We start from the raw sequence: 288,358 nt of genomic DNA on the forward strand, positions 1-288,358 counted from the left end.
TTTTCCTTCAGTTTACTTATATGATGGATTACATTGATAGATTTTCGTATGTTGAACCAACCCTGCATCTCTGGGATGAAGCCTACTTGATTGTAGTGGATAATTTTTCTAATGTGTTCTTGGATTCGGTTTGCCAGTAATTTATTGAGAATTTTGGTGTCGATGTTCATGAGTGAGATTGGCCTGTAATTCTCTTTCTTGGTTGAGTCTTTGTGTGGTTTAGGTATCAGGGTAACTGCAGCTTCATAAAAGGAATTTGGCAATGACTCTTCTGTTTCTATATTATGAAATACCTTAAAGAGTATAGGTATTAGGTCTTCTTGGAAGTTCTGGTAGAATTCTGCATTGAAACCATCTGGTCCTGGGCTTTTCTTTGGTAGGGAGGTTTTTGATAACAGTTTCTAATTCTTCGCAACTAACAGGACTATTTAGATTGTTCACCTGGTCCTGGTTTAACTTTGGTATATGGTACTTATCTAAAAAATGTCTATTTCTTTTACATTTTCCAATTTTGTGGCATACAGGCTTTTGTAGTAAGATCTAATGATTCTCTGAATTTCCTCTGTGTCTGTGGTTATGTCCCCCTTTTCATTTCTGATCTTATTAATTTTCTTGTTCTCTCTCTGCCGTTTGATTAGTTTGGATAGGGGTTTGTCAATCTTGTTGATTTTCTCCAAGAACCAGCTTTTTGTTTCATTGATTCTTTGGATTGTTTTCTGTGTTTCTATTTTGTTAATTTCAGCCCTCAGTTTGATTATTTCCAGTCTTCTACTCCTCCTAGGTGAGTCTGCTTCTTTTTTTTCCTAGAGCTTTCAGGTGTGCTGTTAAGTCTCCAATGAGTGCTTTCTCCATTTTCTTTAAGTGGGCACTTAGTGCTATGAACTTTCCTCTTAGCACTGCTTTCATAGTGTCCCATAGGTTTGAGTATGTTGTGTCTTTATTTTCATTAAATTCAAGGAAGACTTTAATTTCTTTATTTCTTCCTTGACCCAGGTGTGGTTCAGTAGTTGACTGTTCAGTTTCCATGAGTTTGTAGGCTTTCTGGGGGTAGCATTGTTGTTGAATTCTAATTTTAATCCATGGTGATCCGATAAGACACAGGTGGTTACTAATTTTTTTGTAACTGTGAAATTTTGCTTTGTTACCAAGTATGTGGTCAATTTTCAAAAAGGTTCCATGAGCCGCAGAGAAGAAGGTGTATTCTTTCCTATTTGGGTGGAATGTTCTATAGATGTCTGTTAAGTCCATTTGGTTCATTACCTCCATTAAGTCTTTTAATTCTCTGTTAGGTTTCTGTCTGATTGACCTGTCCATTGGTGAGAGAGGAGTGTTGAAGTCTCCTACTATTAGTGTGTGTGGTTTGATGTCTGTCTTGAGTTCTAGTAATGTTTCTTTTATATAAGTGGGTGCTTTTATATTAGGGGCATAGATATTCAGGATTGATACTTCATTCTGATGGACTTTTCCTGTTATGAGTATAAAAAGTCCCTCTCCATCTCTTCTGATTGATTTTAGTTTGAATTCAACTTTGTTAGAAATTAGTATGGCCACACCCACTTGTTTCTTAGGTCCATTTGCTTGATAAACTTTTTCCCAACCCTTTACTCTGAGTAGATATCTGTCTTTGTGGTTGAGGTGTGTTTCTTGTAAACAGCAGAATGTTGGATCCTGTTTTCATATCCAATCTCTTAGCCTGTGCCTTTTTATAGGTGAATTGAGTCCATTGATATTAAGTGATATTAATGACCAGTGGTTGTTAACTCCGGTCATCTTTTTTTTGGTAGTAGAGATTGTGTGTTTCCCTTCTTTGAGATGTGCTGCTGAAGGGTCACTAGATGTCTGAGTTATTGTGGGTATTGTTGGACTCCTTGGTTTGTGATTTTCCTTCTATTACTTTCTGTAAGGCTGGATTTGTGGATACATATTGTTTAAATTTGTTTTTATCTTGGAAAATTTTGTTTTCTCCATTTATAGTGAACGAAAGCTTGGCTGGGTATAGTAATCTGGGCTTGCATCCATGGTCTCTTAGTTTCTGCAGTACATCTATCCAGGACCTCCTGGCTTTCATGGTTTCCATAGAGAAGTCAGGTGTAATTCTGATAGGTTTACCTTCATAAGTTACTTGACCTTTTTCCTTTGCAGCTCTTAATATCCTTTCTTTATTCTGTATGTTTTGTGTTTTGATTATTATATGGCGAGGAGATTTTTTTTTTACCCAGTCTATTTGGTGTTCTGTATGCTTCTTGAACCTTCATAGGAATATCTTTCTTTAGATTGGGAAAGTTTTCTTCTATAATTTTATTAAATATATTTTCTGGACCATTGAGCTGTACTTCTCCTTCTTCTACCCCTATTATTCTTAGGTTTGGTCTTTTTATTGTGTCCCAGATTTCCTGAATGTTTTGTGATGAGAATTTGTTGGATTTGCTGTTTTCTTTGATCAGTGCGTTTATTTTCTCTATGGTATCTTCAGAATCTGAGATTCTTTCTTCTGTCTCTTGTATTCTGTTGGTTATGCTTTTTACTGTAGTCTCTATTTGTTTACCTAGATTTTCCATATCCTGCTGGCCCTCGGTTTGTGTTTTCTTCCTTGCCTCCATTTCAGTGTTCAAGTCTTGAACTGTTTCCATTATCTGTTTGATTGTTTTTCCTTCATTTCCTAGGATATCATTTATGGATTTACTCAATACTTCAAACTATTTGTTATTCTTCTCATCCATTTCTTTAAGGGAGGTTTTCACCTCCTGTTTAAGGGCCTCTATCAGTTTCATAAGGTCAATTTTTTCTACTTCTTCTTGATTGAGGTGTTCAAATCCTCCTGTTGTAAGATTGCTGGGTTCTGGTGATTTCATGTTGTTTTACAGATTGTTGGAGGAATTCTTGCATTGGCGCCTGCCCATCTCTTCTTCTGAATACTCCTGTATGGATCTTCTTTTACAGGATCAGGTGTCCTTGCTTACCAAGGACAAAGGGCCTACCTTGCTGCAGGCAAGCTATTGAAACAAAGAAACTCCCGCCTGCCAACCCGCCGGCCCGTTTGCACTCCTTACCCAGTCCCAGCGCCCCATCGGGCTGAGCTGGAGATGTTATTAACCCAAAGAGGGGAGGAAGAAGGGAGGGGGGGTTTCTGGATGCAAGCTGGGTGGGGGAGGAAGAAAGAGGCAGTAGCCAGGGAGAATAGCCCCAGCCGGAAGACCAGGAAGTGTCTGTATCTCTCACTTTTATGGCTTCTGGATGGCTGGCTACCGTCTGCCTGGCTTCTTGCCCTAGGTGTGTCCCCTGTTCTCACCTTTTCTCGTTTTTCCTTCTCTTCTTTTTCTCAAACCTAGATTTCTCTTCCTGTTTATTCTTTCTGACCATCAGCCCCACCTATCCTTCTCCTGCCTAGCTATTGGTTGGTCAGCTCCTTATTTGACCAATCAGGTGCCTTAGGTTGTCAAGGTGAAACAAATGCAATACATCTGTGTATAATTAAACAAACGCAGCCTAAACACGAGGACCACACCTTTACACAGTTAAAGTAATATTCTTCAGCATAAACAAATGTAACACATCTTTGCCCAGTTAAAATGAGATTCCACACCAGGAGGATTTTCATGACAGCTGCGGGACAGTGGGCTTCTATGAGCTCCAGTGTCTCTGTAAGTGTCCCTGGGCTCCTAGAGATGATCTGAGCAGATGTGGCAGAGCTGGAAGAAAGTCTGGAGATGTCCCACCCCAAGCCACCCCAGCTGTCAGCAGCTGAGATGGCCCGGAAGGACGGGGAAGCGAGGGGACATTGGACCCAGGCTACAATTGCCTGGAGACTTTGCTTGTTTTCTAGAGTGGACACTGGAGTCCATTTTCTGACTCATTGGAACTGAAAGAGAGAAGGAGAGAAGAAGATATAGGGTCAAAACCACGAAAATAAAGGTCATAAAATTCCCCAGAATACCTTTCAGTAAAGACAAAGTTTGCAATATTAAAAGCCTGCCGCATGGTAGAAAGAGAATTTGGTCTCTCTATAGACCTATGTAAGAACTGGTTGATAAAGACAATTGGCGGGGTGTTATTCATAAAATAAAAATGGGCCTTCCAAAGAGAAGTTTCACTGAGTAACATTATCAACACTGGATTTCCCGTGGGGCCCAGGGCTGTCTGGAAAAGGTTTAAAACCTATCAGACCATCAGCTACATTGGTTTCCTTAGGAGGAGACCTGAACTGAGTAGGTAGCAGAACTCAAATCTAACTTAGACTCCTTAACTCTACAGACCCATGTGATCCTATGGAAACCCATGAAGGTCAGGGTCCTAGTGCCTTAGAGCACCAGCTTGGAGCATAAGCCATCAGTGCAACACTGCTGGGCAAGGATGCTGACTATATTGGCTACTGTTCTGAGAGCAAAGACAAATGTCTTACATAAGCAACTCGAGGGAGGGAGGGAGGGTTAATGCTGCCCCATAGTTTGAGCCTGGAGGGCATCATGACGGAGAAGGCATGGCGGCAGAAGTAGGAGCTATGTTGCATCTACTATCAGAGAGCATGCGGGTCCTCCGCTCACTTTTCTCTTCTCATTTATTTGAGAAGCAGCCTCACAGATACCCAGAGGTGTGTTTCTTAGGTGATTCTAAATCCTGCTGAATTGACAGACAAGGTTAACTATTGCATTGACCAGCACAGCAGAGATATCCAGCATTCGGAGAGCACAGCACCCTGCCATGCACATGGTAAATCTTTACCATAAGCCTGCTACAGTCCCTTGGAAACTGGCTCCTCCTTCCCTAGCAACGGCAAGTACAAAAACAGAAGCTTGATCTCACAGCGAGTTTCCCAAAGCTAGGCTCCTTGAGCTGCCTCCACATCCCAACAGAAGCAGCCTTAGGCCCCAGCTCAAAATGCCCTGCTAAAGCCTTTTCATCTATAGGCTGCCTGGCTGAGAAGCACCTGGAAGTCACTTCTTGTGGGCAATTAAGAGTGACGATGTGAAGACTCGCCAGTCATCAGGTAGAAGACAAGACTAGGGACCCAAAGATGCCCGAAGATGGTCCTTTCCCCTCAGGAGAGCTTGCCAGTCAGTAAAAAACTTCAGACAACAACTGTAACAGACCAAATCCCTATGGACTGGACAAATATACACTCTGCATGAACGTCCCCATCATCTACCATAAAGATGGGGTTATCCACTTTAGCAGTGAAGATGCTGAGACTCCATTGAGTCCATTGAGTTGAATACTGTGACATCCTCCTAAAGGCGTGGGCAGAGGCTTGGATCTGGTAGGTTCTCCTTCCATGTACATGAACATTCAGAGAGAAGAATCAAAGAGAGTCCGGCTTGGAGACATGGAAACACCTCTTCACTGTCTGGCAGAACCAATCTGGGGACCTGGGTCCTTCTGTCTTTCTGTCCTGACACTGCAGCCTCTACCCGGGACTTGAAGTAACAGAGTCAGCTGCTGGCTACCCGCTCACAGTGGAGGGTAAGGCTTTTCAATGTCCCCTCATCCATGGGGCAGCCACTGTTGGCCAGTGTCTGCCATCAGAATGTTCACTGTGACTGTGCGCAGCCCAGCTGGATTCTGCAGGCCCCAAATCCAGCCAACTCTTTTGAATACTCTTCCATTCCATTGGCTCCACCACAACCCCCACTCCCCACCTTCCTAACCCCCACCCCCCGTTTACAAGATCAACCGGGTGTCCACCATGCTTTCCTATGCTGTGTCCCCAGCAAGCATCCTGGTGAAGCTACTACAGCAAGGGAAGTGAATGTGCAGTGTGGGTTGAGGAATGTGTATACAGCCACCCATGTCTGCTCACTGGGCTGCAGTCTATGAAGAGTTTACATGCCTATTACGTCACCAGCTTTCCTAATGGCCCAAGGAGACACATGGCAACGGTCATCTCACTTGTGATTAAGGTGATAGAATGCTGGAGTATCACAGTAGGAATTGTTTAATTCGTTCAAATCACGACAATTTCTTTCTCATGGTGATAGCCAAAGAGGTTATCTCCAACACCGTCATACTTGGGACCATCCTACCAGATGGTCAGCCTGCCTGCAGATAAACAAAACCTAGGCTTCCATTGCCTGCCCTCCTACTGCATCTGAGATTCTTAAATGCCCCAGTATCATAACTGCTTCTCACCCCTACTTTGACCACATACCAGCCTGTATCCCCATTTCCCTCTTGCTGGGGACTCCCCCTATTGGTGCCTTGCCACTTTCTTTGCTAGTTGGTTACAAGAGGATGTATCTTCCATCTTCCATTTTCTGTTTGTTTGTTTGTTTATTTATTTATTTCCGAGACAGGGTTTCTCTGTGTAGCTTTAAAGTCTGTCCTGGAACTAGCTCTTGTAGACCAGGCTGGCCTAGAACTCACAGAGATCCGACTGATTCTGCCTCCCAAGTGCTGGGATTGGGATTAAAGATGTGCGCCACCACTGCCCGGCCCATCTTCCACTTTCTGTTTATGGCAAGGAACCACGTCATTCCTTAGATTATGCTCAGGTGTGTCCTTAGTGAAATACCCAGGGTAGCACTTACATCCTGATGCCTTCACAGACCTTTAGCTGTGTGGTGGAAAGAGAGGGATCGGGGAGACTTCTCTCTTGGAGCAAGAGTTCGCTCTGATACCACGGTCGGTCAGAAGTGAGTGAAGTCATCATGGCTAGCTGCCAAGTATGGGGATTCTGGTGAGAAGGAGGCTGGCCAAGGTAGAGCCTTGTATGCTATATAGTTATAGTTAGCATGGACCTATGGGCAGGTAGTGAAACGTGATCTAAAAAATAAAACAAACAAAAAACCCTTAAACTTAATCAGAAAGAAAAGAATTCTCACTTCCCCTATGCAAAATGGAGCTGACATTGGGACACCCCAGGGGTTTCTGGGGTGACTGAGTTAATTGGGAAAGATGCACAGAAGAGGTGAGGAGTCTATACACATGGTGAACCCCAATCCAGAGAAATCCTACAGTCTAAACTTCTAGTGTCTAATCTAGTGTCTAATCCTCTGAACGCTGGCTTTTCCTAATCCTTCCGACTCTTCTGTAAAGAACAGCTTTGCTTCACCTGGCGTATGAAGAAGCTGATGATGGCAACAGCAAGGGCTTCACATCACCAGGCTCAGAACTTCATCGCTTTGGCCTCATCTGCCTCTGGAAAAAAAAAAAAAAAAAAAAAAAAAAAAAAAAAAAAAAAAAAAAAAAAAAAAAAAAAAAAAAACGCGAGCTCTATTAGACAAGACCACGATTTCGTTGAACTGCACTCTGTGGTCGGTATCTGGAAAGTACATCAGGGAAAACATGGTAAAGAAAAATTAGATGCCACCAATGACCTTCCTTATTTTCCGGGCTCCGTGCCTGGCAGGAGACAGAAGATGAAATGCTCCATCTAGATGATTATCCTAATCAAGAGATTTATATTGGCAATCCCTGCCTTGAGACTCAGATTTACATTTTTACGTTTTTCCAATTGTATGGATACGTACATGCATGTATCTATACCTGGCATGGACTGATATATATGTGATACCTATCACATATAAATGTGCCTTTAATTAAATATACATGTGTGTATGAAGAACCAGTGGCTGACATGGTAGTAGTTAAGTTTCTGTCTCCATTTGGATTTTGCATCTGAGAAGGTAATAAAAGGCAAAAAAACAAAAACAAAAACCAAGCTGCAATAATCAGATTCCTACTCCCTGAAATCGGTGTATTTTTATTTTTTCGTAGGAGCCTGAAATGCTGAAGCATACTGGAGATTCTTATTCTGCCTGTCCATTTTAGATAGACAATCAGCACAGCTAAGTGTACCATTATAGAAAGTGTGTGTGTGTGTGTGTGTGTATGTGTGTATGTGTGTGTGTGTGGTATGTTTACATGTTCAGGTGTGTGAATCAGCGTGTTTCTGTGTATAAGTGCATGTTGTATACATGTATGTTTATGTTTTTGCGTCGTTACATGTTACATGCATGTGGAGGCTAGAAGACAATCTTGGTTGTGGTTTCTCAGGGGTCATTCCCCTTGATTTTGGAGGCAGGATCTCTCATTGGCCTGCAGTTCACCAAATGCAATAAGATGGCTGGCCAGTAACCCTCAGGGATCTACTTGCCTCTACCTCCCCAGTACTGGGGTTACAAGCAGGTGCTAATGAGCCCATCTTTTTAAATAGGTGCTGGGGCTCGAATTCAAGTCCCCTCATTTGCATGCCAAGTACTTAATCTGGTGAGCCACATCCTTGGCCCCAGCGCCATTTTTTTTTATCTCTTTTAAAGATTCATTTATTTTGTGTACAGGTGTGAGCCCATGTGAGTCTGTATGCCCCATGTAAATGCCTGACACCCAAAGAGGCAAGAAAAGGGCATCAAATATCCTGGAACTGGGGCTGCAGGTAGTTGTGTGCTGTTCAAGTGTGTGCTGGGAACTGAACCTGGGGCTTCTGCAAGAACAGCAAGCACTCTTAACCCTTAGCCAGTGAACCTTATCCCCAGCACTGCATGTACCATTTTCATGTAAGGATAAATGAAAACCAGTTTGGCTGCCATTAGCCAACTGTCTAAAGCATCTGAGAAACATATCAAGGAGGATATCTGACCCTCCTGTCTCTCTGGAAGCCTGCACCACACAGGGGATGTCTTCGTCAAGGGGACTGAGTGGCTTCTGCACGCCGTTACTACCTTTCTTCAGAAATCCACTCTCCAGCAAGCAAGTCCTCTGTCAACCATGACACCGGTCACCGCGTGCTCCGACAGACACGCCTGCTGCTTCTAACTTGCAGTTGGTGACTTTAAAGACCAATCGAAATATTTAAGGAGCAAAAGCACACTCCTTCTTTAGATGCTGATATCTTAGAGCTTTGGTTGCAGTTACAATCACAAGCTAGTAAATCCTGCTTTGTGAGAAACTGCTCCTTCTAGGCAATAACCACCCAAAATGTTGATTGAACTGGGAACCCTTTGAGCTGACAGTTCCTACCATAGAAAAAAGAAAAGGGGGAAAAATTACAATTTAGCAGTTCAGACTTTTTTTTTTTTTACATACAGGACCTTATTTGCATATTATTTATTCACTGAGGGTGGGCTTATTCTAAGATACATTACTCTTTCCCTCTACCCTGGAGGTTAGCAAAACAAAGCTCCGTGAACAGCACACGAACTGGTAAACTGTTCTTCGAGCATCACGGTCACCAAACTGTCTTTTTTCCTCCCAAGGCAGAACACCAGAACTTATATTATCTTATTTTTATGCTCCTATCTTAACTTTTGGGGGAAGGTTAAATTATTCTGAAAGTTCTAAGCCATCTACATATTTATTCTTTTTAAAGGTTCTGTGGTGTGTTAGCATCTGTATTGCCAGAAAACAAAATTTTCTTCAAAGTTATTCTTGGGCAGGCCTGGGACGCAACCCATATGTCCCACAGTTAGCGCAGCTCAAGGTTTTAATTTATGCCCCTTTTTTCAAACTTCACTGTAGTTTCCTTGGTTTGGTGAATGTGTGGCGCCACCTATGGGTCAGCTCTCAGAAGTTCACGCTCCTTTATCCGAAAATCAGGTTTCAAGCTAAGTCATGAAAATGAGGCTTTGAGGGTCTTAAAGATTTCAGACTGGGTGAACATAAATAGAATATCTTATCAATTTATTTTTGCTCCAGGAGTTGAGGAGGCATTATTCTTCTACCTAGGTCCCCAGTCTGGAAGAATTAGGAAAAACAGACACAGAAGTATTTTCTCATTCCCTTCTAACCTCTTAAGACATTTCCCAGTTCCTCTGTCAAACTAGCCTCTTTGGGAGAGCATATGTTCATTATCCATGGGCTTTGGGAGAGAGGAGAGCATAGTGGCTGTTGGGTGAGAGCCGTGAGGATCCAGCAACTCCTGCTTTCCTCTTCTTTGTTGTGTAGATACTTGCAATGTAGAGATTAAAATACCCAGGGACCCAAGCCAAGGGAGAATTTCACAGGATAGCATTCTTGCTAATAAATCTCTCTCTGTAAACACCCACAGCCTTTGGAGCTGTGATCTTCCTCCCTTTCCATCCCAGGGTGTGATCACCCTTGCTCTCTAGGTAATTAGAACCATCGAACAGCATAGAAATCACTTATATTCCTGAATATAGGGGAAACCAACGGAAGTAAGACTGCATTAAAACACAGATCAGACCATTCTTCGCGTCTTCACAACGGATACCATGTGCATGCGCCCATGCCAAACTCCTCAAAAACACATCCATTAAACAGATGCAATTTGCTATATATGGATTATGTACCAATAAACCTTTAAAAGTCAAGCCTTGGATGCGAAAGGAAAATTAATTTTTAATATTTCTGCTAATCCATCTGCCCAAATGATGGCCTTTTTTTTCCTTTCCATTTTTTTAAAATATTCGGTCTAACAAAGAGCAGTTGGGCAGCTATGGATGGAAAAACTCAGCGGTGAACTAGCGTGTAAATTAGAAGCTGCGGCTGCAAAGGCGGATGCGTGCAACAGTGGGAGTGGAGAGTGTGTCTGCCTTGTAAATTTAATTAAACAGCAGGTGCAAAAATCAGGTCATATGGCTTTGATGTGCCCCGTGCGCGGATGACAACCAGACAATGATTCTAATATGAAGAAATTTGCATACATTTGCATCGGACCGCAGAGAGCGCTGGGCCCTTGCCACGTTCTGCATTTTATATCTAGGAAGTTGAATAAGATTTGAATGAACGATTTCTATTTAGACGCAGCGGAAAAATACAACGAGATTTCAGCACTCACGCGGGAGGCTATGTGGACAGCAGGGAAGGCCTATGAGGCTCCCCCTGAAAAGCAACCGCCCTCCAGAACAGCGGCGGATGCCTCAAAATGGAAGGAGGCAGACAGTGAGGGGGGGAGGGGAGGGGAAATGTACTGTACTTTGATTTTTGTCAAGACTTTCACAGAAGGTGCTACATTGAGTAAGCCCTTCTTTTGTGGGCTCATCCTGGGCGTAGCGCACATCATTCTTTTTGCTCCCATCGTCCGTGCTATAAATCCTTAAATACAAAAATTAGAAAGACTTCTCTGATGAAGCAATTAGCCTCTTATATAATCTGCTTCTGCTTTTAAAGGAACATCTTTGCCTCCGCGTGATGTAGACCTCATCTTCCATGGTAGCCCGCCAGGATGTTTAGTGCAGATGATGTCCTCTGTGCTTGTGCCCCCTTGCACAGATAGGATTACAAATACGCCATCTCCCACTGCTGGCCACCAGCATCCTCTCCGGAGCACTCGATGGGCGTGGCAATCAAAGGGCCCCAGGGGAATTCCATTGGGTATGCTGACAACCGCTGGAGTCTCTGGGAGCAACCATCCTGCTGGTCTAGAGTCAGAAATGGTTCTGGCCCCAAGGCCACACACACCTCTAGTCAGTCCTGGAGTCCAGGGTTCTGAGGCTGACTGAGGCAGAGCCTTGCCTTTGCCTGAAACACATTCTGAGAGGAGCCCCTGCTAGCCGCATGGAAAATGCTAGAGGTCAGCCCTGGTTTTTATGACCAGAATCAAATGATGTCAGAAGAAAAGATGCCATTGGGTTTCCTGCAAATGTACTAGGACTGTTAGCTATTGAAACCAAATCCCATCACTATGCATACTTGGGAAGTTGGCTTTGAAAGGCGGGCTTGATCATAGGATCATGCTAATTTATTACCTGCCAGGATAACTGGCTGACAGTGAAAGTGGTGAGATCTCTTAAAATATTGCATCCAGAAGTCAGGGCTTTAATCTGAGTGCGTTTCCCCAAATGCTCAGCATAGAAGGCACAGCAGTAGCTTCTAACTGTACACAGCATCTCTCATCTCCCTCAATGTGTTGCAAATTTTAGAGAGGCCAGAATCCTTCCTGTGTGTCACAACAGACTCAGCATTCATGCCAGGGCTTGGTACAGGGCTGCCATTCATAAATATGCTTAATTAATCAAATGGTGTTTTTATTTAAGAATCTAAGTTAAAATTAAGTTAGATAGCTAATCTGTTAATAAATACAACAAAAAATCTAGGGTTCAGAGGGAAGGAAAAGGTGAACACATTCGCTCAGCCTTAGGAAGTAGGGTGTCCATTACATCCCACAGACATACAAGGTGCAGGGGCAGTGACCCAGGGTTTTAGAGTCTGGTTCTCATTGAGTAAAGAGATAACGCTACAAAAAAACATTCAAAAATATCTATGAGGGTACAATGTAACCTTCCCCTGAAAGACAAGAACACACGCACGCATGCGCACCCCCCCACACACACACACACAGCAAGGGGGCTAGCGTGCATTGAGTGCTCTGAGTGGGTGAACGACAGCTCTAGCTCCTCCCCTCCACCATGTTCTTTGACCCCCTTCCCTCTGGAGATCTCACTCTTGACTCTCCTCCCCTGAGGCGGCCCTGAGTCCACACCAAGCTGAGCACTCACCATTCTGCGTTGCAATCCTGTCTTTGGGTCCAGCCTGTTATGACAGCAAGCCACCAGATGCTTCCTGGGCTCTCGAGAGGCTGGGGCAACATCTGGAAAACGATGTGAGTCCCACATTCAGGTCTCTTCATGGTGACATTGGAGGAAACACGTGCTGTGAATGGCACTTGATGAGAGCTGAGGAATTTCTCAACGGAGGCTCAGGGAGGCTCAGACAATTAAGAGCGCCTTTAGTGGTATGGATCTGGTGGCACTAAGAAGCAGGAGCATGTGTAGAGTAGAGATAGGTTCAGAAGAAGGGGCCTGACTCTCTTCTACTGGAATTCTGCTCGGGCTTTCTTGACAAACACTGGCTTTGACAGCTGCTTGTCTCAAGACAAGTCCTATCCTCCGGCAGTGTTCGTGTTCCAACTGTGTTCAACTGTCCCTGAAGAAGGCACAGTCATTATGCAGCTTTGTTTCAGCTTTGAGGTGATGACTGTCCATCAAAAAAAACTCTTCCTGTGGGTTTTGGGATCTATGTTTTCCTCTTTGTCCCTAGATGAAGTCAGCAAGTTTCTTCGAGGAGGCAGCATGACCCAACAGGGCTATCTACTTGACATCCCTCCTTGTCACTCTCCTGGGTGTGCCACACTCCAAAAGCCCCCTCGCTGCTCTTGCACCTCTTAAAGGAAAATTACGCTGCTATGCAATGGTCTTCCATGCCTCTGTTCAGAAGCATGATTTTAGAACGGCGTGTGCAGGGAAACGTTTTCTTGCAACTGCTAGCTTCATTCATGCTCACCGTGGAGGATGAATGAGGTACAAGGGGATCGAGGATTAGGGAGATGCATGCGAGTGGGAAAGAGAATACAGGTGGCTTAGACCTTGACAGTTAAGAACAAAACACAACCGAGACACAAAGTCACCAGCCTAGGAGGTGATAGCGCCTGGGTCAACTATTTCCAGACACACCCAGCCCCACCCCTGATTTCTGGCATGAACTTTGCAGAGGTCAGTATAGCAGTAGGGCACACTTCCCACCATGGATTGAGTCTGCTCACACAATGAGACGCGTTTTCTGTGTAAATGGGCAACCTGAGTGGCTAAGTCACCCTCACTTAAAAAAACAAAAGCCCTGCCAAAGATATCCACATTCCATGGTACTGCAACACCACAAAGATGTAAAAGCATCTCAAGTGCCCATCAAGAGAAGTGTGGGTGGTGTGGGAAGTCCTTCTGTATATGTGTTGCTTTTATTGGTCAATGAATAAAGAAGCTGCTTTAGGCCAAAGGCTTAACAGAATATAGCCAGGCCAGAAGAGACATTTAGAGAGAGAGTAGGCAGAGTCAAGTGAAAAGCCATGTAGCCCCATTGGAGACAGATACCGGATGCCAGACAGAACTTTACACAGTAAATCACAGCCACTTGGTGATACACAGATTAATAGAAATGGGTTAACCAAAGATATACAAACTAGCTAACAATATGCTTACGTGACTGGCTGTATAAATGGTTTCCACCTACCAAAGGGCTTCAGACAATTATACTTGCTGATCTGTTTATATCAGCACCTGCTTTTTGGTGGGTTCCTTTTTTGTTTTTGTCTTAAGACAAACTTTCACGTATCCGAGCATGGCCTCTGTAGCAGAGCGTCACCCAGAATTTCTGATCCTCTTGTATCTACCTCCCATTGCTGTAACTACAGGCATGCACTACCATACTGAGTGTGGGCGGTGTTGGGAATATAAACCCCGACTTCATGTATGCTAGGCAAGCACTCCACCAAACAGTAACATTCTCGATCTCCTGGTGTTGGCTCCTTTGCCCTTCTTCCTTCCTCCTGCTGAGACGATATCAGTGGGCACCTTTTTTTAAAAAAAAATATTTTATGGTTTATTTAACTTTGTATTATGTGCATTGGTGTGAAGGTGTCAGATCCCCTGCAACTGGATCTTCAGACAGTTGTGAGCTGCCATGTGGGTGCTAGGAATTGAACCCGGGTCCTCTGGAAGAGCAGTCAGTGCTCTTAACCACTGAGCCATCTGTCCAGCCCCAGTGGGCACCGTTTTATGGGTTAAATACTGAAGTCGGATTTGTGTTCCATCAACAATCACAGTTTCACTTCAGCAAGTGGAACACGCACGGTATTTGAATCAACTGTTGGCGGAGCCTCGGCAGACATTGTCTGCAGGCATGCTCACTTCTTGTCACGCCTGACATCTGAGGAAGTTTCTGAATGGCAGAGGGAAGTGAACGTCTCAAAATAGCATTCGTGCAAATTTAGTTGGAGCCCAGATCCAAATTTAATGACAATATAAAGAGAGCCTAAGAAATCTGTCCCAGTAGAAAATATTCTATACCAGACCAGGGCTGTTCTAACTCCCACTCATCACTCCAACCACAGTGCTTAGACTACGGTGAAGCCCGGCTTGTATAAGGGACCAGTAAATCAAATGCCATTTTATGTAAAGTTCTACATTAACATAGCAGTAACTGTACAGAGAAAGTCTGATAAAGTAAAAGGGATTTCCAGATGCCTCATCTCTGTCATGCTAGAGACATTAGGATATTACATCTGTTAACAATAATGACCAACAATGAGCTCAGATTGATTGATCATGATTATTAATCTCAACTAAGGGTTGCCATTTATTCCAATAGCTTTGGCGACATTAAAAACGTGTGTTTGTGTCTGTATGTCTCCGTACATAGGTCCATGCGTATAGATGAAGGTCAGAGGTCAACCTTGGGTGGCTTCATCAGTGGCTCTCCACCTTGATTTTTGAGATGGGGGTTTCTCACTAGGACCTGGAAATTATCAATTAGGTTAGGGTGACTTGACCATCAAGCTCCGGGAATCTAATCTACCTCTCTCTGTCTCCCAAACTCTGAGATTAAAAAAGCTTACCAATATGTAGGGGTTTCTGTTTACTTGTATTTTATGTGGGCTGTGGGGCGTGCACTTCAGTCTTTATGTTTTCAGTGTATTATGGGGAGTGCACTCCGGTCCTTGTGTTTTCTGTGGGCTGTGAGGCGTGCACTCCGGTCCTTGTGTTTTGAGTGGGTTGTGAGGCATGCACTCCGGTCCTTGTGTTTTGTTGTGCATTGTGGGAAGTGCACTCTGGTCCTGAACTGAACCATGTTCCCAGTCAAAACTTAGCTGTTGCTTAGAATCTTTTCCGATTTCTGGATCCAATAAAGGGATACCCACCCTAGTGAGTTGCATCTTCTTGGGCTCTTACTATCCTCGATGTCCCTCCGGTTTTCCATGGTTTTGGTGGCTTTTATGTTTTTGGGGAACACTGAACAAGCATGGTACAGAATGTCCCTGAGCTGGGATTTTGCTGACTTTATTTCTTCACAACCATACTCCAATTCTTGGGAGAAGACAAGAGAAATAACCAACCATTTTCATCTCATCAAGAAGAAAAGTGTGGTGCTATCATAGGACTTGCTAATGGAGTTGACAGTGATCTCCAACCTGAGGTCATGGCCATGGTCATCAGGTTTCTGCTACAAAATTCATCATTTCCCAGCTGTGCTCTTAGGACAGAGCTCACTGCACTAGCCTATGTCCAAACAGTGGGGAGCTATTACACTGTCTTATAGAGGATGCAATAGCTAAATACATTACCTGATATTTTATAGATTGATCTTTTCTTTTTTATTTGTTTGTATTGATAGGATTTGTGGTCATTTAGTGTGCACACTAGCTTATAACACAATAATACTTTATTTATTGTGTTGCTCAAATGTTTCCAGCTATTGAAATCCAGAATTATTCCTCTTGGCTCCCTTGCTAATGTGCACTCTCCCACCACTGTGGGGTGTTTGTTTCCTTTTAACCCTTCTAATTTCCAAGCACTCCAAAAAAGGGGGCAGCCTTATCTGAGTCCTCAAATCTGAGATTTTCATCTGTTGAGCACTGGTTTCTTTTATTCTTGAAACCTGGATGAGAGCCAAGGTCTAAGCACTGGCAACTTATATGGTTGTGCTGCCTCTATCTCCAAACCATCTCAGTTAATTAAGGAGAAGAAATGAGTATACTCACCTGCATCACTTCCCCTGCCTGCACACCCATGTGTGTGTGCACACGTGCAAGCTCACACATGTGTGTACATATGTATTATTTCCTATGTGCCTAGGCAAATTTTTTAAAATGAAAGACACAAGAGACTATTTTTAAAAACAAACCAGCAGAAATAAGAGTAAGGGAAAGAGAAATGCTTAGGTCTTTAGTGATGAAGTAAGACTATGAAAACAAAAGGTTAAGGACCAGAGAGGTGGTGCAGCAGTTAAGATCACCGGCAGCTCTTGCAGAGGATCCAGGTTTGATTCCCAGCATCCTTTTGGTGGTTCACAGTGATCCATACCTCTAGTTACAGGAGATCTGACATGCTCTTTTGACCTCCACAAGCATCAGGAGTGCACATGATGTGTATACATACATGTAGACAAAATAGTCACATATAAAATAAAATGAATAAGATATTTAAAGACAAAAAGGGGAAAAGATGGGATAGAATTTGATAATATTCTAAGGGGGCACACCCCAGGGTGCACTGAATCACAGAGTGAGATCTTCACGGGAAATGCAAAGAGTTCTCTACTCAAAGGTGGCCTGGATTTAGACTTTGTCCAGGGCTAGGTCATATGAGGTCATGAAGTCACACTCAACTACTCTTGGTTTTATCCTTGAGGCATAGTCTCTTACTGAATCTGGAGCTCAAGAATGCTCTTTGCTGTTGGAAAATGTTCATGTACACTCTAAAGATTTGTCACTCATATTAGTTTAATAAAAATTTGATTGGCCAATAGCCATGCAGGAAGCATAGGTGGGGTGACCAGACTAGGATAATTCTAGGATGAGGAAAGGCAGATACTCAATCATCATTCAGAAGCAGAGATGAGAATGCTTTACTGAGAAGAAGTACCAAGCCACATGGCTAAATATAGATAAGAATCATGGGTTAGTTTAAGTTGTAAGAGCTAGTTAGTAATAAGCATGAGCAATTGGCCAAACAGTTTATAATAATATAAGCCTCTGTGTGTTTATTTGAGACTGAATGGCCATGGGACTGGATGGAACTAAAACAGCCGTCTATAGCCTCCCAAGTGCCTCACACCTATCTTGCTTCTACTTGAGTGCTGGGGGTTCAAAGTCTGGCCCTCACAATCATAAACAAACACTTTCTCCAATTGAGTCGTCTCCCCTTCCACACTCATATCACCCCTTCCACATATCTTTGACATTATAGGTGTGTAACCACATCCCCTTGCATGGCTGAGACCAGTGATCCCCTCTGAGAATAACTTCTGATTAAATGCACTTACAATGGTCCATTCCCCTTCCAGCTAACCTGTGAGACACTGGATTACATCCAAGGCATTGGGGTCTAAGGGGAAGATCAGGAGGGGAGGCAGTGAGTCTAGGAACATTTCATTCCACTCTTCCTCTGTGTTATGAACGTCTTCCAGGAATTGTCAGTTTCAACGTGAGTTCCATCAAGACTGCTTCGTGAACCTCCCATGTGCAAATGCTTTCCGACTCAGGTCCATGTGAATCTTCAATCTGTTTGTTTGTTTTAAATACTGAGACTACTCCCTCTTAAGACCTAACCTACTCAGAAGCAAGAAGAAATACTGACGCTTGCAGTCATTGTCTCCCAGATGAGCTGCAAAGACATGTACGACTATTGCAATGGCACACGCCCCCAGCTGGATGTCTGATCACCGCGGTGTGCCTGGAACAAATCCCTGTATGAAATCACAACACTTCATTTTGCATGTTTTCTTGCAGGGAGCTCGTTTCCATTTGGAGACAGCCAGAGGGAAACTGGCTCAGGCCCCACTGCATCCCTGGGGAGGGGGAACAATGAGTTTGCTGCTTACTAGCTGACTCTCACTGTGAGTGAGCAGTTCCCTCGTCATATGACCTTGTAGGGTAGCCGTCACTGGAAACGGGAAAGCAGAAGTTCCGTGTCAGTCTCACATTCGGAATTTGTGGGTTTTGCATTCACTGACATATCTGGAATGGAGGCTTCCTATGTGGGAGCAGGGTGGTAATGTAAGACAGTTGGCCACTCCATCAGCTACTCCCCCCACTGCAGATCGTCCCCACATCTTTCTCTCCAGGTATAGTCAATGCCACCTTGCTGTGCTATGGATATGAACCATCCTATGGAAGATTGTGTACTGAAGAATTGGTGTCCAGCTGGTGGCATTATTGTGAAGTATCTGGGTCATAGCAACCCTATCCTTAATTCTGAATTAGTCCATAATGGATTCATTACTATGCAACGGGCACAGGTCATTAGGAGCATGCCTTTGAAGGATGTACCCAGTCCTTCATTCATGTGCTTCTGAGTTGCTATCAAGCAAGCTTTTTCCCTCATACCCTTTTGCTACAATATTCTGTCTCTTCATAGATTCATTGACGGTGAGTCAATCAATCCAGGACAAAGACCTCCAAACTCAAGAGCTAATGTTTAGCTGGAGGCGTTTAGATCTCTGCAAATGGAGACTAAGAAGAAAACTTCTGGGGTATTAAGTAACATCTGTGGAAGACTTGGATGCAGAATCCACCTTCATTCACTAGGCCAAAGACCAAACCTGGGCAGAGTTGAATCCGTGGTAGAGCTTTGACTGGTGAGGAGACCCTGAAGCCAACAAGATAGGTCAACTGTAACCAACCAACAGGCTGACTCACCAAATTCTAGCCAGCTCAGCTGACAGCCTTGCCCCAGACCCCATGTTAACTAAGGCAGATTTGAGGGTGTGTGTTCGCAATTCTAGTACAAAGGAGGTAAGAACAGTCAAACTCCTATGGTTCCTGTAGTCCTGCCTCCTGCCTGCCCTCACATGACAAACACCCACGTCACCACCAGTAGTGCATGTCTCTTGTTGCCATGCTTCCCCCATCTTAAGAAAGTGAAATCCCCCATGAGACTATGAACTTTAGCAGAAGACGTTCCTGCCTTAAATTGTCTCTGTCAGATATTTATTAATAGAGGTGAGAAATGAACCAAGGGACCTTCTCGGGCCCAATGTAATTGGCAGAAATACGAAGGTTTTCCCCATAGTTCCACTTATGCCTTCTCCAACTAGAGGATGAGATCCTAAGGTGGGTTTGCACAAGTGACTATGACCCAGTCTGCTGGATGAACAGTTGGAGACCAAGTAAATGAGTGACACTTAGGGCAGGGGCCGGGCTTCACTCGGCAGATTGTGCGTGTTTGTGTTACTGAATTTCTAGATCCAGAACCCCAGGATATGAATGGGATTTGAGGCTATCTACTTTGGAGACAATAAGGAAGGCAATGGAAAAATAGTGCCTGGGAAGAAAGGGTAAGAGAATGCCAAGAACAGGCCACTACCACTGCCTGGCTCCCACTGCCATTTAGTATGATTTTTAAACACTGTCTGATGGTCCCGTGGAGATGGCTCAGTAAATACAGTGTTTGCCATGTGAGTCTGGGGACCAAAGTTTGAATCCCATGTAAATATTGGATGGGTGTGGTAGCCTGTCTGAGATCAGAGCCACCAGGAAGCTTGAGCAAATTGGCTAGATAGGTTGGTCTAATCAGTGAGCTCTAGGCTCTACATAGGCTGGTTTAATCAGTGAGCTCTAGGCTCTACATAGGCTGGTCTGATCAGTAAGCACTAGGCTCTAGTGAAGGACCTTGTCTCAATGTATAAGATTGAAAGCAACTGAGAAATGTTGAACTGACTCCAACATTTGGCTTTCACATGCATGTGTATACATGGGGGCGTGCATCCACACGTTTGTTCACATATATTCAAATGTACAGATATACACCCAAAAACCTAACTTAGAAAGGTCAAAAGAAACACCACCTGTGCCCTTGACTCCCCTTGAATTTCTGTGTACATAATGAAGCCGAACTAGGGCAAAGGTAAGATGCAAGTGTTGTTAAAGCTTAGAGTGGGTTTTGGAGACAGCCAGAAAAAGAGTGCATGGAGAATCTGCAGGACCTCAGTCTAGAAGCAAAAATTTAAACACAGTGGAATGTCCCTACCAGTCAATCTTTGGAGGAAATGGAAGTGTGTGTGTGTGTGTGTGTGTGTGTGTGTGTGTGTGTGTCTGTGTGTGTGTGTATTTGTCTGTGTCTGTGTGTTCATCTATGTGTGTTCCATGAGCTTGCATATGTTGTATCCCAGCCGAAACAGGCTGCAGCCTTCCCTTAGAGTTATGAGGTGTAACCTGGACTCCCCAGCTTTCTTTGCTTTTCCAACATGTGTCGAGACACCCACCATCACAGGAGAGTCTTCACTTCTAAAAGGCCCCAGAGTGGGAAAAGAAAGAAGAAATAGGAGAGATGGATGCCAAATGTGGTGTACCTCGCATTAGCTATGGCCCTTCAGCTTTTGTCTTCAGACTCTTTATTCTAAGATTTCAAGGGGAAAATATGCAGAATTCTCAGGTGCATGTTGAAAAAACCATTCAGAATCAGCAGGATGAATAGGAGATGTCCAATTCATTATGCACAGAATATTCCGTGCTTTTTCATTTGCACTCTGCTCCTGGGTGCAAAGCTGTTGGGTTCCAAACACATGTCCCAGTAAGAGCATCCTCCGCGGCCCCAATGAACACAGCCAAAGAATGGGAATATATTCATTTCTGCATCTGAAAGCCCACTTCACTGAGTTGAGAAGAGAGTGGGTAAAATTAAACCCCAATGAAGACACCGATAATATAGAACAAGTCTTATCACATATTTCTAATCCTCACAACTGCACAGTCCTGGATTGCATCCAGGTAGCAGTGCCCTGAAAATGTACACAGTACACAGCCTACACAGGTGATTGTAGGAAGAGGGGAGGCAGTCATGTTCGGCAATGATGAAGATGGATCTTTCCATTCTCCTCACAGGTGCTGAAAGGTATTTGATATAGGAAAAGGCAAATAAGCTATTGTGAGTAGCCGGATGGGGGTTCAAATCTAGGAAGAATCGTCTTGGATGAATGAACTCAAGATCCTTGAGCATTTGTCTATAAAATAAGGATTAGAAATTGAACCAAAAAGAGATGATCAGGGTTTAAATAATAAATTTGTTCACTCTGAATGTGTAATCTGGCACATATTCAGTTGGTGGTGTAAATAATCACTATATAACACACTGCATCCATTTTCATTTACTTATTTGATCTCTCTGAAATTTTGGGGGAAAGAGGTAGATTTTGTCTCAACACAACTTGCAGACTTCCTGTCATGCCAGGTCTGGAAAGCTTAAAACTTCATTTCTAAGGCTCTCTTGCAGCTAAGATACTAGCTCTCCTTGCAGCTAAGATGCTGGCTGTGACTTAGTATTTAGTTGGCTGGTTTGAAGGAAGGTTGGCAGCAGGGGACCATGTGGCACACCCTCTCACTGCTTCAGTTCTCTGTGGTTAGTGGACATGTCACAGAGGCCTACGAAATTCCTAGAGAACTGCTTAATACTTTGCCGCTAGCACACAGGGTTGAGCAGCAATTATCTGTGTAGGCAGATCAAGGGGAGTATTGGCCATGGTTGTATTGTGGCCTCTAGGTCAGAGCTCTGTTTTCTAATTTGTCATTCTCTTTGGAGAAGGGTGGAAAGGCTCACAGATGATACAACTACCATAACATATGTGCAAAAAAACGGACACATCTGCTTTACCCTCATGTACATATTTCAATATCTGTTCCTCTGAAATTTAGCTTCAGGAACTAAATTTCTCTTCTTCATGGCAATCATCCATTTCCATGAAGGTTATTTACTTCTGTGCCACCATAATCCTGCTGAAGCTAAAGGAAATGGAATGTTTGCATTACCTGTGAATCTGACCACTTTGTTTTTGTTGCTTGCTTGTTTGTTTTTGTTTTACAGAACAATATCACCTTAAACATTCAGGCATGCATAGCTTTCACTCTCTCTGGCTTGAAACCAGGCATGACTGTAGAAGGAATAGACAGAAGGGGGGAGCCCTTAGAACACTTTGGGTGAGCCTTGACTTGAAATATATGCAGGTGTCTCAAGACAGAAGCTATGTTAGATGGCCAAGACTAACCAAATAACCAAATAACAGAGGAAAGAATTATTTTGACTTGTGGTTTCAGAGGTTTTAGTGTATAGTCACCAGCTCATGCAATGAGGTAGAGCATCAAAATGGGATTAGCAGAGAAAAAGCGGTTCATCTCTTTCAATAGCCAGGAAGAAGATGGAGACTAAGATAGGAAATAATGGAGAGGGTAAGGACCAAGAAGTAGATAAATCACTCAAAGGAATGTTCCCTATTGACAGGTCATCTCTTTACACCTAGGACCCATCCCATCATCTCCATTATCTCCCAACAGTCCACCATATTATGAATCTACTAATGGGTTAATCCACCATGAGATCAGAGCAGTTCCTCATTAAAGGCAATGCCTTCAACAGGGGAGCCTTTTGAAGATGCATCAGATTCATATGCTATCAGAAGGCAAGATGGTACCACTAGCAAAAAATATAGGTATCTTTCCTTCAAATGCCTTTCTTTGAAATGTCTCTGTCTATACGTAGATGGTTTTGTGCTTCCCAGACTTGATGTCACATCCTATCCGAGCCTCTGAAAGCCTTGAAAGCTTTTTAGTCTTTGGAGTTCTTGATCTCCTTCTAGGAGACCTGTAGATAACTAACCTGGATGTTTGGAAGCAACCCATGAGGCCACACAACAAAGCCAGCCTAGGACACAGGCCAGTCGGTTCTGCTCATTTTACTCCCTTGTTTGTGTCTGGGATAGGCCAGGCAGGCTTCCAGTCAGAGTCAGTACAGTAAGAAATTGATGCATCTGTCAAGTGATTATTTTCCTTGTTAAATTAACTCAAGAGCACAACTTAATGATGACATAAATAGCATTTAATAAATAAATACTTGCTGAGCCACTAATTGCAATTTCCCACGTAAAACATAAGATGAAAGATGAAAGCTCACAGTCATAACTCCCCCCCCCCCCCCCCCCCCGCACGCCACTTCAAACCTCATTGTTGAAGAGATTATCCCTTGACTACATCCAAGCAGAGGGAAAGGAGCCAGGAGACTGGGTGAAAAACATCAAGGTCAGAAAAATGGACTTTGAATTCAGTCTCAAAATCATATAACCCAAACATTTATTCACACAAATACACAAATAGTCAGAGAGAGAGACTTCTGGGCTTTACTATAACTCAGTACCTCTCGGATCCTCTAGCAACAAAGAAATATTGGGCATCCCAAATAGCTGTGGTATTTGGTCCGAGCTAAACTAATATCAAATGAAAAGAGGAGACCTGATAATCCTGAAGCTCCTATGGGTTAAACTTTAATGTTATGGCACCTCTGACTCCTCAGTTAAGGAGCCCGAGCACACCCGTAGCCTTGTGTGCCAGCCAAGGTTTCACAGTGATAGAAAAACAAAGCCTGCCTGGGGAATGATCTACGTCCTCCAAGCCAGGCTGCTCTTCGTGATATGGGATGGCTGCAGAGAGGAGAACAGCCAGACTGACAGACGATAGTCATCTAAACAGGGCCCATCATTCATTCGACTAACAGATGTGTATGTAGAGTGCCAGGCATTGATCTGAGCACCAAAGACATGGCTAAGAAAAAGACCGAACTGTTTACCTCCGTAGAGCGTACATCTTTGCAAAGGAAGACAGATAAGAAAAAAGACAAGCAAGAGGATAAGTTCCCTGGGGGAGAGAGGTGGGGTAGCAATTAGTACCCTGTGCTAATGGAGTGATAGGAAGAAGACCTGAGCCTGGAGGGCATGCGCTACCAGCTGCTAGAACAAACTTACTAACCAGACGAGGACAACAATAAGACCAAGCAAGAGTTCCTATAACCAGGGTTGTAGAGAGGGTTCATTAGGTGAAGAGCCTACCCTGCAAAAAAGAGGATGGGGTTGAGCCAGCCAGAACACAGCCAGTCATGGTGCTGCATGCCTATTATGCCATCATGGGGGAGGCAAAGATAGGAAGGTCCCTGGGTCTTGCTGGTCAATCAATCTAATCAATCAGCAAGAGCAAGAGGCCATCCAGATCCCATGCCTTGAAACCAGGTCAAGTAGAGAGCAATTAGAAAGGAAACCCAATTATGACCCTCTGGCCACCCCACACACATGGGCACATATACAGGAAGAGGTACATCTAAAAACAGGAGCATGCACACATACAAAGAGTTCCCATAACAACCCAAAGGAGCAATGAGATAGTAACACCAAGATTTCTGACAGAGAAACAAAAATAATGTGCCATCACTCTTACTCCTAAAATGAAGAAATAAAGACCATACAGACCGTGGGGTGAAATAATCAGAATTCAGCCAGTTGTGGTGGCTCACACTTATAACTCTAGCACCCGGGTGACTGAAACCAGATGATCACTTTGAGTTTAATGCTAGCCTGGGCCACCTAGTGAGTACCAGATCAACTTAGGCTATAGCATGAAACCTTATCTCAAGAAAACAAAGAATCAGGATGTGGACTGTAAACACTCTTGGCTTCTTCGGGTTACTATAACAAGCTGTCTGAGGTATCTCTAAACTTCAAAACATGATCAGCTCCTAGTTTGGGAGGCCAGGAGTCTGAAATCCAGATGTTCTCCTCGAAGGCTCCAGATAAGAAGTCCTCTTGGCCTCATCCAGTTGCTAGTGGTGTCCAGTACTCTTGATACCCCTTGACTTACAGATACATCAACTCGTTTCTGCCTATGATGTAACATATTGCTCTTCCTATTTCTATGTGCTGGGTATCTTTCTCATGAGGTCACCAGTCACCTGAAATAGGTAGTGCCTACCTTAATCCAGTTTGACCTCATCTTAATTTGATTACATGTGCAAAGACCCTACTTCCCAATAAGGCCATACTCATGGGATCCCAACATATGTTTTTGGAGATCATAATACGGCCCACAGTGGGCAAGATTTGAAATAGGCAATTAAATGCAGAAACATGGAGATTAGACAGAAACCCAAGTAGGAAATGTTAATTGGAGGTCATTGCTAACTAGCTGGTAATTAAAGCGGTGGGCGGTGTGAGATCATGAAGCTAGCAACAGAAGTCAGAAAACAAAACATGGGCTGAAGCTGAGAGCTCCCTAGCTTTTTAGAGTCAGAAAGCCGAGGAGGATCTAACCAAAGATACCAGAAAGAGAGTGACACAGAGGAGCAAAGGACTGGGAGATTGCTCAGAGGGTAGAGGCATTTAATGTTTTTGCAGAAGACCCAGGTTCAATTCCCAGCATCACACAGTAGCTCATAAATACCTGTAACTGTAGTCCCAAGGGATTCTATGCCTTTCTCCTTGCCCACTATGTGGAAAATGGTAGGCTTATACTACTTAGACACTTTCTTTCAGACCTCCCTTCTATATTTTTCTTCTGCCTTTTCCCATTCAGGGTCTTGTATAGTCTAGAAGGCAGCATGTGTCCCTCACATTTTATTTTACTCTGGGACCCTTGGCTGTTTGAAATGCCCTCCTGTCTTTCTCCTCCCTCCCTTTCTCTGTGACTCTTTCTTGTGTTAGTAAGCAATGCACAGTATCGCTGCACTGCCCAAAGGAAAGACTCTGAATCAGGGGTGTGGTTCAGAGTGTTTATCTACACACAAGAGACCCTAGGTTCTATCGCAAGAGGAAGAGAGAGAGAGGAAGGGAGATGACAAGGAGAAAGGGTAGAAGAAAAGAAAGAAGGAAGTAAAAATGAATGAATGAAGGAGAGGGAAAGATGGAAGGAAATCCTCAACTTATAAATGACTATAAGATAGACAGAGAAACAGAATTGGAAGTAAAAAATCTCAAAGTGACACAGTCTTTTGAGGTTTTCTCCCAACAAGCCACTGGTGTAGAAGGTCCTTCTGTCTATGTGTTGCTTTTATTGGTTAATGAATAAAAAACTGCTTTGAGCCTGTGGCAAGGGCGGAACAGAACTAGGCGGGGAAAGCAAGGCTGTATGCTGGGAGAAAGAGGGCAGAGTCAGAGAGAAGCCATGGAGCTACTGGAGACAGATGCTGCGAACTTTGCTGGTAAGCCACTATCACGTGGCGATACACAGATTAATAGAAATGGGTTAAATTAATATTTAAGAATTAGCCAATAATAAGCTAGAGGTAATGGGTAATGATTTAATTAATACAGTTTCTGTGTGATTATTTTGGGTGCAAGCTAGCCTGGCAGCTGGGAAGAATAAGCAGCACCTCCTCCAACAAGGTACTGCATGTCTCCGCCCCAGGTGGCTCTTCAGGAAGTGAGAATACCAGGTCCCTGCTCTCCCTTAGCATCTTTGCCCTTGGTCTCATTACATCTCAACTTCTCCTCCTCTCAGATGCTATGCCTCCTCCCCTCCCCTCTCCACCACCAGATACACAGTAGCCCAAGGAGTTGAAACTCATAAAAGAAAGACTCCATACTTGCACATGTAAGATAAAAGGTGGCACACGGTGCCTAAGTGCCCTGAACACCACAGGCTGAGACACACTAAAACTCATAGTGAAAATTAATCCAAAGGCAGCACAAACAAACAAACAAAACTCTAAAATGAATGCACAGCGGGTCTCTAGAATTCACTGAACTTTTCACCCTTCACCTTCTTCTTGAAGCACCCATACCCAGTCCTCACCTTCAGATTTCAGGTTCAACAAACCAGCCTTGGGTAGCAGTGTCTGTCTCCTCCTTTCTTTTCCTCTTGTGTGTGTTTGTGTATACATGTGCATGTTCACATGTAGACGGAGACTCTTCGTTCACTTCCAGGCCACCCTGACCCAAAATAATCACACAGAAGCCATATTAATTGCAATACTGTTTTGTAAATAGCTTATGTGTATTTCTAGCTAGCTTTTATATCTTAAAGTAATCCACTTCTATTATTTGTATTTTACCATGAGGATCTTGGTTTACCAATAAGGTTCAAGGGTGTCTTGTCTCCTTCAGCAGCTATATGGTGTCTCTGACTCTGCCTACTCTCTCTCTATCTATCTCTTCCGGTCTGGTTATATTCTGCTCTGCCACAGGCCAAAGCAGCTTATTAACCAATGATTTAAAAAAACATATTCACAGCATACAGAGAGGGACATCTCACATCATTCATGTGTGCAAAGGTGCACCTGTGCATGTGGACAAGTGTACATCTTCATATAAAGGTGACAGCCAGGTGTTTTTCCTAGGGTGCTGTCCATCTCTTTTCTTCAGCCCAGATCCCTCATTAGCATGAGCTTGGCAAGCAGGCTCTGGGACTGACCAGGGAGCAGGTCTCCTGCTCCTCGGCACCAGGACCACACATGTGAACACCACACCCACCTAGCCTTTTAAAGTGGATTCAGGGGACCAAACTCGCATTCCACTGTTTACAAAGCCAGCACTTTCAGCAAGTGAGCTATCTTGTTAGCCTTATGCTTTCTTTGCTGCATCATCCTACAACAGCAGTCAACATCATGTGGCGTAAACATGCTCATCCCTGCATGGGGAGCCAGTCCCAAGTACCCTGCGGGACACCTTCCTTCCCCCCCTCACCTACACTGGGGAACTCAGGAAAATGGGAGTCGTCCATCAGGCAACAAGAGTCACATCCACCATGCTCTGCAGCAGCCTCAGCGACAGCCCCACCCGGCGGAGGCCACAGCCACCTTGCCTTTGGCCCATTCTCTCCATATTCTGTGATGCCGCCGCAACAGTCACCACTGTGTCTCCATTTCAGGCAAGAGCAAACATGTGTAAATACTTTATTAAAATTAAAAAAAAGAGAGGGAGAGAAGCCCAACACATGAAATGAAAGCTGTTCTCCTCTGATTGACTTTTCAAAAGCTCCCTAGACTGTTTCTGTACAGATGTGTGCAAGATGATTGGATGCAGAGGACTTAATTCATAAAAGCAATAAAATGCCGCTTATTGACTGAACAGATGAACTAGCTGAGGGGGGATCATTTGGAGTGCTCTTACTGGAAATGCTGCGAAGAAACGTAATGATAGTGGAGAGACGGAGCCTTATTAGCTGCGGTAAATATATTTTCCCACGGAATGCTTAAGGAGTTTGGAAATAACTAGAAAAGCAGATTTTCGGTTCTGCTGACTTTGGGACTAAACATTTGTAAATTCTCCATCTTGTCGACCCATGTAATCCTTAATATGCAAAATAGAAACTCCGGGGGTGACTTTCTAGTGGGGTAAAGTCTGGGGCTGGGAGGAGGATAACCGGACACCAGCAGGAACCCAAAGCTGATCGTGTCTCCTTACTGTGGAAGCAAGGTAGTCACCGGGTCCTCTCTCCAAGCAAAAGCTGGGAGGGTAAGGACAGTTCATCACTGTGTCTTTGCAGTGTATCTCGGGGCTATGTATGGAGAGCTGAACTGTTCCAAGTACAGGCTTTCTCAGGAGAGATAAAGGGTTGACAGAGCAGGAGGGGACTCACCTCCACCCCACACACCCATAGTGCTTCGGGAAACAGGCCTGCTTCCCTGGACCTTGGGACTGATGCCACAGGAAGACTTTAAGGAAGGGTTCAGGTATGAAAGCTCTGGGACTCTGTGCTTGCCTGACAAACTGGTGAGTCCTACCTGGAGTGCCATTGGGCCTTCGAAATGAATCCAACGATAGGCAGGGAAGCTCCATCACATCAGTCCAGAGAAACTGCTGACTTCTGTTGCTGTCACTTCTGTTGCTGTCCCCTTTGCTCCAGTTTCACTACCTTCTTGGGTTCAATCAGTAGGTGGATTATTTTTAACTTTTGGTATGTCTTAAGCTCAAGTACACAGAGAATTTTATTCAGCAAGAAAATGTCATCATTATCAACAAAATGATGGCTGGATACACATGGGACCACCAAAGGAGGGTGTCTTCTTATAGAATTAGCATAAGGCTGAAACTCAGGGTTCATGACCCAGGAAATATGAATGGGCATAATATAAAAATGGGAATAAATGATGAATTGTCTCTGATTCTTTTCCTGTTGCTGTCATGAGAAACCATGAATGAGGCAATTTAAGGGAGAAAGACTTACGGTTCTTAGGCTATGGTTCTAGCACATCACTGCAAGGCAAACCACATGACAACCAAGGGGAAGGCTGTGGACAGCTAATGGAAAGAGGTGTCACCCACTCTGCATCTCCAAACAAAGAAAGGAAGACACGGTTAGCAAGTTTAACACCGAGATGGGTTCAGTCAACAGTGACAGAGCTGCCCTCCAAACCAGACACCTCAGCCACCCAATTTACTGACCAAGTTTCATTTTGCCCTGAGTGTACCATACAGTATGTAAGAGGCAGTTTGGAAACTGAAATCCTGCCTGTGTTTTCCATACAGGATGTAAATTTGGGCAAGACACAGGAATTCTTTGGACCTTGGCTTGTTCTTCTCTCTTCTGTGACTGGACGTGAGATGCCCTAATTATAAGAGGCTCCCAGGACATGAAAGGCTCTTGCTTCATGGTTCCTATCATCTCTGATATATTAATTAACGTTAGCTACTGTCCTTACATTACCACAGCCTCCTTGTGTGATGCAGAACTTGACACTTTCCATAGTCCTGCAAATATGTTGTGGTAACTCTTCTTGGAGAGATGTGAACAAATGTCTGTTCATCCCAGGTAGGACACCGATGAAGACCAAAGTAACGTCTTGACCCAACTCTAGACAGGAGAACCACTGAATTTATTGTGCTTGCTCATACAAACATGGCCAATGTGGGGGCAACTATACCACCAAAAAATGGGTCCCTGGGATGGACAGGATCTTATGAAGCTCATGAGCCCCTCATATACCTCATGTAAGCTTCATGAACCCTTCTTTCCATGTCAATGATCTGTATCTTGTGAGGTGTTTGTGTGGATAATTACAGTTGTTACCATTTCAAGACAGGACTAACCCTGTCATGCCTGGAGAAATGAGATTCCCATATGATATACCCGACTGGAAAGTGACAGTGGGCCCTGGATGGAGCAAGTGTGGATGAGGTTGTTTAAGGTCTTGTGCACAGAAACAACAACAAGGTATCTTCCCCCTCTTCCCTCTGCAGAATCTCCCACAGCATATTCTCCATCCACATCTGGCCTCCACAGAGCAAAACGTTGGCTTATGTACTCGGACATCACTTGAGAAGCAAGAGGGGTGAGTGATGTGAGCCTTAAGTCTGTGGGATTAGGAAAGCTCATAAGAAAAGCAAGCAGTGAACAAGAAGACAAAAACCCAAATGAGAGGACAGAGAGATTGGCAGCCATTAGAAATGGAAAGCACAGTGGGGACATACCATCAGTTTCCTTTTTTTTGGAATCACGGTATTTAACTTTCTGGAACACTTGTCCTTATAGTATTGTTCAACAAATGGCGAATCACAGGTCCGGCTGTGGAGGTAGATCAGTCACCCATCCATCTTCTCATTCACTGCAGTGCAGGACACACAGGCAGATGAGAGTGGACTGAGAAGCTCCGGAGGGACTTCTGCCACATGGGGTGGAGGGTGTCTGATTGACAGATTGTCTATAGCGTATAAGAAAATGTTTGATCATTTGTTCCAAGTCATCTGAGATCCTCACCATATAGTAAACCTTTCCACCAGACTAGGAAGTGGAAAGAGGACAGCACTGGCTTGAATAATTTAATCCACCAATAATAATAATAATTTAATCCACCAACCACAGCTGTGACAAAGCAGAGTGGCACACATGCCTCAGTTTACCCAGCGGAGGGGTCCTATGACCCTGACCCAGAATTTCAGAGCAGATGAGATTTCAGCAATGGAGATGACATCAATTCCTTCCCAAAGTCACCAGCCAACCAGGCCACCCATGAGCTGGGCAGCGGTGTGCCTGAAAACACAGATGCAAAGGGGTATATGCTACTGGCTCCTAGTGCCTTTGAAGCTGAACAAAGACAGGAAGGGAGACTGGAAATGGGGTGTCAGTCACAGCCAGAAAGCAAATATCAGCTCCTTCCGTCCTCTTCCCCAATTTCAAGCAAGCAAACTGAAAACCACTGGGTCTATTTAAATTCTTTTGAAAATGTTTTTTCTGCATTTTGCCTTGTGCGAAAGTCTCCCTCAGGTCAAGCACCCTTCTGCTAAATTCCACCTGGTTATGCTGCTTCTCTATGAATATTCATCTGATTAATATTTCTGGAACCATGAATTATTTTTTAAATGCATCCGAGCACAATAGGGTAGCTACTTTGTGAGAGGAGAGCGTCATGGGGTCCGAAGGTTCTACGGCGAGGCTCCACTCTTGCGTGTTCCCTTCTAGGCAACAAGAGAGAGAGAACACTGGAGGTCAGCCTTCCAAAACGGCAGCATTTCAAACATGACAACCAACAGGAGAACAAAGGCATGAGGATAATACGCCTCTCTTGAAGGAAGAGATGGTCGGTGAATTTGAAAGTACCCTTGACTCTGGAGGGATCAGCTGTTTGCAAAAGCATGGGATGAGACGACTATCTCCATTGTAGCCACCAGGAGAATGCAGCAAGCATCACAGAAACTTTCAAGAGCTGGTAGAGTAGGTACAGAGAAAGGGCTACGTGACAATAGAGGACTGGATGGGCAGAGAACACATGACTTAGAGAAGTCTTTGTCTTCAGTTGCAGCAGTAATTCTTCTTTTCCCGTGTGTCATAATTAATTCTTTTGGGTATAAATAAAATTAATTCTTTGGTGTGTACATACCACAGCCATATGCAGGTACATATGCATAATTTATATATATATATATATATATGTATGTATGTATGATTATATATTTAGGCATTTATGCATGTATATGTATATATACAGAATATAAACTAATTTCAGTATAATTGTACTTAATGCACATTCGTGTCTAATGACTAATGATGTTTTGTATTATGCCGAGGTAAAAACTGAAGTTGAACTTATAAGATGGTTGTGAATTCAGTGCACACTGCCTGGAGAGCTAAAGTCTTTCAGTATGTCTAGACCACAAGGAAGACCCTTGGCACTCATGTTTTACCCCTAATCCATCATAGTCCAGAAGAAACTATCTGAGATTGAAAAGGAACCCTCTCACGCTTAGGCAGGGGAGGGGAAAGAGGATGTTCAAAACCACCCCTGCTAAAAATTGCCTCAACAAGAACCAGCCTGACACCTCTAAGTTTGATCTTAGTCTAACTCATATGGGGGAAAAATAAACACATGAAGGCTCAGGCCCCTCCCGCTGAACTTCCTAAAAAGACGAAGGTGGTAGAGGGGTTAAAAAGTATTTGCAAAAATCACATTCCCGTGCCCTTGGCACCCTAAGTGACGAAGGCTGGTCATAGGAATATAGCAGGAGAGGCCTCACACCCCTTATGCCCCTCATGCCTTACCACCCATCAGACATCTACAAAATGACAAGAGATTATATAGCAAATCCACGACATAATTTCATAAGGAGTCTCTACAGAAACAAGAACCCCAGAGAAAATATGAGCCTCTGATGCCTGGAGCTGTGCAAACACCAAGCACAGCCTGACTTCCAGCCAGAAAAACACGAAACTCCATTCAAAGGCCGACCTCTCTCAATTTCTTCTATGCAGTGATTCAAATTGAGCTTTTGATAAAAGTATAAGGCATGTACAGACATAAAAACACAGCTCACAGCACTGAAGCAAAGATTGCAGTCAGACTCGAGCATGGCAGGCCTTTAAGACACCAGGCTAAGAAGTTTAAATATAAGAAGAATGACAGGCAAAGCCATCAAATGGTAAACAGGGAAGGCATCAGTAACATGTGGGTGGGGGACCGGAGAGATGCTCAGCAGTTACAGAGGGCTGGTTCCCAGCACCCACACAGTGGCTCACAGCCTCCTGTTAGACTAGATCCTGGGTATCTCGCCCTTCTTCTGACTTCTGTTGCTACCAGGTGTAGATGTTTCCTACATACAAGAATGCAGGTAAAACCCTCACAGATGTGTAATAAAATGAATAAATCTAAAAACATTTTGGAAAACAAAACTGAGAAGTGGAAACTCTAAATAAAATGTACATGCTAGAAGCTCAAAACATTGTAATGGAAGAGTATTGCCTTCGGGAGTTGGAGAGCAAGAAGAAACGGCCAAGGAGAGATCTGAACCCTAGCATTGTGTTAAAAGACACCGCACCGAATCTTCACTAGGAAAAAAAAATGGGAGAGAACAGCAGATAGAATATAATGTGAGGACACGGCAAAGAGCATGGTGTGTTTATGACGGAACTGCCGGAAGGAGAAAGGAAGATAAAGGATGGGGTGCTGGCTGGTTTCACATCCACTTGACACAAGGTAGTCACTTAAGAAGATGTAACCTCACCGGGCGGCGGTGGCGCATGCCTTTAATCCCAGCACTCGGGAGGCAGAGGCAGGCGGATCTCTGTGAGTTCGAGACCAGCCTGGTCTACAAGAGCTAGTTCCAAGACAGGCTCCAAAGCTACAGAGAAACCCTGTCTCGAAAAAAAAAAAAAAAAAAAAAGGAAGAAGACGTAACCTCAACTGAAAAGATGCCACCACCAGGTGGACTGTAGGCAAGTCCGTGGTGCAGTTTCCTGTTTAACGATTGACGAGGAAGGGCTTGTCCCACTGAGGGCAGTACCTGCTCTGCTCAGGTGGTCTTGGGAGGTTCAGGCTGAGAAAGCCATGGGGAGCAGGTCAGTAAGCAGCACTTCTCCGTGGCCTCTGCCACAGCTCCTACTTCCGTTTTCCTGCCTTGAGTTCCTGCCTGGACTTCCCTTTACGATGGACTGTGATATGAATAAATGAGCTGAAATAAATCCCTTTTTTCTTCTCCACATGATGAGTTTGGTCACTGTTTTATTACAGCAGTAGAAGCTCCAAGTAAGACAACTGGGAAAATACTTAAAGCAGTAACAACCGAGATCTTTCCACGATTATTGTCAGACATCAAACCACAAACCCAACAAGCTCAGGAAATTTAAATACAAACCTACGCCCAAATTCAAAAATATACCACTGTCCACATGTGTCCTATTCAACCTAGATGAAGTTAATGAAAAAGAGAATTATTGAATAAGCGAAGGTACAGGCACTCTGGACAGAAAACTAAGGATGCAAACTTCATTGGACTTCTTTTCAGATACCGTGAAACCAAGAAGAAAGCTGAGGAGAATAACCTGTCAGAGGAAGGAAGGGAGGGAGTGAAGTAGGGAGAGAGGAAGGGAGGGAGAAAGGGAGAAAGGGAAGGAAGGAAGGAAGGAAGGAAGGAAGGAAGGAAGGAAGGAAGGAAGGAAGGAAGGAAAAGAAGAGGAAGAAAAGGAAGAGGAAGGAAGAGAGGGAGAGAGGGAGGGAGGAAGGGAGGGAGGAAGAAGGCAGGTAGGCAGGCACGAGAGCCTGGAGAGAGAGCTCAGTGGTTAAAGTACAAACTGTTCTTGTAGAAGACCAAGGTTACAATCCCAGCACCCACCTCAGGCAGCTTAGGAGCACTTTCACTTCAGTTCTGGGGAATCTGATGCTCCCTGTGCACCTGCACGCACACACGCACACACATGCGCACATCCATGCACACGAACATGCCTGTGCACGAGCGTACAGCTACAAAATTAAAAATAAAATAAATGTAAACATGAAAGAAAAGATATAGCCATAAGGTTAAATCATCCATCGAAATTACAAAAGAAACAAGACCTTATATAAACCAAAAAAAAAAGGTGTAGGAGTTTTCTACCAGCAAACTTGCCTTGAAGGAAATATTTATAGGATTTCCTCAAGAAGAAAGAAAAGGAGAGAGGCAAGGAACTCATGTCTCCCTATAAATGGAAGAAGACTTTCAGGGTAAAAATTAAAAGCATTTGCTACTCCCATTTTCAATGGATCTAGAAGATAACCATTTGCTCAACAGAATGAGAACAGTGTGTTTCACCCTCCTTGGTCACAGATAAATAAGGTGGGTGATAATACTGAGACAAGAGGAGGAACTGGGAATACCCCATCACCTAGATCTCACACTTCCCAGGAAGCACTACCATTTGAAAGCAGAGTTAACTATGCTATAAATGTGTATGGCAAACTCCACCAAATATTATAAAGGAGCTGACCCTTGAAGACCATCATTGGCCCTTTCTTGGCATCTGTGTATAATAAATACATGAGTCTACGAATTTGTTGAAGCCCACAGATCACACAGTGAAGGAATAAGCTTGAAGGTGTTCAGTCTGAGAAATGAAAAATTAAACTAGATTATCCAAAGATGGAATTTCAAATCCCAAATTAATCGTTCTATATTACAGGCTTATCAGGTGACCTTTCTGAGGGAGAGAAAGGGAGCCTGCCTGAGTTTCCTGGGTATGGTGATCGGTTTGTATTGAGAAGGAAATGATAAAGACATCATGTGTGTGTATGTGTATTTGTGTGTATATGTGCGTGTGTATGTGTGTGTGTATGTGTATTTGTGTGTATGTGTGTGTGTGTGAGGGGAGAGGGAGGGAGGGAAGGAAGAGGGAGAGATGGATACAGATATGGAGAGGGAGAGAAAGACAGCATGTGTACCCACACAAATGAACAACAGATTCTACAAAGATGGCATGTTTAGATATAAACACACAAATTTAAAATGTACTTGCATCCCACTGAGAGGACCTTAACATCTGGGGATGAATGAGCATATCTGAACTTTAGGTCTTGGTTTGCAAGATTTTTTTTTTTTTTTTTTTTGCTATGAGAGGAACTAGACTCCTCCAAGAAACATCTGCCTCTAGGACCAAGACAAGGAACACACAGGACAATCCTGGAACATGCCACAGTTATAGAACACACAAGACAATCCTGAAACATGCCCCAGTTGTAGGACACACATGGAACACACAAGACAATCCTGGAACATGTCATGGTAGTAGGACACACATGGAACGCACAGACAATTCTGGAACATGTCACAGTTATAAAACACACAAGACAATCCTGAAACATGCCACAGTTGTAGGACACACATGGAAACACATAAAACAATTATGAAATATGTCATGGTTATAGAACACACACAAAACACACAAGACAATCCTGGAACATGTCACAGTTATAGAAAACACACGAAACACACAAGACAATCCCAGAACGTATCACTGTTATAGAACACACAAGACAATCCTGGAACATGTCATGGTTGTAGAACACACAAGGAACACAGAAGATAATCCTGGAACATGTCACAGTTGTAGAACACACAAGGAACACAGAAGACAATCCTGGAACATGTCACGGTTATAGGACAGATGTATGAAATGATAGGATGAGAAGCTGAGAGGGACATACACACTGATCTGAAAACACTCCCATCATTGAGGCTAGATTCCTTTGAGGAACATGAATAAAATAGTATCGAATTATTATCCATAGCCCTATAGATGATCCAGACAATGCATCAGAGGCTCCAAGTCTGCAAACATCACATGCAGGCCCTTCCTCACTTCCTCTAAACCCTGCATCCATCTGCCAGCCTCAGGAGCAGTCTCAGCGTGGAGACGTGTTCCCAAGGTCAGTGTGTAGAGTGGATTTGTAGATTCCCTACAGAGGAACCTGCCCCAACTCCTGAGCATTAGCCCAGACCAAGGAATAAAACCAAGTCCAAGCATGAGAAATATACAAGCATCCTCTAAGGTATATCTGGCCAGCACTCCTCCAGCCCCCCAGGCTCACCAAAAGCATATCACTGTTGACGTTGATGCAAGAGAAACTTCAGCCTAAACTTCAACCTCCTGCCACACCTGAAAACGTAACTTAGAAAAATGCCAAGAAGGATGGGCAGAGCTTTTGACTGTGTTTCCTCTCTCTCCAGCTCCCTCTGAGGCAGATGATGCCTCTGTGAACGTTCTTTGAAAGTGTGGGATGTCTTGTTTCTTAGCTGCAATACAATTTCACAGAATGTGGAGGCGAGAGACTGAAAAGAACTATTCAATCATCATGTCTGCTCCCTGCCGGCACAAGACTGCTCCCCGTAGTCCTTTTTCCCCCCTGCTGCTCTGCTGAGTTTGAAATGGCTCAAGCAAGGAGGTTTTTCCATACTTCCCTCAAGAGACTTTTCTTGTGGTTTAGTAGTCCTGTTGCTACGATGGCTTTCATTTCCCTTTGCTTAACTTTCCTTGGCTTCATTTTATTCCTGAGTCCTCAGTCAAGCTCCTTGGGCTGTGTCTCCCCACACCCCCCTAACACACTCCCCCCCCCCCGAGTCATCAGCTAGCCATCCCAGCAGAGAGTTCCGTCCCTTGAATCTGGACTCTGAAGCCCAGAACTCGGGGACTCCTTTTGAGTTTTCTCCCAGACTGTCTTTGAAAACCATGCGGTGGGTTTTCTGTCAGTTAATACAGGAGAGTGTGAGCAAAATCAGATTATATTGTCAGGATTTCATTCATTCTCAAACTCTCTGCTCCATGCTTCTCCTACTGCTGGCTGAAAGCAGGCTCTTTGGTGAGCATTTTCAACACAGATTTTGCCCCAGAAATGCATTTAAAATCTATGCAAAGGAGAATCCTACATTGCTTTTCATCCCAAACCAGTATGGCCCAGTGTGATCATGTGACTGAAAGGGAGTACCAACCTGCAGACAGAAAGGTGGCCTCCTAAGACAGTGCAACATCTCAGTCGGGCTTCCAGAATTTCTCTGGAGGATTTATACACATATGGTTAAGTGAATTATGGCTTATTTTAAATAAAGTACAAGGTGCCAATAATTACAAATTTAAAGACACAACTGACTGTTTTAAGATTGCCACTTGATATTAGATATAGGGTTGTGGCATTTCCATGAGCTTGTTCCACTGTGTGCTGGCTACTTTCCTGCCAACTTGACAAAGGCCAGAGTTATCAGAGAATAGTGATCCACAATGAGAAAACGTCTCTATAAGACGGGCCTGTAGGTAAGTCTGTGGAAGACTGTTGTCACTAATGATTGACGTGATAGCACTCAGACCGTCGTGGGTGGTGCCATCCATGCGCAGGTGGTCCTTTGTAGATTTTGAAATGGTTCATGTGTAAGAAATCAAAGAAAGAGAACCATGAGGAGGAAGCCAGTAAGTAGCCCTCCTCCATCGCCTCTGCATCAACTCCTGCCTCCCAGTTCTTGCCCTGACTTCCTTCAGTGATGGTCTCTGTGTTGTAGAAGTGGAAGTAAAGAAATGAAAAGAAAATTCCTCTCCAAGTTGCTTTTGGTCACATTGTTTTGACACAGCTGTAGAAAGCCCATCTATGGCAAATGGCAATTAGTCCTTGGTCCCTTGGGAAGGACTGTGAGGACAGGGGAATTACCAAGAACATGAGCCTGACTTAGCTAGATCCTGAATGTCCAGTCTTTCCTCTGCCCATCCCCCTGATCCTGAAAACTGCTGGGGCTCTTCCCAGGTTTGCTGGGAAGGTAAAGTTTTTTATAAGGAAGAATTTTTAATGTGGCATATCTGGCCAGTTGCCAAAATACAGCCTAGAAAAGCCCGAGACTCAAAATTTCTAATGTATAAAACCTTTGTTGTTATTTTTAGTCTCATCCCAAAGAAATATTTCATTCCTCGTCTTATCTGGGGTTTGGTTTTTGTTTGGGAGCTAGAGGTTTTGGTTATGGATGTGGCTGATGCATGTTCCTGTGGGCTCCCATGTATGGGGGTGCATGTGTACTTGTGTGCAGAGGTCTGAAGCCGGCAACAAGAACCTTCTTTGGCCTTCTCTGACCTCACTTAACCTGATTCACAGAGGCAGGGCCTATTGGTTGAATCTATAGCTAGATTGTGCTAGTCTAGGTAAGCAGCTCAATCCAGGCATCCCGTCTCCTTCCAAGTGCTGGCTGCCATGCCCCCACCCCCAGAATTCCCATCACTTCTGGGGACCCGAACTCTGGTCCTCCTGTGTCCATGGCACACACTCTCACCACCAAGGCATCCCAGACCTGGGAAAGGGCCAGAGACCGGATCGTGCTGTATAACCCTGCCTGACCTGGGATTCTCTACATGGCTCACTATGTCCTCTAACTCGTGGTCATCCCCCTGCTTTTGACTGCTGGTTGTTGGGATTACAGGTATAGACCACCGTCCATAGTCCTTCTTCAAGCAGTGTTCTGTGATGCAAACCTTCTGGTTGTTTGAAGACACATTATTCCAGAATCATTAAAAGAACTGGCGCTTTACACATCAGAATCTGGTAAATATTGCACCCAATAAATCTAAACTAATTTTCTTTCCATAGTGAAACCTAAATCACATGTTCATTGTATTATTGTTACGGAAGGAGGCTGAACAAATCATCTTGGAAAGCCATGTGAAGCTTGGATAATCAGAGTTCTCATTCCCCCATTATCAAATGAGCAGATACACCATGACAGAGAAATGAGGGCTTGGAGCCTAGGGCTGCATTACTCCTGAGAGATTTCTTGGTTTGCCATCTGCCTGGCTGTGAGTCTCCTGTCCTTGGGTGTACTTCTATGCCTGGAGTGTGCTGGGCTAAGCCTCCATGTCCCACCTGGGCAATGAATCATGCAGAATTACTGTCGGCCTTCAGCCTCACCAGAGGTTCTGTGAAATGCCATCTGGGCCGCTGCGACTTCTCCAGCTGTATTTCTTAAATCTTTAATTAGCAACAGGTTTTGTGTGAGGACAGAATGCAACCCCTGGGCTGTCTCACTTACCAGTGAGTCCTGGGGGCTCCTGGGAAGGCTTGGGTCCAAATGTGCTCTCCCCATTTTCTGCCTCCTTCAATACTCTTTGCTGGGAGTCAAGCAAGGAAACCAATCATTCTGGTGCACACTCAAGCCCGTGAACGCGGGGCTGGTGGAGCTACGTGATAGCCCAGAATTTCACTCACAAAGTCAGAGGTTTCCGGAGACAGTGGCCTGTTTACCTTTGCCAAATTCTGAGGCTGGGAAAACTGAAATTCAACTCTAACTGTCCCCTTCCTTTCAGTTGTCACCGCAGGGCCTCTGCACACGTTCTTCTGAGATTTAGTTTACCTTCCAGGTTATTCCATTCTCTCAGTGAATTTTGTTCCTACGTTAATATGAGAAGACTTCTTTCCTTCCCATTTTAACTCCTCTGGACTGTAGCCTGAGTTGTAAGACAGGCCCTCTACTTCTGTCTTATAATTTGCTTCCGGCTTTGTCAGTCTGGTCAATACCTGCACTGAGACACGATCAGTCCTACAAGATATGTCTGAATCGTGATTTCCCTCCAATCCGAAAGTCTTTTATTTTTTGAAAAAAAAATTTATTGCCTTTATTGAGTGATACATTTTTATCTGCTCTCCTCCCTTCCTCCCCTCTCCGTGGAGAGATGGCTAAGAGGTTAAGAGCACTGGCTGCTCTTCCAGACGTCCTGAGTTCAATTCCCAGCAACTACATCTGACAGTCTTTTCATTGACTGTTAAAACCATTTACACTTGGTGGGGTATTTGCCCTTTGGTTGAGTGTATAGTATTACTGTCTGTTTTACTAATTTCTCTGTGCTTTGCTCCTCCCCCTTCACCTTCCCTTAGATGAATTATATTTTTCATGATTTCTATCAACGTGCTTTAAAAGCATTTGATTTCATCAGTCTTTCTTATTAGCACAACTTTTTTAATAGCGTTACTTAGTGGCTCCTTTCAATTTTAATTTGTATGTTCAGTCATAACTGTCTCAGTTTATTTCTTCTCATACTCTGTGTGTGTGTGTGTGTGTGCGCGCGCACACACACACACAAATGGGTGAACATGAGCCTGCATGGAAACCAAGTAAACCTTGGATGTTTTTCTCCTTTAGACACTTTCTGTCTTGCTTTTCTGACAGCCCTTTCTCATTGGGATCCAGAAGTTACAGATTAAGTAGGACTGACTAACCAGGAAGCCCAAGGGAACCTCCCCTTCCCTAGCAGAAGGACCTTCCCTAGCTGAGGGTGCCCGCTAGCATGCCTGCCTGATTACATGGGTCCTGGGGAGTGAACTTAGGTTCTTGTGCTTGTGTGGCAAGTGCTTGATTTATGGAGTGATCTCCCCAGCCCACCACCCTGTTTTCATGGTAGACCATTTAATTAATGTGTGTTGTGAAGCTCAAGACACATTATTTAAACACCCAAGGATATTTCAGAAACATTTCAAAAACAACAAAATAGCTTCACGTTTTCACCCACACAGTTACCATTCGCGGTGACATTCCCTTCTTTGGGCAGATCCAGTTTAACCAGCTGAACCATCTGTCCAGTCCCCCTAAGAAAGACTTCTTGATGAGCTGCTGTGCATGATATCTCCAGGGCAAACACAGAGACCCATCCACACACATGATCATAGTCTCTCACCCTTCCACAAAGTCTGAGGCATGCTTAGTAAAGCTCTTTTCCTCCCTGCCACTTCCCTCTCTGTACTTCAGGCTGCTAATTCCAAGACTCAGTAGCTAGCTTCTCCTTGTTTATTGCTGATGGCACCCTCTGTGGCTCCCCAAGGAGTGACTGGAGGGGAATTAAATGTTTCCATGCTGGGCACTATCTTTCAAAGAAAGTTCTTGCCTGAGACAAATTTTCTCCAAAGCTTGCAGCTAGCAAGTCTCTTCCTGTTAATAATTTCACACACACTGATATCACAGCAGCTGGGATTGTTTGATGTGAAAACCTCGTAGGTTTCTTTTAAATTCAAGGGGGAAAATTGCTTTTATACCTGTTTCACGCTTGGGCATTTCTTTGGAAAACCAGAATATTCGAAATAGCTCAAGGAAAATGACCAATGGTGTTTGCAGCAAAGACGCAAACTTTTCGTCCTGCTGTCCAGAGGAGCAGAGGGGAGAAAAATCTGTCGAACTGAATTCTTTCAAGCAATTTTAAGAAGAAAGCCAGTTAGAGCTCATTCAGACTCACTCAGGCATACGCTGCTCTAACAAGGTGATTGTCTTCCAAGATGAGCTCTTCTGTTCGGGTTTTCCCATATCACACACACACACACACACACACACACACACGCCTTGCATCAGAAGAATGGCAGTTTGCCACAAGGAATCCAATATGTATATAGGGAGCACATGGGGTTCTGGGTCACCCCATTAAAGTAGCTCTAAGTGGGTTACTGTGGCAGCTCGTGCAAATTCTGGGAGTGCAAACAGCCAATGTTCCAGGTTCATTGCTCTCGCTATAATTACACATCTTGCCACAAAGCAACTAAGGTGTGAGAAAGGGCTTTGTTCCTGTTCACGGTTCTAGGTCACAGACCATCCCTGTGGGAAAGTCAAGAAAAGCACTTGAGAAAGGTGTTCAATCACCTCCACAGTCACGAGCAAGGAGACGGGAATGCACACAGCCATGCTCTTCCTTGGCTAGTCTCATTTTCTCCACTCTCATAGAGCTCAGAGCCATGCCTAGGGAACGCTGCCACCTACAGAGGTAGCTCAGAGCCATGCCTAGGGAACGCTGCCACCTACAGTGGCTGGATATTCCAACATCAGGATAAACTCCCACAGATATGCGAACAGGCCAAAACAATGTAACCGACCTCCAGTGTGACCTTCTTCATAGGTGAGTGGTTCTAAGCAATAAGAGTTGTCAATCATCTCTCAGATGTTACCTGTTACCAGAAAGACTCAAACACAATGGGAATTCAATTACTCTGGATATTTTTTTTAATGTTTCTTCCATATATAAATTTTTAAGACCAGTGTGACACAGGAGGACGTTTGGGACAGTTTGAATGCGTCCATAGTGTCTAATTGTGTTGCTTCTGGTGATCTTTAACAATCTGTCCCACTTAAAATCATCTCCAGTTCAGAATCCCTTCACACACACACTCCAGTCTACAGTGGTATCTAACATACATATCAAAACACATACATGAACAGTGGGACTTAAGCCCCCAGAGCACCCGTTCAATAGTGGTGAGATGCTCAGTGAAGCCAAGGATGGCACTGTCTCACAAAGAAGAGTGGGTCCACAGGGGACAGAAAACGCAAGTAGTAAGGAAAACCTACAACAACCTCATAGGGATTATGCCCGTTAGTTCTCATCTCGGTTGAAGAATTATCTCAATCAGATTGTTTGTGGCCATGTCTGCAACAGATTTTTCTTGTTGGTGACTGATGTTGGAAAGACCACCCACCCACCGGGGGTGGCACCATCCTTAGGTGGGTGGGGCTAGGATGTATAATGAAGGAGGCTGAGCTTGAACCCGTGAGTGAGCAAACCAGCTAGCAGCAGTATTCCTGGAGATAAACCCTTTCTTTCTAAAGCTGTCATAGGTCAAAGCACTTCATCACAGCAAAGGGCAGGTAGTTAACCTTCCTGAGCTACCTTTCTGGGGGTTCATCTGACCCTGCTCACTCCCCCAGCCCTACCGAATGGCTTGCTTTCCTGCCCTTGCACTTGGCATCACCTTCTAGTCTTGGTGGTTTGGCATCGTTGCCTCTCACCTCTGCAAACCTCTTTCCTTTCAGATCTTACTTGAGCTGCAACTCTCTTACAGAGAACCACAGAACCCGAACCCAAACAGCATCCGGAAAGCTGCAGGCATGGGAGCCCTCACAGCCCGAGCTGGGAGTTGAACAGCTTTCTCCACCAAGGTCCAGAGAGTAAGCACTTCGTCCATTGTAAGCCTCACTTTTCTTTCTTTTTTAGTGGTTTTTTCTTTTCTTCTTTTAAAAAAAGAAGAAAGATTAAAAACTTCAAAGATTTAGATCATTCTTAGTCCTTACACCTTCAAAAATTGGCCCCGGGCTGCTTTTACCCTCTGATGAAGAGGACTCTAACTTTGGTCAGACATCAGTGTATTCCAGAGAGCAGTCAAAAGCAAACAGTCCATGAGCTCAAATCTGGAAATGCTGAATTTGAGCTACCTTGTAATGCTAGCTGGAGACAGCCAATTCTTCCAGTTTTTGTTCAGAAAACCGAGGAACTGAGAGCCCAGGAGATATTCGGTCACCACTCACACTCCAATCTCAACAGCACGTTGAAAGCGTGAAGGTCAAGAAGAAGGGAGGTTTGCGATCATCTGAGTGATGTGGGCTTACCGGGAAAACAGTCCAGTCAGCAAAGTGCTTGTCTTGCCTGTAGAAGGACCTTAGTTCCAGGCCCAGAACCCTCCTGCAAACACAGGTATAGGAGTAATGTGTTTATAATCCAGCCTTAGGGAGGCAGAGCCAGAAAGCCCCCTGACTGGCCACTCTAGTCTGTCGGGAGAGCTCCGAGCCAGGGAAACACCCTATCTCAAAAACCAAGGTGGGCGGTACCTGAGTGACACTTGCAGCTGCCATCTGGATTCCACACATATGTGCATGCGTGCATGCACTCACACACACACACACACACACACACACACACTCATGAAAAAACTGTATGGATGAAGGGAGGATAACATGCCTACTGCAGATACAGAAGAAAGACAGGCTACAGGCAGGGCCCAAGGGACTCTGCTCCCGAATAGCCATTATTCAGAAACCACCATCAAAGGGGACATGGGAACAGTCACTGATGACTGTCTTCGTAACCCAGCCTGACTGGCAGATAACAGTGATTCTAGCACCCAGTGCCAGGCATTGAGGGTTTGGGGTATCTTCTCAACTGTAAAGCCCAGTCTATAAAGATATTAAGAGCCAGTGGTGTTGCATTGTGTGTGCATTATGTCCCATAGTCTGTGAGGACCACAGTGTGTTTTTACCTAAAGTTCCAGGCTGCTCTGGACTCTCTGAAAACGCTGTACAATTTTATCAGTTTGAGTAGGTCATGGTAATCTCATCCTCACTTCGGAGTCTTGTTTGCATTTAGCATTTGGCTAAAAAGTAATTGTACCTTTAGAAGCTGAGAAACTCTTGCTCAGATTCAACTAGAGCGTTTTCAAGGCCAGGTATACCTACCTGTATGACAGCCACATGCAAAGCTGGCTAATCTCTACTGGCTTCAGAACCTGCGTGTCCTTCTCTGCTGTGTCTGCCAGCACGCATCAGCTTGCATCTCATTGTATGGGACTGCGGCAGAGCTGGTAAGCATCCCATCTCCGCTGTATGAACAGCCTTCTTATGCTCAATAGTGTACCATAATACCATTTCGGAGCCATACGTTATGGTACACACAGAATACACGTTTAGATGAACTCAGCAGCGTGTCCCAGTTGTGAGGCGTATGATTCACTGGAGATGAATGACAGCCCAGGGTTCAGATACTGTTTACACATGGCTGAGCGTGCTTGTATGGAGACAGTCTCGATTACACAACAAACATTTTCTCTGCAAGGCAGATGACAATGACAACATTAGCTCTGCATGTCAGTTCAGGACGTAACTCAATTTCATCCATTCCTGAACAATACAGGCTGGAAAAGCCTAATTTCATCCGTCAATGGACAGAAAAGAAGAAAAGATTCAAGCATAGACTGGGGGTAATGTTTACCTTCAAGATGGTCTTTTACCATTTTGCCCTGCTTTATCGCAAATGTGTTTCTCATAGAATATATTTTCTATGAAAAAACAATTGTAGGGTGTAATGTCTGAATCAAAATGCCCCCATAGGCTCAATGGGAGTGTCACTATGAGGAGGTGTGGCCTTGCTGGAGAAAGTGTGTCACTAGGGGTGATCTTTGAGGTTTGGGGAGCTCAAGCGAGGTCCAGTGTCTCCCCCACTCTCTCCCTTTTGCCTGTAGGATCAGGATTACTCCTTCACTCTCAGCTCCTGGTCCAGCAGCATGCCAGCCTGCAGGCTGCCCTGCTTCCCACTGTGATGACAATGGACTAAACCTCTGAAACTGTAAGCCACCCCAAAGACATGTTGCTGTGATCATGGTGTCTGTCTCTTCACAGCAATAACACACAGACTAAGACAACAGGGCCAATGGAAGGTCTTAGCTGGTATGATACATGGCCTGCTGACAAACCGCGACATGTGAGTCGATCCTCAGCCATGCACAGTAAAAGGAGAGAACTGAATTCTCAAAGCTGTCCCCTGACATCTCCACGTAGGCTGGGACATGGGCACCCACCCATATACTCACAAAAAAATAAGCTTTAAAGAATGTAAAAGCAATTTTGATCAAATCTAGTAACCTTAGTCTTAACTGAACATTTTAGTTCACTTATTGCTATGTTAATATAGATAGTGATACACCTACACGCATGCGTGCGCGCGCACACACACACACACTCCCACACACACACATATTCAGCGTGGGGTCCTGTATACTGGGCAACTCTGGGCTTTTTCTTGGCTCACTTGACCTTCCAACTGATTACTGTTACTATGGAGGTTTGAATGAAAAATGGCCTGTCTAGTCTCAGGCATTTGAGCCCTCCATCCCAAGTTAGTAGTGCTGTTCAGGCAGGTTATGGAAGGTGCGGCATTGCTGAAGGACGTCCCTGGGAGCGGACTCTGTGAGCTCATAGGCTCATCCCACCTCTGGTTTGCTCTCTCTGATTCCCGTTTGCTGTGGAAGATGTGGGTCCTCAGCTTCCTGTTATTTCCTGCCATGCTGATCCCCCATGATAGACTCTGGAACTGTTAAGTCAGAGTCTAGTCTTTATTCCTGGAGTTGCCTTGGTCATGGTGCTTCATCCCAGCAGCCAAACGTAACAGAGACCATCACGTTCTCATCTTGTGCTTTCCTCCAATGCATCCTGTTCTATCGGCAGAGAGTTTCCTTGCATACACAACTACTCAGAGACAAAAACTAATTTAACTTCCACATTAGAAATACTGAGATGTTACCTTCTCTAATAATTCGCCTATACTTTATTTGATGCCATAAACGATTCTTCAACATACTGGAAATACTTTTTAAGGATGTTAATAATAGCTTCCTGGGAAACTTGAGAAGAGGGGGCTCGGTGAAGGGGGGGGGCATTAAGAGAGGATGACTGGCAGGACTATGATAAACTCATGCATGAAATTATGAAAGAATCAAATTTTAAAGGTACTTGTGGTGATATTTTGTTTGTGGTTTAGCAAATAAAGCTTGCCTGAAGATAAGTATGAGGAGCTAGCCGCTAACTAACCAGACAGTGATGGCACACATCTTTGATCCCGGCACTTGGAAGGTCGAGGCAGGAATATAAGGCAGGTGGAGACAGCATCTCATGCTTTCGGTCTGAGGATTTTGTAGAAGTAAGAGCTAATGTCCGGCCACTCTGCTTCTTTGATCTTTCAGCTCCCTCCCCCCCAGTATCTGACTCCGGGTTTTTATTATTAACACCAATTAGATTTGCACTACAGTGCTGTGTAGTGCTTTCCTGTTGACTCAAAACTACCTCTGCTCATTCTCATTCTTGCCGGTTTCTTCACTGCCCATCTTTGTTATTGCTGTAGGCACTTGGTTAGAGTAGGATCTCACCCTCACCACCCTCTTCAGTGGGTCCTTTGTGAGCAGAAACCTTTGACTGGTGACAATCATTCTTCTTCCTGTGTCCAACCCTTCAGAAATGTCCCTTTATGCTGAGCAGTCAGGTCAAAATTCTATTTATGTCAAATTTTATTTTATGTGCATTCTTTAGGTACTTTTACTGTGTGTGTATTGTTCCTTGATATTTATTTTCTCTTGTCACTATGAGAGTCTCCCACTATGTTTCTTTGAGAAGCCAGATATGAAACTGCTATTGTGATAAACATAATCTTACCTTTCCATTTTTTGATTTTTTTCTATTTTTCTCTTATTGAAAATAGGTTGTTTTTATACAATGTATTCTGATGATTGTTTCCCCTTCCACAACTCCTCTGGTCCTCCTGCCCTCTCTCTTTCAATCAGAATCCACACCCATTTTGTCTCTTGTTAGAAAACAAACAGGCATCTACAGAATAATAATACAATGGAATGGAATAAGTTAAAACCATAACAAACCAAAGTAGGACAAAACAAACAAACAGAAGCAAAAGGGCCAAAGACAAAGGACAAAAATACATATAGACACAGAGATGTACATGTTCAGACACTCAGGAAGCACATAAGAACACAAAACCAAAGGCCATACTATATATGCAAATGACCTATAAGGTAAAATAAATGAATAAATGTCTCATCTAAACATTACAAGACAACCTCCAAAAATGGCACTGAGTTCATTCTGTACTGGCCATTTACTACTGGGCATGGGCCCTTAAGTATGGTTTTATCACCAGAGAGACTCCACTGGAGAATTCTAATTCTTCATTTGTACCTGGTTACCAATTGGTGATAGCTTCTGGGTTATGGATGGGAGTGTGCGTTCACTCTTCTCAGCACTGGACCCCTGCAGACCTGTGCAGGCTCTGTGTGTGCTGACATGGTTCATATGTGCACGAGCATTGCCGTGTTTAGAAGGCCTTGTTTCCCTGGTGTCTTTCATCCCCTCTGGCTCTTACAATCTTTCTGCTTCCTCCTCTGCAGAATCCCTAACCCTGATTGAAGGGATTTTATGGAGACATCGCCATTTAAAGCTGAGTGTCTCAAGGCCTCTCACTCTCTGCACGTCATCTACCTGTGGATCTCTGTATTTGTTCCCATCTATCGCAGGAGGAAGATTCTCTGATGATGGCTGAGCAAGGGGCTGTTGCATGGGTATAGTAGAAGGCCACATGAAGTCATTCTATTGCTATGTTCCATTGTAGAACAGTAGTATTTGGTTCTCCCCGAGGTACCCAGCCTACCTAGTCTCTGGTTCTTGGCCACCCAAGTCATGTGAGGTATGGCTCAATCTGGTGGAGTGGGCCTTAAATCTAACCAGATATTTGTTGGTCAGTCTCACAGACTTTTGCCTCTATTGCACTAGTGAGTCTCACAGGCAGGTCACCATCGTAAATCAAAGGGTTGTGCCTGGAGTTGGTGTCTACCTTGCTCCTTTGGGAACCTGCAGAATATCTTCCAGTTCAATGAGCAATCATCCATAGGGGTGAAGGCTTTCGTTAGGCACCAGTGCAATTTCTCCACACCCAAAAGTTATGAAGGTGTTGTCTTCAGCAATAGGCTCTTACCATCAGTTTGTGTGCAGAGACAAGAGCCTTGGCAACAGCTTATGTGGCTTAAAGTTTCTATCTTTATTTTTTACTTTCACTAGAATATATCGACATAGGGATTTCTCTTTATTGTTTTATTATTCCTGCTTGGTGTCTTGTGGGGTTTCTAGCAGTAAAGATTAATTTATTTTAAGAAATGTGTAACAATCCAGTCAATGTGTCCTTAGGTAAACATTGTTTCTTCTCCCATTCACTCCATTACCTCCCTTATGAACTGCTGCAGGAACTCCTTCTGCTCCTTCAGCCAATAGCTGTTGAGATACCAGCCCACTGGGGAGTGGTCTCTCTCTCTTTCAAAAGCAGCAACATTGCTCTTCTTGCTCTCTTGCTCCAGCGACTAGACTCTGTTCCTGACTGTTGTGTAGGATGGTGTTCTGTTAGTTTTTCCCCTCAAATAAATAACCCTTTGAATCCAAACTGGTGTGGGATTGTTTTGCACTTTATCTGGCGCCCAACGTTTGGATGCCATAATGAACTCTGACAAAAGTTACCTTTCCAGCCAGCAACCCTATCTTCTATCTTGTTCTTCTGCACAACCCCTATTTTTCCTCTCAGCCATACCACTTCTGACTCTTCTTTCACTGTGTCTAATTCTCTAACAGGATCTTTAATTTCAATTACTGCACTGTTTTTAATCTGCTTTTCACTCATATTTACAATAAACCTATTTATATTTTCTTACTTTTGTAGATATTAGACATTCTAATGTAGATAGAATTTTCTGTCCTGCCCAGTCCTGCAGCCATCCAGTCCCAAACAAACACATAGTGGCTTATATTAATTACAAAATATTTGGCATATTGCTCAGTCTTATTACTAACTAGCTCTAACGTGGGTTGGGACCTTTTTCTCAGTAAGGCATTCTCATCTCGCTTCCTCTGTGTCTGGCTGGTGACTGACTCTCTGCCTTTCCTCTTCCCAGAATTCTCTTGGTGATCACCCCACCTACACTTCCTGCCTGGCTACTGGCCAATCAGTGCTTTATTAAATTAAAACAAGTGCCAAATCTTTACAGTGTACAAAATCATTATCCCATGGCATTGTAATTTTCCCTAACGTCATGGGGCAGGAAAATATGATCCAAGATAAAATATGCCTCCACTAGAATCTGCAAATACATTACAGAAGATGCAAAGAGGCTCTGCAGGTGCAAGCAAGAGCACGGCTAGTACAGCCATCTACATGGACCCAATACACTCACATAAGGTTGGAGGGGGGTTCTGGGAGGAAGGGAGATGGAGATTTCTCCTGCAGGAAATGGGAGAGAAACATCACAGGTAGAGAGACATGAAGAGGTTGAACTCAAATAATCCCACAATCCTCTGCTATCTTGGAGATGCTGCGGTCTCCAAACAAACAGAAAACATGTAATTATCAGTGGCCCTTCAGAGGCCACCTGGGAAGGAAATGTAACCATAAGAAACTGGATTCTACCAGTAATCCAGTGAATTTAGAAATAGGTTCCCCTATAATCTTCTCACAGAACCTCAGCCACTGACCATTACATTCAGCATCTGTGAACTGGGGAGGAAGAACTCTTCTGAGACAATGTATACTTCCAACCCACAAAGTTATGAGCTGACATAGCTGTGGTTTTCAATTACACTGTAATATGACAGGAACAACACGAAACAAATGCAACAAAGAGAACATCAGAACTTCTCTGCACACTGTTTGGGCCCCAGACCTGCGGCGGTGGCAGGACCTAGAGTTTACTAAGCAATGTGTGATTCTCAGGAGTGAGGATTTAGTTGTTATTAAATAAAAATACCACTTTTAAGAATAGGATGTGATTGCATTTACTGTGGTTAATGAGGAAACAGACCAGCATGAGGCTGGAAACAAACCACAGGCAACAAGGTCATTGGTAAGTAGGAGACAGGAGAGAGGAGAGGCCACAGTCTCCACCAGCTAGCATCAAATGCCAGGGTACACAACTGATTGGGTTTGTTATAGAACAATTAAACTATGTTTAATGTGATTGTATATTGTATTTGGGGGGCTAATCTGTATCTGGTTTTGAGGCTATTTTCAAACTTAAACAGTCATTAGCCCAAAGAATCTGTTCTGGAAGGATACAGGTGATGCCCACAGGGGAAAGGCAGCTTCAGATTAATCACCTGGGAGATACCCAGGTGCAATGCTCAACAGGGCTGGAGGGCTCAGAACAGAAATCTGGACCAGAAGATAAATGTGGAATAAATTCAGACACTAATAGGATGGACAATGATCCACATCCTCCCCACAGGGGAGGGTTTGGGTTCACAGTACAAATAAATGTCTGCCAAAATTCACAAGGAAGGCTTCTGGAAGGGATGGGCCATGGGAACCATTGAGATCCTCCAGCAAGGCTTGGAAGTAAAACTGTATTGAGATTCAAGGTGGTTGGAGCAGGAGAAGGCTGCCAGCAGGCACACCTGAGAAGTGGGCAGAAGGCAAGGGCGTTTGTTTACTTCATTATCTCCTTGCACAAGAAAAAAAAAACTCCAGATTCACTTTATTCTCAGGTGGGATGATGTTGTGTGAGGTTATTTAATCGTCCCTTAAGCAAACAAACAAATGGGAAGGAACAGGAGGTGCGTCCCATAAACAGAAGCTGGGGAAGATTCCAGAAAGGTAGTCTGCTATGCCGCCTGTGTTAGGGGCCTGCCTTCCTCCGCATAAATGGACTGCAGGTGCGACCTAGTGTATTTGCATAGCTTCAGCCCCAATGGAACAGAACAATGAAGGCGATTCCACCTTTGCATTGGGGAGGTCTGGGTAACACGGTCTGGCCCGCCCGGTGGGGCAAGAAGCAAGGCTGTGATTATGTGACCCCCAGATTTCATGGGCACAGCCAGTGCTGGACTTCACTCTGCATCCCTGGGCTCTGGCTCTTCCAGGACTTGACCCCCAGTGCCACCTACCACTTCTCATCTTCTAGACCAAAGACATATTCTTTCTTCTGCTCACAAGAGAGGAATTTGTTTCTGTATCCCCTTCACAAATGTCACCTCCTACATTTAAACTAGGTCAGCTTGAAGGTTCTTAAGCAGGGATCAATAAAATGTTGCCACCATCCATCCCTACTAGCCAGAGCCACGCTGGGTAAGGATAAATATTGTGTAAACTCCTAGCTTATGAGTCAAGAGGCTTCTGTTTTGAACATCCCTTCTTGGTGATTAGCCTTTATCACACCTGTGAGCCTATTCTATGCTCAGGTGGCTTGGGACTGTTAGTGGGTGTCTATGTCATTTGTGAATAGAAGTTTCTCAGAGAGGAAATACTCAATCTATCCAGCACAGGCTTATTGGCCAGCAAATCTGATTACTGTAGGTTTGGGAATAACATCAAAAGCAGAGATCCTGCCTCATCCTCACAGAATGTGTAGGGGTGGGCGTAGAAAGGAGCACATACACAGTGACAGAGCCAAAGGATGGGGCATGCCAGATCATCACTAACTGTCAGAGTGCACAAGGGAACAAGGTAGGGTTGGGGAGATGCTTCATTCGGTAAGACACTTGCCTAGCAAATGCGAGGACCTAAATTCAATTCAATGCCCAGCACTTACATAACAGCCTAGGCAGGATGACATGTGCTTGGAATCCAAGCTCCCAGAGCAGCAAGGAGGGAGAACAAAATTTTGAGTGTTCAGGGATAGCTTCTGTAATCCTCAGAGGTAAGCATAGCCTCTGTAATACTCAGAGGTAAGCATAGCTTCTGTAATACTCAGAGGTAAGCATGGCTTCTGTAATACTCAGAGGAAAGCAGAGCCTCTGTACTACTCAAAGGTAAGCATGGCTTCTGTAATACTCAGAGATAAGCAGAGCCTCTGTAATACTCAGAGGTAAGCATAGTCTCTGTAATACTCAGAGGAAAGCAGAGCCTCTGTAATACTCAGAGGTAAGCATGCCCTCTGTAATACACAGATATAAGCAGAACTTTGGCAAGAGAGGAGCGCGATGTCTACCTTCCAAGGAAGGAATGGTAGAGAAAAGCCCCAGCCCCAGACATGGTTCCACATCAACAAAGGGATAGGGTTAAGGAGGTATAGAGGCCCGGCATATAAATAAATAAAGTGGCCCACAGAGCAGTTCAGTGTTAAATGACAGGATATGAGACCTACCAGAGGCAGGAAGATCCAGCCCGATGCCCATGCAAAGCCCACCCTCTGTACTGTAGGTCAGCAATGTACCTTTAGGCGAGAGGGGATGTTCCAACAAACTAGGAGGGAGCTGTAATGACCCAAGAAGGACAAGGGGAGCCTGGGTCAGGACCACCAATGGAATGGTAAGAGCTTCAGATGGCTGATGTAGTCTGAGGTGGTTTGAATGAGAGTGGCCCCCATAGGCTCATATTCTTGAATACATGGCCCCTAAGTGGTAGAACTGTTTGGTAAGGAATAGGGGGTGTGGCCTTGTTGGAGGAGGTGTGTCATTAGGGGTGGACTTTGAGATCTTGAAAGACCCACACAATTCTCAGTTCTCTCTCTCTCTTTATTTTCTCTATTTCTCTTTCTCTCTCTCTCTCTCTCTCTCTCTCTCTCTCTCTCTCTCTCTCTCTCTCTGCTTCCACTTTCAGATTAAGATGTTAACTCTTAGCTGCTCCAGCCAACATGCCTGCTGCTTGCTGCTGGACCTGGACAGACTTTGAACCCTCTGAAACCACAAGTATAATTAAACACTTTATAAATTGCCTTGGTCGTGGTGATTTATCACAGCAATGCAAAAGTAACTGAGATATGTTCTGAAGAACAATTTGGTCAGCCTCTCCCATGAGCTGTGTCCAGCAACACTGGTATTTGGGGTTTGACCTGGGAGAGGGCCAGGATGGCTTGTCACTGGGATAGAGAAGGCTGCTCTGTGGCACGAGGAGGAGCAGGTGTGGACACTGCATAGTAGGGAAGGACTTAAATATCCATCAAAAGCAATCAAGTGGACAGATATGAAAGCCCAGTGTTCAGAGCCGGGTACGTCGCTCAGTTGACCGAGTGTTTGCTTGGCATGCATGAAGCCCTATGTTCAATCCTCAGAATTACAAAAGCAGGTGACACATGCTACATCTCCTCACTGAGGAGGTGGAGACAGGAGGATCAGAGGTTCAAGGGCTACATGGTGAGCTACATGAGATGTTGTCTCTAAAGAAAAGTGTCTGGGGATGGACTGGGCATTTGGCACAGTAGGTAATACACCAGCTGACAGAAATGGTTCCTCTTGTGGCAAAGCTACATTCACCTGTAACCCCAGCTCTGGGTAAGCAGAGACAGGCACATCCTAACAGCTCCCTGGCCAGCCGGCTAGGTGAAATGACAAAGTCTGGATTCAGTGAGAGACCCTGTCTCCAAAAGGAAGATGAAGAGCCATGGCAGAAGACCTTGGGCAGAAACTTCTGCCCTCCATGCACATATGTGCAGACAAGCGCGCGCGCGCACACACACACACACACACACACACACACACACACACACACACACACGTAACATGAGGGCTGGCTTGTTGGGGTTTTCTGTCCTGTCTTCAAGCCCCAAAGAAATTCACACAGAGATCTCTATAAATTATAAAGCTGATTGGCCCATTTGCTCTAGCCTCTTATTAGCTCTTGTAGCTTATATTAACCCATTATTCTGATCTATGTTAGCCATGTGGCTCAGTACCTTTTTCAGTAGGGCAGATCACATCCTGCTGCTTCAGTGATCTGGGCAGGAGTAGGAGGAATCAACTTCCTCCTTCCCAGAATTCTCCTGTTCTCATTGCATCATTTCTACTTCCTGTCTGGTTTTCCAGCCTATACTTCCTGCTTGACCAATCAGCGTTTATTTAAAACATGATTGACAGAATACAGACAATTCTCTCGCACCACACGCACATGCATACACACACACACACACACACACACACATACACACACTGCACACAGACAAAGGAAAGGGAGGTGTAGGCTAGAGTTCTGTGTTACCGTTTGTGGGGCAGGATACATCAAGGAGTTATAATGCTATGTAAAGTGATGAGATCTAGTAAAGGCCCCAAATGAGTGAGAATCATGGCCAAAGAGAGGGAAGAGGCTGGAGTAGGCAAAAAAGTTAGGTGTCTTGGCTCCCAGGTCAGTTTTAAACGAACAAATTCCACCATTTATGGGAAGGCACACTGTGATAGCTTTGTCCACATTAGACCCAGAACATTCTGTCGAATTGAATCCCTTACTATTGATAAGCTCTGTGACCTTAGACAAGATATTGGGCCTTTAGGCACTGTGGCTCTTTGGTCTATACACGGGGGACAATAATTCTTACTTTCTCAAGTCTGTGGGTTTGTCTTGAGGGTTAAAAGCCTTCGCATAAGGTCAGGATCAAAATACACAGAATGTAAATTTTTGACCTGATGTAAGCTTTGTGCCCTGGAATTATAAACAACATGCTGTTGGAAGAAAGGAGTGAATGTCTAAACAGAAGTTTTGCAAAAGACCAGTATCCCTCTATAACCACAAGTTTACAGAGAGAGGTCAGTTATTAGCTGTGCATAAAGGTGAATGAACCATTGTAAGGAGGTAAACGACGGCTCCTGAATTTTGGTTGTAAAAGCACACAAAGTATCAGAGAATATAAATGTCTCAACTGAAAGTTTATGTTCTTTATAAAAATGGGATAAATGTAAATTATCTGTAAGTATATGCAGCCAACGACTAGCCCACAGGCAAACTCAGAGACCTGTAGACTCTAATCATCATGTAGATGAGACCAGCTAGAAAACCAAGTTCTAATGCTAACCCAGTCCTGCACTGTAGACTCTTCCTGTGTCTCTGATGAACCAGTGAGTCATCCTGGGCACAAACTTAGGCAGGATAAGGGCCTTAATTGAGGAAAACCTTGCAGAGAAGCAACTTCCAGAGAGGGATATGTCTTGCCCGTGGCAGAACCCAGCCTCTACCAAGTGCCCAGACTTCTATTTTGTTGATTAAGATGTATTCCCGCCTCCTATGCTCAGGCCTTACACACTACCTGAAACATATAATCTGCGTGTATGAATAGAGTTCCCTGTTACCAAAAGAGTTGACATGAAGGTATGAGAACCCGGCCAGACTTCCAAGGGTTTGGTTATGGATGGACAGAGAGAGGCTAAGCACAGAATAAAATGTCATTTAGAGCCACAGTGGGAAGCTGGGCCTATAGCTTAGTTGGTAGAGTGTTTTCCTAGTTTTATCTGGCAGTATCACTGCATAAAGCAGGCACAGTGTTACATGCCTGCGAGCCCAGCCAATAAAAGCAAGAGGATCAGAAGTTCAATGTCATTCTCAGGTACATAAGGAGTCTGAGAAGAACCTAGGCTACATGAGCCACTATCTCAAAAAATAATAAACAAGAAACCTAAATCACTAAAACTCAATTGTTAGGGGCCTGGCTAGCATGGCCATGACATATACTTAAAGAACTAACCCATAAATATTGGTACACCAAACTCCCACCAATTCCTGCTGTTTGGGCTTTGGTGGTTGTGGTTGGTTGGTTGGTTTTTGTTTTTGAGACAAGGATCTTATTCTGTAGCCCAGGCTGGTCTAGAACTTGATGTATTTCTGCGTCAAACTCCAAGTGAAGGAATTAGAGGCATGTACCACTACCCCTGGTTTCATACTGTTTTTCATAGGTTTCTGCTCTGTGTCCCACTAAATATCTGTAACACGAGAAAAGTGAGCATCAAGGGGAGAATTGGCATCCAAGCCATTTCCCACTTTCTGTCCCTGTCTTTGTTTGTTTGTTTGTTTGTTTGACACAGTTGTCTACAAGAAAATGTATACTTTTTGTGTCCTGGAAAGTAAGGTGAAACAAAACAAAACAAACAAACAAAAAAACGCTACCAACTCACCCATTAGGCCACGCTAACTTAGAATTGGAAGCCAATTCCTGGGGGAACTAAATTCAAAGCCTTGGGTTGTTGTTATTGTTGTTGTTGTTGTTGTTGTTGCAATCACCAGGTTCTAAAGTGGGTCATGAAATCTTTCCAATCACACTCTGCTCAACTACTCAATTTCCTTATGAAAATAGCAAAGAATCTTCCATGCCTTCTATGATGTATGCCATGGGTTACTGAAAAAACAAAAAACAAAAAACAAATCAATACAGCTGAACGAGATTCAAGTAGAAATTTAAGTTTGGTCAACCTTCTGCTCTCAAGTTCACAACACCCAAATTTTGCCATTTTTGATTTGGGTGGAAAGCTGGTTTTAGAAGATGAAAGTCCACCTGTGGAAGCTCACGGCACCGACACAGATGTGACACCCAAGCTCAGCCAAGCAGCTCGCTTCCCACAACTGCAGAGGGTGATTTAGTCAGTGTGAAGTTTTCTTTCACGCTGACTTTGTCATCTCTCGAAGATCCAGGAGCCCCTTGATTCAGACAAATTAGAAAAGGTGTGACTGTCTTGAAACCGGGGGACACGGTAGCACATTGGCATTCAGCATGGTGACCTGCTTCTCTTCAGACTGCTAATTAATCTTTGCACTGGCTTTGGAGACGTTCTCAAATTCCCAAACTGCCTCCAAGCAAAGCAGCATCCATCTATCTGAAAGATCTTAACTTTGTTTTGTTAATATCTGAGAAGGATTTCTACAAAGTGTCCGTGTTTGCTAGACCAATAGGAATCTTGCTTGTTTCTCTTATCTCAAGGGCGCCACGATGAAGAAGGATAAATAGCAGTGCCCTTCTTTTGTAGCTATGGAGACTGGGTTTTGAAAGATGAATTATGGGTTCAGAACCTATAGTTGCTGCCATTTACAGCTGAGATTCAGTTTCTTTGGTCACAATCCAAGCCAGGTCATTCCATCACCAGGTTAGTTAATCCATAGAAAGAGAAAGGAAGAACAGGTTCAAACCTGATAGAGAAGGGTGTGGTGGTGGACACCTATGATCCCAGTCCTTCAGAGACTCAGGCAAGAGAATGAAGAGATACAGGCTAGCCTGGGATGTAGGGAGACACCATCTCAGGATGCCAACACCCAGTGAGGGGGTTACTTCTATACCCCACCAAGCTCCAGAGTGATGGTCCATTGAGGTGAAGATAACTGGGTCATGAGGGTGACGCCTGATAAATAGTGTGAGCGCTCTCATAGGAAGAACACAAAGAGCAGGGGCCGTGGCTCAGCAGCTGGGACACTTGCTACTCTTACAGAGGACTCAAGTTAAGTGCTCAGCACCCACACAGGGTGGCTCACACCTGTATGTCACTCCAAATCCAGGGATCTAAAACCCTCTAATGGTCTCCGTAGGTAGTCACACTCATGTGGGAGCATGCATGTGCACACGCACATGTGAGAATACAATAAAATACAATAACCATTTTTTTTTAAAGTGCAGAGAGAGTTTGCTCTACTTTCTCCTTCTTCCTTCATTTTTTCTTCCATGCCCAGCCCATTTTGGTCCTTTCTCCTTTCTTTCTCTACCCAGAGAAAAGAGACATATGCAAGCCAGGGAGATGTATGTACAAGACGTTAGGTCTCCAGGCTTTGACCTGGAACTTTACCTCCAGGACTGGGGTGATCAAAGCCCTGACACTTAATGCCCTGTCTATAACATTCTGCTTATTGGCCTTAGCAGCCTTCCCTCATTATCAGTTTTCTTGCTCCAAAATTAATTAATTAAACATTCTTTTAAATCAAATGGTTTGGGGCTGGAGAGATGCTCAGATAGGAAGAGCACTTCCTGTTTTTCCAAAGGACACAAGTTCAGTTCCTAGTACCCACACCAGATAGCTTATAACAACCTGTAACTCCAGCTCCAGGGGACTCAAAGCCCTCTTCTGGCCTCTGTAGGCCCTGCACACACTTTGGCATATACTTACAAGGGGACACACAGAAAGACATGTAAATAAATGTAAATGTTGTTTTCTAATTTTAAGGAAAATATGTTTCAATTCAGATTAACATTGTACTTTTATAATTATTTTTTTAATTTTTATGTCTTTTAGCATACAACTGTTGCATGCTTATTCAGAAAAGAAAAGGAAGTGATATTTTCCTCTAAGATAATGGGTATTCAAATAAACTCACTTTGATATATTGATCCACTTGGGAAGATTTATTTTATATTCCTTTTTATATTTTTAATTTGAGAATTTCATGCATGTATGCTGCATTTATGTAATTTCCAGTCCTTTTTCTCCCCACTGTCTTCTTCAATGTCTCCCTCACCTCTTCTCAAATTTATGGCCTCTTGTTCTTTAATTATTATTGTCTACATACGCACACATGTGTGTGAGGGCACACACACACACACACACACACACACACACACCCTGCTGAGTCTAGCTAGTGTAGCTCTATTTATATGTGTTTAGGAATAACCATTTGAGCTTTGGCTCATCCCTAGAGAAGACTGATTCTCCCTCTCTGCATAGTTCTTCAAGCCCTTTGGTGTGTCAATTGGTGCTGGCACTGTGTAGGTCTTGTTTAGGCAACCACACTATTAAGATTTCATGGGTGCGGCTTCTCTGCTATATATGGAACATATAATCCTGTGGATCCTAGGTAACGATGGCCATTTTCCTAAAGCAGTAAAATTCTTGACTGCATCCTAAACGCTCAGCGTTATACCCACTGATGGTGTCCTTCTCAGCCCTCATCCTAGAAACTTCTCTTTGCGTCCAAAGGAAAGAGACTATGGGTCAAAATGCAAGAAACTGACAATGAGGTCCCCAGCCACAATCAACCAATGCATCTACAATACAAGGTCTATACCTCAGGCTCAGTGAGCATCACAGAAGAGAAGGAGAAAGACTGCATTTTTTAGGGATTTTGTTTTTGTTTTTTTTTTTTTTTCTGAGAATTTCATACACAGTGCAGCTTTCTAGATCAAACCTGCCATGATGACCTGGGAATGGTACAGGCATATGGCTCTTCATAGAAAACTTTCTCCAGCCCACGCCCTTAGCAAACACTAATATCACATTCTTCCCTATGTAAGCGTGATTGGTCTCCATGCTCCGGCAGCAAGCAGTCTCTACACTGTCTATAATGTGTACCAAGGTGTCTCAGGAGACAGTTCAGCCTTGCTACCCCTGACTGTGAGGGTCACAGTCATGCTGTTCTGTGCATACAGAAGTAGAGTCAAGGTGTAATGGGCTCTTCTGTTGTGAGCAAGCACCTCCTTACCTCACAACACCACTCTGCTTCAGGGCGCATGCTCCTTCTCTCCCTTAGCCCCCACGTCAACCTCACATCAGCTTACAATCAGCAAGAGTTGTAAGTCCAGCCTCCCAGCAGGGAAGCAGGTACCTGGAAGGACAGGTGACTTAACCTGAGGTTGAATAGTAACACAGGTCTAGGTCAAACAGCTAAACTCGGTCTCTGGGATTCTTGAGGTTGTGCAACTGGACAATATTGTATCCATCTCCTAGGAAAACTATAACGCCTCCCACTAAGAAAGCCTCAGCATCTAAGACTTTAAAATGTTTTATTCATTCTTGGAGAATTTCATACATGATTTTGGTCATATTACTCCCCTCCAATCCCTCCAAGATCCACCCTGCCTTCCTTACCCACCCAACTTTGTGTCCTTTTTTTTAATGTGTCCAATTTGTCTTACACATACACTCTTGGTGTAGTGGCTTTCCAAGAGAATGGGTGACCTAGCAGTGACCACAGCCTTAAAGAGAACTCACTCTCTCCTTGCAGATTTTGGTTGCAATAGCCCCTCAGCTATGGATGGAACTTCATGCCACCTCCCTATCCATGATGGGGCTTTATTGGATTGAACTAGTGCTGGTTTTGTGCATACGGGCACAGTCCTTACGAGACCATATGTTCAATCTCCCTGCTGTGTCCAGAGCCCATTTCTCAGTGAACAAATACTTTTAATTTCTCTTCCTTTGGTAAAAATGTTCCTTCTATTTAGGCATACTTCATGGTGCATGCTTAGGAAGTGTGGCATGGGTGTTAAACCTACTAGTATTGCTTACTTTTCTCTCATTGGGACAAAATGCACAATAAACCTACTTAAGGGAGGAAGGAGGGGTCTGCTTTACTTCACTGTCCCTTGTACAGTAAGTACATGGTAGGGAAGACATGGAAGCAAGAACCTGAGGTAGCTGGTCACATTACAGCCATAGCTGGGAAGCAGGAAGTCATAAATGCTGATGCCCAGTCCACTTTATCCTTCTGAATTCCTCTAGGATGCCAGCCTGTGGGCAGCACTGCCAACATTGAAGGTGGGTCACCCACCTCAATTTACCCAATTAACTCCTTATAGACATGCCCAGGGGTGTGTTTCCATGGTGATTCTAAATCTGAATTTGACTAGATGAACCATCACTGTGTTGTATCAATAGTATCTGGTATCCTGAACCCCCCCTCACCTCATAGCTACCTATGGCAGGGGTTGAAGGTGCCAAGCCATCCAATAGAATGACCTGTCCACTCTGCTGTCCACCCGCCAGCCTCTTTCTCTATCCTGGCTTCCTTTTAATTGCTGTGTTAAAGTACCCCAACTGAAAACAACGCGGGGAAGAAAGGGTCTATTTCATCTCACTGCTCCCGATCACAGTCTGTTATTGGGGGACATCTAGGCAGATCTGCCGGTGCTTCCTCTGACTTAGGAGCTTGTTCCACAACCAAGGGAGTAGAGCAGGGAACTAAAGAGAATGCTGCTTGCCCGCTGGCACAAAGCTGTTCAGGACCACCTTCCTGGAATGGGACAGCTCATAGTGGACCGGACCCTCCTACATCAGTTCCCAGTCAGACAGCCTCCACAGACGTGCCCACAGGCCAATCCGATTGAGGCAGTTCTTTAACAGATGCTGTCCTCTCAAATGACTGTAGGCTATGTCAAGTTGACATTTCAAGCTACCCAGGACAGCCCCTTCCAACTTTATTTTTCTTTCTCTCTTTATGCAGTATCTACATATGTACTTAAATTCTATGGCCATGTGCTGATCTGTATGAGCTATTTACTAGTAAAAGTAGCCTTCTTGTTCACCCCAAACTCTCTTTGTTTGTATTTCATGATGTGTCAACACTCCATATATATATAATCTGCAAAAACCAAAGCATCAGAGCTAACCTGCATAACCATCATGCTGGGCATGGTGGGGTGTACTTGAAATCCCAGGAGCAGGGAAGAGACAGGCCAACCCCAAGAACTCACCATGCAGCCAACAGCCCTACTTAGAGAGTTCTAGGCCGGGGAGAGGACCCATGGACAACCCTGAGGACCTGCCCCTGAGGCTGACCTCTGGCCTCCACTTACACAGGTACACACATGAACCTGTACACACACACACACACACACACACACACACTCGCACACGCGCGCGCGCGCACACACACACACACACACACTTCACTGCTTTAAACAGACCTGAGAGGCACCTCAGATACCGTTGCTATGGATCCCAGGCATCCATCTATACCTGAATGTACTTTGCAAGGCACAGGGGGGTGGTGACAAAAAGCTGCTTTACCTCTTGGCTCACACCTGAATAATCCAGAACCCAGCTGGTAACTCGGGTGAGATTTAGCACAGGCACTTCTTGCTGGAAGTTTGCCTCAGGAGATCTGAGGCAGGAGTTCTGGGCGAGAGCTCACAACAGCAAAAATCTCCTTTATTCCCCTAAGGCCTCTAGTGCAGGAGACAAGAGGGCTTTTGGTCCCAGCTCCTTTACAGCCTTCTGGGTGGGAACAGCATTCCTACCTGAGTGGGAAGGGGCAGAGTTGTGCTGCTGAGTGGGGAGGTCATTAGCAGCTAAGGACTGCCAAGGATGATCGCCTCTTGGAAGAGGCCTGGGTTGGGAGGTGAGGGGCTGGCAAAGCGGGGGCTGGGGAAGCTAGGGCTCAGTGTAAGGCCGCGCTGGTAATTTACAGTCTTTCAGGAGCTTTGCATTCTTCTCGGAATTTCTTCTGCCAAGTTTTTGTTTCATATTGGGCCTTTTCTCTTTCGGGTAAAAATATCTCGGGGCTGGCCCGGGCCCTGGAAGCAATGGGGTTTCCTACAGCAACACTGCCACCTGCTGTTGGAAACAAAACTGGTGCTGTCTCCAAGGAAATTCGCTGTGGGGTCCACCAGGCTTTCAGATTTCCTGCATCTGTAAAGGGAAATGGATTTTTTTTTTCTGCAGGGAATAAACCCTGCTGTGCTGAACAAAGGAAGCCAAAGGAGAGGTCAGGGGCAGGCAGAGGATAGCACCCACGGGAAGTATTTTGGGGTTGAGAAGCAAAGCACGCGAAGTGTGCCAGGACCGGAGAAAGCCAGCCTCAGATTTGCTCTGCCAGGAAAAGTTAAACAGAGGTGACCCTCTTAGTGAGAACCATGAGAAGTGGGGGGCTGGGGAACCCCATCTGTGTGTCAGACCTCGAGGGCCACAACCCGGCTGTTTGAGGGAGTGTTTTTGCATAGAGAAGCCACTCCCACAGGCCCGTCCCAGCTAAGAACTTCTGAGCTCTGCCTGTCTAACTGCCATAGGGGGATGATACGCTAGCCCAAAGGGTCCCAACCCACAGGTTGAGAATCACTTAGAGATTAGATACTAAAAGGAATAATAAAATGACCCCCTGCCCAGGCGGCGACAGAAAAACCTTCACAGTGCTCGTTTCTGTATCCCGATTTTCCCTTTTGTGGTCAACTAACAAGGTCTGGAATTATCCGTGGGGCAAGCATCCAGGCATACGCACCTGGGAGGGAGGGAGCACTTAGCCTTTGGGCATTGCCTGTGCTGACTGGGTTAACTGGGGTGGGAGGGCCCACACTAAGCGCGGGCGGCAACATTCCCTGGGCAGGGTTAGACTGCATGAAAGGGAGAAGGGAGGACAGACACAACCATTCATCACGCCTCTGCCTAGATTCCTGACTGGATTTCATGTGTCCGGTGGCCTCAGGCACAGGCTGCCTTGACTTCTCCGGCATGATGGACGGTACCCTTGAACATCAAGCTGAGATAAACCCCCTACCGCCACCACCGAGTTGCTTTTGTCAGACAATTTTATCATAGGAACATCATAAGAAATGAAGTTCAGCTTTTATTTAGAACCTGATGAGGGGTCCATCGGTAAGTGTCACTAATCCATAAAGATGCCAGTTTGAAGACAGGTGACCTGAAGTCTATGAGAGCTGGCAGCCATCGCTGTGTGTCAGTTAAGAATCTAGGGTAGAACTAAAATTATTATCTATGCTTCTTGCTGTGTGAAACAAACACAAAAGCAACTTAAGGGACAATTTCTAATGACGGGGAAGCGTGGCTGCAGGACCAGGAAGCTGAGAGTTGCCGCCTCCAGCATGCACACACAGGAAGTCGAGGGTGATGAGAGGCTATAAACTACCATAGTCAGATCCAAATGGCATGTTTCCTCCAGCAAGGCTGCACATCAAGGTTCTAGAACCTTCCAAACAGCACCACCGGCTGAGGGCTGTGTTCAATAGCATGAGCCAATGGGGGTGTTTTCTTATTCAAACTGCCATGCCAAGAGTGCTCACACTTGGAAAAGCAAAAAACACAACTTGTTGAATGCTGTTTTGGTTGGGGTTTCTATTGCTGCGAAAAGACATCATGTCCGTGGAAACTCATTTTCCTAGGGTTGGCTTACAGAAGCAGACTCATCACAGCGGAAAGCATGACAGCACACAGCCCGACATGATGCTGGAGGAGGAGCCGAGAGCTCTACATCTGGATCTGCAGGCAGCAGGAAGAGACACTGAGCCACTGGGCTGGGCTTGAGCTTCTGAAACCTCAAAGCCCACACCTAGTAACATGCTCCCTCCACCAATCCACGCCTACTCCAATAAGGCCACACACCCTAATCCTTTCAAATAATGTCCCCAGGAGACTATAGGGGACATTTTCATTTAAATTACCACATATGCTTTTTCATATCCCCCCAACACACAAAATTCCTACAAGGGAGTCTAATTTCAGAGTTGGAAAAGAGAAATACCCCCACTTTCTTATGAAGGCATAGCTGAGCTAACAAAGAACCTCATGGACTCTTTGCAGTGTGGGTCCAAATCCACTTGCAGGAGCCTGCAATCTATATGAGCTCACCTTCCTGTTGCAACCTGAAGATTCCTACTTCTCTGTTGGATGCTTTGTCACAGTGACAACCAAGACTGGACACTCATCAAGAGATGAGGCAACGCAGAGAGCTAAACAAAGAAAAAGTGCCCGCCTTCCACTCTAAGAGATACTTGCCAACTTAGGGCTGGAAATGTGGAATGCTCCTCACAGATTGGTGGTACTGTTCTGTTTTGAAGACTATGGAGATCTTAGCATTGGGGCCTGGATGGAAGAAGCAGGTCACCAGGAGCTGAGGTGGGGGTCATACACCTTGGCTCCAGCCTTAGCTCTCTATCCTCTTCTCCCATATGAAGACTGGCTGTCTCGCGTTCCTGTCACCAGGGCACTGTGCCTTCCAACACTGCACTTTTTGTGTTCGACTGAATTCTCTATGAAAATATGGAGCCAAAGCAGCCCTTTCTCCCCTGTTGTTTCTGTCGGGGGGAATTCTGCCACAGTATCAAGGGAGAACCGTGTAAGCAGTGGTTCTCAACCTTCCTAATGCTGTGACCAGTTAATACAGTTGCTCATGTTGTATTGACCCCCAAGCCATAAAATTGTCTCACCGTTACTTTATAACTGTAGTTTAGTTCCGTTATGAATTGTAATGTGAATACCAGATCTGCAAGATATCTGATATATGACCCCAAAGGGGTCATGACCCACAGTTGGGAATTGCTGTATTAGAATAATCATGGCTATAAGCTTTACTTCACACAATTAGTCAAACATGGCTGCACCCTTGCTCATCCTGTCAGCCTTTGAACATCCATGCCTAATTCTACTTTCCAGATGAAGAAACCACTGAAGACGACTCTGGACATCAGTGAGCGGCAGGAACCCAGGCCACCCTCACCACATTCCTGTGATGTCTGATACATACTCATTCCCTCCATCCCTGACTCCCCATCCCCAGCCCTGACGGCTTCAGTCTCTGTAACTCTGCAATCATCCACTTTCCTGTACAGGAGAGGCGTTGCTTTCTTTGTGGAAGAGTGGGATCCCAGAGGTCTGCAGACACCAACACAGTGCGCCTTACAATTGATCTCTCTTCTCAGGTGCGTGTCTATCAAAGACGAGCATAGGAATTAGCAGTTGTGGCCCCATGACCACAGCTGCATTTTCAACTGTCCCTTCACGGTGTTTTGTCTGAATCCTCAGTGTCTTCTCGGCCTTTCACACTGAGACATGGAGCCAGAGCCCAGTGTCTGTTGGAGTCTCTCGGGTTCCTATGTGCCTTCTCTCAGTCATATGGACTGGATGTAACAGAGACTTCATCCCCCTCCCCCGCCCCAGTATTCCTTCCACGGCCCCGTTCACCCATTTCCTGATAAGGTCTAATTCATTTGCTCATAATTGAACTCTGGGCTGAAGCTTGTAACACAAACACCAAAAGACCAAATCAAGATTTTTTGTTAAAAAGAAAAGAGCAAAATCTTCCCATTTCAGATGGAGGAACAGATGGGGCTCTTGGCACACCCGAGGATTTAAACTGACCCTGGGCATCAAGCTAGTGAAGACAGACTGTCACTAGCGATGAGCAACACTGCAGAGACTCGCTCTCCCTCCCAGCCTACACTGGGGTTCTGGAGGTCTCTTCTCGGAGCTGTGTGTGGCCGGAGGGAAACAGCGGCTCTGCAGATGCTCTTGGATGTAAAAGGCAGCTGTAGGGTACAGACAAGCCTGGATACATCCTGCTTCCTGGGCCTGGGGTTCTTCCAGCTTAGGGAGCACCACTCTTTGGCTTCCCCCAACGGAAGCCGGGAAGGCAGCCACCTGCCCCTCATCACTACTGCATGAAAGAGATAAATGCATGGGAAGTGCCCCATGCAGGGGCTCGCACATAATAGACACTCAATAAAAACTTGGCTTCCTTTGTTTTCTGGGTGCTCAGCCAAACCCGTGAGTCTCTTGGACGCTCTCTGGTCACAACTTTCTCTTTTCACAGCTGGTGAAATGAGGACCAGGTGGGCAGCTCTGACCCTCTCTTGGATGATATTTAGAAAATAAACTCTGTCTACACACAGGGCAAGAGCAGTCAGCACCTGAGACAGGGCCGCCTTATTTTTAAACAGGGATTTGAGCTCTGCCAATCTTCAAAACATGGCCACCTCGAGCAACTTTTCCACACGGACCTTGAAACTGTTCAGTTACCAGAACACACGTCAGTCTGTCTGTCTATCCATCTTCAGCTACCCTAGCACAGACTTCTTTTGATTAGTGTGAAATGCTCATTTTAATAATTTAGGGGGGGATAAAACCTCTTCAAACAAATCAAACCTCTGTGCTTGTTACTAAAAATGGTGCAAACCCAGAGTCCCTCAACAAGCTATAAATCGGGAGGGGCCGAAGTGCACTGTGGGATTGAGTAATAGAAGTACTTATCAGGAAGATTATGACAGGGGGAAAGGCGGGAAAGAAGGGACGTGAAGGAAAGCCTATGGCAGCAGAAAGCGAAGGGCACGCTGAGTCCTCTGGGTGCTTCGTTAGCCACCTTCCTTCCTGTGATGGGAACCTCTTCAATCCCCGGAGCTACCTCTGCTGCTGGCACAGAATGGGGGCACTGCAGCACGAATAACAAAAGCCCAGAGATAGATATTGGGGTTCAAGCTGAAGATCAGAAAAGCAAATCAACCAGTCACTAGAGAGTTCTTTTACTTCTACCAATACTCAGACCAAAGGGGTGATCTGCATCTGTCTCCACCAAACCTCAGACTCCAGACTCCATTGAGTTCCTGTCTTTTCCCCTTTGTATCCTCTCTCTGCCCAGCCATACCACTCCTGTCTCCACCTCCCTAGTGCTGGGATTAAAGGTGTGAGCTACCACCACCTGGATCTCCTTCTGAATCAATCCTGTGTAGCTCAGAGTAGCCTCGAGCTCAGAGATCCATCTGACCCTGTCTTCTGAGTCCTGGGATTAATGGTGTGTGCCACCACTCCCTGGCCTCTAGTGGTTTAGCTTTGCAATCTGATCTTCAGGCAAGATTTATTTATTAAAGTGCAAATAAAATATCACTATAGGGCACTTCTTGGGGTGGTTTTGTCTTGACATCACTCCACCTCTTCCTTACTAATCCTCAGGTGCCACCCCTGACTCTCCGTCATCAGCCAGCGCCTGTCCCAGGTTATACCTGGGAAATCTGGCACGCAGGATGGCCTCCAAGTGTGTTTTATCATACTGGACAACTTAAGGCTGCCTGACCAAAGCGATTTAAGGGCCTTACAACCTGAGGGATCATCATGGCAAGGAAATCAGGGGTGCAGAGAAAGCTCCAGCTGCTGCAGCTGTAATGTAAGGTCACATGACACCCACAGTCTAGAAGCAGAGAGACGTGAATGTCGATGTTCAGTTCATCTTCTCCTTTTTCCTGAGCCCAGGCCCCCAGCCCACAGGGTGCTGCTGCCACAGGGTGCATTCTTCCCTCCTCCCTTAAACCCCTCTGGAGACACTTTCATTGACATGCCCATTTGTGTATCCAGTGTGTTACGCCTGTTCCATCTGGATAGAAGTCACATTGAAACTGAATCTGTCTGTAGATTCAGAGGTCATTGGTGACGAGAGAGTGTAGCTCAGGTTAGAGGAACAAATGAAGGTGCCCAGAATAGAAGAGACACACCCTAACTAGGTGTTTCCGTCATGCCCCAGGAAAGCCTAGAGAAAGGGCATGGCCTAAGGGCACACCTTATAAATCCCAGGCGCTCGCCTATTCACAAGACAGGCTCAATGGACCTCTGATCAGCTGGGTAACCATTGACTTTTTAAACAGGAATTCTGGTAGCACCAGATGTGTGAGAAAAGTCTTCAGTGTGGAAGATGAATCTAAGAAGAAGAGCAGGAGGGGAGGACACTGCTCTGGTTTGATGTGAAGTAGCCACAAAGGCTCCTGCATTGAAGGCTTGGTCTCCAAGCTGGGGAAATGAGTTCTGAAGGTCCTGACTGGTGGACAGGTTAGTCCCTCTGCTTTTGTGTTTGGACTGCATTGTGGGAGGCATGGGAACCAGGAGACAGGAAGTGGCAGGAGGAAGCAGGGGGTGTGCCCTGGAATGACATGCTCTGTCCCCAGTTTTCCAAGTCTCCCTCTCTGCTTCCTGGCTGCTAAGGAAGGGAGCAGCTCTGCTCCTCTATGCTCGCCTGCTGAAAAGCTGTTCTTCACCATGACACAGAAGCAAAGAAGCCAGTCCAGCACAGACTGGAGCAGAGAGCCTGAGCAAACTTCCTTTTAAACCGCTCCTCAGGCATTTGTAATGTGGTGGGGGTTAGCTTGTGCCTGTAATGGGGAGCAGCACTTACTAGCTCGCCGAAGAAAGAGAATACACAGAAGAAAACTATTAAAACTCCATTTGGCTCAGGGCTGGGGGGTGGGGGGTGGGGGGACGTGAGTCAGTGTCAGAGTCCTTGTGAGCATGCTATTGGCGTTAGCTTCGATGACCAGCACCTCAATACACACTGTATGCATATGTGCTTATATATTTATATTTGATATCCTTGAGCATAAAGTGTGAGCCTCAACTCCTGCAAAAAATAATTACTTCTGGCTACATTAAAAATCATGTTTTACATGAAAGACATATGTGTGGGATACAGAGTCTGACCTCTAGACTCCTGACTTCCACAGTAGGAAACACATTTTATTTAAAACTCCCAAGTTCTGAACTCACAGAAATTACAAAAAGGATTTGAGAGGGGACCTAATGGGAAGCGTATGAGACAGGTCTGTAGTTTTTATGAAGTCTCCCATTAGTCCTTTTCATAACATTTTTATTTATGTGTTGCACACATGTGTTCACGTGACATGCCTGTGCGTATGTGAAAGCCAGGGGCTAACTTGTAGGAGCTGCTTCTATCCTTCCACCATGTGGGTTCCAGGGAGTGAACTCTGTTCTTTAGGGTTAGCAGCAACAGCTTTGCCCACTGAGGCATCCCACTAGCCCACGTTAGTCTTGATTTTCTTTAATGTCCATTTTTTGGAAAACAAACCATTGTTATCTTTTTCAGCTCCTCTTTCCATGAGGCCTGACCCACCCTTCCTATGCCATTCTTAAACTAGGCATCCTCATGGGTGCATCTTTGTGAGAAGCTGGCCATGCTGCTGCAGTGTGGACCAAAATACAAGGACTCCAAGGCCTTAGAGCAGTGGCTCTCAAGCTTCCCAATGCTGCGATCCTTTAATACAGTTATTCATGTTGTGGGGACCCCAACCATAAAATTGCTTCACCCCTACTTCCTGACTGTAATTTTGCCACTGTTATGAACCATAAAGTAAATATCTGTTTTCCTATGGTCTTAGGCGACCCCCAAAGTGGTCACAACCCACAAGTTGAGAACCACTGCTTTAGAGTAACCTCCCATCCACAGGGGGTGCATTTCAAGACCCCCAGAAGATGCCACAAACAACACCAACCCCAAATTCATATGCTCTGTTTTTTCTTACATACACAAACCTGTGACAAAGTTTACCTTATAAACAAGATGCAGTAGAGGGTTATAAATTGTAACAACATCAAATAATTATAAAACTGCACTGTAATAAACTCGACAGCACCACACCTGGGTGCCCGAGGTTCATCATTTAGGAAAGCAAAGGGCATCTGAACTTAGTGCTGGTGATACCTCACAGTCAATATGATCACTAAAATTCTGGCCCTGTGACTAACAAGCAGGCAATGGCCATAGCATGGATATGCTAGGCTCAGGAGCAAGTCCATGACTCACACCCCAGGAGGGAGAGTGTGGACTTCAACATATTGATCCACACCGAGCACAATACAAGGCTTGCTATATCACTATATCTAGCGTTTCCAGACTGAAGTTGATGGAAAGTTGGAGAACCGAAACCATGTATTGGGGAGGAGGGTATTCTTCACCTGTGATACTGAAGTTAAGATATTCCGGGGACATGGCTATTGTGTCTGAAGTTACCAGCCAGGGTCTGCTCAACCGTTGCTTCATTGCCAGGGACAGTGTCTGTCCTCTGGGTTCACATCAACACAGTCTTTCCTATTAGTTCCCTCCTTCCCTCTCCACTGGACTCTGGACTGGTTTGGGAGAAGGACCTGTGCAGATGCAGATGCAGATAGCACAGAAGGGTGGGCATCCTGTAGACTTTAGTCTGACTGCCCCCTACGTTCACCAGGCTGGGAGAGATGTCAAAGGCGGCCCGTGCTCACCAGGAACTCAACTGAGAGCTGTCTATTTAGGCAAAGGAGACAAATATGCACGAGACGGCCCTGCCAAGTATATACGAGATGTAACACATGCTGTTGCTGCCCTTAAGGATCGAAAGGGTGTATTTTAAATCCCCTAGGATATACGAAATGGAAATAAATTTAAGTACTGGTGCCTAGGAAAAGAGATCATCTCTTAGCTTAGCAGTGAGAAAAGGCTTCATGGAGAAAATAATTCTTATTAGTCACCATGAAGAAGTGACTTCAGCTGGGCAGTGGTGGTGCACGCCTTTAATCCCAGCACTCAGGAGGCAGAAGCAAGTGGATCTCTGTGAGTTCAAGGCCAGCCTGGTCTACAAGAGCTAGTTCCATAGTTCCAGGACATCCGGAGCTGTTACATAGAAAAATCCTGCCTCAAAAAAAAAAGTGACTTCAGTCAATCCCTTAGGTGTTACTGTGGGATGTCCTGTTCCAGATGCCCACTGCCGGCCAACTCTGCTGTGTTCCCTGCTGTAAGCATTTGCCCAAAATCTGATTGCACCATCATGAACAGCTTCATCGTCCTCGCTGGAGTTCTGAGCCACTTCTGAGCCTGTCGTATGTCCATGCCAATCACTTGGCACTGATCTGTATCTCCTGGAAAGACTTGCAGGGGAAGCGAAGTATATGCCCGCCTCTACTGTGCTGCACACCTCCAACCAGTGTCCTTGCTGCTGGTGACTGAGCCATGGGAACTCTGTGTGTCTATTGAAGCATGGCAGGCTGATTCTCTCTGTAAGCCTGAGTAGGGACTGGCTGGGTGGTGCACAGGCTCTCTGTCCCCTCAAACACTGCCTCACTGGTCCCATAAAGCGCAGGACTGTCAACAGCTAAGGAATAGCTTTTGCCATCTGTCATTTTAAAGAGTATTTCTCAGACTGATCCAGACTCATTGAAAGTCATGATGCTTCTCTTACCTCAAGGCCAGCTCTTTCTGGCGGACTCTCTCTTGCCTCTTGCTGGCCATGGATGCTAATCTAACCTTGATCCATCAGCTCGAGAGGTTAACAATGAAACTGCAAGCCAGGGTCTCACAGCAACACACAGATAACCGGGTCCTCAGCAGCCGAGGTAAGGTGAGTGTTTGGTTATTTGTGTTCAGGAGCATTTTTCCTAATGCCGGGGAAGAGACGGGTTTATTTTTCCACTCCCATTCACACCAGCTGCTGTGAAGCCGCAATAAAGGCTCTGGGCGCAGCGCTCTGGCCGTAGATCACGGAGAGGCCCAGCTGCAGATGGATACAGCAGCTGGTCCAGAGAGGTACCATGGCCGCCTCCCCCCACCCCAACACAGACAGGCTTGGGATGCAGGGAGTAGCTCGCCGGCTCCCCCACATCCCTCTCCAGATTTATGAAGCAGGAAGCAGCCAGCCAAAAACACAAAGCAGGAATAGTCCAACTGTTGGCTTCAATTTTTTTTTTCTTTCTTAAAGCCAACACACACCTAGTTAATCCTTAGCCATTAGCCAAAGAGCAAGGGCCTTTCGGCTACAGCTGTCTAGAAACCAGATGCTTGGACTTAAAGGCCAGTGTTGTAAAAATGTCCTTAGGGCTGTCCGGTGCTCAGAGTCTCCCACTGTGAACTATGAAGGGAGGGGGACAGAGCTGACATTGGGATGCCCCCTGGGAACCAGGCACATGATACACTGACTCAGGCTTCTTTAATCTCCAACTCTTTTTTGAGAACCACAGTCAGGAGATCTGGGCCTCCATTGACCGTAGACATAATGACATGTCCCTCACCATCAAGGGACAGGCCTATATGTGAAGATGGCTGTGACCTTGAGCCCTTCCAGAGGTACCATTTGACTACCATGTCCCCATGCTTCTTTTGCTCCTTGTGATAGCCTGTGTAGACCTGCATCTCAGGTGGAGTTACAGGCTAACATACTCCTCTCTTTACTCCACCCCCCACACTGTTTCCCACCTGTACCTCTTGTTTTATATGGAAGAAAGCTAAAGCTCTATCGTCCGAACAGTTATGGCACACAGTGACCTTGAGGGAGGACTGGAACCACAACAAGCCCTCCTTTACATCTGCACACATCTTCACACTTGATACAAATATCCCTCTTGTTTCTGCTCTTGCCCATTCAGAGTGAGATGTACCACACATAGGCTTCTTTCTCATACTCCCGCTCATTCCAACGGACAAACAGCCATAAGGCCCACCTTGGTTAACTAGCCAAAGGCGAGGTGATGGGAGAATGGGCCAACTGTAACTCTCTCTCTGGCAAAAGAAAAGAGCCAAGACGAGGCTTAGTCAGTCAGTAGGGTTCTGGACTTGCAAGCACCAAGACCTGATTCCAATAATCAAACCTCATTAGAAGCCTGGCAAATAAGCCAGTGTTTTCCAGCCCTGAGAAGGAAGAGACAGGAGGAACCCTGGGCCTCTCTGCCCAGCTAGGTTAGCATGCTCGGCAACTCCCGTAAAGAAGAGTGGACAGTGCCTGAGAAAACACCCAAGGTTGTTCTCTGGTATTCTGGTATCTACTCCCTCCCTCCCTCCCTCCCTCCCTCCCTCCCTCCCTCCCTCCCTCCCTTTCTTCCTCCTCCTCTCTCTTATACACACATACACACACACACACACACACACACACACACACACACACACTAAATGCAAATCCACACATTCAAGCCCCTATACATACATTGAAACAAAAAATGAATTTTCAGAATCAGACTGAGACTTGAAAGTTGTTCCACGGATTTGTGAATCTGGAGGAACCAAAGTGGTATACCTAAGAGGAATCAAGTGCCACTGACACACAGTCTGCCCTTGGTACCCATGAGACCCGCCTACCCTCACATGGAAAACACTCATCAAACATTCATCTGTGCCGAACATGTACGATGGCCATCTCATGGTTGTTCCCATGTCACACATAGCACGGTTATTTCATGCGGCTGTTTAAGGGAAGGTTTAGAGCATGCACGGGCATGGATTTAGGCAAAATACTACCTGGTTTTATCAAGGCGCTCAGGTGTCATTAGATTGTGGTATCACCAGAGGTTCTGGAACCAATCCCTTCCAGATGCCAAGTTCTGGTCTACTTGAGAGGAAGAATTCTCAACTTCTACTGTTTCCTCATTGCCTAATGTTTGAGTCTCATGTGAGAAAGAGCCTCACCTAGGCATGGGCGGTGCAGTTAGCTGTGCACTAGGTGGTCTGTGTCTGGGATAGAAAGTTAGTGTTCTTTAGGGTTTGGTATTCGTTTGTTGCCTTAATGAATCTCCTTCTTCTGATAAGAAGGCTGCAGTGGAGCATGGGTGCGCATGAAAATAATGTCAGAGATAAAGAGGTCCCCTAGCCCAAAGCAGAGCAGGACACCCTTGGAAGGCAAAATAACTTATAAACCAACATTCTCTTGTTCACAAATTAAATATATGGTCATTTCTCCACAGCAAGTTGTAGATTTTCCAAGCTTCCAGCACCGAGCCAGGAGAGTGAGTGTTGCCACACAATGGGCCTGGAAGGCACAGAGCTCATTGCTGGAAATTCTCGTATGACAGCAGATCAGTCCCAGGAGTGCTCAATTTGTGGTCTCAGTCAAACACCCTGATCTAAAGCTGGGCTTCTCTGTGCACCTGCCAGGGTTGGGACGGACATGACTGTGATGAAGGCCATTGTTATGTAATCAGCATCTCTTCACTCATCCTGGATTAGAATCAGTCATTCACCTGCTTTGTGCAACAAATCAAGAACTTCTTTCAAGGAGGTCAACTGTCTCACCCACCTGTATCCCTGAGTCCAGCACCCAGCCTCCCTAGCACAGAGCCCCTTGCTATTAGGATTGAATAAATGATATATGAAGCCATATTTAAACTGCACATGTGCTCTCTTCACCCATTAAGTTCAAAGAAATTGGCTCTGAAAATAACATTCTATAGACAACTCAAGTTATTGAAAAATAAATAACTTGGCCACATCAGAATGGAGTCAAATTGGTTTCTGTAATGTGACATGCCTTTTGTTTTCTCTTAGCACAATGGTAATGGTTCTCCATGACGGCCACATGTTTCCATCATTAGGAGCCAAGAAGTGAATGCATTCCAGCTCAACTCTGTGACTCCTTCTCTGGAATATTGCTTTGGCCTAATGTGCAGAATTCTCAACAGGGACCCGAGAGATGGCTCAATGGCCTTGTGTGAAGAATGCTCAACGGGGGCCAGAGAGACAGCTTAATGGCCCTTGTGTGCAGAATGGTCAACAGGGACCCGAGAGATGGCTCAAAGACCATGTGTGCAGAATGCTCAATGGGCGCCAAGGAGATGGCTCAAAAATTAAGACCACTATTGCTCTTACCAAGGATTTGAGTTTGGATCCCACCACCTACATCAGGTGGCTCATAATGCCTGTAACTCTGGACTAGGGGATCTGATGCCTCTGGACTCTGCAGGCCACTAGACTCAGGTGCACATAACCACATGTGGAAACATACACATAAGTTAAAATTTAAAAAAAAAAAGATTCCTAAGAAAGACAAAGAGAAAGAAAGTTCCATGGGCTCTGATGCACAGCTGATGTGGAGAGCCAATGAACAAGAGTATTGTACACCCTTCATTTGAAGAAACCACTCTGCCATCCATGCGGTTCCAGAGCCACACACTGAATGTCCCACTCACGGTCCATACCAAGGTAGAAGGGTAAGATGCCTAGAATCATATGGACAGGCAGTCATGTTTTGATGAGCTCAAAAGATTTTGAAACTTGTTAAAATTTTAAAGATGCTTTAAGCTTGGCTTCCCATCATGCACTGCTCAGGGCATTGGATTTTCGGTAGAAGTTTATTCACCATTTCCACAGTGGAATAAACAATCTTACCATCTGAGGTGGCAGTAATGGTGTTAGGCATCGAACCTAGGGCCTTAATACACTGGGCGCCTGTCCTGCTACCAAGCCACACACTCAGCCCATGCATTCTGAACATTTCAACTTACACTTCTAGGAAAATGTGGCACCCCTGAACGTGGAAGCCCTCCCAGCTCTGACATACCTGGGAAAGCACAGCACAGCTCACTGAAGGGAATCCCCCGTTTCCAGCCCAGCAGCTTGCCACCACGGCAGCTCTTGGCTGCAGCTTCCTGCTAGACTATGCTCACATGGTGGGGGTTTGCTGTTTCTGTAGAATTAGGCAGCAGCTACTGAAGTTCACGCTGCCCCACAAATCACAGACAAGTGATCATGTCTACTGGAATACAAAAGAATTGAGACGATAGTGGAACTGTCCGCCTTCATGGGGCCCATGTCAGGGGCCACTTGTTTCTGTGTGTCCCAGGAAGGCATCTTAGAGTTAGAGGTGATCACCGACTCTGCAACTGTCACTCAAGTGCAACAATAGTCTAGATTACAAGGAGACTAAAAGATAGAACCAAGGGGGAACCCTCCACTGGATACTCTTCTACTGCTTCTACTCTCCGGGGCTCTACTGGGGACACCCACATTTTGGGTGGAGATTCATTTATTCTCCCCTTGGGGTTCAAACACCGGCTCTAAGAGCAGAGAAGAGTACCTGCTTTTAAAAGCAGATGACTTTGCGATCATTAACCAATACCTAATAAAGTGTAGCCTTTAAATGGGCTGTGGAGAACAGATGTTTCCAGGTCTTAATGGAAAAGAATTATGTTCCCATCATGCCTCAGAGGCTGACCTCCTCCACCGCATGCGTTAGAACCCAGCTAGGCATTCTCTCTGGGTGTTTGGGTTTGATCGATGAGAGCAGTTGCTGGTTGCCTTAAGTCAAATCTGGTGTTTGTGCAGGTAAACATTGCTCTCCCAGATGCACACCTGTGTCAGGCACACACACACACACACACACACACACACACAAACACACACACACACACACACACACACAGCTCTGAGCTGCCTGCTGGCAATGTTTGAAAAGGCATAACTACCATGGGTGACTTTAGAGAAGAAACTAACCACTTTGTGACCTTGGGGGAGCCTGAATAAAATTAGGACATTGGCACCCGGGGATTCAGAGAATAAAGAGCGCGATTCGTAAAGCCATCCACATCTGTCCTCCACTCATGAGCTACCCACACGCTGGAAAGTCATTTGTGTTGAACATCCATTTTCTCTTTCGTAACAGCTAAACAGGATGGCTTGATGTTTATAAGCCTCAAGCGTTTAGCAACAACTGATATCTTGCTATATAGTTAAAAAGGTGTCCTTTTTTTAGCTGGGTGGTGGTGGTGCACGCCTTTAATCCCAGCACTCGGGAGGCAGAGGCAGGCGGATCTCTGAGTTCGAGGCCAGCCTGGTCTACAAGAGCTAGTTCCAGGAAGGGCTCCTAGAAACTACAGGGAAACCCTGTCTCGAAAAAAAAACAAAAAAAAGTGTCCTTTTTTCTTTGTTTCCACCTCTCTCTGTTTCTGTCTCTGTCTCTGTCTCTCTCTCTGTCTTTCTCTCTGTGTGTGTGCATGTGTGTATGTACATGTGCCAGTGTGTGCATACATGCATACATGTACATGTGGACACAATACACAGGACAAGAACCACACAGAACATCAGGTCTCCTGCTCTGTCCTTCTCCTCTATATGCCCTTGTGACAGGATATTTTATGTCAGGTCAATGAGCCTGAAGGCTCCATCTGTCTCTCTTTCTTATCCCTAGTCCTCGGGCTACAGGCATGTTGTGGGTACTGAAGATCTGGATGCATGTACAGTGAACACTCTTATCCACTAACTAATTCCCTCAGGTCCTCCAAATACCAGTTTTGGAAGTAGAAAAACCTCCAAGACAAAAAAAAAAAAAACAAACAACCAAACAAACAAAACAAAGACCTTGTTTCTTCACCTGTGGCCACTCTGATCTGTTCCTATTGCATGAGACCTTGCTTCCCTGGGGTCCCCTCCTGGAATGCCATCCTCTTCATGATGGTTACCCGGATGTAGTCTTCCCTATGCTCAGGCATTCCTGCTCTGGGATGGCGGGGTGGAGCCTCTGATCCAGCAAAAGCCTTCTCCTCCTCCTAACTGAACAACTTGGGTGCCACATCTGCCTTAAGCTGAATCAAGCTTCAAGCAGAAATCTTTCAGACTCAGAGGGAAATCAGTCCTTTCCCAACCCCATCCATGTAGCCTCTGGCCTTGGTCCAGCCTGGCCCCAGAGTGGTCATGGCACAGCTCTTGACCAGCAGAAACAAGCTGGGCCTCCTTATAGACCAGGGTTTAGTAACACACACTTGAGCGCTGGCAGGGCCTGTGTCTCTCTCTTGTTGGTTCACTCTGTCCACTTGTTTCTACATCTGTTGTTACCCACCCTCACTGCTTGGGATGCAATGACTTTGAGCAAGCCACCTGGCCAGCTAAGGTGCTGCATAAGTTCCTTCTCTCATCACCCGGACCAGATATTGTCACAAGATGCAATTTAAGGGATAAAGGTCTCCTTTTGGCTCCTGACTTCAGGGTATACAGTTCATCGTGGTGAAGGCATGAAGGCTGGTATGTGTGCCACACAGCTAAGCTGAGAGAGGAGGGGTATTACTTGGAAGATGGGCTAGTGATGTGGGATGCTCTCTTGTACATGTGTTGTTTTATTGGTTGATGAATAAGGCTGTTTTGGCCAATGGCTTAGCAGAGTCAAGCCAGGTGAGAATTTTGAACAGAAATAGAAAGAGTAGGCTTAGTCAAGCAGATACAAGCCAGCTGCAGAGGAAACAAGACATGTAGAAAATGAGGTAATGCCACAGCCACTTGGCAATACATAGACTAATAGAAATGGGTTAATTTAAGATATAAGAGCTAGCTAGAAATATGCCGGAGCCATTGGTCAAACACTGTTGTAAGTAATACAGTTTCTGTGTGATTGTTCAGGCCTGTGCAGCCTGTCCCCCAGTAAGCTACTTCCTCTCTATAGACCCAAGCTCCCTAAGGTTCCACAGCCTCCCAAACAATACATCAGCTGGGGACCAAGGGCTTCATCATGTGAGCCTGTGCAGGGTAGCTCACATTCAAACTAGAAACATTCCTCTAAATAAGGCTGCTCACGTCTTTTGACCAGATCCACCAAGGCATCTAAGCACACGGCACCATTTCTGGCCCCAGCCCACCAATTACCCAGTATAGGACCTCCTGTCAGTCACAAGACAGCTTTTGGCTGAATATCACATTCAGTATTGTGGGGTATGACATTCTGGATCTACATGGGTGTGTTTGCCCATAAATATAAACAGCCCAAACTTTGCTCCTAATTAATCCTCCAAGCTCCTCCTGACTTGTCTGATTCACCTCCTACACACATGTGCAGTTCTGGCGCCCATCCATCACGATGGAACAGAGACAGGAAAGGGCACTATTTCTCAAGCCTCCTGATTATGGGAGGGACATGACCCAAACTAATAACAACATCCAACACGGGGGGGGGGGGCGAGAGCAGGTGCTGTGCACATTCAATTTTAACCATTTTTGCACGTATGATCATATTAAAAATACACATCAGCAATGAAATGTGTAGGGCACAGTTGGACAAGGCATGCTAGCCAGTTGTGGTCACATTTCCGCGCCCAGTTGCCTCAGATGGCATGGACATTAAAGCACCATGGTCCTGTGATTGGAAAGGCTAAGGGGACTTTCTAGATACATAATTCTTTATGAAATTACAGCTTGTCAGTGTTTCCTAAAGTCCCAGAGCTAATAGCCACCCTCAAATTTCCTCCCATAGAGAAAGCCTTGTATGGGCCCACAATGCCACACAGCTGTGAACTGATACAGTGTCCTGCCTTAGGTTAGAGTATGTCTTGGAACTTGATCTAGATGACAGCCTGTGGATGCAGACATATAACAAGTCTACTATATGCAGGAGGGCTCTGGCTCTTGGTCCCTGAGGACTTGCCTCTCTAGGATACATGAGCCAAGGTGCTAACATTATCTCTTTGTGTCCTGCTCCCATTCTGGGACAAAAAGAAACCAACATTTTATAATGTGATGCTCTGGCTAGACTTTAAAGGATATACCAAAGCTGAGGATAGAAAAGTAGTTTCTCGGTGTCTTGAGGTGCCTGCGGAGGCTCACTGCCTTCATGACACTTAACTCTCCTGGCAACTGGCAGTCAGCATCAGAGCAGATATGCCCTCGCCTGCAGCTTAGGAACCAGGGAATCCAGGACTGAGGTCTAGCCTGCCAGCCCTGTGGCATACTATGCTCACAGGAGATGGGGGGCACAAAGGGTGGTCAAAATACCAGTATCAGCACAGCAACAAAGCAGGAAGTCCACCGGGTGTAGCAGTGGGCAGCAGCCTGAGTAGAATTAATTACTTTTAACACCACAGAAAGCAAAAGGAGTAAGAGCAATGATAATACTCCCAGGCAGTCACGGTCCCAGAGGAAGGGTGACAGAGATGTGGGAACACTGACGTGGCAGAAACATTCATACACATCCCAAAGAGATAGAAATGAGAAAGCTGTCTTTGCAGATGTCACATGATCACTGGTAAGGCTGACCACAATGTTTGTGAGACCAGCACACTTCTAAAAATGGATTCATCAGCTCTCAGAAGTTGTACACCATCTTGGTACCATTTGGGGACCTGACATTTTGCCAAGCATGCTCCTAATCCGTATCAAGATTCTAGAATACAGAGACCATCAATTCATCAGCATGGAAGAACACAGAAGCTCAGTTCAGACTTACTTGGGGTGAACCTGGAACAGGGCCAAGCCTCCAGTACGTGCCAGGTCATTCCTAAGCTTTGGGGCCCCCATCTACCACCGTATAAACAAGAAGATCCCGTATGGGTAAAGAGAAACAGTCCCGGGGAAGATCATTAATTCACTCTCCACTTCACAGGAAATAAGCAGACAAAACACTACTATCCCAATACAAGAAACCTAAGCAGCATAGTTAAAACGAGGACTATAGCTAGCCGATACAGATCTAACTCAGGGCCACAGAAATGGACACCACACCACAGCACAGTCCTGAAAGCTGACTTTCAGGTAAACCACAGAAAACCTTTTATTAAGTTCTCAGAGTACAGCCATGGCATACAGAACTCTGATACCAAATCATAAAGCAAAGATAACCTTCAAAACCTCTCACAAGAAAATATCAGAGTCTTCCACTTAACAATTCTTTGGCCAGAAATTGATTATCAAAACCTCCATTCTGACACTGCACAGTCTCTAGACAAAACATACAATCCTGGGACACCACAACAAATAGAAGAACATGGCACTTGGATCTGTGAAGATGCTGATGTCCCATCCAGGGTCTCCCATGCCCACACTACCCCTGCTTCCACCCAGGGTCTCCCCTGCCCACACCACCCCTGCTTCCAGCCTTGACTTGGGTCAGAATAGAGAAAATATCCTGCAAGAAGTTGGAAAGGAACTAAGTGAATGTGAAACGGAATAGACAGGGACAGACACAAAACCCCCGTGTCTTATACCACAAAGAAGAAAACAAAATCAAAATAGTCACAAGGCAGAGCCCAGAAACTGTTGAAACACAGTGCTTGTACGCCACCTGCTGGCCATGATGAATCATTGCACGCTAACTGTCTATTTACTGGTTTACTTGTTTTTAAGGAATTTTGCATACCACATATCTTTGTCTTCCTGATGCTTCCAAAAACTAGATGTCAGGGGATGGAACTACTCCAATAACCCCGGTCTCCTTCAGCTATCTGCCCTTCTGGTCATGGTGGAAGGTCCTCCTCCTAAACCCCCTTACTGAAGGACCTCCTCCAAACTCCTGCCCCTGGTTACTTAGCATATACATTTCTAATGTATTTAGGACTTTTTCATTTTGTTGTTGTTGTTGCATAAAAGCTGCTTCCTCTCTGGCATCCATATACTTCTTCGTCCAGCCATTTGAATGCATACGACATCCTTAGCCTTCCTCTTCCCACCGTTTCTCATATACCAGTCTCTGGCTTCTAGTCTCTTCCGAGAAGATGAGTCTGATAAGATCCTCAACACAGTCCTTAACGTAAGAGATAATGGGATAATGGGTGCTTTCAACAAGTCCCCACAGGGGCATCCTCTGTGACATTAGTTGAGAGTCCAGAACTTACTGCCCAGTGTTTTATTTTCCACGTATGGTGTCGCCGTCCACAACTCGGGACTTCTGAGAATCATGGACTCCTCTTGTACTTGTCCATCAGTGTTCTCCTTCCTCGAACTTAGTCCTTGCTGGTAACAGCTCCTCGTGCACACGTCCTCCTGTCCTGTGCCCACATGCTCCTGTCCTGTGCGGACCTGCTTCTGTCCTGTGCACACCGGCTGCTGCTCTCTCTCATGCACACTTCCTCCCGCTGCTCTCTCTCTAATGCACACCTCTTGCGCTCTCTCTTGCACACCTCCTCCTCCTGCTCTCTCTTCTCTCTCGCACACCTCTTCTTCTCTCTTGCACAGCTGCTGCACCCTCTTAGCCTTCCTATCTCTGCCTGACACTCAGCTCACTCCTCCTTCAGCCTGTGGGGCCGGGAAGATGATCCATGGGCCTCACTGAGGATCCACACAGGACGCACGGGGAACCAGCAGGTCTCTATCAGCCCTGAGTCTGCGGTAGGATAAGAAGAGCTGGGGAAATGACCGCACCTGGCACAGAGTTCCTCATTCCCAACTCATTCCCAACGAGTGGAGATGCTGAGGCACAGGTACCAGGTCCTTCCTGTTCTGCCTGAGTCCTTCCCCGCCCACCACCACATTCCACCATCTCCATGACAGTGTGAGCACAAGCCTGACACAGCTTAGTCTTCCTGTTTGTGTTCTTGGGCTACCGTGGGCTTCTAGGCACTTTCTCTTATAGACACAGTGACTTTGCTGAGACTGAAAACACCCTTCCTGTTTCTTTCTTGCCACCCCCAGGTATCTGGAAGACTTTAGTGTGATTGATTGCCCAGATACATCTGGGATCGATTGATGGCCCTCCTTCTTCCCACAATCTTTGCAACAGAACTTCATGGCAGCTTCCACCGAGATGCAAAATGTAGACACCCCACTACCACTTCCATGCTGCTCCTTGACTCTTGACTGGTTCTGAGATCCATTTTGGCAAAAGGACAAAAATAAGGCACTGCCATCAACAAGAACAACAGAAAGCAGAAGAATTAAAATATGAAACACAAGCCCAGGACGAGAGTTACTTGCCGATCTCTGCTCTTTCTAGAACCTCTGCCCTGGCTGCCCTTAGGTAGGAGACATAACTAGCTCAGACCACACGGAGGCTCAGGTCAAGAAGAGTCCCCAGATTCCATGAGTTGTGCCGCACACCGCTCCCCCATGTCTGCGTTCGATGCGCTTGAACCCAGTTCACAAGATTCGGGCAAGGGGCAGGAGGTTAAAATACACAGACACAGACAGACAGCAAGACAGAGACATGGGTCATCCTTGAATCCCCCAAGAATGCCCCCTTTATTGTGTTCAGGGGCAGATTATATAGAGATAGCCACACCCCAGCCAAACTCACCAGAAACCACTCTCCTGCCATCAGGAACTCCTGAAGGTCTTGTGCTCAGAGCAGCTGTAGGCACTCAGATCAGGGGATTACAAGAAATTCAGGATCTGGGGTCTCTCTGCTCCCAACAAGTTGAATCAAAGTCCCCACTAGCTCAACAGCCGTCACATGCCACCACCTGCATGCCAGTCATCTAGCTCACGGGTAGAACCCCCGGGTTACTGTTAGGTAAATGTGGGGCCCACAAATGGCAGTACCACGGACAATGTTGTAAATGACAGCCTGGGCTCAGCTCAGGCTGGATTATAACCTGGTCAATGGGACTGCTAGATAAACAAAAGTCTAAGCCAGCATCCCTCAGAAATGTGTGACATGGGTTCCTGCTTGTCAGGAAGAGCCATTTCCTTTACCTGCCCCGACAGCCAGCTGCAGCTCCCTGTGCCAATGGGGTATTGAGTTCCCTATTAACATATATTTAAGTCCCTATGCTGTTCCGGCTTGCGCCCTCTGCACCCTCACAACCTGCTTTCTTAAAACTGGCAAGGCTTTCTCTGCCTTTTGCTAGCCTCTCTGTTCCCTGAGAGGTAGCCATGGGAGGTTTGAATTTCCCCAGATAAACCTTTTGTTTTCCCTGTATGTGGAATGGTCCGATTCGGAGGCTTTACTCCCTCTTCTCTTACAGGGACTGCTAGACCAGTGATTCTCACCCTGGGGGAGGCAACCACTGGAAAACAGGCATTCCCAATGGTCTTCGGAACCGAGGCACCACTCGGGTGCAAAAGTACAATTATGAAGTAGCAAGCAAGAAAATTTATGGTTGGGGGTTCCTAAGATCCTGCGGGGGCATGTTTTCCAATGGTCATGAGCCACAGGATGAGAACTGATGCACTAAACTGTGGGGGATGGAAGATGCTCATGAGCTGAAGCCCCTGGGGTTTGGAGCGGTGCTTTATTTATTAGTAGCTATCTGACACGTTTCTTCTACCTCTTTCTTTATACATCAGAGTAAGATGGGAAACAATGACCATCGTGCATGTTCTATTAAAATGTGTGCAACATTTGATGGGATTGGAGAGAGAGGCTCAGTGGTCGACAGCACTTGTTGCTCTTGTAGAAGATCCAGGTTCAGCTCCCAGCATCGGCATGGAGTTTGCAACCATCTGTAACTCTAGCTCCAGGGGTTCCAATGCCTTCTTCACCTTCAGGGGCAGCAGACATGCACATGGTGCATATACATACATGCAGGGAAATACTCACGTGCATAAAATACATACACCTTTAAGATACACATGATATTTGCTAAGTACTCCCTATCAGGTGGAAGAGCAAACACATGCAGCAGACACTCCACTGAGTGCCAGACACGTCTTCCCACCAACCACCCATATTCCAGCAATGTTCCTCATTCTTTGATGATCCAGGGAGCAATGCAAGAGGAAGAAGCTGTAGGCCTCAGCACCGGGCCTCAATCATGAGATCCACAGAGCGGATGTGCCTAACTGTGCCAAGAGTCCATGGATCCTGGCAGCGGGGGTGCCAACCTTCAGCGGCGTTCATAAACTGGCTGCTTGGTAATGGAATTCCACCTTGGCATGGAAACATTGCCGATCAGTGCGGGAGATAAGCCTGTCTTCAGGAAAGCCTTGGCTGGGGTTTTTATTTTGTTCATCTTGGAAGAAAAAGCCATCATCAACCTCACCGCGTGCTTGGCTCCCTCAGGCTGCCTCAGAAAAATGATTAATTGCTCTCTCCATAATACAAGCCTTCCAGGAACAATAGAAGCGGTTACTACGGGCTATTCATACACATTCAGCTGAAGCCTGGTGGGAAGCTAAGCTCCCATCAGGGTTTCATGCTGACACTGGCAACCATAAACCAACTTAGAGGCAAGAACCAGGCAAAATAATATTGACGTGAACAGAGCAGTGAACGCGCCATGCTCCCCAATTTGCTTGGATGTTGATGGTTAATTTGGACTTAAGGGTGAAGGTGAGGCCTGAAAAGATGGCAACCTCTTCCCACCTGTGACTCTGGCAGGGGGAAGTGGTCAAGGATAACGAGGGTAGAATTACCGATGGCATCACAACAGATTTGTGTCCGCGCGGATCCCACCAGTTCCATCTAGCTTCTCAGAAACCATTTGTGCCGCGTTCTCTGAGACGCTATGGAAACCGAAGGGGTCAACTCCGGAGCCTTCGGCTCACAGTTCCAGAAGGAAAATGGACCCATGTGGAAGCCATTGTAGTTCCACGCGAGTGCCAAACAGTGCTCCCGTGCAAGAGGAGGAGGAGGGATGGGCAGACGCTGGGGTGGGGGAGGGGTGGGCAGGTGCGACAGACAAGCAGGCAGGGAAAGCGCTATATGGCGTCTCCGCTGAGTCTCGTGGAGAAAGCTAAGGGTTCCTCCGTGAACAAAGAGAATGTGAGAGGGTCTCTGTATCTCTGTGTGGCCTGGGCAACACTGACGGGTGCTGCTGTGGGCACGGAAGGAAAGGAAGAAACCGCTAGAGCCAAACAGGGAACAGTAATTTAGGGCTCCAGGAAAATGCACTGGCCTTCCCCTTCCCTTCCCTTTTATTATGGATTGGGGTTGGGAGAGGGAAGAAATGCAGAGGACACGGGGATATTAGTCCATCTCACTCTACATTTGGGAGGCAAAGGAAACATTCAGCTTGTGAGCTAGATGTGGTGACACATGGCTGCCACGGAGGGTCTTAGCCCCTAGGGACAGCTGTCTGGGAAAACAGAAAGCCAACAGCAGTCCTTGCGGTTAAGCCATGTTTTATTTAGACACGCAAAAGCTTGAGGGAAAGAGAGAGGTAGGAAACAGAGGAGAAACACAACATGAAGCAGGAAAGAGGATGGACATATTCAGGGAGTCGGGTCAGGATATTAATCTAATGGCTGAAACTTCCAGATGATGGATAAGTCTTTGAAAACTAGTGCTATGGAGAACAGTTCTCAATTTTCCCTTGACAGCAACAGAAGGACAGAAGGACCATCTTAAACACAGCCACGGCAGTGTTTCTTCCATGGGATCTTCAGAGTGCTAAACAGTGATTTAAAAAAAAACCAAAACACCAAAAAAGCCTTATTCAAAAGCAGGACATAGGGACTGGAGAGACGGCTCGTTGGTCAAAAACACTGGCTGCACTTCCAAAGGACCAGGGTTTTATTCTCTGCACCCACGTGGCTGCTCACACCTGTCTGTAACCCCAGTTCCAGGGGACCTCACACCCGCACAGACATACACACAGGCAAAATGCCACTGCACATAAAATACAAATAATAATAAATCATTAAAAAAAAAAACCTTAAAGCAGGAAATGGGCTCTAAGTACTTTCTGTCACACAATCTTCTCTTCTTCCCTCCTAACTCGCATCTTCCCATTGCTCTCTTTTCTCTGTGGAGACAAGGTTTTACTCTGGAGTTTCTGCCGGTTCAGAGCTCACTGTGTAGCCCTGGCTGGCCTCAAACTCAACGGCAAACCTCCAGCTTCAACCTCTCCCGTCTTCTCATTTCCCCTCCACCATTTAATTCCTCTTAACCTTGTCTTCCTAGCTGCCCCTCCAGGAAGTGCTCTCTGCGCTGGGTCTGGTCTCCAAAGGCGGCACAGCCACCCACAGACTCCTGCTTAGCCCTTGACCTTGGACATATTTCTATGATAAAATCTTGTGATTTTTTTTCAAATTTCATCCTCCTATTCATCCGCAGTGACCACTGAAGTGCCAGCAGAGGGGTCTCAGGTTTATGCAATGGATAGACAGCAGATGGGATTTGAGTTCTCCACAAGTATTAGGAATCATAAAGTTTCACACCACTCTCTACAGAGCAGATGTGACTTCCTCCTCTTATGTGCCAAGTCAGCCTTTACCCTAGTGGCTTAGCATCCTTTATCCCTTATGGCTTGAGTGTAAAATGAACCTCACCGGTGTGCTTGAACACGTGGTCCTAGGTCCTGGTGCTCTCCTGGGAGGTCCTGGAATCTTTAGGAGATGGAACCCGGCTGTAGCAAATGGGTCACTGTGGGGACAGGTGATAGCTGGGTCTGGTTCTTGGTCTACCCAGGATACACGGAGTCTTAGATGTAGGCTCGCACCGCTGTGAGCCTAGCCACAGCAGTGGATCCAGTCACCCCTCCTTGTCATAAGCAAACTGAAAATGTGAACCCTATTTTTACATGTTTCCTGAGCTTTACTTTCTTGCACCTATAAGCATAGATACGAGGCAAGAGGATTTGGGGAGAGGGTACTTCAGGCCTTTGCCAGGCCTCAAGTCAAATTCCGATGGAAAGAAGATAGAAAATCATTGTGTATTTGGGGAACATAGTGCAGAGGCCAGACAACATATTCAGGTGATCCAGAGATGTGCCCCCACACTCTGCCCTCCTGCTTCTCCCTCTCCTAGGGGACAAATACACTGTTTGCCACTTTGTCCTTCCCCATGGGCTGCAGGTCATCCTGAACAATACATGGGGGTAAGAGGGCCTGTTTGGGAGAGTCTTATAGGTGAAGAACGTGATCCGGTCATCCAAGTGTATGGAGGTCTTCGAGGGCTTTCAGCAGAAGTGGAAGAGCCTTGAAGGGTTCCTAAGAACAGGGCGGGGGAAGTTGCAAGGAAGCCAAGGTGCACCCACAAGAAACAGAAGAGGACCTGACCAGTAACATCGTGCACAGCTTCCAAAGTGCACCCAAATATGGTGGCTCCAGTATATCAATTCTTCAGTGATGAACACGGGCGACACCCCGTGTTTGACATTATCAAACGTCCTGTTGACTCGTGCCTGGCATAGGAATGCAGTGTCGGGTTGGTCTCCCTTTACGCTCTCTGGGCTTTCCCTACAATATGGCCCTCTGCAGGTGCATGTGTGGTTATTTTGCCAAGCGGAAACTTGCTTTGTTGTAACTTTCCCTCTGGGGTGGGGGGCGGGGGTCTCTTTTCATTGTCTCTCTCTCCTAATTGGTATTTGTTATAACTCCAAGTTTAGTCTCATCTGCAAGCTTCATCGCGGCTCTGATTGCTCCTTTGTCGTTAATAAAAACCTTGGGTGATTATTTACCATCCATTGTGCGCTCACAATGCCTTAGGAGTTCTGCAGAGGAGCGCATCCCGCTCTGGGCAACCTCGTTCTCTCAGCCCTGAAAGGTTTTCCTCAAATAGCTAACACAATTGTGTTTTTGTCCTTTTGTGGATTCCCAAATGAGTTATGATTAAGGATCTATGTGCTGGGTAGACTTTGCAAGCCAAAGCCCCAGAGAGTCTCTGATGGGAGGCAGTCTACCTGCCTAACCTGGAGTCCGTCATCTACTGTAAATGGAAGTTAAGAATTTGTTACCTGGGGGTCGGGGGTACGGTTCAGCCCGTACAGTGCCCATTGTCACAAGTATGAGAACCTGAGTTCAGATCCCCAGCACCCACACAAAGGCCAGACACAGGGGCCTGTGGCTATAAGTGTTATGGGACAGAGATAAGCGGCCCCAGAAGTTCATTGGTCCACCAGCTTAACGGAATCAATGAGCTCTGTATGCGATTGGCTGTGCAGTGTTCTGCGCACGTTGCCAGCTAAAGGCAGAATTACATTTCCTTAAGATATGCCAAGCGATGAACCCAGGAACCCATGAGCATGTGTGACCTTACCAGCAAATAGGGTCTCTCTGATGGTCAAGTTGAGTTTCTCACTGTGGCCCTCAATGTCAATCACAGGCACCCGGGGTGGGGTGAGCAGGCACTGGGTGAAGATGGTGATAGATATGGACACCGAAGAGGGCCAAGACCTGTCAGATGCTACTACCACAAGGAAGCAGTGATGTGTGCACCTTCCTTACAGCCCTCAGAAGGTTCCATGGCACTTTCATCTGGGCTTCCCGTCCTCTCCTCCATAGAGTCTGCAACCGTTAGCCCACACTGTCAGCTTGTGGATGAAGAAACATTACGTCGTTAGGGAAGCACACCTTTGAGGGTGCCTATGAAGGCATTTCCACAGGTTAAGAGGAAAAGATGCACCCTGACTGCGGGAGGCAGGATCTCATGGGCTGGTGTGTTAGTCAATCTCCATGGACTCACCATGGAAACAGACCTCTGGGTGTGTCTATGAGGGCGAAAGAAGTTGTTAGTGGCTTCCATTTTGTCTTGGAGACGAACAGTCTCCGAATACAGATGCTGTGTTCCGAGTGGCAAGATCCCCTCTCTCCCTCCTTGCCTCCCCCTCTTCCTCCCACCTCCCACCGTACTCAGCACCCAGTCTTCAGGAAAGCAGTTATAAAAGATGGAGCCAGGCGGGATTATACAAAAATTCACCTGTATTCCAGCCAAAATATCTTTAAAAAGAAATCCCTTCGAAAGGGGAGACAGACGACGTAAGACGCAATACATTTAAAATATGTATTGAAATTATAAATCCAATGTGTCCATAGGGTTCTCAAGTACAAATCACAACATGGAAAGGCATTCAGACAGCTTTTACACATCACAGTGTTAGTGGTACGAAGTGTACTCACGTTTCAAAACCACAAACGCAATTTTCTCATATATAGTTTTTTTTTTGTTGTTTGCTTGCTTGCTTGTTTGGTCTTACCATAACCACTCACCAAATACAGAATGCATACGTGTGCACGTGCACATGACTGACACATGCATGTTTTTATACAAGATTAAAATACACTCGAGGCAAAGTTAGCAAAGTCTCAAAGAAAAGTCAGGCACGTGGCACACAACTACACCTAACTGGAGGGCCTTGGGATCTTGGAAGACAGGATTATACAAGCCAGGAGGGCTGGAGAGATCGTAGGGTTTTAATTGCCAAGAGTGGACTCTCTGTCATGGGGCATCAGCAATTGTTTGAACATAAGCCCTTCCCTCCTGGTTGAGTTTTTGGCGACAGCCAGTTATAATCACTTTACCTCGTTCAACTTCATAAGGGTTTGGGTTCATTGTGAGGGAGAAACAAGCTTTGGTATTTTTATTTTTTAAAGGAAACCGTCATGAAATTGCATACATGCAAAGTGGTTTCCCTTGAAGATTTCACTGTGATTTACATATATATTATCACAGGTGTGTTTATTCCTCTATGGGAATCTGGGGAGTACACAAAATAAACCCTCCCTCATTCTCTCCAATCCCCTAACTTTTAAAGGCGACCAAGGGAAACACTTCAAATTCATGAAATAACCTCTCCCTTTCCTACGTCCAGTGGAAAAAAAATAAATTCATCTTTAAGTCAGATGTTCAAGGCTGACAAGCCTTCCTCCCCAGGGGTTGTATTCAGTGGGTAACCTGGCCAGGATCTTATACCTGTTTTATGGAACAATACGCTATAGAGAGGATTTGTTCTCTTCGAGATAAGATACCAAAGTGGGGGAGGTGTTGGTTCCACAGTCTGAGCTACTCCCAGGTGGAAAAGTGGGCCATAATTCATGGAATCCAAGTCTTTGTCCCCACAAGGAGCTGGTTCTCTGTCCTCCATGAACACCGATCATGACTGCCTCTGAGGGCATCACCCTGGGGAGTCTGTGAAGCCATGGGCTGCAGGGCTGAGCTTGGCAGGGTTTAGCACACTCAGTAAGACAGTGGCAGGGTCAGCCACCCAATGCCTCAGATAACCCACAGGCCAGCAGGCCTTCAGTGGAGCCCTACTAGGCAGCCGCACAGCCTGTCCCTAAGTCCCATAGCCTGTCATTAAGTCCCACAGCCTGTCACTAAATCCCACATCCTGTCACTAAGAGCTTCTTCCACAAGCTCAGGACTGAACAGTCTTCTTCCATCAGGAAAGTGGTCCGTCTCATTGAACTTCATTTTCAGTTCTGACCAACCACACTGAGCAACAGAAATGTTACTATGATCACAGAGCCTTTCAGGCTACTCGGGACTTACAGCAAGACCAGTTGCATCTGGGGGAGGGGGCATCTTCACTGTTCCACGTGCATTTTATATCACACATGGTTCAAGCTGAGTGTCCATAATAAACAGGTGTGGAAGTCTCTACTAAAAGGACTCCCACAGGGAACAATGCAAGTCTATATATTTCAGTGTGATCTTGCTGGTGTTTCTAGAGGGAGTGGAAGAGTTAGTTTTTATTACTAAATCCAACTGAGCAAGTATGCTTGATACAAAGGCTCACGGCAGACAGGGATCCTCTATCCAGACTTGGTCAGCCCCAGCATCCCTATGGCCCCTGCCTGCATCCAGTCATGTGCGTGGGAAGACCACTGTGGGCTGAAGTGGGGTCACAGAGGTGTGTGAACCTTCAGACGTCTCCCAGATACAAAGTGACTCCATCTTTGATTAGGGAGCCTGAGCTGCGGTCTGGAAACATAGCCTCCCAGGAGGCCGCTGCTCCCACTGCACAGCTGAATGCAACCAAATAATGAGACAGACAGTGGTGGTCAAGGCGGGGTGGGAAGGACCATGGTCTTGTGAAGTCTGCCTGTGCACCCCTGGAACCAGGGCCCAGGCTGCCTGCCACTTGTGAGAAGCATTTTAAAGGGTGGTGGCCAGATGGTTTTGCACACAGATTCCAGGCCTGAGGTCTTGAATCCAGCCACAGACTCACATAAAATCGTCAGTCCTTTCCAGAAGAGCCAGGCCACCTTGCCCTGTGCTTCCTGTGCTTCCAACCACAGAGGCTCAAGGCTTCACGCAGAATGAAAGTCTCAGAGGTCACACCTGGCTAGTGAACTTTTCCATTTCAACTACAGGATGACTGTCTGAGCGTGGTTTTGATGTGGACTGAGCTTCTAAACGACGTTAGCTTAATAAAGAAAAAATCAATACCAGCGGGAGAGAAGCCAGCGGTTGTCCCACCTCACTCTCCAGCAGTTAAGAAAGAAAATGAAGTCACTCCTGGGCTGGCAGTGCCTGCTAGGGCTTGACATTGGCCCGGAAGTGCAGAGTCACACAGACAGTCACTAAGGAGGCCATGGGCTTGGTGAGAACAAGGGCTGAGGTGACAGGACTCCGGGTTTGCTTTACTTCTTTGTAGGATGCTAGGTAAGCCTTTAGACCACCGTCCCCTGTGAAACTCTACACCTCCACCCTGCTCCTGGGAAGCGTGGTGGGCTCTGAAAGTCAATTCTGAAAGAAAGCACTCTCTCTCTGCTATTTTCAGAGCCCATCAGTAGAGTGCCTGGGTCTTACTATCTTACACTTGTTGACATGGAAACACACAGCCCCCAGAAGGACCAAATCGCAAACTCACTCCCTATGGCAGAATAATTAAGTGAAACAGAGGGTCCTTCTTTCCTTCCTTCCTTCCTTCCTTCCTTCCTTCCTTCCTTCCTTCCTTCCTTCCATTCTTTCTTTATATGTTTTGTTTTGTTTTTTCCTGGCAAGAAGACACTGGTTCACCACAGGGTTGGGCCTGTGTCCTATGAGCCACATGGTTTTTCAAATTACCTAAAGCATCTGAACAATGCAAAGACTTCAGAGCGTTCCCACCCAACTTCTCAGGGTTGCCCAGGGAGGGATGGTGCTAACCCTCCTCGTCGCCTCACCAACCTGCAAAGTGGGGCAAGGAGTGGAAGCAGAGGCATTCAGAGTAAAACACCTGGTTTGGAGACACTCCAAGGTGTTTGCTGCCACCTGGGAGAAGGACTGGGCCCTGTGATCTGCACTGGAGGACAGGGGAGAGGGGCGGAGGGGCGTGATGTTAAGCTGGAGACGATCCCTTGAGTGTGTCCTAACAACAGGGAGCCTGTGTGGGTCACAGGACACAGCTCACGGCATTCCAACAGTCATGACAGCGGGTTCCGAGAGGAAACACAAAGTGTGCATAAGGCTTTCTGTAGCTCCTGGAAGAAGTGGTCAGGCCAGGAAACTCACTAATCTGGAACTTCATAAAATGCACATTTCAGAAAAGGCATAGGATGGTTTAGACGCACCTTGTTGATTTTCACTATTCAGTGGACAGAAAGGGGGGGGGAAGCCTTCTAAAAAGGATTTTACTAAATGCCTTGAGGAGTAAAAACAGTTCACAAACAGATTATTCTCAAGTCAGATAATCAGGTGCTGGCTGAAGAGAGTCCTAAGTCTTGAAGACTTCTCCTGACAACACGATGCAATCTTGAAGCCAAGGTGTCCCTTTGTCTGGGTGGGTCTCCTAAGCTCCTGCGGGACATTCCCAGTCTATGGCCAGGGAGATGAAGCTGCCTGATGTGCAGCTGGTGCCACCTCAGGCCAGGTCTGCAGACACAGAAGAACCCTGTGGGATGCGCCCCACCCACGTCTGCCTTGCCTCCCCGACACCCTGGAGGAGACCACACCCGAGGCCTCTGCCCACTGGCTGATGTCATCCCTGAAATCTCTGCAGGAAGCTGGACACTGAAGCTCAATGGGGCACATAAGGCAAGAAACATGTTTAGTGAGGGAGGGGTAGGGGGGGTAGGGGGCCACACGTCCCGAGGCAGGAATCTGTCCCAGCATCACACCGTCCTCTAGGTGGGCAGCGGGTCATCGTCACCTTTACTGCACTTACACTTGCAGCAAAGTACAAAGGGTGTGGCCAGGAGCAAGAAAGGGGAGGCCACTAGGAGCAGGAGCCCAAATCCAGCAAAGATTCCCACCACCTAGAAGGGAAGCAGAGAGGAGAGGTGAGGGCGCTGGTTTGTAATCCCACAGCTGACGTTTAAGCTGGAGCACTGCCCACCATTCCATCCACACATCCGGTCATGTGTCTATCTCCCCATCCGCAGGCCCACTTCCAGCCTGTCCATCCACATCGCTATCCATCCTCTGTGTTCATCCAGTCAGCTACCCATCCATCTGCGCCTTCATTCACACACTCACCCCTCCACCCCTCTACGGAGCCACGCGTGCATCCAGACACCATCTACACAGTCAAGCATCCCCTCCACCCCTCCACGGAGCCACGCGAGCATCCAGACACCATCTACACAGTCATGCATCCCCTCCACCCCTCCACGGAGCCACGCGTGCATCCAGACACCATCTACACAGTCATGCATCCCCTCCACCCCTCCACGGAGCCACGCGTGCATCCAGACACCATCTACAGAGTCATGCATCCCCTCCACCCCTCCACGGAGCCACGCGTGCATCCAGACACCATCTACACGGTCATGCATCCCCTCCACCCCTCCATGGAGCCACGCGTGCATCCAGACACCATCTACACGGTCATGCATCCCCTCCACCCCTCCACGGAGCCACGCGTGCATCCAGACACCATCTACACAGTCAAGCATCCCCTCCACCCATCCACGGAGCCACGCGTGAATCCAGACACCATCTACACGGTCATTCATCCATTACATCTTTAACCATCAGCCATGGACTCCTCTCCCCTTCCCTTGTCTATCCAGCCTACCATTGCTGCAACTACTTGTACTCCTTTCTCTTCACGAATCCCACCCCATCCACTTTTCCATGTATTCAGCTAATTACTGATTTCTCCCCGCCCCCGAGCAATCATTATTTGGTAGATGATGGCTAGCTATTACAAATCCAAAGATACCCGACACTCCAGCAGAACACTGTCTAATGGAAAGGCGAAGATTTCATTAAAGCCTAATATAGGAAGTGGGTTAGTTCCAGTTATAGGCCATCCAAGAAGCAGAGGCCTACCTTGTTAGAGGACAGGAAATGGCTGAGAGGACAAAGATGTACAGAAGGTTTAGTGTCAAGAGGGCAAGGACAAGACCCTTCAAATGAGGGAACTAGAATGACAGGGACATGGGACATTACATTGAGCTACCCTTGCCTTTCTGGATTTTAAAACCTAACATGGACTGTTAAATATTTTTATTATTATTAACACTTATTTATTTAGTTTTGGTTTTTCCAGACAAGGTTTCTCTGTGTCCTGGCTGTCCTGGAATTCTCTCTCTCTCTCTGTAGACTAGAGTGGCCTTGAACTCACAGAGATCTACCTGTTTCTGCTTCTGTAGTGCTGGGGTTAAAGCTGTTCACTGCCACTGCCCGGCTATATTTTGATTTTTTGAAAACTCGTTTTTATCCCCCTCCTCTAGGTATAAAGCCCGAATGAAGGCCTGCTGACATCTACACCACCAGCCAGTGGGGCTGTTTTAAATGAACGGGGTCTTTTTCCCTAGCCTTGCTTAGATCAGCCACACTCAGCCTTCTGAAAGCTGAATGTGGAGTTAGACTGCCACCTAGTGTTCAAGATGATAAATACATGACTTCTCCAAGTCTGTTTTCTCAACTTCGGAATTAACAAATAATCTCTAAGGCCCACTCTACAGTAAAGCATCAAACACACAGGAAGGAAAAAACAGGAAGGAAAGATATTTCCCGGAAACAAAGCACACACATATATACATACACCACAGTGCATGCATGCAGTGCACACCTACACTTATAAATAAGATCACACGTGATACAAGACATCACAGTGCACTGATAAATAAGACACTGAGCCTCAGCCAGGAAGTTCATTGGATAAGCATAATGCTGGAGGCGGGATCACACCAAGCAGCAAGGAAGTTCATTGGATAAGCATAATGCTGGAGGCGGGATCACACCAAGCAGGTCGGGTGACGTGTGAAAATCACATGGAGACCGTGGGAGCTGGAGAGATGTCTCAGCACTTAGGAATGACGCTGTCCTTACAGAGGAACGACAGAGACAGGGGACTGGTCGCTTCTCTGGCCATTCAGGTTCTTACCCCAATATCTGAATCCTGAGCTTTTATTGATAAAGAATAACTAGATAAACGCATCAGGACATAATGGTCAGGCCCTGGAGCATGCGGGTGATAGAGAGATGGGCCCAGGCTCCCGAGAGGTCACTACACACATGGTGACATTAGCATTGGAAAGCACTGAGGGCTGCCAGACAACACGCCTCCACGTGAGTTTGATAGGCCAACGCTGTTAGATCAGAACACAAGCTTTGTGACCATGTCAGAGAAATAACACGTGGTCAATGGTCTTCCCAGAGACTCCAAACTGCATTCAAACTTGGGAAGACCAAGTCCAAATCAAAGCTATGGAAAGGTAAGCAAGGTCCTTAGACTTCACTGAGGGAGCAAAACTAGGCCTGCAATGAGAGAGTTTCACTGAATCTCTGGATTAAAGTCTAGTCCAGTATTTTCATTTTTAAAAGTTTATTTATCTGTGTGCACAATCATGTGGGTGTGTGAACATGTGTGTGTTGGCCAACGTTGGGTGTCTTCCTCAGCAGTACTCCAACTTTTTTTTTTGAGATAGATTCTCTCCCTAAACGTGAACTCACAGATTTGGCTGCACTGTGGCCAGCAAGACCCTGTCTCCACTCCCCTGTAGTCTGCCCTGGGACCTTGGGTGCGTGTCGCTGCATCCAGGTCTGCTTGTTCTTGTTTTACAGATGTGAAATCTATGACCCAATGTGCTTTTCCAAAGGTCTACATTGTTCCAGCCTCAGACGCTCATCCTAGTGTCAGGCAGCTCTGCAGGAACCCCAGCCCTTCACCCAAGGGTGGGCGGTAGGCAGGAACCTGGCTCATAGCCTCTCATGCACAAGGGAATGCACAGTTGAAAACCGGCTGGCCCAATGGCCTGAGCTGAGCTTCCTGGCTGGACTAGACCGGAGTGGAAAAGTCTCTCTTTGCTGCTCACAGAGGAACGGGAGCTTGGACCGGACCCACCTGCCAGACACCCGTGTCCTTTAAGATGAGCTTTGCTCTAGTGAGGAGAAAAAAAGTGGGTCCAGCTCATCTGCACTTCAGCTTGAGTCTGGGATGGTGATGGAGCAAAGCCAGTAGACACTACCCAGCAGTGGGGTTTATGCTAAATGCTCAAAAGAAGGTTGGATGTTGGGCACATCTATCATCGTCAACTGAGGCTCAGTTACTAGCTCATAAGGGCTTTCTGAACAGTTAGCACCAGAGCCGGCTCAGACACCACTGCCTTAGGCTCCTATTGACCTCCGCAGAAGTTCTTGCCAGACAGAACAGATATGTGTGTGCATATGTGAGCATGTGTATGTGCATATGCATGTTCATGCATGTGTGCATTGTTTGTGTGTGTGCATACATGTATGAGCATGTGCAAGCATGTGCAAAACTTTAATGAGATAAGGGACTTTTTCTCATTCATACCAGGCAACTGTGTTAGAATGGAGCATTTGACAGTGGGGGCTGAGCGAAATGTAGCATGCAATGCTTTATGCTCAGAAAACTGACATAAAACTAGCTGCAATGTCTCCGAGGAGCAGAGCCCCCACATCTGCTATAACGATGCTACCAAACTTTATAACAAAGAAAAGTAAGGAAGCAGGAACCCACAAAATCACCATACACGGAGGACAGCACCCTCAAACACTGTGGTCACAGTTTGCTAGACTTGAAGTTGACCATAAATGCCACGACGGTCTGAGTTGAACAAGACCCCGAGCCACAGACAGAAGATTCCTGGAATCCCGACTCTCATAAAGTTCTCCGACTCTCATAAAGTTCTCCGCAGTGACTTCATCTGTGGCAACGGAAGTCACCTGACCTGTTTGCAAAGTGGGTGGGTCAATGTCAGGACATCAGTTGGTGCAGAAGCGGACAGTGGGTGCTGAGATGCCCATCAGGATAACAGAGCATCGCCTGTGCCTACCTACGGGAGCCTGTCAAATAAAAGTCAAAAGCCCCAGCTTAAGACATAGCACGCTTTGTCTCTAAAAACTAGGTGTGAGAGAAAAGACTGCAGTAGGCTTTTGGAATGGATGGAAGGAATGTGAGTGGAAGAGAGGGGCAGGAGGGGGCCTCAGGCTGTTGTGAGGCTTCCAGCCTGCTTTGTAGGGGGGCATGATGTACGTGTGATATGGAGATCTTTAAGTGAGACCTGTGGAGCATTTTCTCCTGGGGCTCCAAAACCTGTGGGTGTCCAGTGTCAGCCTTAGCCTAGGCCATGGTGCCCACCCTCTCCCTTCCCAGGTCACGTCTGATCCCTTCACCATCAGATACATTCCATATGCAGAGAGATGCTGATTCACCAAATTGAGTCAAGGCCCATGCCTTCTCCTCCTCCAAAGTGACTTTGCTTCAAGTTACAGCCTTCAGCACATGTGGTCTTATAAAGCCACCCCCGCTCACACTCCTGCCTCATTCTGTTCTGTTACAGTGTTCCAGCCTGGATTATCAACAGGTTACCTCCTTGCTTTCCGTTCTCACATTGCCTTGCAATATTCTGAGGACCTCCAGATTCCAGCCTGTGAACTGGCTCAGTTAGAATGTGCCCAGTTGCTGGATTTTGTTCAAAGCATCAGCACTGGGAAGGTGTGGCTGCCAGGGCAGCAGCCAGCTAGGACGGCAGCAGATGGGACTTGAGAAGCATGAGACCAGGCAGAGGAAGCAGAGCGATCTCTTTGATGAACCGGTTTCCAAAAGGACAGAGGAGAGTGTGGGCCTCTGGAGAGCACTGACGTCGCCTCCAGCCACTGTGTGTACATGTCACATTTGACACCACATCTGTCACTGGGAATTGTCTGTCTTTTCACCAGAAGCTCAAGCTTCTGGTCATCACGGTGCCCATACCCAGGTGTTCAGTCCTCCTCTGGGTGAGAACTCACAAGCTCATTATCGGTTCACCAGGAACAGACCCTGAGGAGTCAGAACAAAGACCACGACCACCCTATCTCCAGCACACTACACATCCGGGAAGCAGCTGAAGGAAGGAGGATGGGGACATTGTCACAAAGCCACACTAAAGGTCCATACTTTGCTTCATCGGATGACTGTTTTTGAAGTATCTCTCTACTCTGGGAACAGGACCGGGGCATTGAGGTTACACGGACAATGCATCAAGGACAGGCTGACGTCTTACAAGAGGAAAGACAGATGCAGCGTCCATAGGGGAAGGCAGATGTGGGAGCAACAGGAATGATGGAATGACAGCCTGTTCCTGAGGGATAGAAGGTGACGTCACATTATTCAAGTTGGACCTGAGGCCTAAATGAGCTGCACGGAGTATAGGTGGAATCTCAGAGCCGGATGTGGGCAGGAAACAGAGATCCATGGGTAATGAAGACCAAGGCTAAGCAGATGCAGGAGAGCATGGGAGACTTCGGGCCAAGCCCCTAAGCAGAAGGAACGATGTGGCCCCAGGTCCCTACATAGTCTAGACTCTATAAACACCCAATAAAAGTGTCACAAGGCTATGGATGACAGATGATAAACCTCTGTCTCTCAGTGTCATTAACAAGTCTCTGGAGACAGAGCAAAGGCAGGGAGCCTGTCCAGAGAGGAAACGGGGGAGGTGCAACTGGATTCAGAACAGGAAGGCTGGCAGAGGAACAGGGCCTCTCTAGGCAAGCCACCGAGCCAGGCAAAAAACGAGAATAAAGGGGTCTTTGGGGGCCATGAACACTCCATGGTGTGTTGGGTTTGGATAAAACGGAAAGCTACAGGGCCTAGCCTTGTGGGCAAATGAACAAAGTATGTGGGTGGGAGAAGCCTTCCAGGGACACAGTCTCCCTCCTGGACAGACACACGTCTGCCCTTTTCCCCTGCTACTTCACACAGTCAGGTCACTGCTGGGGTGGTTTTCCTTTCCCTTGAGCCCTGGTTTGCTCACTGCTTTTCATCTGTTTCAATCCCGGTCTCATTTCTGATGTCCTGTGCTCCCTTTCCCATGGCCTGCGTGTCTCTGAAACGCAGTACACCATACATCGTCATTCATCTTAATGAGGACAACCCTACCATTGCGGGTGACACCTCTGCCGCCCAATCACATGGATGCCTTGAGATGATGCTGTTTAAAAAGCACAGAACCCCACAGCAACTCACGCACTGTAACGACCAGGGTAGGGGGCATCAGGCCTGGTCAGCAGTTGGCTGCCTACTCCTAAGTAACACTTTCTAGGAAATCCCCTCAGCCCCGCTGAAGACACTCACACTCACGGGCTTCCATCCCCATCAGCCTAGAGCTAGGAGCGCAAGGAAATGAAGTTACAGTTAGACCCACTCCCAGCTCTAGGTTACTGTCCCGCCGCCTTTAGATGGACTGACTCAGTGACCTCGGAAGACTCCTGGGAATGCCTGGTAAAGAAGCCCCTTCCAAGGCAACTGGGGCGTAAAGTTAACCCCACTTCCCTAACCCTTTGTAGTTACTAACTTCAGTGTAAATCAAATCCAGGTCTGGCAAAGCCCTTGGAGAATTGGCCTCACTAATCTCCCAGATTAACCCCATACTCCCTGTCTCACAATCCACATGGCCCTGTCCTTCACAATCCAAGCCGCTCACTTGCGCCGTCTTCTCTGCCCTGCCCCTCATATACACAGGCTTACTCCTTGACACTCAGAAGTAGCACTAACACACAAGGAATTTTCCCACCATGCCATCTTAGAGCCTTTCCCCATCCCTCACTCTGTAGCTGCTTTATGTCAGGGGGGAGTCTGCTGGTTCGTCATCTCTGCCCTTTGCACCTAATAGAAGGCAGGGTCCATAGAGGAACATCTTACAGACGTGGCTGGCACACAGGTGCTAAACCCCCCTCCATGTGTAATTCAACACTGCAGAATCAGCTGACCCAAGAGCCATTTACAGGCTCTGCAGACAGCAGAGGTGTTCCCTTACTTCCCCATCATCCTTTTATGCTAGCAACTTGCTTGCCTCTCTCAGAACAGCTCGAGACAGCTCTTCACTAAGAACCAAGAGTAACAATATGGTCAGCAGGCAGGTCTGGTCATGGCCAAAGTCAGGACTCTCGTGCAAGTAACAGGTATGATAATAGACATCGATGTATACATATTCAAACACTGTGCGAGGGCCATCAGCATCACTAGAAATTCTAACGCACACACACACACACACACACACACAAACGCGTTTTTTTTGAGCTCAAAGTTCAAGGTAAACAGTCTGTTACCTGTGTACGGTGCCAGATCACCGATGCCCGGGAGTGGCCCAACTTGTTGCGACAAGGCCCTTTGTCATAATGTATCAGAAGGAAGTCATCCTGCAAAGGGCAGAGAAAGGTTGGCTGTGAACACGGGACTCCAGCTCTCGGTATGTCCTACGTTCTAGACACACATTATGTAGACACAGGCAAGGGTGGCAGCCAGCGAATGTGGAGACACTCGGGTAATGCTCCTCTGGGCCACCATCCTTTTCCACAGAGCAGTCGGGGAATTGTTAGCCTCATTCGATGGAGGGAGTCTTGGAACCAGATCTCAGTATTGAGCCAGAGAAGGGTCTCCTGAGTGACATTTCTGAAGCTTGAACCGACAGGTGACTGAAGAGGAAGATCAAGTTTCTTCCGGGCTGGCCTGTGTCAGATCCAACAAGACCAGACCAGCTTCCCACCAGGCCAGTCCTCCCTCAGGGCAGATTTTCAGAAACCTTTGCAATATTACTCTTTACTCAAGAAGCAGTCGGGCAACCACCCTCTCTACCCACACACCCACGAGTCCCTGCCCATCCATCACCAACAGGAAACAGGTAGGAGACAGTACCAACAGGCCAGTACTCTCTGTTCACTAAACCAAGGCCACCAATGGGAAGCTTCCTTTGAAGAAAAGAGCAAATGATCACAGGATCCAATATGACCCAAAGGACAAGAAAACCACAGAAACCTAAGATACCACCACCCACCAACTTCTGGCTCCTCGGGTCAACTCTGTTATAGCTAGGGAGCAAAGAAGCCATCCTGCCTCTGGTGCTGAAAAGGGCTCCAACCTGGAGTTCGCTGACTTAAGGTCAAGTCTCTCAGGATGCGAATACATAGCAGGGTGACCCTAAAGCCTGACTTTTGTGATTCAGCTCTCCAAACAACGACCACTCGAGACAGAAGTTCTGCAGCTGTCTCACCTTCCCAGGACAGGTGAGCCCCTGTTAAAACTCCATCCGGCCACTTCTGCCTGCTGTGAGCTCTCCTCTGGGACTCTTAAGTGCCCTCGCCCTCACATTAATGTAGATGCCGTTGCCCAAAGACTAGTTTAAGCACACTGGTCTCATTTCCCTAGTCTGCCTGTGACAGCATCTTGTTTCATGGTTCTCTAAAAAGCTCCAAAGCTCTTTCTAAAGCACACACCACACCACACGGCATTAACTGCTCCGTCCTTGGAAGTGGGTACCAAGCTGGTGAGCCAAACCTCCTAGGAAGCGGGTTGCCAATGAAGAGTCCCAGGCCACACTCCACAGGTGGAAATATTCTAAAGAGAGACACTTGGGCCACCCAAAAAACTCTTTGGGTATAAGACTATTGGAAAATACTGAGTTCCAAGGAGTTGGGATTTCCCCAGGAACCTCAAGATGAGGGAAGAAATAGGCTGAATCCTGGTACCAGATTTGGAATGGTGTGTGTGTGTGTGTGTGTGTGTGTGTGTGTGTGTGTTTCCCTCAGGAAGAGTTCACATATTTCTGACTTGTCAGGCTACCTGGCAGCAGAAAATGATGGGCAAACGACAGGGCCACACCTCAGCCAAGGTTGCTAAGTTTTGTCTCATCCCTTGTCCTCTATTTTAACCCAAACCTCATGCCTCATGCTGGCACTTGAAAGACAGTGTGTGGGGGGGTGGGGCTTCCATTCTCAGTTAATCCTCTCTGAGAACATCCTTTACACTCCACATACCCACGTCTGCACACATGTGTGTCTCTAATATCCTAGAAGTTTTTTTTTAAAATTCAGTCAAGTTGATACCATAGAATGATGATTGATGGGTCTTAAAGAGAGGTGATTTTGTGTCGCCCTTAAGCGCATCATGGTTTCCTCCTAAAATTAACCATCACTGCCATCCAGAGCAAATAAAAACAGGCTCCTATCAGAAGGCGCGGTTCAGTTCACTTGGCCTGTTGCTAACTACACTGCTTAGCAGGTGATTTGATAGTCTGCTAAAGGATACGTGATCAAACTCTTCCAAAACCAAAGTCAACGTGGAAAGTAGCCCTCCTGCTCAGCTTCATCTGTCAACTTGACATAGCCTAGCGTCACCCAAGGAGGGACTTCTGATTGAGGTCTGTCAAGATCAGATTGGCCCATGGGCCTGTCTGTGAGGCACTGTCTTGACTGATGTGAAAGAGGGTAACCCAATGTGGGCGGCACCATCCCCTAGGCAGGCAGCCCTAGCCTGCATCGGCTACCCAGGCTGGGAGTGGAGAGGCAGCAAGTAGCATTTTCCCGTGGATTCTTCCAGCACCTGCCCTACTTCCCTGTAAAATTCAACACACAAACAAGCAAACAAACGTAAATGGCTTTTGATCAAAGCGTTTATCGTAGCAACAGAGAGGAAACCAGAGAAAGAGTCAGTGAGAAACCATTATAGCAGCAGCAGGAACATAAGGGGCTGGACACAGAGAAGACAAAGGCAGATGGTTGCTGTCTGAGGCTGGCAAACAGCACAGGGAATATATGTTTCCTTTCTATGTAGATGCAGCATAGAAATTCCCCAACGCCCAGCATGCTTTGCTGCTGTGTACTTTCATTTTTCCTACTGTTCCACTAACTGAGTGTGCTTCCTACCACCCAAATTCTGGGATTCATCAGGGTTCCAAGTCTCAGTATGGCAGTGTCTGCAGGTGGGCCTTTGGGGGTGATTAAATTTAGATGAGGTCATGGGGAAGGAGTCCCTGACAGGATTGGTGTCTTTAGAGAGACCAGAGCTTGCTCTTCCCAACATGGCCAAGGGAGTAGGCAGTCATCCAAGGGCCAGAATGGAGCCTTCACCAGACCCATCTGTCAGCTGCCATAGTCCGGTTCTCCAGCCCCTGAACTGGAGAACTAGATACCTGCTGTTGGTCACCCAGTCTGTGGTACGCTGTCACAACACCCAGTCCTTAGGATTAGCCTAAGACACCCGAAGACATTCAGCACCTCTTCCTCTGTGGGGAGCAAAGTACCTGCATAACCTGCTACTTACACGACCAAGATGGTCCCAGTTTCTCCCCTAGGCCTTTAAGATCATACAGGTAGCCCTATCTCTAGGACCCATCTCCCTGGAAGAAGTGACATGTACTTGGAGAAGAGTTGCAGTGTAACTGTGTTTCTTTATGCACACGGGATTGTGTTATATCAGGAAACATTTTCCCCAAATCTTACTGGGCTTAAATATGGCTAAAATAAACTGTCTAGGGTTAGACTTGATAGGTTTAAACCAGCACTGGCTACTGAGTCAAGTTGAACCAGACTTCCTTCTTGCCTCACAGATCATTACTCTGCCAGCCCCGGTGTTTTTCAAAGACCCCAATACTCTTCAACATACAGCTGAACCCCAAGCCTGCCCTAAGCTTCTTTATCCAGCATCAGTAACCAAGCTTCACCTCAGGGAAGCTGGATTCCCATAAACACAGGAGACTCGTGTCCTGGTGTTACTTCTCTGCCACTGGGTTGGCCTCCAGCTTCCCCGGGGCAAACATCTCCAGCTTCCTCTCCCACGGACCTGAACTAAGAGCTCATGGCAGCCACGGGAGGCTGCCCGGTACTTACATCCAGAGACTCCAGGCAGTACCAGCAGAAGGCGTGCTTGCAGTTCTTACACATCATCTGCGCGCAGCCCTCATCCCGCTCGATGTACACCCTGCACTTGGGGCAGCGCTTGATGGGTGCGTCGCCCTCTTCCATCTTGAAGGCAGAGCTGTGGGAAACACATGGTGAGGGTCGTGCAGTGGGGATCAAGAGAGACCCAGCAGCGGGGCTGTGCTGAGAGCACCTAAGAGCACCTCTCTACTGCAGGGGCCCCAAACCTCTTGGCACTAAAGACAAAGAAACGAAAACCCTGGGAAACAAACAGCCAAAGTATGGCGAATGAATCTGACAAAATAGGGTAAAAAACAAGACAAAAACAAAAAGAACACCAGCATGTACCTAACTTTATATTTCTGTCAAAAAAAAATCCTAATATATAGCTCGAAACTTATACTGGGGAAACCTGAAGAATGGTGTTGGAGCTTCAGAAATGTGTGCATTTCCCAAAGAGTGGATAATACATTTTATGCACTTTGGTCTTGTCAGAAAAAAAGAAGTCATAAACATACACACACAGATACACACTTGCTTTAGAAGAGCTACCTGGCCTGCTTGTCACTACTGTTTCCTGGAGGGCCTAGGAAAGTAATCCAGGAAGATACTCGGTGACAGCTCCCACCTGAATGCTAGGATTATAAGCGTGCACCATCATGTCTGGTATATGCAGGGTGGTTACTGAACATGGGGCTTCTTGCACGCTAGGCAAGAAGTCTACTGACTGAGTGCATCTTCAGCACCCAAGGAAGTTTTGAGGTAAGGAAAATGCCTGGGCTGGGTCCTCCATTCCTGTTCTTCCTGCTAAGAGGCAGGACTCACTCACTCACTGACTAGGGACAAACAACTGGACTGCTGTCCTGAGTAGATGCCTCATCTGCTTCTAGTTCTGCCCTCCCTGGAAATCAATCTCCGCTGATTACTTTTAATCAAGCCACACAGCAAGCATGTTTCTTCCTAGAATCTGGAAGCTTCTATAACCCTACATCTAAATTCAGTGATCTTTGCTAGTATCAAATGCCTGACGTGTGCCAGGTCAAATGCCAAGCATGCATCGCCCCTGAGGGCAGAAGCAGCAGCCATAAGAACAGTGACTTACAACAGAGTAAGTCCTGGATGGTGGTCGATGCATCCAAACCATAGCAGGAAAGCAGAGGATGCCATCATCCACCCCACCCTGGCGACAGAGCTGACAGAATGGAGGGGCGCCTGTGTAAAGGGCAGCAAGGGGGGGGGGTCTGGAAAAGGGACAGGGTACAAGAGGGACCTGTAGGCCCGGAGACAGCATACAAACTGAGAGACGGCAGTGCTGGGCTGGGAAATCAAGAGAGGATCTGAGTCTGGGGCATGGCTGGGGTATCTTCCTGAAGATGGGAACATAAAGGAAATCAAGGAGGGAAGGGACTCCTTTGGTTATGGAGCGGGCAGTCATGATGGTCTCTCCATCAGCAGCATGGCCATTTTGCCCAGCTGAACTCCATGGCAGTATATACTCTGCTAGGGAGCGATGCCCCTAATAGAATTAATTTTGTATGGTTCATTCTGTTAAATTCTAAGGTCCATGCGATTAATTTACAAAGTGCACCTGGGCAAACAGCTGGGCTATCTGACTGGGAGAAGCAAGAGGGAAGAAATTCAGTAGTGTTTTTCCATATTCTAATAGACTCGATTTTAAAGAGTTGTGGGGCTCTTAGCATCCTGTACCTGGGGACCTACTGTGGTCTTGTTTGTAACCAGCACTCACTATGACCGGTGTTCCTATTCTTACACCCCTATCTCATATCACTTCCAACAGAGGGTAGCTGTGCGAAAATTGCTGGTAGCAAAGGACTTGATCCGGGTGTGTAGCTCACAGTGCATCTATCTTTTCACGCATGGAGGAGAGAGGAGGGGGGGTTCTTACACATCTTTACATTCCCAGGGGCTCGCAAATATTCTCACAAGCAAAACCACGGGTCTGAAGGAGACTCAGGATGTGGACCTTGTGCTGAGGCCAGTGGTTGATAGCCACTCGCTCTCAGGTGGTACTTTCATGAAGGAAGCCTATGTCTTCTGCCAGCCGCAGTGCCCTGCCCACTGATTCTATCACAGCTCCTACACAGCGGTACCTGCTTTCCCCAGGAAGGAAGTTGATTGGCATGGTCTCGGGGCAGCCTTGGCCAGGGTGCCAGCGGGCTTTGCAGGCCGAGCAGAATTCCATGTCGCAGGCTTTGCACTGCACCAGCTGGGGGGTCTGTATCCCTATGTCCTGGAGTTGGCACACAGCTTGGCAAGTGGATGCTGGGCACCACGTCCGGCAAGGGTCAAAGAGCACCTCTGGCACAAGGAGACAGAAAGACGAAAATCAGATGCAGGACACCACGGGCACGGGAGAGGGTGAGCATGGAAAAGAGCCTCTGGGGCACCGACTAAGGCAGTCGGAATGGAGGACATCCAGGTGACCCAGCCAGACATACTTCAGACAGACTAATCCTTGACCGCGCCCATGTTCATCCAACCCCACCCAAGCTACTCCCAGCTTTACACCCTTGTACCCAGCATGCCAAGGGCTCCTGCCGCTTCCAACTTATCCCCCAGTGCCGTTACATTTCCACCCAGCCTAGTTTCTCTGAACCCCAACATCACCAGACCCTTTCTGCACCTCTCCACCCCATGTTCCCACCACCACCAGGACACATTCCCTGAAGTCAGGTGAAACAGCCCAGTCCCAGTGCCAGGTTTGCACACAGCCACTGGCAAATTTCTGTTGAAATGTGAAAAGGAACTCTGCCATAGTCTGTCCCCTTTCTACCTGTCTAAGCTGGCACACAAAACCACGGTTTTCGCTATGGCACTTCTACAACGCGGTGTCTTATTTGGTTCATAATTAGTCTTCTAATCAGTTGATTCACACATTCAAGACAGATTCTCTTGCCAAGTCTAAACCTGGGTAAAACCAGGAGCTTGCCTTCCCTGCAGATTGAGCCCAAGCTGCTGCAAAGCCTTTCTTAGTGGGACTGGTCAGGAAGTTTACTTTAAAAACAGGATACGGTGGCATTCCTCTTCCTTCACAATCCTGATCCCAAACCTGCATTTATAACTTGTCCTAGGTGGCTTCCGCAGCGAGCCCAGCCCGGCATCTCACTTTCCCTCCTCTCTGGGGGACTTTGCATTCTCACCAGGTGTGGTGGGAGGTGCAAACAAAAGGCTAACTTTCCAACAGGGACCACAGCAGGCCAGCTGATCGCAAGGCCATCTTAAGGTTGCATGAGCCACTGACCCTCAGCTTTGGAGTCAGGCTGTGCTCAGGAAGCAACCTGGGGAATTTTGGTGAGCAAGTTTGCAAAAAGGTGTTCGCTAATGTGCAAAGCAAAGGATGCTTGTTGGCAAACATCCCGGCTCTACCCCAGGTAGCCTGATGCGGTTGTAGCTCACCTGACTCAAAGACAGGAGCCCTACAATGGGACACCCAGGCGACCTAGAGTGCAGAGGGCTGCAATGATTAGCACTGGCTGCCGACTTGACCACTGAGCACAAAAGCCTCTGAGCATGTCTGTGAGGCGGCTTCTAAATGAGGACAATTGAAGTGGGAAGACTCATTCTCAACTGTAGGGAGCATCATTGCCCATGCACTGTGGTCCTGGAATGAGCTAAGAACAGGCATTCATTTCTTTCTGCTGCCTGACCTAAGAGGCCATGAGACCAGTCACCTCACATCCCTGCCACCATGCCTTTCCCACCGTGGTGGACTTATAGAATTTCCAGGTGTGAGCCAAATAATTACAAGTAACAAAAATTCAGTTACAAGGTAGAAGCAGCAGAGTGTGTGCCCTCATATGCTTGTGTGTGCCCTTCTAAGGGCTCCATGTTCCTCAAGAATAGGGGGCAGTCTGTCCAGTGCTGAAGGAGCAAGCCTGTCAGCTCCGTCATGATCTTACCAATCTCTGTAAAGGGCAGTATAGGGATTATTTATGTCACTAAGGACCATATGATCTGAGGATTTCTGTAACATTGACTTGGCTTGCTATTGGGGTTAAGAGCAGGCTACCACCCATAAATGAAGGTTCTGAGGAAACCTAAATTACAGCAGCGGCGGGTAGGAGATGGGTTGGTCTGCTAGCTGTGGCGGGCTGACTCCTTGCCTTATTATGAAGGTAAGTTCATCAAAAGCATAAAAGGAACTTGTTGGTATGAAAGCGAGGGCCAGAGATAGTGCCTGTGACAACAGCGGACTCTAGAACTGAGAATCTGTTTCACACACTGATCGGACTCCAGTACAATACTGTAAAATCTCTGAGATGCCCCTGACACGGAGAAAATGAACCGTCGCTACTCTCCAACTTGGGTGTCAATGTTTGCTCTCTGAAGAAGGTTTATGGCCACTGAACATGTGGATACAGAACTGGAGCACATGAAGAAGGGTTTCCCTGCAGGCTTGGGATTCTGAGAGTTCCCTAAAACCTCCTAGACCTCAGGCACATGCTGGGAGAAGATCCCCAAGGTGCTCCCACAGTCCAAGAACCCTCAGGATTCTCTCTGCTAGCAGTTCTTCCCCTTCAACACACAACGTCGACTTCACCTACCAGTCCTGTCTCTGTCTCTGTCTCTCTGGGCATGTGCTGGGGGAGCTGGCCTGGCCTCAGACCAATATGGTACATTCTATCTGCATAGCTACTGAATGAAGTTCTGGAGAGAGGGGGACATGCTGAATGTGTGACATGACCCAGGCCTCTGGTTTTCTGTTTAATATCATGTTTTAGTTGAACCCTGTTGGGAGTAGGCTTCTGGTCTCAGACCCTGGGAACCCCTATGTCCTGTCTGTTGACACTCCTATGCTCTGGAAGCCCCAGACATCAGTGTGTATGTGTGGGGGGTGGGGTTGGGATAGGTTTCTCTTTATATACTTCTGATGGCAGTGAGAGAGGCTACCTTGTAATTTTATCAAAAGTCCATTCGGCTGTGGCATAGAGGGGAGACCTAAGGAAGGTTTCCATGGCAGCAATTTCAAGTCTACGGCTGCTTTACTCAGGGCCATGATATGGCCCTGCCTATTACCACATGGAGAGATTCACTACAGGCAAAGGGAAGTGATTTGCCTCTGAGAGGACTGCAAGCATTTTCCTTGTGCTGTAAGGCCAACAGCGTAGCCCCAACCCCTAGCAGAAATCTATTAATATGCTCATTGCTCTTCCCACTGCTCAATCCTTCCAGCTGTGTATACAAGCAGGAATCAGTCTGTAATGAAGTTCAGGGCAGAGAGCATTCATTCGCTTCTCTTAGAATGTATAGATGCGTCTCTCTGCTTTCCTGCCACCAGTGTCTATTAAGAACCTACTGTCCATTCTGTGTCTTATATAGCATAGTGCAGCTATTATACTATATATGCACATGTATGTACATGAGATATGTTAACATGAAGCAAGTCATGCTTTCTTGGGGGAGCAAAAGAAGCCAGTTGTAACCTCACTCTGCCAAAGACATACTTATCCTGCAGAACTTCTCTTCAGGAGACTGGGATTAACAAAAGTTTCTTCAGGACCTGTTGTAGGAGTCTGCTTGTTCATTCCCAGCTGCTCAGCCCCGAAATAAGCACACAGAAACTATATTAATTAAATCACTGCTTGGCCTATTAGCTCTAGCTTCTTATTGGCTAGCTCTTAGATCTTAATTTAACCCATTTCTATTAATCTGTGTATCGCCATGTGGCTGTGGCTTACCACCAAGGTTCTGGCTCATCTGTTCCTGGCAGTGGCTACATGGCGTCTCCTGACTCTGCCTTCTTTTTCCCAGCATTCAGTTTAGTTTTCCTCAACTATCTCTATTCTGCCATGTGCGGGCCCAAGACAGCTTCTTTATTCATTAACCAATAAAAGCAACACATATACAGAAGGACTTCCCACATCAAGGACCCACAGTGAAGCAGATCCCAAGAGCTCTATTAGAAAATGCTTAATCATTTTTCAGAAAGGCGGTTTACATTTTTAGACAAATGGGATGCTAAAGTATTCACCAGCACCCAACAACAGCACCCAACACACCCTCATGTACTCCCTGCGGCTGTGTTAATTGATTCATCTAGTGCCCTTATAGTGGTGGGTTAGACCCTATTGGGAAGATACTGCATACTGATGACTCTGGTTCTTGTTAGGCCAGGTTAATAATCACTCTGAGATTTTTTTCTTTTAATAAACAAAAGGATCAAGTTGGGATAGCATGGACTTCCAGAAAGACTGGAAAGAAACATAGGTAGCCTTCCATCTTCCTCGGCACACACTCAGATGCTACAGGGCAGGCATGTACAAGAGATGCTCCGTGGCCCTCTCTCTAGAGTGAGCCCAGTGGAGCAGAAGGTTCCAGAAGGTAAAAGCAGTACCCAGGAACCCTCCCTAGCCTCCAGATGGTCAAATACTTCAGGGAGACAGGCCAAGAATCTAAAATGAAAATCCAGGTTTCTGGGTCAGTCGAGACACACCAGGGCTGAATAGAGAGCCTTTTGAAGCCTAAAATCACTGTAGGACTTCTCCATAACTAAAACAGTTAGAAAATCATCTAAACAAGTTTCCTCCTAAGGCATCCTCCGTGGACTAAACTTTGAAGGAAGGAAGCAGGTCATAGTGAACTTTCTGATCTTATCTCTAGGTTGGTCCAAGGAGCTGGCTAGAATATGCAGCTGTGTTCTAGGTCCCACTGCTAACATCCCATCTGGCCCGTACTTCTGTGGTATTAAGTCCAAGTCCTTTTAAAACATCACTCAGCATTAGGCTGCTAAGATATCTTCTAGTGAGAGTTTTCATTATTTTTCTAACCTAAGTTAAGGTGACTCATTTCTGGTGCAAGAGCCAGGATCTTTTAGACGAAGCCAGACCACCGAGAGGAAAAAGAAAGCTCAAAATTATCTGGCAGAAAAACCTACCTAGCTACACTTTTGAATTTGATGTCACAGATAGTTCATTTTCCTGTGGTTAAAACAACTCTAAGTCTCTGTGAAAAGCCCATGAAAATGAGTTTGAAAGAGTCTGAGGTTCTCAGAGAGCCAAAGTAATCGGTTCTATAACTCCTTTTTCTGTCTTTAATGCTGCACGGCCTTAGGTTTGAGGTAAGCTGTCCCTGGGTGAACTAAGCCATTTAAAGAAACAGACTCTGGGAAACAAAATTTAAAGTCATTAAAAATCCTTATTGGCCTTGTAAAACATTTATTTAATCTAATTTCATGTACATATATGTAATTTACATGTGTTTACCTGCATGAATGTATGTGAGCCACACACATGCCATGTTCATGGAGGCCAGTAAAGGGCATTAGACCCTCCAGAACTGGAGTTAGAGATGGTTGGGAGCCACAACCTGGGTGCTGGGAACCCAAGCAAGATCTTGTGCAAGAACCATTAAGTGTTTTCAACTGCTGAGCCCTCTCTCCAACCCCGACTGATTTTTGAAGTTATCCATCCATACACATAAACACATATATGTATACGTGTGTGTATATGTTACATTTTAAGTAAATTAGAAATGATCTCTAGCATTGCTCCTGTTTTCTTCTGATGCTTCACAAATTTGAGCATCCATGGCCACTTTATCACAGCTGCATCCTGCCCTGCATTTTGCGTTTCCACGTAGGCACGTCACCTTGGGATCTGGCTCAACAGCAGACCTCTGATACAGGCTCATGGTGTCTAGGGAAAGGAGGTGTGGTCACAGCAGCTCCAGCTGCATGGTCAAGGCACTCCCTGGATGCCCTCCTAGAGGCTCTGCTGCAGGAGCCACCAACCCTGCACTGTCTCTGATCTTCTCTTTGCAGGTGACCTCAAGTCTCTGAGAGCAGAGCCAATGGGCCTCTAGGTCCTTTCAAACATCACTTTACAATTGCGGAGCTCACCCAACATTCGGCATGTCTCAGCGCTTGGCAATGGAATCATCAAAAGAAGTTAACACCCCTCTGAATATACTCCACACATCCATTTCTCTGTCTCCACCAGGACTGGATCTAGTAAGCAGAGGTCTGTTAAGGGCCCAACAGGAGCAGAGAGGTTGGTTCTCAGGGTAGGAGACATGGTCAGATTCCTCACTAGAGTTAGAAACCGCAGAAGTCATCCAGTTGCCATGGGTGTGGACCCTGGTATGTCAGCCTGGGATACTCACTGAGGCCCAAGGCTCAGTTACTCACGAGCACTGCTATTTAAGTCTTCAAGGGGTAGTGAAACAGAGTGGAATGAATCTAGACTCCGTGCTCAACAATGGTACCTGCAGGGGTATCAAGCTCTGGGGCTTCCTTGCACACCGTTATCTTTTAAACACAGGGGGAGTCTAAGAGTTTGAAACCATTAGACCCAAACCCAGCTAAAGAAAAATACGGACTAGGGATCTCCTTAAGCCAGCAAGAATCCCCAATCTCTGGATATAAATAGTGTCTCCTGGGTTCCTTCTGCTGCCAAGTAGGTCACCAGCCCAGGCTGCCAGGCTGTGAAGGGCTCGGAGGATTCTACCGCAACATTATTTCAGAGGTGTGATTTGCAGTAATGCTTTCATCCTTGTTGCATCTTTTCCCACTCCCATCAAATGACGTACACTCATGCCTCCCAAAAGACAGCTCCATAAGCACTACCCACCCTCTTCTGTGGGATTCAAAACTGGCTAACACAGCAGGCCACTTACCTCTTTCAAATTGTAGCTTTTTATACCTTTGCATAATTTCAGATGCAACCATACACTCAATCTGCAAAGAAAAAAATAGACATAAGGATTGTGTGATGCAGACGCCTAAAATGTTATGCAACATGAGGCCAAGGAGAAAAACAACAGGATTCGGATAAGCCAGCCACAGCCCATCATACACAGGCGACAAAATCACGCGTTCCCTCCGTGAACATGCCTCATTCTCCTGAAGGTGGCCCTGTTTAGGGCACGCAGCATCCGGGCAGCTAATTGCAGTTTCTAGTCCTTCTTTGATCAAGAGCTCAACATACTGTTTCAGGCACTGAAAGAAAGAAAAGTGTATAAACACCCATACTTCCCAAATACCAAAGATAAAGTGATATGTCAAGCAAACAGCTAGCTATTAACCCTGGGTGCTACGTTAACCACTAGTCTGACAAGATATGCCTATTGGGGGCAATATAGGTATGGATGTTACAGTAATAACCAACCACTTTCTGATTGGGATTTAAAGTCTAGTCATTAAGGTGGAACTCACACTTGGTACTGTTAACTGCATATAACACGTGGCTGTCTAGGTCATAGGTCCTAGGAGTAAATCTACTACTACTCTTCCCCTGAAAGGCCATCATAATAAACTGCTCCCTAAGTTGTTAGCACCATAGAGGAGTGCATCTCTCGACCTTCGTGAGAAAAGTTTTTTCAGTAAAGAGTTATTAGTACAAGCCCTACAACTAGCCAATGTGCACAGAGTAAGAGACTTCAAAGTGTTCAGCTCTCAATGGGACAGCAACATCATACCCCTACTTACAAGACTTTGGGATCATTGGAGAAGAGGCAGAAAGGCTGTAGGCCAGAGGAAGAGAAACAGTTTTTGACAGACGTGAGCAAGAGAGGGAAAGGGGGAAAATGGTAAGATAAAGAGAGGGAGGGAGTAGGAGAGGGCAGTCAGGACCAACTTCCCTAAGAGCCATTCTCAAGGTAGCTTTTGAGAGACTTGACATCATGGGCCAGGTATTGCCCTGGGCTCTAAGTCCATGTTTATCAACCTGTGGGTCGTGAGTCCTTTGGGGGACAAACAGTCCTTTCACAGCGGTCACATGTCAGATACCTTACATATTAGATATCTTACATATCACATATTTACATTATGATTCATAATAGTAGAAAAACTACAGTTATGAAGTAGCAGTAAAAATAATCTTATGGTTGGATGTCACAACATGAAGGACTGTATTAAAGGATTGCAGCATTAGAAAGGTTAGGAACAGTTGGCGTTGGCAAGCTCCCATTAGCTCAGGTAGACTGTTTCAGTGAGTGAATTCATCATGGCCTTGACCTCTTTGCTAATATTCTCATTCTTCCCACTCTTCAATTGCTCTTTGGGAGCTCAGTTCAGTGCTCTGATGTGGATCTGTGTCTCTGTTTCCATCAGGTGCTGGATGAAGGTTCTGTGGTGATATTTAAGATAGTTATCAGTCTGACTACAGGGCAAGTTAAGATCAGGCCCCATCTTCTCTATTGCTTAGGGTCTTAGCCTGGGTCACCCTTGTGGATTCCTGGGAATTTCTCTAGAGCCAGGTTTCTGCTAACCCCATAATGGCTCCCTCGATCAAGTTACCTCTTTCCTTGCTTTCATCTCTGTCGTTCCTCCATCTCAACTATCCCATTCCCTCAAGTTCTCCTCACCCCTCCCCCTTTTCCCTCCATTTTACCTTCCACCCTCCCTTCTCCCTCACCCCGATGCTCCTCATTTTGGAGCGATAGTCTGTTTCCAATTTCCAGGTGGATCTCTATATGTTTTTCTTTGGGTTTACCATATTACTTAGCTTCTCTAGGATCATGAACTATAGGCTCAATGGGAAGGAGCAAGCATGGGACCAAACTAGTCCCTCTGAATGTCCTTGACAGTTGCATGGCTGGGGCAGACTGAGGGGCCACTGGCAGTGGCACACAGGAGTTATCCATACTGGCATAAACTGGCTTTTTAAGATCCTATTCTTTTTGGATGTATACCTTGTTCAGGTTAGATATAGTAGGGAGGGCCTTGGACCTTCCACAAAGCAGTGTGTTTTATCCTCTCTTAGGATTAGATGGGGATGGAGTGGGAGGCTGTGTGGAGGGAATGGGAGGAAGGGAGGGAGTGGGAACTTGGATTGATATTTTTTGAAAATCTAATTAATTAATTAATTTAAAAAGAAAGGTTGAGGGGGCTGAAGAGATGGCTCAGAGGTTAAGAGCACTGACTGCTCTTCCAGAGGTCCTGAGTTCAATCCCCAGCAACCACATGGTGGATCACAGCCATCTACAATGAGATCTGGTGTCCTCTTCTGGTATGTAAGCATACATGGAAGGAATGTTGTATACATAATAAATAAATAAATCTTAAAAAAAGAAAGGTTGATAACCACTGCTCTAAGCAGGGGCCCTCAGGCATCAGCCCTAGCTTGGTGCACCTGCCAGGGCTCTGATGACGACTGTGGTTCTGACCATGGCCCACCTACATCTACCTGTGGATGAGAGACGCTTTGGAGTTCTGCCTGAGGCACAAGATGGTGCCTTTACCAGAAACAAGCTAATTATCATCCATGGGAAGACTTCCAAAGACAAGAGAGGGCAGGTAACCAGAAAAGATAGGAATATTACCAAGTCCCGCCCCCTCCAACCAGACAGCATTGTGGATCTGCTGTGAGGTTGACAGTTGACTCGGCGGTGAAGGTCTATTCTATGTGTGACAGGCAGGGAAATGGCATGCCTTGCCCACGGTGCCAATGTGGAAAGGGAGCATGATCCTGCGGTCTTTGGAGTCGGACAGACTCAGGTAATCTTGGTCCTTTACTGAGGCCATGGGAGCACATCTTTGATGTGTTTGGCACCTAGTTCCCTAGAGGATAAAATCAGCATGCTTGTCTCACTTGGCTTTCTTGACAGAGAGAAATAAAGAATAACCAAACACCTGGTATAATCTTGGTATATTGGCTAAGTAAGCAAGGGCTGTTGTCTCATTTGCCTGCCTGAATGGTATGCCTTTTACAGTCATGGGTGTAAAAAAGCACAAATCCTTAGCAACAAAATCATTGCTTTACTGTCTATAATTAAATCTGTCTAATTGGGTCTCTGGGGGAACCTGGAATGTCTCAAACCAACCGAACTCAGAAAACTCTCGGACAACTCTGGCCACAGCCCAATATAATGGCACAGCCTCATTCTCTCTAGATGGGGAAGCAGGACAATTAAACCAGGTGAGAGATGGATGCCCTTGGGAGTCTCCCAACTGTTCAAAGGCTCACTTATGGCCACAAGCAGTGAGTCACGTCTGGGCGGCTGCAACCCCAAGAGCAAGCTCAGCAGCCCGAAGGGTTGCATCGCTGAGCAGCACAGACTGGGATTATGTCATGGGAATACTGATTTGTCCACTTGAGTGGCTGCTCCTGCGTCCATCACAACCAGCCCTAGCCTCTTCCAGATGCAAAGTGGGTCATGACTCACAAGCCTTGTTTTACAATCTAATAGCAAAAAGATGTCTTAAAGAGATCGCGCGTGCGCGCACACACATGCACACACAAATTAGACAACCAGAAAAACTTCTGTTACAATAGATAAACATCCCCCAGGCAGGAATAGATACCATTTCTAATGTAGCTCTCATCTTTCTTTAATCAAATGCCTTCCAAATAGCAGACTGTTGTTAGTCATTTTGCCTCTGTTAGCCCAATAAATAGCCCTAAAACCGAAACCGTGGGAGGTGTTATCACTACCATTTACCACAGTGAACGTGGGGGCTTAGGGAGTTAAACACTGCCCAGAGCTCTGTTTTACAAACATCATAGGCACTAAGCCCCCAGAGCACATGTGCCTGACTCCAAGGTCTGCTCCATTTTCTTGTGTGATTTCTCCTTCTTTTTCTCCCTCAATTAACTCCTTAAACTTGGTCTGGCGATTTAGGCCTATAATCCCAGAACTTTGGTGGATGAGGCAGGAAGACAATGAGTTCAACGTCACCCTGGCTACACAGTAAGTTCTTGTTATTATATAGCTGGCCATTCTGAACTAGAGAGGAAAACCCTATCTCAGGAAACTAATACACACGCATGCACACATGCACTTACACACACACATACCTATACACACCACACACATGCACACCACACACACAGACCTACACACACACACCACACACATATACACATATACACCACACATCACACACACCTACATACACCAAATATACACATATACACACCTACACACCCATATATTACACAGAGAGAAAGAGAGAGAGGGGAGGCTCTCATAGCACAACCAATCATTTTTGAAGCATCTCTGTTCCATCAGAAAATTTCCACCAAACAAAGACTCCATCCACTAAACTGACACCTGGATTAACACAAAGGCACAACGTAGTTTGTATTGTCAACATGACACAATCTTAGAGCCACTTGGGAAGTGCTAACTCAACCAGAAAATTGCTTCAATCAGATTGCCCTGTGGCTGTGATTTATGAGGGACTGTCTTGCTTTCCAAGTGATGCAGGAAGGCCTAGCCCACTATGGGGGTTGTCATCCTAGACAAGGTGGGGTCTGAGCTGTGTGAGAAAGGCAGAATGAGCCAGGAAGCAAGCCAGGAAGCAGCCTTCCTCCAACTTGTCTGCTTCAAGTTCTTGCCCAGTCAGAATTCCCTCAAAGATGGAGTCTAACCTCCTAGATGAAGTAAACCGCTTCCTCTTCTGGTCATGGTGTTTACGGCAGCAACAGAAAACAAACCAAGACAGCAGGGTACAGCATCTCCTGCTGCCAGCAAACACTTGGGAGATAAAAGATTGGGTCTCAGGAGCAAAGAACCTTCAGGAAAGAAGCATGGATGATGGAAAGGAGTGGAGAGCAGGGGTGGGGTCACAGAATGTTGCAGACATTGCAGCTTCCAACTCTGAAAGACTTGAAAAGAGTGATTGGCCAGGACCTCCCCCCACCCCTGGCCCCACTGCACTAGAAGCTTTCTGCCAAGGAACAGTGGCCACAGAAACTGGCCTGGCCTTCCAGTTAGTCAACTGTGACTGCTTTGACTCTGAGGGCCTGCTTGGCTGCTGATCAACCCATTGACAAGATCCCAGACACTGCGGCTCACTCAGACCTGGGTGGCCTGGGTTAATCACAAACCATAGTTAACAAAGACCACTTGGGTAGCTTAGCTACAGAGCAAAGCAGTGGGCCCCGAGAATAGCCTTTTGGCAGCAAGGACCCTGGAATCACAGTTAAGTTTGGATGCTGGCTCACCCATGAACCACTATTGTCACAATGGCTAAAGACATCATCTGGGAGCCTTCGGCCCAGGGTGTGGGGAAAGCTTGGCAGACATGGGAAATGCCACTCTCCAATGTGTGTGCTTCAGAGACAAACCGCTCCAGGTGAGGCAGGATGTCAGCATTCTCCCAGCATTTCCAGAGCTGACAGTGAAGGACCTTTGTGTCTCTCCTCCATCAGATGGCAGGTTTTCTGAAGGTCAGAAAAGCTTAGCATTCTTCCATTACCCACACCCCACAGAGCCAGGCAGTGGGGAATCATTGCTGAGCAGATCGACATACGGTTGAGGCAGAACCTCGCCACTGAATGCTGTATCTCAGCAGAGGACTTGGTGACCCGAGACAGCAGCGAGCTGCCCACACAGGCCTGCAGAGAGCTGAGCTGCAGATCCTGAGACTGGCACATGGCACATCGGGAGATGGTTGAGCAGCACAGCCTTCTTAAGACAGCTTCATGAGAACGTTGGATGGCCCTGGAAACCCAGTGTAAACTGCCTCCCACACCTCTTCTGGCAAAGAATGCAGGCCCCAAGACCACAGGCCCTGATGTCACTCCCAAGCTTCTGAAATAGAAATGTCTCTGAAAATTAATGAAATAAAAATAAAATCCAGACTTTACATGTTTAAAAATAAGAAGGAAATGACTCCTCTTTATTAGTCTGTGCTCCTGCCAAAATAGGGACACCGTGTCTCCTAAGTAAACTCTGTGTGCTCTCGGGCACCCGGCCCTACCAACACCATGGGCTATACCTGGTGATTGTTTCAGGATGTTTGATCATACTCTGACTCCCAAGATTGTGTTATTTATTGGAGAAACCTGTTTCTAATTGTGGTGTGGCTCAGCCCTAGCACACCCTTTAATCCAAGAGCTCTCTGCTTATTTAGTGTAAGCAGGATTTAATAAAGCCAACCATAGGTCTAGTGGCAGAGCAAGCAACCAGTCAACAGGAATAAAAAAAAGAGTAAGAGGGAGTGAGGAGGATGGATAGAGAGACACATAGGAAAAAGAAGGGAGGGACATCCGGTGGGAGGAATTTTTGTTTCAAATGGGATAGGAGAAGCATCTCCTTCTGAGATGACAGCTGAAGAGAAAGGTCAGCTGACTGCTTTCTCTGCCTCTCTGAGCTAGCAAGTTTTCACCCCAGCATCTGGCTCCTGAGTCTTTATTAGTGAAATCAAACAACTGAGATTTTGTTAAATATAACATACTAACCTCCCTGTACCTTCCCAAGGCTTCTAAAAAGAGTTCTCTCACCCGCACAAAGGTACTTAATAAGCATGTCTGCTGCCAGTGTCTGGTTATTCTGTGCGTACTTCATTCATCACTGGATCTGTGCTGATAACCTCCCTGTCAGAAGGGCTGGTATTGCCTCTCACCATGGAGAAACTCCATGGATAGTTACCTATTCACCTCCTATAATTCCTTACCTTCAACTTTATATTTTAAAATGCTTTAATTATTAAAAACAAAAACTCCTACCTCCCAACCTTACTCTGCCCACTAATAATGGAGGACTCTCATTGGTTAATAAAGAAACTACCTTGGCTTTTTGATAGGGCAGAATTTAGATAGGTCGAGTAGACAGAACAGAATGCTGGGAAGAAGAGAAGTGAGTCAGATGCAATGAAGCCCAGACCCAAGATGGACGTAGGCTAGAATCTTCCCGGTAAGCCACCCCTCGTGGTGCTACACACATTACTAGATATGGGTTAATCAAAATGTGAGAGTTAGGCAGTAAGAGGCTGAAGCTAATGGGCCAAGCAGTGGTTAAATGAATACAATTTGTGTTGTTATTTGGGGGCATAAGCTAGCCAGGCGGCCGGGAACCGGGGGGGGGGGATGAAAAGCAGGCCTGCCCACAGCTCCTCACTACACACTAATTTAGAGTGGCCATCCTGGTCGTGACATGACCAACGTAGCATCTGAGGAGCATGACCATCCAGTGTCCAGTGTCCCTGTCCAGCATCTTATTCTCATACAAGGTTGTGTGGGAAGTGGTAAGTTCTGCATCCCTCTGTTGCCCTTCTAGGCTTACATAGGAACATCGGCTTCTCCAATGTCCAGGGAAAAGGGGATGGATATCTGGGGCCTGGAGATGCAGCTAACCAGTGAAGAGGGAACTAGGAAACCCTCCCAGGCTGCACACAGAGGCTGAGGACTGTGCTCGCCTACTGAAAAGACCTTTCAGGATCCACAAAGGGCCTGAACTAAGAGGGCCCAGTGAAGGTACCAGCCGAGATCTGGCTGGAACAGGTGCTAATCTGTCTCCCATCCGGGGTTAAAGGTCAAGTCAACATAATCTTTTTATCGGGGAAGTATTCTGGGACCCAAGGAAGAGACTGAGGCCAGAGGAACCCTCTATGTCTGTGGGCTCTTAAGAAAGCCTGGGGAGGGTACAGGCTGGCATGTGTAGAGAGCCTGGAAGTATGAGCATATCACCACGTGACACAGGATCACATGTCAGTTCTTAGACAGGCATCACTTGAGGCCTGAACTTGCTTTGTTCAGTCTCTGAACAAAATTCAAGGCAGATGTGAATTTTTTACACAGTGAAATATCCTTCCGCCAAATAGTGAAACCTAGGGTTTTATGTTGGTGACATCATGATGACAATGGCTGGGGGCCTGTAGAATACAGTCTTCAGAGGGTCTTCTCAACACTGGATATGGGGTGAACCTATTTGCACATGCCATAGATAGGACTCTCAGAAGAACACAACTGCCAGATTAGGGATGGACACAAAACAGGAAGAAGGAAGGTAATCACAGCACCATTACCAAGACAGAAGGTACCTGGGATTGTGGGCAGTAGGAAAGGACTGTGACTTTGACCCACGGTGGGTAAGAAAATGCCTGTATAAAAGCCCCCAATTCCTTGTTATGTTTCGGAAAAGTGATATGGGGTAACATGTTCTTAAAGATCATCATGGGATATGGAGAGAGATTGTGTTCCTCCCTGGGACATGCCACTCTGCTTTGTTTAATAACACAAATGTCTATCACAGATGACGTCACGGGACAGGCTAGTAGCCAGAATGGGAAGAGGGAATGAGACTCATCAGGGTGGTAGAGATCTGTGGAGAAGTCACTGGGTAACTGCCAGGTCCCATGGGCACAAATGAGGACCAGGAAGTAGAGGCAAAGCCTAGACAGCCAAGTTCAGATAAGCACGGGCTAGAAGGTAGGTTTGCCTCAGAGGATCCCATCTCCTTTGGGAGCTGCAGTGGACACCAGACACGAGAGTTTCAGGGACTGTCCCTCTTTTTTTCTAATATATAGGAAGAGGGTACACTGATGTTCCAATTCTGGTGACAAGTAGCTGACACTACACAGTGCTTATTCAAGAGAATGGGCTGTGACATTCAGCCATCAGGACACGAGCTTTCATTTCTTATTGCATAAAGCATCTCATCTTCGAGCTTGTGGCATTTGTCACATTATATATTAGGACATGTACATGTCAGCTTGGAAGAGTGTGCATGAAGCTCTCGAAGGCTCTGAGTGAAGAGTGAAGGAATTAAGGACATCAATAAACCGTCCTTCTTCAGCCAGGGTAATGGGCTGGGCTCTACATAACAGGTCGTCAGGACCAAAGAAGGACTTCAGACTTCAGTGGGACACAGCACAGCATGGCTGCCTCTGTGTGTGTGTGTGTGTGTGTGTGTGTGTGTGTGTGTGTGTGTATTCATTTTTGCCGTTTTGGTTCATCAGTGTCCCATATAAAAATAAACTTGATGCTGTTGATAGAAGGCAGACTCGGAAATCAGGGCATGCCGAGCAATACTCGTGACACATGGTCTAACTTCTCCATCTGTTGATCCTTTATACCAGATGAAGAAATCTGTCCATGCCACAGAACCGAGGATGGATACAGTAAGCCTTGATCATGCCCTCCTTGTCTCAGTCCATGTTCTCTTATCATGATAAAACACCACGACCAAAAGCAGCTTTGGGGAGGGAAGGGTTTACTTCGGCTTACGATGCTCAGGGCACACTCCATCATTGGGCGAAGTTGGCACAGGAATTCAAGGAAGGAAGCTGGAGGTCGGAGCTGAAGCAGAGGCCATGGCAGAACACTGCTGGCTGGCTTGTTCAGTCTGCTTTCTTAGACCAGTCAGCAGGCCCAGGGGTAGCACCACCCCAGTGGGCCAGGCCCTCCCATATCAATCATTCAGACAGCACCCCTGAGATATGCCTACAGGACAGTCTTATGAAAGAATGCTCTCAAAGTTCCTTCTTCCAAGATACGTCTAGGTTTGGGTCAAGTTGATGAAAACCAACCAGCACAGTTGACCCCTTGTCAGCTTGACATACAAGCAGATCACTTAATAAATCATAAACTCTCCTTTCTTGTTCAGCCCCAAGATCACATATTATTAATACCAATGTCATAATATAAGACATTCCAATTTTTAAAAGAACCAGTCCTTAAAATTTTCAATTCTTTAAAAGTTCAGTCTCTTTAAGATAGCCAAAGAGTTTCTTTTTTTTTAAGTCCTAGCCTCTCTAATATAACCAAAGTAAATTCTTCCACCCAGAGAATAATCAGGCCACAGTCACAATCAATTCAAAGCAAAACCAAGGTCCAACAGTGTAAAGAGCATAGCGTTTAATACGTGAGACCCACTCGTGGTCTCATGGGCTCCAAAGGGCATGGATAGCTCCACTTCCCTGGCTCTGTCATCCACAATCCACACGATTTGTCTCCTAGGCTCTGGATCTGCTCCATAGCTCTTGCTGTCCTTGGTCATCAACCCATGCTATTGGCATCTCCAAATTGCTCGGGTCTCCACAATAGCTAGGCTGCACCTTTGCCTACGGCCTCTCAAAGGTTGTCTGAGGGGACTTGAACCATGTCAAGCCTCAACTTTTCTCCACGAACCCCTCAGTCCTTAGGTTTATACAGCCAGTGAGTGAGGTTGTACCTCCCCCAACAGCCTCTCTTGGCGTCTCCTAGTGACAAGCCTCAGCAGCCCTCCATGATCCCTTCAAGCTTTTAAAACCAGTATCACATGGGAAAACTCTTACACGTTACCAAGTCTGGCTTCCAGTGCGATGCACAGCCTTGGCTGCCTCTAGACCACAACTTCTGTGTGCTGACCCTGAGGAAACACTTCCCACAAGATTCTGCCTAAATGATTCTGGTCTCTTCTTAAGGATTCTGATTATTTAGCCCCAGATGACCAGCATCTATTGTCCCAGCCAAACAAAGATTTCATTTTACTTCTAAATCCAAAATATTATCTCAACACCCTTATAGTCTTTAAGGGACTCTCAAATTTCCCTTGGAAACTTCACAAGCCAGGCCTCCCATCATCCGCATCTCCTCCAAATTCCCATCAATATCAACAAGGTTTGAACAATTGATAGCTTTTCAATCCCTAAATTCTAAAGTCCTTCCACAATTCTTTCCAGACTACAGGGTAAGGTCCATCACAGCACTGCCTCATGCCTGGCACTATTTCTGTCTTATTCAGTTTCTATTGCTATGATAAAATAGCATGACTTAAAGCAGCTTGGGCAGGAACAGGGTTATTCCACTTGCAACTCTTAGGTAACACTCCATGACTGCAGGAAGGAACTTAGAGGCATGAACTAATGCAGAAGTCATGGAGGAGCGCTGCTTACAGGCTTGCTCCTCATGGACTGCTCAGCCTGCTTCCTGATACCATCCAGGAACAAGAATCTGGAGGTGGCACACTGCCATTAGTAGATTGGGCACTATCACATTAAACATTAATCAAGATGCTACTTAATAAATCTGCTTACAGGCTTATCTTATAAAGGCGTTTTCTCAGTTAGGTTCCTAGATGTGTTTAGATTTATAGCAAGTTGACCAAAAACCAACCAGCACACACTCCAAACCATCGATGTGTATTATCCCCAATTCCTCCTATCAAGTATTCATAAATGAAGTAGTTTTGAAAGGACCCTAATGTATGAGGTGAACATGGAAATACTCTACTTGCAGCATAAATCAGTTGCTGGAGAATTTGAGAAGTCCATTTGGGTCGGGAAGCTATTCAGAGCACAGAGCACCGAAGTCAGTTCAGGCCCCTGGGCAGCTGGGACCAGCTTTCCACAACCTCTTGACACAGACACTTAATTCCTGAACCTAAAGTCACCTACCTAGCCCTTCCCCATCCGGTGAACCAACACCAGGATGCTCATTGGTTCCCTTATCTGTGTCCCTCTCTGGTCCAGAGAAGAGGCCTGACCTCTGGACACTAGGATGCAGGATGAGGGTAACCAGCAGGCTCTCAGACCCTAACTCCATTTAGCAGGACACTCTGGTTCTGGCTGTTTGCACTCCTCAGTTTTTCCTGTGATGTGTATCTACATGAAAGAGCCCATCTTAAGGTTTCTGTTGATATGAAGAGATGCCATGGTCATGGCAACTCTTTTTTTAATACATTTTTATTGATATTTATTGAGCTCTACATTTTTCTCTGCTCCCCTCCCTTCTTCTCCCCTTCCCCATTTAACCCTCCCCCAAGGTCCTCATACTCCCAATTTACTCAGGAGATCTTGTCTTTTCTACTTTCTACTTCCCATGTAGATTATATCTATGTAAGTCTCTCTTAGTGTCCTCATTGTTGTCTAAGTTCTCTGGGATTGTGGTTTGCAGGCTGGCTTTCTTTGCTTTATGTTTAAAAACCGCCTATGAGTGAGTACATGTGATAATTATCATTCTGTGTCTGGGTTACCTCACTCATGGCAACTCTTATAAAGGAAAACATTCAGTGGAGTGGTTCACATTTTCAGAGATTTAGTCCATTATCATCATGGTGCTGGAGAAGTAGCCCAGTGTCCCACATTTTGGCTTGCAGGCAACAGGAAGTGGTCTGTCTCACTGGGCATGGCTTGAGCATATATGCGACCTCAAAGCCCACCTTCACAGTGACCCATGTCCTCCAACAAGACCATACCTACTCCAATAAAGCCACATCTCCTAATAGCTCCACTTCCTCTTGGGAGCCATTTTCTTTCAAACTACCATGGTACCTACGCTCAACAACATTCTGGAAACGATTTGCTAGAATCTTCTCTGACCAGGGCAGGCTGACCTCACATGGGAAGACTGGTTTCATTTCTCCAGGCCTGATAAACCTTCAAGTCAATGGGTATACAACCCCCTGCTGTGCCTGAAGACTCCTCCCATCAGTGAAGCCGCATCAGGAAACAGAACCACAGTGCCCAACTAAGGCAAGAGTCAGTTTGAACCCCAGATGATGGAGAAGTCAAGAAGCTTCAAGGAGGGCTGAGAGGGACACCAATGGAAGGAGCCTAATAAGGGAGGGTATTTATTCTCTACATTCAGCAGAATTCTGACTGCTCCCCCTGAGCCGTATCCCGTGATCTTCCAGAACTATTCCCTGCCTGCTTGGTCTTGAGGTTTAGCAAGACTAGCTTGGAGATCAGAGACAGGTTCCAGGCCCAAGGCTGAGCCAATCCATGGACACACCTTAGCTAATCCAGGGGTCAGGTCCTAAGGCTGGGCCTTTTCCTGGGAAAGAATTGTTCCTTTGGTTCAGTTACTGGTGACAGTCCTTCTCCTCTTCATCTAGGGACATGTGGTTATGAAACAACCATCCAAGTCACCCCATCTGCTCAGAGACCCTACTGAGATGATGGTCAGAGGGCTGGGGACTGGTATAAGCCATGGGCATGAGCAGCTGACATGCACCACAAAGAGGCATGATGGAGCTGTCAGTGACAGAAAAAAGAGAAAGCTCGTGAGCCGTGGTGATCATAGACAACTCTCATTCCAGGATATGAAGACCAGAGAAGACTGGAAGCCTGAAACCTTGCCAAGTGCCTGACCACCAACAAAGAGCCAGTTAGTGGTGGAGGGCAAACTCATCCCTCCACAGCTGGACACTCCTTCTGAAGTGACTCGCAGCCCCCACCCCACAGCCAGCCCAGGGTGCCAGCCTGACCCGTGCGATCGAGAGGGTCTTGTGGAAAAACATCCTCCTTCTCTGGATCTGACATTACTATTCCCTGTGTGGCTCTGTCTTGAGGCAGGGTACCTTCTGTCAGGGTGAATCAATTGTATTGCTTTCCTGTCTGTCTGATAAGGGGTCCTTGCTCCTCTATGGCTTATTCACACTGCTGTGACCCCAGTGACCCCAGCAGAGGAGACAATGTGTAACTAACATGGCGTGTTGACACAGGCGCCCCTATCGTTCCGCACCCCAGAGCTACAGACAAGATGCTGATCTCCAACACCTGCCACAAAATGGCACTTCTCCTTGGTACTTCTGACCTGGCTTCTTTGAGAAAACAGTGGCCGGCTGTGTCTTACATTCCCTGACTTAAATGAAGCCCTTAGCCTGAGTTAGCATCGTTTTGTTTATTTGTTTGTTTTCTTTTGCAAGAATTGTCTAGACTTGGAAACAAAAGCAACAATGAAACGAAAGGCTTGCCAGGAAGGCAGGAAGACCTGTATTTCAAGAGAAAGAGCATGCTGTGACTTTGACAGCTCCAGGTGACTGGAGGGAAGCAGGTGTGTCCCAAAGCACTCACGGCAGAGCAGTGTTGGGGGACAGGTGGGAACTGTAGAGATATCCTTTAGGGCAAGAGGGAGGCACTCTGCAGAAATCTAACTTTCTAGCACACCCTGCCAAGCTCCAGTCCTAGCTCATCCGCTAGCTGAGTTCTGAGCCCTCCTTTAATCAGACAGTGTGAGCCACTCCATCATCCTCTCTGGTCTCCAGTTCCTCCCACCCCTGTCCTGCTCTCGCCCACCTCCTGAAAACATCAAAAGCACTTTCCTTTCCAGCAGGTTGATGCCAGTTTTTCCTGGGGCTTTAATGAGGCGCGTGTCTTTGACTGTGAGCTCGGAGAGAGATCGAATCGCTTCAGTTCTTGTCCTGAGCCTTTATTGATTAGTTATTATGAGTGCTGCACTAAGCTAGGTATTGAAGGGATACATAATGAAACAGAAAGTCTCCTTGCTTCCAGGAGGCAGCCTAGAGCCTTCTGGGAATGAGATGTAGGCTTAATTAAGGCTCAGGCTCCTAGATCTGAAGGCATAAAGGAAAGAAAGAGTTCCGGCCATGGGCAGGACAGTGAAGACACCCAGGCAGGGAGGTAGGAGAGAATTCCAGCCACGTTCTCATCTCAGTTCCCCAGGCAGCTGCCTACACTCTGCAGTCAGAATGGCAATTAAAGTCAGAAGCAACGGGGCTTTCCAAGAACAGTCTAAAGAGAGTGGCCTCTCTCGGTCTATACCTTTACAAGTGAATGCAGCATTTTCTTTTGCCACCCAGATGTAGCGATATATAACTGACAAACACAAACAGCATATTTAATGTGCCTGGCTTGATGCTCCCACGTATGTATTTGCGTGTGTGTGGAACGGGTGCATTCGTGCGTGTGAACGCGGGTGTGTGCAGAGGACAGCCTCAGGTGCAGGTCCTTCAGACAGGCTGTCTCACTGCCTCTCCTCTAGCCAGGCTAGATGACCCATGACTTTCCAGGGACCGTCCTGCCTCCACCTCCAATCTCCCAGTAGGAACCCTTAGATGGCAGACACTCATGCGATGCCTTTCTGTGGGTTCTGATGATCTGCACTCAGGTTTTCAAACTTGCAAGGCCAGCACCTGTCCATACTGAGCCATCTCCCCAGCCCTGCATGTAAATGTTGAAAAGCAATCAATGTAAGCATGCATCATATCCTTTTGACTTCGGGTTTATTCTTGTAGCTGCCATTGGTCTGCTTTGCCTTTGATTTCTGGTGAGAATATTTAAGTCGAGACAGGGTGTTTTCACGCCCGTACAGCATGCTAACGCATTCAACACGCAGTCACACGACTGCGCCCTGCACCATCTAGTCAACACTGCCTTGTCCTACCTGCTCTGGTAATGTCTCTTCAACTCCTGTTCTTTCACGACCAAGTGGGGTGGGGGGAATCAGAAAAACCAAGTAAATAATATTTTCTTTATTTTTTAACCTACTCTCTTTTTCTGCTGAGCTTTTATTTTCTTTTATCATAATGTTTTATGATACAAATTCTAAGTCTGGGCTGGAGAGATGGTTCAACCGTTAAGAGCACATGCTAGTCTTTCAGAGGACCCAAGTTTGATTCCCAGCACATACATCAAATGGTTTAAAATGCTCATAAATCCAGTTCCAGGAATCTGATGCCCTCTTCTGTCCTACACAGCACAAACACACACACACACACACACACACACACACACACACACACACACACAAACTATTACACACAGCAAATACATATACATATACATACTCATGTTCAGAAATAAAACAGAAAAGAAAAAAGAAAAAAATTTTCATGTCTGAATTAGACCCAAACCCAAACCTCTTGGGTTAGGAGTCTCTATATTCATGTTGAGAACAGATCATTTGGCCTCAAGAAATTCTGGCTACGGGGCAGGAAAATTTGGCCTCAAGCCATAGACATTGACATTCCGTATTTGACAGAGAAAGATGGCACTAGCAGTTACAGATTGTAGCTACGCCACCCCTTCCAACAATCCTGGTAATGCTGACTTGTGCATGACAAGCTATTGTCACGCAAAGCATCTACTCTGGCCACCTGCCTGAAGGATCTCTCTCACATCTGTGTGAGTCTGAACAGACACTTAGGCTCCCACAAAGTTCAGTCCCAAGTGTGGCCTTGTGTGTCTGGAAGTGAGACTAGTAACCTTCATAACCATGCACTGGAGCCAAGAGACCAACCAGGGTACAGAAGATGCACTGGCACTGGGCGATGGTTGTCATCTGCTCCGCTGGGTACTCCCCGAGGCACAGCTTGCAGGACAGCAGCGGGTCAAGGGCCAGGTCCCAGGTGGGCCGGTACCTGGCTGTTGTCATCGCAGAGCAGTCTGAAAGGAGAAACGTACATTCAAGATTTGCTACTGTGGCTCCCACAGAAACACAGTGAAAACCACTCCTCTTGATTACACTCGGACCATCGGGGAGGGGACAGCAAACAGCCGTGGATGGAGACAAGGCACTCTGGTAAGGTCTATCCGGGGGTCCCCACCTCAGGTCTGTGGGTGGTAATTTTACATTCTGGTGTTGATCCTCAAACTTGGAAAGGACCACACACCCCCATCCTTCCCTTCAAGCCTTTGGGGTACATTTTATTAAAGTGCCTTCTAGAAGGGTAACCATGGAAGAGAGTCTTTGGTTAAGGGAGTCAACTGCATGGATTTAACTTTTCTCCAGTTTGTGACAGACAAACATCTGTGGGAAAGGACCCAAGGAAGCCCATCTCTAAGGTCCTTCCTGCCCTCATTAGGCATGCAATCCCCAGCAACACCTTCAGCAAGCCCATTTTCTAGAATGTTCAGTTCTGGACAGAGAGGGTGTTTGCAGTCAGGCTCACTCAAGGGAGTCAAATGTGTGCAGCAGACCTTCAGTGATGTTTCAGGATACCCTGGGACTTCCTCTTTCACATTCCCAAGCCACCTGTGACTGGTGTCCCTGCCCATCTGTGTTTGCCTGTTGCACAGGGGTTATGCCGCATTACTCCCTGTTGCACGGTGGCTATGCTGCATTAGCCAGGCTGGCTGTTTGATCATCCATGCCGAGCCAGGCATCCAAGGGGACTGTGGGGTAAGGGAAGAGGTGGACCTTCAAGCTTTCAAGTAAACGCTGGCCTAAAGATCCCTTGCACTCCCGAGAGATTTCCTGTTGTTGGCGTTAACAAATCCATGTATCTGGAGATCTAAATTCTCACTTGGGGCCCTTGCCACTTGATTTGAAGCAATCCTGTCCTCACTCAGTACCTGTGACACTTAAGTATGTGCTATGTGATTCTAGTAATCTGCTTTCCAAACTCAGGTTTGCCAAGCTGGTAGCCGAACAGCCTTCCATGAAAACTACCTCAGGTGGTCTGAACCCGTCACTTCTCATCCTAAGATCAACACTGGTGCGGGGCTGTGGCACATATACTTCCTTACCTAAATCCCATTCTGAATGAGGCGATCAAGAATACCTGCACCCCCCAAGTGAGGGCAGACAGCAAGGACTAGATCCTCTGACCTCTTCCTTCTAGCAGAGGACTCTACGCTTAACGGCAAAGACATAGACAGGAAGGAAAAGGGAAAGAATTACGATGCCACGGTCAGCAAACAACAGTTCCAGCATCTCAGAAAGAGTCAAAGATACCTGAGCAAACTTCTAACCACAGATCTTCCGGTCTGATTCAGGAATGTGGTCTCAGTAATCAAAACCGCTCTGGAAACACCCTCAAAGCCATGCCCCGACGCGTGTCTCCTGGGTAGCTCCAAGTCCTGTCCTCCCCAGTTACAAAGATACACCATCACACAGTCCGATCAGGAGAAAGAGAGAACTTAGTGTTTCTCATCAGAAACATGGTGCAGAGCAAGCTGGCCGGGGCAGAACCCTGCGTGCTTTGGGTTAGGACAGAATTAATGTCTCCAACCCATCAGCCATAAATGCTACCACACAGGTCCTTACTTGTGGGCTTCAGTCTGCACATGGGTGCAATGGGGTTGACAATCCCACTTCATGGAAGGATGAGATGAGGAAGGATCATACAGAAGTCTTCTTCCTTCCCCTAGAATATCTCATATTAACAATGCTTCATCACTCCAAGACAATGGCTCTCAACCTTCCTAACACAGCAGCCCTGTAAGACCATTCCTTGTGGATCAAGGGAATACAAATCGGAAAAGAAGAAGTCAAACTCTTACTATTTGCTGATGATATGATAGTTTACATAAGCGGCCCCAAAAATTCTACCAAGGAACTTCTACAACTCATAAACACTTTCAGTAATGTAGCAGGATACAAGATTATAAAAAAAAAAAACAGTAAGTCTTCTGTACACAGATGATAAATGAGCGGAGAAAGAAATCAGAGAATCAACACCCTTCACAATAGCCACAAATAGCATAAAATATCTTGGAGTAACTCTAACCAAACAAGTGGAAGACCTGTATGACAAGAACTTTAAATCTTTGAAGAAAGAAATTTAAGAAAACACCAGAAAATGGAAAGATCTCCCATGCTCTTGGATAGGTAGAATTAACATAGTAAAAATGACAGTCTTGGCAAAAGCATTCTACAGATTCAATGCAATGTCCATCAAAATCCCAGAAAAATTCTTCACAAACTTTGAAAAAAATGGTACTCAACTTCATATGGAAAAGCAAAAAAAAAGGACCAATGGAACCAAATTGAAGACCCAGATATCAATCCACACACCTACGAACACTTAATTTTTGACAAAGACACAAAAAATATAAAACGGAATAAAGAAAGCATATTTAACAAATGGTGCTGGCAAATCTGGATATCAACATCTAGAAAAATGAAAATAGATCCATGTCTATTGCCATGCACAAAACTCAAGTCCAAATGGATCAAAGACCTCAACATAAAGCCAGTCACAATGAGCCTCATAGAAGAGAAAGTGGGAAGTATACTTGAATGCACTGCCACAGGAGACCATGTCCTAAATATAACCCTGGTAGCACAGGCACTGAGAGAAACAATTAAATGGGACCTCCTAGAACTGAAAAGCTTCTGTAAAGCAAAGGACATGGTCAACAAGACAAAACATTAGCCTACAGAATGGGGAAAAAAAATCGTCACCAACCCCACATCAGACAGAGGACTAATCTCCAAAATATACAAAGAACTCAAGAAACTGGTCATCAAAAGAGCAAATAATCCAATAAAAAAAAATGGAATACAGACCTAAACAGAGAACTCTCAACAGAGGAATCTAAAATGGCTGAAAGACACTTAAGGAAATCCCCAACATCATTAGTCATCAGAGAAACGCAAATCAAAACAACTCTAAGATTTTATCTTACACCTGTAAGAATGGCCATGATCAAAACCACTGATGACAACTTATGCTGGAGAGGTTGTGGGGTAAAGGGAACACTCCTGCATTGCTGGTGGGAGTGCAAACTGTTACAATCACTTTGGATATCAGTATGGTGATTTTTCCAACAATTAGGAGAAAACCTTAATCCAGACCCAGCAGTACCACTTTTGGGTATATACCCAAAGAATGCTCAATCATATCACAAGGACATGTGATTAACTATGTTCATAGAAGCATTGTTTGTCATAGCCAGAACCTAGAAACAAGCTAACTGCCCCTTGACCAAAGAATTAATAAGGAAAATGTTGTACATTTACACAATGAGGTATTACACAGCAGAAAAAATATGATATCTTGAAATTTGCAGGCAAATGAATGGATCTAGAAAACATCATTTTGAGGGAGGTAACCCAGACACAGAAAGACAATTATCATATGTACTCACTCATAAGTGGTTTTTAAACATAAAGCAAAGAAAGCCAGCCCACAAATCACAATCCCAGAGAACCCAGACAACAATGAGGACACTAAGAGAGACATACATAGATCTAATCTACATGGTAAGTAGTAAAAGACAGGATCTCCTGAGTAAATTGGGAGCATGGGAACCTTGGGAGAGGGTTGAAGGGGAGGGGAGAGGTAGGAGAACAGAGAAAAATGTAGAGCTCAATAAAAACAACAAACAATGTTTAAAAAAAAGACCATTCCTCGTGTTGCAGTGACCCCCAACCAGACAATTATTCGGTTGCTACTTCATAACTGTAATTTTGCTACTGTAATGAATCGCAATTTAAATATCTGATATGCAACCCCTAAAGAAGTCATAACCCACAGGTTGAGAACCACTGCTCGAGAAGAATCCCATGATGCCACCGTGTTCGGCAGTTGGTGCCAGAGCCAGTCAACACGTGTGCACTTTTCCTCACATTTAGTCAGCTTAGGCTCACTGGGTGCCTGTGTGCAAACATTGAGTTAGGACGAACTGCTAGCTGGATTCAATACCAAGTGCCCTTGAGAGAGAGAATGAGTACCTGGGACTCAAAAGGAGCCGCACAAACTGCAAACATAGACGGGTGAGATACAATGATAAGTGGGGTGTGGGAACATGGCAGACACATGGGGAGCCCTACCCCAGGAGCAGAGCCCACAGAGACAAGGGTGTGGCCACACTGTTCTGGGGTCATTCAGGAGTAAGGGCTACTAACTTGCACCCAGGGCAGGAAATGGGTGGCAGCAAAGATGGGCCAGCGGCTTCCCAGGGCAGTTAATGGCTGCAGTTAACGTACTCTGCACTCAGGATATTTCCCACTGTTATAAAGGAGTCACTGACACAGATAAAATGACTTTGAGATGGATGGATGAAGTGGAGACTTTAAGAAAACTAAAAACAGGTGCCCTCCCTAACACAGTCAAGGCAGAAAGCAAAAGAGGACCTCGGGTTCCTTAGTCTTTGAGGGTGATTATGAACCTCTCCTACCCTGAGGGTGTGCTCATATAGAGCATATCCATAGACCCTGAGTTATTATTATTTAAATGCCAACATAGATTTTTATGAAGTCTAGAGATCACAGAACCTAGTCTTCTGACTGCTTAATTATTGTGGAACTCTGCATCTTTTCCTGTTTAAATCCCTCATTTTGTTTCTCCCGCTTACACTTTGCACTGTACAAAGAGACTACGCTTTGATGAAGAATGGGTCACTGGTCCTAAAGGGTTCACAGACTTTAACAAGACTCCCTCAAGCTGAGGGCTGGTAGGCTTCATATTCAAGACTGGAAATGGCCCCAGGGGGCAGCCTCTGCTAACTGATTTCTAGGTCCTGGAGGGTGGAGGTGGGGGAAAGATTGCTGACCGCGTCATATAGACACAGGGTTCAGATTCTGCAGCACACTGTGGCAAAGCATTCACAGGGGAGGAGTTAAACAGACCTGGGTTCAATGCTCTGCCGCATATTAGGAAGAGCTGAGGAACTTCTATCTTTTTTCTTTGTAAACTGCAGAATGAGAAGACAGATAGCGCCAGCTTGGTAAGCAAGAGCCATTAACGTATGTCTGGCAAAAGAACTTGGAAAACAACCCATTAAGACTGCAAGGGGAAGGACAGACAACAGCAGAGGACGAACGGGACAAGTAGTCCCTCCAAGACATTCTCTCCAACAGCTGGGGCCTTTGCAAGAAGCAAATACCAAAACCCTGCTTGGTCATTAGCTGTGCAATATGGCCCAAGATTGAACATCAGCCCAGGTGGGTTACAGAATTCAGACAACAAGAGCTCACCTGAATCCACTGAGGCCTGAGTTCCCAAGTCCATACCCTCTATAGGTTCTGGTCTGGGAAAAAGCAATTCCCTGCTTCCTCCACAGTCTGTCCCAGGCCATGGCCCTATCCCATCTTCGTTGTTCCCAAGCAAGACTTGTCTTCCCTCGCCAGCTTTAGCGCCTGCTCCTCTTCCTGTTTACAGTCTCCCTTGGAGCAGCTGGGAGGGCTTGAACTGTCTGGCTTCCTTTCTCGCCTGCCCCTGCTTTCCACTTGACCCCTGGACAATAAGGCTTTGCACTGCACTGGGCATGGAACAGGACAGCCTCTACCCTTACCTCTGCCCCTGCCACTGCCCCCGGTCCTGCCCTTGCCCCAGAAGCAACTTCAAAAGCAAATCAGACTCCCAACTGAGGTGCCACTTCTGTATCGTCTCCGGTGATGGATACCGACTTTGAAATAGACACAAAACCATGCTTCCAATAGTGACACCAACAGGACACAGGAAGAAAGATGCCTGTATCGTGTGAGTCCATCAGGGCTTTTGCACACCACACACACGGGATGGTGTGAACATGATTTCGCAAAGTTCTGCACAGCTGCAAACTTACAACAGGAATTTGCCAAGGAAATCACAAAGCACCATGAAAACAAACCAAAACCCCCACAGACTTTGTTTTCCTAATGTGGCTGTCAAATCCTAGGAAACAACAGACTGTGTTAAGGGTGTCTGGTCAATTACAAGCATGACTCGAGTCATTCAAAATGTTTGTGGGACAAGGTATCAGGCACAACTGAAGTGACGCCAAGGGACGTACACTGTGGTGGGAGAGTAGCAGACTCAAGGGCGAGAAAGAGCTGAAAGAGACAAACCGTCCACCAGGGAAGACAGTTGGCAGGCTAAAAGATGGGGATATCTGCCAGAAACAACTCATCTCCAGACCCTTCCACCCAAACAGCTTCTAAGCAAAGTGGGAAAGGGACAGAAAAGGGTGTTATTATCTTCTCCTGATCTCATGACCTTCTCCCACAAGCCCCTGCTCTCAGGGAAGAGTCCTGCTCCTGTTTCTTTCCAGTCAACGTCCATTGCCACCCCCACTCACTACGCCTCTAAACTCTAGCTTCCCACTGTGCTCAGCTTCTGTGCCCGGCCCTCTATGGAGTCCCTGTGACGTCTCTGAGTCTTCAGCTATCTCTTCTTTTCCTTCTCTGACGTGTGGCCCATGGTGCTCTCTCCCTCTCTTGAAGAGCAAAAGCAGCCCCTGAGAACCTGGGGGATCAATCTGACAAGCTCTACCATACCTAGTAGCCAACCCTTGGGCAGCCTGTGAGTGATTATTTCGATCACATTAATGGATGTAGAGAGATCCTTACTGTGGGCAGTACTACTCCATGAACTCAGGATCCGGACTGAGTGAGATTAGCGCCAGCATGCACGCTCCGCTTCTTGGCTGCGGACGTGACGCGATCAGTCACCTGAGGCGTCTGTTGCCATGCCTAAAGCACCATCACAGACTACACTAAAACACCATCACTACACGCTCGAACTGTGAGCCAAAATAGACTTTTCCTTCCTTGAGCAGCATTGGTCGGGTATTTTGTTAAAACAAGACAGGCAACTCACACAACCTGTTTGTTTGCGACTTTTAGCCCAGACGTACGACATCAGGAACTGGTGAGCACAGCTGCAGGAGGCGGTGTTGTCAGGGGCTTCTAGGAGATAGGGACTCACCAAATAGCCTGCGCATCACCGGTCAGCATTGTTTCATGTCAGAGTCCCTACTCACATCCACATGACTCAAGGGCCACACAGGCTCGGGCTTCTGGGCCCTGAGCTGAATTACACAGAGTAACTTTCAACCGTTCTTTACTAAATCTCCTCCAGGTCTGGTGTGTCACTGGACACCTATGCTACCTGTGAGTTTCTCTCCTTACCTTCAAGTGAGATTATACAATGGTCAGCGCTGTGATCCATTCTTCTAGACTGGGCTCTCCATAGACAGGCAGTCCATAATTATAATAATCAAAGATAGAAGAGATAATGGGAGCTGGTGAGACAGCTCAGTGGTATGAACACTGGAGGCACAAGCATGAGGGTCTGAGCCTGGAGTCCCCAGCACCTATGGAAGAGCCTGTGCCTGCCAGTAATACCAGCACTAGAGGGGGATCCCTGGGGCTTTCTGTCCTGCCAGTCTGGGGTACGACAGCAGGAACAAACACAGTTATATCAGGACTAAAATGCGACAGAAGCCCAGTTGCAGAAGAGTAGAAGGGCCTTCCTTCCGGTGGCATCTAGTGAGTAGAGGATGCTCGACACAAAGCCTGTGGCCTACAAAGGTGGGGGACTACAAACGACAATATACTGCCTCCTGATGGATACTTTCGGGGTGGTTTTCTCAGTTCAGCATGAAAACCCATTCTTGGGGATGCCTTTTTCTTTCTTAACAAGCTGTTTCTTTCCCATGCCTAACATCAATGGCATGGTTTTCCCTCAATCTCTTTTGCCAACAGCTTCTCTGAAGCTCTAATAAAACGGACCTTTGCTTCTTGATTCCATTTGTACATTCTCTTATTAAGGAGACTAAGAACCTCAAAAGGAAACCCCAGCTTCCCTGGTAAAAAGCTTAGTCATAAAATGAGGAACTCTGGGTTCGATGAAAGACCCCATCTCAAGGGAATGGGACGGGGAAGGACAGAACAGGGTACCCAATGGTCCCCTGGGGCCTCCGCGGCTGTGCACATGAACACGTGGCTGCTTAGAGAACATGCTCATCTTTCCCATCCATCACTTGTTTATCTGTGCCCCAGTCAGTAGGAGGCTAAAGATGAACGAGGCACAGAGGCTAGAAATCCCAGGATACTAGAACAGAACTGGGGAATTAAGTAGGAATTCATGTTCCGCTTACTACAGAAGCAAACAGGCAGCATTTCTAGGCAGCGTACTGGCACACGCACTGGTTGGCATGCGTGCATGGGCCTCTCTGGACAGCAGCTGAGAGGACACTGAGGGAACAGGCTTTACACAGAATACATGCCATGCCCAGATCCTCAGGCCAGTAATGTGGTCTGATGTAAAGAAACCAGCAGGCATGGGATAAATGGCTAACTCCATTCAAAGACAAAAAGAGGTCCCGAGAAACATGGAAACCACCATGGTGCCACCATGGAGCCACCATGGAGCTGCCAAGGGCAGGCTCAAAACGACCCACTTGCATTGGCAATGTGCAAAACCATTCAAAAGCTGAGCACGCACCAACATCTGAGCACTCTGAGCAGCTGTATGAACTATGACACCAAATACAAAACTAATGCCTTTGCAAGTACAAAAAAGAAAGAAAGGAAGGAAGGAAGGAAGGAAGGAAGGAAGGAAGGAAGGAAGAAAGAAAGAAAGAAAGAAAGAAAGAAAGAAAGAAAGAAAGAAAGAAAGAAAGGACTAAACAGATAAGTAGCCGACAAAAAGCTCAAGCCAGGTATGATAGTTCATGCTGGCAATACCACCACGGCCCGGGAAACAGTCAGGAGGGCACTGACTTCCACATCAGGCTAGGCCACACACAGGGAGACCCTGTCTCAAAATCAAAAAGAGAAAAGACACGTATCTTGTGCGAGAACGTTCCGCTGGCCGGCCTCTGTAGCTACTTCCCCCGCATAGAAGGAGCACAGCTCAGACTCCAGGGTGGGTTGCCCACAGGGACTGCCTGTCCAGGTGCACAGGGAGGAGGGGAGGCAAGGTGATGTCACACTGTCTCTGCTGGAGACACACTGTGGGTGTCACAGTGGTCAGGCAAGGTGTCAGGGTGCACTCCTGACTGGGTTGGATGAGACTGAGCAGAATTTGTGGCCCTCTCCTTAACCCTCCAACACTAGTCTTACAGTGGAAGAACACGGTGCACCTAGCGGTTCAGAGACGGATTCCAGAGACTCCTCACCCATCTGGCCGATCATCCTCAAAATGGCCAGGGTCTGCCTTGAAACCACGCAAGTGTGAGTGGTTCTGACCCCAGAAAGTAGGTAGGATTCTGGGTCAAAATAAAGTTTGAATAAAGTAAAGGTTTTAGTGAGGAATGCATAGGTTTGTTGACCATGATAATGACTCAAGATGTCACCAGAGGAGGTGAATGTGTGCGTGTGTGTGCGTGTGTGCGTGTGTGTGTGTGTGTGTGTGTGTGTGTGTGTGTGTGTGTTGTGTGTGTGTGTTAGGAAACTATCTGGTCTACCTTTGACCTTTTACTACCTCTAAATTCAAACCTACCAATCTCAACCTAAATTGTACCAAATGAAGTGTATTTTTAAAAGCCCCCCACTCCCATCCTAGAAAAGTAGACTCCAAAAGAAAGAATGACGACATTCTACGCTAAGGCTTTCCTGAGATGCCACCGAAATCTGAAAAATCGAGAGGAGACAAAGTTTACAGATCTCGTACTGAATTTTGAATGATCCCACTCTTTAGGGTGTGAAAATGCTAATGAATAATGTATGATGAATCCAAGGCTCTGTGTTGGGGTTCAGCTGGATTGCGAAGTACCTCCTGTAGGAGGGCAGCTCACTAGGATGGCTCTGCACCATGAAGCCCATCCCTATATCAAGGTTTTTGGGAGGGCCGAACAGACCCATGAGCAAAGAACCGAAGAGGGAAACTGCCACATAGCTCAGGGCTAGACATAGGCCACTCACTAAAAAGACAGTGGCTTGGGGAATAACTTTAACACACCAGTCCAGGGGAGATCACAGGTCAGTCATTAGGAACTCAAGGACATGGACAGCAGCTGGGCCTGGACACTGAGCTAGGTGAGGGCGCTGGATGGGATGCACACTGACACAGAACCACAGGCAGGGATCTTTCCACAGACAGCACTTCCCCTCCACGAGAGTGCTCAGGGGTCTGCACTCGCTCGCAACATCAGCACCATAAAAAGAATGGTCCATGTGGCTGTCTGTGTGGTTTCCAGAGCTTCTGTTGCCCCCAGGAGGTGATAGAAATAAGGGGACAGCCACACAGTAGAATTCCTGCTGGAACAGCCTTTGGAGTCCTGTCCAACACCTGGCCGAGCCTCCAGCAGGCTAGCTTGAGGGAGACTCAAGATGGTTTATCTTGACTTCAGATCTGTCGATGGAGAGACTCACAGGAGTTTAGGGAAGCAAGCCTCCAAGTGTAACAGTGAGGGACATTCCAGGGTGGATTAGACCGTGGGCGTTCTGACCCATAATTGGAGGTAGTGGCACACTGCTGGAGGAAATGGATCACTACAGCATGTCTCCAGCCAAGGAGAATCACCTAGATAGATCTGAATGCAGAATTTTAAAGGTCAATAACAAATTTCATCAAAGAATTCAAGGAGTTTTAAAAAGACACAAAGAAACAGCTCTGTTAAATTGAAGGAGATCTAATGCTTGAAATATGGCCTCCCTGGCAAAACAACAACAACAACAACAACAACAACACCTTAAGGCTGAGGCAAATGACAAAGACAATCTAAGTCTTATGAATGGAATTCCATCAGAAGATAGAAACACTGAAGGACTCAAGCTGAAATGAAGATGGAACTGAAAAACCCAATAACTCAAGTTTTAAACTCAAAGGAAAAGCCTTACAAGCAGATTGATGAGTAGGAAATAGAATATATATTCAGAGATAAAAGAATCTAGACTGAAATAAGCAAGAAATATGAATTAAACTGACAACAATAATCTGCTGTCCTGTGTCCCACAGGAAAGGGACATAGAGGAAAGGAGGGACACCAAGGAAAACCAAGCCTTTGAATGATAGGCATAGATGTGGGAGAAGAATCCCAAGTCCATGACATAGACAAGATCACATTGTCAACAGAATCATAGATGAAAACTTCTCCCAAACTAAGGAAAGACACACTCCTACAGATACAACAAGGACATGAAACATCAAATAGAGAAGACCAGAAAGGAAAATCTCCAAGATATATCACAGTTAAAACACTTCATGTATACAATGAAGAAAGTGTATTTGTCCTAGTCAGGGTTGCTATTGCTCTGAGGAAACACCATGCTTAAAAGCAACTTGGGGAGGAAAGGGTTTATTTGGCTTTCACTTCCACAATATTGTTCGTCATAAAAAGAAGTCAGGATAGAAACTCAAGCAGGAAAGGAACCTGAAAGCAGGAACTAATGGAGGAAAGCTATTTATCAGCTTGTTCCCCATGTCTTACTCACCCTGCTTTAATAAGGAAGCCAGGACCACCAGCCCAGGGATGACACCACCCATAGTGAGCTAGGCCTTACCTGACCCATCACCAGTTAAGAAAATGCTCTACAGGTTTGCCTACAGCCTGATCTTATGGAGGCATGCCCTCAATTGAGGCTCCCTCCTCTCTGATGACTTTAGCTTGTATTAAGGTGACATAAAACTAACTAGCACAATATTGAAAGTTTTTCTTTCCTCTTGAAAGCTGCAAGAGAAAAAAATTCAAGTACCATATGATGGAAAACTATCAAGGTAATAGCTGATTTCTCAATGAAAACTTTGAAAAGGTCCTACAATTATGATGACCAGCCTAGACACACAGCAAAACCAAACCCTAGACCCAGCAAAACTATCTGCTAACCAGGGAAAGCTTAGACCAATATACCCAGCAAAGCTATCTGCTAACCAGTGCCAGCCTAGACAAATATACCCAGCAAAGCTATCTGCTAACCAGTGTCAGCCTAGACCAATATACCCAGCAAAACTATCTGCTAACCAGTGCCAGCCTAGACCAATATACCCAGCAAAACTATCTGCTAACCAGTGCCAGCCTAGACCAATATACCCAGCAAAACTATCTGCTAACCAGTGCCAGCCTAGACCAATATACCCAGCAAAACTATCTGCTAACCAGTGCCAGCCTAGACCAATATACCCAGCAAAACTATCTGCTAACCAGTGCCAGCCTAGACCAATATACCCAGCAAAACTATCTGCTAACCAGTGCCAGCCTAGACCAATATACCCAGCAAAACTATCTGCTAACCAGTGCCAGCCTAGACCAATATACTCAGCAAAACTATCTGCTAACCAGGGCCAGCTTAGACCAACATATCCAGCAAAACTGTCTGCTACCATTGCCAGCCTAGACCAATATACCCAGCAAAACTATTTGCTAAGTAATAGAAGGCAAAAGAAAAACTTACCATGATATCAACAGCCTAAAAAATTATACCAAATAAATCAAACTTAAAGAAAATACATGAAACAATAGAAAGGAAAAAGGGAGAGAAATACAGAAGAAGAAAGGAGAAATGGAAAATACCAGTAAGGATGTCTGAAAAGTCATGAAGAATTATAAATGTTAACTATTTACCTAAAACTCCCCCATAAGACATGTAAATGTGTATATAAATATACATGCATAGTTTAAAATGTAATTTTCTAATCTTGGACAACAATGCTACCTCCAAGAGCCCAAACTATCTAATAAAAACCCTAATGTCAGGTATCAGAACCCCTTTTGAGTTGTAGGCAGGGTTATCCAAGAGACTCCCAAAACATTAGACTGTTGCTGCTTTTCTTGATTGTCCCCCAGAGGGGGAAGCTAAATTTCTATTGCTGAAGCCACTGTGTACTTCAGACAGAGGGTCCAGAGGTTCCTGCTTCCAAAGGAGATAAACAATGAATTGTCCTCCTCAGTCATGACATCTATGGACCTCAACCACAATCAGTACGTGTGACACATAACCCTATGGGTTCAGTAGTGACACAGTTACCTTGGCAGGAACCAACAACTCTCTAACTGGATTAAAGATCCACTCCAGAGGGGAATCTTGCCAGATATGGGAATCCTAGCCAACTACCCAGAGCTAGTGAAGTCATGGATCTAGAGAGAGAACCTACAACCACTACTTTACTAAATTAACATAACCCGTAATGTATATACTCCAATTATCTGTCACTATATTGACAGATAAGTGTCATCCTCATGACTCATGAAGGAAACTTCTCTGTGTAAAAAAAATGTATATCATTAAAAAAATAAAAAATAAAAAAAAAATCAGCCAATCAAAATTCAGAGTTGTAGATTCGAGTCCCAACAGATACATCTACAAATCAACTCCAGAACTTAAGGCTCAAAAAGCATTGCAGAAGACGGGGTGCACCAGAGACCAGAGATCAGGGAGTTTTCTGTGAGAGTGCATCTCCCAGTGATGCTGGCACCTATACCCATAAATTCTCACCAATATAACCACCTAAATACGAATCGGAAAGGACAACAGCAGACATGTCAAAGCAGAAAGGGGGACACCCACAAGGCTTTAACCCTACATGAAGAACTATGCGCAACTGAGGAATTCTGAGAGCATGAGAAATCATCTTCCCCAAGGAAGAGCACATTAATTGGTTTCCCAGTACCAACGGTCTCACCCTCAAGACATAAAAACAAATAACATTATATAGGCTGCACAGGCTATATTTAGAAAAAATGTACACACATATAAAATATAAGCATGTAATAACAATTAATGAAAAAAGGAGCCATAAATATGAAAAGAGGTATATGGGAGGGTTTGGAGGGAGAAAAAGGAAGGGAGAAATGGCATAATTATATTATAATCTCAAGAATAAAACAAAAAATTTAATGGTTGGTATCATTATCATCTTGGCTTATGTCCCACAAAGGGCCAAAGACAGCTGAGCTGTCTGACCCACACCCACGTGCAGGAACAAAATGTGAAGGGATACATGGTGGTTGCTTATAATTGCAAGAGCAGTTTGTGGCTCTCAGATAAAAATTATACCAGAGAGCAGCACCTTAAACACAAACATTGAGTTATTACATTTTCAGTGTCGAAGGGGTTCTCTGGATCACCTCTGCTTCCAGAGAGAATTTCCCAACTTCAAAGGCTTGCAGGCTCCCTAAAGCAGTCCCACGAAGACACCCCAAATTCCATGTGCTTCGGAATCAATGGCCTTGGATGTATTATTTCAGACCTGGCAAGGGACGCTGTCCCCTTCATCTTTGTTCTGCTTTATTTTCAGATAGTGACATAGAGAGGCACTGGCAGGAGAACACAAGCCCAGCTCTGCAAAGCCCGGAGCGACAGGACTTGGCTGCACAAAGAGAGCCATTTGTAGGGTGCAGGGGGGATGTTTTCTCTTCACATCTGCAGCGCTTGGGGTTGCTTTAACCGGTGTTTGTGAGCGTGGTCTAGAACAGGCCTGTGGCCAGCTCAGCACGGAGCACAATAGCCGCTTCCTTGGGGTACAAAGAGAAGCCCGGCTGCCACGGCAACAAGCCTGGGAAAGTTCTGGATGTGGAGCTCGTCAGTCCTCTGAGTGAAGGGAACAGAACTGAATGGAGACAGCCGAGTGGAGAAGAGGTAATTGGGGTGAGAGCAGATTCCAAGAAGACTTAGAAAAACTCAGGTTTAACCTCAGTTTTGGGAACGAATGACCAGGAAACCCTGGAGCCGTGCCTATCCCTTCACAAACCAGTGACCTCCTGTGTAACCAGGAAGGCTGGCTGGGGATGGCTCAATTCTTCAAGGTCAAAACCGTCTCAGAGCTGGGAAATACTCAGTGTCTGCTCCTCCCTGGAATCATGTGACTGCACTCCTCATAGAAAGGGGAACAGATCTCAGAGGGAGAGGAGATGAGGACAAGACATACTTTGCAAAATTCAAACTCAGAGAACAGACCAGGGTCAAATGGACAGATTCTTAGGGTATTACGTGGATTCTCTTCGGGACTGTGAACTGGGCCCATGTTCCACACTGTGCCTTCTAAGTTGACTGAAATTGCAGCCTCGTTGTTCTCCTCTGAGAGGAAGAGAGAGAGACAGAAAAGAGTGTGTGTGTGTGTGTGTGTGTGTGTGTGTGTGTGTGTGTGTGTGTGTGTGTGTGTTTGAGACAGGGTCTCACACTGACCAGGTTGGTTTGGAATTCACTGAATGCCTGATCTTCTGGTCTTCATCTCTCATCTCTCTGGGACAACAGGCACGCACCAGCAACCCCTGCTCTTCTTATTCCCCCGTTTACATGCATGCAATTCTTCCGTTTAGTCATCAACAGGTAGCAAGCAAAGGCCATGAGGCATCTGGGAAGCTTGGAGCCGTATTGCAGATGAAGAATTACAAACGCCAACAAGGCCAGGATCCGCGCGCCGAGCAAGCACAGTGGAAGGGAATTCTTTCCCTTCTAGTCAGAGCACCTGCCCTGGCAAACCTCATTCTGAAGCCAAGGGCAGGGAAACGACATGGCAAGGAAGGGCCCTGAGAGCTGCTAAGTTTGCCGTTATTTCGTTACAGAGCAGCATCTGCCGGCCTGACAGAACTCTGCCAAGGAAATTTAGAATTTATTCTGAGATCCTCACACGCCTGCTGCACTAAGTTACGAACCACAAGGGACTACCCCAGTGGTTCTCAAGCTTCCTAATGCTGCGACCTTTAATACAGCGCCTCATGGTGTGGTGACCCCCAACCATAACACTACTTTCATTGTTACTTCGTAGCTGTCTTTTTGCTACTGTTACAAACCGTTCTATGGCCTTAGGCAACCCCTGTGAAGGTGTCCTTTGACCACCCCCAGAAGGTCGAGATGCACAGCCTGAGAACCACTTGACTGTATCATCCTATCTGTGAAGCAAAGTCAAGCCCTCATCCCTTAAGCTCTTCCTATGGGACATTTCGTCACAGGAGTAAGAGACTACTTCATGTGGGATGTGGAGCTGAGGGGTTGCTTTCTGGTCGCCAGGAATTCAGGAAGATCAGTCTCATTGGGTTGATGTCTATGAAGGTCTGCTGTTCCTGGAAGATGGAGACCATGCCTGAAGCCTGCTAGGCGCCACTCCAGGGGCCTGGAACAGGACGTAGTAAATAAAAGCTGGCAGCTCAGTACTGGGGAAACCTGAGCTGCTCTAATCTTTGCATCTCCAGCCTTGGGAGAAGATCACTAGGTTTAGGACCCTGGCAGCAAGTAGCAGCCTTCTGCCAAGTAGAGCAAGAATCTGACGCATGGTTTAAGGCAAAGGAGACAGATATACAATAAAAGCTGAGACGCCAACTTTGCCTTGATGCTGGTGATTCATTGGCTATTTGCAAGCCCAAAGGAAGAGTTAGTGCTTTTGGCAAAAACAGTCCCTTTTATAATGCTACCTATCTTCCAGTGACACCTGTGTTTCCATGGCTATGCAGAGGCCCAGAGGCAGGGGAATACTCAAGATGAATATGGCCACAAACATTTGTGTGCTTTTATGCTTCTACCCCCAAGCAAGTAACAAGTGAGCACTTTACCACAAGAAATGGTATTGGAGGGAAGGGCAGGCTTCCCCTGATCCGAACATCCTAAGACATTCACAGGCATTGGGCATTACATTGGCATCCCATCAATTTGTACAGCTTCTGTGCCAAATTCAAATATAAAACTGGAACGAAACTAAAGATGGCACTGAGCTCCTACACTCTACCACAGAAGATGGTCACCTACTAATCATTCTAAAGTGTGACCCTCCTGGCAGAGGCACATCACTGATATCCTGTTGAAAAACGCCCCCCTCCCCAAGAAGTTGGAATTTCTGCAAGGGTCTCATGACCAGAGAAGAAAAAGGCTGAGGCCTGGAACCAGCCAGAGAAGAAGCTTGTCTTCTCAAGTCCCCCACAGTTTGCTCAGACCGCCTTGCAGGAACCCAGACAACGAGGACTCAGCAATGAGCAGGACCATGTCTCAACCAGGACTTCTTAGTCACATATGTCACCTGCCCTCTTTTTAACCAAAACCTCACGCCAGATATCAGAAGACGGACTCAGGAGTCCCTGGATCTCTTTATCCGCTCTTCTTCCCTATGTGGGCAAAGGGAACAAAGCTTACTCTGATTTTCATGATGATTTGTCTCTTTAATTAGCACATTGAGGATGAGTGACAGAGTCCAGCTCATCAGGGCTTCCGGTGACCCTGACCATGATGAGGAAAGTGATCTCTCGGCCCTGACTCGGACTCGGTTTCTAGAAATGCTGACATGCAACAGAACGGACATATTCCTCCTCAAGGAGCTTATACTCTGTGGCAGACAACAGTGACAGAAATTTGAGACCCGTGCAGCCCATTTGCTGGCGAGGCAAACGGGTGGAATTCTGAGTGGAGACCACACACCGGGTGTGGGTCTACCAGGGAGGAAGACGAGACATCGCCAGGGGAGGTGGCTTTTGATGGGAGATGAAGGTGTCACTAGAAGCAGTGAGTTTGCCTCTTGGCGAGTGAAAAAGTAAAATAAGCATCACCAAGACTTAGAAGAGTGCAGAGGGGCCAGGGCGGAGGAAGTCTTTTCTATAGCAGTGCCCTCTGGAACAAAGGAACAAAGGAAGCAGGGCAATTTTATTCAATGGACCTGTACACAGTCATATAGGGGCGAGCCCATTTCTGGGCTTGCTCAGTGTAGTTTATTCCTGAGCGTGACCAAGTAAGATCATAGACATGTTTCAAAGACCCAAGTCATAGGCAGGAACGCCTCTAGACGTGCGTGGCTTGCACTATACAGCTTTAGCTTGAGATAAAAAGAACAGAAGCCTTGGCAGAATGCTAATCCAGGAGTCTCTCCCTGAGGATGCCTGCCTTGCCTGGTGGATGGCTGGGGACAGTGCAGGTAGACATGGGAAGTGGGGAGACCTCCCCCCACCCAGATACAGTGATAATCAGAGCCCATGGCAAGTAGATCTGTTCTACATACACTCTGAAAGAAGAGCTGAGAGGGGGATGGAGTGTGAGAAAGGCTGAGTCCCAGAGCAACACAGAAGCCTGGGGAAGAACTCTGCTTCCATTTCCAGCAGGATGGGAGCATGGACATCACTGCTACTTACAGGGGTTTGGGAACATCTGTGTTCTCTTCTGGAGGTTGCTCCTTTCTTATTAAAGACTTGGGGTTATACACCACAGATAGGGCACTAGGCTGGTAGCGCCACGGCTCAGCAGCAAAGAGCAGGCTGCTGTTCCAGAGAAGCCAGATTCCATCCCCAGCACCCACAATACATCTCTGGTCCCAGGGCATCTACCATCCTCTTCTGGCCTTTGAGGGCACTGCATACACATGGTGCACAAACATACTAGCAGGCAAAACACCGAAAGACACAAAATGATGGAAAAGCCGACGAGATGGCAAGAGGACTTAGCAGGTACGGGCACTCGCTGTGCAAGCCTGAGTTTGATCTTAGAACCCGTGAGGGGAGGGGAGACCTGATTTCCAAATGTGGTCCTCTGACTTCCATGGGTATACCATGGCACGAGTGCATGTTCACATACATGCACACATGTAATGATGACGGTGACAACAATAAAAACGATGGTGAACAATACAGCCAGACCACCTATTGCCAAATACTGCCCTCCCTCCTCTCTCTCTCTCACACACACACGCAAACAAAAGTTTTAAATATTACAAAGTAAACAAAACATAAGCAAACAAAGGAACCAAGTCTATGAAAACTCAAAATAGTTAACCATCAATCCCTGTACAAAACAATCCCCTAAACCCTGCTTCAGGGACGTATCCTCCCCGGTTTTGGTGCAGGGCTGCTGAGGAGGAAGAGGGGAGGTTTCCTGAATAAGCTTTACACATGTTGGGAAATTCCAGCCTCAAATCCTTCAGGGCAGTAGGTGAGAGTTCAGAGCCAAGGAAAGGAAGTGAGCCAGCAGCACCAGACGAGCTGGTCCCCAGCTCCGATGGATTCTGTGCATAGGGGTTGCACACACACACATCCAGGTCTGGCTGTACTTGGTCCTAAAGATCCACATTTTCGCCCTCACACAGGCACATAGGGAACATCCAAGCCCTGCTATGGAATTCTTTTCCATGGGACCTCAACTCTTAAATCCTGTCTTTTTATATATATTCTATATTTAAAAGGAAAAAGTGTAGCAGGCTCGGAGAAGCCCAGTCCCCTCAGCAGTGTGCTGTCTGCAATGTCAGAGATCCTCACATTTCCAAACCGCCATTTCTTTAAGCACCTGCTCCTTTGCTCTTTGCTGAGAACAGAAAGTATCCCATCACCCTCGCCTCTCCCCCATATCTCACCCAGAGACACTCTCTGACACCCACCCAGATACCTATTTAGTGGCATATGCCTGCCCGCCCCCCCCCCCTTGAAGAAGAAAGGCCCCTTGGGGAGATGGTATTGACTTTACTGATTTGAAAAAATAACAACAAAAGAAGAAACTTCTCCATGGAAAAAGAAAGAGCCTGCTGCCTTTCCTTCTCTCCTTTATTAATGGGATCTAGAACAGGGTTAGGTTCCCTTGGGCAAGGCCTGCTTCTTAGATGTGAAGGGCGGATCCTTCTCCAAGCAGGTGGCCCCTGCCACTGACAAAGCAGAGAGGACCCACGGAAGAGCCACACCATTCGACATAAACCAGAGGCTTGTCCCATCCATTCCATACAGAACAGCTGGCTGGGAGTCACTCCATCAGCAGAATAACGGTCAAGGTGGTTTGTGCTGCCATTTATCTGTGCAAATAGCCTAAGCCAGCAGATTCTGGGCACACCTCCATGGATGTCAAACCAGATCAGTGAGGCAGACACACGCGAGGAGGATGTAGCACGGCACACTTGCCTGGTGCTGTCGGTGACTACTTCCCCACAGCTTCTGCTAAATAGGTGGACAGGCAGGACTTAGCTCGGCACAATCCTCCCTGCCATCAATGCCACCCACTCGGGCACTGTCTGTATACCCTTCCCCCCACAGCTCTATGATCATTCTTATTTCTTCAGGACACTAGCCACCTGCACTGACTATTTGTCCACTGTTCTTTACTCGTTTGTAGTCTTTTCAATAATCAATGCACCACGTGCAACCTGTGAGCTCTGATTCGGCCGATAGGCGCATTGACAAGAAGATTAGAAAGGAACAAAGAACTTGCGGTTGCCGTGGTTACAACTCCAAGTGAGTCCTCAAGGACTCAGTGACGGGAGGCTGAGGAGACAGGTGTATAAACTCGGCGATCCTCAATAAGTAAGTGTAACGGCCTGTATTATTGACACCACCGGCTCGCAAACCCCCACGCAGTTTCTCACCAGGAATGAGACCTGTCATCTCGGGACACACTTGGGATTATCTGTAGTATTTTCTCACATTCCATGACCTCTTGTACTTTGTAGTTCAGAACGAACATGCTACGTCATAGCGAGATCAATTCAGACCCACTGTCTTCACGCAATAGATAAAATGTTGAGGTTCAAGAATGATATAAACACAGTTCCCCCAACAACTTATTAATCCGGGACTCAAGGCCAATTTTTTACACTCATGGTCTACCGAGTGAAGACAAGAATATCCACTGCTTCTGGCTCCCTGGGTTCTTTTCACAAACACTGGCCCTCATTTGCTTACACATGGGTGCAGACACACAGAAGCGGTCACACTCTGAGACCGCGTTATGCTGCTCCTCATGAAGTCCTCCAGCTGCTAATAGGGGCCTGGGTATCCTGATACCGACTTACCAAGATACGAACTAATAAACCCGGGGCTCAACATCTTCAACCACACACACAGAAGCCCTCCGCCTTCCCTCACAGTCAATCCCAGGGAACATCTGTCCTAACACACAGGTTCAGGGAGACTGTCTACCTCATTTGAAAGCCTTGACTCTTCCACGAGGAAGTCTGGGAGGTCAATACATCCCTAGACAGGATTGAGCAAGGGTGGAGTGGAGCTGCTCTCCTCCTAGCCCAGGAGCTCAGCGAAGGTCTCTTTCCAGCAGTTAGATCCTGTCTGCCATCTACTCATAGAACGCCATGGCTGCTCCAATCTGTCTACCCTTGTGTCCTGGCTGAGGAGGCTTCAAATCCAGACAAGCTCAGAAGGTGGAAAAGGTCACAACAGAGAGTCACAATGCAGCAACACCCCAGAGCCATGTGCCCCATTTTTCTAGAAGACAATATTCGACTTTGGAAAAAAAATACTCTGTTTTGTTCTATTAAACAGAAAAGCAGACGACAAAACTTACTCAGAATGAGTTCTGACATGGTGACAGTCCGCACAGTTGCAGACACGGAGCTCGAATTGAGTGAGACTATTCACAGAGAAGCAAAACCCAGAGAGACAATGACCAGGGTACAGGCTGTGGAGCCGGCTGCGTGCATCCAAGTGTGCAGCTCTGTGCGCAGCCCTGCCTTAGGGGAACTCGACACAGCCAGATGCACTGACGCAACTGTTCCTTCAGGGAAACAGAGAGGTGGATTTCCAATTATTCCCAAGAAAACCCGCAGACAGCCTGGGCGCAGTCCCCGAGGCTAGGCGCATGCCTGCTGGGGATAGTGGCTTAACAAGAGTCTAGGAAAACGTGCTTATTTACAGCCCCACTTCAACCTGGGGTTAATATTCCTGCAACAGTGGCAGGATGTCCCCATGCTTGGAGCCCCACCGGGGGAGGGGACACAGTTGTAGAGATGGTAATGGGTCTACTGGGATGAGGTGTTCCTCAGGACCCACGGTTATTCGGTCACCTGAGAACCCTTGATGCAGAATGACAGCCTCTAAAATAACAAGGCCAATCTGTCCGGCCACCGTCTTCCTCATTCATAGCTGCCAAAGGCCTCTGCCACACGACGGCCACCTTATAAGGTTCTTGACATTACAGGATCGATTCCCTGTCCCCAGGACTACAATGGATGTCAGGCTTCATGTCCCTGCTAGTCTAATGTTCCACATGTTTAGATGAGAAGGGATGAAAGGCTGAGATACTGTTCCCAGGGGTGTCCAAACAGGCACATGGGTACAGTGACATCATTTCATCATCCTTCCCTTCCCAGCGACTCCAATGACAGTGACTATCAGCCTCAATCCCTCCCCCCCCCCAACTCTAGATGTCCAATGCCTACGGATCCTCCTATTGAGTTTGTTTCCCATCCCAGAATCAGACATCCCAAGAGCTTAATGATGTTGCCATAACTGCAACCCAGCAATGTAACCCAACAGTAGCAGAGCATGAACTGGTCCGCAGCATTCATGTGACACCCTAGAACTCTCTACCTAGGAAGGAGTGCCAGCTGTGGTGTCCTTGCCTCCTCCAAGTGGTAGCAGGGCCCACCTGTGGTGCCAGCTTTCGAGCATTAACACATGCGGCGTAAGCACGCATGCAGAGTATATGGCCTGGCATAGGTGTGATCTTCTCTAAGAAACAACAATGCTCATTCAGCGGGGCCTATGGAGGCTCCGTGCGATCAGGCTCTACATGCACAGATGTTGAGATGTTTAGAAGACACAGATCCAGCCATCTGAGCTTTGGTGGAAGGACCCTGCATGAGGAAGAGTCGGGCCCCACTTCCTGAGACCACCTCAGGTTCTGGCCCCTGGGCTTGTCTCCGGCAGGCTCTGTGCACTTGGTGCAGGAACCCAACTCCCAGCCCTCTCCAAAAACTCAAGAGTGATGTAGGGCCTCCTGTAAAATCAACACTTACAAATTTGAGAGTCTCAAAGAAATTAATAAACAAATGTGGGTGATGATAAAACCCAGAGAAACCATACCTTTGCCAGTCCATGGGCAGCATGGCGAGGGCTTAGAAACAGACATTTCTATGCCGTCATTAAGTAGCCCTGTACTGAGGATTCATCTACCGAACAAATCAGAGGGTGAGAATTTTCCTGACAGGTTGCCTATGGCGTTAGGAGGCTCCCAGAGGGAGGTTCCCATTAAAAGGATCGGTTAAGGCAGAAGAAGCACGTGTGTGTCATACCAAGGAAAGAAGATGTGAGCTAGCGCTTTGAGGTGAGTTTTCAGAGGCTGCCCACCTTCGCTGTGGGGTCACCACAAGGGATGAAGGCATGCTCACAAAAGGAAACCACTGTTGGACTGAAAGGAGAGACTGTGCTTTTTTTCTGCAATATTCCTTTGTAGAAATACATTTCAATAACTTCAAAGCTAATGTATTTTTAATGTAAAACATTGGTTTAAATGTAAAACTAATCATAGGCTAAAAAAAAAAAAAAGTACATCTTAAAGCCAGGAGGTGGTCATGCACACGTTTATTCCCAACACTCAGAAGGCAGAGGCAGAGGCAACAGGAGCTCTGAGTTAAACCACAGAGTGAGTTCCAGGTCAACCAGAGATGCACAGAGAAACCCTGTCTCAAAGACCAAACAAACAAACGAACGAACAAAGTGTTCATCTTTAATCCATACAAGGCTTCAAATGCAAGTAAAAGGCTAGCCATGGGGCACTTCCATCATGCCAGCTTTCAGGGGGTGAAGGCAGGAGGAATACCTAAAGCTTGAGGGCGGCCTGGGCTATATTATAAGCTCCAGGACAGGCAAAGCTACAAAGCAAGACTGCGTCACAAAAACAAATAAATAGCAATGATTTAATAGATATCGATCACAGAACAATTCAATATGTACAGAAAAAAAATTAAATGGCCCAAAGATGCTATTTCCAGTGAGCACATAAGAAACAATCCAAATGACTGGCAAAACATTCTTTTGGTGAGGTCATGAGTTCCTGGAGCACCCCACTGAGAGCAGTTCGAACCCAGGAGTGTGTCCATACCTACCCAAAGTTTACCTATTGGCTCAATGACCCAGTAATCTCATTCTCAGCACTGGGCCAAGGCTAGTCACCGTGGCCCTGCTTGTCATACCAAGAGACTGGAACCAACTCAAGGAGAGGGCTCATGACATGGACCACAGCTACTCCAGGTAGGATCCTGAAGGAAGAACAAGAAAGCTGCATGCGTGTGAGTGAAAAGGAGCTGCAGAACACATTCTGTAAAAAATGCATGGCCAGCAGTGATGCACACACAGTAAATGCTGTCAGTGTTGCGCAGTATACGCTGAGCTTCCAGGTGCAAACATTAGACGAAAGTCAAGATGCTAACTGAAGCTGTTACCTAAGGAAGCGGGCAGGGCTGGGCCTGGCACAGAATGGCCACATGCAAATGTCAGCAAGATTCCCAACAGAGATCTTTTATATATACATTTATATATTTATGTGTGCTGATGAGTGTTTACATAGGTACACTAGTACTCATATCTGTGCGTTTATGTGTGTGCACATGTGTGCGTGTAAATGTAATAGGCAGAGGTCAGCTTCAGGTATCACCCCTCTGATTTAGGTGTGTCTTCTATCTGTCTGATGATTCCATTGGTTAATTAATAAAGAAACTGAAACTGTTTGGCCTGAACATAGGTGGGTGGAGTAGACAGAACAGAATGCTGGGAAGAAGGCAAGTAAGGCAGATGCAATGAAGCTCCGACCCAAGATGGACGTAGGCTAGAATCTTCCCGGTAAGCTACCCCTCGTGGTTCTATACACATTACTAAATATGGGTTAATCAAAATGTGAGAGTTAGCCAGTAAGAGGCTGAAGCTAATGGGCCAAGCAGTGTTTAAGTGAATACAGTTTGTGTGTTGTTATTTCGGGGCATAAGCTAGCCAGGCGGCCAGGGAGCTGGGCAGGACGAAAAGCAGGCCTGCCTGCAGCCCCTCACTACACCCCTCAGGCACCGTCCGCCTATTTTGAGACAGGGTCTCTTCCTGGGACCTGGAGCTCACAGGTTCAGCTAGACTAGACTGGTTACCAATCTCTATGAAACCTCTTCTCTCGTCACTTCCAGCACCAGGACTCCAGGCATGGCACGTGCCGCTAGACCAAGCCTTTCACACGCACACAGGTCCTTATGCTGGCACAGCAAACAAGCTTCTGACTGAACCAGTCAGAATTCTCGATATACACCTTTAAGGAAGTTTAACAGGGAACTCCATGGATAATATAAATTACAAAGATTTTAATAAAATAAGCATTACAGCTATTACGTTAATTCAGAATAGATGGTCTATAATTTGTCTTCTTAATTCAGCCAAAGGGTGGTGAGCAATCATTCTATAGGTCTACCTCTTCTAGTAACATAGGGGACAACATTTGGTGTTACATAAATGATACAATCACATAACCCTGACACAGTCTTATATGTTTTTTCAGTGAACTCTGAGTTGTGGAAGTACCTGCATAGAGCTGCTCTCCTGTGCGTCTTTTCCTAATTTAAAATCCGAAATTTATTCTGTTGTCAAAAGGAACAATGCCTTTGACTCATCCCCATCGGAGCTAAGCAGTGACTCAAATGTCTCTGGTTTCTGAGTCGAATCTCCGGCCTGTCAGTCTTTGGAAAGAGGCTGAGCTCCCCCACAGAAGAAAGAGGGGAAAAAAAGCAAAATAAATTCTAATAAGAATGAAGAAATGAGACTAGCCGAGCTGAGGAGCTGGTTCAGTAAGTAAAGTGTCAGCTGCTCAAACATGAGGACCTGAGTTCAGATGTCCAGAACCCTCGTAAAAGCAAGATGTGCTGGCATGTGAGGTCATAACACCAGCATTGAGGTGTGTGTGTGGGGGGGGATGGACGGACAGGCAGATCCTTAGGACTCACTGGCTACAGGCCAGAGGCTGACATCAGGCGGCTTCCTTGATGATTCTACAACTGCTTGTTAAAAATAATGTATTGTTTGAGAATTTCATACAATGGATTCTGATCATATTCCCTCCCCTCCACCAACTCCTCTTATATGCCCCAGCTCCCAACCTACCAAATTTCACATGCTCTTTTAAAAAAATAACAAAACCAACCAACCAACAAAAACCCATGGAGTGCGGTTTGTGCTGGCTGGCGACTGGCCGTGAGGCCTGCCCTGGAGTGTGGTCAATATACCCAGTGTCACGCCACTAAAGATGATATTCCTTCACCTCACAGCCATCAAATGCCAATTACTTCTTGGCTAGGAGTAGGACCCTGGTGCTCACACCCCTGCCATGCTGGGACTTGTCTTGTTTGAGACTGTACAGACCCTGTGCTTGCGGCCACGGTCTCACGAGTTCATATGTGCATCTGCCTCGCTGTGTCCCCAGGAAAACTTCCCTAGAGTCACGTACTGCCTCTGGCTCTTACACTCTTTCTGCCTCCTGTTCAGCATAGATCCTTGAGCCTTGAGGGGAGGGGTGTGATATGGAAATCTTATTTAGGGCTGGGCATTCCAAAATCCCCTTATTCTCTACGTGTTTTGCCAGTTGTGGGTTTCTTTGTTAGTTATCATCAGATGAATCTTCCTGATGAGGGTTGAGCGATGCGCTGATCTGAATTTCTGGTTCATACTACATGTTCAGACACCAGGCAGTACCAGATAGAAGTGGCGGGTGTTTCTTGAAACGGTCTCTAACTGAGCTGGAACTAACAAACCCATCTAGAATGGCTAGCCAGCAAGCATTAAAGATCCTCCAGTGTCCACCTCCCCAGTGCTGGTATTAGAGACATGCATCCCTGCATGTGTGTGTGTGTGTGTGTGTGTGTGTGTGTGTGTGTGTGTGGTGCTGCCCATTAAACCTAAGGCCTCTTGTATTGGAATAAAAATCTTTGCCTTTCAGCTACCCTCCTGATCCTATTTTCGTCTTTAAAACTTGAGAAATCCATGAAGTTGCCTGGGTTGGCCTTGAACTCATTCTGCAACTCAAGCTGGCAAGGAAGTGGCAATCCTCCTGCTTCAGCCTAACCAGGAGCTGGAATTACAGGCCTGAGCTACACACCTATTTCATGAATTCACTTGTTGGCAGGAAACTGAGACGGGAAGAGGATGAAGTCGTGAGGATACCCTCGACGGTCGCAGAAGCCTAAGTCATTGTTTCTGACTTTGTCTCTCCATCACTGCACTCTGGGCAGTTCTACTGGGAAATGCCACTAGTGTGTGCACCAGATCGCGACTCTGTCACAACACAGCCACTCTCATCCTCTCAGTATGAGGACCCTGCTCAGAGGGCTATTCTTTCACTAGAAGTCTATACTGTTCAACACCCAAGAGGTCTAAGTCCGAATCTGGATGACCTGGACCTGAGTCTGTTCTGAAATCCATGTCGATACTTCAGCTGCTAAACACCTGGCTACAGGGAGGCCTGGGAGGTCACCAATCAGCAGACTGTATCTCTAATGGACCAAAGAGTCAATACTTCTAGCTCTGTGAACTACAGCGCCCTATGGACCACTAAACCCCAATGCTCAGGCATAAAAGCAGGCAGAGATAATGTGTAACCAATGGCCTGGCTGGGATCCAAGTGCACTTACTTATAAAGGCAGGTGAGTGGCCAGACTCGGCCTGCACGCCATATACAGACCCATGGGGTGAGGACTGGTGACTCTCAGAAATCTACCTCCACCCCAAGTCTTTCCCTTCTGGGCATGTGTTTATGTGCCATGACATTGAGTTTCTGAAATTAGGTTTTGATTCCAAATCCATGAATCAAGAATGAAGACATGTCCCGGTCTAATTCTGACCCATGTGCCCACCTGTGGCCACTGGATTCTGCACTGCTACCTGCCTAAAACAGAAACTCCCCACCATATGGTTGTTAGAGGAAGGGATGAGCCTGCCTAGGTCCAGACACCTCAGGGAAGTCCTTTGCATGTAGGTCTAATGGTGACAGTGTACAGAGGAGAAACTGAGAAGTCTGGGGAAACAAAGCCAAGTTGTCTGTGGTTAAACCCTCACTGATTCTCAGGCAAGGTTAAGACTACAATGGAGTCTAAGATGCCACCTTAGCCTACTGCCGTACTGGGAAGTATGCACTTTCCCTGATGGTGTGAGCCTCAGCTCAGCAAACAGCCAAGAGCACCCAATGCAACCTGCGCTGAGCACAGTTCAGCTACTAAGTTTCCACTAATCCAATCCTTCCTCTGTCCCCTGTGATGCTTCACCCATACTGTCTGCAGATGGAGAAGCTAAGGTGCTGAGTCCCACAAGGAGATCAATGTCACGAAGGGAGTCAGTATCAGAGTCAAGTCTGAAGCACAGACAAGGTGGCTGTGAATTCCACTCTGACCCCCAACACCCTACAGCTCTTGGGACTCTTGGATGATGGTACCACTGGGGTCCTGACTGTCATTCCACCATCAGGAGAGGACTTAGGTTTGACTAACCAATAGCTGGCCATATGTCTTAGGGTTATATTGAAGAGACACCACGACCATGAGAACTCTTATTAAGGAGAACATTTAATAGGGGCTGGATTACAGTTTCAGAGGTTTAGTCCATTGTCATCATGGTGAAAACCATGGTGGCATGCAGACAGCCATGGTGCTGGGGAAGGAGCTGAGGGTTTTACGTCTTGATAGGCAGGCAGCAGGGAGAGAAGACAGACACACACTGATGAGACCTGAGCTTATGAGACCTAAAGCCCGCCCCCACAGTGCCACACTTCCTCCAACAAGACATTATAATGTCACTTCCTATGGATCAAGTATTCAAATACATGAGTCTTTGGGGCCAAACCTATTCAAACCACCACACCACACTGCATTCATCCTGCAAAACTGCCTTGTCTGACACCCAAATCTACAAGAAGGTTCTGCTGGGAGGCTTGTTGCAACCACAAAAATAACACCCAGTCCTTGGTCTCAGGGGCACATCTGGTGCTTTGACTAGGTGGGCACCCAATCAGGAGCCACCACAACTCGCAGAGTGTTACTTGTGGTCGTAAGAAACAAATGCAACAAACAGCCACTGTCGCAGACAGACGTGTCCACATTCTCAAGGCTAGGAAGAGAAGGAGCAGAGAAGACTAGGCACTGACACACGAGCCCTCCAGACCCAGAAAGCAAGACTCAGCTAAAACAAGGAAGAACCCATCTGGGGCTGCGTTCCTTCAGCCCTACCTACATGGAAGGTCACAGCAAAGGAGATTACATCATCAACACCGTAAGCCTCACGAAGCATGAAGGGTGGGTGCGGCTGAGTACAAGAAATTATGCAACTTCACCCGCATTTCCCAGCAACAAGAAAGGTTAGCCGCCCAAGTTTGACAGGTGAACCAAGTACCTTGGCATGTGCGATGTCACTCAGCTTAACGTGCACCCGTGCAGCCAAGGGAGCCTGCCCACAGTCCCAGATCAGAAAGAGGAGGGGGCAGAGAAGAGGAGGTGCACGGATCCCAAGCACGATCAGAAGCCACCTGACTGGTAACTTTTGCTGAGGCTTCAAGAGAGAAGGGAGGGTTCCGGTGGCAGCAGCCTGGTTTGCAATCACTTGCATAAGGCTGCAGGACTGATAAGAGCCTTAAGGAGAGAGCAATTTACCCCCAGGCTGTGTAGAAAAGAGGGCTCCTTCCCTAAGCCTCTCTGCTTATATATAACAACCTGCAATGCCTGTGCTCTGCAAACCAGCAAGAAAACAAAATTCAAGCGAAGTGAGGAAGATGAAAAATGAGGCGGAGCTGGAAAGTGGAGGATTCAGCCCCGCGTCTCGTCAGCAGTGACAGGGAACTAGGGTATTGGGGATCTGCTGAGAGCAAGACAGTTTCCTGATGGACGGATCTTTCTTCCCTTCCTTTTGTATTTTCTGAGATGGGCCCCTGAACTTCTGTTCCTTCTGCATCTACCTCCACAGTTTGGCAGCTGCGCAACCATTGCATATGGCTTTATGCGGTGCTGAGGATGGAAAGCAGGGTTTCATGCGTGCTAGGCAAGCATCCTAACTATGGGGACTACAACCCAGCTCAACAGGGCTACACCGCAGGACAAAGAAAAGGCTTTCCTGGGTCTTCTCCCTTCCACATGTCTTGCCCTCCACTCACGCTCTCGATGGTACTTAGCAGCTTGCTAATGGCCAGTGGGTAGCTACAGATTCAAACAGACTCCCTGTGGTGAGCAGGCACAGGATCTGGTTATTGGACTCCTAGTTCCTTATTTCTTTCTGCCACCGCCTCTGCGAAAGGAGTCCCGGAATGTCAGCTGCCCAAGGAACTCTCTCGGTCTGACTTAGACTTTATTTTTGGCATTGAGGAAACTCGTCTTGTCCCATTTCTCTCCCTTTCTGCAGGCCTGGGCTGAACGACATGGGAATTATCATCTCCAGTAGAATGGCTGGTCACGGCATCCCCACCCATGACATTCCCCACATCCATGACCAGGCGGCAAGTGCCAAAGACAATAGTCAGTCTCAAGAAACCAGACGGAGACAGCCGGGGCAATAACAAACTAGGCAAGGGTTCGCAGGCTGGGAAATGAATGGGAGGGAGCTGGGGGAAATTCTGCACGCTGCACTCTTCTCCCTAGAGGAAGCCATGTGACTTCCTGGTTGAATGGCTATGTCCAGCTGCTGAGTCCAGCCAATGATAGAGTCTGCTATAAAAAACAAGGCAAAGGGACAGTGGGAAGCCCAGGGAGGATAGGGGCTGGAGAGATGGCTCAGAAGGAGAGCACTAGCTGCTCTTTCAAAGTTCCCAGCACCCACATGGCAGCTCACAGCCGTCTATATCTCTTGCTCCAGGAGATCAGATCCCCTTTTCTGGCAGAATCCAGGAATGTGCATGGCACATAGACAGACATAAAGGCAAAACACTCAAACACCTACTATAAAAAATAACAATAACATTAGGTAAAATGGCAGCAATTGGTTTTTCTATGTTTACCATAAATTCTAGGAAGCCATACTTCATATTAAGAGAAACACAGAAAAAATATGGCTCCCCAAGACGTTTCAGGATATATGGCAGATCCAGAAGTGAGCCTCATACGCAGAATTTGTACAACCAGAGCCTTTAACTGTTCTTATGATTATTGGAGCTGAATAGTGGTGTTTATTTAGCATGCGGGAGGGTTTAGGAATCCCTAGTAGTAAAAGAATTAGTTAAAAGAAAGACTGCTAATAATATTTTATTATATATGTGAGTAAATCTCACAATAGCTATTTTAATTTTTTTCTTTTGTGTGATGTGTGTATATGTGCGTGTGTGTACATGTACGTGCAGACACGTGGACATATGCACAGGCGGCAGGCCAAAGTCAAGTTGAATGCTTTCCTTAACTGCTCTTCATCTTTATCCTTTGAGACAAACATTGAACCAGGAGCTCACTGATTGGAATAACTGGCTGACCAATGAGTTTCATGGATTTGCCTACCTCCCCTACTTCTGCCTGTCGTTAAAAAATGCTTTTATGCATGTATTGATTTATTTGTATAATATGTGCATACAGGCACATACATATCACGGTGCAGGGTTATTATTAGTTGATTGTTGTTGTTATTATTATTATTATTATTATTTATTATTATGGAATCTCAGCTCATGCACCCCAATCATGCTTAACTCACAGTCTCCCATGCCTGCCCTCCCCCTGAAAAAGGTTCATTTTGTGTTGTCTATATATTTACTGGGACATGACCAAATTCCTAGTGGCCAGCCCAATGCATCTTTCTTCGCATCTGCACAGAAGTCACCTGCTGAAGAGAGCCTTGTGGCGGCCAGAGCAGAGTGAGGTTAGCTCTCCAGAGCCCATACTGCTTCATGCGCTGCAGTGCTGTGGGCTTGAGGGACGGGACCAGCTCTCCTGTGCCCTTGCCACTGCTGGCATCACAGCCCCACCCTCACACCCCTTGCGTGGGTGAGAGGCAGGGATGTGCTTGTTTCTTTTTCATGGGTTCTGGGTATCTGAACTCGGATTCTCGTGTGTGGGACATACCCAGCGAGCCATTTCCTCCTGCCTTTCACTGGTAAGGCTGGAGGAAATCAAAGTTGGTGATAGCTTTGTTTATTCCTCAGATAATGGTGCTTTTTATATGTGTGTTAGTTCATCCACAAATTCAGAGCAGTGTGTACCAAATGTGTAGAGCTTCTTAAATGCCAAACCTGCCTCACTCGGGTGATTTTTGAAAGTGTGCAGGGGGAGGGCAATTAAATTTTGTGTAGTTTGTGATTTTGCAGCAATTAATGGGGTTCCCAACTCTGAGAAAAGGAAAGGGATGCTGGCAGAGAGTGCCTGATGGCCCATAGATCACTCATAGGGCAAAAATCAGTCACACAACTGGTTCAAAGGAAACGCTGGCCACAGCACCTTGGAGCTGACTTCTTGCTAACTTTTAGGCATGGGTCCCACAGAAACCTAGCATATTCTCTGCAGGTTACATAAGACCCCTGCCTCTCTGGGCCTTGGTCCATACAATGAGGAAAATGGTCTCTGCATGCCTTTGTCTCTTACAGCTGCTATAAGCAGTTATCATAGACAGATGGGCTTAAACCCAATAGGAAGTCATTGTCCCACATTCTGGATCCTGGAGCCAAAAGGCGGGCATCTGCTAGTTGGCTCCTGGGCACCAGGAGGAGCCATGTGGCAATCGTCTGGGCCTCATTCACATCTTCCTCCCTCCTTGTGTCCCTGTCTCTACGTTTCTCCCTCTTCCAAGAGCATGACCCCAAATGAGTTGAAGCAGCACTGACCCTATGGTAAGTGACCTTCAACCTCATAATCTTTGTACAAGATTTGGCTTCCAAATCAGCTAACATCCGTAGGTCCTGAGCCCAGGTAAAGATTGCCATATGGATCCTGATGAGCAGGGGGCAGGGGATGCAATTGATCCTCCACATGTTAGCAGATGAGGCCAATAAGACTAGGCTCAATCAAGGGGACCCCAGAATGGTGGTACCAATTCCCATCTCATCTCTATCACCCCCACCCAGGCTAAGCATCTCCTAAAGTAGCAATGGAATGCTTTGCTTTGAGGCAATAATCACTGAGCATGCCTGAACCCAGGTGTTGGTCATGTGATTTCATGGCACGGTCATAACATCACTGATCTTAGACCTCGCTAACCAGCCTGCATCCAGGCTTCATCAGCCTCCCAGGTCCGCTGAAGACATTAGGATATACAAAGGACACTGTGAATGCTGCCCCCATTCTAAGGACTATGTTCAGATGTGCTGGTGGCTGCTGCATCAAACTCGGGGTATCTACAGTGTTGCACAGAGGAGCCCATTTGCTTTCCCCAACACTGTGGTTAAACTGATTTGTAAAGATAGACAGATAAATAACTGTACAGGTAATTCTAGCTGCTATTTTAGAGAACTAGAGAAAATGAATGTTTTGTCAAGTGTGTTGGCTTCCTGTGCTCAGGGCAGACTCACCTCCCTGGGTAGGATACTAAGAGCTCCGTCTTCGGTGCCAGGCGTCTGTTTTACGGGCCCGGCCTCATTACTGCCACAGCCACAAGAGTTCATTCAATTCCAGGAGTCTCTTTTAGTGTCCTCAGAATAAATCACTGGCTTGCCCCAGCTGGGAAGCCAGGAATAATTGGCAGAGCTGGCTACACCAGTTAAAGTCCATGCTGTGGTTCAAGCTGACCCATTTGCTAAGTCCTGTGTGCTAACTGGCACCCCCTTGCATCCAACACCACCCAAAAGAGAGAGCCCCCTTCATTCTGACTCTTAAATCATCTCACATAGAGCTCTCTTTTAGGGTTTCTAATGCAATTAAATAAAACCAAAAGGATCCAGAACATGCCTCACCATTCCTTCTTAGGAAGAAAGGAAGGACTGTCCAGACAGGGTGGCTATGAGTTGGGTCCAGCCATGCTGACCTTCACCCTCCTTGAACAACATCACCTTGGGAAGTGACATTCAGCCTTCATCTACAGCCAGGGTTATAACACCCTCGCAAAGGTCAACCACACATGGGACTAAGTAGTTTCAAAGGGTCCCAGAGGCATCCCAGAAACACGAAACCTTTGAAGAGGCAACCATTTCCCCCTGCCCTGGGGCATGGACAATTTACAGAACACACAGATCTGTTTCTGGGAAACCCTCTGTGTTCCTTGAAATGTGACTAGAACTGCAGCCTAAAATGAACGCCCAACAGAGCAAGTTTAGTGTTTTTAGTTTAAAGGGACACCCACATTCTGTCCTTTAGTCATTTGGTTCTTTAATCATGTGCCCAACAAGCTCCTGGTCATGCTCACTTCACAGAGACTAAAGAAATCTGCAGAGGACTCTGAGCTGGCCCTTGTCCCAAAAGCACACGATGGCTCATGTGCAGGCTGGCAACACTGGGAAGGGCTTCCCACAGAACCCAGTTATGGACATGAAGCAGGGCAGCAGATGAGGAAAGAATGTAATGATGGGGCTACATTCTGAGGGACCAGGGTGGCGACCAGATGCTTACTCCTAGGGGAATCTTGATATCCACTCCCACTCTTTCCCACAGTCAGCCTGTTTAGGTGGCAGGGGATTGGCAGTGCATTCTGCACACCTCACCCCGTTAGAGCCTGAGCTATTAGTGACCTCGCCGCCATTCAGCCACAGCATGGACTCCAGAGACTCTTCCCATGCAAGCAAATGCCTGTTCACACAGAAGACTACCTGAAACAGAAGGTATAGGCAGGCAGGGGTGCGGGACTGGCACTCCTACAAATCACAAGTCTTTTCACAGCCTGAGTGACACGGTCAAGTCCTGAAACCCCTCAGAAAGGCTGACCACATCTTCTCACACTGTCCTTCAGAACCAGTACAGCGGAGGCTGCCAAGGGGAGGCAGTGAATTCCCGTAGCTTCCATCTACGGTGGCTGCTTTGCACACACCGGTTACTGAGATTCGATCACAGGTAACTTATCATTCACACCAATCAAATCTCAGGATGCAGTCACCTAGCGTTCGGGAAGGTCACGCCAGTCAGGACAATGACAGATGATTGAGTCTTTACAAGGTCAACCGTCCTGCATCCTAGTGGGAGGGTTGGGAAAACAGCTAACATTAAAAAGTAACAGGATATTAACCAATTTAAAACTATTGCCTAATATCATGCATACTTGCATGGCCATCTTAAACCATGTTTTCTTACTCCTAAGTAGAGAAATCAGGACTTTCTGTGGAAGGCCAGTACAGAAAAAGGGGTCCCCAAATATCTCAGATGCAGAAAGTTTGAAGTTAGGAAGCAAGCTGGTGCAACTCTTTCCCTGCCTTCTGGCTTCTCATCCATCCCTCCTCTTTCTTCCTTCCTCTCCACTTCTTTTTTTAAGTGTGTGTGTGTGTGTGTGTGTGTGTGTGTGTGTGTGTGTGTGTGTGTGTGTGTGTGTGATTTCTGTGCACATATCTATGAAGATTCACATGTATGCAAGTGCACCTACATAAGTGTGTGTCCATAGCTCTGGGCATGAAAAAGAAAGTCCAAAGTTACTGACCAGTGCTTTCCTCAATAGCTCTCTACTTCATTCATATAGGCAAGGGCTCCCCTGAACCCAGAGCTCACCAGTGCCAGCTCGTCTAGCTGACCAGCTTGCCCGAGGGATCCTCAGTCTCTGCCTCAAGAGAGCTGAGACTACAGGCCACGGCCATGCCTACACGGCTTCAACATGATCCTAGAACCTAAACTCTAGCCCTCAAGTTTGTGTGGCAAACACTTTCTCCACCTGCTCATCTCCCCAGCCCTCATCCATATTTTAAAGTCATCATTACCAACCAACACAGCACCCTCTTCAGTGACCAACACACTCAAAGGCTCCCACAGGGTCAACAAGACATGGATGCTCCCAAAGATCACAAGGCCTTCTAGAATAGATGGCTCACCTTTCCCAAGTGAATTCCAGAGCCAGCCTTGGGTCCACGACCCACAACCTCATGATGACAGGATAAAGGAACATAGGCCCATATGTCATTCGAGCAAAACAGGAGGGTAAGGAACTCACGTCTTACTGGCTGCCTGGTAAGGGTTATGCATTTCAGCTGTTCCCTTAGTTAACCAGGATGATGTCACCGTGGAGTATGCTTTCAGATCAGGAACTGGACAGTCAGAGCCCAGGAGTTTACACAAAATTTTAGGTATATATAGGAAACAATGAATATATTTTTCAGGGAACTGAGGATGCCACTCCATGGACAAGACTATTTGCCTGGTATGCACAAAGCCCTGGGTTCAAACCCCAGCATGCATAGAACCCTGTAAGGTATACTGTACATGTCTAAAGTCCTAGCACCGAGGAGAAAGCAGCATGAAGATTATAATTTGAAGGTTACACCTGGATACATATTGATATTTCCAGCTGAGACTAGCTGAGACCAGATGCAGTGAGAAACCCTACACTTCCATTATATCCCACACTGCCTACTGACTGCCAGGAGTGGGGCAGAGCAGATGACATCGTCAGGATAGCCTCCTCAAAATACTACTTACGGAGGCCCTAGGCAGAAGGAGGGCTTTCCTATCTGAGTAAAGAGGCTTCCAGGCAGGAGCAGAGAGTTGCACAGCAGTGGAAGATGCCAAGCCCTGTTCCTGAGGGAAACCATTCACCGTAGAGCAGCAAACCTCTCTTAATGTCATCGGCTATAAACATAAAACATCAATTATATCCTTATTCCACCCTTCTTGTCTCTCCAAGCATGTTCAGATAGCCAAACCTCATCTCTCTGGATCCGGAGAAATCCTTTCACTCATACACGGGTCAGCAGGGACTCAGCGAGGGTCTGAGAACATCACAAGCCCCGAATGGCCCAAGATCCATGGAGACTGAAACTCAGAAGCCCATGACCTCTGCCTGTGAACGAGTTTGAACTTTTCTGGCCAGGTTACGTCTGCCTGTGACCTCCATCCCCATTCACATCTGGGTGTAATAGAAGAAGAACAACAACAACAGAAACCATAAACTGAGAAGAAACCTAATATGTGTGTGCCAATCTGTGAAGCCACAGGGCTCTGTACGGTGCAAGAGGAGGTGAAGAGAAACTGTGGGCTGGTCTAATGTTAGCCTCGGGAGAAGAAAGCGTTTGTTATTTCTTTCTCAGTTGCAAAAGCATCACATGCTGTTTCCAAAAGACATTACCAGAAAAAGACACACAGAAGACAAACCATAAACCACCCTCCAGGACACAGCTGAAGAACCCGAAACCTTACTCCCAACGTTAAGCAAGGATCTCCAGTACAGGCACACAGGAGTGCACACGTGAAGACAGAGACGTGTGCCCCCTTACAACTTACGTTGGCATTACACCAACCAGCGACTTCACCACCAATCTCAAAGCCAAGGGCAGATGCTACCTGTTTCAGTTGTCCCTTCTCGTGCCAAGCGGAAGGAAATAAACAGGCTATTTGGGAAAGCAAAGGGGTAGCTCCAAATAGAAACAGCCGTGTCCCTGAAAAGAGGCACGTTCTCATTTGCTTCCTGCTGTTGTAATGGATGCCATGACCAAATGCAACTTGGAGAGGAAAGGGTTCATTTCATCTTACAGATTATCATCCAGTGAGGGAACTCCCAGAAGCTTGAAAGAAAACAAAAATACACAAAAAACAAAACCGCAGAAGAATGCCGTTCACTGGTTTGCCGTGGCTTCCCTCTGCTGCATGTCTCACATGAGCCAGGCCCGCTGCTTAGGACAGCACTACCCACAATGGGCTGGACCCTCCGACGTCAGTTAGCAAGCAAGCAAATGCCCCAAACACGCCCATAAGCCAATCTTTCACTTGAGGTTCTCAGCTGAACAAGAAATGTCAAGCTGACATTCGAGATTAGCCATCACAGGGCAAGAATTCTCACACTGGGACCGGTCTTAGCCACCAACCATCCAGGAATGGAAGGGCCTGGATGGAGGTTAACTGGTGTGGCTTCTTTCCAGGTGAGGAGACGAAGGGCTGGTGAGTTGAAATAAGTGCCAAACCAGAGAAAGAGAGGGCAGTGACCCTTCTAATTCCCAGTTCTAAACCTTGGCTTTCCCCTTCAGTTAGCATGGGAGTCCATGGGGCCGGGGAGACAGTTCAGTGGCAGATGGCGTAGCATGTGTGCAACCATAGGTTCAGTCCCCAGCACACTGGATACACTCAGGTCTAGCGGTGTGCTGCTCTCAACCCCGCATTCAGGAGGCTTAGGCTGAAGGAAGGATCAGAAGTTCACGGTCATTCTTATCTACACAGTGAGTTCAAGGCCAGGTTGGGCTACAAAAATCCCAGTCTCAAAGGAAAAAAAAACCACATTCTGCATGCTGGCCTTCACTTTCCCCATTGCTCTCGCGGCCCGCAGGACGTCCCTGGTTAAGGTTGCCCCACGAACAAAGAAGGTTCCCTTCAAAGTGCCAGTGACGAACCTCTGCTAGGCTGACTGTAAAACCAATTCTGGGGGGATCTGGAGACCTCTGAGGGTTTGGCTCGGTTGCATAGGTTCCATTTTAACAGCATGGATGTCTTCTGAGGCTTCTCAGCGGGGCGGGGGGGGGGGGACAGGGAGAAGAGGTTTTAAAATGGTCTCTGAGCAAAAAAGCAAAGTAGAGCTTACTTTTCCTCCTCCTATGTTTCCATTGACTTTTCCCGTGGTTCCATGACTGCAGAACACTATGAAATAGAAACTTTAGAATAGAAAACTATTTCTCAAGAATGTGAAGACTGAGAGTTGTCCCAAGGAGCCAAGGATAAGAGGGACATCAATACAGAGAACGATGATCTCCATGAGGTCAGAGCAGGTTCATGCCGTCCCCGGAGACCCGACAGCCCTACCCCCATGCCAGTGCAAGGTTATGTGAACCTATAGGACTTATGGGCCTCGCCTGCTTTGTTGTCAAAGCAAGTCATGATTCTTGGTTTTCTAACTCTCTTACAGGTACAAAGAGAAGCCATGTTCACGTCCCATGTCCATCTCATCCCCTGTTTCCTTTCCCCGTTTCCTACTTCCTGAACACCCACAGAGATCGTGCTAGAAGAGCAGATTAAGTCTTCCCACGATCAGACCTCCTCAGAGTTTCAGATCTGCGGAGAAGTTTCTGAGGGGCCATATGGCCTGCCTCGGTCCTTATGGTGGGAATAAACGCCCTGATTTGTCAGCAAGATGCCCTCTGCTTCAAGAGTAGTAACAGGGTCAAGGGTCAGACAGAAATGCTCTAGGCAGTGACCTAGAGCACTGCAGGCACAGGAACATGGGGAGCTGCTGCTCGGTGGAATGCAGTTCCTGGGCTATGCCCTGGGGCCTCCCAAATGGCTGTTCTTAACCTCCTCTGCACAGCACATCACTCATGGCAGATGAGTCACCAAACCCAGGTCCTGATTTAGCCTCCCATCCCATCCCTCCCTTCCAGGTTGCTGAGGAAACCCCTGCCCTGCAGTGTTAGCAAGTGCCTTTCAGACAGCAGGCACCTTCAGGGGTAAATCCCGCATTGAATTAGCCCAGGAAAAACAGGCAGAGCAAGAGAAAGCAAGTGGAGTTAGATGAGTCCAGGCAGACCTGAGCTTAAGCCAGACCAGTACAGATCAGCAAGGAGGCTCCTGTCAGGTGATGGAGAACCCTACAATTAGGAGAAGGACCTGCTGCGGTGAGAACGAGTCCAGGACACTGTGTATCAGATGCCCAATAACTCCATGGGGAAAATGAAAAGAGGACCACTCCAAGTGAATCCTGCCTATGGTGCTGGGAGGCGATAGGGTCACCGCACTGACTCTACCCTGCAAGCCTGGCCTCAGGGAGTCTACTGACCGCAAGCCAGGGTGCCGTAAGAAGACAAAAGAGTCCTGAAATGCCCATATGCTGCAGGCAAACCGAGAAGAACAACTCACATCTGCTTCAGCTCCAGTTCCTGAGACGTCCACCTAGATAACTGGAGGAGAATTGGGCCATCAAGGATGCTCTAGGATACTGATCATGGTCACATGGACCTTCGCAGACTTGGCGACAGGAGGCTATATAATTTGGCATACCAAAAAGAAAAAAGTGAAGTTCCATGAGTGCTGTAGGAATTCCTTCAGCCAACAGCCTTTAAGATACCCGCCCACTTGGGTGTGGCCTCTTACACTATAAGTGCTGAGGTAAAGTGTGCATGCTCTCTCTTTGTCTTCTGGATTCCGGATTCGATTCCTGTTCCCCATCCGTGTAGAGGCCTGTGATCTGTGTGTCTACCCCTGAATAAATAATCCTTTATCATACTCAATTCTGAGCTAGTGTGGGATTATTTTTATAACTTTCATCTTCATCTGGTGACCAACATGAATCCCAACTCCATCTATGGGATATCTACAGGATAGACCAAAACAGGCCCAGAAGGTCCATGACCCTGAAGGTCTCCCGCCCCTGCCCACCTGGCTTGATTTCACCTACTGAGCGACTTTTTTGCCAAACCCTGCCACAGCTACAGGAGAGCTACCGTGTAGCAACTTGGCAGTTTTCCAGGCTCACACATGCTTCCCCAGCATGCCGCTCTCCCTGCTGTGCAGTGATTTGCACGGCTTCCGGTTTGTGCTCCTACTCACAAACTCTGGGCTCCTTGTTCCACGTACAGAATTGACTTAATTGCTCTAAATTTGTCAAACAAAGTATATTTGTCACTATTTAACCAGGCACCAATGCGTGAAACCAAAGCAGTGTGAACAGTCCTGGGCACCACTGGTCATGTCTCCCTGCTACATGGCTGCAACTGCGACGTCTGCTGGTCAATAAAGATTATTACACCTACAACAATTTACTGAAATCTAACGGTGGTAAGTAAATCAATAAATTTGAAAGTTGTACGATGGCAGACAATATTACCATTTAGGTATTTAATAACCTTTTTGCTTTTACTATGGATGGTATTCTGCAAGGATTTTGTGATTTTCCTTATACATCCATTTATTTGATTTTTGGAATTAGTTTTGCTTTTCATATTGTATCATTAAGAAAATGGTTTGATAAAAGAGCCAAAAATGAGGCACTTTTAGAAATGATACAGTCTTTACAAACTAATAATGAACCTCTAGTTGAAAAATTAATACTATTGAAAGGATAATATTAATTAACACTATTAAAGGAAAATATTAATTTGACAGACAAAATCCAATCAATGTCGAAGAGGGATGAGACATTATCTGAAAGAATTTGTGCTGTTGAATTTAACAATCGGAATCTATTGAAATGTTATGATAGGTTAACAGCTAAGGTATCTCTCCAGGAAGGCAATATGCACACCATCAAAACTGTGTCCAATGGTGAAACGTTATCTTTACTGGACAAATTTCATACCTTGGAATCATCAATGAAAGCATGAGAATGGATCACTGGACAGGAGATTCAGACTATACCAAAGGCAGTAGTAAAAAGCTTTGAAAAGATTGAGTTAATTATCGAAACTGATGAGCATAGAGAAAAGGTACAAAGGCAGGATTTAGCCTCGTTAGTGCACGCCGGAATGCAGGGTGACTTACCAGAGGTTTAGCTGCCAATCTGGTTAATATCCTCTGAGAAGCCATCTGGCACAATATACCCTAAGGTAGTCAAAGAATACACATGGCAACCTATAGGTATGCGTGATCTAAAAGAAATTAAGCAAAGTGTGCTGAAGGCCTCAGAATTTCATAAGCAACATCATGTCAAGAGCAAGGTGTAAAGAAAACGTTTTCTATTACATGGCCACAAGCTAAGGAGATTATAAAGAGATGTCCTACCGGCTCTTTCTATAACCAAATACTGTTACCTGCAGGAAGTAACCCAAAGGGTACTCGAAGGAATGAAGTATGGCAGATGGATGTGTTCCCCTTCATTGAATTTTGAAAATTAAAGTATGTACACTTGTACATCATTGACACTTTTCCATGTTTTCAATGGGCAACTGCCTTGAGCTCAGAAAAGGCTGATTCAGTAATCACACATTTATTAGAAGTTATGGCCATCATGGGTATACCTGCACAAATAATGACAGATAACGGTCCAGCATATGTATCTAAGAAAACAAAACAGTTTTTTGCTTATTATAATATAAAGCATATTACAAGTATACCAAACAATCCTACAGGTCAGAAAGGTGTTTTGCTCTTGTTTCCACAGGAGAAGAAAAGTTATGAATACCATCAAAATTAATAAAGATTCGGTTTTTAAAAGAAGAACATCTTGAGAAAGAGAAATAACAGCTTATCCACAGAGGTGACAACCATACAGGTAGTAAGGAAACCTCATAAGTGCTGGGGCAGGGTTCTGTTCTTGTCTTTACAGGAAAACACTCATCTTCAAAAAGTCAAGAGACCCTGGGCTTTGGATGCCTAAAGAGGACAAGATAGCCATCCAGAAAGGATCACCAAGCAAAGAGGAAAATGACTTATGAGGACAGGTCATCTGCAGGGTAATATTTCATATGTACATTCTCTGTACATATATATAAATATTAATACATGGTAGAAATATAAACTCATTTAAGAATCAAAGCTAGATTTGGAGTTGGACAATGGATATCTTTCTCTAAATCCAAGCATTTTGTTAAGAAGAAAATTCAGTTTCTGTCTCATGGCAGGAGCCATCTGGTATGGGAGAGAAAGAAGAAAAAAATTAGTAAAAAAATTACTTTTCTTCTTATTTTGTCTATGTCATATCTTTTGTTGAATATATGTCTATATGAATAATGTTTAAGTTTTCCACAGTGAACAATGGATTTTCCTGCAGTAATCCTCAAAGTTTCCAGGAAGAAGATGGGACGCCCACATCAATGACTCCACCTGGTTGATATGACATCATGATGCTGATAGCACTACTATAAGACCAGTTTTGGGTCAAGATGGTACCAGCGGGTCAAGGTGGTTCCAAATTGGTTAGCTAAAAATGGTGCACCTTCTTAGAATGTACTGGCCAGACCTCCAAATAGGAACCTCAGAAAAACCCTACTGAATACTCAGAGACTATTTGCAATTATATCAGACAGTAATCTTGAAACTTAACCATCATTTTACTTTCACAGGATCCAAAAGAAACAATATGGCCCCATGACAGCTGGAAGTAATTCTAGAAGACGATAATCCCCCTCCCAACAAAGTTTGTCCTCAGGGTTAGGGACATCAATTAGGGGTTGATTATAACTGGTACAGGGTTGGGGGTTGGGGTGGAAATTATATATGCTCAGGGATTTTTTTTAAAAAGGGGAGGATTGGATGGGATAATAGATTAGCGTGAGCTTACTCACACTAATAATAATAGTGAGTAATAGAGTGAATACTTGTGAGCTACTATTTATAGGCAATTTACATTGGTATAGATTCTTGTATATTGATACAAATTCAAATTATATTGAATATGGTCCTATCTCTGTTTATAATATTTGTACAGCTAGGCAAAGTTACTTTGTCATATTGTTTGCATGCATGCTTCTACCTCTGCTTAAGACATTTTGTATATTAATGCCGTTTTGGAATATATTTATTATATTGCACTATACATTTCTACCTCTGATCAAGATACTTATACATTGTTTACATTTTTGAGGTCATTGTCCTCATTTGCTGCACAGTTGCTTAAAGATGTTTTTAATATTCTAATGTAAAGTCTTAGTCTTTTAAGTTATATAGGTATTAAGTATTATAGTTCTATAGTCACCCATGTTTGTCATACATAGTTAGACTAATCAGGTTCTTTGGATACATTAAGACTGTATTCTGCATAGATAGGTAATCCTCAACCACTTCAAAGAACTGTAGAATATGGCATTTAAATAACTTAGGGTTCTGTTGACACGAGACATGATTGCTCCTGGCAGCAATGATCTATTCCTGACAGAATGTTGAGCACCAAGGACTTGGAACTTGTTTTCTTCTTGGCAAAACTGCCCTTTTGGGCAAGTAACTGACAACCACTGACAAAATTCACGGTGTCCAGAGAGGACAAGCAGGATACAAGAAAAAAAGACTGTCAAATCTTGCCAAGACCGGGTAAGATGGTTTTGAAATTTTTTCTGCCTCTGAAAATGGTCTGTCAGTTACTCGAGGCCTTAGCCAAAGTTGGTTGCTCCAACACTGCAAATGAGACTTTGGGTGATTGCCCAAGTAGCCAGTTGTCTCTGCAATTTATTGCACATTTTGGAAGCTGCTTGATTGCGCTTCCTGCCTACTTAAGTAATATTATCTCCCTTCTCAGGCCTTTGATGGGGTTGAAGATTGGATAGTCATAGTTATTTTCTTCTTATGATTTATCCAAGCCCTTTCCTATACAAGACTTAGACTCCTTAGGATAGAATGATTATGGGAACATTTAGCATATGTTCCTTGCTAAATGTTGTTTATGCTGGTAATTCTAATTTTTATACTTGATATCTACTCTTATTGTATGTAATTCTGTATTGGGTTTGGAACTCTCTTATTTAAACAAAAGGGGGAGGTGCTAAAGGAACTCTTTCAGCCTTTAAGATACCAGCCGCTTGGGCGTGGCCTCTTATACTATAAATGCTGATGTAAAGTGTGTGTGCGCGCGCGCGCATGTACTCTCTCTGTTTCCTGGCTTCTGGATTCGGTTCCGGTTTCCCGTTCAGGCAGAGGCCTGTGATCTGTGAATCTACCCCTAGATGAATAACCCTTTATTATACCCCATTCGGAGTGAGTGTGGGATTAATTTGCAGCTTCCATTTTCACGTGAGCTTACCACTGCGATACGGAAATGCTCCCCCATGCAAGAGACACCAGGAGGAAGCCACAGCCCAGAGTCAAGAATTCCCCAGGGGAAGGTGCTAAATCAAGAGTATCTCTGGGTTGCAAGAGTGATTTGATAATGATAAATGCTGATAGGCCTGGAGATCTCTATGCCCACATCTGGATCTTCCCTTGGAGTACGCTGTTCTATTGGATCTATGACATCATCTTTTGCTCACCCAGACGGAGTGAGCACCAAGGAAGAGAGACAGTGAGACCATGAGAAAGGCCTGCTCTGGCTTGTGGCATCCCATCCCTGACTGTTTCTGCAGTCAGCTGGATTAGATGGAACTTGACATTCTGCTTTCAGCATTGTCATCCGTCCCCCCACCTTCCCCCACCCCGCCCTACAGTGTCTGCCAAGGGACAACAGCCCAGCCCAGTGGTGTTGAAAGTGCCTGCTCAGGCCAAGCAGCGTGGTGATCAAGTCCTAGCATTGAGACCATGTGTACTCACTACATCGTGGCTAGAGAAGACAGCTTTTGCTTGCATCTGTCACCTTCTGAGCAACGGTGCCAGAAGCCCTTCGGCAACCCATGTGTATCCCTGGAATCCCATCCTGACGCTTCCATCCAAGTCCGGATACATCCAACTTTAGAAGCCTCAGTTGTAGGCCCAGAAGAAAAGCTGAGAATCTGACAGGGAGCTGGTGAAAACAGACAGATTGGGACTGGCGGTGGGAGTGGAATGCGTGGTGGCTTGCAGAACTTACAAGACAATCTACGGTTCTAAGATTGGAAGGGGGGTGGGAGGGAGTGAAGAAATTGCCTTTTCTTAAAATAGGAGCATTTGCAAAGAGGTGGCCCTTGGGGTGTGCCTCCAGGTGTTCTCCCAGATGTCAGGGGACATTGAGAACTGGTGCATCACTAAGTCCAAATGCTCCGAGAGATTGCTTTACCAGTCAAACATCATTAAGATACAAAGTTTCTGAGAAATGGAATCCCAACGGACAACACAGGGTGCTCAGCCCCCATGCCATCACCATGTGTGGCAGGGTTCTTTGGTCCCAGCTCCACCAGCACCTATGGGACATCCGCTGAGCCGCTTACCCAGGAACCATCTTGTTCATGATACTATTCCAAACAGCCACATTCACACTTCCCCCAGACACCTGCGCAAAGAGAGGGGGGTTTATCCTGGAGAGAGCAGAGTCCCGTGAACTATAGGGTGGACTGAGGTCTATGGAGGAAACTCGAGATGTGTTGCTGGCCTAGAGACGCAGAGGTTCCTCCTCAGGAGTTACTTCGTGGGCCCAGTGTAGTTGATACAGCCCTGAGAGCAGTTGCTGGGCATACGCAACCACGAGTGTCTCTGGATGTCTGACATTTAAGAAGAGGCCTGTGGAGCCAGCAGGAGGAGTGTTGAGTCTGATCCCTACTACCATGTCAAGGTGTGAGGAAAAAACCAACTCCACAATGTTGTCCATCACACACACACACACACACACACACACAAACAGAAAGAGAACAAGAACACCACCATCAACAACGACAAGTAATTTTTTTAAAATTATGTGTATACTGTTCTACCTGTATGAGCACGTGGGTGCTCAGAATTGAAGTCAGGTCACCTGCCAGAGCGGAAAGTGCTCCTAACTAATCGCTCTACCCCTAGAAACTGATCTTTCAGAAGAAAGAGGCAGCTGAGCGGATTCTCAGGCAAATGCTGAGACTCTCTCAAGGTGAGGGGCAACTGGAAAGCATCTTGTGCTCTCCCCGCGGTGTGTTGACTGCTGACTTTCTGCACAGCTATCAGATTGTGCATGAGGAAGCCCTCTAAGCCGTTATACCTTTAGAAGCATGGACAGTAGGTATCAGCTGGAAGCCAAGCAGCCTTGCAGATACCACTGTAACAGATGGAGCATCGAGTAGACCAGGGACTCTATGAAACAGCAAATCTGGGTCTAAGAGACTCTCAGACTTGAGACTCAACCTGCCAATCACACTCCCAAGCGAACATGTGACCCCAGGGTACCTCAAAGTTTTCACTGTGAGGAAGTAGCTGCTTACAGGGGATGTATGCTATGACCCCTCAAACTAAAACACAAAAGCACACCCATCAACACATGGGGCCAATGAGGCTGATAGCAGCAAGGACTCCCTGGGGAAGCCTCTGACTCCTGAGCCCCCTGTGTCACACCTCTTCCATGGAATAGTCCCAGCACTGGATATCAGGAACCCCGAGACTGGGGAGTACCCTCAGGAGTTTACCAGGAACGATCTCTTTTCAGGGCACCTCATCTCTGGTAAAAGTAGAAACCAGGAAAGAAATTGCCAGTGAGTGTCCAGGACTCCTCCGTGGTCAGACACAGTCCCCTATGAATCAGACAACCCCTTAAATGTGGTCTATGCTATTCTGGAACCCCCAATAAGCTCTCAAAATGTTAAAAAGGATTGCCTTATTTTGAGAGGCCCCCAGAGGGCCTTTGGCCATGGCAGATTTTTATAGCCCCATTCGGGGTCAGGAGATGTACGGATTTTGCGTTCCCTGTGAATTTAACCAGTATTTAAGTGTTCCGATTATAGCTGGAAACACACGTCTCTTTCCAGTGTGTGGTTGGAGAGGTGGATGGGGAAACAGCTTTGGAAATTTACAGCCTAGAAATAGCATGCGGTCTGTCTGCTTGGAAAGAACCAACTCCCTGGGACAAACAGGGAGAAGCCCAGCACGGACCAGCAAATGAAGGGCAGCCCAGAGAGCAGCGATTTTTGTCCCCGAGCCCATCCCAGGACACGAGGCAAGCTTCCCAAGTCTAGGACACACAAGAGGGCCAGCACAAACTCAGAGCTGGGAGCGTGGTGACTGGGCCAGGCTGCAATAAGTGTGAGCCATTTGAGCAAATGTCCTGACAGGAGGATGACTTAAAAGAAGCAACAAGGGGTTAATAGCACAGCCTTCTCTTCCAGAGGATGGGAGTTCAATTCCTAGCACCCACACGGTGGCTCACAACCATCTGTCACTCCAGTCCCAAGGAATCTGGTACCCTCTTTTGATCTCTGTGGGCATCAGGCATACACACAAGGCACATACATACACATGGCTCACACAGGAATAGATAAAATTTTCAAAAATAAATAAATCTTTGGGGGGAAGGGAAAGTAAGAAAGGTCATTTCCTAAATGCCTTGCATGAAGCCGCTGTGCCTGGCTTTGAAAAGGCAGCCCTGGGAAGTTTCTTGTATCTGGGTCCTCTCTGCTGAGATAGGGTCAAGAGTAAATCAAGATCCTGAGGGATCTGTAGGTTTTCTGACTTTGTCTTGGGATCATCAGCTCCCATGACATGGTGAGCACAGGCCACAGGGCTTTGTTCCAGTCTGGGCCTGGGCCGAATTCTGTCTAACCGCAGTTTTAAGGTATGGGATTCTTTAAGATAACCTGTGAGAAAGGATCGCTGAACTTCCATGTCCAAAATCGAGTCTGGAAACCTCTGCACAGAACGATCTCTATCAGTTCCTCTAAGCTGAGCTTTCTGTGGTCCCACATTTAGACACACATTATCACGCAGTAAGACCTGCAAAAGGAAGGGACCCGGCTCTGTCACGTGGACACCTGGCGAATGCGCCTGACAGTGAGACCTTGATGCAGGCCACGATTTCAAGCCACTGAAGAAAAAAAATGCAACGAAGAAGATTTTACACTTATCCAATACACTAGTCAGTGTTCTGGAGGAAGGTGAAGGTCTCAGGTCCCTTTACAGGGATGAGAGAGAAGAGGCAACGGGAAACCGTGACATGAATCCAGAACTAAGCTAGATCATTGCCCATCTCCACACATGTGTGCTCACATGTGTGAAGGCGTGGGGAGGGCATCTGAACACCAAGGGCTGTCGTCCTGTTCATCTTATTGCTCAAGGCAGGGTCTCTTACTGCAGCCAGAGCTTGCCAGTTCTGCTAGACCGGCTTTCTAGCAAGCCCCATGGACTCACCATCTCTGTCCCTCCCAGTCCAGGATATCAAGGCATGCCATCATGGTAAGCTTTTGTTTAACATAGGTTTGGGGGCATCAAACTCAGACCTGCATGGGTAGCCACTTAAGGACCAAGTCATCTCCCTGGCCAGAAAACTGTCAGTCTTGCAATTACTATGTTCTCTCTTCGCGTGTTTATGACAGAAGCCCCTGCTCTTACACAGGAGTGAGATCCGAGCTGCCCACTTAGCTCAAACTGATCAAAAATGTCTCTTCTACCTTAGCTATCAGTCATTCTTTCTTCAATGACCATGTACTCAGCGGCTGTGAGACCCGCCATCTAGCGCGCTCTTCACAATGAAGTCAGCTTGGAGCCATGGGGATTCTTGGGCATTCAGCAGCAACCAAAACAAAGCTGAGACTCCCATCTTCCCTTTGATGCTCAAAAGACAAAACGTACAGACTTGAGGTGAACTTCACATGGCGTAATAGGGACCTAGAGAGGCCAGGAAGACTTGCTGACCCTGACGACCACATGCTGCTCACAACAGTGTCTTCCCACAATGGCTACTAGGCCTGATTTACAACTGCGCCCAGCTCAACTGTCAAGAGCATGTAATTCGCATGACATCAAAGGAACCCTCTGAGGAAATGGGGTAAACTGATTAGCTGAGAGTTAAGAAAACTGCTTTTCTCTTCAATCAGATAAAAGCAGTTAGAGAAAGGAAAACGCATCGGCCAAACTTTCTCATGAGTAAAGGAAGAAAAATCTAAAACAAAATATGAGCAAATAGAATCCAGATGTGTGTGTGTGAGACCTATGTACTTAAACATGTTTCTCCAAAGGCAGCAAGAGAATTTGACATTGCAATAAGCAACGTGTCACGTAACACAGGAAAAAAAATTGGTGGGAAATGGTTCCAATACCACCACACTGAGGGAAACCTCAACATGCATCTGTGATTAAAAAAAAAAAAAAAAAAAAAAACAGAAGACAGAGCTCTGAAAAACAAACCAAGGAGCAGTGGGGGAGGGGCTTCCTTAGCCTACTACACTGAAGGTAGAGAAAACCCTAACAGCAAGCGGTCTCTGTTAGAATCAGGCACAAGGAAAGAACACCTTCCACGGCTTTCATTTCTCCCTGAACTTCGTGAGGAGTTCCTCTGCTACAAACAGAAGAATGAGGTGGAGGAGGCTAGTTTTCATTATGGAACTGGATTTTATATGTAGGGGAATCTTCAGACAGATTGTAAAGACCACTAGAACACTAAAGATTTAGTAAAGTGACTACATGTCTGATTGGCCGAAAAGTCAACGAATGGATAGGCCAACTTTGATGGCTGCCATTCCCCGGGACAGGTGGCTGGGGACAAACTACAGAGAGTGTGTCTTAGTCAGGGCCTGCACAGCTCTGAGAAAACACCACTATCAAAAGCAACTTGGGGAGGAAAGGGTTTATTTCAGTTTCTGATTCTCAGATCACACTCCATCACCCAGGGAAGTCAGAACCAGAACTTAAGCAGGGCAGGGACCTGGAGGTAGGAGCTGATGCAGAGGCCAGGGAGGGGTGCTACTCTCTGGCTGGCTCCCTACAGCTTGCTCAGTCTGTTTTCTTATAGATCCCAGGACCACCAGTCCAGGATGTCCCCACCTACAGTGAGCTGGGTCCTCATAGATCCATCATCAAACAAGAAAATGCACCACAGGCTAGCCCAAAGGGCAACCGACATTTTCTCAACTGAGGTTCGCTCTTCTCCAATGACTCTAGCCTGTGTCAGGTTGACATAATTAGACATCACAGATGGGTAAGGCTCATCTATAAGATTGAGGCTAGCAAAGCTGTTAAAAAAATATGACAGAGACCTAAGTGCCCATAAGAGGGTTCAATGGGAAAAAAATGATCAGTATTATCTTGTTGACCTATAGAATTAATGCAAACCAGTCAATTTCTGAAAGCGTTTGTTGGATTTGGTTTTATGTCATTGATATTTTGTAGGCTCTGCTCTGCCTCCCTTTCTCTTGCTGTGGTAAAACACTATGACCAAAGCAACTTAGGGTAGGAAAAGACTTATTGCATCTTACACTCCTAGGTCACAGCCCACCATTTAGGGAAGTCAAGGCGTCAAGGCAGGACACATGAAGAAATACCATTTGCTGGCTCACTTGCTAGCTGCTCTGGAGCTCATGTTTAGTGAGCGTTCTAGTGCAGTCTAGGTTACCTACCTAGGGAATGGTGCTACCCATAGTGGACTGGGCCCACCCACATTAATTAACAATCCACACTATAGCTCTTAGAGACCTACCCAAGATCAATCTGATCTAGACAATTCCTCAGTCAAATGCTTCCCTCTCAGTTGATTCTAGACTGTCAGGTTGACAATCAAACCAGTCCAGGTCAATTAAATTATAATGCTTTACAAATTGACTCTATAATTTCATAGAACTTTAAAGGCCTAAGTAGAGCCAAGAAGAAGTTACTTTTTGGAGTCCAAATATGGAACCTTTTTCAAGAGCTATAGTAATATCCTAAGAAGTAGAGACACAGAAAAGTGACAGAAAGAACAAAAACATAAACACACAACACACAAGAGAGTGTGCAGGTGTCTGACTTATGGTTGCTATTGCAATGAAGAGATACCATGACCATGGCAATTCTTATAAAGGAAAACATTTAGCTGGAGCTGGCTTACAGTTTCAGACGGTCAGTCCATTGTCATCAGGGAGGGGCATGGTGGCACAAAGGCAGATATGATGCAGGAGAAGGAGCTGAGAGTTCTACATCTTCATCTGCAGGCAACAGGAAGTGAACTGTCCCACTCTGGGCCTGGTTTGAGCTTCTTAGACTTCAAAGCTCATCCCCATGGCAACACACTTCCTCCAGCAAGGTCACACCTACTCCAACAAAGAAACATCTCCTAATAGTGCCACTCCCAATAGGACAAGCATTCAAACACAGGAGTCTATGTGGGACATGCCTATTTCAAACCACAAGAGCATGTCATCAGGACTGATGGAGAAAAGACGGTTGATCAACAGAGTCCTGTGTGCTGTTTGTCCCCTATGGATAAAAATCATGTCAATTCGCAATATCCCACATACAAAGGAGCGCTTAGTAATTTATAAAACTATCCAAAGAAAACACAAAGGAGCAACTTGGGACCTTGGGATACAGATATCTTGCCCTTAACTGTCAAGCAAAATTGATAAGACTCTGTATGCTGTAGTCAACAGTGTGTGGCCATCAAAAAGACACTTCATGGAAAATGAAAATCAATGGCAGAAACTGGGAGGCGCTATTTTTAGCAGATAAAACTAACAATGCTCTTCAGGATATATAAAGACCAGCTTCAAGTCAGTGAGGAAAAAGACAGCTTAACAGATAAAGAATACAAGTCGGGAAAAAATGGCCTTAACAATCAGGAGGATGGAGTGTGCTGGAGTGACCTCTCATGTCGGTCACATCACCATTAACTGGGGGGGGGGGGGACTAACAAGCCCCTCAGTCCTGCGTGACGGGATTTTTTTTTTTTTTTTTTTTTTGGTTTTTCGAGACAGGGTTTCTCTGCAGCTTTAGAGCCTGTCCTGGAGCTAGCTCTTGTAGACCAGGCTGGTCTCGAACTCAAGAGATCAGCCTGCCTCTGCCTCCCGAGTGCTGGGATTAAAGGCGTGCGCCACTGCCGCCCGGCTCATGACGAGATATTTTTAAAGCACAATTCTGAAGGGAGGAGACTTTGGTTGTCCACTGGTAAGAGTGCAGAGTTTAGCATGCTTTAAGAAATCGCCATGATGGTCTCGTGTCTGATCATTAACGCTGTGCCTCTCTTCGGCATAGCTGCCCTTTGTAGGTATTTGATCAAGGTGGAAAAGATGCGCTTGCAAGAGAGAAATTCATACAAGAATATTAAGAGAAGTGAGCTGGTGACAGCCGAGACTAGCAGTAACCCGCATTGTCTGTGACAGGAGAGCACCCAGATACTAACTGCAGCTATAAGAGCCAATAGGATTAAACTAGAACATGGGTGTGGGGATGGATCAGTGGGAAGAACACGGGACCTGCGTTCGGATCCCAGAATCCACACAAAAAGCCAGGCATGACATGGTTTTTACTTCAAGTCCCGGCCTGAGCTCCCGTCCAATGGTGGACGGTGACCTGGAAGAACAAGCAAAAATCAAGCCTTTCCTCCCCTCAGCTGCTTTTGGTCAGATTGTTTTGTCTCGTCATAGCAACAGAAAGGAAGCTGGAAGATATCAAAAGGCTGCATGGGAATTATGTAAATAACCCAACTGTGTCTGTGATTTGTCTCTTAAACACAAACTGTTCAGGGCCGTATACGCAAAAAATGGTGGGGGAAGGGGCGGGATTCAGCTTGGGATTGCAATTTTATTACAAAACGTCTTTAATGATATGCTGGTGAGGATCATTTGGCCATTTTGAGCGTTCCAGAAATCTAAAAGGATGAAGATTATGTTCAAACCTAGCCACTACACCTGTACTCTATCAGAAGCAGCCTCCCCTAAGTTTCAAATTCAAATGTTTCATTTTTATTATATATCCCCTGTGTATAATGCATATGCTAGAGGTGGCTCCAATACACGGAAAATATGCGATCAGGCACAACATGTACAATGATGACCATAAGCAATAATGTCAGGATTAAAATGAGGTTGCAGGGAGTGAATTATACTATCCACTCTGAAGCATATGACAAGGCCAAGATACTAATGGCTTTCTCATTCATATTTAATGCAGCAGGAGTAAATGGGCTAAAGTGGGAGTTCCGTCTGCAGCAAGCATAGGAGAAGGCTGCACAGTATTTCTGTCAACGTGCATCTACGAAAGTCTACTATCAGCCTCGAGGGGGTAGAAAAAGCAAGTCTAGCTATAAAGTCGGAGGACAAACACATTAATCTTCGTTCAGCACATGCCCCTGCTTCTCCTCTTGTGTTCTCTTCTGCTCTTCAGGCTGCTCCTGGGATGGAACCTCCAAGTGTACCATCGCTGTCCTATGTATACCTGCAGGTGTGTCCCACAAAGGCCCCGCAAGGAAGTCACATCAAGAACCACAAGAATACTGGGGATAATTCAGTGGGCAAGAGCACTCAGCGAGAAAGCACTTGCTGACACCGATTCTCTGAGACCCATGAAAATTTGGGCATGATACGTCTAGCCCCAGTGTTAAGGAGTAGAAGCAGGCAGACCCCAGGAGCTCACTAGCCAACTACCCCAGCTGAAACATCGAGTTTCAGTCAAGTGAGACACCCTGTCTCAAAAGAAGTAAAGTGATGTCATCATTTCCCCCGACCAATGCCCCTGAGCCCATGGAAGCGTGGCCCTGAGACCTGCCTTCTTAGCTGGGGTCCATGGCCTGTAGACCCCACCGCACAGCAGCAGGGAGCTAGAATAACCAGATGTGGTTTTCTCAATTCCTGCTGTTCCCAAGAAACAAGATCAAGGCCCAGCCAAACTTTCTTAGCTGAATTTGCCCAACCCCCTTTAAAAATGAAGACTGTTTTCCACTTTGGAGGAAGAGAGAAGAAAATCTGAACAAAAGCAGAAATGTATATGCTGCCCCTCTGCTTCCGCTCCAGATGTGCCCAGAGGTTATCCGGAGGCATCTTGAACAGTGTCATTTCAACCCTAAACATTTACAAATAATTTATTTTTGCTTGGGCCAGATTGTCATTTTCTGGTATTTTGGCCTCTGTAGCCTGAATTTTTTTGTTTGTTTGTTTTTGAGTATGAAGCCATTTCATACTTTTTGGAATTTGTGACAGATTCCTAACAAACAAATGTCCTAGGAGGTGGGTGTGGGCAGAGACTGGACAGATCGCAGAATCTCCTCAGCCTTGGGAAGCTTCTGGGCCTGCGCTCTGATGGTTACCCCCACCGCTGGGAGGGCCTGCTTCTCTGGACCAGGAAGTTCCTCGCAGACGGGCTGCCATGATGTTACAGCGTTGATGAGAAGACAAAAGCTCCCAACGCTGTGTCCCGAGGACGAGATGGGCAGCGGGAAATATCTCCTTCGAAAGTCACCTCTGACGCCACCATGCACCTGACCACAGTACTGAGCAAACGAAAGCATTAATGACAAATCCGTTGCCAGTCCCACTGTCCCCAAACATGCAAGCTGGGAACACAGGTCCGTGGCGGGTGGATATGGAAGATACCCCAAGCAGACCCTCTTAAAGAACCAACAATGGGAATGAATGGCAGAAGAATGTCTGAGTTTCTCGGGCTCAGAGAAGGTACTGTGGAGAGGTTTGACTTCTGCAAACACCCCAAGGGGCTCGGGTCCCTCATCACTCAGAGTGCCATTGGTGGTGCCCATGCTCACCGCCTTTAATCTCCGACTCCCAGGATGTGAACTCCCCCCCCTTCACCCTCATCACTAGCCTCAGTTCCTTTCTCACTGCACTGCCTCAGCCCCCACTGTGAGCAGGTTCCCATCTCTTCTGCACGCCAGCAACACCACTCTCTCTCTCTCATGTGATCCCTCTCTGTCGAGCCAAACGGCTACTCCGCTCTTGACCTGCTGTGTGCCTCCAACTCCCCAGCTGGGTCCTGTACGTTTAATGTTTTAGCTCATTGCGGCAGGAACATGAGGCAACTGGTCCGTCGCATTATGTCTGAATGTGGAAGCAGAGAGAGATGAATGCCAATGCCAGTGTCCAATCAACTTTCAGCTTTTTGTCCAGTTCAAGACCCCAGCCCACGGAATGATACCATCCACATTTAGGGTAAGTTTGCCTGTCTCAATCACCCCAACCAAACCCTCGCCCAGACATTTGTCTCCTGGCCGATTCTAGAGCCTGTCAAGTTGACAATTGATGTTAACCCTCAGAGCAGATGACCTGTTTTCCTAGATCACAAAGAAACCCATCAGCAGATGTGCAGATTTTGTCCTGCCGGGTCCCAGCACATCCCACGGTAAGCCCAGTGCCGCCTCAGCCAGAGACAAACAGGGCTGCAGCAGTGAGCTCACGATGTCCTCAGACTCAGTCACACTCACTGGCACGCAGGTCGGGGATACTTCTTCCGACAAACTGAACTTTGTGCCACCAATGTTGCTCTTTCTGCAGTGAAGCTGATCCGAGCAGTTCCCCATTGCCTCCCATCACTCCTGGAAGAACCATAGTCATGGGACCAAAGCACCCCACTAACATCACCAGCAACACGGACGGTTCAATCCCAGCATCTCTTCATCTGACCCACCTCACCCGGCCCCTGAGGACCTCGACACAGGTCCTTAGTGGCCTCTTCTGGAAATGCCTTCGAGGGGCCAGGCCTTGCTTCCCCTTCCTTAAGTCTCCTTCCCCGGCCAACCCTCCACTTGCGGTCTTCATGAAGCCAGAAGATCCCACAGCTCAACTTACAAATTTTTCCCTCACTGAGCATGCCTTATCTCATTCCTTCACGCAGTGGCTACTGTTCAAAATCGCATTCCCTCGATCTCAGTGTGGATCGATCTCTTAGCATTGGCTCTGGGGATGGTGGCCAATACAGCATCCTCACTGGGCTGTCCCATAGCATCGCAAACTCAACACGTCTACAAAGGAACTTCCTAGTTTCTTTCTGAATCCAACCTTCCCACCGGTCCTTTCCCTCTCTACTAAACATGTGAGAAGACATATTTAGCATCTTCACCAACCTTTTCCTTTTTCTCACATCTTACAGGATCTGCCTTTAAGATATAACTAGTGAGTGCCCACTTTTCTCTACTTCTTCTGTGCCTGCCCGATTCACAGCCATTGTGTATTGTCTTGATGCTACAGTGGTGATTCTAGTGGTGTCTGGGAAAACCTCCTAGGTTCCACCACTATCCTTCACCCTCTGGGTCTACCCCATCACAGCCACCAAAGTGAGTCCACTCAGGCGGAACACAGATCCCCTTCCTCTTCTGCTTAAACACAGCTGCGCAGGTTTCTCAGGATGCAACCTGAAATCTCTGCTGGCTGCCATGTCAGACAACCCAGATGTTTGCCACCTCTGGTACCCAGCCTGACTCTGGCTTTCCCAGGCTCCCTTCGAGAAACCCTGTCCTCCGCAAAGCTTCCGCGAGCAGCCAGGAAGCGTGGCTTTCCGGCTTCAGTGACCTCAGGGTCCCTCAACACTGTTCTTGCCCAGGTGCTAAGAGGGGAACTGTGCAGCCCCTTGAGGTCTGAGTTCAAATGCCGCCCGTCTAAAAAGCCTTGGCCACCCATTAAAAACTGCTATGGGTGTACACAGAAGGCTTTCCCTCCATTTTCTTCTCTCCACAGAATCTGCCTCTTGTCAAGGATCATACTTCACTCTCTCACACCATCAGCTACACAAGCTCTCCCCCACGGCTGCTGTTCCTACCCTGTCTTCTTCGCACCTCCGCCTGACATCCAGCGCGCCAGCCCTGATGCCGCTGTGTGCGTGGCGCGTGAGAAAGCATGCTTTACCTTGCCAGAGCATGAATGAGCGCAGGAGAACCCCCTGGTGAGCCACACAAGTGACAACAGCCTTCTGAACCTGTCACTTAGCTCCAGCAGGAGATTAGCTACATCAGCCTCACGCTGTGAAAACGCGCAGCTAAGGAGCAACACGTTATAAAGCATAAATGTAACCGGCTGCCTCCATAGCAATCCTTAAAACTCATCCAGGAGAGCCCCGCAAGGAATTCGCCTATGCTGTGGTTTAAGAGGGGTAGAAAGTTCTACTGAGGCGGGCCAACTGACTCCCCACCCCCCTCCCCGCAGTGAGACTTTGACAGTTGAGAAAGAGATAGTAAAGTCCCCAAGCCTTCCTTTTCAGAGTTCAAAGGTTACCTGTGAGGAGGGCAGAGGCAAGGAAAGGCGGTATCTTGCAGCCAGGTCTTGGGGTCCCGCTGAGCTTGTGAGCATCCAGGTGCCTCTTCCCTTAGGTGGAAGAAAGAGGTCTCTGTACTAGGGCCCCCGACAGCCCAGAAAGGGAGGCCTGGGGACGCCAGTAGTCAGCAGGGCACAAGGTACCTAGGGAGAAAGAGAATGGAGGTCAGCACAAGAACAGACAGCCGCAGGAGAATGAGGAGAGGATGCTAAGAAGGACCAAGGTGCTGACACTGATCTCCTTGTCCCCAAGCCCGACGGGAGGCTGGGGAAACAACTGTCTGAGAGCTTGTCGCATTAAGATTAGTATAACGTGACAGCCCGCCAGAGAAGCAAGGATGCTTCACCGAGTAACAAAGGCAAATCCCACCAATGAGTCAACAGATCAGCCCATCACTGAGGAACATCCTCCAGGTCTCCACCCACCCAGCTCTGTCCTAGCGGGATTCCACAGGGCGGCAGCTAGGGTTGTTTCTTTTCACGGAGCAAAGCAGCCTCAAAAATCACAACTCAAGAATATACAATGAGGGAAACGAGATTTGGAGACATAAGAGCCGTGGGAAACCGAGTGAGGGCAGGCACGCATTCTCTGTTAGTAGATGGGGTGCAGAGAAATTGTCAGGGCTGGTGAGCCCTGCTTTGGAAACACTTTGCAGATCTTGAAAGTTATGACCTTTGGCCTATGACCCAGGAATTGCCTGAGATTAAGAAAAGGACAGCTACATGCTAAGTCCTGCACGCACGCACACACACACACACACACACACACACACACACACACACACACACGTTCCAAGTGGCATTATTCATACTAGGCTACAGGTGAAAACAACCCACATGCCATCCGCTGCTCAATGTCGCATGACCATGCAACTGTTTTGGTCCTGAAAGAAACTACAGTACTGATTCACACTAAGACACATGCATGTGAGTGTGTGTGTGTGTGTGTGTGTGTGTGTGTGTGTGTGAGCATGTGTGTGCAGTGTATAGGTATCGCCTGTGCAGATAGGTATGGATGCCAAAGGTTGATACTGGGATGTCTTTCTTAAATTTACACTATCACACCTTGTTTGCTTTGTTTTCTTTTCTTTTTTTAGATGCAGGGTTTCCCACTTAGCCAAAAGTTCACCGTTTTGCCGAGGTTGGTGGACAGTAAGCCTGGGAGCCTTCTGTCTCTGCCTCCCAGTGCTAAGATTGCAGGAACCAAGTCTGTTTTTTTCGCATGTTCTGAGGGGTTGAACTTAGTTTCCCGGCAAGCACTTTATCCATTGAGTCATGTCCCCCAGCCTGAAGGGTAATCTTGAACACACTATGCTAAGTAAAAGACACTGGGCACGGAAGTTCTTCAGTATGCAAAACCACATATACAAAAACATACAAAATGTCCCAACAGGAAAACCAACGGAGAGAGAAGGGAAATGCCTGGTTTGCTGAGCACCACTGCATGATCCTGGCTAACGGGAGATGACAGAAAGCATTCTGGAATCATGTAAGGGTGACAGTCACAAGACCATCTGCAAACATGCTCAAAACCCTTGCATGGGACTCTAAGACAGTGACTTTAAGACTATGAATGAGAGAACTGGGAAACTATTAGCTTAAAAGAGGAGTGAGGAAAGGAAGGGAAAGAGGAGGGAAGAGGGAGGGAGGGAGGGAGGGAGGGAGGGAGGGAGGGAGGGAGGGAGGGAGGGAGGGAGGGAGGGAGGCAGGGAAGTGGGAAGGAGGGAAGGAGGGAGGGCAGGAGAGATGGAGGGCAAGCACAAGCCCCTGGAAGAAGCAGGAGGGCAGGGTAAGACTACAGCAGAATTTCCAAAACTTTTGCCTTTCTTCAAGCAAAATGACTTTGCTCACCAGGATTGCAATGCTCCTGAAAGAACTCTGTTTTGATGGGTTTCTGGCCATGGAGCTCAGACGACCACTGGCCATTCCCTGCTCCAGCATGAATACTTCCAGGTCCCTTCAATGAGGGCTTTGAGAACAGCCATGCAGGTGACATCATGGCAGACAGACGTGTGTCTCTCTGGTGCATTAATCTCTCCTCCCTTACACTAGAACATCAGGCTTGGCCCACACAGCGTGCAAATGCACGATCGTTTCTCTTGCCACACCCGTGAGCAGATCGCTCAAGGCAGAGGTCTTCAAGACTCACTCTGTTTCTCCAGCAGAGCCCTAACCCCTACTCCCAAGTCTCTCACCTGCATACGACTGGCCTCGAATAGCTCCACTATGTCAAGTCCGGAAAATGTCATCACTAGGCCACCGGACTATTCTCCGCCTTCTTGGTGTAACTCCTGACTCTGCATTCCTTCTAGAGATGTACCTTGCCGCTGGTGCTCCCACCTAAGTAGAGCCTAGAAATAGCATGGAACAGCCAGCAGGAAATAAGCATTCTGCTAAGACAGCACACTGGCAATAGGAGCCGTTTCGAATCGCAGGAAGAAGAGCTTTGCAAAGGCCAGCCAGTTGTAAAACTCTGCCCGGGCTCGGAGCGGAGCTAGGAGTCCCGTGGCCACGCTCTTCAGTCTCTCAGGCTGCAAAGGCCACTGGCTCCCTCAGTCCCAAAGCTCATAGTCTCAGAGCCTGTTTGCATCTCCCCTGGAAAATGGATACAAATAAGACACGGAAATAGGCAGGGAGGCCAATCGGGGAGAAGGGGACCAGTGAACGTGGGAGGACACAAGAGAAGAAAACGGGTAAACATGATCAAAATACATTATACACACGCAGGTGGAAATGTCACAATCAATTCTGTCACTATGCTAAGTAACATATGCTAATGAGAGCATACAATGCTTGTGTTGTAAACAGAAGCCTGTTTTGTTTTGTTTTTGTTTTTTAAGACAGGGTTTCTCTGTAGCTTTGGAGCCTGTCCTGGAACTCACTCTGTAAACCAGGTTGACTTTTTGAACTCACAGGGATCCGCCTGTCTCTTCCTCCCAAGTGCTGGGATTAAAGGCGTGTGCCACCACCACCCGGCTCAGATGTCTTCTATAGTGATGAATCATTTGCACTTTAAATGTATTTTGTTATTTAGGGACAGGTCTTCACATGTGTGTCTGTGCTAGTGTCTGTGCATGTGTGTCTGTGCATGTGTCTGCGCATGTGTGTCTGTGCATGTGTCTGCGCATGCGTGTCTCTGCATGTGTCTGCGCATGTGTGTCTCTGCATGTGCCTGTGCCTGCATCACATACAGAAACTAGAATAAGACAGCAGGTTCCCCAGAGCTAGAGTTCCAGGTAGTTGTGAGCTGCCCAGTGCTGGTGCTAGGAGCCAAACTCCAGTGGCTGCTGAGCCATCTCCCCAGACCTTTACTTGCAGATTTTATTTATTTTATTTTATTGCAGATAAGATGTCTGCAGATACTGTTAATGGTGGAGTAGTGATGGGCAAGAAGTCCTTGCTCTTAAGAATTCTACATAAGGGGATGGGAGAGACGGCTCAGTGGTTATTCTTATATAATTCCCAGGGACTGCAGGTGGCTCAGAACCATCTATAACAGGATCAGATGCCTCTTCTGTCATGCAGGAATAAATGCAAGCACTCATATACAAAAAATACATAAACAAATAAATCTTAAAGAAGTCTACACAACAGGGAACCTCAAGTCTACCCATGACCCTTCTAGCTATTAACAAAATCCACTTCTGTTTATCCCAAGGAATAAATATAATAAATTACAGGAGAGAGACTTCTCATTTCCTAGCAGGCCATTCCAATGGTGTCTAATAAATTCATTCCTTCATACGAACATGGATGCCACCACAAGTATAAAAGCCCCCCAAAGCCAAGCTTATGCAGAAAGCATGAAGAAATGACCTCACTGATTCCTCTCATCAGGCACATGCACATCTCTCTGTGTGATCGCACTTTATTAAATAAAGGCAATCACGAAAACAACCAGGCCTGTGAGGAGAATACCGAGCTGGAATCATCATTTGGCACCTTTCCCAACACAATCCAACCAGTAGTTCTGGAGCTACAGGTGCCCCTGGAGAGCCACGCCAGCTCAACATAAATCTCTACTTACTACCAATATCACGAGGTTATTATTTTTTCCAATTTTACTCTGTAATTTGATTGCACAAGTGTCAACTCTGTAGATGGCAATCTGCTGCCCTGTGAAATGGAACAGGCCTGCGAAAACTTGGCAGTCTCCATGCACGTACGTGCATACACACTAAGCAAGCACACCCGTGTGGACACTTGTGAGCTGTGGGTAACGGAGTCGGGTAAAGCCTTGCATGGAAGGGTGGGTGCTGCTTCTCAGAGCGATTCCTCGCAGTCTCTGGAGAGAGAGAGCAGATCCAGTGGAATGAGGAAGCCGGGTGTAAAGACAGCTGAGAAGAAATAAGCCTAGCAAGGTCCCTGGGAGGGATTTGGGGAGTCCTCGCAGCTGTAGCCAGAGGCGCCAGAGTCAGATGTGCTACAAAGTGAGTTTCAGAACTGGCTGTAGAGAAGGAAAGGGGAGAGGAGATCAGGATGAAAAGTGGCGAGGGAGGGAAGTGAGGAAAAGGGAGAGAAAGGGGAAAGTGAAGATGAGAAGAGGGGAGGAAGAGGAGGAGAGGAAAGAAAAGGAGGGGGAGAAAAGGTCAAAGTGCTTCCAGGTTTTCATTTAGAGCAGTGGAGCACCTGCCTGCGAGTGGTGGAGCACTCATCACACCACATGCACACCTGTGAGGAGCACCTACCTGTGAGTGGTGGAGCACTCCTCACATCACGTGTTCCCATGAGGAGCACCTGCCTGAGGGTGGTGGAGCACGCCTCATACCACATGTACACATATGAGGAGCACCTGCCTGAGAGTGGTGGAGCACGCCTCACACCACATGTACACATATGAGGAGCACCTGCCCATGAGTGGTGGAGGACTCCTCACACCGCATGCACACCTGTGAGGAGCACCTTACACTACTTACACACTTGTGAGGAGCACCTGCCTGCGAGTGATGGAGTGCTGTTCATACCACATGCACACCTGTGAGGATCTAGGCAGGTGACAAGCACAGGGTCAGGCAGAAGAACTGTCTATGTGTCAGGAGGCTGTCTGTCAAGAGCTCATCCGAGCATGGGCATCAGAGGAAAGGACAATAGAAGTGTGCGGATGTACCTCCCCCCTCTAATGACAACTCAGAGAGACACATGACACAGGGCTCCAGTAGTAATCAGTGTGGCCAAAGCCATGCCCAGTGTCCCTTAGGACGTCAGGGGACAGGAAAACCCCAGGGAGCCCTCACACAGGAGGAGTGATGGTGCAGTGTGATGTCACAGCTCTGGGAACCATTGCAGAAGCCAACAGTGGAAGACGTAACTGAGGGTAACAAGCTGAGTCAATCATAGGATGCTACCCCTACGAGTAATCAAGAGATGGGCTGGTCTGGAAAGACGTCTAAGACACACCTTAAAATAAAAAGGCAACATGTAAAATGTGTGCATGACAAGATTACATGTGTGTGCAGGACTGAAGAAGACAGGCAGTTCTTCTGGGGACGCCAGAGCAAACGAAAGGGTGTCAGTGGTCACTCTAATCAGAAGGGACTGACTCTGCACTGTGCTCCTCTCCGGAGCCTTTCGTCTCTGCCTGTTTTCAGAGGTTAACAATCTCTGGCACAGTAAACTTTACACACTACTTATTTGTCCTTTGTCTGACAAAGGATCACATATGCCACGTATAACATGCCACAGACGATGAGTTAAAACCCTACAGGAAGGGCCTAATTTCCTTTTATTCCTGGTCCCACAGAGAAGCAGGGCTTTCTTTCTCTTCTTTACACTGGTTACCCCATCTACACGCCACACACACACACACACACACACTTACACTGACACACACACTCACACTTTGTACATTAACATTTAGCCTCTCTTCATCTGCTTATGGCTATCACACACTACACACATGCACACACACACACACACTCACACTCAGTACATTGACATTTAGCCTCTGGTAATCTGCTTGTGGCTATCACACACTACACACACATACACACCCGTGTGCACACACACACTCACACTCAGTACATTGACATTTAGCCTCTGCTCATCTGCTTGTGGCTATCGCTACAAAGCATGTGGAGAAGAAAGACCTATGTAGGACGCCTTGCACAGATACACAACACCAAGGACCCGAAGGAATCCGGCTGCTTCTCCAAGGTCTTCCCATTCCCAGGCCCAGGATTGTCCTCCAGTTGCTGCTGATCCTGAAAGTTAGGATTTCAAAACTCAGTGCAGCTCTCGGCACGGAGGTTCTCACAGCGGATGCAGGCAGCGGTTGCCACATGTGTGAGCTTCAGTATGAATGGGGGTCTTGTCTGGCCGCAATAAAGCTCCCCTCTGTATGCATGCTATACTGAGAGTCTTGTCCACTGGGAAGCTACCCAGTGCCCATGACAATCCCTTCCGTGTTGTCTTGAAGGATCTATTTAACATTTGCCTTCTCTGGGGTAAATACAGCAACCGAAGCCCGCTCACTGGCTCATTGGCTATCATTTAATTGAGGGTTGGTCAGGCTTATGTTTTGCATTGTTTTTTTGTTTTTGTTTTGCTTTTAATTCTCTTGCTGAAAAGAAAGGCCTCTAGTTATTCGACTATCACTCCTAACTCAAAGAAATCACTCATAAAAACACAACTGATTCTCAAGTTCTATGAGGCCCACAAAGAACCGATTGATTTACCCTACTGGATGCCGAAGCAGGCAAAAAATAAGAATCTTGTTACTGTCGGGACATTACACTAGAAAAAAAACAGCTAATTTATTTACAGCCCTGCAACAATAAAACACTCTGTGACTTTAAGGAACTCAGAAAGCAATTCCCTGGGCGACATGTCTCTAAGAAGAATAAGGTGGGTTTGTGTTTGCTGAGCAGAGGGAAATTCCTCCAGGGAGCAAGATGAATTACCTTTCTATCCAAAACATGTGTGTGCTAGCCGAGCCAGGGACTCTGACAAGGACAAGATGCCCATGCAGGCGGAGACAGTCCTGCATCTGAACACCGAAGGCCTGGACAGCAGGGAAGGGCCTTGTATCATGTGACTCCGCACTGTCCAGCGTGTGTGTTTTTAACGTATCCTACCCATGTTATTCATACGATGTAAGATTGAGTATTTAGAGTCTCCAAGTCAGTATGGCTAGTTATCTCTCAGGATCAGCTAGCTAGCTACACCATCACCTCCATTACCCCAGAACAAGACCTCGAGGCCGGCGCGAGGGTGCAGCCAGCATGAATATGTGCATATCCAATAAATGAATAAGTAAATAAAATTTTAATCTAAATTAAAATCCCTCAGATATCTCACACAGTAAGTCCCTCATTTCTGGTTTGCACCCATAATCTCGTGTCTTCTGTAAAGTTCATACAAAGAGAATCTCACCTTTTAAGTCTGGCTCCTTTTGTATATCTTGTTTGATAGCTAAAATTGAAATGACATATTTCTTGGGAAAGTTCCATCAAAGCCATACATTACATTTCTCCAAGGCTATCTGTGTGTCTAAATCAGTTATATCTAATCCCACAGATGACAAAAGACGGACCTATGTGTGCAAAGAGTCTGCAGATAACAACTGTACACTTAACAGAACAAAAAGTGGGAGTCAATAAAACCTTTCAAACATCTCACCCATGCAAACGTGCCCAGAGCTATTCTAATGAGACAATGTTAGGCTCAAAGCCAGAGGAACAGGAGCATTTCTAGGGCTGCTGACAGGTTAGACGGCCAAATCTTAAGACCTCCAAACACAGGCAGGGAGGCACCTGACACAACCCAGGTAGAAACCACAGACACGAGCTTCCTTATGTGGAAACCTAAAGGGTCATGGCTCCATCACAGGAAAAGGCCAGGTGAGGGGCGAAACAGAGACTTCTTACAACAATCTTACAACTTCTTACAACAGCAATAATAATAATAAAGTCCCAGGACAAAGTCACATTATCAACCCTGTGTAGAAAAGTGAAATCAGAGTCACTGCTACAACCTATTACAGGGGCAGGAGCTAGGAAGGAAGGATGCTCTGTTGCAAGGGCCATTTAGTACACAATTTGGTGGCATAATGCTTTCAGAAAGGGCATTATGTTTAGAAATACTGACGTCAAACTATAGGGCAATCACTGAATTTTTTGTAAATATGATTATGATGGGCTAATAGTGTACCCTGGCAATCCCATCCATATTCAAGCAGGAAAGTCAGAAAAACAAAAAGGAAAAGAGACAGTAAGTTGAAAATAACCATCCACAAGGTATTACAGCTGCCAGACAACCATATCGAAAATCACTTTAAACATAAATGGTCTAAAAAAAATCAGTTAAAAGACATGGACGTCAGAAGATCCCATCCATTAAGTTCCTCTGTGGAGTGAGTGGCTGTCTATACAGAAATCACAACCTGTCAGCATGAAGAGAGTAAGTGTCCGTGTGGTCCTTGGTCACAGATTGTACCTCTTATGTCACAGACCCTCAGGCTCAGGCAATGAAGAGAGAACAGAAAGACAGTAAGAACCAGAGGCTGGGGAGGCCCAGAGTAACACGCTGTCTTCTGGATACCATAGGACCACTGCAGTCAGAAACTCGAGGCAGATGTGGTTGCTTGCATAATACCAAGCCGGCTACCATTCCAGCATAGAGGGTGGAGGGGTTCATTAGTTCCCTAATCTAGCTGAGGAGAAAATGACAAGGATGGCTTCTGAGGAACGGGGAGTGGCCCCTGATAGGTCCATTATGTTACTAGAGATGGCCCCACACCAGGAGTTAACGAGCAGCACATATTAGACTCAGTGGGTTATTAAATAAGTTATTAGATTAAAAAAATAGAGAGCACAAAGTTAGGAGGAGAAAAGGACATGGATGGACCCAGGAGAAATTAAGGTAAGGAATGGGAGAAATTAATATAATTAAAAGACATTGTATATAGTTAAGAAATTCTCAGATTAATAATAATACAATATGAAAATATGGGTACAAGTGTGAAAACAAAATCACAACTGTGCATTATTATTATTGTATTATTTGTAAGAAACTCACTGGAAAGCCACAGAAGCAGATCAAAAGTAAAGGGGTGGAGATCAAGTACAACGTGCAAAAGCTAATCAAAAGGAAGCTGAATGGCGAGGGTTTAAAACCAGAACCCTCAGGCTGTGCTGTGGCATTGCATTTACATGTTAATGAATAAAGTTTGCCTGAGGATCAGAAGAGTAAAACAGCCACACTGGCCAGCCTTACAGACCAGGCAGCGATGACACACACTATTAATCCCAACAGCCACACTAGCTTGCTACAGACACCAGGCGGTGGTGGTGCACACCCTTAATCCCAGAACTTGAGAGGATTGTATCTTGGGAGGAGAGAGCTCTCAGCCTCATTCTGAGGTTTCCTAGAGGCAGGATCATCGTTTTCGGACTGAGGTCGAGGTAAGAGCCAGTGGCTGGTTTCTTAGCTTTTCTGGTCCTCAGGTTGAACCCCGATATCTGTCTCTGGGTTTTTTTTTTTAATCCATGTTACAAGGCTGCAAAGTATAAAGAGGCAAATTCTACCAGAAGACATAAACATGTATATACTCACCAACAAAGCACACAGGCAAAGCTGATCAAACTACAGTGGAGAAGCATCCATTAAACAGAAATGTAACACCGTTCATGGGAAACGGACAACTTCAGCAGGCAGAAAACAACACAAAACAAAACCCTAGAGCAGACAAAGACGGTCTGGACGAGACCCACAGTCATCTTGCAGTGCTTCATCTATCACCTCCCATCTAAACTCCGCGGCTCCCAGGAAACACACTAGGCCACAAGGTCACATAAAAACAAATGGATAAAAGAACCATAGAAATCATGCCAAGTTTCACGCTTGGAAACCCAAACCCGTAGCCAAAGGATACGCAGGCCTGGAGATGTAGAGGCTACTTTAGACACCGTGAGAAGGAATCCATGTATGAACAAAAATGGAGAGGAAAAAAACACCTGTTTGTGTGTGTGTGCATGCGGCATGCGTGAACACACACACAACATTCATGGACTCCAGATGTTACTGTAATCTTAACACAAAACAATGCTCCAAACAGAAAAAAAAAAAAAAAAAACAGGAGAGAAAGAGGTATTTATTACTTATTTAGGTGTTTCTCGCCTTAACTGAAAACTAAAGACAAAATTAGCAGTTTCTAATTTGTACCATTTGTTTGCTCATTTTCTGCAGTGCTGGGCTTGGGGCCCAGGGCCTGTAGACTCTTGTCAAGCACCTACCACTGAGTTCCAACTCCAGCCCAAGCTCTCACCGCTGCCATGTATGATACGGTCTCATTCTTTCCCACAACGAGGCATTCTTGGGCTCACCTATCGGGCTGCCCCTGAATGTCTATCTTTACATGTACAGAGGTGCGATGTCTTCAGTTCTCAGAGGAGCACCACAAATAAAGTAACCTTGGCACCATTCTCACCGCATAGATGAACAAATTGAGGACATTTGTGGGAGTCATAAGCCCCGCTGGGGCTGAGGGTTTGGGCAAGACTCCTCTTCTCTCTCTCTCTGACCTCATCTTGTCTCTTCTTGCACAATCCCTGACCACAGCTGCCACACTGGGATGTGTCAGCCATGCATGACGATTCCACAGGCTCCTGCCTCCCTTCTGAGGTTCACCAACACAGGCAGATCTGCAGGGGCCTGACCTACACGGGAGCCGACGGAGCAGCCCTTCTGAAACAGTGCTGATGTTTGCATTGCTGTTTATTGCTGTTTAGTTTAATAACAGGGGGTTCCTTCCTTCCTGGTCGATTACTCATTGTTCTCTAAGCCACCACAGCAGAATGCCCATCGCAGACCTCAGGCTCCTCTGCTGAAATGCTTGCCGTGTGAGAAATAATACCGTGTGTGTAGGGGCGAGCTGTAATTTACATTTAAAAATTTTTTTTGATGGAGGTCTGGCAGGCTGGCTCAGTGGGTAAAGGCATCTGTTGCAAGACCGATGACCTGAGTTCAATCCCAGAAATCACATGGAAGGAGAGAACTTCCTGCAAATCCTCTGACTTCCACAGGCGTGCTGTGGCATGACCGTACACACACACACACACACACACACACACACACATGCATGCATGCACACACAAATACATACACATACACATGCATGCATGCACACACACAAATACATACACATATACATACAAAATAAAGTCAAATCTATAATTTGTTTTACATTTTAAACTAAAATAATATATTTTATTACAAAAAATAAAACACAGTCATCACTTGAGGTCAAGCCAGTGGTGGCCTCAGCTTCTGCCTCCCACAGACACCAACATATACAGATGCCCCAGTCTTTATGTAAAATGTCAGTCTCTGCACAGCTGAGGCAGGAGAGAAAGGCAGGAAGGATGATGGGGGAAAGAATGAGAAAGACCTCCATCTAGCTGGTCCTGCTGACAGCATCAAAAAACATCAGAAGTGCCCAGAAAGCCCAGGTTACCCACAGAGACAACAGAGAGTTTCCTAGGACACCCTTCAGAAACAGTCAACAAAGTGTGCTTGCATAGGGCCCAAGCAATATCAACCTTGAGTTCCTAGAACCACTCTTGGTTGTAAATCTAAACCATGTCCATTAATCTACCTCACAACTCCATTCTCCAAGGAATATCCTCGAACATTTTCCCTTCCTGTCAGTGGAATGGGACCTTAGCATCCCTTAAGAGGTGTGACTGGAGACTGATCCTAGTATGTGTCTCTGTTCTTTGACATACGCCACGAAAAGGGTTTATTTGGCTTACACTTCCACTTCACGGTCCATCACTGAGGGCCGTGCGGGTAGGAACTCGGGGCAGGCACTGAAGCAGAGCCTATGAAAGAGCGCTTCTTACTGGCTTGCTCCCCATGGTTTGCTCGGCCTGATTTTTTGTACAAGCCCACATCCCCTGTCCTGGAGAGTCTATCCACAGGAGACTGGGTCCTCCCACATCAACCATGAATCTAGAAAATGCCCCAGATTTGCTGACACTGAGGAAGGCAATTCCTCTGCTGATGCTCCCTCTTCCCAGATGGCTCTCTTTTGTGTCAAGCTGAGAAAAAACCTGACCAGCACCAGAACCAACAGAATCCCACATACACCCACTGTAAAGAAACCTACTTGTGATTTGTCCCAGAGAAGTCCACCTCCCTCCTTCTGGAGTCCATTTACTATTCAGACCATCTGTCTTTCTAAAAATCCCTGGGCTTAAGAGCTGCATTTAAAATGTCAGTTGGTAAATCCCCAATCCTGCTTCATCCTGGTTCACCATGGAATCCTTTTCCTTGATCTGTGAGGCCAGGGATCCTGGGTTTGTCTAATTGGGGGCTCCTAAGGAGAGAGGAGCCAAGGTCCTGCATAGGGAGAATAAGGGCTGTGTCTGTGTCCCCGTCACTGATGGCAGAACCCATGCCCAAGCTCCTATATAGCTGACATTCTCTCTGCTTCACATGTGCTGCCTAACACGGTGTGCACCTCTGTAAGAAAGTCAAGAGCAAAATCAAGACAGGAACGGTCCTACCCTGGGTGTTTTCAGTCCAAGGTTGGTTGAACCTAAGTGAGGATACAGGGCGCCAACTACAAAACCACAGTTTTAAAAAAAAGTCAAGAACCCCCCAAAAAATTTAAAAACCTCATGTTCCTTGTGAGTTATGAGTCTTTCCCTTAGCATATTTTCCATGTTGATAAACCAAACCATATATTACACGAAATCCTGTCTCACAATTATTTTTTTGCTTAATAGTCTAAACATTTTCCCAGGGCCGCAATCTCCAAAAATCTTATCCAATTAGTGGATGATGTTTATTTAACCATTTTGAGATGCTTTCCATTTGGGGCTATTACATTTATAAAAACGAAAATGAAAACAATAAGCATTTGTGAATAAATCACTTATTTCTTTCCACATTTAGCACTGTTTCCTCGGGCTGGTTAAATAGCAAAGAAAAACACATTCGTCCTTAATCCAGCCCCTCCCCAAGCTCAGGGCAAGAGGGTTATTTCTCTGACTGAGCCAACACGATACATTTCACCTCCTTCTCATAGCGCAGCTTTAAAATATGATAAATTCCTTTGAGCTATTTTCCTTTTCCAAAAAGCACTAATGATTTCATGCTTACTAAGAAAACCTTTATCTTATCTTCCGAGGTCTTTATTAGGGCTCCCCACAGGTACCCTGTGACTATAACCTGTCTCTATATAAACAGAAAGGTGTAGAAAGCAGGCTGGCATCCACACAAGGAAAGAGTCAAGTATAACTAAACCAGTACACACTAGGACTGTGTGAACGTTGGGCAGTTTTTCTTATTTGCTCATTAGAAGTTGGTTTATTCCTGTGCGTGACTTTGAAAGCCACCAATGCATCCCGTCAAGCACGACCTTTTAAATTGTATACCGCGTCTCATGTAGCTCGGGCTGCCTAGAACTCACTATTGTAGCTGCTGATGCTCTTGAATTTTTCATCCTCCTGCCTCCACTTCCTGAGTGCTGAGGTTAGAGCTGTGTGTGTAGCTAGAGACAGAGCCAAGGATTTAATGCAGGGGCAAGAACTCTGCCATCTAAACTAAACCCTCAGCCCCTCATGGGTGATCTTAATGGATTCTCCTCCTTTTCCTTCAAGCTGCCCTTTCCTTTTGGTTTCTGAGACAGGGTCATGCAATGCAGCCTCAGCTGACCTGGAAGTCACTCTAGAGCTAGTCTGAACTCACTGCTATCCTCCTGTCTCAGTCTCCCATGTATTAAGATGGCAATCATAGATCACTAGGCTCAACATACAGTTCAGGTCAATGTTCAGTCCGGTTTGCAAGGTGCTATGAAAGAAATGTTTAAATATGCCTGACACATCCTTCTATTCCTGAAAAAGTCCATGAACTACTCTGTCACCTAAGAATCTGATCTGCTCCCCACTGCCTGGGAAGACAGCACAAAACAGTGTTCAGAGCAGGAATGTGCAAGAACACCCCTCCATGCCCTGCCTCCATCCCAGCTCGGGCCTGAACGCTGAGCTGCACCTGAGAGTTCATGGACTGACTCTATCGCACTGCGCATGGGCTTCAGACAGCGCCATGAGAGTTCTGTTTTGTTGACACAATAAAACATATGTGCTTACATGAATACCAGGTCTGTCTCTTCATATTTCAAGACTAATATGTTTCTTCTTAGGCTTTGAAAGCGCCCCATTTGGCAAAGCCCTCTGCCGGTCTAGGGAGCAGAGGGGGGATGGTGTCTTCCTTCCCGTGTGTGCTCCTCATTGCCAGAGCCACCTGGGGAAGCCATGAGGCCTGACTCCTGCTGGAAACACACAGGGTCACTGCACAGGACAGGAAGTGGGATAGCCAGGATTTTGACACCAGAGCCAGATGCAAAGTGAGAAAAGGCTGAGGCCGGGGGCAGGAAGGGGTCTGCCAAGAGGCCCGGTGCACAGTGCACACACATGCCAGGCAAAGCCACAAGCTTCAGAGACACAGAAAAAAATACGGGACAGCTATGAAAGCTCACACAGTGATGCCAAAGAAACACGTCTCCTCGGAAAGGAGGTCAGCAGCACAGAGGTCACGGAAGGACAGTGGAATCTGGGTGACAGAGCCGCTGGCTGGGACATTGGCTTAGCACTCAGGACATGCCTACATAGGCATAGGAGCCAAGCACAGAGAGGCTCCTCGCCACCAGCTACCCTGAACCCTCAATGGCTATTACTTACTATGAACCTAGAAGGCCTGAATAAGAAGTTCCCAGCAGCTGTGCAAGGGGCTGGTGAGACAGAGGAGGAGAAATGGCGGCAGCGACACCTGGCAACTAACCTGAGGCAAAGGCAAAAAACTGGGTCAGGTATATTTCAAAGTGGAAGAGTTTTGTTAAGGAAAAGGCTACGTTCCCCGCATTAAAACTAAGTAAGTAAGCAATTGAAGAACTCTAGAATCAAACTTGATGAACTGAGTCCATCAAGTAGCTGACTCCTGATGATAGAGGCGACAGGTGTCCACGCATGGGCCAAGCCAGGCGGGAACCCACAGTGTCATAGACTCAATACACAGTATCAGAGAACACGCAGCACGCACCTAACACGCCCAACATGCAGCCCGGGCCCAAGAGGGATTGCTCTAGAGGGACGGGCCTGGTCAGACGATCATTAGCTTTGCCAGCTCGCTTCTCTCAGATCTTCCACGGCCACACCACAGTCCAGGGAAAAAGAAAGCCAACTGCACACCACACAGAAATCTGTATTTTCTGGTAGGAGGAGATGAAAGAGGGAGGAGGAAGAAGAAAAGGAAGAAGAGGTGGGGAGAAGATGGAGGAAGAGGGAGCTACTGTCCCAACTGATTTTAGGGACTGTACTTTTTCTTTCTGTGTGTGTGTGGTGTGCACATACATGTATGTGCATGTGTATATGTCACATGTATATGGCAACACACAAAGTCCGCAGCGTTTCCCTTCAGGGCTCCTCCACACTCCTCTTTGAGGCAGGGTCTCTCAGTCAAACTCAGTCTAGCTGGCCAGCTCCGGGGAGCCTGCGCTTGCCATTCAAGGCTGGATTTACAGTAGACAGACTGTCACACCCACCTGGCATTTAAACCAAATCGACAGATTCCAACTCGAGTCCTCATGCCTATGTGGCAAGCACCTTAACCACAGAGCCATCTCCCCAGGCCAATTAGTAACGTGTTTTATTTAACCCAATGCAGCCAAAATAAAGCCATCTCAACATGTGATTCATAGAGAAACTCCTGCGGGTGCTCCACACTATGTTTTCAGACTGTTCACCCACGTTCCACACAGCTCACAGAGGACGAGCCAGAGTAGCCAGCTGCCAAGCCCCACAACACACAGGCTCCAGGGCTGTCCCATCTCCTCCATCTGCCTGTGTTTCTGGCTGCAAGCCACAGAAGGGAGGTCCCGCCACCTCGAGACACAGCCCCTATCTGCCAGACAGGCAGGACCCACTCTCGGCCTACATCTGTCACTAATGGGCCCAGTTGAGCTGCTGCTCCTAACTAGAGCTGGACCTGTTGCCTGAATTCAGGACACAGAGAAAACAAGGTCACTGTCAAGGGAGCAGAGCTGAGAGCCAAAGAGGAACGAAGCCAGAAAGTATTAAAGCATTAAGAGATAAGAGCCGCTCACTGCAGCCAATTGGCCTGCAGGAATTGCATGATTGCCTCAGAGGCAAGAGAAGCAAGCCAGGTCCTTCAGGATGCATTCCTATCCAGACACAGGACGCTACAGGGCCTAGCTGAGGATGGGACTCAGTCCTCACCCAGCCTGTGGAAATCCACGCACCTTCAGGGTCAGCCACTCCACAGCCATCAGTGAGGGACAGACTGTGGTGCTGGAGAAAGGGTTTCTGTGGGTTCCAGCTGAACAGATTTCTAGAGGGAAAGCGGAACGCAGGAAATTCCAATCGTTTAGGAATTCATGTTCTGCAGACCACAGAATATAATGCTCTACCTGTTATAGGAAGGCCTTACCAATTCCTCATCCCCGTGTCCACGTCCTTGCCCTCCCTATAGAGTCCTCAATCAGCCTTCAGAGCCCCCAGAACCAGGCACTCTCTGACACTTGAGTAGAGTAAATAAGAGCTTAACAGCATAAACAAACATAATGAAAAGCCGAGACTGCATTTGAACTTGCATGGCTTTGACGGGAAAGACGCAGAAGCAACTAAATTACTGGGGACACAAAGACTCTACAACCCATGCTGGGCCTGGGAACAAAGACATTGGGGCCCCCACCACATCAAGAGCACGGAAGTTGTACAAACATCCACCTGGACCTTGACCCATATGGATTCCTGCTCTTCTAGGAATAACAAGGATAGTTGCTGATTGAAGCCCAGCACGGACAAGCACAGCCTTTGGCTGTAACCATGAACTCTGTCTCACCCTAGCCTCTTGAGCTCAACCAGGCTTTCAGGCTCTCACTTCTCTGTGTCTCTCACTCCTGGGCTAACGCAGCCTAGCTCCAGCCCAACAGCAGACCAGTGTCTATAGTGCGTTTGGAAAACATATCTCCTCCTAAGGAAAGGGGGCAGATGCCAGAGCTCACACACGATGACTAGAAATACAGACACAGCTTAGGTGAGTCATCTAAGACCAGTGTGCAAGCAAAAGCCAGTATCCTGAAGACTAAGGATGGAGAAGCAAAGAGAGCCTAGTTCTTAGGGACACGGGAGCAGCCACATCAGTCTCCAGTCATTGATCCCAATAACCTGTGACCAGTAAATAGACACCAATATATACCGACATATAAGTATACATACAAACACTAACAGTTACTGAAGGGCGTAGGTGTGCATGTGTGCTTACATGTGTATGTGTGTGCATGTGTGCCTGTACATGTGTGCACATGCGTGGGTCCATATTATCCTAGTTTCATCTCTATGGCAGTGACATGACACCATGACCGAAAGCAGCAGATAGGAGGAAAGGGTTTATTTCAGCTTACACTTCCAGGTTACAGTCCGTGACGGCAGAGAAGACATAGGGTAGGAGCGTGAGCCACCTGGTCACACCACATCCACAGTTAACACAGAAGAACAGACTCAGCCATGCTACCTGCACACTCCATGAAACAGTGCTGCCCACATCCAGGGTGGGCCTCCCTACCTTGAACAAGGGCGACAATCCCCATAGACATGCCCAAAGGCCAACCTGGTGTAGCTAATTCCTCCACTGAGACCATCTTCCCAAGGGATTTCTTCTAGGCTGTGTCAAGATGACAGTTAAAGTTAGCCAGCACTCAAACCATACACCACACACATGCACACATATCTATCAACACACATTCATCAACACACATTACACACAAACCACCCACATATACACATGCACACACATATCCGTCAACACATACATATCATACACACATATGCATATATGTACATGCACATACAATGCACACGTGCATACGCACACAATACGCATGTGCACACACACTATAAGGCACTAGTAAATATACCCTTGTTAGTTTTTTCAGGTTAAGATGCCATCAAGCAGGATGGCGGGCCTTCATCCAGTGTAACTGGTCCTTATGGGGACAGATGGCAGAGGCAGAGAAAAAGATGCTCAGGGGACCAGAGTGACACCTTGGCCTGGATTCCAGCCTATAGCCTGTGGTGGGCCCCCATCTCACCCTGTGTAACCTGCCAGCTCACATGATAAAATAGCAAGGAAATCGTTCTCTCCTCTCTAAGCACTAAAGTGCTGGACCTCAAAACAGGGAACTTGGGGAGAGCCTAGAGCAAGGACAGACGTTGGGGAGATATGTTGAAAAGGTCGGTTCTTAGACAGATGGAATCTTTTTCTTTTTCTTTCTTGAATTTCCTGCCATGCTACGGGAGAATTATCTGTATTCTATCAATCATGTATTTTAATAAAATGCTGATTGGCCAGGCAGGAGGTATAGGCGGGTCAACCAGACAGGAAGCAGAGGCAGGGCAATGAGAACAGGAGAATGCTGGGAAGGAGGAAGCCCATTCCTCTGAGTCGTGCCCAGACCACCGAGAAGCAAGATGTAATCTACCCGGCTGAGAGAAGTCCTGAACCACATGGCTAATATACATCAGAATAATGGATTAATATAAGTGATAAGAGCTAATAAGTAACCTGAGCTAATGGGCCAATCAGTTAATAACTTATGTAGACCTGTGTGTGATTTTCTTTGGGACTTGCCGGCTATAGGGTACTGGGCGGGATGGAAACCCCAACAAGTCAGCCCTCATGTTACACTGCCACATCTGGTCCCTTCACCTACCAGGCTGGCAGTTCCGTCTCTAAGCAGCAAAGAAGGAATCAGGGTCCACACACACACACCCAGGCAGCTGACCCACCCAGCTGAGGACGTTGAGCATCTAACCCCAGCCCTGCCCACGTGGTTATATATTTCTATATACACCTTTTAGCCAACAATTCCACAACCTGAGCTTCTCAACCCCACAGTCGTCTGGAAGCCCTTGCTTTGCTGAGTCTTAGGGAATGACATGCCCCCAGGCTCAGGCTACCAAGAACCATGGGGATGGTCAGGAAAAATGAATCTGTGTTTCTGATCCTATTTGCACACGTCCGATGCACAGGTCCTGGACATACCTGCCCATGCTTGTGAGTGCACAAGTGCACGGATGGAATCCTCAGAAGCCATAGGCTGTTCTTCGCTAAGGCAGAGTGTACCTGCATCCCTGAGGAAGAGCACAAGTCCTCCTCCCACCGTGGCTGGCGAGCACACCTACGAAAGGTTCTGCCCGCTGCTTGGGGGAGGTTACTCAGGTCTTTCATCAGAAGGACTCTACATGGAAGGGTGAGTGACCCCCCCACCCCCCCCCTGCTGCTCCTGGGATTCACACGCCATGCTATCTCTTTAGCACTTTCAAATGCAAACCTGTTGCTGCTGAGTCAGTCCCTCTGCACCAGAGAGCACCTGTCTTGACCTCTAATCTACTCAGACCACCATCGCACACAATGCAGGGCCACTGGGTCTTTCTGCAGAAGCCTGCTGGGTACGGCCTAGTTCGTGGTCCCAATGTGTCAATCTCATCGTATGGCTCCTTCTGGTATACTGTGGATGCCTCGGGAAGAGGACCACTCCTCATGCCTCATCTGCACCGCACGCAGCCCAGACTGAAGATCCAGCATTAGTCTGTCAGACCCTGGGCACGGTCGGGATGGAGTTGTCTACATACACACTCAGTGTATCGAACCCACTACTCCAGTGCTTCCCCTGTGCATTCTGGGAGAATTCTACCCTTCTCACTCCAGACCCAGTGTCCCAACCTGACTGACTGAATTCAGCTTCAATCCAAACTTCCAAACAAAGGGCCAGTAGCGTGGGATGTCCTGTGGTCACGCTGGATGGTGACAGTTAAACTATCCTTATTTTCACTTAGGATCTTCAAACAGAGACCCCCATGTGGCTAGACACACCTGAGGACTGTCAATCATTTCATAGCTGCTCATTCAGGAAGAGTGTAATGCACCTCGGGGAGGGGAGAGCTCCCAAGTGAGCAAGTTCCTGCCTTTGTAGAGCTGATAGTAGAGGAAATAAGTTACACAGATCACCAGAACAGATTAGATAAAAGCAACCGTGGCTTCTCAAGGAAAGTTGCTATCAAGCGCCTCCTGGGAAAAATCCACCTCTAGGAGGAGAGAGGGTGGGGGCTGAGCCTCGGGCAATGTAAGCCAAGAAGGATGGATGGTTAAGTAAGCCAGGGCCTTCAGGAACTTGAGCCTAAGGGAGCCTGGGCTAGAGTGTAGCTCAGCCTCTTTTCTCTAGGTGTACCTCCATTTCCTTCTCTGCAGAAAGCCACTGTCAGAAGGAGTGAAGACACCTGAGTGTGTCTCCAGATAAGGAAAAAGGTGTTATCTGTGGGCAGATCATTTGAAGTCTTATCTTGACAAAGATGGCAGCAAAAAGGTCCAAGCTGGCAGCTACTGAGAGATCAGCCCTGGGATTGCAGGCTGTTCAACCCAGGGGTTCGGGGGCTCCGGGGGCTCCACACAGGCTATGGGGTTGCTGGAGGTGTCTGAGCAGGTAGTAATCAGGAGTCAGTGGACAGAATGCTAAGGGACAGCAGGAGACCAACGCAGGCAAGCCCAGAGATACGGTGGTGATGACGCTGGTTTTGTGTGCTCATGTTTAAGATGGAAACACAGAAAAGGGGGCTAACGATGCCAAGCTCTGAAGGCTTCTGTGAAGGGGAACTCCTCCTTCTACACTGGCGTGGAGACTCAGGCAGGGACAGTGGTGGCCTCTGACATCAGACTGGCTTTCTTCAGCGAATGACAAAGTCACTGGGGAGGGTGCAATGGGGCCGAGGGAATGGCATAGAAATTCAGTGGTTGATGCCAGAAAGGAAACCACCTTTACAAAAGGTGCAAGGAGCCCCTGATGGGGGTGGGGTGACAGGGGTGGTAAGCAGAATTTCTGAGCTTCGCAGGTCACCGGTCAGGTAACAGATCAGCAATCTGTTCAGGTGGGCTGTCTGGCCAGTTCACAGGAAGTCAGGGGACATCCTAGGTTGACGTTGTCTATCACACAGTTCATTCCTCAAGACCCTCCCAATAAAACCAAGCATGCCCTGACCCAGAGATTGCCTAGGAACGGCTTCTTTGGAAGCTTAACACATTCTCCCAGAAGCACCACACTGTAGGAAATGCTTAGCTGGCCAGCCCTATTCACATCAGACTCTGAGACTGTTCCTGGTTGCCATCCTGTGGTAGTTTGAATGAGAATGTCCTCCATAGGGTCAGGAATTGGGTCTCCGGTCCCCAGAGCTGTCTGAGGCCATTTGGGAGGAAGTGTGTCCCTAGAAGGGGCTTCAGGAGTTTGAAGCCTCTCAACACTTCCACTACACTTGGTTTTCTGCTTTAAGTGACAGACGTGAGCTCTTTGCTTCCTACTCTGGTTATCCAGCCTGCTGCTGGTTGCTATGCATCGTCGACTCTTATCCCTCTTGAGCGAGAAGCTAAAACTAACTCTTTTCCTTGAGCTGCTTAAGTCATGGTGTTTGAACACGGGAACAGAAAACAGCTGATACACCCAGTACTACAGGAAAGCTGAGAAACCCAAGAAGATCCCCCAGCCCGTGCTACCACATGAGGCCTGCTGGGAAGTTCTCAACACCCACAGGAGATGCTGCCATCTGCGGAAGCCTTCACAGGCCACTCAGAAGTAAGGCCTCTTGATGGTGACAATCATTTGACGCTCCCACTCACCTGTTCTGAATTCTGACCTCTGCCATGAGCCAGCTGGGCAGGAGTAAGTAGGAGAATCCTAAGGAGAAAGGCCCCATACACATGGCAATGAAAACATACTAAGGAACCTTCCAGAAGATACCAGACGTGAATGCACTGTGTGCCAAGGGAGAAGCCTGGTTTGGAGAGCTGTCACTGCTTCACCCCTCTATCACGCCCATGTCCCCAAGATGATCTCAGTGCCTCTGTGTTTGTCCTAAGTCCCTACTCAGCTCAAGGTGTTTCTTGCTATATCCTGATTTTGACATTGACCTTCTAATCTCTGAGGCTAACCACCTGCTGGTTCCTGCTAAGCAGTCTCCTCCCACGGGGCCCACTATCCACCCCACCTCAGAATCTACCTGCTAAGGTCTTCGCTTCCAGTTCTCCACACTCTAGATCAAGGCCATACAGTTTTCATTTTCTGCAGACCTCTGAGGTCAAAGCCTGACTTCCACGTGCATCCCATGAGACCTTGAACTACGCCCTCCCTCAGCAGGTTGGGGCATGCCGCCGTACACCTGTTCTCTGGCTGTGAGAGCTGCATTGGCGGTCCATAGGAGTCTCAAAACCCGGCACATGACTAAGGCTTAGTGGACATCACTCCTGGCTTCTCCCCTCCCAGCATCAGAAGTGCACAAGCAAACATCGGCTGTCACATGACCTCCAGGGAGCTGACCCTTCCCTGGAAGGCTGCATCTGGTTTATGAATTCACACATTTGGGTGGTGCCTCTCATCCTTTCTCACGGTGCGACCTTTTAATCCTGTTCCCCATGCCGTGGTGACCCCAACCATAAAACGACTTCATTGCCACTTCGTAAGTGTAATTTTGCTACTGTTATGAATGAATCGTGATGTAAATATCTGATATGGAAGATACCAGGTATGTGAAACTCCCCCCCCCCCGTGAAACAGTCATTCTACCCCCAAAGGGGTCAGGCCCCACAGTCTGAGAACTACTACTCAATAAAATGAAGGTTTGCTAAACCTTCCCCAGTTCTGCGGAGTAGCTAGAAGGCCCTTTTAGCTTCAGTAGCTAGCTTCTCACTGCGCAGCCTTGGAGAGCAGCCACCCTTCAGAGAGTGAAAACTTTACCTTTTCTTTCTAAAAGTCTGCACAAATGGCCCTGACTGCAGGCCATTCTATAGTGTCAATTCTTCTAGAAAACACTATTGAAGAACTGCAGCTTTGCTAGTGAACCTGGGAGAACATTTAGGCCAACACTTAATCCTCAGGGAACTGGGGCCATCCCAGAAAGCAGACACTTGCCAAGGTCAGAGAGCTGGGTGGGAACACTACGGGGAACAAATGCCCAGCAGAAGTACAAGCAGTGGCTTCAATTAATTTCTCCAGCTAATTAAGAAAAAAGTCTCCATGTGTATCCGCAATTTGGGAAACCAAAGAAGGCTAGCCTCAAATAACTTCTCCAGACTAGAAGGAATGAGGGGCACCTTCCACAAAGACCCAGGAGAAATGTGACAGTCTGCCTTCCTAGAAAGAATCCACTCCACACAGCCTCCAAACCAGCCTCAATATGGAAACATCCCAGGGGTCCCGAGGTACCACTAGGTCAGGTGAGCATCCTCCCAAATAGCTGGAGATCGTGGACTCTCAGGAGAGCAAACACATCCCTGTCCTATTCCAATATGAGAAGAGGGAAAGGACCACAGACGTTCAGAAGAACTAATTCCAGACCAGATCCACCCCAGAACCATGTAGCTAGCCACAGTGCCCTCATAGAGTTACAGGTATTGATGGGTCCTCAGTAACTCTCAGTGGCTCGGGACAGGTTTCTGCCAGCTCTCTCTGCCACTGGAGAAAGAGGCCTCCAAGAGGAGATATTTGAACAAAAGGAGGCAGCAAGGCCAAGTGAGGAACCACAGTGGAAAAAACAGCTTTCTCAGTCAGGCAGGCAACGTGGCTCCTGGCGCGGGGCCCTACCGCTGCGAGCAGAACAGCACATTAGCCCTGAACACGGCAGTTGCTCTAACACGGTGCGTGATTTCTTTTCCAAGTCCCAAGCCACAGTGAGGCCCCAGAAGAAGCCACGTTGTCTGGGAACAGACTGGAAACGGGCACTGCGAGCTTGCAAAGAGAGTTTTGAAAGATGCTTGTAAAATACATGCTCACAACGGTCCAGGGCTCCCACTGGCTTGTGGCCTGTGGGCTCCTGTTTCATCCGCCTGAGTTTATCCTTCAGCGGTTCCCTTGAGGATGGACTCCTTACTCTGTCCGCCTCAGCTTAACCTTCAGCCGTTCCCCTTGGTGGGGTGGGGGGTATCGACATGAGAACTGGAACATCTTTAGACACTCTAGTCACATTCAGAAGGCCCTGGGTTCGGACCTCAGTCCTGCATAAAATGAACCCAGTGGTCCATTCCATGAACCTCAGTACTCCAGGCCCTCTTCAGCTACACAGTGCCAGCCTGACCTAGAGAGCCTACAAAAAAAAATCCTCACTGCTTAAAAACTAAAGAACAGCGCTCCTATCAAAATGTTTACTTCAGAATTCCCTCCAGTTCCAGCTGAGTGAGTCGCACCCATTTTCCCTGGAGGTTTGCAGGGAACCCTCCCGGCCAGTGAAATAGGTCTGTGTGGGAAGGGGTGGTATTTGACTCTGAAGGCCACAAGGGACAGCTGGGACACAAGGGAGACCCTCTTGACCATGCCGATAGCTACTCTGAAGTGATGGGTACTGTCTGTCCTCCTACAAGTCCCCCCCCCCCATGGTTCCCACTCCACAGAGGCAAGTCCAGACTCTTGGCCTGCAATTCAAACACCCCTCTAGACATACTTCAAATGTCATAAAATGCAAAACTGTGGCAGACAGAAACTAGAAAAAGTACTCAGGACCTCTGGTATCACGGTTGAAGACATAATGAGGAAGTCTTTGAGCTCCTTGGGAGTGAAGGAGGCAACCCAGTAGGGAAGGTCCTTCACACTCTGCATTCCTTTGCTGGGGCATTTCCCACCATCCAGGCTAGGCCCCCACAGGTCATCTGACTCCACGTCCCTCCTTTAGAAAAGCCCTTGTCTCTGCCCTCTCATCTCAGGGCGCTGTGGCCACCTGACCTTTTCGTCTGGTGTAGCATTTAGACACATCTCTTAGCTGTCTAAATTCTCATCCTGGCCAGCATCATTGACAAGGAATTATTCTGTCTCCCAGGCACCAGTCCTGGAAGGCACCTCCTTTCTAAAACTCTCCTAAGCAAGCCTGGACTGTCCTTCCATCCTAGGTCACAGAAACCCTGGGAAGGGTTTCCAGGGCCTTGTCTAACTCTCCCTGTTACCCAGCCTTTGACCCCACACCACCACGCAAGCTGTAGATAACTGTTCAAAAGAAGCATCCTTTTTGAAATGTTCTTGGGAAAAGAGACCAAAAAAGAGAGAAGAGCAAACTTTAGGACCACCAAAGACCCGCCTAGGGTGAAGAAGTCGCCTCTTCCCGCCCTAGGGCCAGGAAGTCTCTTGTTAGCAGGAGCGATTAAATCTCTGAGCTCCACAGATGGTGTGGAAAACCCGGAGCGCTGCGGAGCGCGGGATGCGCGAGACCTGAGCGGACTTCCTAGGGCGGGCGGGGCGCAAGGGACACAGGGACTCCTGGGCCAGAGGCCAGCAGAGGACGGTGCCCACGGCCAGGCGCAGCTGAGCACTGCGGGGTACTCGCCACAGCCGCCGGCCCGAACAGATCCGACCTTCCCCACGCCCTCACTCTGCCCACGACCAGGTCGCGTCGGGAGTGCACCCAAGGCCTGCAGACGACCGCTTACCCGGGCCATTCCAACCCAGAGCACCCACCCCGCGCCTGCGGCTGGAGACTGCCCCGCGGGGCACAATCTCCAAGTGCACGCGACCAGCGGGAAGCGGGCGCCACCCGAGCAGACACTGGGAGCAGAGCTCTCAATCGCCGCCCCTGAGCCCGCGGGTCACCGCCTGGCAGCAGGGGAGGGGGACCGATCTCAGCTCCGCATAGCCCCGTCCCGCGCGGCCCGCTCGGGCGATGCCGACACAAAGGGGACGCGCGCGTCACCCACCTGGTCCCGCGCGGTCCGGGCTCTCGCTCGGCCTCGTTGCGCGCCGCTGCAATGGCCCCGCCCGGTGCCGGCTCGCGGGTGCCGCTGCCCCCGTCAGCCTCCCGCGCGCAGTCCGCCCGCCCCGCAGCGCAGCGCCCTTTCTGCCTCCCCGCCCTGCGCCCCAAGAACTGCGCGCTCGGGGTCGGCGGGGCGCGAGCGCGCACTAAGCGCGGGCGCGGGAGACAGAGCCAGTTCGCACGCCGGCGCCCCCTGCCGTCCAGAGGTGCCGCGACGTCCGTGCACCAGGACCCGGGGGGCAATCCCCTAGAGCAATCAAAGGTAGAGCCAGAGGGTCCAGGTCTCCTCAGTGATAGGGGTGTGCCCTGGAGTAAAGCAAGGATGCAAAGAGAAGGCCTGAAGGTGGACCCCTGCTTTAATTGTATAAAAACAAGTGCCAGCAGCTAGAAAGAAATGCGTGAAGCAGCCTGACCCTACCAGTCAGGAGCTGCGAGTATCATTCAGCTGGGCATCTGGGACCCTGGAATGGAATCCAGCCACGTAAGTCAGAGCCTCCGGGCTTGCCAGACGCCTCCTTGATGGTCCCGCCCGAATACTTTTACGAGGAAGACTGTAAGCCAACGGACAAGAAACATCTTTTCACCCTAATGGATAGCGAAGAGTCCTCAATTTGTTTGGTCTGAGGCTAATGCTCTGCTCACATACGGGAAGCAGCAACCACAGCATTTCAATTCTTTCTCTCAGAACCTGAGATCCACCACTTGGATGGGAATCCCCATGAGCTATGGTCCTCTCACTCCCGCTGGTAGTTCCTGGAAGTTCATCTCTTCCATCCACATGAAACGTGCAAACGCGAACGAAGCCTGTCAGTAAATGCGATGGCTAGAATGAAATATCCCCACAGGCAACTGTTTTGACTATTTGGTCCCTCCAGCCGGTAAGGATATTTTTTGGAAGGTTCTGGGAATGTCAGGCGCTGACAGTCAACTACAGAAAGCCGTTGGGGGAATCCTAAACACACACAAACAAGCCAATGCTCGCTCCCTGTACTAAGATGTGAAGCATTTGGGTCCACGCAGCGGTGCACGGCGCCATTTCACTGGGGGGAATAAAAGGCTCCATTGGCTAACTAACTTGACTTTTCTGGTCGTGTTGGTCATCGTTGTCGTCATCGTCATTGTTTTTGTCGTCCTCCATGGCCCCACAATGGGATTTTAAAACTCGGTCCATTCTGTCTTCAACTTGTACATTCTCATCTGGGTGTGCGTATTTGAGTTTATACATGTGTATAAGGGCAAGCGCACATGTCTAAGGTCAATGCTGGGGTGTCCACTTTCTTTCCCATATATACTGATCCTGAAGCTCTCTAACGGAGCCATACTGGTTGGCTAGCAAGCTCCAGGACCCCTCATGATTCTACTTTCCAACCCTATTACCTAGTGCTAAGATAACAGGCATGCACCTCACCTGCATTTTTCCATGGATGCTGGGCATTAAACTCGGGTCTTCAGACCTGCCTGGCTAGCACTGCACTGACTGAGCTGTCTCCACAGTCCCTACAGCCACATCATCACCAGTTGTGCTGAATGTCTCTGACCCTCAAAACTATGTGCTTGCTAGATGAAGTGTCTCACACATGCAACCCTAGCATTCTGAGCTCTGAGGCAGAAGGGCCGAAAATTCAAGGTCCAGCCTGGACTAAATAGTGAGACCCTATGTCAAATAAGCGCAAGTCAGCTAAACAAAACAAGGACACGCGCTGGCCTCCTAGTGCCTTGGTTTGTCTCACACTCTGTATGAATGCCATTGTTCGAGAAAGCTCACAGTGTGAAGATCCCTAACAACGGCACTTTGTTGCTTCGGCCTCTCACTGGAAGACAGAAATAGTTTTGCCTGAAGGCCTGAGCTTTGACCACCCCAGGCCTGGTTGGGGAGTGAAGTTCTGAATGAAGGACTGAGAGATTTTGCTGGGGAGGCTGGAAGCTCACAGCAAGTGGAAGAAGCAGGTGCATTGAGGTATTCTGTGCTGTCTCTGACACAAAGGATCAGAAACACTGCCTATGAGCATCTGGGGCTTGGCGGGAAAGCCCCCATCATCAGTGCTTTTGTGGGGACAGAACATCTTCACTGCCCTGACCTGAGGTGGTGGCGAATGAGACTCAGACAGAGGCCACCACATGGGCACTGAAATCGGGGTTTGCAGCAGACCACACCATTTATGTCCAGTTTTATCTATGAAGCCTGCTGAAACTGCCATTACTCTCCACATGCCCTGATCTCTGAATATGTATTTATTTATTTTGTTTTTAATGTAGATTAGGTTATTTGCCGTGCTTCCTGTGTTGGGCATTTACTACAGATCTTAGATCATCATCTACAGGATCTTTCTGTGAAATCCCACACAGAATCAGGGTGTAGCAAGTGCTCAGTAATGAATAAAGCTGGCTCCTCTGAGCTCTCGCAGTTAATGCCATTCTGTCCAGAAAACCGCCTGGCTCTTAAAGCCATTCTACCTTCATAGTGGCTCTTCATTCCAGCCCTTTGCCAGGGGAAGACTGACCATCTCCTCCCAAGGTGGTCACATTGAGCCTGTTGGAAAGACCTCACTGTGAGGGTCTGTGCCAGTGATGTGTCATTCACTGTCGCTCACTGGGTCCCTTGTGATCGCTCACAGTGGGCAGTGGATGCCAAGGGGAAAGGAGGCCAGAGCACTGGTGCCTACATAAACGGCATAGAGGCCGAAGCCACGGAAACCCATTGTGTGGTTTTCTGCCAGACACAATTGACGGAAGTTCAAAGTTGTGGCTTACAGTTAAAAGAGGGGGAAAAAAAGAACAAGACAGACAATGCGATTTGTCTAAACTTCTGATTGCACATTCTAAGTATAGAATCCGCATTCTTTCAATTCATTTATTTTTTTCCTTTTGAGACAGTCTAACCCTGTAGCCAAGCTGCACTGGAACTGGCAATCTAACCCAGGCTTTTCTCACACTTATGACCTCCAGCTTCGGCTTCACTTTGTATTTTCATGCAAATCAGATTCTCTGTTCCTAGAGGGAAATGCAACCTTGAGCGGCAGTTCCTCTTTCAGCTTCTCCTTAGGGAAACCCAGGATCCTGGAGGACTTCTTGTTTCAGGAGACCTGGGGTCTAACCTCCCACCCCTTGCCCATCTGTGCCTATTAAACTCATTCTTAAAAGCACACTGAAGCAAGGGCACAGAGTGTGCTTTTCTGCACTGTTCCCTGTTCCAGGTGAAGCAAGCAGCATACCCTGGGAAAAAGCCTCAGGAAAGAAGAAAGTTCCCAATACTCTCGGGTCATTGTGGGTAGGGGTCCCAGCCACATCTGCACCTACCTCAGAGCCTTCCTCCTTCTCGGCATATGTCTCAGGAATATGTATCCATCCATGGTGCCATATGCACACGAGGCAGAGATATTGTCCTCCAAACAGAGGACATTCAAGAAGGTACGAGTAAAGAAGCAGTTTCTCCGTGACAGTCATACACTGCTGTGGACCGATCTGTGTCCTCCCCAGCCCTGAAGAAATTTATGTCAAATCCAGCTATGAGCATCTCAAAGTGCAAGCATTTCACAAAGAGGATGATTGCAGGTGGCATTGGTTAAGATGCAGGCAGAGTAGAGTAGGCTGAGTCCTCGTCCATTATGACCACTGTCCTTAGGAAATGGGGACATCAGAGTACGAGATCATACTTTCTCGTGGATCGCACTGTGTAATTAGGGATGGAAGGTCCTTCTGTAAACATCAAAGATCACATCAAAGATGAGGCTGGTAAACTATCAGAGGACAGGGAATGCCCGGAGCAAGCACTTGTTCATGGTCTCAGTAGGCAGCCCCAACCACAGCCACAGCTCAGACATCCAGCCCCTACCATATAGCAAGCCATGGGACAACTTGCTTGGGCTGTGAGGTGTCCATAAACCTGTATCTTTGAGAGTGCTAGGAGAGACTGGTCCTGAAACCTGCGGACTAGATAAAGAATGTCCACCCATCCTAGAGCATGGTCCAACCCACTCAAGGCTGGAAGAGAACAGAAGGTAAGCGCTGGGCAGTTTGCTCTCTGCTGGCATGGGCTTCCATCTTCTCCTGCCCTCCTGTACAGAAGTACCTGGTTTTTGAACTTCAGAGTCCAAGAATCACTCTGGCCTTTTCCCCATTATCCACACAACTCCATCTGATTCTCTGGCCTGTGGGTTCAGGCTGAATCTCACCAGCATCTTGCTTGTCCATAGATCTTAGGAGCCCTGCTCTTCATAGTCACAAGAACCATGCTAATGTACCCATTAGATCTTGGGCTTTTATATGATATAATCATATGGACACATATGGACTTTATCTATAGTTAAAAATGTACTATACAGTTTTATGTACATGTTATGTACACAGTACTTCCAATGTTAATGTACGCAATATTTTTCTAGTGGCTCTGTTTCTATAGAAAACCCAGTCTAGCTAATAAATTTTGTACGTTTTTGACTCCAATTTACCCAGCAAGTGAAGGCAAGCACCTGGAATATGCCCACGTGTAACTAAAATTTAGAGAATACGTGTGAAACTAAAAATAAAAGTGTCGCCCAAAGGCGGGAAAATAAATGACACTTAGTGAAAAGGTTGAGCTGTTAATGACAAAAAAAAAAAAAAAAAAAAAAAAAAACCAGGCTTTTCTGCTTTCCTTCCAGAATGGAGGCGTGGTGTATCTTATTCATTGCCATTCTCCGCACTGACAGGGAAAGTTCCAGACATTCAATACATACTTGTCAAAGGAAGTAAGTGGGGGCTGGGGATATAGTTCAGTCAGTAGAGTGCCTGTCTCGCTTGCACAAATGCCCAGAACTGTATAAACCAGAAGCATTGGCACACGCCTGCAATCCCAGCCTTGGGAGGTGAAGGCAGAAGGACTAGAAGTTTAAGGTCATCTTTGATTAACCAGAGAGTGATAGGCTAGCCTAGGCTACACGAGGTCCTTTTTGGAAAATTAAATCCTTCCTTCTATTGTTCTCTGTGTGTATTAAAACCAAATGCTGTAGAATCTAGTGATAGCCAAAATATAAGAGAGAGAAATCTCTGCTCAGGCTGTTCGTCACTCATACAAAAGCCTGAGGCACAAAGCGGCCTAGGCCAGTTCTGCGATCTCTGCTCGAAGGTGGCATCAGTAGGCTGCTACCCAAGGTTCTTGGCTGATTTGGCCATCTTTGGCTCTTTATTATACCGCTTTTCCTTAGTAATCAATAGAATTTGGTCCCTGCAGCTTGAAAAATGTAAAGGCTTTCTCAGCTCAGAAGGAATAATTAAATTGCATGCAATGTAAGTAGACTTGGTTGTGGCAGAGATAGAATGTCTCACCCTCTGGGTTCCATCTCTCTTGCCTTTAGGGCATGCAGCGCCTTTCTTGGGTGTACAGAGGAACTGCACATCTGGATGAGACCATGAGGAGAGTTTGAAAATCTCAACCTCGCCTGACTCCACCATATCGGCCCATTAGCTGTATACTGAGTCAATAGGAGCCCCAATGAAGCCATTGAGTCTCTGGCTATTCCTTGGAAGGATGATTCCCAAGAAGTCTGTGTGTGTTAAGCTGTAGAAATCATTGCAACACAGTTCTTTCTAAACTAACTCATTACACACTAGCTTTGAGCAGTATTGAGTTGTATGTACTTCTGTCTCTTGAGATAAACCAAGCGCAGGTCTAAGCAAGGTGCAGCAGCCCATCTTAAATCAAACCCGAGAAGCTGCAATCTCAGATATTAACATTTGAAGGAGTCCAGACAGAATACAACCAGGAAGAGATTCAGGAAGGGAACCCAGGTCTGTGCCCCTGGACAACTCGTCCCCCAATCTCATCACAGTGGACACTGCCCCATGGCATGTGATCCTTAGGTTCAAAATAAAGAGAACAGAAGATAACATATGGTGTTCTACACCTAGGTCTGGGTGAGGTTTTTAGTGATGCAATGGAGCACTGTACTGTATACCATTAGTTTAGGTTTCTATAATGCAATGGATATCCCAGGGTCTTGTGTATAGGCCACACAGATAAAACCAAAGCACACCAGGCCCTGATTGCTGACTGGGGTGATGGATGCTGGAGATTCCTCTCCAAGGAATTACAGGGAGCCAAAAGAAACTGCCTTACCCAAAGATGCTTCCAGTAGGCACCGCTGGTGGAGTCCACGCCTGCCCAGCATCCCTTACCTTGGAGAAGGGCAAAGGGCTTCCACAGGCTCAGAGCTCAGCAGCAATGCCTCCAGGCCCTCTGTCTGAGTTCTTACCAGCCTGACTCTGCTTCACAATCCTCCTCAGAGACCTGAGCTGTGTTAAGTTGGGGAAGCAAGCTCCCTTTGCTCCAACAAGAGAGATGGGTAAGGGAGGCTCAGACACGTTTTCTCACAGTGACAAGGCCACAGTGGCGGGCAGGCTGGCACTAGGATCTATCCAAGGGTCTGGACACCACCTGCCGATGACAAGACCTGGGGACTATGCAGGTAAGATTGAGACCACTAAGGCTACTTAAGGAATCCTCTAGTGCTTTAATTGGATTGCTGTATGTTCAAAGCGTTTTGTTGTGGTGGTGTCGATATTCTGGTGTGGTTCTATCTAAATCTTCCAAGCCTTGGATTATTTGGTCTTCTAAACAGATGGAGGGTTGGGGTGGCAGAACTGCTCCATGAGCAACTATTTTTGAGGCATAAGCTTGGAGACTCTAGTTCAATTCTCCAGACCCAGACGTCCTAGTTTGCTCTCCGTTGCTGTGATAAACACCACGGCCAAAAGGAACTTAGGGGAAAAGAGGGCTTATTTGGTTTACATCCCCTATGGGTTTGCATACAGCCCAATCTTATGGGGACATTTTCGCAATTGCCATCCCTTCTTCTCAGAAGACGTCAGCTTGGGTCAAGTTGATATAAAACTAGCCAGCACAGTGTGCTCATTCGTGCCCTGCCCTCTCAGCTTCCTGTTATAAAACCCCAGACACAGGATTATCTCCCTCATCGGAATATTAATCTCAGGCACAACATTTGTGGGTAACACGTAAGAACGCAAGGCAAACCTTCGTCTAGTTTCCCAGGAGAAAGCATGTGTCGCCAGGGAATACTCAGGTTTCGTTCAAGAAGCAAGCAAAAGTCCTACTGAACCCAAGGCTGAGTTTGACTCTTATAAGGAAATGTTATTATTCTATGTTTAAAAAGAGATTTTTGAATGTTTTAAGCATAGAGGCTCCACGGCACGTGCACGTGGAGTCGGGGTGGGTGAAACAGCTGGGTGCACTTAGAGTAACTCATTCAGCACATGTAGTTGCTTTATACTGTCTTTCCTCCTTCCAGGGAGAGAGAAATACAGTTTCCCTTGACTAGGATAAAAAAAAAATACCATCAATACAGGAGATTTAGCTTCAGCTTCAAATTTACATCATGGTCACATGACCCAATCTCCCACGGAGTATCAGCCAATATCCTCAAGGCTTTCATTCCCCAAAGAGAGCACACTGGGTTTAACTAGATTTGTTTTATATGTAAGCTGATTATATAAAGGCCCTTTTAGCTTAGGTAATATCAAAATCCACAGGGGAGAGCATGATTCCTCTCTCTCTCTCTCTCTCTCTCTCTCTCTCTCTCTCTCTCTCTCTCTCTCTCTCTCTCTCTCTCTCTCTCCATTAAAACCATCTAAAAGTTGGCCATGATGGTGCATGCCTGTAACCCCCAGCACTCGGGAGACGGCGATAGGAGGCTCATGCATTCCTCCAAATACAGACCACATAGACAGACCATCATTTCAAACAGAAAAAGTAAAAATGACAAAGTACAGGAAGATGTCTTCTTCTGGAGGACACACATAATGTGGCAGTTGATACAATGAAGTAAGAATATGTTGTGTGAGGAAAAAACATCAAATATAGAAAAATGGATTAAAAAGCAATATTTCTGTAAAATACTTGAGGGAATCAAATGGCTAAGTTCCCTCTAGTGGCAGAGATTGGAATTGCAGCAGAATTTTCTTGACGGCCTTTGGAAACAGGCAATGAAATACTGTCTAGGTTACCTACTAAAAAGTTCACGCACTATTTCCACAGCAAGAGGCTTTTGATCACGTAATCTTCCTAGCTTTCTTTTCCGCCGTTGTGATAAAATACGACAAAAATCAACTTATATAGGAAAGGGCTTATTTCATCTTACAGTTTATAGTGTACCCTGAAGGGAAGTCAGGGCAGGAACTCAAGGCAGGAACCTGCAGGCAGGAACTGATCCAGCAGCCAAGGAGGAATGTTGCTTGCTAGCTTGCTCTCCATGTCTTGCTCAGCCAGAATTACCTACTCAACCCAGAGTGCTCTGGACCCTCCCACATCAACCAACAATTAAGAAGATGCCCCCCAGACTAGAAGGGTTTTTTTTGAAGTTGTTTTCCCTTTCTCAGATGACCTTAGCTTGTGTCAAGTTGACAAAAGAAAAAAAAACTAAAGAGCATAGTGACTTTCAGTTTGGGACTATTTGGTGTAGAGAAGCATGTGGTTCTTCTCACGTTGACCTAGACTGGGTCTCATTCAGGCTTCCTTGGGAAATTTTCCATGGAGCCACAGGTGTTTTTATACCAAGCCGACCACACTCCATAGTCCTGACAGAGTCCTTCCTGCCCTTGCTTCCATGACTTTTACAGAATGCGCCAACACAGCCGTTGCTGATTTTCAGAGTAAGATAATGACCTTCTTCTACTCAAATTCTTATTTTAGTGTGACAGACGCAGGCAGCCTCAATACTGGGAGGCTGCACGAGCACAATCCCCATGGCCACATCAAAAAAAGGAAAGTGTATCTTGGTTTTGAAAAGAATCCTTGAGGACTTGGCACAGGGTAGAGTAGCCATCCTTCCTGCAGCATCATTGGGTGCTAGGGCCATGAGCAGCATCTCCCCGGGAGTTCCAGGTACTCTTTACAAAACCCGATTCTCCATCATGACTCTGCAAGATGTGCACTGACTCTTCCCATACGAGTAAAAAGTCCAAGCTGGCAAAGCAGAAAGGGGAAGTCTTAGGACGGGCGATGGCGGTTAAAGGGCCCATTTTGTGGGGTTTCCTGGTGTGAAACCAGCAGGTTAGCCAGGAAAGCTCTGATACCTCCATTGAAAATGGAGCAAAAAGGCTTCAAAAGCAGACAGTTGTAGTGAAATCCTCTAACAACGCACGAAGCACCGATGTATTTCTCCCTGCCATGATCTTTGAAACCTCCTTCTCACACACGCCTCTGTTGATTTCAATTCCAGTCCTGTGCATGGGATCGTGCCTTCTTACATAGCTGTATTCCTCTCATAGTTCAAGCTAAAAAGACCAGATTGCCTTTTTTGGTCTTAGTTAGGGTTTCTACTGCTGTGGTGGTACAGCAGGACCAGCAGCAACTCTGGAAAGAAAGGGTTTGGATAGCTTACTATTCCATATCACAGTTCATCACTGAAGGCAGGAAGGGCAGGAAATAAAACGTGGCAGGAATCTGGAGGCAGGAGCTGATGCAGAGACCGTGGGGGGTGCTGCTTATTGGTGTGCTCCTCGTGGCTTGCTCGGTCTGCTTTCTCATAGAACACAGGACCAGTGGTCCAGGAGTGGCACCACCCATAGTGAGCTCCAGGGGAGATGTTGCTCATGGCCCTAGCGCCCACATCAGTCATCAAGAAAACACACCACAGCCTTGCCCACAGGCCAAGATAGTGACATTCATTTATTTGAGACTCCTCATCCCAAATGACTCGTGTCCCATTGACGTAAAACTACCGTGACACTTTCCAATAATAACACACAGACAATCAGATGTGATGTGCAGCGGAAAGATTGTCAGCCCTGAAGAAAGACCTGGACCTTCCAACTGCATGTGGTCTCCTCTCACTCTGAGATTCATCCCTTCACCGTTGGGTCACCCATACTGTCTCGCCTTCCATTCCAACATCTAGGATGGGCGCTGAGGCTAGAAACTGGTCTGCTTTCATATGGCTTATACGGTTTAGTTTTCAGTGGGAGCGACTGTGAGTACCCGTATAAACCCATTCCTGACATCCCAATCATGTCAACAGATAGGTGCTGAGAGCTCAGCAGGATTCTGAACTCCTGAGACTCCACTCCCACCACCACACTCATGCCCAAGGAGGGAGTGACTTGGACATGTAGAGCAGTTGAGCATGTAGTGCTTGGTACCTGAGGACAAGGCCCTCCAGGGCAGAGCAGGGTGTCAGAAGGACAGACTTCCTTTAGACACGGACATCTGAATTTGTTTAGATGTTGTGTACTGAGGGAAATGTGAGCACAAGGCAAGGTAGAGCGGCAGTGCTGTGTTGTGAGGAAGCTGAGCTGAATGTCCTCAGCGAGACGGCCACTGTGCTGGTGTGGTGTGAGTCCTGACAGAGGCTTCTCCCGAGGGGAAAGACAGAGGCTACTGAGGTGGGAAAGAGCCGGGTCCAGGGCAGAAGATCCAAATACATCCCATCCATTTGCCTTTCTCTGACTCTTTCCTTTCCACCCTTGCAGGCAAGAATGAGGGCTTTGAGCTTGTGTGCGTCTACACTGAACATCCTGGAGGGCATCGGATGGTGCACACGGAATCACTAAGTTAGTTGTTCAGTTGTCAAAGCAAGCATTGGGTTGTCGATGTTTGTTTCAACTCTGTGGGGATCTATCAGACAGCTTATTGGGGAATATTGCTAAAATATCCAACCAATCATGACAATGACAATTTATTCTCCAAAATAATGTCCTATTTTTTTTAACCTTAGACCTATAAACTGAAAATTCTTATGGTTACATTCCCTCTTAGGTTGTATAAACATATAAGTAGACAATTAATAAACAAAATTGATGCACTCTCTCATTGATTAACTTGAAAATGACAAAAGACAAAAGCTGTAGCAAATATTTCTCAAAATGCCAAGGTCATTCCTGAGCCCTTGGTTCTTTTCGTTGCTCATTTCAAATACACAGCCAGGCATGGAGCCGTCTGTCCTCCGCTGGGAATATCAGCAGAAGCCATAAATCCAAAGTTCTAAATAACAACAACAAAGAAAAGGAAAACAAGCGTGGTGTCTTTCCTATTTTAATAAGGGCGGATTTTCCTTTGGAAGCAACAGCCTCAGAGATAGTGTTGGTGGTGTCTGAAGGGGACAAAAGATTTCCTCCCATTGTCAAAGTTCATCTGCAATGGAGGTATTGGCAGCCCCATCCACTACACACGTGTTTTAGGGTGACTCTGACCTGTACTCTGAATGGTCCAGTCTATCCAGGCAGCCTTGACTCTGCCCCAGACTGAAAGATAAGGTCATTGGGCATTTTGCTTCAACCAGGACCTCAGGCTTCCTTCTCCTGGCCCTTCAGCTGCTCTGGGGAGAGCTGCCGTCTTTGTCACTGACACCACACAACAGTGACTGCCATCCAAGGCATCTGCCTCCCTTTCACTGTACAAGTGCAGTCCTCTGAAACAGGTCACCTAGGAAACAAGGGATGCTTTCCCTGAACGTCCTAACATTTCTCTGACAGGCCTGGAGATGACGGTCGTCTCTCTTTGTATCAAGACACTGCTGGAGTTTCCACTGTGAGGTTTCCAGCTGCTTATCTTCTTCCCGTCAAGGAACAGGCAATAAATACTTCTTTCATTCTTTTTCTAGACAGGGTTGCAGGTGACTCAGGCTGGAGTCAAACTTACTCTGTAGCGGAAGATAACCTTGCAATTCAGATCCTCCTTCCTCCACCTCCCCCGTGCTGAGATTACAGGTGTGAGCCCCTTGTTTAGTTCTATGCAAAGATGAAGATCAAACCCGGGGCTTCCTGTCTGCTAGGCAGACACTCTACTAACTAAACGGCATCTCAAGTCCAGTTAACATTTCTTGCTCTGCAGGCCACAATTTGTATTAGAGCTAACTGGCTTGGTGCCACCCTGTGGAAGTCACCACAAAATGACATCATCAGGGAAGGGGCACAGCCTCGCTTCTCAGAAATTTTAAGGACACTAAAAATGGACAGATTATTCCTTTTATGTTTTGCTCAACATTTAAAATTATCAGTTGGCTTTTTCTACCAAAGCTATCATAGATGGCAAGAATGTCTATTAACCTACAAGAACTCTGTAAACTAAGCATGCTTGTGAAAAGCCATATGTAAATCTGCATGTTTATAAACATCATATAATTACACATGCCTATATATACATATAAATATATATATATACATACACATACATATAAAAGAATATACATGTAGTTACTTTACATGGGTTATAGTGTTCCTCCCAGAAACATAGGTTGCCAAGCACAAAGTTCTGTGCCAGGTGTGTGATTCTCTGGAGTATTTAAGGATCAACAGACCAGGACATTGAATTGGGAGAGGGGCATGCGTGGAGGACCTGGGAAGAGTTGAAGTGGTGAATTAGTAAGTGTATAGAATTATATTGAATACATGTATGATAACCTCAAAGAATAAATAAAATTACTACCTTTTTTTCTTTCCAAAAACCAATACCTCTGGTCATTAGAACTCTTTATAATAAAACACACTGTGTTTATATCTGTGTTTTACTATGTTTAGTGACACACTTTTTCTTGTGTGTGCATAGGTTACTGAGATGCGAACTAGACATAGTACTTACATAAAATATTCGTCCAAATACAGATATGCATAAGAAAATGATGGAGCTACTGAATTCAACCATTAAAAACTGCATTGTGTTCGCACAAACGCTTACTACTGTATTCAAGTGAGATTTTTCACATTTATTATTGCATAGAGATTGCAAAAGTAGTTTTAAAAAGTATTTTGGCACACACCCGCTACCATCCTCCACCACATCTGTGAGCACTGGAGCCTTGGCTCAGGCTGCCCCTGGACACAGCCTTGGCTCAGCTTGCCCCTGGACACGGAGAACTTTGGCCCAGCCGACTGCCCCTGGAGAGGAGTCCCAGAGTCTTATCAGCCTCCACTAGAGGCACAAACCTGCTTACACACAGAGGAAGAGCAACCACCTAAGCCACAGGTCTCACTGTCACTGATTGGAAGAAGAGGGACCCCCTGAAGCACAGGCCCCACCTGTACCCATTGGAAGAGGAGATGGGCAGGGAGCCATGCATGTAAGAACACATCCAACAACACAAAGATCACTATGACACCATCAGAACCTAGTGGTCCTACAACAGGAAGAACTGATCATTTCAACCCAGAAGAAGCAGAAGAAAATGACCTTCAATATAACTTTATGAAGATGACAGAGACCCTTAAAGAGAAAATGAAAAATTCTTTTAATGAAATGGAGGAAAAGACAAACAAAAAATTGGAAGAAATCGAAAAAAATCTCTTAAAGAAATACAAGGAAAAAAATCAAACAGGTGAAACAAACAGTTCAAACAGTATAAGGCTTGAAGATTGAAATAGAGGCGATAAAGAAAACAAGCCAAGGGAAATGCAAGATCTGGGTAAATGAACAGGAACTACAGATGCAAACATAACCAACAGAGTACAACAGATGGAAGAGAGAATATCAGGAGTTGAATATACGGTAGAAGAGTAAGATTCATCAGTCAAAGAAACATGAAATCCAACAAATCTAATTTGTAACACAAAACATCCAGGAAATCTGGGACACCATGAAAAGACCAAACCTAAGAATAATAAGAATAGAAGAAGGAGAAGTATTACAGCTCAAAGACACAGAAAATATATCCAACAAAATCATAGAAGAAAACTTTCCCAACCTAAAGAAGGATAAGCCTATGAAGGTTCAAGAAGCTTACAAAACACCAAATAGGCTGAACCAGAAAAGAAAGTCCCTTTGCCAGCCATATAATAATCTAAACACTAAATATACAGAATAAAAAGAAGCATATTAAGGGCTGCTAAGAAAAAAGGTCAAAGAATATATAAAGTCAGACCAATCAGAATTACACCTGACATCTCAATGGAAACTCTGAAAGCCAGAAGGTCCTGGTCAGATGTGCTGCAGATACTAAGAGATTATAGATGTAAGCCCAGACTACTATACCCAGCAAAGTTTTCAATCACCATAGATGGAGAAAACAAGATATTCCATGACAAAACAAATTTAAACATTATCTATCCACAAATCCAGCATTACAAAAAGTACTAGAAGGAAAACTCCAACACAAGGAAGTTAGTGACACCCACAAAAATACAGGCAACAAGCAACCTCACACCACAAACTAGCAAACTCCAAAGAAGGGAAATATACAAACACTACCATTGATAAATAAATAACAGGAATAAACAACCGGTGGTCATGAATATCTTAATATCAATGGACTCAATTCACCTATAAAAAGATACAGGTTAACAGAATAGACACAAAAACAGAATTCATCCTTCTTCTGCATACAAGAAACACACCTCAACCTCAAAGAAAAACATCACCTCAGAGTAAAGGGTTGGGAAAAAATTTTCCAACCAAATGAACCTAAGAAGCAAGCAGGTATAACTATCCTCTTGTTTAAGAAAATAAAATCCAAACTAAAGCCAGTCAAAAGACATGAAAAGGACACTTCATACTCATCACAGGAACAATCCATCAAGATGAAATCTCAATTCTGAATATCTATGCCTCAAATACAAGAACACCCACATATGTAAAAGAAACATTACTAAAGCTTAAATCACACATCAAATGCCACACACTGATAGTAGGAGACTTCAACACCCTACTCTCCCCAATGAACAGGTCTGCCAGACAGAAACTTAACAGAGAAATAGGAGAACTAACAGATGTCATGACTCAAATGGACTTAAGAGACATACATAGAACATTCCACCCAAACACAAAAGAATATACCTTCTTCTCAGCACCTCATGGAACCTTCTCTAAAATTAACCACATACTCATTCACAAATCAAACCTCAGTAGATACAAAAATCTTTAGAATAACCCCCTGTATCTTATTGGATCACCATGGCTTAAAGTTAGAACTCAATAACAACACTAATTGCAGAAAGTCTACAAACTCATGGAAATTGAAGAGTGCTCAACTAAATCATCCCTGGGTCAAGGAAGAGATAAAGAAAAAAGTTTAAGACTTCCTAGAATTCACTGAAAATGAATACACATAATACCCAAACCCATGAAACACTATAAAAGCAGTGCTAAGAGGAAAGTTCATAGCACTAAGTGCCCACATAAAGAAAGTAGAAAAATCCACAGCAGCAACTTAACAGTTGAAAGCTCTTGAACAAAAAGAAGCAGACTCATCCAGGAGGAGTAGAAGATAGGAAATAATCAAACTGAGAACTGAAATCAATAAAATAGAAACAAAGAAAACAATACGAAGAATCAGTGAAACAAAGAGCTGGTTCTTTGTGTAAATAAACAAGATAGACAAGCCCTTATCCAAATTAACCAAAAGGCAGAAAGAGAATATCCAAATTAACAAAATCAGAAATGAAAAAGGGAACATAACTACAGACACTGAGGAAATCCAGAGAATCATTAGGCCATACTTTGAAAACCTGTACTGCACAAAAATGAAAAATCTAAAAGAAATGGACAATTTTCTGGGTAGGTATCACATACCAAAATTAAATCAAGACCAGATGAACAGCTTAAAGGAATTCTGGAGGCCTGACATCAAGCTCTGTTACAGAGCTACAGTATGAAAACAGCTTGGTGTTGGCATAAAAACAGGCAGGTGGACCAATGGAACTGAATCAAAGACTCTGGTTATTAATCCACATACCTAGGAACACTCAATGTTTGACAAAGAAGCTAAAATTATACAGTGGAAAAAAATAAAACATCTTCAACAAATGGTGTTGGCATAACTGGGTGTCAACATGTAGAAGAATGAAAATAGACCCATATATTTCCCCATACAGAAAACTTAAGTCCAGATGAATCAAAGACCTCAACATAAATCCAACCACATTGAACCTCATAGAAGAGAAATTCGGAAGTACACTTGAATGCATTGGCACAGGAGACTACTTCCTAAATATAACCCCAGCAGCACAGACACTGAGAGCAGCAATAAATAAATGGGACCTCCTGAAACTGAGAAGCTTCTGTAAAGTGAAAGACACAGTCAATAAGACAAAATGGTAGCCTACAGAATGGGAAAAGATATTCACTAACCCCACATTGGACAGAGGACTGATCTCCAAAATATATAAAGAACCCAAGAAATTAGACATCAAAATACCAAATAATCCAAATAAAAAATAGTGTACAGATCTAAACAGAGAATTCTCAACAGAAAAATCTCAAATCACCCGAATACACTTAAGGAACTGCTCAACATCCTTAGTCATCAGGAAAATGTAAATCAAAAGGACTCTGAGATAACATCTTACATCAGTCAAAATGGCTAAGATCAAAAACACCAAAGATAGCTTATGCTGGAGAGAATGTGGAGTCAGGGGAACACACCTCCTTTATTGGTGGAAGTGCAAACTTGTACAGCCATCTTGGAAATCAGTGTGGTGGCTTCTCAGAGAATTTGGAACCAGCTTACCTCAAGATCCAGCAATACCACTCTTGGGCATATACCTGGTATGGAAGAATTTTCTATATTCTGTCAATCATGTTTTAAATAAATGCTGATTGGCCAGGCAGGAAGTATAGGTGGGGCAATGAGAAAAGAAGAATTCTGGGAAGGAGGAAGCCTGTTCCTCCCCAGTCCTGCCCAGACCAAGGAAGAAGCAGGATGTGACCCTGGTGAAAAAGGTACTGAGCCATGTGACTAACATAGATAAGAATAATGGGCTATAAAAGTTATAAGAGTTAATAAGAAGCCTGAGCTAATGGGCCAATCAGTTTTTAACTTATGGAGATCTCTGTGTGATTTTCTTTGGGACCTAACGAGTGTGGGAACCAGGCAGGACAGAAACCCCAATAAGCAGGACCTCATGTTAGATATACCTACAAGGGTATTTGTTCAGCTGTGTTCAAAGCAGCATTATTTGTAATAGCAAGAACCTGTAAACAACCTCAGTGCCCCTCAACCCAAGAATGGATAAAGAAAATGTGGTACGTTACACAATGGAGTACTACTCAGTGGAGAAAAAAAAACAGTGGTATCTTGAAATGTGCATGCAAATGGATGGAACTAAAAAAAAGCATCCTGAGTGAGGTAACCCAGACTGAGATAGACAAACATGGTATGTCCTCACTCATAAGTGGATATTAGACATAAAGCAAAGAATAACCAGCCTATAGTCTACAATTCCAGAGAAACCAGGTAACAAGGAGAGCCCTAAGAGACATAGATGGATCCCCCTGGGAGCTCCCCTCCCAGGAATAACAGATAAGATCTCTTGGAAAGATGGGTGGATGGGGTTGGAGAAAAGAAAGGAGGGTGGAAGAGGATGCAGAGTAGAGAAGGGAGGGAGGAGGAGAACATGAGGGAATCTGATGCTCAAGAAGAAGGAAGGACAGAGAGGAAGAACAAGGAAAGAGATATCTTGATTGAAGGAGCAATCAAAAGGCTAGTAAGAAACATGGCACTAGGGAAATTCCCAGGAATCCACAAGGATGACCCCAGCTAAGACTTCAAGCGACAGGTGGAGAGGGTGCCTGAACTGGCCTTCCTCTGTAATCAGATTGATGACTACCTTAATTGTCATCGTAGAACCTTTATCCAGCAACTGATGGAAGCAGATACAGTGATCTACAGCTAAGCACTGGGCCAAGCTTCCAGAGTCCAGTCCAAGGTGGGGGGGGGGAGGAGATACTCCGAGCAAAGGGGTCAAGACCATGATGGTGATACCCACAGCAACAGCTGACCTGAGCTAGTGAGAGCTCACTGACTCTGGACTGATAGCAGGGGAACCTGCATAGGACCAAACTAGGTCCACTGAATGTGGGAGACAGTTGTGAGGCTTGGGCAGTCTGTGGGCCACTGGCAGTGGGACGAGGATTTATCCCTAGTGCTCAGAGCACATTCTCTGTGAAGGGATACCTTGCTCAGCCTAGATATAGAAGGGAGGGCCTTGGTCTTGCCTCAAAGTGAAGTGTCAGACTTTGTTGACTCCCCATGGGAAGCCTTACCCTTTCTGAGGGGTGAAAGGGGAGTGGGGGGGGAAGGGTGGAGTGAGAGAAGGGGAGGAAGTGGGAACAGGGATGACTATGTAAGTAAAAAAAGATTGTATTAAAAAATTTAAAAATTCTTAATAAAAAAAACACTAGAAGGTGAGGGTAGCACTGTAGCATTTTAAAAATGATTACTTTGAATCTCTTTGGAGTTCTTTTTTAAAGATGATTACAGAATTATTTCTCTTTTCATCGCATAGATAAAATTGCTTTGTAGAAAAATACCCAGCCTTTTTTTCCTGACTCAGTAGCTCCAGTTGACATGCCTTCCACATTTCATTTACAACATGAATATTTAGAGACACTCTGTGCTATGTCAGGTACGACTGACCCAGAGGCCGAGAAATCCCAGACAAGGGGAGCTGCATGTGCGAACCATGGAGCAAACTCTACAAGACCGCTTACAAAGAGCTCTCAGGCTGCTCATTATGGAGCTCGAATGCGTTGTAAATTCTCTTGGCTTCCGGCTCTCCCTCCCTGGTTTCTGCAGCTTCAGTTTTCGCTTTGTGTTTCCTGTGACTCCCCCGCCCCTCACTACTTTCTGTCCTTCCCTGCCTGAGACAAGTAGGTATCCTTGGGGCTGAGATACTTTTTGCAGATGACCAAGCTTGAGTGTTCCTGGTTATTGAGACTTTGCTGAGTGTATTCTTTCTCCTAAGATTCCTTTGAGATAAAAGAAACTGAGGGTTTCGACACTGTGATCCTCATCTCTCACAGCACGAAGAACAGGGTTTCTTTCTATTTCTGGCCTCATCTTATGTCATCTGTATTGAACAAGCATGAACCAGAGCCAAAATAAGGCAATTTCCTGTTATTTAAAACAATCCCAGCTGCTTTAAAACTTAACCTCAAGTGAATTCCTAAGGGATGCCCCACCAGGATGAGGTAACTGAACACAAAGTCTCTAACAAAACCAAGGGAAAACAGAAGCTCAAAACCAAACACATGAAAAGCAGTCTCTTCCAGGAGGGAGTACCATGATTGACAAGTGCACTGAGCATCTGCTACTCCATCCCTGCATCCTGACACTGCTCCACCTTTAGCTGTGTTTCTGTGATGGCCCCTCCATGCTTAGCTATGTTTCTCTGATGTCCCTTCTCCTGGTCGCATCTCTTCGAAGAATCATTTGACAGGGCAGGTCTGTTGGCTCAGGTCTTGTGTTTTTCCAGAAGAGCTGAGGCTCTGGTGGGATTCTGTGCAGTCCTGCCTATATGGTTGCTACAGCAGCATGTATAACAATGGTGGGTGATGCGTGTGAGCTCCAGCCATGCGGCCATGTGTCAGGATTGTGTAGACACATATATGATGTGCTTATGTGTATTGTTGGAGTCCTGGAGACTATGATATATTTAGCAATATAGGCATGAGTGGCCCACACTCTTGTGATGTTCACAAGATGGAAGTGAATCTCCTGTGGGAAGACAACCCCAGTATAGCCTGAGGTTCACTATTAGGAAGAAAGCAGAACCTACTTGGGTTTGGTCTGAGATGGGCTCAGAAAGAGATGTCCTCTCTGGATTCAGGGATGCACAGCTGTGCCTCACTGTTCTTTGCTCTCTGTCTTTGCTTCACAGAGTGGGCCTTGGACATCCTAGAGGGACTGTGGGAGCGCTAACTGGTTGTATGCAGAGCCAAGGAGTTTCCTTCCCAGCATTTTTTAAGCCAGAGATGGAGAACTGACAGGAGGTGGAGCAAAGAGGAACATTCACACACACATACACACACACACACAAGTGCACACACGCCCACACACACACGCACGTGTACACACAAGAATGCATGCATGTACACACACATGCTTGTTCTTTAAGGCTCTAAAATATTTTAAATTATTTACAAATCACATATTTCTATTGGGGATATAATTTTGTGTATGTTGGATAATTTGAAAATGCATCAGATTTCCACAAGAGCCATTTCAGGATCCTAGTTGACGACTATCAATTTGATCACTGTGAGAGGGTCTCAAACATTCCCACTCCCAGTCTCCATGCTTTCCCCTCTGTCCTTGCCAGTGATGATGGGTTACCCCATTCTTCCCAGGCACCCACAAGAGCATTTGACCTACTAGTATGGTGATGCCTCTGCCCTTTCACTGGCTACGAAAGGAATGGGGATGCAGAGTCCCGGATGGAGGGAGAGTGTTGTCCATGCACTTCCCCAAGTCCTTGGTCCACTGTTCTCTGTTATACTGCTTCCTACACTCCCTTTCTGTCTATGATTCTTCTCCAGATCTTTGAGGGAGGAAATGTGCAATTTATGCATGTTTTCTGGGCATGTGTGGTATGTGAATGTGTGGTGTGTATGTTACGTGTGTTGTGTGTATTATGTGATACGTGTGGTGTGTGTGGTGTGTGTAGTGTGTGTGTTATGTGTGTCTGGTATATGTAGTTGTATATGTGTAGGGTGTATGTGTGTGTAGGGTATATGTGTGTACATGTGTGTTGGGTTTATATGTATATAGTATATAGGTACATAGGATAGTGTTCATGCAAGTCAAGCATCTACCTCTGAACTGTATCCCCAGTATGAACCATTTTATTATAATGACAAAATAATATTTCCTTATAGAAAACAATAGAATATGAATATTTCAGCATCCTACCTTTTCCTAGTCCTAGTTCCCAATATCAATATCACTATATCAGGATAGTTCATTCCGGAATTGTATCAATAAACACTTCCCTGGAATGTTTTGTTCTTACTCGCTTTTGTTTTATTTTCTGCTGAAAGTGGGCACCCTTGAGTTTGGGAAATGAGCTCCACAGTGGCTCAGGACACAGAAGTCCAAGGGCACCGTGAAGGCCCTGGAGATGCTCAAAGCTGAAGGCCACTTCCAGAGGCATCTGGGAGAAGAGGTGGATGTGACAGTGAACTTGTCGAGGCCTTGATGTCATGGCTAACAGTCAGGTTTGCCCAACATCTAAGTCTTAGATTAGGTGGGCAGGTGAATTCAAAGGCAACATTTTAAGGAGACATCACACTTTCAGTGAGGAGAGCAGAGACACCGGCATAAACCCAGACTTCCTGGTGGCAGATCTAGGTCCCAGGGAGAAGAGAAGGCCAACTGCCTTTGTTGTGGATAATGAGCCAGTACAAGGCCAGCTGAGGGAGCCAGGTCCCACAGAGCAGTGGTTTAAACCAGATGATTTCATTATTGTAGCCCATATTCAAACAAGCCTAAGGTGAACATTAGAAAACCAGCTTGGAGTCCCCATGGGGGGCACGAGGAGGCCACAGTGTACCTGGAGTGCCAGTCAAGAGGCTGCTCTTCATCTGCGATGTGTAACGTGAATATTCAAACTCACTGGAGTGGACGGTAGAACTGGGGTTATAAGAAGTTGGGAGCAGGGTAAAATGATGACCAGAGGGTGAAATGCTTTCGTCCCTGAGAACCTCCACATGGGAATGGCAATGGCTGTTTTGGGCTATAGACACAACGGATAACAACATGAGGATGTTCAATGAGGCATTGTGTCAGTTAGGATGTCCCAGAGATATGTCTGTCGGCAGTTTTCTCAATAGAAATAACTGGGATGGGAGGACGCACCCTAAACGTGGGCAGTCCCATTTCAGGAGCTGAATCTGAACTAAAATGAAAGGGAGAGAGAAAACTCAATCCTGACTTGCGTCCGTTAATTCACTGCTCTCTGTTCTTCTCTATGGAGGCGGTGTGACTGGGTTACTTCAAGTTCCTGACTCTTCCACGGCCATGATGGACTGGAAGCTGGAAATGTGAGTCAACAATCTCCTTCTCACTTAAGTCATTTTGTCTGGGATCTGTTAGCACAACCACAGCAACCAAAACTAAGACCCAAATGGCTAAGTGCCAGGAGGTAGGGCCATGGCTTTGATGGGTGTGATCATGTGGCTTTAGGGTCTCTGGAGCCAAAGCGTGGGAGGGATGTGGAAGGGTTTGGAACTCTGGGCTGGAAAAGCTGTTGAATACAGAAGCAGAGCTTAATGACCAGTTATTGTGTGAACTACAGACAGCCTCGCTGATGAAATATGTCTTGACAAAAGTGGGAAGAGTTTGGACCAAAGTTTGGCAGTCAAAGACGTTATGCTCAGGAGCTAAGTGATGCAGCTGAGGTACTGGGCTCAGAGTCTGGGAGATGCAGCTGAGGTGCTGGGCTCAGGGACTGGAGATGCAGCTGAGGTGCTGGGCTCAGGGACTGGGAGATACAGCTGAGATGCTGGGCTCAGGGACTGGAGATGCAGCTGAGGTGCTGGGCTCAGGGACTGGGAGATGCAGCTGAGGTGCTGTGCTCAGAGTCTGGGAGATGCAGCTGAGGTACTGGGCTCAGAGTCTGGGAGATGCAGCTGAGGTGCTGGGCTCAGGGACTGGAGATGCAGCTGAGGTGCTGGGCTCAGGGTCTGGGAGATGCAGCTGAGGTACTGGGCTCAGGGTCTGGGAGATACAGCTGAGGTGCTGGGCTCAGGGACTAGAGATGCAGCTGAGGTACTGGGATCAGGGTTTGGAAGATGCAGCTGAGGTTCTGGGCTCAGGGTCTGGGAGATGCAGCTGATGTGCTGGGCTCAGGGACTGGAGATGCAGCTGAGGTTCTGTGCCCAGGCTCTGTGTGATGCAGCTGAGGTATTGCACTGTGGACTTTTACTTTCTTCTCAGCAAACATGTCCTGAGATCTTTGGGCAGACGGAATGATGGAGGAGAGTTATCTGTCTATGTTACTTTCATTGGTTAATTAATAAAGAAAACTGCCTTGGCCCTTTAAGAGAACAGAAAATTAAGTAGGCGGAGTAGACAGAACAGAATGCTGGGTAGCAGGAGTGGGGAGACGCTTCAGGCAGTTGCCATAGTGAGTCTCCATGCTTCTCCTCTCCGAGATGGATGCAGGTTAAGATCTCTCCTGGTAAGCCACACCTCGTGGTGCTACATAGATTACTAAATATGGGTTAAAGGAAGATGTGAGAATTAGCCAATAAGAGGCTGAATCTAATGGGCCAGGCAGTGTTTAAAAGAACACAGTTTCCGTGTAATTATTTCGGGTGTAAAGCTAGCCAGCGGCCGGGTGGTGGGACGCAGCCCTGCCGCTCGCTCCTTCTACAATGGAAAACACCCATTTCCCTGAAGGAACAGAACATCACCTGCACTGAAGAAACTCATTGTTGTGGAGGGAAACGAAACCTCTGCTTTTTCTGTGTCGGGAAAATGAAAACAAACATGGTGTTTGAGAGATCATTACCTTGCACAAGCGCTTGAATTCCTCCAAAGCGAAGACATTGTCATGTTTGGCACAACAGGGAAACACCTGAGACCGGCTCACACACATATTATGTCCCTGTTAAGCACTTTTAGTAGAAAAAAAATGGTTTAGTGGTTAACCTCTGGCTCACTAGTAATGATGTAATCTAGGGTGAATTCTTTTCCTATCTGAGGTTTTTGTTGGTTTGTTCATTCCTGATTAGTGTTCTATTTTAGGCATGGGCTCGACCACATCCCCAGCCATTCATCTGGGAAACACGGATAGTCGTGCGTTGCTCACACATGACATCATAATATCGAGGGCCTTGGTGCAGGTTTAGCACTAAGGGCAGTGCTTGGCGTAACAGAGTGAGGAATGTCCACTCCCCTATGAGCCTGGCGCTGGGCTGTAGTTTGCACGCTGATTCATGCTACAGTTTAGAACACCGACCTCACTCAGGGAGCAAGATCTCAGTGGGTGTTTCATGCTGGCCACGCTGCTTCACAACTGACTACCATAATAGTGTTGCCTTATCTTTGCTGGCGAGACTTCTCTGCATAGGCCAGTTTCTTCATTCATTCGTTCGTTGGTTCGTTCATTCATTCATTCGGGTATCAGACGTCTCTTCATCTTTCTGTCCTTCTATGTGTGTTTCTTGAGCATCCCCGTGATTCTGTCCTACACTAGAGGCTAACACGAATGAACCTGTCTTCTTCCACTCTATAGATTTATTTCACAAGGGAAACATTTCTGGCTGTGTGGATTTCAGTGTTTCTGAGAAGTTTAAGAAGGAGCAACCAGTTCCTAAAGGAGGACGGCACCTTTCCACGGACAGGAGGCCCAGGATGAACAAAGGAGGAAAAGGAGAAAGTGAGTCAAGCTTCAGTATGCATTTGTCCCTGCTTCCTGACATAGACACAACCAAACCCATCATACCTCTGCCTCCATGCCTTCCCTACCATCTCCTAACATGCCCTGAGTCAACAGGAATTCTTTTCCCTTTAAGTTGGTTCAGGCCAGGAACTTTACCATCACAAGGGAGCAGTCACTAATACAAGTGAGGAAGAGACAATCCGTGGTGTCAGGAGCTCACCTGTGGGTCATCTGTTGCTTCTGAGGGCAGGCCCGGCCTTGCCTAACTCCTGTTCCAGCAGAGCGTAGAGATCAGGGGAGTGCAGCTTAAAGACACAACAAAACAACAAAAATAAAATGTAAGTGTTTGTGGTGTGTGTGTGTGTGTGTGTGTGTGTGTGTGTGTGTCTGGGTGTGTGTAGGTCAGAGTGAACACTGAGGAGAAGAGGCAAGCCCTGTTCCTCTAAGGGACCAGGAACACAAGGGAATTAGGCCCTTCCTGTGGAGCCTAATTCATAGTTTGGGGTATGTTATATGTGGCATATGTGAATTTTTTTGCCAGACCACCCCCCAAAAAATGTTGCGAGCAAAGTTTACTGTGCCAACGATCATTAACTTCTGATACCTAAGGTTGTACAAGCCGAGACTAAAAGTTCCAAAGAGGAGCAAAGCGCATCATAAACTCTGTTTTGGAGTAGATTGACCACTGGGGTCTTATCTTTACTTCCTTGGTGTCCCCTAGAAGAACTGTGTGTCATCAGTTCTGCACACACATGTAATCTTGTCATGCACACATTTTGCATGTTGCCCTTTTATTTCCTGGTGTGTCTTAGACATCTTTCCAGACCAGTGTGTGTGTCTGGGCGTGTTTGTGTGTGTGTCTGTCCCCATGTGTCTCTGTCTGTGAACTCAGGGTATGTGTCCCATGCCTGGGGTGTGGGGATCAGAGGACATGGTCTCCTGTCTCCCCACTGTGCACACTTGGAGAGCCACTCTTGAACATCTGGAAATTACCCCATCTTCTTCCATCTTGTAGGAGTGCTAGGATTCCAGGTAAACATTACCCTGCGCTTTTTTGTATAGGTCGTGAGGGCCTGAACTGGGATCTCCAGGCTTCAGTGGCAAGTGACCCATAACCCGGTCTCCACAGCCTAGACTCTCTTTTGAACTTCCTGCTTTATATAAACGTTTGTCTTAAGCCATAGGACAGTCACAAGTACTGGCTAAGGACCTCCAAAGACAGGTGCCTGAAGCCAGGCCTGACAAGGGCAGCTGGTTATAGATCTCCTTAGGACTCTCCCCACACTCTCGTCACTATTTTCCTCCTCTATATTCTAGCAAAGGCTGCTGCATGGTTGTTGTGCCTTCGGACCACAGCCTTCAGGGACTGAGATCCACTCCTTCAGGGACTGAGATTCACTCACAAATGCCAAGGTGGGTGAGGGGCTTTTCTGCAGACTGCTGAAGGTCGGTATGGGTCATGGCTGACCTCATGAGGCCTTGTTTGCTCTTTTCTCCTTGGGAGTCTCATGCTGAAACCAATTCAAATCATTGTGACAGAAGCCAAAGGTCACCAGCATTGTTCCTGAGCCAGGGGTCTGACCCCTGAGTACCCGTGCATTCCTAACATGCTCCATGCACTCTGGTGGGGACAGCACTCCAGCAGGGCTGGGTTGCTTTGCTGGGCTGTGCAGTCTGTTTACTAAATTGCAAACGTCATAGTCTCTAGGAAATCTGTCATTGAATTGTCACACGGAGAGTTCAGCAGTGGTCAAAGCATAGATAGCATCATGATGCTTCCTCTTGGGGTCAGTGGGGCCTGACTTGGAGTCACCTGGGAGACACACCCCTGACTGTGTCCGTGAGAGCATTTAAGAGATGGTGACTTGAAGGGAGGAGATCCATTCTGAATTTGGGGAGCACTACCTGTGGACTGGGTCTCAGACAAAACAAGTTTTGTTTTTAAAGGAGAAAAAACAAGAAACACAAGTATGTGTGTATCTCTGTTTCCCAACTGTGGACATGCATGGTGGGACTGATGAACTGCTATGTCGTCTGTGCTAGGTGCAGTGATGAGCTGCGGGCCGCTTCCCGCCGCCCGGCTGTCGGCTGCCTGACTAGCTTATGCCCCAAAATAACAACACACAAACTGTATTCATTTAAACACTGCCTGGCCCATTAGTTCCAGCCTCTTATTGTCTAATTCTCACATCTTGATTAACCCATTTCTAATTATCTGTGTAGCACCACAAAGTGGTGTCTTACCGGGAAAGATTCAGCATGTCTGACCTAGTGGCTGGCTTCATGGCGACTGTCTCAGAGGAGAGGCATGGCATCTTACTGAGCCATCTGCCTCACTTCCTTCTTCCTGTTCTGTCTACTCCACCCACCTAAATTCTGCCCTATCAAAAAGCCAAGGCAGTTTCTTTATTAACCAATGAGAGTCCTCCATCAGCTAGGATGGGCCGTGTCCTCTCCCACCGTGAGCTGGAATAAACTTTTCCTTGTTTAAGCTGCTTTTGTCGAAGCACTGGGAAGGTGTGACTGGTAGGAACACAATAATTGTGCACAGAATGGGCACATCTGAAAGGGCCATTCCTATTAAGAGTGAGAACTTTTGCCATACTTCAAGGTCTTTGTGTACCTTCTCTCAGGCACAACACTTACCTCTACTCAAAAGGCACCTGTGGTCCAGGCATGGCGGTGCACACATTTAATCCTAGCACTCAGGAGATAGACGCAGGTGGCTCTCTGTAAGTTTGAGGCCAGCCTGGTCCAGAGCTGTATAATAAGATGTTGTCTTAAAAACAAATACAACAAAAGCCCCACCACCACCACCACCACAAAAAAAAAAAACCCTCAGAGATAAGCGTGGCTTGCTTCTTCAAGTCATGCTCCAGCTAAATCTAATTTTATGGATTCACTCATAGTTCATCGTCTTTCTATATAGTTCCTTCCACTCTGTGCTTTGTTTTTTTGTATTTACCCCATCTTTTTTCAGTTTGCTCACCCCTTAACTATAAAGGCTCCACTGCCTGCGCAGTGCAATTCACTAATCATTCTATTATAACCAAGAATAGGTATTTTGGGGTATCTTGCTGTTACCCTAAAGATGTTCTTCCATACCGTTTATCTGAAGAGGCATGGATCCGTGGTGGATATGGGAGACAGCTTAATGGACTCCTAAGCTGATAAGGGTCACGTATGTCCATCTCACTGCACATAAAATTCTCATTGTGTTTGGCCTTAGGGTCGATGAAGTGTCCTGGCCGTTCCACATCCTGCCTGCTATGTTGGTTGTTTCGTTGTTAAACCTTGTTTCTTTTGGTTGTGTATTAGTTTCCTGCTTCCAGATGCCTGCTGCTGTTAAACACATTTTGCAATGCCCGTTTGACAGTTGGGTAATATCTTTGGTGGTGTGTCTCTTCAAAAATGTTTGCCAGTATCGCTTTCATGATTTATTGGCTTGTTGAACCTTTTTCACTTCAAGTTAACTAATTACTGTGTATGCAGGCATGCGTGTTTACAGAGGTGAGCGCCTACCATGTGCCTGCAGAGGTGGGAGGGTGGCTTTCAGCTTTGGTTTCCTCCTTCCTTCCGCTGTGGGATCCTGAGACTGAACTAGGGTCGTCAGGCTTGCAACCACACAGTGGCCATCCCTGCTGAGCCAGCATGCTGGTTAGCATTCTGCATTTTATGGGTACGATGTGTGGAAAATGTCTTCCTTTGATTTTTTTTCCTTTTCTGCACCATGATGGGCCTCGTATTTTGTCACAACAATAAGAAAGATTTACTAATCTAAACACAACAGTTCGTCCCAGAGAGGAGCCACCTGAAAGGATCCCTCTGGTATGTGGGGTTTTAAAATAATGTAGAAGATAAGAATGACTCTAGTTTCTTGAAGTTTTATCTCCCCCAATCTCTGTCTGTGTGTGTGCATGTGAGTGTGCACATGTGTGTTCATGTGTGCACTTGTTGTACTATAGCAGTCTAAAGGCATATTTCCTTGGTGACCCAATGAATAGACACATCTCTCAATGGCACTTTCAACAGGGGTTGGGGCTGGGGAAGTGCCCAGGAGAGGTGTGTGTCAATCAACGCAGTTTGATGGTTACAGCTAAGTCTTCCTAAATCCCCCGCCCTGACCTGGAGCTGGGAACAGGCCATTTTGTGTGGACTACTGCTACAGAGGTCAGCATCTTTTGGGTTTGCCTCACTCTGGGAAACTGGACTGCGGACACCTCGTACTTCTGCCGAGCGAGTGTAGTTACGACAGTGGCCAGAGTCAGGACCCTGCCGTCTCAGAGAGACAGTCCAGAAGAGTGGATTCAGCTCTAAGGCCTGGACTGCTGGCCAAGTATTATCAAGCAGAGGTACCCTTCACACTGGTGACTTCAGCAAGGGCTCGGGGGCAACCTTCCCTGGCCAGTGGCACGGCTACCCTTCTGAGATCATCAGTTTGGATTACAGAGCTCCCAGACATTTTTTTGCACGTTAGGCTGGAGCCTTTTCTCCAACAGCTCAGCTCCATGCAGCCCTGTTGTGGAGTGGGTTGTCTTGGGTCAAAATATTCATATCTTGGTTGAGCTTTAACGTGAACTCGCCTTTGGTGAGCTCACGATGGACAAGTGCACAGTGACGGTGACACGCCAAGGAGGGACTAGCAAGGCATCTTAGGTCACACACAAAACATTTTATTACGACAGACATGTTACCCCCACACAGTGAAATCCTACAGGGGAATACATATACATTTACCCCCCACAAACACTGGACACACTCAGATGATATGTGATCACCTGCATCATTTCTTTGTCTTAAAAAGAGCTTATTAAACAATATCAGTTCATCAAGAGGATAGGACATGAGCTGAATTATTGCTGGAAGGAACCAACTGCTCATGGTTTGGCTGTTTATCTATGCACCAATCCCAAATCCAATTCAATTCAAACCCGAGCCCATTTTTTTCCCCCACATAGTTTAGCCAGATAACATTCTACAGTTTCCAGCATAAAAATGAACAGCCCGTGATTTTATCATTTAACACTATATAACAGAGACACTAGGGGGTTTAAAATCAGTGTGGGGTGTCCTACCCTTCACAGTTCTTCAGTAAGTCACCTTCCCCAGCATCATCAACCTGAGTCAAGTGGTCATCTGATACCACTGTCTGAAACACGTAGCAAATGTCAGATAACGCTCCACCTTCCCAGGGAAGAGCGTGTGTTTCACAAATAAACACCCAGATTTAAAACTGAGAAGGGAAACCAATTTCATGATATAATCCGAGCTTGATTTTCACTGTGATGATAAAATATCACAATTATTCCCTTGAAGGAGGGATATTTGAGTATTTTAAGCCTAGAGGTCTGACTCACCCTGTGTGCATGAACAGGGGGTCAGGAGTAGGAGGTACAGCTTGGGGTGCATTACAGAGGGCTCACATCCCAAGTGTACGCTGCTCTGGTGCTTTCTTAGGGGAAGGAGCCGTGCAGGTTCGCTCAGCTAGAAGAAAATGCACTCCAAGTCAGAAAATGAGGCTTCAGCTCCAATTTGCTTCCTGTCCCATGATCAAGCAGGCATCTGCCTCTGTCCTTTGGGCTTTCCCAGGTAAACTGAGTACACAGGACTTAACTAAAAAAATATCAAAATCTGCAGGAAAAACGTGACTCAGTTTTCTCTCTAAAATATCTCGATAGGAGTTGGGTGATATACAAATGTAATCCCTAGAATGTGAGAAGTTAGGGCAGGGAGAGCATGGTTTCCAGGAAAGCCTGGGCTACATAGTTATATCCAACTTCAAGAAAAAAAAAAGGCAGTCACCAAGCACACAAACAAACAAAACAGGAAATACAGAGCAACTGACCTATTTTGGGTGAGACAAAAGTGTCTGTTGAATTATGGTGACCTAACCAAAGTATAAACATCTTTTGTGATAAAATACTTAAAAATCCAGTTCCTTATCAAATTCTTAGTACACACACACACACACACACACACACACACACACACACACTCTGAAGGAACAGAACCAAAATTCACCAAGTTCTAAAAGTAAACTCTGAAGCAAAATTTCTGAGACGCCTAATGAAGTCCGACATCTCAGCGCCCTCTAGCGGCAGCAGAAGAATTTCAGGGACGTTAAAATTCATCGGCAACAGAAAACTTTCAACAATTTTTGTTTTTTTGATAGGAAATTGTTATTTTGCAAACGGTGAGATGCAGTTTTGGTCTGGAAAACGTCACGCAATGCTTCCACAGGAAGAGTATTTGACTTGGTCTCATCCTCTTTGCTGTCTTTTTGGTGCGGAGAAGCATCTGGTTCTTCTCATGTTGACCTAGACTGGGTCTCATTCAGGCTTCCTTGGGAAATTTTCCATGGAGCCACAGGTGCTTTTATACCAAGCCGACCACACTCCATAGTCCTGACAGAGTCCTTCCTGCTCGCGCGCTTCCATGACTCTTACGTAATGCGCCAACACAGCCGTTGCTGCTCTTCCAGAGTGAGAGGATGACCTTCTACTCTTCCTATACTTCTGATTAAAAAGTCCAACATTCCAAAGCAGAAAAGCCTTTAAATAGTCATCGGAGGACATATTTTGTGATATTTCCTGGTGAATAAAACTGGCATATTTAGCAGAAAATAACTTACCTTCTCAAGTGAGGAGGGGGAGAAAGGAGACAAGGGATTCACAGTAAAATTCCACAAAAATTCAAACACAAGTTAAATACATTGGTCTTTGGGACCAGTGCACCTTGCTCTTCTGTGAACTAAACTCTATTCCTGAACACAGGCAAATGATCTGTTTTATAAGCTGTCATTGTGTGGTTTTAGTTCTTCTTAGTTCAGTCAAACTAAAACAAACAGACAGACAGACTGCATTCTCAGTAATGATAATCCACAGACAGCCAGAGGATGTGCAACGGAGAGTTTTCCTCCCTGGACAGAGAGCAAGAACCTCGGGTGGTGGAGGACCGCTTCACGTAGAGATCCGCGTAGCTGGTCAGGGTCTCCTTCTCGCCTCAGGTTCACCAGTCCAGCTTCAGGTCAGCCTTGCTCCATACATACTTGCCTCCCCGCTTCAGAAACATCTTCTCATCAAATCCACTGAATTTTATGGCTTCTTCCACCCCGACATCCAGGATGGACCTGGAAGGGTCCTTCCGGCCACCAGTACAGTTCAGGAAGCGCATCTGGGAAATCCAAGGTAGAAATAAGTACGTTGCCATATGGTTTATCCCATGAGACTCAACTAAAACTATGCTTGCAGAAGTCCACATCCCAATTGTGTCACATGGGCACTGAGATCTAAGAGAGACTCTAAAATCCTCAGACTCCACCTCCAACACAGACAGCTCACACTCATGGAGAGGGTGATAGCCAGGCGTAATGAACGGTATAGTTTAACCACCCGAGAAGTGGAGAGAACGACTGGATTTGTTCAGATAGCGTGCCCTGAGGTGAAGGAGAGAGAGTATAGAGTATAGCAAGGTAAGTGCTGTGTTGTGAGGAAGCTGAGCTAAATGTCCTCAGCGAGACGGCCGCTGTGCTGGTGTGGTGTGAGTCCTGACAGAGGCTTCTCCTGAGGGGAAAGACAGAGGATACTGAGGTGGGAAAGAGCCGGGTCCAGGGCAGAAGGTCCCAACACATCCTTTCTGTTTGCCTTTCTCTGACTCTTTCCTTTCCACCCTTACAGGCAGGAATGAGGGCTTCGAGCTTGTGTGCGTCTACACTGAACATCCTGGAGGGCATCAGATGGTGCACACGGAATCACTAGGTTAGTTGTTCAGTTGCCAAAGCAAACGTTGGGTTGTTGATGTTTGTTTAAACTCTGTGGGGATCTGTCAGACAGCTTATTGGGGAATATTGCTAAAATATCTAACTGATCGTGACAATTTATTCTCCAAAATAACTTCCTTTCTTTCCCTTCTTAACCTTAGATCTATTAACTGAACATTTCTATGGTTACTTTCTCTTAGGTTGTATAAAATTCAAGTTGGCAATAAATAAACAAAATTGGTGCACTCTCTCATTGATTAACTTGAAAATGATAAAACATAAAAGCTGTAACAAATATTTCTCAAAATGCCGAGGTCAATACCGAGCCCTTGGTTCTTTATGTAGCTTATTTTAAAAACACAGCCTGGCATGGAGTTGTCTGTCCTCTGCTGGGAATATCAGCAGAAGCCATAAATCCAAAGTCCTAAATAACAACAACAAAGAAAAAAAACAAGAGTGGTTTCTTTTCTATTTTAATAAGGGCGGGTTTTCCTTTGGAAGCAACGGCCTCAGAGATTGTGTTGGTGGTGTCTGAAGGGGACAAAAGATTTCTTCCCATGTCAAAGTTCATCTGTGCTAGAGGTGCTGGCAGCTCCTCTGTTATTCAAGACAGCATGGAGTGCAGGGGACAGGGTGCTGCCACAGTGCGACCCTCAAGCCCATGCTAGACCACACACTGGAGGGATCTACTCAGTGTGATGTCCTTATGACATCTGCAGACGGATGGCTACCTGGGATGTCATCACATGGAGGCTCACCCCAGTCCAGGTACAGGATAATGTCCTGGGTTGATCTGAGAGAGAGCTTGGCATGTGAAGCCAGGGCTGTACCATGCTGACAATAAAACCACCAGAGCGGCACTGGACATAATAGATGTATCCCGAACATGTTCATTTGGGCACACCTCTGGCATTTCTGAGATGCCTGCTTTCCTGTGAATTTATAGCTAGTGGGGAATACTCACATATTCATCCAGAATAAGGTAGGAGTCTTTCATCTGCAGAGGAAAACATAATCAAACTTTGGTTTTCATCCAACATAGATTGTTTACCTTTTATGCCCCATTGGCTGTCCTTCCCTTGGTGTGTATGTGTGTGTGTGTGTGTACGCGCTCATGTGCGTGTGTGAGTACCTTGAGTTTTTCACTTCCCGTACTCCCCATCTGTTTGCATGCCTTTGGAGCTGCCCTCAGCAGTGGAGGGTCTCCAGGGGCCCGTCCATCCAGTCATTCTGGATTTTTCTGACTCAGACCAAAAGAATTTTACCCTGCAGGCTGCTGTGAGCAGCCCAGCTTTCCCACCCCTCCAGCCATTTCCAGGATTGCTGTCTTACTGTTCAAGGAATCACCACAATCTTTAATGTCCAAGTGATGCTCTTGGCGGAGGACATTGTTTCTGAAGCTCCTAATGTCACTGTGACCCAATGTGGGACAGTTTTTTTTGTTCTCAGGTACACTGGACAGTGCCGTTACTCTCTGTAGGGAGGTTCTGATTCTTTTCTCCCTCTAATAAGAGCTAGGCAGTAAATAGTATTTCTCTTGTTTCCTCCCATTTCCTTCCTTCTTTCCTCATTTTCCTTCCTTCCTTCTTCCTCCTTCCTTCTCTCCTCCTTCATGCCCCACCTGCCTTTTTGACAAGGCATCAGGTAGCCTAGGCTGACCTCAAACTCACTACATGGCCAAAGGCATCCCTGAGTTTTGGGTTCTCCTGGTGCCACCTCTTGAATGCTGGATTATAAACTTGCAGTGAGTGTTTTTAGCTATGCTGGGGAATCGAACCCAGAGCTTGCATCATGCTAGGTAGGCATTCTCCCAAGTCAGACATGTTTCTAGACCAGTTAATATTTCGTGTACACAGAACACAGTCTGTGTCCCAGTTAACCAGCTCTGCACCACGCTGTACAAGCCACCTCCACCATCACCATCAAAACAAAAATTTTCGTGCAAATAAATTCATAGAAGAATGGAATGCAACTCTACTCCTTGGTAATTTTAGATATAGACCCTCAAAACTGGAAAACCATTTCTTCTACATTTTATCCAGCTTTTAAAATAATCACTAGAGAAGGTGTAAGGGACAGTTGCAAGGATGCTAACACCAACATAGAGGTGCTCACACCTTCCTTCAGTATGTGAGCCCTACCCACATGTTTCCCAAACATGTAGCGATCCTGTGTGTGTATTTTATATTAGAGTTATAAATATATGTATTCATTTAATTACATCATCTGTGAGGTGGCCTAGTCAAACTCATTCTTAGACAAAAAAAAAATCAGTATCGTTGAAGAACCCCAGTCCCAGATGACAGGTAACCATAGTGAACCTCCATCTCCTTGACTCTAGGATTGATTGCACTCTTCCCCTTTCTCCTTCCAGAACATCTAGAATAACAAGATGGCAAATTGCAAAGCTCTCAGCAGTGTGGCTATGTGGTAGTAAACATGGCAGCTTTGCTGCATACAAACCTTCTGGTTAGATTCCGGCACCAAACAGGACACCTCTTGGTGACGCTCTAAGAATGCTTCAAATTCTTCATTGCTTATAAGAAATCGTTCTGCTTCCCTCAGGGCAGCTTCTCCAGAGTTCTCACCCTCAATTAGGAGGCACTGGAAGACCTGGGAGAGGATAAAGCATCTGTTAGACTAAGAGCCTCACACCACCATTCTCTCCAAGCCTGCTTGGAGCAGACCCTACCCCGTTCAGGACTAGCAAGCTCAGAATACAATGGCTAGTCAAGGCTGAGTCTGTGAGCACTTAGACTATGAGGCTCCAAGCCTCGAGGGATGGAGCTAACGAGGTTCAGACGCTTTCCCTTGGAGCATTGCTAATTTTGGTCAAGAGCCCACAGACAGAGATTTTGAAGAAGAAGCAGGAACTGTCCCTTAACACTGAGAGCCAGTGTCTCAAAATGATGAATCAGGAAATCGGAGTAGAAGAGAGAAGAATATAAGGAAAGGCCACGAGAAAAGAGGAATCAGGGTGAGGAAGAAAGATGTACAGATGAGTCTTAAGAATAAGAGTGTGAAGGGAGAATAGTGAGGGGCAGTAAGAGTCAATGTAGCACTGAGGTAAGAAAGAGAGAGAAGATGAGCAGCCTGGCAGGTGACTGGAGGGACAGGTCTTTGGTCGGTGCACCCCTCTTTCCGATGTCTGTCTCTCTTTGTCCTGACTCTTACCATTCAACTTCCTTTAGCTGTTTTCCATTTATTCTGGGCCCGAGGGTGTCACTGACGTTCAATTTCAATACATTTATTGTTTAAAACCAATCTTTAAAGTATATAGCATTTGTAGCTTCTTTCTAACCTATTTCCAAATATTGCAGTACAGTCAATGGGAAAAAAAAATCTTATCCTTATTCCCCTACTGTCTTGGCTCACTTGGCATCTAAAGAAGATCCAAGGTTACCCTAGAATGACAGCTTTTCTTGGGTGAGCACTTCTCACCCGGGGCCAGCCCTATATGTGCAAATTCTTTCCTGCTTTCGAAACACAGTCAAATGTAACTTCTTCCACAATGTTTTGCCATTCAGCTGAGTGTGCCCCACCTTCCCAAGTCCTCTACCTGTAAGTGTCAGGGAACTTGCACCCTCCGTGTTCAAGTCCTTCCCAAAACTCAGTTCCCAAATCTCACCGTTAGATTTGTCTACTCTGTCTCCAGGCACAGATCCAAAGAAATTACAACGGGGATCACCACGTGGCTTGTTAAAAGTACAAGCACACCCCAGCCCTCCTGACCAGGCCCACCCTTATTGGACATCAGTGGATGCATGAAGGGGTCCAAGAAGCTGCTTTCTAAGCAGTCCCCTTGGTGGGCTCTAAGCAGCCAGGGGTAGGATTTCCCCTGCTTATGGTGGGTCCTGTCTCTAATAGGCAGACTTGTATCTTTTTGAGCCTGGGACTTCCAGTGACTGCTATCTGGGACAGTCCTAAGGAGTGCATTTTGGAATAAAGGCTGACATTGCTCTATAGACTTCCCCTGTGACCAAGTAATTCAATGCAAACTCAAGAGCATCGGGATTTATGAAGATCATCTAGCCCCATGCACATGCAAACCAAAAGTAGGAATTTACTTGAGGCCCAGCATGGCCTCGACCTTTACTCTCAGAATAATCCTGAAGAAAATCATTTCGAGATTTTGGAAACAAACACGAAACAAAGAACAGTGAGGATGTAAACTTAACAGAGCCCAGAGTTAAGGTCCCGGCTAGAAAGTTCCAGAGTCCTCAGGGCCCCTAATTTCAGTGTCACCTAGCGAAGCCTCCCTTGCGTGTTTTGTGAATTAAAGTCAAGCAAGCTGCAGTGTGGATTTACCTTCCAGCGGACAGGGTTCAGGGCCTTGATGTGTTCGTTCATGTCTTCGTCCACATTGAAGCGATTGATGACGGAGTTGACCTTGAAAGCCACCTTGTAATCTTGGCACCACTTCCTCAGTTTTTGAAGGTTTTCCACGTGGTTCTTTTTCCCCTGACCCCGGCCAATGAGAACATTGACGTCCTCATTGAAGCTGTCACAGGAGATGGCAAGAATGTCCAAATAGTCACCTGCAGGAAAAGGATGATGACGATGGTGATGATAATTAATAACAAACTGCTCCCCGAGCCCTCAAATCCATCTGCATCTCTACAGTAAAGCACACCGTCTTCGCAGCTGTGTTTTAAAGACTTTCCTGATTCTCTGTTCTCTGTCCTGGATGCAGGAAAGTCAGAGAGATGTGAACTACACAGGGTATGTATGTGATCGATAAAATACATACATGCATAATGAAATCACAGAGCTACTTAATGTGAACGGTTTTAAACTCTGCATCCACGCAGGTGCCTGAATCATCATTAGCACCGTTTAATAAGATTTTTCTCTTATGTTGTCATAGAGACGCACAAATCATGAAGCCTGTTTCTATTAATTATGAAGGACTGTAGGCTTGCTTTGCCCGGCATACAAACTTATGTCTTAGCTGTCTAGTCATTTCTCCAGGCTCAGGAGCTTCCTCTCGCTCTGCCTTACACGTTTATTTACTATGGAACTATTTGCAGACACTCTGTGCTGCGTCGGGTGCTAGTGATAGAGAGGCTGAGACAATCCAGATAAAGGGGAGCTGGGTGCAGGAGCCACAAAACAAACAGGCCCCACCCTGCAAGGCCATGCGTTAAGAGTCCTGACAGGGAGTCATGGGGAGAGCTATAGAATATTGACATTGAGCTTGGTATTGGGCCTCTCTTCACCAGTCTCTGGAGCTTCAGTGTTTTCTCTGTGTTTCCTGTGACAGCCATCTTCCTTCCCTGCTCCCTGCTCTCCGCTGCCTGAGAAGAGTAGGCATCCTTGGGCCTGAGGGAATCCTTGCAGCTGACCAAGCTTGAGCTCTCTTGGTTGGTGAGAATTTCCAAATGTCTCCATTTTACCTTAAAATTCTCTTCCCATTATAGAAGGGAAGAGTTCCAAATTTTCGTTCGGATACTATTCTCTATAATCGTGAAAAGACTAAGTTTAGCTCTTATTTTAGGTTTACTCCATGCTGCCTGTATCTAACAAGCACACACCGGAGCCAGAATAAATTTCCTGTTATTTAAATCGACTCCAAGTGTTCCACAACTTGACCTCAAGTGAATTCCTAAGGGATGCCCCACCAGGATGAGGTAACTGAACATGTAGTCTCTAAAAAAAACCAAGGGGACCCAGAAGCTCCAAACCAAACACATGAAAAGCAGTCTCTTCCAGGAGCACCTTGGCTGGCTGATTGACAAAAGCACAGGGCATCCCTGCATCCTCACGCCGCACTCCATCATTAGCTGTGTTTCTCTGATGTCCCCTCCGCCTGGTTGCAGCTCTTGGGAGGAATCATTTGACAGGGCAGGTCTTTTGGCTCAGGTCTTGTGTTTTTCCACAAAAGCTGAGGCTCTGGTGGGGTTCTGTGCAGCCCTGCCTATATGGTTGCTACAGCAGCATGCATAACAATGGTAGGTGATGCGTGTGAGCTCCAGCCATGTGGTCATGTGTCAGGATTGTGTAGACACATATACGATTGCGCTTACGTGTATTGTTGGAGTCCTGGAGGACTCCATGTACTTAGCAATACATGCTTGAGTAACCAGCACTCTGTGACACTATCTGATCCAATATGGAAGTGAATCTCCTGTGTGAAGACAACCCCAACATTGTCGAGGTTCACTGTTAGGAAGAAAAGAAAACCAATGCGTACTCAGAGATGGGCTCAGGAACAGATGGCCTCTCTGGACTCAGTGATACACACCTGTGGGCTGCTGCTATCTTGCTCTGTTTTTGCTCTCCTGAAAGAGTCTTGGCAGTCTGCCAACAAACTCCCATGCCGGAGGACATAGGTTCAACTTCGAGTTATTTGCAGACATTTATAATTGGGATAGTTTTACAGAGAATATCACTTTATGCATCTGGGATAATTTGAGGGTAGGCAATTTTCCATCTAGTCTAAAAGCCAATTAACAGTTGCAATTGCCTTCTACCTGACTACCAGGAAGAGAGCCTTGTCGTTGACTTTTGCGGTCTGTATGTTCCCCTTTCTCGAGGCGATGATGCTGAGTCACATGACCCTTTCTAGGTGGTCTGTGACCACAGTCTCTGACACTGTACTGAAGCAAAAATGCTGTCCACACTCCTTGACACAGGGACAGATATTTTGAGTCTGTCATAAAAGAGCGACTACTGCCCGGGTACACCCTTCAAGACATGGTCCACTGCTCTCTATTCAAGCTGCTTCTGTCTTCCTTCTGTCTCATTTTGTGCCCTCAGTGTCTCTGTCCAGTGCCTCCTGTCACAGACATCTGGCTTGGTACACCACCCCAGCTTCCTCCTTGACTTGCTGTCCCTGTTTCTAAGAATCCTCCTTGCCTGCTCAAACATCATATACAGCCTTCGCCCACAAGCCCAGCCTCTGCCTGCAGGTGGAAGCATCCTGTAAAATTGTCTGGTTAGTGTCTCCAACCAAAAGTGCTGGCCTTCCATTTGAATGACTCCAGAGCTTCACAGGGTCATAAAGCAAGGGTGGAGTAAGGGACTCAGAGGGGAGGTTTTAACTGTCTTCTAAACAGAAAGTAATCATAACGAACCACCTCATGCCATGGGTTGCTCCAAAGACACTACAAACAGCTCAATCACTGCAGTTCTCAGAAAATATTAAGAGCACCAAAAATCAGTCAGTCCATGTGCTATGAGCTTCTAATATGACTAGACTTACAATCAGCTTAGTCCTAACAGAGATTAAAAAAAAAGTCTCACTAGACATCCCTGGCTGAGCTAGAACTTCCTATAGAGATCAGGTTGGCCTCAAACTCACCAAGATCCATCTCTGCCTCCCAAGAGCCAGCACTGAAGGTATTCACTGCCATGCCCTGTCTCTAACAGAGACATTTATATAAAGCTGTAGAGTGTGTTGATTTTCCTCAGTAAAGGCTAAACATAGACCCCAGTTATCCATGAGTGCTAAATTAGTAGGTGTAGCAACGATCTGCACGCTGACTTGTTCTCTTATCTGTCTCCCTGTACCTGTTTATTAGCACCCATCAGAAACAAAATAATCTAACATCATGCACAACTCAGGAGATATTATAAGACACCAGATTAAATTAGGTTTTTTCCTCCCAGTTCCCCAGATGCTCTGGCCTGGAGCCCAGAAAGGGAGAAAACGCAGGAGTCAACATAGGAGTTGTAGTGAGCAAGTCCTTGCCCGCAGAAACTTACCATAGTCCCTGAACCACTTCTCACGGATGAGGCTGCCATTGCTTACGATGCTCACAGAGGGCAGGGCCAGCTCCTCCTTGCAGAATCTCACGAGCTTACCCACGTATTCACCCCTGTCCTGTAGAAAGGGTTCTCCTCCTGAAAAGTTGATCTTCTCCATACCTGTAAGGAGGGAAGAAGCAAGGGAGGGAGGACAGGTTAGAAGGAGAAGATGCTGCAGTTTCACTGCTAAATTCATACCCAAGAATGGGACAGCAAATCTTAGGAGAAAAATCCCTTGACGTGCCTGTCAAAATCACGTTAAGGTTTACAGAGGGCTGGAGAGGTGACTCAGTGTTATGACCCACTTGCTGCACAAGTCTGAGAACTTCTGTTTGGATCCCTGATACCCTAGGAAACCTGAACACCGCAGTGAGCATTTGTGACGCCATCCTTCCTACTTCAGGATGGGAGGAAAGAGAATCTTCTGTGAGGCTCAAAAGCCAACCCACACTGCACATCATCAGTCAGTGGCAGAGAAACCCTGTCCCAGACAAGGTTGAAGGCTAAAGGCAGACTGATACCTGAAGTTGTTGTCCTTTGGTGGTCACAGGCTACAGCTCTGCTGTTGCCAAGCAGGTGACAAGATTACCACACATACGCATGCACACACACACACACACACACACACACACACACACACACAATGTATAATCAAAGCAAAGATTTTCTTCTTTTGAAGGAAAAGTCTCCACCAAGGAACAGGGTGAAAAGCCTCTGCCAGGCTGTTCACACCAGGGATTTGGGTCTTCCCTTCCCCTTTCCTCACTTAGTGTTTCTGGAAATCAGATTCCTCTTGGAAGACTCTTCCAGGAACACAACTTTCCTGAGTGTCTGTTCCAAACACCAGGAGGAACGGGGCCCCTGTTCACAACTCTGCTCACAGGAGCGACTGTTCGCCTCCCAGACCCTAGCAAGCTGTTGGTCCCTTGTCCATCCGTGAAAGACTGCCTGTTCCCTGCCCCATGATGCTGCGTCTAGGTCTCAGGGAGCCCTTCCCACCCTCATCCTATGTACAACCCCCGTTCTCTGTCATGAGCACCCTGGCTTCTGCCTGGGCTAGGAGCTTACCAGCCTGTTTGAGCAGAAGCAGCCCTCGCTTAGCCTCCTCCAGGGGCAGCACGAAGGATGTCTTGGCTGTGTGGAAGCAGAAGCCGCACTTGTAATTGCACTGACGGGTGAAGTGGTAGTTGACGCTAACGGGGATTGTAGGCTGAGAACCGTTTGGTTCTTCCGGGGTCTCCTCGGGCATGGTCCAGACCTGTGGCTGTGATTGTCCCCTTCCAGAACCTAGCCACCTCAGTGCTAGTTTCAACCAGCAGAACAGGATGGCCAGTCCACTCCAGAGGGAGTCCAGCTGCTGCTGGAATAGGCTCAGCAGCCCCGCAGCGAGAGCAGTGGGCAGGAGCCCCATGGTGAACTGCACTCACCTGCAGCTGCCAGAGGGCTTATAAGCTGCAGGCCAGCCACACCCCCGTGCATTCTATCACGAGGCGGAGGGAAACGCCTCCCTTGAGTAAGTCTCAGCTGAGCAGAGTTTCTGTTTTCTGAAAATGAAAGCTGAACCTGAGCCAAGACAGAAGCTTGGGACGGAGGCCAACGGGCTGCCTTTCCCTGGCTCATGGCTGCCCCTATGACCCCTGTAAACAGCGTCAGTCCTGATGACCCCGATGACGCTGCAAAGATTCCAGCAGCCACCAGTTTCTAAACAAGGGTCTTACAGACACATAGCTGCCTCCTAAAAGGTTATTATTTTACACAAAATTATGCGTTAAGCCTCTTATAACGAATATCTATGCATACTTAACAATTTTAAAATACTCTTCTTTGGTTCTCCACCCACCCCACTCATGTCTAACAAACAAACAAATAAAACAAACCCACCAAAAACCTAGAGTTTTATAACTTCGCACGAGGCAGATCATGCAGGCTGACCTTGGCAGCTCTCTCAAAGAGGAAGGAAATGGAATTCAAGCCTGGTAGATGTCAGGAAAAACAAACACACAAATAATTAATTAAAAATAAATATAGCAAAGAAATTCCACACAGTAAAATTAATCATTTTAAAATTGGATTTATTAGTAATTATTTTTTTCTCTTTTATATTGTCAGAGGACACACGTCGTAGATTTTTCTCAGATTCTTCCGTTCAAAGCTTTGCCATCACGGTGCAGTTCTGCAGTCCTGTGCACTCTGCGGCTTGCCTTTCCTCCAGGCAAGCTCCCGTGTTTGGGTAATAAGGTTGTTTGGGACAACACATTACATTTGCTTTGCTTGTCTCTGGACTTCTCCTCTTCTGGAGGCTCTGTCTCCCCTCTGACCTCTTTCCCAAGGAGCTCCATGCTTCTTGAGTTGTCTTCTTTGTGTTGTTTCTAGTTTAGTGTTTGAGAGAAGCAGAGAGAGTCTTGGGCATACAGTTCCTTCTGCCTCTGAGAAGGAAAGGAGAGCACCACGGCTAAAGCCACAATTTAGCAGGCTTCATAGATGCTGGTAGAGGTTCGTAAAAAAAACAAGATTAGGCTTTGAAATTCTTCTATGTATATCCTTTAGTAATTTTATAAAAGCCTCTTTGAATGGGACATTTTGCTTTTTTAATCGCCAGATATTGTTTCCAATCTTCTTCCCTTACTGCCAATGCATCGTCTTTCTCTAGTAAACGAAGAGGCTGTAGGTTGAGGGTCCCTTATCAAACATCTGGAGGGGAGATGTGATTCTTATTTCATGGTTGGTTTGTCATATTTGGGGAAAATTTATTCTGACAAAGACTATCATTGACTGGTCACCCACTTTTATGCCCTGGAAGTAATACAAGACACGTTTTAAACAGAATCTACACACATAACAGTTCTATTCATGGAGTTTTATACCTCTGTGTATACATACATATTAGTGTATGTGTGTAAAACGCTAACCATTCCAGATTTGAATTTACAGGCATTCAACCTAAAAGACCATGTGGCATCTTCTTCCCAAGAAGCTCTCATGAAATACTTAGGGTTGCTTGCTGTGACAGTCAGAGAAAGAATAATTTCCCATGGTCCAGCTGGCCAATACTGGTTCTTTCTTCAAGGGAAGAAGTCAGTTTGCCAGAGAGATGACTGGAAGCCCACATTCCCTGTAGTGTTACAGAGCCAAGATGTGGATTCCTCCAAGAGCCCATCCACAGACTGATGGATAAGGAAATATAACACAGGGGCTGGGAAGATAACTCTGCTGGCAAAGAGCTTGACTTGTATTGTGTTAACATTTTCCGGGGCAACAAAAACAATAAGCGTGTTTTCATCTCAGAGAGGGCAGCAGCGAAGGACCGAAGTTCAATTCCAGCCAAGCCCAATTTGATGAGCCAACGAGTTAATTATATTTATAGAGCAGGGGGGATGGACTACTTGGGAAGAAACACATCGTGGCAGAAGGGGTCACAGGGAAATACCAGGCAAGGGTCTTGTGACGTTCCTCTCTTCTGCCTACCACAATACCACATCAATAGCTCTTCCCTGTTACCACAGACTTGGATACCACTGCACTGTTTCCCTGATTAGTGAACAAGAAAACCTTTGGTTCAAAGTGGCGGTGAGGTGAAGGGGTTCTACCCTCAGTAGGAAAGACCATGCTGTAACATCTTGGAAGTGGTGCACCTGAGTTTGATTCCCAGAACCTGCATAAATAATGCTGTGTGTGGTATCACCTGCCTGGAATTCCATCACTGGCGATGGGGAGACAGCCAGATCCCTACAACTTGCTAACGGATTCAGCTCAGCCCATTTTACAGCAAACTGCAGGGGATCTGCCTGCCTTTGCCTTCCTCATTGCTACGACTACAAGTACAAGCTCCCATGTCAGGCTCTTTTACATCGATCTAGAGATCTGAACTCAGGTCTTCATGCTTACAAGATAAATTCTTTACCACCTGAACCACAGCCCCGTCTGCATTGTCACATTTTTTTAAGGAAACTTAACAGACTCCTGAATTGGACTCTTCCAGTTCCCTAATTTTATCAGAATGGTGTTTGCATATGTTCTGTGAAAAGTGAAAAGGTCTGATGACTGAATCTTGGGTGTGGGTCTGTGCTCGGGGTCTGGGAGATACAGCTGAGGTACTGGGCTCAGAGTCTGGGAGATGCAGCTGAGGTGCTGGGCTCAGGGTCTTGGGAGATGCAGCTGAGGTACTGTGCTCAGGGTCTGGGAGATGCAGCTGAGGTGCTGGGCTCAGGGACTGGGAGATGCAGCTGAGGTACTGTGCTCAGAGTCTGGGAGATGCAGCTGAGGTACTGGGCTCAGGGTCTGGGAGGTGCAGCTGAGGTTCTGTGCCCAGGCTCTGTTTGATGTAGCCTAGGTATTGCACTGTGGACTTTTACTTCCTTCTCAGCAAACATCTCCTAAGATCTTTGTGAAGAGGAAAAATACTCATTTTCCAGAAGGAACAGAACACCGCCTGCAGGGAGCCATTGTTGTGAATGGAAACAGAAACCTCTATTTTTTTTTTTCTGAACTGGGAAACTGAAAGTAAACACTGCAGCACAAGCCTGTAGCTTAAGGAAGCCAATTATGCCAATGTTCTCGGACTCAAGTTCTTGAAATCTGAGGAAAGGAAAATGCTGTAATCTCTGGCAGACTTGAGAAATACCCTCTGTGAGGTCTCTCTCTCTCTCTCTCTCTCTCTCTCTCTCTCACACACACACACACACACACGACGTCAGCGTCAGGTGAACCAGCTGGTGAAAAGTGCTTCAGTGGACCAATCCTGGCTGAGTTGGGTCCACATACTTTGGGGTAGATTTTGTTACCTGCCTGGAATTTATTTGGCTTGTGCCATTCTTTCAGGTATTAATTAGAGCATGCTTCCCTCAAGCCATCTTCTTTTTTAAAAAAGCGTATTTATTGTGATTGCCCCGTGAAGTTGTCATATTAAAAATATCAAGTATGAATGAAATATAAATGTACTAGTTAGCTCCATTTTCAAACCAACTAGATTTAGTGCTATGATGGGAACCTCTGTTTGTTGTGTTTAGGCAGGCGGTCCCCTCTTGGCTCCGTACCCAGTCATTTGTCTGCCTGAGCCTCTCATCCATCTGGGAAACACGGAGAGTCGTGCGTTGCTCACACATGACATCATAATATTGAGGGGCCTGGTGCAAGTTCAGCACTAAGGGCAGTGCTTGCCGTAACAGAGTGAGGAATGCCCCCTCCTCTTATGAGCCTGGCGCTGGGCTGTAGTTTGCACGCTGATTCATGCTACAGTTTAGAACGCCGACCTCACTCAGGGAGCAAGATCTCAGTGGGTGTTTAATGCTGGCCACAGTGCTTCACAACTGACTACCATAACAGAATTGCCTTATCTTTGCTGGTGAGACTTCTCTGCGTAGCCAGTTTCTTCATTCATTCATTCATTCATCCATTCATTCATTCACTGATGTATTCAGGCATGCTTTCATTTTCTCATCTTCCTTTTCTTTGATGCATATTGACTGGAATTTCTCTATGGAGTTGTCATATAAAATATCAATAATTGGGAGTAAAATGTAAATCTAATAGTTATCTTCACTCTCAACTTGACTAGGATTGTTTGATTGATTGAATAATTGATTTTGATGGAAACATTTGTATTTTCAGATGTTTCCAGGGAGTTTAGCCAAGAAGGTAAGGCCTCTCTTAGTGGACTTAGAGCGTCGCCATCCCCTAGGCTGCAGGCCCAGACTGAGTAAACAGTGGAAAGAGGAATTGAGCCCCAGCATGCATCCCTTTCTACTTCCTGACTGCAGACACAATGTGACCAGCCCCCATCATGCCCCTGCCTCAAAGCCTTCCCTACCATCTCCTTTCATGCCCTGAGACAACAAGAATTCGTTTCCCCTTCAGTTGGTTCAGGTCAGGAACTTGACCACGACAAGGTAGCAGTAACTAATACAAGGGAGGAAGAGACATGCCCTGGTGTCAGGAGCGCACTAGTCAGTCCTACGTTGTTTCTGAGGGCAGGCCTGGCCTCTCCTAACTACTGTTCCACCAAAGAGTAGAGATCAGGGAAGTGTGGACTCTGTTTCTGTATAAAGAAGGAAGCTTGTGTGGTTGTGGAGGTCAGAGGACAGCCTTGCCTTCTACCTTGTTTGAGACAGGGTCTCCTATTGTTGCATTGAGTACTTCAGGCTTGTATGTGCACAGGTTTCTGGGGATTCTCCAGTCTTGGCTTCTGCCTACTTTAGAAACACTGAAATATCACACACACACACACACACACACACACACCCTCACCACCACCACCACCCTACTTGGCTTTGCCTAGGTTCCAAACTTGTGTCTTAATGCTTTTTTGGGAAGTGCACTTTATCCCCCAGGCCCTCTTCGTAATCCTAGACATTGGAACTTAAACATTTGCCTTACGCTACGAGACAGCCATGTGTGTTGGCCAATGACCTCCACAGATACTGAAAACGTAGTAACTTGACTTTTGGGCTAATTTATAGTCCTGGTGTTCATAATGGCTTGAAGGCCAGGCCTGACAAGAATGGCTGATTATCCTTCTCCTCAGGACTCTCCCCATGATCCTGTCACCATTTTCTTCCTCTATGTTCTAGCAAAGCTGTTGCATGGCTGTTGTGCTTCCCAAGGAGGAAGACTGCAGCCTTCAGGGAATGAGATCCACTCACAAATGCCAGGGTGGGTGAGGGGTTCTTCCGCAGACTGCTGAAGGTCAGTGTGGGGCATGGCTGACTTCACAGAGGCCCTGATTGCTCTTTTTTCTTTGGGAGTCTCATGCTGAAACCAATTCAAACACATTGTGATGAAAGCCAAAGGCCACCAGCATTGTTCCTGAGCCAGGTATCTGACCCCTGAGTACCTGTGCATTCCTAACATGCTCCATGCACTCTGGTGGGGACAGGGCTGGGTTGCTTTGCTGGGCTGTGCAGTCTGCTTACTAAATTGCACACGTCATAGTCTCTAAGAAATTTGTCACTGAATTGTCACACGGAGAGCTCAGCAGTGATCATAGCATAGCATCTTTCATGCTTGGTCTTGGTGTCAGCGGGGCCTGACTTGGAGTTACCTGGGAAACACTCCCCTCTTCTTGATATTTGGTACTTATATACCTGCTTAGAGCTTCGGAACCCTTTTATTGCACTTGACTTGGGATTTTGACTCTACCGCCCTCAATGCATGAATCTGCTTTGTTGACGCCCCCTTTCAAGACCTCCTTATACTGTGATGACCAAATTTACTAGTGTGTAATTATGTGACATGTTCTCTCTGTGAGGAGTCCTTTGCTGTCTGTGGCTCTGTGAAGTCAGGGGTCCTCACAGCTCTGATTTCTGTTGTTCTTTATTTCCTACACTTGAATTGACTAGCTAAAGCATAGCTAACCTGAGCCATTTTTTCCATTTTATAATATATTAGTTATTACATTTAAATGTCTTGAACTTACCCTTCCTGTTTTCTTTTTCTTTTATATGTGAATGCATGGAATAATTTCATCTTGTTTTTCTTTTGGTCTGGCACCAGGAAGTGCTGAGTATGGGCCTGTGTTGTGAATGGAAACAGAAAGGACTGCTTTTCCAGGCTTGGGAAACTGAAAACAATTTCTCTAAGTGCTGGAGGTGAAAGACTTTCCTTAGAATACATGCCTGTCAAATGGATGGAGCCAGATAACATCATATTGAGTGAGGTAACCCAGACACAGAAAGACAATTATCACATGTACTCACTCATAAGTGGATGTTAAACAAAAAGCAAGGAAACCAGCCTACAAATCACAATCCCAGAGAATTTAGACAACAATGAGGACTCTAAGAGAGACATGCATTGATCTAATCTACATGGGAAGTAGAAAAAGAAAAGATCTCCTGAGTAAATTGGGAGCATGGGGACCTTGAGAAAGGGTTGAAGAGGAGAGGAAAGGTGGGGAGGGGAGCAGAGAAAAATGTGGAGCTCAATAAAAATCAATAAAAAATGAGAAAAAGAATACATGCCTACTACTTAAATTCATTAATTCATCCACTCATCCCTTTGAAGGGACTTCTTGAAGTATTTTCTCAGCTTCTTGTTTCTCATCTCTGTGCCCCCAAGGGCAAATTGCTACAGGCACAATTATTCAATCTGAACCAGATGGTGCCACCAGGCACTTTCTCCTAAGAACATTAACTTGGCACTCAAATATTTGACTCGCCGATTCTTGCTGTCCGTTCATTAACTGTGCCCAAGAAGCCAAGAGCAGCGGTTTCTGTTCTAGCCTTGCCAAGCAGTCTCTCTCAGTGGCTAGAGAGGCTGTGTGTATGTGCAGGCCTTCCCAGCTCCTTCCAATGACTTTACACAAAGATCTAAGCTCAAAGCTGATCTCCACCTCATTCTATTTAGAGGATCCCAGCACATTGTTATGGGTCCGGGCTTCAGTAAATCAGAACTATTTTTTTGTTGTTGTTGTTTTGCTATCAAGCTGGCTGAGGGTCAGCATTCTATAAATCTCTCAATTTTGTGCAAAAAAACCTTTTATGCAAAAGAATTCAAGTGGTTTTGTTTTCATCTTTTTGTTTTATGCAACTCTTAAAAATGAAAACCCTATCTGCTGCTTTCCCGGAACTTGATGGCCTGGAGAGGCTGGCCCCTTCCTCTTTTTCTTCATTTCCTTTGCCCTGTTCTATAATTATTATTTATAAAGTTAGCCAATCTGGAAATGTGGGACATAGCCAATGGGGAGAAGCGACAGTTACCACCTCCATTCAAACAACTCCGAGTAACTTCTCACCTTGCTGTGCTTCCTAGCCAGGGTTAGGTCTTAAACACTTTTTTTTTCTTCTTCAAAAACAAATTGTCTTGCGGAGTTACTTTCATTTTGTTTCTTTGTGTGACACCAAAAATATTTATTTCCGGGAATTAGAACCCCGGACTCTGATACTCTATCTGGTGACCTGGGCTGTGATTCCACACAGGTTCCTGCTGCTTACCGTTGGAGGTGATGTGATTCTCAAACAGCTCACTCCAGATTCTATTGCACATCCCATGCACATCCCATCTTCTTGCTCTACCAACTGTATCGATGGATCTGTCACCGCGGCATTTTATGCTGTGATAAATCCTAAATTGGGACCGTGACGGAGACACACATCTTTATTGTGAACCAGCATAAGGTGGTCTCGAGTCTCCTAAAACACAGCTAGTATGCTAGTATACACACACACACACACACACACACACACACACGGGAGTGTAGGGAGAGAGACCTTTCAAAATGTTAGACACCAATGCAGGAGATTTTAATTGGAAGTTATTCAATGTGGCAGCCTGGCCGCATAAACAGTTTGTAAGTGGGCTCCTTGTGAGTAAGGAGCACACCGGAGGTGTCCTTCATTTGGGAAGCTGGAGAACTGCCCAAACTGGTTGTAGGACTGGCTATCACGTGATAAACTGAGGTCAGGATACCGCTAGCCTCTTGAACGTCTCCGGAATCAGGTGCCTGTGCACAGGTGGGTCATGCAGCTGTGTGCGTGTGCTTTCTGGGAAGAGATCCCTCTGTGCCTCAGTTTCCATCTTCCCCCAGTCCTCACCTGTCAGGATTGAATAGCCTGGGAGAAGTTTAAAACTCTGCCTGGAAGCACCTGCCACCACAAAACCAAACGAGACAAAGCTGAGGCTTCGGGAAAGGCTGGAATTCTCAGGGGCAGTCGTTGCCAGGGGACCACAGCGGCGTTAGCAACGCACCTGAGCCCTAGGACCTGGAGAATTTCCTAACCGCCCGCAGGCGGTTAAGTGCGCGGCTGTTGTGGGAGGCGGAGAAGCCCAGGCGGGGAAAAGCGCGGCCACACCCGAGGTCCCGCGGGCAGCTGTATTCGCTTTCGTTTCTCACTGATCCTGGGCCGGTGATTACCCGCAGTTTCGTTTCCGAGGCGTGGCGGAGGGCGCGGCCCGGGACACCCATGGCCTTAGTAAGTCGCCCTCGAGCCCCACTGTGGCTCGGGCGACTGTCGCGGCGGCTGTGCGCGCGGCACCGGGCCTGCACTGGGAGCATGGTTCGTCAGCGGCGGTTCGCTGTAGAAATGCCGGATTGCTCCCTGACTCATTTCGTCCTAGGGGACACGGCAGGTCACCCGGACTCACGCCTGGCAGCACTACTAGGGCCCCCGGGGCGCAGTTACGCGTTGTGCGTGCCGCTGGCCCCGGGCACAGGCTGCGGTCCTCGGGTGCAGGCGGCCCGGATGCACCAGCGTCTGCTGCTGCAGCTGCGCCGCGGTCCTTTGCAGCGGTGCCAGCTGAGCAAGCTGCTGGGCTACGGTCCCGGCGACCAAAAAGGTGAAGCCCATCATGGCTTCCTGCTGCGCGACCCTAGCGACCACCCGGACACTCGGCGCGCCTTGCTGCAGCTTCTGAACTCATGCCAGGAGGAGGCGCACCCGCAGCTGGCTGAATTCCAGGCCGACTCTCAGGGTTTGCTGTGGCAGCGCTTGTGGGAGCTGCAGGGAGACAGGCAGGTGCAAGTGGACTGCGCATGCGTCCTGCCGGCACAGGAGCCCCTTCTGCACCCATTGCTGCCAGATCTGCTCAACTCCGCTGTGTTCCAAGACCGGGATGCTGCAAGGGCGGTATTGGAGGAGGTAAGGAAGAGTTCTTTCCCTTTCGGGCTGAGTGGAGCTGGTTGGTCTGCCCCCGGCTGGCCAATCAAGGGCTTACCGTCTGCCTGGTTTGTTTGTTCGCATTCGCGAGACAGCTGGTGTAAGCAAGCTGCACAGGCTCTGTCTTCAGTATTTCTTGGGCAGGTTTCTGTTAACCGAGTGCTGAGTGTATGCGACACCTGGTTGAGCAATGCTTGCTGGGGATACATTCTCAAAGTTCTGCAGGGGGAGTAAAGAGTCCCCTGGGAATTGGGGAGAATGAGGCCAGCCAGTAAAGGGGACAATTTGCTGAGCAGTGGCCCCAGATCTGGGATCTTGGGGGCACAGAAGATACACTACGTGGTTTAGAGGGCTTAAGCATTTAACTGGTTTGTGGGCCGTATGCAGGCCCTCTCAATTGGTTGAACCTTTTTTCTTTTATTTCCCCCATCATCTGTAAATGTTCCTGTAATGGAGAACAAGAGATTTCTGGCAGAGTCTCCAGGAGAAAGACTAGGGTTGTGTTAGTGCCCGGGACAGGCAGACAGGGCCTGCTGGTCTATGTAGCTAACCTTATTTTGCAAGCTGTTGGACAGGGCTAGAGGGTGTTGAAAAGTCGGTGGTCAGTCAGTGAGATGATTCCATGCCTGGCTCTTAAGGCTTGGTTCTCCAACACTCTGCCTCCGTTTCCTTAACCTGTAAGGTGGTAGTAAGAGAAGCATTCCCACAGATGGACCAGTCTAATACTTACAAAGCTCTTGGGAGCTTGCCTTGCTCACAGTAAGCACACCAATGAATGAGACTGGGCCTCAGCTGAAGGTCCTAGGGGCATGGGATGTCTTGATGAACAGTAAGGAAATACAGATTTTTGGTAGGATCTCAGCTTGAAGCTGTACAAGCTTCAAACACTTTTCTCAGCTTTCTGGGCCATTAGGGGGCTGTGTGTGCATGCCTGGCATGTGTGTGTGTGTGTGTGTGTGTGTGTGTGTACTGGGGACTGGTGGTGGTAGATGCACTTGTCTGGTTACCTCTATAGGGCAGTTAATGTACATGGGACCTCTTGTTCCTATAGCAGGGCCTGGAGTTTCATCGTGCCTGTGGTTGGAATTATGTGTTTACTTGTCCTACCTATAGGGTGGGCTAGCCAGTATAGGATCGAGGTTGTGTTACACAGACATTTGCAGCCTTGTTGCTGTTGTTGTTTCTGAGTGTGTTTCAGCTTCTAAATTATAGGAATCTGTGTGCCAGTTCAATCTAGAAAAGGTCTCTTTTGCGCTGTCTTTGGCACAATAACGACAGGTTCCCAGAAGCCCTAGGGCTTCCTTGCTTATGCAGTTTTATTTTTTTCCCCTCATACAGTGCACATCCTTTATTCCTGAAGCCCGGGCAGTGCTTGACCTGGTTGACCAATGCCCAAGGGAGATTCAGAAAGGAAAGTTCCAGGTCATTGCCATCGAAGGACTGGATGCCACTGGTAAGTGAGCACTGCTCCGTATCTATTGTCACCGCCATGGACCAAACAGCTGCAGGAGGAAGTTCTTGTAATACTAAATGCCATACAGAGCCATCTGTGAGTCTCTATGCCAGGCTCACCTTGGGGCACGAGAGGGGAGGTCAATGGAGGTTTTTTTTCTGCTGATACTTTCAGAGGATACCCAAGGTGGTACCCAGGCTACATTCTAGGAACAAATAAGAGCAGGCTAGATGTTGAGATCAAGGAAGGTGGATGCAGTGACTGGACAGAGGCACAGCTTATGTCCAGGAGCCACAGGATGTTCAGTGGTCCCTGGTGAAGCAACCTGGGGAAAGGAGGTAATGTAAGCTTCCTGGACAAATCAAGACGGTCAGAGTATGAAAATGTGTTAACACTGTAACAACAACTTTCAAGTCCAGGGAAAGGCTGATGGTGGAGGATGCTATTATCTTTAAGCTTCTCCCGGGCACTTGGATGGGTGCAGACTGCTGCCATACCCTTGTTTTGGTGGTTGTACCTTTTTTTTTTTTTTTTTGGTTAATTTGACATGGGCAAACTGGAGACCTTAAATGAGAAAGTGCCTCCATCAGACTGTCCTGTAGGAAAGTTGGTAGAACCATTTTTTTTTCTTGATCGATGAGTGATATGGGAGGACCCCATGCACTGTTGGTGGTACCACCTAGGGTAGGTGGTTCTGAGCTGTACAGAAAATAGTCTACACCACACAGGAGGAATAAACCAGTAAGCATCCTTCCTCCATCGTCTCTGCCTTAGTTCCTGTCTAATTGCATCACTAACCTGTTTTCCCTCGGTCATAGAGTGTGACCTGGGAGTTGTAAGATGAAATTCACTTCCTGGTAATAGTTTTGATCTGAGCTCCACCATAGCCACAGAGAATCAACTAGGGTCACGTCCGGTGACTAGGGATTTGTCACAGGCTAGGTAAGTGCTTTGCCACCGCCAATCCACTTCCCTGGTCCCAGGCTGTTACCATGAACAATGCTAAAGGTACTTTCCACGTGGGTATGTTTTTTTGTCACAACTAGGTGGCACAGTAGGCAAGCTATGACTCACTGCCCTGGCTCTGCCTGCAAGTCACCAGGCATCAGGAGGGAGAAGCAGTGCACTTGGCTTCAGCAGCTCTGGGCATGGTGCCAAGGCCTGGCTGAGGTTGGCTTTTAGCCAGTGCTAGAATTTTTAACATCAGCTACCCATTGTGGTTCTTTGATCATTTTCTTTTTTTTTTCTTTTCTTTTTGGTTCAGTGTGTTTTTATTGTCAGCTGTTTTTGTATTTAGAGATAATTCACACTCTGTGTGACAAGAGGAAAATACAAATCTTTAACCTCAACACACCTATGCACATGCATGTGAAGTTCAGAAAGTGACAACAAACAACAAGGAGAGGAGGAAGGGATAGCTTCACGGCTACGGCTGTGTCCTGGACGCAGCTCCACCAAAGAGGCCCTGTGAATGGCTCCATTACCTTCTTATGTAGAACAGGGCATTCAGAGTATGCTGTGCCCATAGCACACACCAAAGTGGACAGCACTGTTGGGATCTGCATGAACAGACCAAGAGAAGAGTAAATAAGCAGTTGGTGATGAAGTCTTGACACTCTAAGTGTTAAACATGATAGAGGAAAAAGGCCTTGAGGGTAAACAGTTGGAGCTCAGTGAGGCCAGCGAAGAATATTTGTCTAGAGTAGATTATGCTTATCACTGTAGTCCTGGGCTCCAGGCAAATGCTGGTACATTTGAGATGGGCGCAGGGCAGTGTGACACCCAAGGCTATGCAAAAAGGAGTCCAAAAATATACCTAAATATATCCCAAAGGCGGTGGGGGTGACTTGAACTCTGACAAGTCACTCTTGGCTCCAAACACCAAGCCAAACACCAGACACAGCGTATCAGGCATAGGGGCAGGGACTTTGAAAGGGAGTTGAGCAGAAGTGCAGTGGGGCTGGAGCAGGTGGAAAGAAGCTGGGCAGAAGTGGAGCAGCTGAGAAGTGGAGTGGGGCTGGAGCAGGTGGAGAGAAGCTGGGGGAAGTGAAGTAGCTGAGAAGTGGAGTGGGGCTGGAGCAGGTGGAAAGAAGCTGGGAAGTGGAGCATCTGAGAAGTGGAGCAGGTGGAGAGGAGCTGGGAGAAGTGGAGTAGCTGAGAAGTGGAGCATGTGGAGAGGAGCTGGGAGAAATGGAGTAGCTGAGAAGTGGAGCAGGTGGAGAGAAGCCGGGAGAAGTACTGCAGCAGTGGAACAGGTGGATCTTGAAGAGAAATGAACAGAAGTGGAAGAAAAGCCTGAAGGGGCCCTGAAGGGGAATAGGGAAAGGAGAAGGCTTTTAGTTAGATTTCTGTTGCTGTACATTTGACAGCTTTCAGATCCCATCATGAAGCAAAGTCAGGGCCGGAACTCAAGTAGGACCTGGAGGCAGGAGCTGAAGCAGAGGCTGCTGGAGGGGTCTGCTTGCTGGCGTGCTCCTCAAGGCTTTGTGTAGTCTGTTTTCTTGTAGAGCCCAGGGCATTATGTAATCACTTCTGTTGAATTGCAGAGTAAAGACCTTTGCTCTTCTATGGTGAGTAGGTTAACACTAACCTTTGGGAGGGACCATGAGGACTTCAGCTCAGAAGGTTCGGTTTCCTTTATGTCCTGCAGGTAAAAGCACCGTGACCCAGGCAGTGTCGGAGTCTCTCCAGGCTGTCCTCCTACAGTCGCCACCACCCTGCATCAGCCAGTGGAGGAAAATCTTTGATGATGAACCGACCATCATTCGAAGGGCATTTTACTCTTTGGGAAATTATCTGGTGGCTTCTGAAATAGCTAAAGAGTCAGCCAGGTTCCCTGTTATTGTAGACAGGTGGGTAATGCCTTCTATGTGACACATGATTCTCTCTCTCTCTCCCTCTCTCTCTCTCTCTCTCTCTCTCTCTCTCTCTCTCTCTCTCTCTCTCTCTCTCTCTCTCTGCATATATATTCTGGTGCTCAATTGTGAATATGCATTAATTATAATTTCAAGGGGAATACTGAATTTTAACTACTTACATCACGCCCTGATATTTTATACTAATATCTGAATAGTGCCTTGGGTAGGTTGGAATCAGTCTCTGTAGTTAACTAGTAAGGAACGTGGATCATCAAAGGTTGCATCATAACTAACAGATATCATTCCTCTTATTATCATAATCAATGGCAACCTCTGAGCTAATGTGGGGTCTATCATGTGGTCCCTGCTATGTCCTTTGCCCTCTGATAAAAAGTTCTAAAACTACAGAAAATGAAAGGAGTGAGGTCTAAGCTGTCTGCCAGCCTTGAAGAATCCTTAAACCTTGAAACAGTCTTCTTTTTTCCTGGGAACTTCAGTTTATATGATAAGTACTTGCTGTAGGTGATTCTTCTTCGATGTTGAATGTGGCGTTTTATGTTTGTTCACTTTATAATAGAATGTTGCCTAAATAGGACAAGAATCTCATTGCAACAAAACCTGGGAAGGGGGCCTTCACTAACAATGCTTTGCATTTGGGTCTACAGAGGCCCCAAATGCCCATTAATGCCTGATTGGCAACTTAGGGAGAAGGAAGGAAGGAGGGAGAGAGGGAGAGAGGGAGAGAGGGATGGGGAGAAGAAAGTAAGGAGGGAGGGAAGGAAGGAGGAAGGGAGAGAGAGAAGGAGGGAGGGATAAAGACAATAAAGAGGAAATGCATGGGATCTTGGTCTCCTTTGCTTTGAGTCATTCTCTCCCATGGTCACCTTTGATTCCAGAACATTGTCTGTATCATGGGTGACCATCTTCCAACAAGGTTTGAGTCCACCCACTAGGCAACAGCAACTCTTTCATGGGGGCCACATCCCTCCTGACTGATCCTGAGTTTATGATCAGCCAGGTCACATCTAGGCCAAGACTGACTAGCTATGTGTGTATCTTGTATCCCAACAATTTTACCCATTCCCTACTTAATCTTGGCACTCATGTCAGTGAGCCCAAGGACAAAGCTAAGAATACGGGTGCCTTCTGTCCTGGTGGGACTCTACAGGACTGATGGGAACCCCTTTCCTGCTCTTCACCATTGGTTTTGATGACGGTGGCTGGACTTGATTTTCTGGGACACACAGAGTTGAGCCCCTGTTCTAGTAACATTGCACACGTATGTTAGTAAATAACATCCATTGACATATGCATGTATGTGGGCATCAACAGCCATGAGGAGCACTATGAGTTTCATGCTAATAAACTCCATCCATTAATAGACATAAGAAGCATGCACTCATTGTATACCTACTATGAGCTGGTTTGTAGTTTTTGTGTTTGAGAACACAGAAGTGACTAAGGAGCTTTCCTCACTCGGTGAATACATTGTCTATGGAGGAGACAGGATTTCACACCTGAGACAGTAGCCATGGTCCCCAGTAAGAAGTTCCTCAGTAGAGTCTCCTCCAACATATGAGGAGTCAGAGGAGGAGCATGGATTCCATGTGGGGCCTTCATGGGAGCAGGACTGTGAAGGCGGAGGAGGGACTTTGTTAGTAGAGAGTATCATCATTGCCAGGAGGTGCACTGTGTGTCCAAGCAACATGGTATGGTATGTGGTCCATGCTGGGAGAAAGTTCCATTTCTCACAAGGAGACAGAATCCTTTCGTGTGGGTGGTGGACAGCTGCTGGGCTTCTAGAAACTATGCTAGGTTCTTTTCTATATATGGCCACGACTGTCTTTTCTACAGCTGCCTAGCTTGGTCCCCTCATTGTATAGTTACCACCACACAGTTAGACAACTAGATTTCTGTGAAGGGAGGTGGGGTGGTGGTCCTGCCTCCTTTCCATGAACATGGATTTCATGAGCAGTTTGAGTTTGGCACTGGGAGAAATGGCCCAGGTCTGACAGACTTAACTAGCTCGGGGCATAGTGTTAAATACAAAGGCACTATTGAGCTAACCTGCCATCCCTACCTCATGGCTACTAGAAGTTAGTGTACTGAAGAGCCAGAAAGGTTTGACACCTGTCCTTATGGTATGTGATAGTTTGAATTAGATATATGATTTCATGACTAACCTACCTGTTACTACAGTTGTTGACTCTGATTTTTGTGATTATACACACACACACAAACACACACACACACACACACACACACACACACAGAGTTCAAATGCATCTCATTTGTGTGGTTGGTGATGGGAAGGAATACTTCTCAAACGGTATCTTGACTTCTGCCAGAGATGAGAGCTCACCACTGCCTTGTCCCCCAGGTACTGGCATAGCACGGCCACCTATGCCATAGCCACTGAGGTGAGTGGAGGCCCACAGTACCTGCCCCCTGCCCACCACCCTGTGTACCAGTGGCCGGGAGACCTGCTGAAGCCTGACCTGGTCCTGCTGCTCACGGTGAATCCTGAGGAGAGAGTGAAGAGACTGGAGGGCCGGGGCCTGGAGAAAACTAAAGAGGAGGCCGAGCTCGAGGCCAATAATGTATTCCGTCAGAAGTAAGTGCCTCCAGGGTGATGGGGGCGGTGGGGGTCCTTAGAGTCCCCGAGCCAGGATCACAACCGGACGCAGTCTCTGTTCGCCAAGGGGCAATGTCCCCTAAGCCACCCCAGTCTCTGTCACCATGCCTGTTACCATCTGACTCCAGTATGGCCACTTGAAAACAATGGGGTTTTTGTGTCAGAAATGGCAGGACTTTGATTTAAACCCAAAGTTTCAGGATTGGGGACATACTCTGTATAAGCAAGAGGACCTGGGTTTGACCTTCAGCATCTGTCTCAGTCAGGGTTCTATTGTTGTGAAGAGAAACCATGACCACGGTAACTCTTATAAAAAGAAGCATTTCTTTAGGTCTCGCCTGCAGGTTCAGAGGTCTAGCCCATCATCACATGACATCACATCAGGGAACATGGCAGCACACGGGCAGAGATGATGCCAGAGAAGATGCCAACAGTTCTATCTTCTGGATTCCTAGGCAGCAGGGAGGGAGAGACATTGGGCCTATTGGGATTCTGACACCACAAAGCCCACCCCCAGGGACACTCTTCCTCCAACAAGGCCATACCTCCTAATTTTTCTAAGTAATGCCACTCCCTGGTGACTAAGCATTCACATCTATGAGCCTAAGGGGCCATTCTTATTCAAACCACCACATTCCCATCCCTGGATCCCATAGGCTTGTAGCCATATCACAAGCAAAAAAAAAAAAAAAAGTATTCAGTCCAATGTCAGAAGTCCCCATAGTCTATCACAGTCTCAACAATGATTCAAAGTCCACAGTTCAAAGTCTCTTCAGGGACTCAAGGCATCTGTGCTTGGGTCTCCAACTCTAGGGTGACCTTTGGGGATGTGAAGTGGGCCTCAGCTGCTTTTTCTATCATGAGAACAAAGGATGTCCCTCCCAGTTAACTCTGAGTATACACCGAGATATGTGGTTGGCAGGTAGTAGGTTGCCAGTCATGACACACCATGGCTGACTAATCCGTCACTGAACAAACACCACCAGATCTCTTTAGGGGCAGTGATGGTCACCAGGGTGAATGAGACTGGGGTTTGCCCCAAGCCACAGTGACAAGTCAAGGAAGTGGCTTTTGCAGGATGAACTGGGTAGGAGAGAAAGCTGACTTTTCCCTTTCTCTCTGTCTCCAGGGTGGAAGTGACCTACCAGCGTATGGAGAACCCCAGCTGCCACATGGTAGACGCCAGCCCCTCCAGAGAGACTGTGCTACAGAATGTTTTGCAGCTGATCCGGAGCGCTGCTCATTCATTGTAGTTCCTCCAGCCGTGTACCTCATCACACCCAGAGAGAAGTTGCCTGAGGCGCCTGTACCCAGCGCTTGTCTGCAGCTTCTTAGATTCCGGTGCTGGTGCTGTGAGCATACTAAGGTGGAGAAAACTGGAGAATTTTTGCTTTCTCCCAGGCAGACAGAACCAGTCAGCAGCTACTAATCCTTTTCTGCCTGGCCATGTACCACCATCTTCTTGGGATAGACTTTAACACCGTGACCACCTAGAAAGGTCTTCTGATTCAGTGCGTGAGCCTGCGGAGGTCTTCCTGCACCTGGAAGCTGAGGATATTAGATGTGGCCCCTACTGATCAATTGTTATGGGCTAGCCTCATTTCCTTTTGCGCTAAATCCTACAGCTAAGCATTGTCACAGAGACAGGCTGTCCCCAGATGTTCCCTTGGAGCCATTTATGGTTGGGGACACTTGCAAAGAAGTCATTGATCTTGCCTCAGAGGTTCAAAGAGCACCTTGGGCACCTGAACGAGCATTCAGACCTGCATAGACATGCATCCCTAAGCTGCCGGCATGCCAACCCCTCTCGTTCTCCTTTGCTTGTCTGCATTCCAATTCTCTCCTTTGAAATCCAGTCATGAGTGTAATGAGCAGTCTGCACGGAGCTGGATGTGTTTCACTTACTCAACGCACTGATTTGTTTATATTGATGTTTACATCGTGCATTTCCTCCGTGTAGGAACTGTGAGTCACTCACCAAAACCGAGGCCAAGCAGCTAAATGCAGCATTTGCTGTGTGTTTTCATTGCACAAATTTGATTTGTCTTAATAAACGCCGTGGATTCTGGAGCGAGATTTCAGAGTAAATTATCTTGCACTTTGAATGTCTTCTGATTACATGTGAAGCTGTGACATCATCTTGAAGGGTTCTTTGGAGAGAGAATGGAGCCGTGGAAGGGAGGAGTCCCAGTGGTTCTGTAGCCTTGGCTGAGGCATGGAACATCGATAGTGTTAACAGTTTGACCTGAAAGAGGACAGCTTGTGGGGCCTGGTGGCACAGCCCTCTAGTAATATTTACTTGGGAGGCTGAGACAGGAAAATTGAAAGTTCAAGGCCTTCCTGAGCTACAGCCTATGTGCAGGGCTAGCCTGGGCAATGCAATGAGACCTTGTCTCAAGAGGAAAAGTACGAAGAGAACTGGGAGTGAAACTCCATAGCACAACCCTGCACTGAATATTCTATCCCTGGGTTCAGGCCCTGGATTCCATTCTCAGTACCATAAAAAAAGTAGAAGCAGAAAAACAAATATGAATAAGCAATTAAACAATAAAAGGAATTAAGTAATTTTTTTGTCATAAGGAGGTGGTTGGGTCAGATTATTATTTAACATTTCAATTTTGGTGTGGATGCCTCTCTACATCATTTTGGTCCCACATCCCATATCCCAGTTCATAAGAATTCGTCCCCCAAAAATTACAGGGAAAGCTTTATCAGCTTTACCTTAATCCTAAATTATAATAAGATTTAGTATTAACATATCAATATCATATTTTTATTTCTTTTGGAACTATGTATAACTTATACATAATGTGTCTATGTATATAAGTATGCTGTTGGCTTCAGTAGAACATAATTTTAAAGCTGATAAATAGCATTAGGGCTCTCTAATGTGGCGGCTACATCCACAAAGTGTTTTCTTCAAGCCTTTCTGAGATGACTGCACCAGAAGCCTGGAAGAAGATCTCAATGTTCTCTTCATGAAACCTTCCAGGGAATAAATGTGCTGGGATTTTCCTAACCCAATCTGTCATTACAGTTGTGTGACATATTTGTCTGAACATCCCCACACGAGTTTGTCTTTCCACAGTCTGTGGTTCTTATGTACATAAGAAGGTAGAAGTTATGGGTTGGGAATCTGTGGTCAGTGAGCTTTGGTGGGGAAATGTTTGTTCCAAACATTATTTTCGCATCATAAATATCAAAGGGATTAAAAAGAAATCCATCACCTAGACAGATGAGAGGTAGATGATTTACATTAGAAAACACAGTGGCTCCTTCCAATGCCAACATACATGGCTTTGCTCATGGCAAGGTGGGGGTGTTTTTATGGCAGAATTCCTTCTTTCACTCTTAATAATGGAAGTTCAGCTTGGCACATGGCTGCTAAGACCACAGTGTTCAGGTCTGAGTTTCTCAGGCACTTAAATGTGTCTGGATGACTGGTTCTGGCAAAAGGAACATGAGGACTGTCAAGTGAATATGTTCCTTTTCTCATTCTGTCCCCACTGGGATTAGATAGTAACCAGGAGGAGATTCTACAGAGAGGCGAACAGTAGGATAGTTGTAGCCGTGCTGAGTGAGGTCTTTGTTGATTAGGGATATACAGAACGGACGGGATCTAATAGTCATAGGTCTCGTGTACCTAAAGCATACCTCGCCACAGTTTGCTCCCCCGTATTCATATGCAACCACTTGCCTACTATGATGGTTAATATTGATTGCCGATGTGACAGGATCCAGAATGTCTGAGATACAGATATCTAGGCATGTCTGTGAGGAGTTTATTTGAAGCAAGAAGACCCACTCTTAACAATGGTGGCATTAGTCCATGGAATGGGGTCCTGGGCTGGATGAAAGGGGAAAATGAGCTTAGTACTAATAGTTATTGGCATCTGCAGAAGCAATGGGACCTCGCTCTCTCACCACGCCTTCCCACCAAGATGAATTGTATATCCTCAACTGTGAGCTGGGAAGAGTCTTTTCTTGGTTAAGCTGCTCTCATCAGGTGTTTTGACATGACAATGGTAAAAGTAAGCTGTGAACAGTCTTACCTGGATGCAGAGCTTCCTTCTAGAAATGATTGTATATCTTGAACTCCCTTGTAGCGATGTGAGCCTTAGAACCTGATCTGGCTGGTGCGGTGTGACCAACAGGCATTGACAAGACCCCTTCAGGATTGTTGGTTGTACAGAGTCAGGCTTGGGACCTTTGGGTTTTTCTGTCATTTGCTGGTTGGAGGATGACCAGAGCAGGGAGAAGCCTTTGTCTTCAGAGAGGAGAGATGGAGAGGTGAAGGCGCACGTCTACCAGACAAGACTGTTTACCCTTGAGCTCTATCAGAGAGCAACACACATCTCACTGTGTCTGACCGTCTCTTGTTTTTGCTCTTACTCTTTATTACACAGCAACTTCTCTTCCTTACATATACCCAGTTAAACTTGACTGTTTACCATATAGCGAGTTTGTTTTTGACCTCTCAGCTGCTTTTAACTTATTAAGAAAGCAAATCTATAATAAATTGCAATTTGGTGTGCGCTAGAGGATGAGGTGATGTAAGAGAGAAGATGGCTAAGCTTAGCTCTGAGAAATGGAAGGTCCTCCTTCAAACCAACTAGGATGTCTGCACCTTCTTGACTTATACTTTTTGACTTGGAAACCTCATCAAGGGTACAATATTCTGCCCAGGACTCTCAACTGGAAAATCCTCTCTTCAAAAGGCTTCCCTGGTTGATTTCTATTGGAAGTTGTGAATGTTGGGCTCAAAAGACACTCAGGAAAAATGGTGTACTGTGGTGCCTATAGCATACCAAGATGCATGCTGGCTTCTCTCTCTCTCTCTCTCTCTCTCTCTCTCTCTCTCTCTCTTTCTCTCTCTCTCTCTCTCTCTGAGTGTGTGATATGTATGTGTGCACAACTACATGTAACACAGTGTGGCTTTCCAGGTCAGAGGACAACTTTCAGAAGTTGTTTCTTTCCTCCCACCTTTCTGGGATGACACACACACACACACACACACACAGAGAGAGAGAGAGAGAGAGAGAGAGAGAGAGACAGAGAGAGACAGAGAGAGACAGAGAGAGACAGAGACACAGAGACAGAGAGAGACAGAGACAGAGAGAGACAGAGACAGATTTTTTAAAAAAATAATGCATTCGTTTTCAGTTACAGAAGCTGGAAGTTTACAATGGAGATGTCAGCAGCATTGCGGTCCCTCTGAAGTCCTGGGTAGAGTCTTCCTGTGTCTCTCCCGGGTACTGTGGCTGTCATTTCTTGGTGTCCTCTCTCAGCATCACAAGTATCTATTACAGAGTCCATGCTTACACTTCTCAGCTCCTCTCATGCTGCAGTCTCCCGTAAACTTCTCTTCCCCCACCTTCTGAGTCCTTTAGAACCATGTCAGTCTGGCCATGCTCTCTCTTGGCTCTCACTTTTGTCTTCCTTTCTCCTCCCAAGGCCCTGGCCATTCTACTGGCCACACTTAGTCTGCTCCTTTCTTTCCCTGCCCTGGACTGTACTCTCCTTCATGCCTATGATAAATCCTTATCCTCAATCATACTGTGGGATGGCCAAGTCCTTATTTATACAGTGAGTTTCCAAAATGATGAATTGATTGATTCTCTCTCTCTCTCTCTCTCTCTCTCTCTCTCTCTCTCTCTCTCTTACTCAGTACTGAATAAACTCTACAATCCAAAGTCATGGTTATGGTAGATCATTGTCTGGACCCTACAGACTATCTCATGCCAATGATTTTCCTCTCAACTACTGAGAGGTAGAACATTCAAGTATAACAAAGATGAAAGGAATTGGGTTGGGTGATGGTGGTGCACACCTTTAGTCTCAGAACTTTGGAGGCAGAGGCAGGTGGATTTCTGTGAGTTTGAGCTCAGCGTGGTCTACCAGAGCTAGTTCCAGGACATCCAGGACTGTTACACAGAGAAACCCTGTCTCCAAATGCTGCCTCCCTGTCCCTGCCAAAAGAAATTGGAATATTATTTTTCTAACATCCAAACCCCTCTGAATTCAATGGATGCCAGTTTCTATGAGTCTTATGACTCATAAGTCTTATGACTCACTATGAGTCTTATACCGTCACATCTTTCTTTATACCATCATGTCTCTCCTTATCTTTGCAATTTTTGGCGAACAACATCTATGACTGTTTCAACATCCATGTCAGTTTTTAGTTGGTTTTTATTGATTTCTCTCCCTTATTCTGGGTCACATTTTCCTGCTTGTTTTGGTAAACCTAAGACTGGATGTCATCCATTCTAAATTTTACCATGTTGGGTAACAGATGTTGCTCTTTTTTGTTATAATTTCTCAGCTCAGTTTTGGGTTGTATTTTAGATTAATTGAAAGGAGTTGATCCATATGAGTGTAGCATTTAAGGTATGTTATACAATCAGAATTAAGTGCCTAGAATTAACTGCCCCCCACCCTGCATGCTGAGGCAAGGTACCATGGAATACTTAAAATATTCTAACAGATCCTGAAGCCTTTCAATCTAGGCAAGGTACTGTGGAATCCCTGTGCCATGCTGGGTTCTGTTGCCTCTAGTTTTCTGTTTGGCCCATTTTCTGTCAAGGCCAATATTACTCTCTCTGACCTGAAGAGTTCTTAGTGTGGGCTCGGAATAAATTTCATTTTCTTTTTCTGTCTTTCACGTGCTCCGGTTGCCTTGGTCTTGTTTAATTATGGCAGAATGTTGCAGACCGTCAATCTCTTTCAAAGTTTATTATCTTTGTGCCTTCCAAGTATGATTCTTGTTTCAAATACTAGCAATATTTATAAACTGTTTATGATTAAGGGGTGTGGTGGTGCAATATTATGAAACTATCTCATGTTCAAAGAGTCTCTAATATACCTTGTCATTTAGGACTTGAGACTGCTATCCTACTGTATGCTCAGCCTGTGTGTTTATGTGGCCTTTAAGAGAACAAAGTGACAATCAACCTTACTTGCTTTGAATTTCCCATGCAATTGACTTTTACAATCTAAACTAATGTGTAGCTGTAATGTTAAGCTATACTCTTTTATGCTCTTGACCCCAAATAATGCATTTGTGTTATGATAATCATTTGCTGGAGCTAGCAAACAGAACTTGAAAGCAGTCTTATAAAATGAATATTCAACACGAATGTTGAATGCAATATAAGGATATTGCTTGACAAACAATGATGTTTATAATACTGTTTGTTGCCTGGGTCAGTTGGAATGAGTGACTTAATCCCTTGTAAAACTCTGTTAAAGATTTCTGGACAGTATCCCTTGTTCATTATGAAGTGATGATTCCTATGCTGTTCAATAAAGAGAGAAAATCCTTTTGTTAGGGACAGACACAGCCACAGTGAGAGATTCACATGACAGTGTAAGCCGACATTTCCTGTCTCAACTGCCTGTTCCTAAATACCCAGCAGATGCTTCCCAAATTGCCACACAGAGTCTTAATATAAATTACAATTGCTTGGCTGATGTGGGATTCCCCTCTGTATGCTGTGAATACTATTGGTTAATAAAGAAACTGCCTTGCCCTGTTGATAGGACAGAGTAGATCTAGGCCAGGAAAACTGAACTGAATTCTGGGAGAAAGAAGGCAGAGTCAGGAGAAGCCATGTAGGATCCCCCTCCTCGCCCAGACAGAGACACCAGGGACAGAACTTGTTCCGGTAAGCCATAGCCACATGGCGATACACAGATGAATGGAGATGGGTTAGTTTAGGATATAAGAGTTAGCCAGAAATACACTTAAGTGACTGGCCAAGCAGTGATTTAAATAATATAGATTCTGTGCGATTATTTGGGGGCTGAGTAGCCAGGAACAAATAAGTGGTCTCTCATTACACTTGGCCAATAGCTTAAGCTTATTACTAACTAGTGCTAACATAAGTTAACCCATATTCCTTATTTATGCTCTGCCATGCTCTGTGGCAGAACCTTTATTAACATGGCACATTCATCTCCTGTTCCCTCTGCACCTAGCTGGTGACTCCTGACTCCACCCTTCTCCTTCCCATCATCCTTAGTTTGGTCATCCTGCCTATACTTCCTGTCTGGCTACTGGCCAATCAGTGTTTTATTAAACCATTTCGAGTGACAAATCTTTACAGTGTACAAGAGGATTATTCCACAGCAAGGCATCTTTCAGCAAAGCATGGATTCAGACTCACAAATCACACAGAGGATGGAAGACATAGGGAGAGTTGTTAAGAGGAGATTGGAAATCTGTGGGCTCAGAGACTAATTACTTCATCTTGGGCTAGTTTTAGCCTCGGAACAGCCGTGCTTTGCCTCGCTCTGTTTCTGAACTAACACCTCATCATAATAAATAAAACCCTCTTTGAGGCTATCAACTTAGCAGAACACGAGCTTCTACCTATCCAGGAGCTGAGAATACCACCACATAGCATCTTGAACCTATAAAAAAGTTTTCTCTCCTTACCCATTCTTTGATCAAGGGACATTTAGGTTGTTTTCAGGTTCTGGCTATGATAAATAATGCTGCTATGAACACAGTTGAGCACATGTTCTTGTGGTATGATTGGGCATCCTTTGGATATATACCCAAAAGTGATATTTCTAGGTCTTGAGGAAGGTTGTTTCCTAATTTTCTAAGAGATTGCCACACTGACATCCAAAGCAGCTGTGTCAGTTTGCACTCCCACCAGCAATGGAGGAGTGTTCCCTTTACCCTACATTCTCTCCAGCGTAAGCTGTCAACAGTGTTTTGGGGATTCTTGTGGGTGTAAGACGGAATCTCATAGTCGTTTTTATTTGCATTTCTCTGATGGCTACCTTTTACACAAGGGGCAAACGGATGGATCTAGAAAACATCATATTGAGTGAGGTAACCCAGATCCAGAAATACAGATATCATATGTACTCATAAGTGGCTTTTAAACATAAAGCAAAGAAAAAAATCAGCCTATAATTTACAATTCCAGAGAACCTAGACAACAAAGATGACCCTAACAGAGACATACATGGATCTAGTCTACATGGGAAGTAAAAAAAAGACAAGATCACCTTAGTAAATTGGGAGCATGGGGATCATGGGAGAGGGTAGAAGGGGAGGGGAGAGAAAGGGAGGGGAGCAGAGAAAAATTTAGAGCTTAATAGAAACAATTTTTTTTTTAAAAAAGTGTCTCTCATTTCCCTCTCTCACCAATGTATTTTAACCTCACCTTGATTTATGGATTTTCTTTGTTCTGTTCATTACAAAAACTCTATGAAACCATGTTCACATAGGAACATGGAATTTGGGGCAACTAACTCTGTGTTCCCACGCCGTGGTCATTCACAATGACTCCAGAATAAATTATCACTCATTTCCTTTAAGGTGAGAGCTGTGACTTTTATGTCAACAAAGGTCAATCTAACTACATAGCAAGTTCTGTGCCAGCCCTGTGTACATGAGACAGTGTCTCAAATTGAATGAATGAATGAATGAATGAATGAATACACAGCTTTCAGCATGGCGATTACCAGGCAACTGCCACTAATTGTGACCTACTCACTGATGCCATCTTTGTTGTCCCCTCTCTGTGAGGAGACAGGACACAAACTCAGGTGGGTAGCTGCCTTCTTCACCACGATCCTCCTGTAATGGGCGGAGATTTGTGAGATTAAACCCAGGGAGGGGTAAATGGCTTGGTTTAGGGTGTCCACTAAGGTCCCAGAGAGTTAAACATAGAAGACTTGGACAAGGAGATACGTGGAAAACTGAGCTGAAACTCCCACCCCCCCCTCCCCGAGTCCTCTGAAGTGCACACTCCTGTTTTCCAGAGTGTTAGGCTCTAGAGCGCCCAGCCACTATCGCTTGTAGGCCTCACTTGTGCACTCGCGATTTGCATACAGGGATAGATTTTAGGATATGGAAAGACAGAAACTAGAGGCAAACCATTTCCTTTGGCCCCGTGAGTGAACACGCACCGGCCTAATTCTCCTTTGCAGTGTTCCATTTTCAATCAGGAGCCCCTTTAAGGACGTGCTGTAGAAAACCTACCCTTTGCTGGCCTTTGTGCTTCTGGCCTGAGGGGTAACTGAGCCAGTGAGCCGCAGTCTGCTCCTTTCCCACTAGAGGGAGGAAAAGTGTCTGTTTCCCTCGTTTCCAGGGGAGCCACACTCTTCGCCCAATAACCACTCCCCTCATAACGCGCACAAATGGCACGGCCTGGAAAAACAGCGGTTGTCTCTTTCATTTTTATTTAAATGTCGCCTCTAATGGGAAAACAAAGGACGGACTGGGGAACATTTCTAGGTCAAAGTAGCAAGCCTTTCAAAGTGGCTAATTTCGTGCTTCAAGAATTCTAAATACAGCCCCGAGGTCAGAAAAATATTCAAAGACCATGGTGATCACAGGGTTCAATCTCTTAAATAGTTCTGGAAAATGAGGCCCAGAGAGGGACCTGCCCTGCTCTGGGTCATATAATTTGTAACAGCAGATGCATGCTGGAGTAATAAATTCTTCAGCTCTTTCTCTGGTGCCTTCTATAATAACTCCATGACTGTGTCAGCATACTGGGGGAGGGCAGTGAATTATACACAACCAAACTTTTACGTGTGTGTTTGTGTGTGTGATTTCCTCCTTGCAATCTGCAATAAAGAAACATTCTCTGCTTTTGTGTGTCCTTGTTCGTTTGTTTTTATAAATGTCCCTGCCCTGGTCCCCTCATTCCGCCTGTAGTGTGAAGCGGCGGGGCCGTGTCCCGCCACCCGGCCGCGGGCTAGCTTTACACCCGAAATAATTACACGGAAACTGTATTCTTTTAAAACACTGCCTGGCCCATAGTTTCAGCCTCTTATTGGTTAATTCTCACATCTTTCTTTAACCCATATTTAGTAATCTGGGTAGCACCACGAGGTGTGGCTTACCAGGAGAGATCTTAACCTGCGTCCATCTCGGAGAGGAGCAGCATGGAGACTCCCTATCGCGACTGCCTGAAGCGTCTCCCCCACTCTACTTCCTTGTTCCCACAATTCTGTTCTGTCTGTCTCTTAAAAGGCCAAGGCAGTTTTCTTTATTAATTAACCAATGAAAGAAACATAGATAACTCTCCTCCATCATCCGCCCTGCTCTGTGTGAATGGCACTGCTTAAGTTGGGTTTTGCTAATGGTGCCTACAAGGTCTCAGCTCTTGGAATTATTGAATAGGCACCAACATGCCAGGTTTTAGGAAACACATCGTAAACTTTTCCCTGTGGCGTTTCCAACTTTTTTTATTAGCATTCATGATTTTCATGGCTGTGCTTATTTTGACATAAATGAGGATGGATCCCATTTCTCTAAAATAAGGATGCTATCAGTGTTCACTTTTGGCTTACCTGGTGTGCTGTCTGGGCCTTTCAATCCTTAAGCATTCTTGATTCTTCTCTTAGCTGGGGGAGATTATTTCCTGAGTTTTAACTGAAAGCAAAAAAACCAATCAAAAGTAACAACACACAGAGTTCCTCTTATATCCCTGAATGTTGCAACCTGTATTTCTTGGCTATTTTTACTTGCTTAGTACTTGCACTAGTGGTAAAGGGTTTAGTTAGTGGATTTGAATATGTGCTTCCCCCCCCCCCTTTTTTTTTGGTTTTTTTGAGACAGGGTTTCTCTGCAGCTTTTTTAGAGCCTGTCCTGGAACTATGAATATGTGCTTTTGATGTTAAATGTGAGCAAAACCATTTTTTATTAAACATCATGGATGTAAGCCTCTTTTTGAGCATAAATATAGACGGACAGGATAAAGGGACTCCAGGCTGCAAGCAGAGCTAGTATCTTTCTCAGCTAGGTGGATGTGACCTCAGAGAACTCATCCTTTCTCTCTAGGCTTCATTTTTTTCTGTTACAAAATAGGATCAGAGGCCCATGGGTCCCCTATTTATACTGGGCTATTGCTTTATCTGAATGAAGGGGGAATGAAAATCATCTCTTTCCTGTTGGTAGTATACTCTACTACCCCATTATGAAATATTATTTTAACTAGGAAAAGATAGGCTATATTTGTTTATTCTATGAAATATTACTTTGTGTAAACATGTGTTACATTTGTTTCTGTTGCCTTGTTAATGTTGTAAAGATGTGCTACTTTTGTTTACGCTGCATTTTCTTATTATGTAAAGATGTGTTGCATTTATTTTACCTTCCTTGCCTAAGGCACCTGATTGGTTTAATAAAGAGCTGAACGACCAATAGCTAGGCAAAGAGAGAGCTAGGCAGGGCTGGAAGACAGAGAGAACAAACAGGAGGTGAAATCTAGGCTCAAAAAGAGAGGAGAGAAGAAGGAGAGAGAAGAGGAAAGAGAAGGATACACCCAAGATCAGAAGCCAGGTAGCTGCTAGCCAGCCAGCCAGACATGAGTGTTGACAGAAGTTTCTGTCCCACTTGGTCTCACAGCTATTCAGTCCCAAAGAAACACACAGAGGTTTATATTAATTATAAACTGTTTGGCCTATTAGCTCAGGCTTATTATTAACTAGCTCTTACAACTAAAATTAGCCCATAATTCTTGTCTATGTTTAGCTACCTGGCTTGGTACCTTTTCTCTGTAAGGTATTCTTATCTTGCTTCCTCTTCATCTGGCTTGTGACTGATGCTTTACCTTTCCTCTTCCCAGAATTTTCTTAGTCTGGCCACCCTGTCTATACTTCCTACCTGGCTACTGCCCAATCAGCATTTGATTAAACTAATACAAGTGACTAATCTTTACAATGTACAAGAACATTCTCTCACATCACATGAGAAGCAGTAAAAGTAAGAATTACAGAATGGAAAGAAAAGTTAAAAAACCCAGAAGCAAAAGGTATATGAATAGAAACAGGTTAATTTAAGTTAGAAGAGCTAGCCAGAAATGAGCCTAAGCTAGGCTGAGCATTCAAAACTAAGTCTCCTTGTCATGATCTGGGAGCTGGTTTGTGGCTCCAAAGAAAAAGCCTGTACTGTCACCTACAGTCTAATCATTGAACTGCATATAATGAGGTTCCTTCAGTGCGTTAATTCTGATCAATCCCCCCCCCCCCCATTCATCTCACTAAGGGCTTCATTCCGTTCTCCTTTTAGCATTATTGTTAACACGAACCTTCACTGTTCCTTGATCTAAACTAGTTCCTCTCATCAGCCTAACTGGCTAAAACTTATGAGCCAACTATCATGCTTATATCTGTCTCTACATCCATATTCAGAGTTTCACCTGTTGTAGTTTAGCAGTGGTGTGAACGAGCCACCACGAACAACAAACCCACACTGGAAGTTTATTCATAGGGTGTGAAAAGAGGGGGCTTCGTGAAGGCCTGCCTCGGAAAGAGATGTGGTGGAGAGAGCCAGGAGCAGCGGGGCTCACTTTTGAAGGGACTTAGCGCATGTGTACAGAGACTTACACAGCCACGCAGCCCATGCGCATGGATAACGTAGTGATATACAGCTCTAGAACACAGGGCTAAGTATTTTTGGGATCCAGCCAGCTGCTGTCACTCATGTTAAAAGCTAAGTTTCCATCTAGGCTCAGGTCACCTCTTGCCTCTGACATTCTCAGAAGTGGGATTCCCGATTCTGCCTTTTCTCAGAGACTTGGGCCAGCTGATCTTTTCCAAGGGATGGAAGACTTCCTGGAAGTCATTGCTTTTTTTTTTTTTTTTTTTTTGGTCACATTTCCCAGAAAAGCTCAGATTCTCAGGCCCATATATGTGAATTATCTATAGTCTTATGAAATGTCAAGAAGTGGCAAGAGCCTCTGTAATTAATCGGCTTCATAAGCACTCAGCGGAAGTGGGGTGATGGGATCCATTTCTCTTCCTCCTTGACATCTACATAGCACGTGTTAGCATATAAAATATATGCTCTCATTTTATTGCCACAACAAGCCCATGAGCTAGTTAAGCAGAAAGGACAGCCCTTCCCTGCCTTCCCTGCACTCTATCTTCAAAGACTGAAAAGGGAATGGCTTTGATATAATGGAAGTTCCTGTAATTCTAGTGAACTGGGTGTGTGCGTGTGTTCATGTGCATGCGCATGTGTGTATGTGTATGAGTGCTTTAAATAAAGAGACCCATTTTCCACCCATCAAAATTAACTAGTATTTAGGGGTAGGCAGTAGCTCAGTTAGTCAAGTGCTTACTGCAGGAGCACGTGAACCTGAGTCTGATCTCCTGAAACTACAAAAAAAAAAAAAAAAAAATCAGCCTGATGATGGCGCCTGTAATCCCAGCACGGGGGGTGGGGGGGGGACAGGTTCATGGGAGCTCTAGGCCAGTGAATCACCTTATTCCAAACAACCCAAACAAACAAGATGCAGAAGGACCGAGAAAGGCTTGAGGCTGTCTCTGGCTTGTGTAAGTGCATCACACACACACACACATGAGCACATACCAAAGTAGCAAGCATTCAAAGAAACATGCTGACAGAAAAAAAGAAAAAGAAAGCAGCAACCACGGCTATAGGAATGAGCCAAAAGTTCAGAATGCTGCATTAGAAAGCATACCAAGACTTTTAAAATGGGCTTACTTTTTGACCTAGAAATTTATAAGAAATTTCCCTAAAGACATATTTAGAACCGCAATAAATGGCTAATAAACTGAGAAAACACATGAAAACATTTTTTTTCTTTTTTTTTTTTTTTTTTGGTTTTTCGAGACAGGGTTTCTCTGCAGCTTTTTTAGAGCCTGTCCTGGAACTAGCTCTTGTAGACCAGGCTGGCCTTGAACTCACAGAGATCCGCCTGCCTCTGCCTCCCGAGTGCTGGGATTAAAGGCGTGTGCCACCACCGCCCAGCTACATGAACACATTTTTAAGAGCGACTTCTTGAATAAGGCTAAACACCCTGACAGTAAAGCAAGGACCGAGAGCCCAGATCCAGAATAATGCTGGTCAGGAACCACCTGGGCATTCCTCTCTCTACCGGAAGTTAGCTGTGAACAGGGCTGCACAGAGGTAACTTTATCCCCTGGTCTCGGACTGCAAAGCCAATTTCAGAATCTGGAGTTAGGAACAGATCAGGACAGAGCTGTGGATAGACTTAGCTCGCTATGCTAGCATCTTCTGGAATCCTGAAGAGAAACAGAGCCCAGTCAAGCTTTGAGGGCTGAAGGGGGATGGGCAGAGCGTAGGGCCCTTGCTGGCTTATATTGCTTCTCACATTATCTTGCTCCCGAGGCTCAGAACTGACTCCTGAACCCAGGGGATTATTAACTAACAAAATAAATTTGGAGAAAGAAATTTGACATCCTGTCTGCCAATTTTTTCTCTTTAAATATATACTTAAAAAATTAAATTATTTAAATTTGTTCCTAGCATTTCCGGGCATATATAAAACATATTCCAATTACTTTGACCTCCCAGCCCTGTCAGCTCTGCCACCCATGCCCACCCTCACTTCTAAATCCTTGTTCTACATCTGTCTTTTTCTTCTGAGTGTAACCCAGATTTGTCCGTGTGACCATTTTTCTCAGTTGTAGAGGCTGGATGAAGACTGGATTTTAAAAAACAGTATTTCTGTGCTTCTATTTCTTATATGTCAAGGTTCTAAAACTGTTACCTACTATTTTCTTTATCGTAAAAATCAGATGGGGCAGGGAATGCCATTCTGTCCATTTATGCACGGGAACTCGAGACTAGACGGGTTAGTCACAGCTCAAGGCTGAGCTTTTAAAGGTAGCACACCTGAAAGTCAGCTGCCCAAGCCCTGCCCAGAATTCTGTCTGGTGCCTGGAACTTTTCAGAATGGGAACATTTTGCCCCACCTGTGGTCAGGTGGGCTTCTCTCTGAAGTCGCTGATCTGTTCCCTCATAGAAGACACGGCTCACACAGGGAGCCAATATTCAGGAACTCGGTGTCCTGGGTGTCATTCAAACTTAGGTTTCCAGCTCCCAGAGGTCACTGGTGGCTCAGGCTCAGGTGCAATGGGGCTGCTACCTTGGAGCTCATTTACCCTCCTTTGCTTCCTGTCACCTCTCTCCTTTGAGGACCCCAACCGTATTTCAGAGCTGTTGGTCACTGAGTTCCTCCCTCTGCATGTTTGTGGATTTCCTAGCTCCAGGAGCTTGTCTGCAGAATAAATTCACAGCCAAAAGTCTGCAGAGCCCAAGATTATATTTACTCTATTCATTTCTAATTTGTTCAGATTGGATAACCAGCATTGGCAGAAAGAAGTGCATTGGTGTAATTATGCCACCAGTGTATGATACACTCATATTTAAGTGTGTGTGAGTCACATACATGATAATTTTATTGCACTGTTTGCATTGTTTTTAATATAAATTGAGCCTGAGTGAGTTTCCAAGTCGTTTCCAGGTCTATTTCTGTCTCTTCACAAATATGTTGATTGTGTGCTGTTGAGTCTTGTCTTTGTAGACGTTTAAGTCATTTCCTTATGCTTTTAAATGTGGGCTCTGTAGTCCTTGGGACCATACATATATTTTTCAGTTCAGTATTTGGTTATTGATTTTTCTGGGAAACAGCCTCTAATTACGCACGGCAATGTCTGAATCTTGAAACTCATACTTCCATGCTGTGGTGGTTTGAATGAGAATGGCCCTTATTGGCTTGTATTTCATTGCTTCACACCAGCCCATCCCCCCCCCCTCATCAGATAAGACCTCTAGGCTACTGTTCCAGCGCCATGCCTGTCTGCTGCCATGTTCCTCATTGTGACAGTCATGGATTTAACCCTCTGAAACTAAGTCCCAGGTAAACTCTTCCTTCTGTACGTTGCCTTGTTCATAGCATCTCATCACATCAATGGGAAAGTAACCTGGACACGATTCACCTAGAACACTGTCCTCAACTTTAGGACTGGCATTTCACATTGCTTGTTTGTGCTTTGTTAGGATTCTAGGAACTGACCTCAAGGCCTCCCAAATGTTAGACCATGGCTTTGCTATTAAGCTATACCCACCTGAAGATAAATAAGTTAAAAATAAAAAAATCTTAATTATCTTCTAGCTTGTGAATATTTTTTATTCATTTGTATTTTTTATTCATTTGTATTTGTATTGTATGCATATGAGTGTTTGGCCTACATGTATGTAAGTGTACCACCTGCATGTGTGTGAGTGTACCACCTGCATATGAGTGTTTGGCCTGTATGTGTGTAAGTGTACCGCCTGCACGTGTGTGAGTGTACCGCCTGCACGTGTGTGAGTATACCGCCTGCACGTGTGTGAGTGTACCACCTGCACGTGTGTGAGTGTACCACCTGCATCTCCACAGAGATCAGAAGATAGCGTTGAATCCCCTGGAACTGGAGTTAGAGACAGTTTCTAATCACTCTGTGGGTATTGGGAACTGAACTCGCGTCCTCTGCAAGAGCAACAAATGCTTTTAACCACAGAGCCTTCTCCCCATCACCTCACCTCTTTATTTCTATTTCTGTTAGCCATTCACAACTATTTGAATGTTGAGATAAAGTCAATATTTCCAAATTTGTGATATAAGCGAGTCCTTGTTGCAACCAGAGGGTCACATAAACAAGACAAAAAGGCATGAATGTAGAAAAAAATGACTTGTAGGGAGGCGATGGGGGATGGCAGGAGTCAGAGTAGACAATACTTGCATTGCCAACAAATCTAATCAATTTTTAAAAAATAGGTGTACTTTTTCAAATAATATTTTTAGAATTATGTGTATGTCTGTGTACGAGCACACGCATGTGAAGGTGCTTGCAGAGGCCAGAAGAGAGGTTCCCATTCCCTAGAATTGGAGTTGGAGGCGGTTGTGTTGTGAGCTGCCTGGTGTGAGTCCTGGAAACAGAACTCTGGTCCTATGGAAGAGCAGCCTGTGCTTTTAGCTAACCAGCTATCTCTCTAGTCCCTGTTTTATTATTATTATTACCTTTCTTGTGAGATATTTATGCCAAAAGCCACATTTTACAGTAGAAACCTGTAGAGGAAAGAATGAAATGTTTTTTATACATCCAACAGCAAATGTCCTGGTGATTGGAACCATGAAGCGGACTTATCACAAACATGGGGAAGTACCTCCAACCCAGGTGCTGCTATGGAGCTTATCCTGTGAGCTGGCAAAGGCTCTGGATACTTTGTCATTGAATGCTAACAACCCACAGTGATGTTAACATCACCGTGTGTAGCAGTCCACACCATACTGCGCCTGGGGTCTCATGCCCCGAATGAGTGAGTGTGTTTTCAACACTCCAGGACCAAGATGAGGGAGATACTGGCTCAGTAGGAAAGGGGCCTTGCTGTGCAAATGTGAGGACCTGAGTTCGGATCCCCAGAACTATATAAAGGCAGGTACCTTAGTTCCGCTCTGTTACCCAGCACTCCGACAACAGAGACAGGATGTGGAGACAGACAAACTGGCAGTGGGTACATCTGCTTCTCTGACACACATAGCGGTGAAC

The 288,358-nt window shown here is 46.3% G+C and overlaps 3 protein-coding genes across 3 annotated transcripts; 1 reads left to right on the top strand and 2 right to left on the bottom strand.

Annotated features, from left to right (window-relative positions):
• Nucleotides 1-90,242: 90,242 nt before the first annotated feature.
• On the bottom strand, nucleotides 90,243-212,972 carry Rnf144a (ring finger protein 144A). Its single transcript, XM_038319206.1, has 9 exons — nucleotides 212,840-212,972; nucleotides 187,061-187,243; nucleotides 129,869-130,014; nucleotides 114,073-114,177; nucleotides 113,856-113,916; nucleotides 107,333-107,540; nucleotides 105,192-105,339; nucleotides 101,637-101,726; nucleotides 90,243-94,390 (listed from the first exon to the last, which is right to left on the bottom strand). Exons 3-9 carry the CDS (start codon nucleotides 130,001-130,003, stop codon nucleotides 94,259-94,261), a joined length of 879 nt encoding a protein of 292 aa, XP_038175134.1. The 5' UTR covers nucleotides 130,004-130,014; nucleotides 187,061-187,243; nucleotides 212,840-212,972; the 3' UTR covers nucleotides 90,243-94,258.
• Nucleotides 212,973-241,631: 28,659 nt separating this feature from the next.
• Nucleotides 241,632-253,898, bottom strand: Rsad2 (radical S-adenosyl methionine domain containing 2). Its single transcript, XM_038319570.1, has 6 exons — nucleotides 253,556-253,898; nucleotides 252,446-252,607; nucleotides 249,047-249,276; nucleotides 247,202-247,351; nucleotides 245,703-245,735; nucleotides 241,632-244,152 (listed from the first exon to the last, which is right to left on the bottom strand). Exons 1-6 carry the CDS (start codon nucleotides 253,896-253,898, stop codon nucleotides 243,988-243,990), a joined length of 1,083 nt encoding a protein of 360 aa, XP_038175498.1. The 3' UTR covers nucleotides 241,632-243,987.
• Nucleotides 253,899-261,872: 7,974 nt separating this feature from the next.
• Cmpk2 (cytidine/uridine monophosphate kinase 2) lies at nucleotides 261,873-272,601 on the top strand. Its single transcript, XM_038319182.2, has 5 exons — nucleotides 261,873-263,058; nucleotides 264,415-264,529; nucleotides 267,180-267,381; nucleotides 269,768-270,001; nucleotides 271,152-272,601. Exons 1-5 carry the CDS (start codon nucleotides 262,384-262,386, stop codon nucleotides 271,273-271,275), a joined length of 1,350 nt encoding a protein of 449 aa, XP_038175110.1. The 5' UTR covers nucleotides 261,873-262,383; the 3' UTR covers nucleotides 271,276-272,601.
• The last annotated feature ends 15,757 nt before the right edge of the window (nucleotides 272,602-288,358 follow it).

The sequence above is a fragment of the Arvicola amphibius genome, chromosome 2 (genome assembly GCF_903992535.2).
Source record: "Arvicola amphibius chromosome 2, mArvAmp1.2, whole genome shotgun sequence".
NCBI lineage: Eukaryota > Metazoa > Chordata > Mammalia > Rodentia > Cricetidae > Arvicola > Arvicola amphibius.

Bases quoted from the DNA above. Each gene is read 5' to 3' on its own strand.
- Rsad2 (XM_038319570.1), bottom strand. From the start codon at position 253,898: ATGGGGCTCCTGCCCACTGCTCTCGCTGCGGGGCTGCTGAGCCTATTC. The intron at 249,277-252,445 runs GTAAGTTTCTGC...CTTTTCCTGCAG, and splicing joins GAAGTGGTTCAGGGACTATG to GTGACTATTTGGACATTCTT. The intron at 245,736-247,201 runs GTTTGTATGCAG...TTTCCTCTGCAG, and splicing joins TGCCGGAATCTAACCAGAAG to ATGAAAGACTCCTACCTTAT.
- Cmpk2 (XM_038319182.2), top strand. From the start codon at position 262,384: ATGGCCTTAGTAAGTCGCCCTCGAGCCCCACTGTGGCTCGGGCGACTG. The intron at 263,059-264,414 runs GTAAGGAAGAGT...CCCCTCATACAG, and splicing joins CAAGGGCGGTATTGGAGGAG to TGCACATCCTTTATTCCTGA. The intron at 264,530-267,179 runs GTAAGTGAGCAC...TATGTCCTGCAG, and splicing joins CGAAGGACTGGATGCCACTG to GTAAAAGCACCGTGACCCAG.
- Rnf144a (XM_038319206.1), bottom strand. From the start codon at position 130,003: ATGACAACAGCCAGGTACCGGCCCACCTGGGACCTGGCCCTTGACCCG. The intron at 113,917-114,072 runs GCATGTTCACGG...TTTTCTTTGCAG, and splicing joins GCCACCTTCAGGAGAATGAG to ATTGAGTGTATGGTTGCATC. The intron at 94,391-101,636 runs GTAACAGACTGT...CTTCCCTTCTAG, and splicing joins TGATCTGGCACCGTACACAG to GTGGTGGGAATCTTTGCTGG.